At 34.8% G+C, this 237,557-nt stretch overlaps 8 protein-coding genes across 8 annotated transcripts; 4 read left to right on the top strand and 4 right to left on the bottom strand.

The window, feature by feature from the left end:
* Nucleotides 1-11,908: 11,908 nt before the first annotated feature.
* On the bottom strand, nt 11,909-16,714 carry LOC102806910 (prestin-like). Its single transcript, XM_085497474.1, has 9 exons — nt 16,703-16,714; nt 16,511-16,593; nt 16,262-16,409; nt 15,943-16,056; nt 15,151-15,228; nt 13,743-13,838; nt 12,958-13,134; nt 12,611-12,853; nt 11,909-11,914 (listed from the first exon to the last, which is right to left on the bottom strand). Exons 1-9 carry the CDS (start codon nt 16,712-16,714, stop codon nt 11,909-11,911), a joined length of 957 nt encoding a protein of 318 aa, XP_085353600.1.
* A 14,016-nt stretch (nt 16,715-30,730) lies between these two features.
* On the bottom strand, nt 30,731-33,601 carry LOC144356530 (tetratricopeptide repeat protein 22-like). The gene is made up of 2 exons (XM_085508644.1): nt 33,168-33,601; nt 30,731-32,474 (listed from the first exon to the last, which is right to left on the bottom strand). The coding sequence occupies exons 1-2, from the start codon at nt 33,567-33,569 to the stop codon at nt 31,332-31,334; spliced, it is 1,545 nt and encodes a 514-aa protein (XP_085364770.1). The 5' UTR covers nt 33,570-33,601; the 3' UTR covers nt 30,731-31,331.
* A 3,670-nt stretch (nt 33,602-37,271) lies between these two features.
* On the bottom strand, nt 37,272-47,614 carry LOC100374429 (uncharacterized). The gene is made up of 9 exons (XM_085508571.1): nt 47,317-47,614; nt 46,618-46,751; nt 43,204-43,295; nt 40,546-40,589; nt 39,962-40,002; nt 38,893-39,581; nt 38,379-38,517; nt 37,758-37,902; nt 37,272-37,605 (listed from the first exon to the last, which is right to left on the bottom strand). Exons 3-9 carry the CDS (start codon nt 43,242-43,244, stop codon nt 37,433-37,435), a joined length of 1,272 nt encoding a protein of 423 aa, XP_085364697.1. The 5' UTR covers nt 43,245-43,295; nt 46,618-46,751; nt 47,317-47,614; the 3' UTR covers nt 37,272-37,432.
* A 2,916-nt stretch (nt 47,615-50,530) lies between these two features.
* On the bottom strand, nt 50,531-206,474 carry LOC100374583 (26S proteasome non-ATPase regulatory subunit 1-like). The gene is made up of 25 exons (XM_085500276.1): nt 206,354-206,474; nt 199,900-199,943; nt 199,180-199,253; nt 197,526-197,589; nt 197,078-197,183; nt 194,105-194,310; nt 192,043-192,120; nt 191,512-191,646; nt 191,018-191,202; nt 189,287-189,362; nt 189,030-189,167; nt 188,215-188,303; nt 187,610-187,862; nt 187,264-187,375; nt 186,935-187,011; nt 186,761-186,820; nt 185,780-186,000; nt 89,981-90,099; nt 81,686-81,798; nt 78,899-79,001; nt 59,882-60,051; nt 54,056-54,226; nt 52,371-52,598; nt 51,787-51,862; nt 50,531-51,015 (listed from the first exon to the last, which is right to left on the bottom strand). Exons 1-25 carry the CDS (start codon nt 206,370-206,372, stop codon nt 50,945-50,947), a joined length of 2,988 nt encoding a protein of 995 aa, XP_085356402.1. The 5' UTR covers nt 206,373-206,474; the 3' UTR covers nt 50,531-50,944.
* LOC144356532 (5-hydroxytryptamine receptor 2B-like) lies at nt 128,398-143,344 on the top strand. The gene is made up of 2 exons (XM_078011238.2): nt 128,398-128,782; nt 141,387-143,344. Exons 1-2 carry the CDS (start codon nt 128,398-128,400, stop codon nt 142,499-142,501), a joined length of 1,500 nt encoding a protein of 499 aa, XP_077867364.1. The 3' UTR covers nt 142,502-143,344.
* Nucleotides 171,428-174,134, top strand: LOC144356533 (D(2) dopamine receptor A-like). The gene is made up of 2 exons (XM_078011239.2): nt 171,428-171,647; nt 172,700-174,134. The coding sequence occupies exons 1-2, from the start codon at nt 171,428-171,430 to the stop codon at nt 174,070-174,072; spliced, it is 1,593 nt and encodes a 530-aa protein (XP_077867365.1). The 3' UTR covers nt 174,073-174,134.
* A 14,005-nt stretch (nt 206,475-220,479) lies between the features above and the next one.
* On the top strand, nt 220,480-226,851 carry LOC100377198 (uncharacterized). The gene is made up of 5 exons (XM_002740156.4): nt 220,480-220,705; nt 222,659-222,710; nt 223,801-224,000; nt 225,578-225,727; nt 226,298-226,851. The coding sequence occupies exons 1-5, from the start codon at nt 220,571-220,573 to the stop codon at nt 226,520-226,522; spliced, it is 762 nt and encodes a 253-aa protein (XP_002740202.2). The 5' UTR covers nt 220,480-220,570; the 3' UTR covers nt 226,523-226,851.
* Nucleotides 226,852-231,317: 4,466 nt separating this feature from the next.
* LOC102805139 (uncharacterized) lies at nt 231,318-237,348 on the top strand. Its single transcript, XM_006823359.3, has 5 exons — nt 231,318-231,554; nt 233,555-233,606; nt 236,279-236,475; nt 236,613-236,762; nt 237,055-237,348. Exons 1-5 carry the CDS (start codon nt 231,420-231,422, stop codon nt 237,277-237,279), a joined length of 759 nt encoding a protein of 252 aa, XP_006823422.3. The 5' UTR covers nt 231,318-231,419; the 3' UTR covers nt 237,280-237,348.
* Nucleotides 237,349-237,557: the final 209 nt, after the last annotated feature.

Genomic DNA, 237,557 nt, shown 5'->3' with positions numbered 1-237,557 from the left:
TTTTACAAAAAAGCGTACATCTTGTTAGCCATTCACCGCACTCTGTAACTATAGTCATCAGAGGTATACTTTGCCAGCTTAAAGGGCGGTAGTCGTCGAGCCGCGTCCTGTTCGATATGGGACTCATAACGACGTATACAACGCGTGTAAAATACATTGTTTATTTACATGAAATTTGAACACGCGCTGCGCGACGACCACCGCGCTTTAACAATTTGCAACCTAAGACACCGAAGTTGCGCCCTCAACGGCTCGTATCTAGACACCCGCCGGTTAGACGGGTGTCACAGCCTTCACTGCCAGTGAGCTCTCGAGGTTGACGTGATTTTAGGTATTTGCATTGGTTACTGTAATATTCGCTAATAAAACAACAGACTATTAGGTCAGGTGAAACTTACAGACATGAGGTTTACTCCACTGTACCACGAACAAACATACAGAGCAAAAGTATCTTGATATATGGCCACTAGAGGGCGCTATATCTATTATCATATATTGGTTATCTCTACACCTCCCTTCAAAGTACAGAAGGGCTGAACTGAAACCAATGTCCTGTATCAAGTGTTCTCGCTATTGTTCGTAACAAGTCCACGAATGTTTCTCTGAACACAACACAACATAATGTAATTCATTAACTCTAACTGCAATATATCAACTAACATAATATTCACTAATAATGAACTGCTAAACTAATTTCAATGTCTGCTTTGGTGATATTACTATAAATCTAGATGTTCTGGCATCTTCACAATTCTTCCAGACCTTGTTTTTACAATGCCATTACCAGGTTTGCTTGGATGGTCTTTTGCGGTGATAGATTGGGTGTTTGTTTGTTGATCAGTAGAATCTGGTGTGTATTTCACTGGAGATGAATGAGCTTTAGATTTTGGAGATTCCGGTTCATTAGTAGTGTGAATTAGTGCTCTCTTATTGCGTCTAACAATACCTTGATTAGATTTGACAAGGTAAGATCGTGGATGTTCAGTGGTCTTTACTATATGACCATGTCGGTCTTGATCTTGAATCCATACTTTGTCACGAGGGTGAAGTATGGGAAGTTCACGCGCTCGATGTTGCTGGTTGAACTTAATTTGTTGATTAGATCGATAGATGTCTTCACTCTCTTTTACTTCCTCAAGATCTTCATTGCGAAGTCGTGCTTGTAGAGTATTTGGGAGCATTGGTAGTTGTGTGCGTAGTAGCCTTCCCATCAGTAGCTGACTTGGCGCAAGATTATTTTGTAGTGGTGTGGTTCTGTAGGAGAGAAGAGCGAGGTATGGATCTTCATTTTTCTTGAGCAGATCTTTGACAGTTTGTACTGCACTTTCAGCTTCACCATTGGATCGTGGATATCTGGGTGAACTGGTTATGTGGACAAATCTATATATTGCTGCAAACTGACTGAACAATTCTGAGCTAAATTGTGGTCCGTTATCAGACATTGCAATCTCAGGTATTCCATGTTCAGTGAACATCTCTTTCAGTGAAGTGATCACGCTCTCGGATGTTAACGTTGATAGTTTCTTTATTTCCACACATCGAGAGTAGTAATCTACCACTATTATGTATACTCTGGATTTGTATTGAAAGAGGTCCATTCCCACTCGTTCCCATGGACGAGATTGAAATGATGATGACATCATTGGCTCAGTAGGTTCTGGACGGTGTTTGGCACATGTAAAACATTTAGATATCAGATCTCCGATGCTTGTAGAGAGCCCAGACCACCATACTGATGTCCGGGCTCTTGCACGGCATTTAGTAATTCACAGATGACCTTGATGAATGCAGTCAAGTATTTCAAGTCGCATGTCTCGTGGAATTATGATTCGTTCATCGGTGACTGTGAGATGGCTCCTGTTTTCCCAGTACTGATGTAGTAATGGCTAGTGAGGCATGTATGCAGGCCATCCATGTAGACAATATTCTCGTATTTGCGTGCATTCCTCGTCAGCTTTCTGTGCTTCTATAATGTCGTGTATACGTTTTGCAGTTGCGAGAAGTACCTGTATGTATTGCTTGGTGAAGTTTTCGACTTCCACGCTGAATGCTGTGTCAACTTGTTCTGGTATACCGATTGGTGCGCATGATAGGGCGTCCGCAGTTGTTTGCTGTGTACCGTGTACATAACTGACCATTGGGTTAAATCGCATCATCCTTAGACGAAAGCGTAATATGCATGGCGGCATTTTTGAAAGCTTTGTAGTATTCAGGAGTGGTACTAGGGGTTTATGATCAGTCTCTAATAAGAAATATAGTCCGAGTACATAGTCAGTGAATTTCTCGCAAGCCCATGTCGCTGCGAGAACCTCCTTTTCAATAACTGCATATCGTTTTTCTGTGTCGCTGAGTGATCGTGATGAATAGCAGACTGGTCGTCATTTTCCATTGTCTTGTATTTGTAGTAAAACAGCACAGATGCCTGTTGCTGATGCGTCGGCTGCGATAATCGTAGGACAATTTGGATCATAGTGTGCGAGGACTTCAGTCGATACTAGACACTTCTTGATCTCTTGTAATGATTTTGCTTGAGATTCACCCCAAACCCAGGCATTCTCCTTATGTAACAATTCGAGTAATGGCTCATTGCGATCTGCAAGTCCTGGGATGAACTTTCCTAGTTGATTAACCATTCCCATAAAACGCTGTAATTCGGTATTATTTGTTGGCACAGGAAATTTAGCAATTGCGTTGGTTTTCTGAGGATCCGCGTGTATTCACGTTTTATCAATGATGTGTCCGAGAAACTTGATTGTGTCTTTCGAGAATTCACATTTGTCGTTAAGTGTTAGTCCAGCTTGCTGTACACGATGTAGGACCGCTCTGACATGTTTGTCATGTTCTGTTTGGTTAGACCCATAAATTAGAATATCATCCATATGGCAAATTACCCCATCTAGTCCTTCGAGGACACCTGATAGGGTGCGTTGAAATATTTCTGGAGCCGAACTTATACCAAATTGGAGACGATTAAAGCAATATCTCCCAAACGGTGTTATGAAGGTTGTGAGAAGCTTTGAATCATCATCTAGTGGGAGTTGCCAAAACCCGCTATTAGCATCAAGTTTGGTAAATAGCTTACTCTTGGCTAGTTTAGACAGGCTCTTATCTACTGACGACATTGGATGTATTTCACGTTGAACCGATTTATTCAGTTGTGTGAGATCAACACAGATGCAAACCCTACCGTTTGATTTAGGTACGGGTACAATTCCACAGCACCATTTAGTTGGCACAGTTACTGGAGAAATTACTCCCTGTTGTAGCATTGTCTCAATTTCTGTCTTCACTTTGTGCAGTAATGGGTGTGGTACTTTTCTCGGTGTATATAGACATACTGGCTCTGGGTCAGCGCAAAGTGTTATGTGATATTCAGACTTTAACTTGCCTAGACCTTTGAATAATGCTGGGAATTCTGCTCTGAAGTTCGTTGGTGTGTTTGGGTCTGATTTTCGCACTTCATCAACATATATTCCCAGTTGAACGCACACATTCCTGCTGAGTAATGAACATGCCTGGTTCTTTATCACATAAACAGTCTCGGATCTCTTATTTTCATGGTACACTAGCGTAGCTCGGAATGTACCGATTACTGGAAGCTGAGTACCTGCTGGTCCGCGAAGCGATTGACGAGTTGAACTCAGTTTTGCCTCATTCAGCCATGGTAATTTGTCGCTAATGACTGACATTGTAGCACCAGTATCTAATTTGAAGTGTGTGTCATGTCCGTTTACCTTTATTACTGCACTCCAGTAGTCATCACTTCCATATACTTCTCCGAGAAATGGAATCTGTATCGTGACGTTGACCACCACACCATCGACAGCTATCTTGTGTTTGTGTGCTAGTACAGCTGTAACCATGTTTGTCACTTTCTTTGGCTGTGCTTTATATTTCTGGTTACTTCTACGGGATGCAGTTGAGTGTTTTACAAAATCAACTTTACTTGGCTTTATACTAGTGTCCCCACGAACTACTTCACGACTTTGTTTTCTAGCTTTGGCCTGACGACATGTTTGTACAGCGATAGTGAGTGTAAGGGTTGATTTCATTTGCAGGTGATCTGACAGTGAGTCATCTAAAACTCTTACAACGATTCTGTCCCTTATAAGGTCATCTTTCAGCACACCATAATCACAGTCTTCAGCTAAGTGATATAAATCTTGTATGAAGACATCAATGGGTTCCCCATGTGTTTGGACCCGTTTATTGAATCTGCTCGCTCCACTATTATATTACGATGAACTTGGTAATATTCATTCAAGGCTTTTTTCACATCCTCATATGTGGAGGTTTCCTCGTCAATTCGCAGTGTTGTGAGGATATCATCTGCACAATCTCCCATAGCGTACAGTAGTGTACTGACCTGGAGACCTGAAGCCATTCTGTAGCGTTCAAAATGTTTCAGCCATTTTGGCCACAGTTCTTCTTGTTTTGGTCCGGTTGATCCATCAAATTTCTCGGGAATTGGAAGTTGAGTTGCTTGTTGTGGTGTTCCTGGAACTGCTTGGTTTTGATCTGCCATTTTTGTGAGTCAAAACACCACTGCCACCATGTAATATTCGCTAATAAAACAAGAGACTATTAGGTCAGGTGAAACGTACAGACATGAGGTTTACTCCACTGTAACACGAACAAACATACAGAGCAAAAGTATCTGGATATATGGCCACTAGAGGGCATTATATGTATTATTCCTCAGCTCCTGAGAGCGAGGTTATTTGTAGATATGTTGGCGATCGCCGCTGCGTCTGCGGAAGTACTATGGGAGAATGCATGATGGGAGTGAAAAGTCTTTTGATTAGTAAGATAATTTTAGAAAAGTGAAAACTTGAGTGACTGTGAAATAAAGGTTGGTTTTAAATATAAAATTTCATGGAATCTGGATGAAATAATTGAACGGGTATAAAAGTAAATGTGGCAAGAATGCAAGGTCAGAATCCGGGGGTCACAATACATCCATCATCATCCATTGGCTGTCAACAACTATGGATGCGGTAAAAGTCTTGATTTGCAGTTTGCGTGAATGGCCGGGAAAAATCATGCCAATTCTGTGCTTCAGTAAGAGTATTTGCTGCTTTTTGTGCAATGGAAATTAATTCAAGTAATGCTGTCAAAGGACATTTCCTTCTCGTAAACAAAACAACCCTGGGACGTTTATCTTGAGAAATTGAGAAGACGAAAATCTCTTGGGATAGTCGTTGTTGTGAAACAATTGACATACATCTCCAGGGTATCAAGGGTAGTTTTGATTATTAAAAAAGGGAAACTGCTGCTTTATGGAAAAGCAAAAAATTTCAATGTCATTGACCACAGTAATTCTAAATCGATGTTGGTTTTAATTGGTGTTGCCTGGTGTAGAAGTAATAACATTACGATGTTTTTGAGTTTAATAGTAAATTATTAATATTAAGAAATTAATAGTAAATGGTATAACCTGGTTGACAACAATGAAATTCTAACAACAAGGCGATTTGGACAAATTAATAAAAATATACAAACATCATTTATATCAACTTGGAAAAGTGAATTACAAAACGACAATTAATCAAACCAAAATGAAATATAAATAAATTAAGAACATACAGAGAATTAAAAAAACATTTTGCTTTTGAAACCTACCTTGTTACCCTGCAAAATATTGTGACTGACAGACACAACGAAATACCCCTTGCTAATAGATTATGTAACCTTTGTGATCAGAATCAAGTAGAAGATGAATATCACCTAATGATGTCATGCAAAAGTTGTACCCCCGATAGAAATGGCAAAAACCAAAATTTGTCACCAAAGACACAATTCATAGCCTTGCTAAACAACAGTGGTCTAACACTCCCTGTAGCAAAGTGCCTAAAGAAGTGTTTTGAAATAAGACAGCAACCCCAGTGACAATTTTCGTTCATAGTTTAAGCATTTTTTCTATATTTTTATTCTATAATAATTTAGTCTTAATATTTTCTTTCTCTGTTATAGTAATGTATTAGCTAATTTTGTTAACCTTTTATTCTTTCTTAAACATTTATAGCCATTGCCAATCCCTCCGGGGAATGTGTAGATATTAATAAAATTAATATTATTTAATTAATGACCCCGCACATTGGGCGACTCGATAGAAGTTTTCGCCGTGACTCAAGTCTTTTCATTCGGATTAATACAACGCTTACATGTTACTGTCAGGAAGGTTTAATGTCTTGTTTGTATTTGCACAATGTGAAAGAGAGGTTTATTGTCAAAATGTACTAGTACATGGGTGGTTGTATGCATATTGAACTATACAAAATTTGAATTATGTCACCAAACTGTACGTTTTGACGACTCATATGCAATTGTAAGATTATATTTCTAATATACTCGAAGTGAATCTCAGCACTGTGCTTTATATAAATGTTATGGTTCGGTTAATAATTTCCTGGAAATTGTGTAGAAAATCACAGACTTTCATTATTTTTTGTTCATAGTTTTTCTAAATTTCAGTTTTTATTGTTCATAATTATTTACAGCAATAACACTTGTTTTTTGTTGTGAAACCATTTCCAGTTATTATGATTGTGTACATGACAGCTTTCCCCCACACAATAAGACATGTATGGATATGTGCGAGTATGTTTGTTTGGTTAATATGCCACTTCTTTATATCCCACAATGTCTGGTAATTCTAACTAACTGTTATTTCGCAAATTTGCGTAGCCTTGCTTCTACTCCCATATTGTTCCTTAATAGTGAAGGTAAATGCGGATATATTGTTACACAGAGGTAACATTACAATACATTTCCCTTTACATTCCCTTGTATTACATAACAGTCTTTGAGCTGAGGCAGTTATGGTTCTACACCATCACCAGTTTACTTGTCATATATTGGTTATCTCTACAGTTACTATCAACTGCAGGGTAACAGTTTGGGTAATATACACAATGTACATGTATCTGATGTATAACATTTTCCTTTCACGAAATCACACGTTGCAACTATTTTTATCGGATTTCTATCTCACATAGAAGAGCAATACTGGCATGTGCCGCCCACGTTTTTTCCATGCCAGTTTGTATAGAAGTGGTTATAAATATTGAAATAGTTATGGTCTAGAACTGAGATGATTTTTCTCAAATATATGGTAACAAATCTTGCATCCAGGAGCCATCTGCCCGGGGGTTTGTCCCGGTTTCTCAACTCATATTTACTCTGACCTCCGATGCAGTACTGAAATGTTGGTCTAAAAGTGAGATATAATTATTAATAATATAGTAATAATTGGACAACGCATCCCTACCCATTGTAATTGAAAGAACCTTGTCGCAATTTACTTGACCTTGGTAAAAACCTTTGTTTTATATTTGTAAAGCCACACTTTCTCGTGGTGTTTTAATACATAGCTAGTTGTATGCACTGTATATTTAATGGGTTATGTACAATCTGAGTTGTATTATTAGGCAGAGTATTCAACCAGTCAAATAATGTTGGTATATATATTACGAACATAATCCAAATTTTAAAATTCTATTATAACATGTTTTATGGGTAGGTGTGATAATTTCCCTGAATTCTGAAAGATACATTAGTCGCTTTGTAACACTATTCGACATGCAATTATCATCATTCAATATATATATATTGGTACGTATTTAAACTTTAATTTTTATTATACACAAGTAAATATACGCATGGATATATAACGATCGATATAAGTTTCAAACAATTCTAAAATGCATACTAAACTAAACGAGCAATCTTCACAATATAAACTAACTATAACGTTGCTGGTCTTAAAGCGCGGTGGTCGTCGCGCAGCACATGTTTTAATTTCATGTAAACAAACAATGTATTTTACGTTGTATACGTCGTTATGAGTCTCTTATTGATCAGACCACGGCGCGACGACCACCTTTAACATTTCACAGAGCTGGAACTGGTTATGACAACTCATGCATATACGAGTATGAAACAATAATTACGTCAACAAATTTTAAACAATCGTTAAATGAAATGAGCAAAGTACAATCACGCATATGTGCCGCGTGATAGTGTGGTCCGTTTACGACCGGCGCCCAATCCCACATTTTATTTGTATGATAACGCAAAATAAAGAAGAAAAAAACGTCTTCTGCCCTTTTCACTGCTTTTGCTTTATTTTTGATAGCGAAACGGAAAAACAGACCGAAGAAGCGATTCTAGTATAGCCGGTAATCGAGCGTCATTGACAACTTCGACCGAGTCTACACATAACACAAATGGCCATTTTTCTCAATCAATTATAAAAAAAAACGATAAATGCATTGATTCTACTACAGATGGTAATGACAACATAGTTATATTATATATAATAATTGAATTCCCCAATAATTGAGGTCGATTTTATAAGAGACGCTAACTGTGTTAGTGACACATTACAACTAATAAACCGAATTGTACACGAGTTACATTTTCCGCCATATTGAAATGAATCAGTATTAGTTATAAATTGTGGATGCGACGCAAAATGATCAAAATGACCTTGAAATGCTGTGATACACAAATTATGGATAAGACACATTTAATTTAACACTGTCTCATAAATATCTCTACAATAAATAAGTACAAATGGAACGAGTATTTAATAATAGGGTTTAGAAAGGGTTAATCAAAGCATCATACAAACATATACTAATTATATTCTGTAACTATGACTACAAGTTCCATTGATTTGATGATATAATGATCAGTAGTGTTACTCTTATATTGTGCCTTGCTACAAGTATTTAGAATTCACTGATACTTTTTGACTAATTGTTGACCTGGAAATAAAAAGTGAAAATCAATTATTAAAAAAAAACACATGTTTTAATAATATATATATATATATACGCAAAACAATAAGGAAGGTTTATCCACCCACAATGTTGGTAGTTGTCCAAATACATGTATGTAGGATTGACTAAAAAATCATCACCAACTTTTTATTTTGAATATGACCCGCTGTTGTAATTATGGCAACGGTACCTATACACAATGTCGTGATCGTTTTTTTTTATTTTAATACTTTGAATTTGAAATTCATAAAATGTCTTCGACTGAGCAGTGTACGGACATTGACCTGGCTCTGTATAATCCATACCTTATCTGGTGCAGCTGTACTGAGGACAGCGTCATGGACGGTTACAAACAAACAAGCCGTTTCCTCAATTCCAACTTTTTCATAAAAATGGACATTAGAAAGAAAATCGCGAACACGTTCTGAAAGAAAGAAGGAACCGTTTTTAAAACGTACATGAAATAAAAGTCCACACACAAACAATACATTGTATTTAAAAACCTAATATTGCAAGTTGCTTGAACCAGTACGTAATACACAACGTGCTCTTAGCATTGTGAGCGGCCGGACATTAAGTTTATCGTTGCGAAAATATTCAAGTAAAAAAGTAGTTACCCTTGTGTATTATTTAACAAAATTGAAATTGACATGCTTATATCAATCAATCAATCGAGCAACCAATCTAACAAACAATTAATCAATCATCAATGTATTCAAATAGTTAACTTATTAAAGTAAAACATAATAAGCCTTTTGTGTGAATAATTCTTTCAACAATTCGTGCGTTTTCAGCAATATTAATGTAGGGTTTTACGTAACTCTTATCAGCAGTATGGCACGTGTTAGAATGTCGGTATCTCAATATAATAATCAAAAGACCTTAGACTTGTTACAAGAGACTCTGAGATCTTGTTAAGAGCGAGTGAGCTGTCATGAATTAGTTTACGCGTATCTGTTAATCGACTTAATTAGTTGATTATTAGCTGAATTGCTGTGTTATGTCTGTCATCGTTTAGGCCTATTTGAAGTTTTGGACGGAACTTGGCTCAGTGATTTGGAACTAATTACGAGATAACCGTCGCTACTCTGACTACGATTCTGACAGTTAGTATTCGTAGTTATTAATGTAGTGAACGATTAATCAAAAGATATGACGTATTCAGTACTTAGTGTGATTGGCTTTATGATTGAAGGTTACGCCCTAGAGTCTTTTTACTGTTTTGTAATTGGTTAGAGTTTTGAAAATGAATAAAGAGAGTTTGAGTTGGTCTTGGAGAGTACAGCACGATAGACGCAGTCGAGAGTCCAGTCCTGGGGCGAGCCTTGAGGCAGTCCAGTCTTGGGCTAGTCTTGGGTCAGCCTTGCGATAGTCTTGGGGATTTTTTCCCCAGGGCGCTGTGTCTTATAGAGTGTTCGATTGACCGACTAAGACGAGAGTTGAACCGTATTTCGTTGTGTGTGTCTTATTTGACTGTAAAGTATAAGTGACTTCCCCGACCCCGCACCTCAAGGGGACGAGATAGAGAGACGAGACGAGATTCCCCCTGACAAGTGTGGAGAACCCCGTGGAGAAGAATTTCCCCCTGATAGAGCCACGAGACTTCCTTTTCCCCCTGAAATAGTGATCAATTCTCTCCAGTAATCGCGTCTACTGTTTCAAATACCATGGTTTCATCCCGGAATTTACATATATCAGAGGAACAGTGAACGCAATAACAGATGAGAACGGAATACAGACAGGCGAAAAAAAGTCTCGTGGCTTTCTCGCCCCAACGAGATCTCGGTAGCTCTTTGCGTGTAGGGCCTTATATTGACCAGAGAAGAAAAATTGTGATAAATGGTAAGTGGTTTCAATTCCACTTCCTTGAATAATATTAATATATAATATTAATATTTATAATATCAGCTCCGTCTCTAAAGGGTACACACACGTTATACTTACTTTTACAGTGTGCAAGCAAAATCTTGATCCCAATTAAACGATATTCCCTGAAAAGTTGCTGTAATCCAGTTAGTCCCGTAATATCAATGAAGTTGAGGGGAGAAAAGTCGATTATAATTGTGTGAATCTTGTTTCCTGGAGAGAGATCTGTACTTAATCCATCTTCACCAGCGTAACTGTCATCGTCTTCTAGCTCAGGGATGTATGTTCCATGTGGACTGCCCATCTCTCTGTCGTCTTCATCAACTATCAAGTTATCACTGCTTTTGTTATTGTCAGTGGAATATGGTTTGGTAGAGTGTCCTCGTCTTCGCGTCTGTGTATTATTCCATAAACAATTAATTGTAGTAAGATTTTACAACGAATTAAAGATTTGTCATATTAGTGTACCCCTTTTTAACAGGTTATGAAACACATCTGACTGGAGATTTTATTCAGATTCTTACCGCCATTAAGTCACCGATACTATATCGCATGCACAGTCAGCTGGCGTTTTTCAGATTCCTACAAATCAGGACAAAAATGACAATCTTTCACAAAAATGCCGAAATTGTCATATGACTGTAAGGCCGTCGCTGATTGGCTGCTGAGCTGGAATGACAATTTTTGGTTTCAAATACCCTAGGAATGTGTTTTATGTTCTTCGTGTAATTAGGTGTTCGTATTTAAGCGATTTTCCACACAATAACGACGAATTCGGCCGAATTTTGTTATCGGCTGGCTTAATATTATCCCAATGGATCGTATTTCTGTGAAAGAATGTCATTTTTGTCCTGATTTGTAGGAATCTAAAAAAACGCGTTTCACAACTTGTCTCTTATTTAGTTTTTATTTTATTATCACGTGTGCACCAGCTGACTGGGATCGCATATGTCTGTTAAGTGACAGCATGTCAGGCCAATAAAGGCTACGCAAAAGTAATAGTTCGTTTGACGTCCTCAAATGATGTCGAAATTTGTGAAAACATACAAGTATGCAAATGAGGTCATCCAGGGTCAACGACCTGTCAAATAGAGTTTTGCAAATTTAACAAAATGTTTTGTTTGATAACAATCTTTACTCCGAACATTTATTTTGCGCCTTAGCATTTATCTATCACACTGCAGTTTATAAAGTCATAACCCTTCTGCTGTATTCTGTCGAATCGGTCTGCATATCTAGTGAGTCAGAAATAAATACTAAATCTAAGAAATGAAAACAGTGATTGTAATACTGTTAAAAATGATATACATCGATTGGAACTGATCAATATCAGTATATGTTTGTCTTTAATTTCAAACATTACCATCAATTTAAATATTTTGAAATATACAATGAGCTTGCTTTTTAAGTCGTCCTTCCTCCTTGTTAGTTTTATTTCAAAGCGACGTCAAACAGAAGGTCGTGAGTCTATGATTACTTGAGCAATACATTACTGTGGATGGACGTGTGCTGAAGACCTCGGCTATTGTGTACTACCCTTAGCAGAATACAAAAAAAGATTTCAAAGCATTTTGTCAAATATGTAAATATTTTTAGTGAATATATGTATTTGGTTTGTGTAGTGAGAGACGTTTCCCCGATCGAATAGAAATTTTAAACTTCAGGACAATTTTGTTGTTTTCCAACCTAATTTTTGCACGCTTGAATCTTTTTCGAGACTGAAGACTGAAAAATGATAGACCACTTTCTAGACTCGGTATCTCGAAAATAAGAACAATTTAGCGACCCTCCAATTTATGTTTCCAATAGTACTGAATGTATATCCACTTTGGGTTTCCTCCCATAATCAGCCGTGTTAACAATCCGTAATAGTCTTATTGGCTACAAAATATTAACAGAAGAAAACCAAAATCAAGGAACACCACAACATCGGTGCATGTAACCTATAGCATGCTCACCTGTGACATTTCTTGTTCTGATTCTTGAGGCACAATGACGTCTACACTATCGTCTTTCTTTATTTCTTTTAGTTTCTTCTTCCGTTCCAATAATTCTAATTGTTCCTGTCTGGCTTTTTGTCGCAATATTTGCATTGGATTGATTTTAGTCAATTTGTAGACTCTTGCCTTGAAATGTGCTGTATTTGCAAAATACAGTGACGAATGCATGCAGAATATCTTGACCCCAGGACATTCATTGGCCTGGAACACAAAGCAGTATTTGGTCACAGGAAATATGAGTGATTAATGTGTCCCTTCTTGAATTTACTTCTCATAATATATAGTAAGTGATAGTTTATACTTACATCAGAATACCACTTGATATCTTTGTAGAGTTCAGTATCGGCTATTCTACCCAATAGTGTACAATACGGTTCCTGTGTTCTCCATACATGAATGAATATGGAAAACCCAACACCGATGAGAAGTCCTAAATCAATATCGAAGCAGATAACAGCCATACCAGTCACCCACCAAACGTGCTGATATTAAAATAAAACTGTTGATTAATATTTGATAAATTATACCAATAGTTTCATCATCAAATCTATAGCAACAAGACAATACATATAGTAACTATCAGGCAATATATTTGGCTGAGCAAGATCTGGGCACTTTCTTTACAAATCGTATATATTCTTGGCAAATACATATTAAGCAGTACATTATGAATCCTGGTACACAACATGCACATAAGAGATTAATTTTAGTGAAAGCAGATTTTATTGATATATCGTAGGTAATATTTTGTCATTTAATGACTTATCCTTAGGCTGAAATATCAAAATATACAACAAATTCTCAAATTATACAATTCATATCGAATATTTTCAGAGAATTTCGGTTGAGGTGATCTCCAGCAAATATAATTTGATTATAATGTTTGTGCGAAGTTAACGATGGAATAAAGTTGTGTATGAGTTGTCGATATAGAATACTATTTTTTTTCCCGTTCTAACATAATGTTCAGTGTCAAATACGATAGCAAACAGATATATTATTTAGATAATGTAGATTACAATTTAGTCAATAGGAATTTCAAAAAAACTACTTAGAAGAGGTATGTGACATATTATATATGCTTACTTACAAAGTCTAATATATCATTGTAGTATAGTTTGGCGTCACGGGGAATGTTGCGGAATGCATCGGCAATAGTGATCATTATAATCGACGCAAGTACAGCCTGTAACAAAGTAAGAATAAATTATAAACCAAAGAAGCTACAAGAGGGCGTGCAAATAGACAACGATAATGTTTTAGCCGGCTCATATTTAGCTTACAATTATGCACCAAAAACAACCATAATACCAACAGAGAAATGTGAATGATTTAACCTTTTTTGTGTCACTTTTCGCGTGAGTGGTGATTAACAGTGGATCTGGTACTATACACACGAGGTAAGATGTAAAACATAAATCTGGAAGTTGCAATGATCGGCTTGTAGTCAATATGTTCTTGAACAACGTTCAAAATTATTGCGAAGGGCCTACTCAGAATAGTAGTCTATTATGTTTGAGTTTTCTCAGATCGCTGTTTTCTGGGTCGTTGCTATGTGCGTTCTTTTACTTCCTACGCGGAACACTGCGATAAAGTCTTTCCGTTCTCGACAATGTGAAATTCTTTCGTGTTTTCTTGTGTGTGGAAAAAATGAAAACATCTGATTTTGGCAAGTGAGCTCAGAAATATTTTAAGACATATATGTATTAACAAAATGCATGATACACCAATAATAATTTTCATAATTACCTTATTTCAAACATAATTTGTTATATTTTCGATCATATTGCATTTCATTCAAATTAAAAAATCCGTAGCGTTCTTAAAAACTTATGTATGAACAATAATTGCAATAAATGTGATTTTACTTGGTAAAAACACTTTTTCCTTCAAAAAACGGAATAATTTTACAATGTCGAAAACGGAATGTCTTTATCGTAATTGTTGCGGGCACCTAACGCCATTGACCATAACCATAGTTTACATATAATCACTGTTATGCACATTTGAGATGTCATATTGCAGCCTAATCATATCCAACTTAATCATTGTTGTCTAGGCGGTTGCATAGTAATAATAATTTGATTATTTGCTTTTAAAAAATATTTCATGAATATTAATAAGAATATGTCACAACATCAATTCTTTTGGTTGGTTGATCATTTAATCTTTGTCCGGAATGATGGCTATTATACTGTCGCGTAATCATAAATGTCATCTTGCCGAGTAATACATATATCGAAACAGATTTTGTAAAAAGCAATTGTTGTTTGTGAAGACAAAATAAATATACAAATCTACAATGACTGAGCAATGATGTAGAAAAATTAGGGAAATATGAATCAAATTATTGCCGCAAATAGTGTCTGAATTATTTAATTCTTTTCTGTTAATGTTGACCTATTCCAAGTAATGTTGAACATATCAATCTTGTATCGAAACCATACAAATCCCAATTGCCAATATACTGAATTTGAAGTTAGTTAAGTATACATTACCGATGGAAGAGCCTCAAAAAATGGTCCAATCCACAGTAGTACTACCAGCATCACAGCACTATTTACCAGTCCAGCAATCTGAAAGAAAATAACTCAAAACTGTTTTCTGTGTGTCATGTGATCTGTAGTAAGACCAGAATTTGTACAATATAGTGCGTGTAATCACCAAAGTGACAGCGATGGGTCCATCGACTTATTGCGGATATAACTGAGCAATCGATTTCTCGATATGTATGAACAATTACTGACATTGATACCTGAATACTCACTGTTTATTATTAACTATTACACCCCTGTACACACGTGTATTGGATTGTCTGTTGAGCGCATTTGATTTGATATATTTTGTTGAATAGTTTATTGAAATAATCGTGACATGTGTCACTATTCATTGGACTGATAGTAAATGCCAATCTAAAGCACCCCGGCTGGTTGTGGAATTAGGTCACAGTATACCATCCGTCATCTGAATTTTATTTCGCATGTATGGGTAAGGCCGATAATAAACCAACCTTCTATTTTAAAGGGAGGCAGTCGTCTTGCCGCGTCCTGTTCGATATGGGACTCATAGCGACGTACACAACGCGTGTAAAATACATTGTTTATTTAGTAATACATGAAATCCGAACACGCTCTGCGCGACGACCACCGCCTTTAAGGTTGAGTTCGTAAGAACGTCATCGCCTTGACCTTAGATTATAACCAAGGTAGTTAGGGTTGTTTTGTGACAGCATAGTATTCAGATAAACGGGTTTAATTACAATTTCTAACAGAGATTTCATATACAATTACCTGTGATGAACCACCTGCAGCATCTTGGACTAATGTACGGTCGAAAGCACCACTAGCCGGAAATCCGGAAAAAAATGAAACTACTACATTAGTTGTTCCATAAGCTACCAGTTCCTGTATAGTACCACCACAGACAAGTAGAAAATAAAGATACAAACATTCGCATCAAATATGCACATAAATTACAGAAGAATAATGCAACTTGATTAATAGAAATCAAATACACAAACTTGTAGTCAAAAAGAAATTTACAAATACAAAAACATTACGCACATGAACATTACGCACATATTTGCATATCTGGTAACAAGATACATACCTGGTTACCATCTGTCTTGTATCCTTTTTTCTGAGCGAATAATGTCACTACTACCATTGCAATAGCATATGATATAATGACAATTGGGAAAGCAGGACCAATCAGGTCTGTGAGGTACGTAGTTGAAGGAACACTCGGTGTAGGTAATCTATAATATGAACCATAATTGCAAACCAATACAATAACATACATGAATGAGGGCAGTATATATATAACTTATTATTATGGAATAATATTAACTTCACTTACCCAGCTGGTATTTCTCCAACGACGGCAACACCATAATTCTCTTCTAGATCTAATAAGTAACTCGCTATCGTTCCTAGTATCACCTAAGTGAGAGTACAACTATTATTAGTATTAAGTTCCACTGAAATATGAAAATATTAGTGAAGCACCTACAATTTGCTAATTTGTGTAAATTAAGTAATCAATATGCACAGTTTCAACCATAAACTAGAGCAACTATTTATTGAAAGTTTCAATGAAAATTAGGATGACGTTATTGGGAAAATTTAATGGCGCCTTAAAATAAGTGAAATAATACGAATTACACAACTGTCAATCTGTCGCTTGACAAAAAACTTACCACAATTAACTCTGAGCCGAGGGGATATCCATGCAGTTGTTTCTTATATCGGATCTCAATCTCTTTAATGGCAATTATTGTTAGAATACAAGAAATCGATAGTAGAATAGTCACATAGTTCCACTCATCGACATTTTCAAATATGTCTCCCCATGTCTACAGATAGAATAGCCACATTTTAAATTAACTTTTGCCATTTTAATGGGTAAACTACAATTGTTGTCGCGTATTTGTATGTGTCTCAATCAATGGAGATGAATTACAAGAACAACGTACTGATGAAATAAACACTAATATTATACATCTGTCACTGTGACGCCACTTGCGTGCCGTGCGGTATTTTACGGGGCATTTTCATCCTACCATATAAGGAAATGCAAATTCCAAATATGGAATGATTACGCGCGTCCTCTATTATTAAAACATGGCTGCCACCAGGGTTTGACCGGATTCTACACGAAGAAGTTTGCTGATTTTGTTCTAAATAATTTGGATTTCGCCATTCCCATGATGTATCCTTGTATAATAATAAGGTTAAGGTCGATACTTCCGCTGTACTGTCTTCGTGCATGCTTTCAGGTATCCTCGTAATAACCTCATAGTCAAAATCAATGCATCAATTGCGGCGTATACACGTACGTCATACTCACATAAAATAAATCGAATGCACCGCTGTAACTACCCACAGTCACTCCCAGCATATTAATTAATTGGATAGTAAATAAACGGCAAGCAGTTGCTGATATATATCCGTTCATGAAAGGCACAGATAAATATATTGTAATCCAGCCAAGGTGTAGAACCGCCATAATTAGCTGTAATATGAAATAAAAAAATAATGTTTGTTGAATTATTGTAAACAACTCCTGTTTACTACATAAAGAAATCAAATCTATTCACAGTGGTGCGTATTGGCCGAGTGCATACAATGTTCTCGTCATAATCTTAATACTATAAATCTTCTTTCTGCTTATAATAATATATTGAAAATTAACAGCTCGAAAATACAAGGAAAAACGATGATATCTCGCCGGATTCAGTAATATCATGACGTCCATGTGATCGGATAAAATGTATTTATAACTGTATTCATAAAAACAACATTGATGACAAGTTGCCATGGTTTTAACACGTAACATATGGATGGACAGAGACGAAGTTATTTCTTTATCTTAGAATAACATCGAGGTATGTGTCAAGGCGGCTCACACCTGACAAACATTGGCACGGGTATAATTTTAACTTTGCTTTAACTATATTTCAGGAAAAGCCCATATACAAAAAACAGTTTACAGTTACTTAAAAACATACAACCCGTTAACATACTTCACATAGATGATTTAAAATATACATCACTTCCTAACAAATTCTTTAGCACAGAATTAGTGCTCTTCATAATGGGTTGGAAAAAGCTAAAACTCGTCTTGTGTGTAGTCATCGACATACAATGTTGCAAAAGAGTGACTAATATTAGTGTTAAAATTGGGGGATACGTTACATAACATTCTAAATGCATTATTATAATCTGCTCTAGTAAATCTGACTATGGTGTGAACCGAATGTGCGAACGTGATGTCGCTATCATAACAATATACTACGAATGTGCTGTATTTCTACAGTAGAATATACCAACTGTTACACAGGCTTAAGGTAGCGAGACTATTATTTGTGTTGAAAATTACGATTTTCACATTTATTTATTAATTGATGAAATGCACTATAAACTTTCATCTGATAAAGTCAACGTAACCTAGAATGTCATGTAAGTTGGTTAAAATATTGATTTTCTGAAGGGAAGCAAGGCAGCTTCAGTAGTGTTTTCCAAAATCAACAACACAGGTTTAATCTGTGTGCCTATAAGTTTCAAAGATTAACTCAAGACAAAGCAATGTTAGGATGTGTTATCAGTAGCTATCTGACACACAATGAGTGTTTCCAAACATTTGAGTGGTTTGTCTCCGCCCCTGTTTATTTCACAGATTAGTCATTTGCATATGAATGTATCAGACACAAGGTCACACAGCCACTGAAAAAAATCATTGATTTTGGTGTTTTCATCTGCCGATTTTATTGAATTATAGCTATCCCATTCCTTTATTTTTTGGTTTCCAATAGCCTTACACATTTGGATGTCCCCTACACATGTTAAAACAGACCTTGAAGGAAAAACAAATCATTTGTGCCGATAAACAAGCTTGAAAATCTTTGCTGTGACTTCATGGACGTTTTCTAGGAGTTTATGTTTTTCAAAATACAAGGTCTTTAACAAAAAATAACGTATACTTATTGTCGTCGGATTAACACCAAATTTTCACAGCTTTAAGGTGACAATGAGAGGAACTTGAATGTGTCCAGACAAACTATTTCATGGATTATTTATCAATGTGTTGTGGTTTGAGTTGGGGGAAATGCGACTAAAACAGAAATTAAAATTCAGAACACTACTTTTCAAAACGCGCTGCTTGAATAAAACTGACCAGACACATTCAATTTACCAGACTATTGAACAACTAGGAAAAGTGAAAAAAAAACTTCTTATCACCAGCATAAATGCGTAATTATTTTTTTACGAAAAAAGTATTTTTTCACTTTTGATTGAGTAACGCACCGTAGAATGCAGATACAGGCATGGCAAACACACCTTTGAAAAGCTTGAAGTCTGGCGATTCCAAAAATATATACTTTCCTGGGTCTATTTGTAGTCGTTTGGTCACAATTAGAAGATGAAAACAAGTATGCAAATAATAGTCCCGCTACCTTAATATTTACTATACGTTTCGTGAAAATAGTAAACTACGTCTAAAATAATAGAAAATATATCAATGTCCAGACAAAGGGTGGATCAACTCATTTATATCCTCGCCGCGAATAAAAGATTTGATTTAATAATTGATTCGATAATAATTAAAATAAAAACACCCCTGTCTTGATGATGACGTCATCAATATCACTAAGACAAGGTCGAGGAGGTACACCAGTGAAGGGAATTCTGGTATAACCTATCATTACAACACTTACAAGACAGACAATCACCCTGACATATATAAACATATTATAACAATGCTTAAAGCAAGGCCAATCATCTTCGTTATGTGTGATTTTTACTCGCTTCATTATTCAAAACATTGTATCATATCAAGTATATTGACCTGTATAATGCCCACTATAAGTGCCAATATGACAGCAGCGTCAATCAATTCTTGTTCTCTGTCCCACGTCGGCATTGCTGTTGTATTCGTGTTATTGTAATTCATATAATCAGTAGGGGGTTCATCGGCAGGATAATGAGGTACTACGTCCTCTATAGCTGCACCAACCATCATACTACCAATGGCATATGTACCTGAAACAATGTAATTGCTAACTATGATATAAATGTGTGAAATAGTTTCTCAATTATTTTTCGCATTCTTATTAGTGCCAACAATAAACCAAAAGCGCTTGAATGGACAAAAATAAAACAATCTTTCTGTAACGAGATACGGAATACGGTGTTATGAAAACACAATAAAAACTACCTTGTTATAACGTGATATTGCGTCGTTTTAAAGAAATTGGTATTTCATTTATGAACATAAATAAAATCTTGTTATCACGATATACGGAATACGTCATATGGAAATAAACTGCTTAGTAATAACGTCATACTACCCCATAATTAATAATTTGTTTTAAACTACCTCGTTATGGTAGTGTTGTACTTTTTCCATAAAACAATATTCGGTTTCTCATTATTGCAAAATAAATTCGGCTTCTCGTTATTACGAAATAGTTCTTGATGTTTGTCATAAAACAACAATTCACGTTATTACGAGGTAGTTTTCAATTGTTTTCTTGAAATGTTCACGTTTACAATTTACACACTATTGTATCAGTCATGTATAGATAATAGTTTACATGTTTGTTTTTAAAACCTATACAAAGTGAGAATATTCATATTGGAACTTACCCATTGCCAAATCTTTACTAGTTCCTGTGAATGCATACACAATGGGAGCAAAGAAACTCAGATACAGACCATACACTGGTGGTAACGAAGCTAACAATGCATATGCCATACCTAGATGTAAATATATACAATACATATCAAACATATGTGTATTCATTGCTGTCTGCATTTATGTTAATGTATGTAAAATATAACTACCATAACAGGATATGTATAGATTTTGTTTTTCATTCCTTGCTCTACTTTAACCAAGTAGTCTGCACTCTCTATTTCATGAATACAAATTGCGTTGAATTTCTTTATAGTAGATGCTAAACATTCCGTTAGGTGATGGCTGTTGTGTTTGCAAAATTGATAAATACACAACTTGTGAAATACAAATTGTAAGTACATTATATGGGTACTCGTTACAGGACACAAACACAACACGGCTTTAATTCAACAATCTCACTAGCAATGAGTTGTTGAGAGTGATTGACAGCGAGACTAGCCAATCAGAGGACGTGTTGCAACCGATGATTTATTGCATTAATGTCATTTTAAGCATTGAAGTCGTAAAGTAGGTGTGGCCCTCACTTCTGAGTGGTGAGTGTAAACAGATGGTGGAAATTAGTGGATTTTGTTGATGGGAAATTATGTTGACATTGCCTATACACGAAATTAAGTTGAAACATATAGTATAAGTAGCTAACACCACACGACATCGGGGGGGGGGGGGGGTTCGGGCTACACCCTCGCAATACCCTTCTGTCCTACACTGATTGACTTACCCTGTGGTATGTTCATCACGCAGACTGTTATACCGGATACAATATCGCGTATAAGTTGTGTTTTAATTACATACTCAGGTAGCCATCCAAGTATCGGCAGAGTTGAGACTATAACATCTTTGCAACAACGAGGACCGCAATGACACTTGTGAATCTTTTTCTTAAGTCTCTGGGCGTATGGCACATACTCGAAATCATTCTCTTTGTATTCGTTATGGAATTGTCTTTCCGTGTACGTGGGTCGCTCTATTTGGTAGCTTTGGTGGTGGTCCTCATCCCCAATGTCTGCGATGTCTTCATAGTCGTCATTATTCTTTTTCCCGGTGACTTGTCGATCGCTAGATGAGATGCTTTCTTTACGTGTTATTATGTTATTCGCTTGTTCGTCTGGATTTGGATTGTCTTGAGAACGTTGATCGACTTCCAGGTCTATCTCTGCCTCGTCTGCACTAACCAAATATCGATGAGACACTAGTGAAGCCATTTTCTGTTTGAAACTATGTATTCAAATAAATTAAAGGGTTTTAGCAGGGGGGATTGGCACGAGAGGGCGCCATCCGATCTGAATGGAACGTTTCGACGTCAGTCGTCCGTAGCCATCGTCAAAGCAACAACGTCCCGTTTACGAACAGATAAAATAATTTTAGCAATTTCTTTACAGAATAGCCTCAACAAAACTTAGAAACATTTCATAGACAACTACAGGCTCCAAAATTATTGTCTATTGCAAAACAATTCAACCGACAACCAGTTTGACGCCACAATTTCTTGCTGGAGCCCGAGTTCTACGCGTGATTTTATTGCGTTCAAAACTGTTCCATTTCAAATTGCGCATGCAAACACACTGGGGTTTCTCGAAATGCATACTAATTAGGTAACTTGTCACTGATAAAAGTCACCGAAAACATTTTGAGCAATTTTGAGCAATAGTACTAGAGTGAAATTTAAACGTGCCTCTGCATTCTCCATGAATTTCGTAACTTGCTATGATCATGGTAAAGAGAAAACCTATGCTTACTTTCAACAGTTAGCTGGAGTCTGATCGAAAACGTGTCTCAAAAAATACCTTCAATTTAGAACTAACATGTATGCTATCGGAAAGCATTTTGGCACAATATTACTGAAAAAACGAGTTTTTCATTGCTCATGAATATTAATTTATGCAAATTAGGCGATTATTTCAACCAATCGTGTCATGCAACTCCCCCCCCCCCGGGTTTTAGTCAACACATCCTTACATTTGCATGATACGTCCACCTATACAAATCGATTTTTTGCTTCTTTTGTTTTTGGTATTATTTTTAAAAAACATTTCCGAAAAAAATGATGACCAATTTTGAATTGTGGTCGTGATATATATATGATGCTCAAAGTTCTCGTCTGTAATGACGCGTAGCATGAATGTTTTATATAAAGAATGGCATGGTACTATATGGTATATATATGTCACTAGCTTTAAGGTATTTCGTGGTGCTACAACTAACGGTGTATTCAATGACCTTTATAAGAGTCCTGCTCAGATATGTTACAGTTGATAGAGCCCTTTGTTCAGAGCTACTCTAAAGTAAGAATAAGATTAGATAACATCCTATTTTCCGTGCAATTACATTATCTACCATATATAGAATAATTTGTCAGAAAATACATATTCCGGGGTAGCTATCGTGCCACCCTATGTTTTCTAAATAAACTAAAGTTTTTCATAATCACACCAAATCGATGTCAGTTAATTGCGCCACGTTATTTATTTTATTGTAGTAGGTGCTATCTGATCATATTTACTCAAAGTCCGCCCAAGTGTATACACGGGGTCAGGAGGATGACCTATAATGGTTCTCAAGGACAAAGACAAACTGCGAAGCAAACCGTGACTATTTAGATGGCTTAAACGCAAGATATTTATGAACAAAACGAATTTAATGGATTGTGATAACAACCGTACAATTCGTATGGTCCCAATATATATTTGGCTCAAGAGATCTCTGTATGTTTGATCCGAATGATGATGGCAGGACTTTTTTGCATGACATATGTCGTCATACTCAGTAACTCGTTACATTTGACTTGATTCGCGTATCATTGAAGCATACACCACTTTATTTATACCCGACAAATCACAAAAGCATAATTCAAATATTAACCTACCGAATTGAGAGTTGAAAACTTGGTCAGCGATTCACCATGTCGCTGTAACAGGTCCTACAGATGAGTGTTCAACTGGACAGTATACCCAGTTTACGTAAATACCTGTCTGGACGAGATAATATGACCCCTATCAGAAGGTCACACAGTCGTACGGAAACGTCGACCAACGAATCACTGTCGCGTACACTAATGCAATCCACAAATCCTAACTATATAGCAATTCTACCAAATTGTATATATAGGCATTTTTTTACACGATTTAACAAAAAATATCCCATTACCGTTGGTCAGTCACGTTTAAGTTACACCACATATGACGTCACGGTGATATACATTATAGGGAGCAAGAGGGAGGGAGTATTATTATCTGGCCTCGAATGTCAACTAAGTGTTATAATAGTAATATTTTACCAAATACTGTATTAGTGTATTAGTTGCGATAACGGAAAGATTGAAAATTATTACTCATCAAAACAGAACATCTCCTCTGCTACCAGTACTCCGAGGCCTTGTCATATACGCGGATAGAGTACAAAGTCTGCACTTATAACATTTGCACTACAAGAAGATAAATGTATCTATGCAAAAGGTCAAATTGAGATCCACTGAAACATGCATCTCCAGAACATTACCCTGAACATTACGTGAAAGGTACTTTATTTCTTATGGGGTTCTCTCCACCAACGATTTAACGGGTAACTGGTAAGCCAGTCATTGTTACGTAAGTTTTAGCTCCGATGTGCCTCGACCTGCTAAGACTGTATGCTTCAATCTCATATAAAATGGTGGGTAAACATTTTACAACATGATAGTGTCACCATGACTGATTCAGCTATAGATTTTTAGTATAAACTGTGATTATACTGCGTTTTTTTTTAAATAATCAATAATACTATGACCAACCGTCGATCGTATAGGCAAATTTTAAACCTGCTGTTTTATACTCGAATATATGCAAGTTATCCATCCAGTGCCAAATGTAAATAGTTGCAGACGAGACCAATTCTAGCTAAAGGTCACGCTAAACGCATTGAACTTTGTGGGTGGTATTATTACACACAAACAGTCAACACAACATGAACTTATTACACAGTTTGGTGTGTACATAGCCGATTTATGTTCAGACTGTAAACATGTGTTAATTTGCTCACACATCGTAAATCCACAATCAGTTGACATTTTGCAAAGCTGGCACGAGACATGAATTGGTTTTCATCTCAGTAAACGGAATCATACTATAGGCCCCACTAACGTGACAGCGTGAACTTTATGTTGACTTGATCGTAATGTCTGTTTACCACCATTGCACTGAACAATGTCAACTTGTGTATTGAATGCCGAGATATTAACAAATAGATCACACTACCAGTACGAGAGTTCGTGATGGGCATGCGCAGTAGTTTCTACTGATGTTATTCATCCAGGAGCTGACTTTGATTGATTGACTTAACTGTGTTCCGTGTGTCCATGTTTTAGTGCATTTATATTTACATAACGTTATTTAGAATCTAAGTGACAGTTTTTTTCAAAAGAGACAGTTGGATTCCATGTGATCGGCTAAAATGTATTTAGAACTGCAACAAGGTGACAATAAATCCTCAAACTTAATTTATATTATTTTGATTTGAAAATCGCGGTTTAAATCAAACGTAATTTCATTAATGGCTGCTAAGGCATGATATAGTAAATTCCTTAGGAAGGTTCGTACATCACTCAGCGGTATTCATAAAAACAACATTGATGACAAGTTGTCATGGTTTTAACACGTAACATATGGATGGACAGCGACGGAGTTATTTCTTTATCTTAGGATAATATCGAGGTATGTGTCAAGGCGGCTCACACCTGACAAATATTTGCGCAGGTATAATCTTTAACTTTACTTTAACTATATTTCAGGAAAAGCCCGTATAGAAAAACAAAAACAAACTACAGTTACTTAAGAACATACAACTCGTTTACATACGCCACATGGATTATTTAAAATCTACACTGCATCACCTCCTAACAAATTCTTTGGCACAGAATTAGCATCATCATTGTGTAATTTAACATGGAAGTCATCGACATACAATGTTGCAAAAACGTGAATAATACTAGTGTTAAAAGTTACATAACATTCTGAATGCATTAATATAAGCTACTCGAATTCGATGAAAATCTGCTCTAGTAAAATCTGACCATAGATAATACTACAATACAAATAATCGATTAAGCATATGTGTAATGTGATTGGCCATGAACGTGTGATTGGATTTTGGACTTGTTGGTAAGTCAAAACACCTTTAATTACTATGTATCTTGAGATCAAATACGTGGCATGGTCTCAACGTGAGGGCAAGTGGATTTTTGGAATGATAATGGGTCACTCAGAGAAAGGAAAAGAGACGGAAAACCAACAATATGGAAAATCTCTGCAATTGTTAATAGACCATTTTCAGTTCACCGCAAGATCCCGCATTATGCGTGAAATCAAGAACGCAACGTGACATAGAAACACCGAAAGTATTAATATGCATTAACATACACATTTGATGTGACCTATTTTGATGAAATAAGGATATTTTAACACAATATCCCTTATTTCGACATTGAGCTATACGCAACATTATAATTCAAAATTGCGACAGACGTTTTGTTCTCGCCTTTCACGCAATAGACAATATCTCGCAGTGAACGGCCAAATCACCCATTAACCCCAAGTAACCGCTACATGACATTTGCCGTAGCCATGGAAACATTATTTTATAATTCCTACGATGTAAACGTATAGTAACAAATTGTAACCATATTCAGTTATCACAAGTATGCGATGCTACAGGACGCCATATACTACAAAGCAATTTTTTGTAAAGCTATTTTACATATTAGAGAATCAATGAGTGCTCCATATTTTACAACAATCAAAAACAAACTAATTTTTCCATTTTTTATAAAAATCAAATATTCATCTTCGTCACAGATGTTGCAAGTCTCTAAAATGAAGCCAATTCAACTAAACTATAGTACTGACTGCTTACTTAAAACGTGTTAGTCCGCCATTTCAAAACCAGCTGTGATTTTGCTAAAATTCCAAAAGTTGCCGTCGTGACCCCGCGCCTGAGTCAATTCTTATAGTGGTGTAACATGTCATCAGACATGTAAAACATCATTTTAACTAGCCAAGAGTGCATACTAATAGTTTAGGCACCGTGACTTTAATAGATTACTTATGTATGGTTATATATAACTATCTTCTGAATATATATGTGTGAAACATTTTGCCAGCAAATATAAAACGCAAATATGAGTAAACATTTTCAAAGGAACATCGAATGAAAGCACACTTTTCAATGATTTTCAGTGCGTCTGAATGTTTCGACGTCTATTGGGATTGTGTGTCATTCACAGAGTGTGCCTGCTCTGAATACTGCAACACACAGTGACAAGTACGAATCCAGATTCCAAGACCACAATCAAGCATAAATGATATCAGAATGTAATTTTAACAACACTTATAGTATTGTAGCTTCATTTAACTTCCATGACAGCAGAGGTTTAAGCAAATAATTTAGTTAAAATCTGTAGACATGTTGCACGAGTGAAAAGTTATATGATCGTATATCACAAACATATAAATAATGGCTCAAAGAAAATTATACATTTTATGATTAATGGGATGCCGTATGGCTTACGTGATGTAGCCATTTTCTGACTATGTATTTGCGCAATATTTTAGATATTATTCGGCAAAAACATACGTTAAAAATGGATTATGTTTGGGTCACGGCCTGAAAATGGGCAAAACTATAGTACATACTGTGGATCTGACACTGTCTATTGTTTATTATACAACAGTGGCGGTGGCACGGGGGAGAGGGGCGGTGGCACAGGGGCAGAGAGGCGGTGGCACAGGGGGAGAGGGGCGGTGGCACAGGGGGAGAGGGGCGGTGGCACAGGGGGAGAGGGGCGGTCGGCACAGGGGAGAGGGGCGGTCGCCTCTCGAAACAAATGTTGAAGGACGTCGCCCCTTCAAAATCAAGCTGAAACTCTTTGTGTCAGCAAAATCCCCCCCAATGCAGGAAATAGTGTTTCAGAGGGTCTTCATTTCAAAACTTTTAAGGAGAAGCATGCCCCCGGACCCCCTAGTAGCGCGAGGTTGGTGAACAGATCTCACCCCATGCACAATTTAGTGCCGCCGTCTCTGTACAATCTGGGACACCAGATGGGAGGAACACATTTGTAAACTATTTCCTACGAGTTTCTATGTTAGGGCACAGTTTCCGTCGTGTATTTATTATGTTTTGGGGCATAGCCTGAAACAGTCAGTCATCCATTAACCATGGAGGTATAAACAGATACCTCCATGCATTAACTAATTACCCAACAAAGCGTCTTTGAAGTGTTTCAGTTCTTTCTCCTTTTTGCCCTGTGAATAATCCAAGCATATGGTATACACAGTGACGCATCTTCCCTGTATAATGCTGTAATTTCAGGATTTGAGAGTCAACACTTTTTTTAAAAGTTGACTTTTGTTCGTCTCTAAAAATAGTTGCAATTCCATTCCAAAATACTATTTTGATGTTAGTAAGGCAATATTGATGACCGATATATTGTACAGGTGTTGTTGAGGTTGACTTGTGACAGACCTTATTTTATACAACTATTCACAAAGGTAGGCATTTGTTTACTGCAAATTTACCAATTACTGAAGTCCAGTCAATGAGATGTTGGGTGTTGAGCGCATCTGTGTTATGCTAAATTGAGTGTCAGCAGTTCCTAGCAAAGTATAAAACATAATGTGGTAAATTGAACTGTTTTATTTAGACGTATGCCCGTGAAATTGTTTGTTAAGTTAAATGATGCATATTAATGACCACTTTCTTTCTTTATATTATAATAATATTATAATAATAGTCAATAGAATTTAAAATAACAAAAGCCCAGGTAATGCAAAAATTAGAACTTATATAATTGGGAAAATGATAATTGAGGTAAATTCAAAAGATTGGTTGTTGATAACGCCTTTGGGTACTGACTTTTAAGAACAAATGGAAAACTTGCAGGGACGTATAGAGCTTCTGAAAGAACAGTTTCATTGGTGCTAGTACCTTTTCCTTGGCTTGCACATAAAATGTCAAATGTCACTCACAGTAAACTTATTTTTTTCTTCTTCTAGGAATATTCGTGATTGGTGATTGTACGACCCACATCAAATTTTCACTGATTCACTTTCGCGATTTTTACTGACAAATATTTGTGTTTTAAAAATTAAAGCGTTTTATAGTGTGAAAATATGCTGATGGGGAATGCATAAAGAAAGCATTATCTTCCAGCTAGAGGGAAAAAAATGCAAAGAAATGAGGAGGTGAACAATTAATTTGCATTGCTTGAAATGCCCCCCAAAATTTCAAATGGTCACCTGTTTAACATTTTGATATTCACGTGTGACATTATGTGTGAAAAGTGACCAGTTTTTCGACAAAGGGTTTAGAGAATGTCATCCCTATTAGATACAGGTAAAATCGTTGAACTACAGCTTCTCAAAGTCGTTAAGTCTAAATCACAGGCATCTATACAATACATTTAATAAATTTAATGGTATCCATGTTAAATGTCTGAATATTGACTTGCCAGCAGGTACCATCCAATCAGTGCCATGCCCCAATTTTATATACACGTTTTTATTTATGATGCGTTACCAGGAATATCGCCCTCTAAAGGTGATACCTTAAATACGTTTAATGAGAATATCCAAGTGGTAGGTCACCCATACAGCTTCAATATTTATACATTATCATCTAGGTCAACTTGGTGCAATAGCTTTGACAATGAATGCGATATATATTTTGTGTATGTCTGTCCACTTAGGGAGTCCCAATTTATATGTGTTAGGCTTATATTTAAGTTAAATGTCTGGTCATGAACCTTGCTTAGTGTTTTAAATAAAATTGATAGTCCAGGAACAAAAACTTGGAAATTGGATGATTGTGCAACCGGTACTGTATCTAAGGTCTGACTGAATAAAATGGTAGAATGAACCTTCTAGTACATCTCTGGGTAGAATGTGGCTCGAAAGTGTGGTGTCAGTTTTTTTTCTCTAGGGGTTATTTAACATAGCGTATGGCATGTCATGGAAACCAGTTGAAATTACAATTATTACGAATAACTTGGACAATACTAGACAGGTCCAACTGTTACGTTGTTGGTGTATTTGGGGTTGCCTATGGTCAACCCGATCGGACCACAGTAATAAAACTTAAAGGTCAATCAAAGAACAATGTTCGTGTCAATTGTCTGCTACATGAACAATTAAATTATGAGCTGTGCATGTAATAATTCTTTTCCAGTGAAAACAAATATTATTTGATATTAAGCACGTTCCAGTTATTTCTACATTCGTGTAAATAATAGATTACTCTTCCTATTCGATTCATGTTTTAACCCAGAGCGTTATCATAAAAACAAAGAATGTAGATTTAAATTCTGAAAGTATGTTTTATTAGTTGCTTTATGTGCTGTTTTGTAATGGACAATGTTGTCTTTCATATTGCGATACAATACAAGATATCAATTGGTTGTATTTGCTACCAAGATTTGGATAACGTGGCGAATTTTGTTAAAAAGTCATTTAAAGTGAATGTTGCCTGCTGTCAAAGGGCAAGTAGTGAACTATTTGTTGATTCTATGTACTACCACAGAGTGTGATAAATTGTAGTTAAACCGTCAGCATTCCACGTATTCTGTATTTGTTTTTATTTGCTGAATTCCTTTGATTGTCACATGGTTTAAGTATTTATGTTGCCTATCTAATTAGGTGTTAGAAATCAATATATATATATATATATATATATATATATATATATATATATATATATATATATATATATATATATATATATATATATATATATATACGGACACCCATAAGATAACATAATTTCAAATTGGCAAATTTATGTTAATAACCTTCACTTGCCGGTGCCACTCAGGTGATTTGCCCGGTCTGCGTGTGTGGGCAAGGCAGTGGCGACACGTTGTGTAGGAAAAATATCACTGAACAGTATTTATTGTGACATAATTTCAACACACAATGGGTTTATAACTAATGTAAAGTCAATTAAGTATATACATGTACTACATATTTGCTGTGAGTATTTCTACAGTAGACTATACCAACTGTTACACAGGCTTAATATTTACTATACGTTTCGTGCAAATAGTAAACTACGTCTAAAATAATAGAAAATATATCAATGTCCAGACAAAGGGTGGATCAACTCATTTATATCCTCACCGCGAATAAAAGAATTGATTTAATAATTGATTCGATAATAATTAAAAAAAAAACACTCCTGTCTTGATGAAATGCACACATGTGCTCTACATGTATCTTGTCAATGCTCTGAACACGTCCTCTTGATAGTTACCTTTTCGAAATTAAAATTATAATAATTAGCAATTCAAAGCACTATTTAATAAAAACTGCGTTTTAAAAATCAAGCCTTAATTTAATTTGTTGTATATTCGCCCTGTATCTAACATAGTTATTAAACATATGTTTACACGCTATTCCCTCTATAAAAGTAATTGAAACTCAATGTAACTGCAATTTAATAAACACCCATGTTTATCTGTTTATAGTTCCCACTGGTGCTGACGAAACAGTTCTCGCGAGATTCGGCGGTGCTCATTTGGATAATATGATCGAAGTTTGCAAGTTGGTTGCTTATTTTTAATTTGCTGATATACATCTTTGTGGCGTGTCATTACATCACAAATCCGGGTAACCATGGTTTCAGCGGAAGCTTGATCGTTTTCCTGATTTAGATTGGCGAAAAGACTTGCGACCAGTAGATGAAAGGTTTCCTCATACTGCTTGCGAAAACGTGCGTCACTTGGGGCGTTCGTAGCCGCAGAAGCAAACAACTCCATTGCCTCGCTGATCTGCTCAGTGTCAGACACCATGCGACCAGTATCAGCTAGGCTGAATGCGTCAAACTTGAAGTAGGATGGTGTAACTCCAAGTTGGAGCAAAGCGTATGCCAAATCTGCTTCATTTTTGGGACTTGAAATACCTTTCAACGATCTGCGAAGATCGTCTGCTGCCTTCACCAGTAACGCTTTATCTGGTGCATCATATTTATTACGTCTTTGGTAACCACGAGAAAGTTCTTTATACATTGTGCAATAAATTTGCCCACGTGTTGAGTAGGCAAACCAACTGATCTTGGGATCTGGATTCAAATCCAATGACCTGTTTACTAAACAGAGTGCCTTGCGATGTTGCTTTTCTTGAAAGCTGATATATCTCGCCGTTCTTGTCAATATCTTGTAATTAATCCCTCCATATTTTTCGGCAGCTTCAAAACACGTCATCGGGTTTTGAAATTTTGACCACAGATCAGTATCTTCAAGTAACCGTTTGCCTTTTTGAGCCAGCTCTGGCTTTCCGTGATACAGGAACATTCCAATGTGACACCATGCTTGGCCTTTGTGGTAGTCATCGGAATTGTCTGTCGTCACAACGTGCTTTAGTCTCGGAAGAGAATCGTTTAGAAGGTTCCATCGGCGTTGTTTATCATTTTTGGTCCTGCTTAACACGCGGAAACTGTTCTTTGCCATCAGAAACATCCATTTATAACGTTCATTTTGTAGTGCCTCAATCGTCTCAGATTCTGCCAGTGCAAATGTGTACATCTCGTTTGATTGTTTACATCGTACATGTAAGTTCATTTCCTCTCGGTCGTCAGCATAAGCATCGAAGGCTAAAGCAAATGCCTACATAAAAATAAAAATAAAATACTATATTAACATAATCTTTCAGTTCGACCGAGAGCGTGACATCATACATTCAGATATAATATGTTTGCACTTCTTAACGTATTTCGAGCTCAGAGTTGAGATAACATTGTCACAAATGAGATACGTAATTAAAGCGAGGTGGTCGTCGCGCAGCGCGTGTTCGAAGTTCATGTAAATAAACAATGTATTTTACACGCGTTGTATACGTCGCTATGAGTCCCACATCGAACAGGACGCGGCGCGACGACTGCCGCCCTTTAAGCTCTACATTATGTGTATAGAGATGGCCACGACATTGCTATTGTAGATTAAAGGGCGGTGGTCATCGCGCCGCGCATTTATGAAATTTGTGTTGATAAACATTGATTTGCCCATAATCCAATGCACTTTTCTTATGAAATCACGAGTACGTTTTTTGACTTTAGCGCCACTTGCACTAATTACCGCCGGTGACTCTTTCAATACTTTCAAATCACCAAAAAAATTACCCAATTAAAGCTTGGTAAACTCTCAGATTGTACTGCGCAACAGTCAAAGTCGCCGTCTTCGTTTATATGAGACCCATATCTCGCGCATGCGTGGCGCGACGACCACCGTCCTTTAAATTGTAAAGAAATCATGCTGCTTTTACGGAACATACATTTAACCGACCCACCCAGTATTACTTACCTTTTCAGAAATTGATATTACCAGTTGTTCCTTGTCCTCTCCATTCGTGAAAAACTCCTCCAGTATCTCACGATAGCGTCCAGCTTCGCCATCACGTCCAAGCTCAGTGTAGATATATTCCAAATTTGCTAGAGCGTTTAAATTATTTCCATTCTCGTTTAACACGTCTTTGAAGTGTTTCAGCGCTTTCTCCTTCTTGCCCTGTGAGTACACCAGTAATCCAAGCATATGGTACACACAGTGACGCATCGTCCCTGTAACATAGTGATCTAAATGCTTAATTTGGTCCTCTACTCGCGTCGTAAGCTGAGCTTTGCTCGTGTTGAAAAGCTGCAATTGCATGTGAAAATGGCCGCATTCATCTCTCGATTCTGGTAGGGAAATTTCTGCTGCATTCGCCATTTTGAACCTAAATCTATGTTGTACGCTGGTACAGTTAGGATATAGTCAATATTTAAGTAACGTCTGTCTTTATATAGCTTTTCAACAACAATATATAAGACAGCTAAATATAGAATTCTATGAAGCCTGGAGATTATTCGACGCACAATTTCTACGAAATCACTTCACGCAGAACAGACCATGAACAAAAGAATTTTGTCATTCTAAACAGTTCAATGAATTGCTCCAAACCACAATAATATGTTTGGGTTAGAATAGTTTAAACTGTCAAATAGCCGCGTATTCTTTAAATAGAATTTATGATAACCACAAAAACACAGCAAAACGGTTCTGCTAATACACAAAATATCAATAAAAATCACGTCATGGTGCAGTGTTAATGTCTTTATTTGTGATTAATGGTGAAAACATATATTACGATACTGTCTACATGATAACTGCATTTCACTGCATGCGTCTCTACACATTTCACGCTAATAATTTGAAAAATGTGTTCTTAATGAGTTGCCCTTACTATACGTCCAACAGTCAACTGTACATATTCACAAACTGGAGTTTTGTGGGACACTCGTATTTCCAGGTAGTAGTGACATACATGTGTTTACGACACGATGGAAACTCGTTTGTGTCGCGGCGCATGCGTGAACATATGGCGCAATTCGAGCAGTCGGTCTCAACTCTCGGACGGCTATACACAGGTGCAGTCAACGAGTAAATTTGCAAAAATGGTTGGTATTTATGTTTGGTCAACAGTAACCTAATTTATGAACGTTATTAAGGCTTACTTTAATTTGGAGGAGAGAGGTCAATCTGTTCGCAACTCCCTTCCCTCTCAACCAAATTAAATTGCCCTCCCACTGTTTTTTGCTCCCACTGCCCTCTCCCCGCTCAGTTTTTGCTCCACGCTGCTTTCTACCCACTCGGTTTTGCTCCCACTGCCCTCTCCCCGCTTAGTTTTTGTTCCCCGCTGCCTTCTCCCCACTCAATTTTATTACCCACTGCCCTCTCCCCGCTCAGTTTTTTTGCCTGCCCTGTGGACGCGCAGTTGTATCTACTCTCTCCCACCCAGTTCATACCGTCTTGTGTATAACCTCTCCCGCAATAAGCGCTGCTTATTTTTCATATACGAACCGTGACGCCAGTAACAGTGCTAACAACTTGCCAAAACGGGTATGCATATAGGAAAACCCAGGAAGGATTAATTTAATCAGATTGCCCTCTCCAAAAAACTAACGTGCACTGGACTGCACAATACAGGCATTGTTTGCGAAGATTGTCATCGGTGGTGGCGTTCAGTCAAATTGATCACGTGCTAAGTGCCACAAATGGAACGGCACAGTCTGCCTCGGGCGAATATTATCATGCAGTTTGCGCCATTGGACTATTCCGCTTTGGCCAGTCTAAACATTCCTCCCATTTGGCAATTTGGTTGTTGATGCCCGCGGAAAATTTTGCATTTTGCCCTTACTCGCTCAATCTAAAAATGGAACTTGCCTGCCCTCTTTTTAATGCCCTCCCCCTGAAGATGTTTTATTTTGCCTGCCCGCTAAAAATCCTTTGCGAACACATTTGTTTCACGAACAGCTCCGTTGACTGCAACTGTATACATTTATTTTGTGGTTTTCTTTGTAAGAACAGAATAGATCACATCTGTATCATCTTGAAGGTAACTTCCATGGTGTCATGTATATAGTATCGTACGATCAGGATTAATAGCCAGCATCTGCATATTTGAGAATTGTTGTCGCTCTTCATACTAGATTTTAGTCTAGTAGGAGGTGGGGCGCTCGAAGAACCTTGTTTGTATATTATATTTTGATAAATGTTCAATTCATGTTGGTCGATAGCTGAACGCAACGCATAAATGACAAGGTCAATGTATATGGAAATAAGTTGTGTACAACATTGGTGACATGTTGGCATTCCACTTCATTTCACTGATTACGGTAATGCCATGGAAACATACCTATGTAACCGCCTTTAGTTATTGTATATGTATGTCTGCGATGCTACAGGTCCCCCGTAGACAACAATGCAGAAATTATTTTTCGCATAGAACCAATGTGTCAAGTTTTTCTGAAAAGCAAATAGTAAACTGTATCACCACAAATGTTCACATCACAAATCTCCCCTAAAATGAAGTTGACAGTATAAGAAAAGTTGCCCTAGCAGTCTGCTTACTCTAAATGTATCTCAGATGACAACACTGTTATTTCTAGGATTATAACTATTATTATGACTCAGAACTATATATGACGATAACACATTTGGAGCAGGATGTTCTCGCTGTTTTCAAAACACCTCTCATCACTTGAGGGCGCCAGCTTACGCTCAAAGATCACATCCTATACTGATACAGGCCCTCACACTGTAGTGTCTACACTAAAGGATGTACGTATCAAACTCAAGTTACAAGACTAGAGGGCGCTATACCACAATCAAATCAACCCAGTATTTTATACATGGGTATGAAACTAAAAAAAAAATCTACAAACAACATATGTGTGACCAGTCCCTACCACAGATGGTACACTAACAATACAAATTTACTTCACTATAGCAAAGACGACTCATAAGTTATGAAGACTTCCAAATTGACATCAACTAAAATGTTGGACGTACTCGCTTTGTAAGCCCCATTATCATAAGCAGTATTTATTAATTTGCGCCGCTGGTTGGAACATGACTTGGACCAAATTACTGTTTTATAGAACCGTCTTACCCATGTCACTTGCGGGGAGACCCAGCCCACTTAAGTTACCAAAATGTCGGAAAACTCAAGAACGTTATGGGTTAGAATAAAATAAAGTTAGCGATTGGTGAAAAGAGTCAAAAATATATCTCCCATGATCTTGAAATTTTTATTTTCACAAGGTAAGAAATGGATATTTGACCAATACAGCGATTACAAAGCCACCAGTTTCATCGAGACTGCTAGAGTTGTTCAGTTTGGCAATGGAAAATCAGAAAATATATATAATGTAGTACTGATTTAATTATTTGAGTTTTCAACTAACATATTTTACGATACAATTCGAATTTGTAAATACGTTGTGTGCCGGTGTTATTACAGTGCGCACATTCCATGGTGAAGTTATCATTGACGTTTGTTTCAATGCATTGCCATATCTAGGGTGCCGGCTGCTGATGGCTTGCATTGCCGTCAATACCTAATTGAGACCCCCCCCCCAACATCGTTCCGCCACCGTGCCCTCTGTTTCAAATACCATAACATGTATTTATAAAGTGTCGTTAATATCGTCTAGTTAAACCGAGCTCAAAAAATGATGGGAGCACGTCGAAGTCATCAGACGTGTTCCTCGTTTAACTACTAATACTTTGACAATCAAATGACCAGGTCTAGCCTGAAAAAATCACATTCACATCTATGCCAATCTAATCGACTGTAATATTGAATTCGGAGCAAAAGTCTTTGTTATATGGATCGTAATTGGTTTATATATTTCTGCTGGAGAGCAAATGTACACGCGGCATCTTCTGTATTTCGTGTGAACCATTGCTAATCATCATTAATAATTAATTATTCGAAATTGTCAGTTCGGTGCCAAAACAGAAGAAATGTCATTTATTGTCGTGTATCGAGTAGTGAAAATAACTTGACTGGAAATCAACGGTCCATGTTGATATTACATAGCTGGTTCGTTTTAAAACTAGGCTGATGGCGGAAGAAATAATATAATATTGACATTTTGTTCGTTTGTTTATTATGGAAAACCTGGTGAAAGTAGTTCATGCGAACTAAATCTGAACAAGATCTTAATGCAAATAATAATGTGATTGGAAATTAAAATCAATGACGTCAACAAATCAGTGTTTTTATCCCGATACAAAGGTAATCTTGTTCATGATCCATATTTTCTTTCTCGTTTGACTTTTGTGAATGTTGATGTCAGACGTCTGGTTATAGGAACAATGTCTTGTATGTATAGCGATGTTGCTGTGGGGTTGAATTTTCGTTCTGTCATCAGAGATAATGACCATGATGAATCGGATGACCCAATAAAGACCTCAGCCCCTGCAATTGCGAATATGGGAATTATAATGATATTAGTAACAATAACTGTGTCTGTAGAAGAGAACAATCTGTGTAGCTGCACGATAATAACAATTCATGTCAAACATTTGTTTGCATAATTAGCTGATAATTAGGCTAAACTTTGTACATACTAGTGCATAGTTCTTGTTCAAGAAGCGATAATTTGAACATATCTTGCAAAAGATCCTTTCTTCCCGCCACCATGTCCAGTGATATCTTCGAAGCATCGAATACATTCTCTGGGTGAATTACTTTCGAGAACTCCTCGACTATTGTCTGCAAAGAATACATTGAAATAATTACAAAGCGCAGTATTATGGTAGACAACAGCATGCCATTGAATCTAGGTATCAAATTGTTACGTCAAATATGTACCAATGAGACATTTCCAATCCATGTGTCAAACAGACCATTATTAATTCAGCGTTATACTCTCATTCGATACCTATATGCAATTTTACATTCCATTTGTCTTCCACCGTTTCCTTATTGCCACTGAATTATTTTATGGATGGGCATACCATATGTTATTGATTCACTCAAATGTCTTTTAAATCAGTTCACTGTGTAAACACCTGTCCATTCTAAATATTCGAATGGAATTATGAAAGCAACATTACACAGCAAGGTGTGACATGATATTTCATTCTGGGTTCAACAATTCTGCATAGTAAGGGGTGAAATATTACCCCACGTGTATACTAGATACAATTTCTAATGAACACAAATAATGGAAATATGAATGAATATACCTTTGAAAATGGAGGGTGTGCGATAAAGATACAGCTTAGATTATATTTCTTCATCTCAGATGTTATATTCTGAACAATGACGGAAAATGTCATTCGTAGTTCAGATGACTTATCACAGAATATATTGCGTATAGCACATCTGTATAGAAGAATCGGTTCATAGTATGGGAGAAATGCTTTTCAGTTAGGGAAATCATCAAATGGACTGAGGTGTAAGTGTGATTGTTTGATTGCTTGAAATATTTCTTCAGATTATAAATGTATATATATATATAATAATCATGAAAACTCAAACTTGCTATCATTTCTCATTTTTAATATTTATCACATTTAAATCGTATTTCATGAAAACAGTGCTGATCGAATACCACACACAGATGTTGAATTTCTTTTAAACAAAACAAACATGAAAAACACGAGCCAGGATCTCACTCTTACGACATGTTGCCCGTAGTGGAATGATTAGCTTATACGATATCTATATTTTTACTAACAATTATCATGTTCTACTCACTGTTCAGTAGTCTTGTCTCTCCAATGCAGCGCTAAATACGGCTGGTTACCGCAAATATGCGACTTTATATCGTCCGCTGCTTTTCTAATATAGCTCGCTCTCTTTAAATGGTTTTCTATAGTTAGTTGGCGAAGCATGTAGTAAGAATCATGCCCTGGTTTATTAGGCAGTACGTCTAACAAACAAAGACATGGAACAGAAGAAAACAACACAGTACTAAGTGTTTCTCTGCTTCCACCTAACGAGACAGGAAGCGACAAGTTAAATACACCGGTGTATGCATCAATAGTTTCTGCCATCATCTTGTTGGCTTTACGACTGTAATGTACCATGCTTAAACTCCTGCCACAGATGTCCACAAACTGTTGAAATGGAATTACGGGTATCAACTGACGAAGTAGTTGTGCGTCAAAGGTCTCACTGAAGTAGTGCATTTCTTCTTTTGTGATTGTTCTAATGTTCATACCCATGTTGAAAAACGGCGTGAGGACAATGGTGCGATTAGTCGCCATGGCTACTCCAACCGAGTTTCGAAATGCTTGAAATTGCACGTTATTGCCACCTCCACCTCTGTCTGCAATAATCGGCAGTAGATACCTGACTTCTACAGGTCTCTTAGCGGCATACGAACCATTAAACCTGTTGACTGCTGGCAGCTTCACCACATGGTGTTTTGATGAATTCACAATCTGCATTAATACAGTTTAAGTTGTTAATTACAAAACAGTATTAAAATTAACGTGAAAGTATCTGAAGGTCGTATGTGTTCAATATAACTTCAACTAAAGACACGCAAAAAGATACAAGATCAGGACTGAATCAGGGTCAGGATAATTCGAAAAAAAAACAAAACTTATTCTGCCATAAACAAGGCATAGAAATACAATATACCAAAGGTCTGCAGCAGTCTTGAAATATGGTAATAAACTCATATTACACGAAAACATCATTCCACTGCACAAATTACAAAATTGTTTGGTCGTGGGAGGGACAATATTTAGTAGAACAGTTCCCAGCTCTGCTACAATTAAGTCAGCTTCGTTTAATGCACATGCAGATTTACTCTCACCTGTTTGTTATGCCATATATTATTGTTGTTGTTACCAGATTCTGTGAAAGAGAACATAGAAGGGCGATGATGTATATATTTTAGCTAGACATAATTTTATAGTATCTACTTGTTTTCAGAAAACAATAATTTAGATATCCATTTCAAGGGAACAGATACAATGGATGAAATGTATTACACGTGGATTTCCATGGAAATATATTATATTAATGCTGCTGACTTTTATGAGAGTTCGAGGAATTATGTTCATCAATATGTCGCAAGGCATCTATGTATATATTATTTAAATTAACGACGGACGAGAAATAAATGACAAATATTTAATGACTACGGCAAGTCATGGGGTGTACACAAGACTTGTCATCCTTTCAATAGTGTTCTCTTCCCCTCCAATCACAGCATGCCTAATGACATCACCTCGTACGAACACACCTGTTAATGTTACTATATTAAGCTATAACAATAACAATGTTTAATTTGAACAGTGTTCCACATTCTAGGGCAAGAGTCTAGATACTCACAGTTAACTTGATTAAATTGTTATAAAGTAGTATAATTTTATGATTTGTTATGGTTAAACTCACCAGATATATTAGAATGTAATTTGATATTCCGCATATCTTCTACCCTACAGAAACAGTGAATAACCGTTGTTAGTACCTGCAGTGTATATTGAGTGGAATATACAGAGTAATTCGAAAGTATACGTTTATTCCTGTAAACCCACACTTTCTAGTGGGGTTTCTAATATTAATTATATATATCTCCACAAAAACAAGTGTAACTATCTAACCCGCATTCACATGAAAATCGTCGGAATCACAGATTAGTTTTTCTATTTTCAACAGCTTGTGTGTGGTTCGAATTTTTTTTAAATGTTAATTTTAAGAGCACATCATTTCTGGATTGATGGTAATGTATATACATACATTACGTTACCTTCCAATTTCAATTTGAATATAACATTTCTTAAGTTATATTTGTCGTATTTATATTGATATATGTAACTGGTACGCCGGATAATTTGCATAATTTTGTATAAATGGTTTAAGTCATTCATGTAAAGTCTAAGCACATGGTAAATATCACTTACACTTGACATCACTCCATGTTCACAACGAGGTCAGTAGGTCAATATTTTATTGATTTGAATACGGACATGTAAATATCCATTTACGACTATGATTTTTGATATCGTAAGGGTTATTAAATTATTTCTAATTTACCGTGTTGAGTAAATGCTGGCAACTAGGTGCCACTAGAGATTCAATAAAACAGTAATACAGCAATCACAACATAAATCGGTTTTCCTAACATGTTATGGCGGTGAATTAGCCGCCACCCTCCCCCCCAAAAAACACAAAAAACAAAGCTAAATTGGTTCCCAATGCGACGCTTGCGATACCAGAAGAGGCGAAGTAGAACTTGTCGCAATATACATTTGTACCTTAAATATGTAAATACCCCTGATATCTCGTTACCAGCGAGAGATCACGAGACTTGTTTTACCACTCAAATATCATTTCACTCTCTCCCTTGATTGCGTCTATTGTCAGGGAACAGTGGACAGCTGCTCATAATCCACACTACAATGTCATTGCACTCAAACTAGCCTTATATTACGATGTCAAAATGTATAAGCCTTTCTGGAATCAATCATAACATCGTAAAATTCGAAAAAAAACAAACAATATAAACCACCCCAACCAATGCCCCCTCTCCCGGAAGTGATTATTTGATCATTTTTAATTAAACGCTCCTTTCTATAGAAAAACCTGTAATCATACTCCCATACCCGAAAAATAGTGTGACAATTTATTTTTTATGTACATGTCTATTGTATTTTACCGTTTAAAGTTATTTTTAACTATTCGTATATTATTTAGCCCGTCTTCATTCATCCAGATTCATCGTTTGGATGAATGATCAAAAGGTCACCTGAGAGGGCATGATTCACTCTCCTTTATTCACTTTCCATAAATTGATAAGGTACAACAAATTCGACGAATTAGATTTAGGCGACATTATGTTAATTATATCCGTATTTAAGTATTTACTGCGAGCACATGGCTGATACGTGTCAACAGTAAATATTAGTTCACCCACTTGTAATGTTACTAGAGTCGCTTCGACGACCGAATGTATAAAAACGACCACTGACAACGCAGTCGACCTGGGGGCTAAAATAACACATGTTCAAATTTCTACACGTTCGTAGAACTTTGGTAATGCCATCACGTCAGGGGCCCTTTAGATGGAGGTTCGCAAATCACGTGATCAGTTATATATTTTCGTCGTACTTTTATGTTTTGTTTCCCAACGATTTTTTTTTTATATCTTTTTTTTACCTGTCTATGACATTAATCATTCATCTTATAGAAGTGAGCACCAGTACGTGATCCTATTGGAATGGAAGAACCCGTGATATTTATATTAAATGTACATTCCCGCGTAGTTGAATATCGATGGCAATGACCTTCATTTGAACATGATCCTATAGAGATTTTACTAAAACGCAGACATATTAGTCCATAATGACGTGCAACAGCTTGTCTAGTTTGACACACGATCTCACAGTCTATATTGAATTTCATAAATGTATGCAACCTTGTTTGGATGGATATTACTAAGTCGGTAATTCCGTCTACGGTAGGAAAAAAAATGAATCAAATTTATTCAGTGGTTTCTCCAATTATTACATACATATGTATGTATAAAACGGCGATTGATAAACACCAGTCAGCTGTTGCCTTATATCAACCGGGTGTGACAGGATTAAATACTCGTTAATATTTCTTTTTCATTTGTATAACACTATATTGCACGAATATTCATCGAATCTTTTTTGATTTACTATGTGATACACTGGAATATAGATGATTCGTGTTCCGAAGCTTCCTCCTTAGTTTAGGATTCAGATAGTTTTAAATGATTCATCTATCAGAGGTTTCTTCAAATGCGGAACAAAATGGTACTCGTACACAGGGGAATTTATTAATCTCGATATTTGACACTGTCGCGAAATTTAACATGGTTGGGAAAAGGTACAGTTTCCGTGTCAGTCTCGCACTATCCCCCGGATGTCAGCAAATTAATATCCCGACCATATGACAAATATGACTTACCGTGTTAAATAAATGGCGCCAGCGTCTAACTGCATATTGTAGAGGAGCAATAAAACAGTGATCAATGCAAAACAAACACAAAATACGTAAAACCGTTGAATTGTTAACATAATATACCTTGGAAATGGAAATGTCGTCTTAGCATTGTCGGGCTGCATCTACTTCACTGGTCGTGGTCTGAGTTGAAACGTGCGCCGTATGCAAATATGCTGTGAAATGCAAATATGTATTTCAAATAGGGATTATTGGGCCAACAACTGCTCTGGTAGTATCTGTATACAAAGGCCGTGACACGAGTTGGAGTCGGTCAGTCAGTGCCCTGTAAATGCCACAAGCAATAAATACACTACAACGAGTTTCAATGTTTCAAAGAGTTAATGAAATGGCTACAGCGTTGGTTAAATTAGGAGTAATTAACCGTCACTTGTATATACTCTTGATTGGTGTTCCCAGCCTATTCTTATTCGACTTTACACACGGAATATTTCACCAGAAATAGTGATTGTATATTTGCTGAACTTCGGAGTTGCCAGTATTAAAGCGGGAGTGTCGTCACCTGCGCACGCGCGGAAATTGAGACTCAAGCGACGATATCAAACAACACGCGCTAAAAGCGCAAAGGCTCATGGGTAGACGCGTGTTTGTAAACAACGACACGCTATGGCCAACTGACGCATGCGCAGGGGTCGACTCCCCCGCTTTAATCCAAAGATAATGATGAAACGTCTACTATAAATACTTCCAAAGATACAGTTATAGGTGAATGCGGACGTTTACAAAGGTGCATACAATTTTGGCTCAAGGTTTTAGAACTGCTAGCTACGTAATACTGACTCACTCGGTAGACACAATTACCCGGAGAAAATTAGTCAATCATGTCCAAAAATGATTAAGGAGGCATTAAAATAAACCCAACGTGGCCACAAGTCGATTATATTTAATCAAGTACTAGTAACCAATGATGTGTTTAAATGCGTTTGAGAAACGGTTGGAGATATGTTTCAATGTTGCTTTTTTACTAGTTTTTGTATCTAATTTGAACAAAATCAGTCAAAGCATGTTTATAAAAACACACACACAAATTAAACTAACGTAGTCGCCAGTCGGTCGTTTTGGGTCAATTCACAAAACTGACTGACGTGCACCAGTAACCCATGTGTGTGAAGTTCATACAAAGCTTCTATATGCCAAGGAAACGGTTGGGACAAGGTAACATTTTGTGAATTTACTTTCATACTGCCGCCAGTCGATTCAATTTTATCAATAAATGTGCAATCCATTTATGTCTTTGTACTAAATCTAAACATAATTTGTGAAAGGGTATCAGAGAAACGGATATTAAACGACATTGTCAATTAGCTAGTTAGTTTTATAGGCGCGAGATATCGCATAAGCACTGAGGCGATATCCATAACGACCGATACGTATGAGATATTGTACGTAGAGACAAGATGACCAGTCAGCCATTTTATACAAGATGTATGTGTTAAATTTGAACTCTATCGGGCCAGGTATCGGAGACGTTCCGGAAAAAAATGTCCGATAGTCGGCAATTTTGAATCCAATCACAAAAGTAAAATATAAGGGAAACCAATGTGCCATTATGTTTAATATATATGCAAAGTTTAAAGCAAATCCAATCACACACGAATGATATCTGGTTCCGGATTAGTGAACGTGTGCGTTTTTGATAAATATTAGACTTTAAATTGCTGCCATTCGGCCATCTTGAAACGGAACAGGGAACAAATGCATACGAATATGTCTGATATAATGTTTGATGTATGTGCGAAGTTTGAACTTGATCGGTCAAAACGTGTGTGACGCACGCGCGGAGTTCAATCCATGAGTTTTCGGACTACGTTCGAACGGGGACTAGCAAAATGGCCGCAAGCCATTTTGAATCAAATCAGTAACCCACCATGAGTGATGCCAATACCAAGTTTGAATGAAAAGGTTTATGACAAGTTCAAATCTTGATTTTTAGTGCTTTGAGGATAAAACTGGCCATTAGCTAGTCAAAGCCCAAACTAACGAAGAGCAATGAATCGACTTGTAACCGACGGATGATGGACGAAATAAAAAAGCGAGTTCCCATTTCCGAGTCGGGAACTAATAACCAATTATTATGTTGCGGATATAATTTATGTTGTGCTGGGATATATCGATGTGTCATTTCGGCCAATAAACAACATCAGGCACCAAGTAAATGTGAACTAGAGAACACCACAGTTAACATTTGGCAGTCAACTATATGACGATCGTTATTTGTGGATATGTTATGTAATAACATATATAACTTAGTATGTTATCTAACTAGTATCTTTTTTATAATGGGTCCTCTTTTTGTTCCTTGAAAGTCTAATTAATTTTTGCAACGTCTCGGTGACATTCCTCGTTACAGAGATGCAAAATTTGGCTTGTAAAGAAAATAGCCATTTTGGGTTATGAGAATCGTGGCTCAGCGAGTATTATTCTATGATCCTGGTTATCTGTGCGGACCAGCACATTATGTCCGACAAGGCCTGCACTGTTAACATGCGACGAACTGCCTCGAGTTCTCAGTATCCACGTTGAGCTTTAGATGTTTTCTGTATCCGACTATTTACCAATGGTATCACGCCCTTCCAGACCAACAATATATCCACTATGATAACCTCTAGTGGATGCATTAGTATACATAATATTATGTAGTACAATGTCTCACATCAACTAGCGATGTGTCATTAAAGGGCGCTAGTCGTCGCGCTGCGCATGTGTGACATTTGTGTTGATAAACATTGATTTTTAAACAATCCAATGTGCTCTTCAATTGGAAATCATGAGGTGTGGAAAGTATGAGTTTTGACCTAGGCGTGACTCCTTTGATACCTTCCAATCACCTAAAAATGCCTAATTAAAGCTTGGGAACGTCTCAGTTTGTACTCGTTAATCCACAGTCAACAGTCTCCATCTTGTTCATATGAGACCAATATATCTCGCGCATGTGACTATTTCAACCACAGAATTCTAACAAGCACGTTTTGCTAAACAAGCAAACAAAAGTCTCATAATCGAGCCTACATCAGCATGCATAGAGATAATCTGGCTAATAACTGCTTCCAGTGCCTTCGCGTTGCATGTACACTCCACCACCCCCAAATATGCTTTTAATAAGCTCACGCAATACACATTCCAGCCTCGTTACTCTGTCAGCGGAAACATAAATCATCCCCTCCTGCATATCTGATTGATGACCTAACCAAGTCACTGTTAAACTAGGCAACCATTTACAGTTATATGTTGCTAACAAAAATCTATACTGTAAATGGGGTAATTATTCACTGGGTTTTAATTTAGTTTATTTCGCTGACTGGAAAATGCGCTAAATTAAAACCCAGTGAATATGTAAAATTTAGCATAGAACACATTATCTAAATGACGAGACCATGAATTTAAAACCCACTGAATATGCCTGAAATGGTAAATCAGTAAAATTTAAACCCAGTGAAAATTAATCATTTTACAGTATTTAACCAGATCCGAACGCACCTGCTTACTCGCAATACCGGCCTTCACGAGGTCCGGGCGCCACCTACGTCATCACCCAGAAACATGGAGACATGACAACTTTAATGTCTTGGGAGCTCCACCACGCGACCATAATCTTGCCAACAGATACGGCGCTGTGGAAATACCAAACGCCAACACGGAAAATACAAAATATTTACTCACCTCACTAAAATTTCAAGAAAGGGTAGCAATGATGATCCTGATAAATCTGAATATGGTGGTAAGCAGATTTCAAGTCAAAGGTGAATAAATAATCGTTATAAACAAATACTAGCCTGGGTAACTTCGTTGCAATTAAAATATTCTCACAACAGAATTTATACTTGAACAAATGCAAATTGATGTGTTTGCAGTCCAAAACCAGTCTGCGCTTACTGTCTCGATTCCTTACTAAGAAATTTGTTAATTTCATCCACTAACTGCTGATTTATTCTTGAGCAAACTTGCTGACGGCGGAGTCGTAATAAAAAGTAACTTGCACACATTACCATTTATTTCTAAACCATATGAATTAGCACCTGTATACACCAAAAATGTTATTGCACCCCGTTAAGCCTACCAACTAGTGAAACCAAATTATCTGCTACATATTCTATTGTATCGCTACTAACAAACGAAACGAAATTCGAACTCAGCCCACTAAAACCCCCGACACGAAAAGCCGCAAAAAACACTTACCTTACTTTCGTGTTCTGCTGTAATCCCCTGCCGACCACGATGTGCAGTCATTCCTCCAAAAGCCCAATTTACAGCATGCGAAACACGATCCCAGCTTCAGCGCGGGGGATGAGAGGCCTGTCCGTCTTGGTTTGGTTGCGCATGCGTTGCATGATTGCACCAACTTTTGCTTACGGCTGGCACTCGAAACCGATTTCTAAATTCGTTTTTCATTATCGGAGTCTTCCGCCAAATCGTGCGCCTTGTACTCATCAACAAATTTCCACCCCAATTCCTCGCGATCAGCCAGACAGACACTTCTGTCATTGAGCAAGTAGAGACATAAATTCAGCAATCCGTTTCGTAGCAGCGGCCAGATGGACGTTATCTTAGGAAATCAAGCTCCTTCCCTGCTTCAGTCAAATCGTAAACTACTTTATCATTGAATTTGAATTGTTCCCCGCATGATTTCTTTTGAAACGTAGGAAATTAAGAACTTTTCACCCCCTTCCAAGACGCCCGTTGCTCCTGAGTAAAGACTTGTCATCCAAACGGGTAGGCATCATTGCCTCCACATCTTTTAAAAGCTGAGCACTGCTTTCGCCAATTGATTTTGCAACCTGGTCCTAGATTAGCGCGGCAATGTTCACGGTCTGTTGGAACGCCATGATGTTGAAATGGTAATAAAAATATGATGTGGATATAAAAATATAAACTGCGGCTAGTCCAGCATAGAATGATTGTCCATTGCAGACTTCTGCTTTTTATACGTCCAAATCACGTGATTAACACAAGTGAAAACTATAGTTTCCCGTGATACTGGCGAACCGCGGGACACTTTATTTTATTCACGGGTCAGTCTGCGCATGTGAGTTCCTAAGGTAGTGTATAGTCAGTGATGACACATAATTCTGTACCGTTCACGTACATTCTTCTACCCAGAGAATGGCATTATAAACCTTAGGAAAATTCGCAACATAAAGGCGCAAGCACAGTCCCATCGTGGGACTGCGGCGCAAGAAACGGAAATTGACAGCTAAGTACCAAGTCATTTAGGGTCACGTGTGGTAACCTTGGGAGATATTTTCCCAGCGGTTAAGCATTCTCCGCTTAATATAATTTGAAAAAAAGATATAGTCAATTTAATGCCAATCAATATAATTAATATTTTACAAATATCACCGTACACAATTCCAAGAGCTTCGAGAAAACCGAGCATACTAGTATGTCGCTCACTGCCGAAGAGCGCCACCAGCGGTTACTGTGTTTGTGCATATTTACGTCACTCATAAATTTGCATATCAACGCATTCTGTATTTTGACTATATTAATGGGACAAGAAATTCCCCCACTAATCGTCCAAATTGTACATTTTAAGTTGGATTCACCAGTCGCGTTTACAAAATACAAAATATGCTAGTAAATGGGTTATTTCACTAATGTAATTAAGATGTTTGTTGAAATCGAAGGCAGATGCACGATTAGAAACCGTACGTAAATATTTGGAAAGAGAAATACAATAACTGAAGTCAGATACCATTCCAGCATACTTACCTGGCGTAGGGGTTAACCGTGATCAAGGAGGCGGTTCCCTCAGGGAGAGGCCCTCCCATTGCACTATCCCCTGATAATTAAAGTGAACAATAGAATAAACTGAGTACGCACAAATATTCTTACAATATACCGCATTTGTCATGACGCACGACGTGGTCAATGGTAGTTCCACATTTACGCGATCGGAATCTCGTGCTGCAAAAACCGCGGTAGTCTTTTTTTTTTTTTTATTTATAAAAGTTATACGATGGCTGCGCCGTTTAGTAAATTTCGGTAAATTGGTCGCATACATTTTATCACGACTGTGATTTTAAAATAGATTTTCTTTTTAAACGCGAGAGAATTATCCAGTAATCAGAGGCTGGGATTCAGACGAACAATTTCATTTTCCAGGTAGTTTATATATTGCCCTCAACGGTATTTAAAGTTGTTTAAACGCAGGATGGCTTCAAAAATCCATCCACACACACACACGCATCTACTTCATTTTTAACACCAGCAAATTGATAATTCGGGATTCTGTAGTAAAATCCATATTTGGATACTTTCATTCAGAATTAGAACAATCTTATGTTATATGAATTTGCATTTTACTGAAACATATGTTCTGACTTGTTGACCTAAATCCTTATTTTAATGCTTGTAAGATATGCTAGATATTAAACTTGAGGGCGCCATGCTATATTACTGGTAGTAATTGTGACATTAAAAAAATCACTGTTGTAATATTCATAATCTCATATATCCAATATTTGGGGTTATGGTTTGATTTAAAAGCCTAGTACATGATGTCAGTATAGAACAGCTTTACATCAAAGGAAATGATCTATATTATTTAACGTTCCACGTTGCTACGACGCGCACCACTGTACATGCATTTCTATGGGCTCTGTGCTTGCTGCTGTGGAACGCCGGTCAACAAACTCAAACACAAACTCAACTTTGAAGTAATCCCGAACAACCAAATTTATATATGTTACACACGTAGGGCTAATCTTGTTACACTGTTCAGAGGAGTCTCAACAGTTATCCCAAAGTACAGTTTTCTGCGAGTTTTGGGCCTTTGTTTTCACCGCCGCAGGTTACCAGGCGGTGAAAATGCCCGGATGTCCGCCCCGAGGATAAGTAGAATTTTTACCTTTTTCTTAATACTCTTGAAATCTCACATCTCCATGTTAAATAAAACACATCTTGCATGTCTTTTAGACGAAGAACAAATGCCCGCTGAATGCATCCATGAATAGAAAAAACGGCAGCAGCAGACTTGTATTGAAAATTTGATTAAAATATTGCTTCTGAGTGATAACAGCCCCCCCCCCCCCCCCCCCCGGGTCTCTGAAGCTTTTTTAGCTATCACACAAGTTAAGGCTATGCTTTCACTCCAAAACTACATGTAAAATGCTTTGGAATAAATCTAGCTAACTACATTCAATTAGGGGTTGACATTTGAAACTCTAGGGGTGAAGGCAGAATCGATAAGGGCATTTGTAAATTTGTGGTTTCTAGTCAGAAAGCGGAAATATTACTGGTATACCAGCAAAAAATGTTGTTTAATAGTTGCTATCATGTTGGTTGACTGACTTACTTCTGCAAAAATCTTTTATTCAAAATAAAAAGACTGCAGAAATAATGAAACACTGCAGCATATTGATTGCTAATTTAAAGAACTTACACACAACCATTTAAATCTAATAAAACTTTATTGTACTGGGATACATACAAAAGTGATGATTACACAGAAGTAAAACAAAATGGGTGAGATTCAAGTTTAAACATTCAGACAGCACTATTTCTCAAAGTAAGCAGGTATTGAACATTTAATGGTGTTTATTAATATAGTTGTAGAGATCATACTAGATGAACATTTCAATGTTTGATTCAATATTTATTAGAAGCACATCAGATAAATGCTTGTTTATCACATGCCATAGTTTCTAGGAAACATTTTGCTCGATATGACAAAATTCAATGATTTAAAAAGCAAAGCAATTAGAACTTCAACTAACATTTATACAATGTGTTAATTGAAAAGTTATGAAGAGAATGAAGATCCTTTTTTTCCCTTGTTAATAATGAAGATACAATAGTTGTAATCTTAGTCTTCAATGTATTCAAATGGCTCTGGTGGTTCAGGTTCATCTTCCTCTTCAATCTTTGGTCCTCCAGCTGTAGGGGAAGGAAAAAATAAACAATACATGAAATCATACTGTATCACTAAGTAATTCAACATAGTCTATATGACTGTGACATACTGTGTACTGTGTAAATTCATGAGACAACTTTGAGAAATTAGTTGTCTGCATGGAAATAGTTGTGAAATAAAGCTTTTGTGCTTACTTTTTCACCTTTCACAAAATAAACCAGTACTACCGGTATATAATGAAACTACTGTAACTTGGCACTATATAAAACTGTATATGATTTCTGTATATATTTTTATGGACAAGTTTTCATATTTGGTAGCCTGATGACAACCATAATTTGACCCATAAAATTTTGCTACTAGAAATGAGGGAAATCAAGACATCACTATGATGCCTTGTTTTAATGATCCAGTACAGTATACAATGCTATAAATATTAAACATTTGTTTCTCTACAAATGTTGGCAAGGGCTTGTATATATTTCCCCTTCATAGTTTGAATTAAGCTTAGCTGAAGATTGTTGAATATTACTTGTATACACTTTTGGAAATGGTGACCATATGCCAAACAGGAATCCATAGTTAAACAAACGCGGTGGAAACATTCAATGCCTTTATGATTGTGCACATATTAAATGTGCAATTTGGAACTTTCCATACATCTAATGTTGTGATGCATTTGTGTGTTTGTTTAAGCTTAATCACCAAGAATTATGCCACATTGCTATTCTATTAGTCCTTATGAAATTCCAAAGGCTAAATTTACTTTCATACATGTTGAAAACTTCACATACCTGGTACAGGTTGAATAAGATCTTCTGGTTCATCTGATTTATTATCTTTCATCATAATAATTCCACCAATATGAACCTGTATTACAAAGAAAACAATAAATAAGTATAACCATCTACAAATATGTTAACATTATATAGATGGATTATGGCTGTAATAAAGCATTTTAATAATTGTCATGATCTCCAAGTAATAAGATTGAACATTTGACGTCACTGGTTGACAATTTCCAGTCATAGTAAATGTGAATAATAATAAGTTATTAACAGTTGGTTTTTAATTACCAAAACCTTAATTTTGCAAAACATACATCAAATATTTCTTCCATACCCTTCTTGGAAAATAGTTATATTAATGGCTCAAACAAATAAAATATTTAATAATAAAGAAAATAAACTGTTGTTGAAGTAACAGTATTGTGTACGCAAATGAAATGGCACACTAGCCAAATTTTTTAAAAAGTTTCCATGCTTAAACATAAATATGGAATAGGGCAAAAACAAATTCATTTATTTATTTAAGTTGCTCAGCACAAAAAATTAAAAAAATTACCACACTTGTTTTGTAACTCGTAGGTATTGCATACCTGCTTCAGTGGTACATATCTAGCTTTCTCAGGCATAGTAATGACTTTCAACTGAGCTGTCATAACTCTTGCTGGGTTAGACAACATCTCAAATGTGGGCTCTGGTTCCTTCTTTTCTTTCTCTTTCTCTTTTTCCTTCTCTTCCTTCTTTTCCTCTTTTTCTTTGTTGGCATCCTTTTCTTTTTTCTCCACTTTCTTTTCTTTGTCTTCATCTTTCTTTTCATCATCCTGTTTAGTACAATAAAGCCAAATTATTCCAGTTTTTAATCAATGCAACATTCACAGCAGTTCCCCACCATCACAACTTTTCAGTTATATATATATATATATATATATATATACACATTCTTGAATTCCATGCACTGGCATCATACAGATACACCCTTGGACATTAAGCATGGTTCCCCCAAAGTCATTAAATTAATAAGTCAATGAACGTAAGCCAGTGTCTATGGTCTTTCAAATGGCACACTCACTGAGTAATGGTCACTGACATGCATCCAAATCAAACTATTCTCATAATCTGCGATTCCCTGCTAATTTTTTCCAAATGTCCTTAATCTTTTCACATAAAGGGCTTAAGTGTTTTCAGTTACAATTATTGTTCTACATCCAAAACACGACAAATAATTAGAAATATCAAATGATTCAACAGAATCCATGCATAACATCAAATAGAAAAGAGAAAATGACACCCAAGCAATTTAACAGACAAATCAAGTAGTAGTGAAATGATAATTCATGAACTGACACAGATAGTACTTAGAGATGCGTTTTCAGTTTCTGTTTCCTTTCTGCTAAGATTCAAGGTTACTGAGTGACAAAACATGTCACATTAGTCAAGGCTGGCAATTGAGCTGATATATCTGACTGTACACTACGTTGAGATGACAATTCTGGAATGGAGATAGTTATCATCCTTGAAAGCAGGAATTGAATTTGCAGATAAATGCAACATGTCACTTCCTTTCTGATAAGACATGGTTTTAATAGAAAACACCTCGCTAGTTGATGCCAAATTTGCCCCACTTTTTCTCAGATTATGGAATGATTTTTTCATGGCACCAAATGCAAATAAACCCATAAGGTGATGGAAATAATTTAGAAAGACAAGTTGAGAGCTATGCATTGGCATTGGTAAACCATCACCTGCTGAAAACCTCTACAAACAGAATGAATGAATGTCAGCAGATGCTGTATTCAGGTAGATACTGTTTATGCAATCATAAATGTAACTAAGATAGCAACATCAAGACTCGTGTCATATATTACAATCCAGTTGTTATATCCATGTTTGCCGACTGTAAAGCCAAAGTGACTACCTCATGTAGTATTTAAACAACTGATTTAATTTTACTCAGTATCTGCATAATACTTATCTTTTATGTATCGTATCGTTTATGTATCTTTAATACATAAACAAAACAGGCAGCATATCACTACACTTTATCATATTATATATATATATATATATATATCACGACTGTGGTGTCACTACATAACATTAGAGAAACCTAATACTACTACTTAATTTATTCACTTAATATATACCCCAGTTGTAGTCTGGACTTTTAAATCATAAGTAATTGAACACTAGATGGCGCTATGTCAATTCTACAACGCTATTATTACAGATTATATTTTCAAACACATGGTTATAGATAATTGTCTGGAAAACAACTCACCACTTCCATCTTTTCCGCTTCTTCCTTCTTCTCTTTCTTCTTCTGTTTAGCAGTGATTGAAAGCACGGCTGTAGTGACTTTTTCCTTTTCTTTTTCCTTAGGAGTTTCCAGAGGTGGTGGATAGGCATACTGAGATGGCTTGGCATTAGACTTGAACTGTATAATTGGCATCTACAAAATCAATGTCAAAGAAATATCAATGAAGTAATTGGTCATCAAGATCAATATGCAAGGGATGATTTTATTAATACTAGTAAGGCCAACTTATGCTTACAAATCAAAAGATGTATAATGTCATTTTCTTTATTTTTACGTTTGTAACATTTCATGTAACAAAGATGAAAAAAACAAGCCATGCATGGCACAGCCCCCGTTAGTTATCAAATTTAAGATATATAGTTATGTTTATAGTAATATAGCTGGAATATAACCATGTCAGGAATATGATTTTTTTAACATTAAAATGATTGACATTTGTATCTGATCGTCAAACAAGTACTTGTCCATATTGAGAGATATTGCTCTGGAACAGCATTCAAAATCAGCCATTTCGAATACATGTATATATATATATATAACATGATGTATAACAAATATATAAAATTTGAATATAATCAGTCAAAGCATTTAAGAGATATGGCTCTAGAAGCCCAATCATTAAAACAAAATGGCTGCCAGTCAGCAATTTTGAATCTGATCTGAAAAATAAAATGACATGCACCAGGAACCTGTAATGTCTAATGTATGTTATAAGTTTGAACAAAATCCATCCATAAATGCAAGAAATGCTTGATATTCGAGGATTTTTTTAGCACAAAAATAGCACACTTTGAAAAAGATCATAAAACCAATATATCCATATATCTGTGACATGATGTATAATGAATATTAAAGATTTGAACATAATCAGACAAAACAAGTCAGACATATGGGTCTGGAAACCCATTCATTAAAACAAAATGGCCGCCAGACAGTCATTTTGAATCTGATCTGAAAAATAAAATGACGTGCATCAGGAACCCGCAATGTCTAATGTATGTACCAAGTTTGAACGAAATCCATCCATAAATGCCAGAAATGCTTGATATTTGATGATTTTTTAGTACAAAAATGACAACCATTCGGCCATTTTGAATATGGAGGTCACCAACTCAAATCAGAGGAAATACACATACAAAAAGTAGTGAAACTACAAGGTAGTATGTTCTGTCCGTTTTAGGGCATTTTACCATGGTTTTTCATGAAAAAAATAAATCAAAATATCTCAAAAATTTGACAGAGTGAAAAGAATATACAGTGTCTTACAATGTACAATTAAAAAATTGACTATTTTTATTGTTTTTTGGGTCTATGGATATCTGGATATCAAAGCTAAATTTGTATGCATATTATTCGACAGTGAATTAAAAAAAGTTGACCAATACTGAAATGATTAATTATAGGCAGACTTTGACACACATGATATTGTCACTGCTATATATGCTAAAATATGGACACAAATCAAAATAATATGAGTAGCATTCTAACTCGAGGTAGGCCAAAGGTAGATGTACATGTTTATGAACACGTAACCAATAAAATGTATCAGCTATGTTCACTCATGTCTATCAAATATCTCTTATTTAATACATGTATATGGGAGAGGGAGGTTTCAGATGCCACTGAAAAATGAGAAAATTGGTCTAACATTGACCCAGTTAATTTAAGTTTCCAAGAATACTGTGGAACAACATATTAATTACTTTTGGAAACAGTTCAAAATTCAATATTGAGAAAGTTAATATTATCTATAATTAAATTGATCAGATTAACTTCAAAGTTCAATAGTAAATGTGCCGGTATAAAGCCTTAGGCTACAACAGGGGTGTAAAGTTATAACGTACATCTCTCCCAAGGTGCGGACACTCTTTATACCACCCACATTTTCAATCCATTTATACTCATTTCTATTTATTATATTATATCTTGGGATCAAATTAAACTCACTGCTGAAATTCAGACTATGATGCAAATGCATATATATAAATGTACCAAAATGAGCCAAGTACGGGTGAAAAGTACGGGTTGTACTTTTCAGAAAATAGCGAGTACGGGCGATATTTGTAGTGAGTACGGGTGATATTTGTAGCAAGTACGGGTGACATTTGTAGCGAGTACGGGTGATATTTGTAGCGAGTGCGGGTGACATTTGTAGCGAGTACGGGTGATATTTGTAGTGAGTGCGGGTGGTAGTTTAGCAGTACATGGAGGTAATTTAGCGAGAGCGAGTGATAAAATGTAGCCAATATGGAGGGTGGTGGTAAAATATAGCGAGTACGGGATGAGGGTAATGCGGGGTAAAATGTACGGGATTTATACAACAATTACGGGTGCAGCAAAACACTCAATTGAGAAAGAAAATAGCAGTGGTACGAACTGAAACTAGTTCAATCTAACGAACCGAAACTAGTTCCATCTTACAAAAACTAAATGGGAACGTGAAGCAGCCATGTTTAATTAATTATATATTCACGCAATTTGACCCCTATGACGTAGCAAAACGGACAACGGAATTGTTGTATAAATCCCTTACATTTCACCCCGCAGAACCCCCACTACTACTCGCTACATTTTATCACTCGTACTCGCTAAATTACCTCCATGCACTTGCTACAATTACCACCCGTACTCGCTACAAATGTCACCCGTACTGGCTACAAATGTCACCCGTACTGGCTTCAAATATCACCCGTTCTCGCTATTTCACCCGTACTTGGCTCATTTTAGTACATTTATATACCTCGCAAATGGTCCACAGCTTATGGGTATGTTATAATTTTTGAACACTGAAGTTGGCTTTTGTCAACTTTCACAAAACAAACCTGAATAATTTTTTACTTATTTTTTTCAACCCAATGAGAAATTATGTCAATTTTATCATTAAAAATACATAACCAAAGAAAACGTGGAAAAACATTTCCATGTGGTCAGAGTATTGGAGGCAAAGATAGAAAAGATGAGATATACATTGTAGAACAGATTTAAGAGTCAAGATCAAACTATTGAAGAAGTTGCATTACATTGAAAATCGGTTGACTTATGCAAATTAGGCAATTAATATGCACAGAGCACAACAAAGTCATCAGATTCGTGGATCATCTCCCAGTACCAGTTTCAAAGAAATTCATATTATAGTGGTTGTGAGATATCAGTAGAACAGCTAAAAACGAGCTAATTATTATGCAAAATAGGTACACACAGATTTCAATCATAATGTAATAAGATCAGAGGATTATCCCCACTAAGTCTAATAAGTGGTTCTAGAGATATCACTGGGAAATGCTAAAATTGGCTAATTAAGATATCCCAGGAACATCTGAAAATTCACTAATTATTATGCTAATTAGGTAATTAATAGGAGCGGATTTCCACGAAAAACTAATCAGATATGCCCAGAGCATCTATGTACCAAATTTTAGTAAAATCATCTGCACACAATACACACATACATACAATGTAGACAAATACTGACAAAATACTGACAAAAGTTGCATAAATATTTAGGCTAAAAAAAAACGTATAGCACTCAATGAATTAATTTGATGGTTCTTAATCAGTGAACAATCAGTAATGGGTGTTTTTTTTTCAGATATGTTAAAAACCATTTCAGGTTTTGAGGTAAAATTCTAAACATGCCTTACAACATCCTTGAATGAAACAACCACTAGTTTCAGATCTATAGATATAGTTCAAGATTTGTTACATGCATGTGGAACACAGCGACAATTCTTCCTGTTTACGGTTACCAGCCTGGGGCATGAAATATACACATATACCGGTATACAGTTCATATCATACTTGGCATACTAATAACGAGTCTGTCAATCATGTAAAATGTATATACTAACAAATTAAGTAGTCGTGCTAAATTAACAAAAATGTCTGACACATGTCTGATGATGGTGGTTATTTTATGAAAAGCCTGAGGTAGAAGAATACCTCCTGTGGTGTAAACAAGTAATGATATCATGCATCATAGATTACAGTATAATATGAACCAGAGTATTAAAGGTGTTACCCTAAAACCCATCCTGTCAGGTAGTCATAGTGATATATGCAACAAATGTATGTATATAGATTTCAGATTCTATTTTTTTGTTTATGTAAATACTATATCTAGTCCCATCTGCAAGTAACTTAAAGAGTTTTGGGTTGACCTGAAGACTGTGTCATGTTCTTGCCTTCATTATTATGACTAATTGCTATAAGAATACAGAAAATAAGCAAAATTAGAGTCAATAGACAATTTTTCAAGAAATAAGAGTTGAAATGTCAAGGCAAATGCTCAAAATTGGCACTGTCACACTGGTTTGTATGGTGAAATTATTTCTTCATATTTTGAAATTCTGCTTGACATTGAATGAAAAAGTTTATCATTATTATATAAAAACATAATCATTGACATTTAACTTGTGTTATACCAATAGTGATACGTACAATAGGAAGTTCTCCCCCATTATGCATTGCATACATGTGCAGTAACATGCTCAGTATTGTGTAATTTGAATTAGGGTTAAACTGTCTGTCTGTCTGTCTGTCTGTCTGTCCCATTCACACAATAACAATTTTCCCTATCTGATTGCTCACCCACATGTTTTTCATATAGTTATATACTAAACAAGAGTAATTTATTCTGCAGCCAACCACATGGAAAAAAATTGCCTGTTCATTTTTCTCAGCTGCACCCATCCATGAGGAATGTTTGCCCTAATAATGTCCATCTGTGAGAAATCTAGTCACAAACAGCCCCATCCGAAAGGAATGTTTTCCTTGAACTACATGTATACACACATCTACAATAATAATATCAACAAAAAAAAGCATTCTCCATCAGTCACAGTACATGTATATAGTCCAGCCCTGTTACTCAAGTTCTACAATGGCTTTTACAAAGTTGCCTAGATTATTGTGCCAGTAGAGAAAATTCTAAATCTGACCCAGGAATGAATATGCCTGTAAACTTTATAATAAAAATTGAGAAGTACATATATTATATCCAAAAATACTCAAAAGGACAGGCATTTGCTTGCTTGGTATAAAAGGGGAATTTCATTGAGCTATAAATATTTCCACGTCTTTGTTACCCTCGGTCACTTGACCTTTAATTAAGTACCTCAACAGAACAGGGACTGCATAACCTTTGTGTTTATTACATTAGCAGTGTAAACCAAAGACACAAGAGAATACAGAAACAGGGAACTGTGCCAAACATCAAAACTATGCTCTCCCTGTCATTAGTAAAATGAAGTAAATTGTGATTTTTTTTTCTTTCTTAAAATGTACTGAAAATAACTCAGTAAATGTTTGCTGGTTCTTGTTTTTCTTTCTCAATTACTAAAGACTAAAGAGAATGATGTTCATGTATTATATGCAAGCATATCTGGGACAACAAGTCCACAAACTTCTATATCACACAATCACATTTTTTTCAAAATATACTGTATTAAAATAAATGTTCCTAACAAACAAGTAAATTTAAAGGTGCTACTGTTCATAAAACTATTGCATTTCTTTGAGTAGTTGTTTTGTAACCCATTTTGAAAACATGGTATATTAAATTTGTCCAAAAGCTGCTAGTGAATGTTCTAGTGCACAGTGTTTGTGTAAGCATGTTTTCGTTTTGAAATTCATCTATTGTAAAACAGATTTATAAAATTTACTTTGTTTTTGTACATGTGAAATATTGAATATTGAAACTTAATCTGACACATTTAAACATCAAAAGACATATTACATTAAAGAAAATTAGACAGTTGCCTGTCCCGAGTGTTCTAGCACATTACTCACCAAAAGATCTGCATTGAGACCAATCAGAGCAGTCGATGTTAGAGACAGCGACAAGAAGTGTGATAATGGGAACCAAAACCAGAAATGTGTGAATACCAGTAAGCCAACCACTGATGGCATATGAGTATGGCCAGTACGAGACTGTAGTTGTATGGTAACATTACGACCACCTAAAAATAAAAAGAATGTAAGGTTAGCTGAAATGCAGAGCAATCAATAGAATAAAGCTAATTATATAAATAATTGAGGGGAAAAAAATAATAAAAGGATGGCCACATGCACTTCTCACTATTGTTGTTGTTAACTTTTTCACCACCAGTTACCCGTTTTCATCACAAATTCACAAAATGGTTCTGTTTATAGTCTGCACTTTCCTTCAGAAGAATGAGACAAAAATACCCAAACTTTTTTGAGTAAAAACTGAAAATTGACTGAAATTTTGTCTGTTGGCTTCTTCAAAACTAGGGTTCATTTCTATAAATATTAAAGATAGGAAAAAGTGCAGAAACATTTGGTTCAGAAAGTCGGGCGATGAAAAGATTTAAGTTGTTCAAATCACATAGTATGTATATAGATTTAGTATCTGTGAACAAGTGCAAGGTTACAACTATTGTAGTGTGTTTATTTGTGGAATAATTATAACTGCACCAGTGAGACTAAAGAAACATTAAATACTTCAAAGAAAGTGCTACACTTAACTTTAGGAATCTACTTTTGCTTGGCAATGCAAAAACACTTAAACATGGACGTAAAATGATCTCAATGTTTTACTTTTGATGCCCAAACACTTTCAAGTCTAATCCCAAAGGCTTTCAAGCTCAGCTGATGAGTTTGTAGAAACCTTGTTTGGTAACGGGTTGAACAGTTGAGCTATTAAGGTCGATACAAGGGATGAATAAATCCCACAATGCATCACACTAATATTCAAAATAAAAGTATTCACTCAAAAAAACATGTGTTAACAGCATTTGAAATCTGTATTTAATAACTCTTGAATTGATTACTATGATCACATGTATAAGGACTGCAGGCATATAATGGTTTCTGCACTAAGTAGATGAAAAACATCAATTTCACATCAAGTTCAACCAAGGTTAGGACCTTTGGGTTTTATCATATTCAATTTACTGCACTAAGTAATTAACCTTAGACAACAGTTTGTAAATGAATATCTGCAGTCTCATTTCTTAGATATATTGATCAGTATATGACCCACATTTCATAATGTGATACAAGATCACTTCAGTTCAAAAACTGTTGTACATGTAATTTAACTGTAGAGCAAGTATAATATGCAAGAGAAAAATGCCTGATGGCAAATTTTGACCCCCCAAATGTTTCTTGCAGATAAATGATTGTAATTATTTTTTATAATTCATAACTGAGATAAATGAATCATGAGAACATTCATTAAAACATTAGAACATTTTGCATAGTTGTCTTAGTGGAATACTAATACTTCTCTGGCATGCAAATTTTTTATGAAAATCATAATTCTGCATAACAGCAATCTACTTGCAGTCTGTGGGAAGCTGTTAAAAAACAAAATTTCTGACTGAAAATAAGCTAAAGTCATAAATGATGAATTATTGTGATATACGACTTCATGTTTTAGAGAGGCCAAGCAATAATTGCCTGGCAATAGTAGATGTGATCTTGTTGATATTGCAGTAAGATATTCCAACCATTTGCCGATCTTCATCAATCATAGCCGCGCAAAAGAATAATGTGGGTCAGGAATGATATTTCAAAGTAACGTACATTCACTTTTAATTGAAAACGCATACCATTCATAAAGCGATTAACATCTAGGTACATTGCTTTTCTTCAGAGCACTATGAATATTTGTAATGTCCCAAAGTTCAAAGGAGCGGAAATTGATGTAACAATATTTTAATCACAATGAAAATCGTGTAGATTACATTCCACATGATTTAACCTGGCAATTCAACCATTCACTCGATAAGACAGTCCCTTGAGATAAAAGTAATATCAGTTATTAGTATATATATATATTGAGGCCTAAAGTTCAAACTCAAAATAAGCTGATAATTCTAAAAACAAGGGGGGTAAATCATTTCGCTGATAATAGAATATGTACAGCTTTAGTAATGGCAAAGTACATGTACTTATCATATTATAGAAAGGTGATTTATCTTTAACATAAATTCAATTTTAATGCAAAAGAATGTATATTTCAACATTAACAATCAAGGATTTTTAAGCAAAGGTTCCCACTAACGTGTAATAACTAACATGTAATATCTTGTGAAATCAGTTTTATTTTATTTTATTTAGATAAATAATATAAAACAAAGGGTAAATTTGCATAATGTTGAAAGACAAAAAGCGATGACCACCAAAGTTTTGTAGAACCAAAAGTTTGGCAAATTGAAAGTTTTGTGAGTTGTAACTACACTCAGGTGAACTGTTTTCTGCAAAATGTATTTTGAGAATCAGTGATATACTCTGAGCAGGTGGTGTTCTCAAAATTTAGACAATGCTAGTTATAAAATGAGACGTACAGGCTATTGAATGTTGCACCAATGCAGATAAAAGTATTTATGATTCCTACTTTACTTTATGATTAAATCATTCACTATATTATTGATAATCCAAATACTATTAAATGATTGCAATTGCCTTCTTAGCACATCACCTGCTGAAGCCTTCATGAATACACAAAATGAATGGGGAAAAAGGGCGTCTACAGGCAATGAAGTTAAAGGGGTACCTGTAAATCACAGGGGTTGAACCAGTGAATCCTGGGATACTCAATGTTTACTTCATTTTCCATTGTATTTTTAATCCAGTGAAAATATTTGCAGTGAGATTAGTCTCAACTGGGGATGCCACCAACATTAGTGGCGTTCATGTAAGAGATCTCAGCATGTGCCAAAAATTGATATCGGTCCCGATAGATGCTTGGGGCCGAAACTCGGCATATGCCGAGATTTACTGCCTGAACGCACACAGCATGAACTGAAATCACACTCTCGGTGGTGAATTTCAGAGAACATATACTGATTCATACTAGTATGACATGATGATGGAGGAAAGTGAAGCTATATATGGTCGGATGCTGTAGTAATGTATGAAATGAATCCAAACTGTTTTCAGTGAGGCATATTTATGTGCTGCTGCAACAGCTTTTTCCTTGCAATTCTACTTTGAGGTGAAAAAATGAATCTTCTTTGCTGTTGCACGATGACACGTAATAAATACCATAACAGCAAATGGATACAATTGCAATATAGCAACTATTATCATCATATGCGTATAATTCTCCATGTTTTGGTCAAATATCAGAAAGACGAATGAGGATGTCATTTCAGTACGAGCTGAGTGAACGCAACTGCTGTAATCCCTCTGCAAACACAAAGGATTAAAAATTTCTGCACATGCAGAGATCCCATAACGTGAACGTAGCACATGTATTCTCAACAGAACACTGATAATGGCACGCAACATACAAGAATACAATAATAAACCATTTCATAGCAACAACACCCATTTGTAAAGTGAACCATTCCAAAGTTGAAGCATTGAAGAAATAAGGAAGAGGCAGTTCCGCTGAGCTATACCCATAAATTAGCTGTACAGCTGTCTAACGAGGTACTCATGGTAACATAAATTTGAGACAGGAAAAATATAAAACATGAAGCTGCTTCACTTTGAAGAGCTTTGTACAGAAAGTACTCTGAAAGGTTAGATGAAACTTATAACACTGACAGGGTGAGATGATGTAATCTATTGTATGTAGGTGGCATCATTTCCGTAATTTAAAACACTGTTTTCAAATAGTTCACACATTAAAGTGCATTACAATCACAGTTCTGAAGGTATGAAAAAACACAACACAAGGCCAAACATTATTATAAATATTTAAAAGCATACTCAGAATGTCAAGTACAGAGTGCTATAAAATGAATTATATTCTCAAAAAGTGTCTCGTCCTTGCACTAGCTATATACTACTGCTCATCCTTTTTTTCCCCACATGTAATGGTCACCTGGACACTATGTTAAAATATTACATGTATTGAAATAACTAAACATTCAGCTTGTTTTAGCCTTTATATATAAGGAGTTTCTTCAACAGTTGCCACTCACCCACCCACCAAAATGTATGCACATTTTCTGAGGGGACGCAATCAATAAATCAAGAAACAATGTATTTGATAATCTGCTGACAGGTCATTGGCCAATAAGGAAATCGGTGCAATAATTGGAATGGTGGATGGGTACTATACATTAAACTAATATTAACTTTTATGTGATATACATGTTGGAGAGTTTTATGGTGTTCGATACTATTTGGTTATCACATAAAAACGTATGGTGATCATATTAACCAACACTTGCTTTATTATTATAGTTATTTTTCATGCATGTAACGATAATTTAATAAGAGATGACAGCCTGAAATGGCAATGAAAAAATGTTTGCACTACATGTATTTGCGTTCAGTGACCAGATTCTTTTTCAGTTGCCTGTGATTGTGCTTCTGATGTAAACAAAGGAAAGTGTTTTAATGCAGTGTCAATAATCAGGAACATATGTGACATACTAGTAGGTTACTCAAAATATGTAACACTCAAATGAGTAGATACGTTTATGCAACTTTATGAAGAATGGCAACTTCTATGGTTCACAGTGCAAGATGCATTATAATAAACTTTTCAAATGTCTATATTCATGGTCGCTAAAGTTTTAAGTTGAATCTCCTAGAGTGATGTTATAATAGTCTTGACTACAAATGTGTATCTGTAGGCAAAACAATGTTTTGCCAGATAACTAAACATCTGGCTTCAATGTGTTTTATTATGAACACTCTTAAGTGTTATGAATAACAACAAATGGAAACAACCCATCTAGCAAGTATTGTTTTTCTCATAACAACTCCTGATGCAAACAGAATTCGAAGCAGCACCTCGCACGAGTTAAAGCATCTGAAGCAGAAACCAGTTGTAAGTTTAATCAAGTTGTGATAAATGACTAAGACCTGAAAATTATGAATTTGCTGTACTGTAACAAATAAATAATAAACAGTCTAAGGTTAAATTAATTTTTGCTAGCAAGTCATCTTTTAACGGACACTGAACAATTTTGTTCATTGACACTTGTCCATAACATGTCTATTCCATTCCAAATGTAATTACCCAGCTAACAGAAAACATGAAAACACTCTCTGTTAATTTTAGAGTTGGTTCAAACCATTAGAGTTACACAAATTAACCGCAAGAACATAGTTATAAGAGCATATAAGCCATCATAACCACTTAACTAAGCATCAGCTGGTGCCAGACAAATTGTTTAAATGTAGAAATTTAATGTTTAAATCTGCCAAGGATAAACACATTATTGTAGTATAAACACACATTTAACAATTATGCTTCAAATAGGCAAACCAACTCTTCTAATCATAGGACTTAATCAAAGAAAGCTCACAAAAGATGTGCTAAGGATATTTGGGCCAAATGAAAAAGAAATGAGGAATACTGTATTTGCCATACAGTAATCACATCTCCAATAGAAGCACATATAAGCCAACAAAAACATTTGTTATTTATACTAGATCAATTAAAATACGACTTTTTTTAACCACAGCCATTTTTGTCATTTACATATTCAATGTATGCACTACTGATAAAGCAAATAGTGTATTTAAAATTAAAAATAATTAGTTTTTACTCCATGAGCACCCACAAGTATGTAGCATGTTTACATGAAATTTGATGAGTGGACCTTGAGGTATTTGTGAAACAGCTAAAACTGACGCAGTCTTGTGATTTGGTAAGTAATTAATATGCATAGATCACACCTGTGGATTACTACAGAGCACCTACGAAACAAGCAGAATTGTGGAGCCCTAAACAAATTAGGTACACAATGTATGCACATTATCCACATATGTACGAAGTTCCATTTAAATCTGATAGGTGGCACTGGATATATCTGTGGAAAACCTAAAAATAGGTTAATTTATGCTAAATGAGAATGCAATATGCAAAGATTTCAGTTCTGTGAATACCGCAGAGCACTTATGCATCAAATTTCATTGAAAACTGATGAGTTGTTCTTGACATATTAGAGGAACCACAGGCCATAGGATATTTAGGGTCTATGGTGGAATAGACATACACACACACGCACACATTGACGGACAGGGTAACCACAAAGACTCCTTTGCACATTGGAGTGCGAATGCACAAGAGAAAAGTGCTACCATCCAAGCCTGAAGAATATATATGAAAGCGGTTGAAAATGGCGAACTTATTACACAAAGTTACCATGGTTACCATGGTTACATACATGTAATATAATGCAAATGTTATGTTTCAATAATTAGATCATTTTTGTATAAATTACCGGTACCAGTTGATTCAGATTGGGTTAGCAAAAGCAGTTTTTATAGGAATTCATTCCAAAGAACCAAGAAATATCACTAAAATTTGGCAAAATAAATGAATGAGACTTGATAAAGGAATAAGGGTTGTTCAAAAGTCATTGCTATGCTCATCTATTATCAATTTCAATATTTCCGAGTGCATGTATATTAGCTACTAATATCTACAACAAGTGCGAGTCTAAGGTGAAATAAATATGCAACAGCAGTAGTCTAATCAAAATTACACACGCTGAAACATTGACAAATTATACAACCACTAATAATCCGAGTTGAACATTCCACCAAATTTTGAACACAGTTCCAGTTGATGCAGTATTGAACAATAATAATACATGATATCAATCATATTCAGCAAAGAACATTCTCTCACCTCTGTCATTTATGCAAGAGCAATAGTACAGTATATCATTTATAAAAGAATAGTATACAGTGTTGAGCGACCTTATCGACCATTTGCTTGTACACTATCATTTTAAATACAGTTTTCTTCAACAAACCCCATCATATGTTTCATACAAGTCAAAATTAGCTACCATAGATATAAAGTATTCTCACATGTAATACTGAGAATGCTACAAATTTATCACATGATTTACAATGACTGAAGATGAAATGGAGCACAGCGACATCATAACCCTCTTGCCCTCTAATATATTTCAGGATGTGTCAGGGTAATTTTGTCAAGGTAAGCAAACAAGCCATAAATCTGTCTACCTTAAATCACTATCCCTCAAGGGATGGAAAAAAATCAGCATATACTAACTTGCTAAACTGGGGTTGGTATTTCAATTACGAGTACTAAATCTAAATTCCAAAGCAAACTAGGAGGCTTCCAACAATAACCAACAATTTATGCATTGACATTTTTTGGCAGATGCCAGGCATTTTACAAACTTGTAACGGACATACTTCAAGTTACAAAAGTTCACTGCAAATATATTTTCACAAGTGCAGCTGTTGAAAATATAACCTTAATGAGGTGCATTGTACATAGAAAACCTACGGTAGTGTCAGTATATAGCTGTTATACCTCACACTCATTTATCCCTTATTTTGGAGAGTGAACAGTTTTCTTATGATCACTAGAAGCTTACAGTTGAGAGCTATCTGATATTACTCATAAATCAGATAGATTCATGATCTCTCCCTGATCAAATTTAAGAATTAGATGTGCCGTTTCTGCAGTAAAACCTCTGATTCAGACCTGACACACTGAATTAGTCGTGTGTTGGTAGTTGCTAATATACTTGAATGAGCTACATGATAAACAGGTGCATACAATTAGTGAGCAGTAGATATGGCCTGTGATCATACATTGGTATAAATGAAACTGACAAACAGCTCTAATAGTTGGCCCTATAATTTTTTTAGTCCCCGTTCGGACGTAGTCCGAAAACGGGGACTTATGTTTTGCCCTGTGTGCGTCCGCCCGTCCGTCCGTCCGTGATCACCTGTATCTCAAACATGCATGGACCGATTAAGTTCAAACTTCACTCATACATCACACATTATATGGGACATATGCACATGCATTTTTTTCATGATCCGATTAATGATAGCCGAATAGCGGCCATTTTAAGGTCGAAAATGCATCAAAATCGCATATTTTCACCATTCCGGACCCGGATCTCAGTTATGCATGGACGGATTTTGTTCAAAATTTGGTACATACATTAAACATAATAGGACCTTGATGCTCGTCATTTTTTTTTTCGGATCAAGTTCGAAATGGCCGACTGGCGGCCATTTTGTTTTAAAGAATTCAGTTCTGGATCCGTATCCGAGACATGTCTGGATTGATCAAGTTCAAACTTCACACACACAAGGTACATCATGTCACAAATATGTATGTGCATTTGTTTCATGATCCCATCAACGATAGCCAAATGGCGGCCGCTTTAAGGCCGAAAATGCATTGAAATCGCACATTTTCACCATTCCGGACCCAGATCTCAGTTATGCATGGACGGATTTCATTCAAATTTGGTACATACATTAAACATAATAGGACCTTGATGCACGTCATTTTTTTTTTCGGATCAAGTTCGAAATGGCCGACTGGTGGCCATTTTCTTAAAGAATTCAGTTCTGGATCCGTATCCAAGACATGTCTGGATTGATCAAGTTCAAACTTCACACACATATGGTACATCATGTCACAAATAGATATGTGCATTTGTTTCATGATCCGCTTAACAATAGCTGAATGATGGCCATTTTAAGACCGAAAATGCATTAAAATCACATATTTTCACAATTCCGGAACCAGATCTCGGTCATGCATGGATGGATTTTGTTCAGATTTAGTACAATGTGTTGTACATATGCAGGTGCATTTCGGTCATGATCTGCTTTGAATGTATATGTCACTCAAATATGAACGGAACGGGGACGTGTCATTGACAATGACTTGTTTACTAAGTTTTAATTTTGCTATTTTACTGACCAGTTAAATGCACTACAGAAATTAAATTCCCCATTGTTTCACTAAAAAATCTGAATTTCAAATCCATTGAATAAGATAAAAATAGTGTAAATACCAGTGAAATCTAATGGTTTTCAGTATATTATTAATCATAAACTGTAAACATATTTATAGGAGGTATTTCCCACTTTTACATACTTACCCATACCCATATTTAATAATACTTAAATGCTAAAGTGAAAGATGATACAAAAAATAAGGCCATTATTGAATAAGTCTACCAAGTTAGGTTTATTCAGCTTAACATCACAAGGAAATTCAAACCAAACATTGATCCAGAATGTAATTAAATTGTGAGGAATTCTTTGAAAACAAAGTATAATTTGTGTATCTTCAAGTCTGAGAGTTATCAAATTTGTTTCACACTTGGGATATCAATTATTTATTTAAGTATTAAAATGCCAATAATACAAAAACACCTTCCCCATTCCTGAAAAGAAATTAGCCATGGTACTTTGAAACATTCTGTGATGAATCTATTTTTTATCAGCTGCAGAACATCTAATATTCTAGATTATAAGAAAGTAAATTAATGTTGATGAAATTAGTATTCATATTGTGTGGTAATATAATCAATGCAAACAGATGAAATAGGTGAATACAGTAAGAATGCAAAAGAGAAACAGGTGGGAACACAGAAAAAATATGGCCACCAGATGGCCATCTTGAATTTTTGCCAACCAGATCGTAGTCATACAGAAACTATGATTATAAGTAACACCTGAGGCCCCTTGATTAAATTGTTTGGGTTTGTAAAATACCAATCACAATAGACTTTAAATTTCTATCCTTAGCATTGAATGGATAACTAACTTGATTCATTTCCCATCCTACCATCTCCTGGTCTTGTTATTTTTATCCATGCAGTACCCACAGTAAATTACCGGTATGTACCCGTACATTCGATAACATTCAAACTATAGTCGCTATACTGTCAGTAATTAAACAAGATTGAAAGATTAAATATTGGCCCCCATACAACTTTGAACGTGGGGCAAGCTTTTTGCTCATTCTATTGACATCTCCATATATTCCCAACTGAAAACAAGTTTTACTGCAAGGTTAATGGATTTTTTTTATTTTTTTTTATTTTATTTAAGAATCTGTAGTACATGCAGACTTGTTTTGTGTGGCATCTACTTGCCCTTCAAGCCAACACACACACACACACACACACACACACACACACACACACACACACACACACACGCACGCACACGCACACACACACACACAGTGTTGTGGCTTCTGCGTGCCAGCACAACTCATTCTCAGATATGCTTTTGAGTAACCCATACATCTCTTAAAACAACTTGCCTAAATATTCGACATTAGGTTTTAGCTCATTTTTACATCCTGAATGACCACCTTGCAGCTGTATGGCCACCACACATAAATAATCCTGTATAATCCTGTATCCTCATTTTCAGCCTTCATTGAAATAGGGACATATGTTATTCTTCAAAACGATTTCAGCACAGTGCAGTACTGTACATTGTATTTAAACCACCCAAGCTGCAATTTTCATGTTGTCATGTTGATAAAAGATTAATTGATTCCGCTATACTTTTTAAGTATGTTTTTTAAGTGCACTTTTAAATCTAACTGACTGTTGAGGTCACAGAAATAACATGCAGTTTATTGTTGGAAAGACTAGGATAGTCGTAATATTATCTGACATGGCCAGCAAAATTAAATCCCCCTTATCACATGTCTCACTTATATTCATATAGCATAGGACAGAAATAAAGAATCATGAAAATGGATGACTAGATAAGATAAACATTATACTGAGCTAAGATTGGAATGTATGACTTGGGGGCAACAAGCCACCAATACTTAGAACTAGAGAGATCATACTTAGTACTTACTAAAATACAAGTGCTACTAATGATATGTATTCAGGCTATATAGACAGTGTCAACTGATAAGCTGCACAACACTGCAGTATGAACAAATCTGTACTGCATGAATGTTGAGGCTGCAAAAAATATACAATATATTTACCATTGAATTACATTGTGGTCAGTCTGTTGAAAAGCAAGCCAAACAAATCCACTGCGCAGTATTTGTTTTAATGAGCGATTTCCATAAATATACATTCATACATTTTTCGTAAATGAATATAATCTTGAATGAAAGAGAGCAAAAATGAAGAAAAATTGATGAAATGCTTCTTTTCAACTTCTTAATATTTTTAAATGTGTTATATACTGATACATTATGTAAATGCAGCATTATTTCTATTTCACTTGAACAAAATAAAACATGTTTTGGGACATGTGATTTCCCCATTGTGACACAACCGTACACGCATGGCTGCACACATCTTACAATATATAATATGTTAATCCTGTGTGAAACTTCAATATTCCAAAGTTAAAAACAAATAGTATGCAAATTATATTTGTCATATACCGTTATATGCTTAATATACAGATACATGACAAGTGTAACTGTACATTGCCACATGAGGAAATATTATGTCTACTGTGACAAATAGAGATAAACTGCATGTACCAGTAGTTTTTAAAATACTTTTGTCTATGTGCATGGTCTTAAGCATGTTCAATTGTTTGAGCAGCCCACCATGCAATCAATGTAATCAATGCAATTGAGATTCTAGCAAACAAGCTTGTTCTAATTGGGCAGAAAGACTTCTTGCAAATTTGACCAAATTGTTTAACTTGTCCGTATCATTGTAAATGAGAGAAAAAAGTGTGTTTTTGTTGTTGTCGTTGTACAGTACAAGTAGCTTTATTTTTTGATGACTTTCATTGTTCTTGTCCATTTTTGCCAGGATTGTTCACACCTAAATTGTAGCCAGTATTTTTAGTGTAAAATGTTGAGAGATAGTATTACATTGTTTCAGGACTTTTATACTCACTTTTACCATGCAAAGGAAAGATTGTGCATTATTAGTTTGTATCCATCCATCCATCCATTTTTTTATTTAATCAAGATTATCAATGGGCAAGGATGCAATAGTTATGCTATGTTCTAATTACGGTGTGACCTAAAAGTAGGTGACAACCCAGTCTAGTAGAATGGCATCATCTACTATGTGTTACATAGATTTTCTACATCACTGCAATAAAAGATGAATGCAAGAGTAATCTTAATCTCCCAGATAGACTGAAAATTAATCAAATTGCAATACAATCAGTAGTAATATCATTTCTCAACAGACGTCAACGACCGACTTATTACATGATGGAGCAAGTAATGTGCACATGGTTAGAAATATTTAAAATCTCCATATAATACAGTCAAACTGCTCTGCGGATGCAGAATTCATTTTAACTGGCTTGTTTCAATGTAAAATGCAAAATACACCAGACAAAATGAACAATTGTAAGATTTTAGGGGTTCATATAACCCCAATGAAGTGCCCCCAAAGTGTTCTCAAGATATTAGATATTAGAGAAAGAATTGAAAACCTTCATAATACTAATATTCTATATTTATTATATATGCATTCGTTGATGTGACTCAGTATTGCCAGAAAGCATGCTTTGTTGTATTCTAACCATACTATTATTAGAACTTTTTTCTGCTTGTAGTAACAATTTAATGAGATATTATAGCCCAAAATGACATCAAAACACTTTTTGCATAGTGCAAACATTTGCGTTCAGTGACGGGGCTCTATTTCCTACACATCCTGCTTCTGCATTCAACAAAAGAAAGTAATTGAAGATGATGTCAATAAGGCAATAGGCAATGCTGGTGATATAGCTAATGGAGAAATTTGAGCACAAAATAAGTGCAAATACATTTTGGAACGAATGCAGATATGGCTTTTCACTGAATGGTAAATTGCATTGCTTTTGGTCCTAGACAATAATTTTTCCTTTATATTTCTGATTATGTAATATTATTTTCCTTTTTTTTATTGCCAGTCAAAATTCACTGTGTGCAATGGTATTAAAAGAATTAATAGTGCGGGGTCTAGTGATCTGGCAGTCACATGACATATTGATTGAAGCAGTGCTGTTCAAATGCCTTACACGTACTAGTGCATACATGTATGTACTTGTACTTCACACAAACAAACAAACAAAATATTTTCAAGGAAAGGCTTAAAAAAATTCCAATTGCAAATGCTTCATGTAAACCATGGAACTATAAACACCAGGAAGAACAACCACTTTGTTTCCTTTGAACTATGATAGTTGCCGCAATGTCGAATGTTTATTTTGACTGCTTATTTCGTCGCATTAAAAATAAGCCGATCTACGCAAATGAACGTTTATCTCCGACTATCGGTCATTTTCGGAGTCAATCGGGCGACTTCGGGAGATCACGTGATGGAGTTGTTTTGGTTATAGCATAAAAAAACAATGGCGCCAAGACAAAAACACTGATAAATGAGCGACATTCAACGGAAAAAAAAACACATTGCCACTTCTGGCGATCGAAGGGAAACACGGAATAAGTCGGGATATCTCGACAACAAACAGCATACCAAACCCCATGTTTCGCAAACTTTCGCAACCTTATTTTTTCGAGGGTTGAAAAAAACAAGAAGTAATCTAAAAATGACATTGAAAATTATGAAAACTCGCTAAAACTCCGACCCGTTGCATGATTTCCGGTACACTGAATGTCACCCTGCAGATCGACTTGTTTGCGCATGCGTAGTGAACGAAATATTTTACTGCGCAGATATGAAATTTTTTTTTTTCAAGTTTTCCGTTTCCAGCAAAGCGGTTGATACGGCGTATCGGCGGCAACTAACATGGAGTATGACTAATGTTGTGGTAACAAAAGCGAAAGCACTGTAAGATAAACTAAGACAAAGGTTTTTTTAATCCTCTTAGTTTCGTTGTTCTTCCTGGGGTTTATAGTTCCATGTGTAAACACACATTTTACTTTTATTTCAAAGCCAACAATTAGATATACTTACAATAGTCCCCCCTAAGAGGTTCTAATTCAAAGACTGAATGTTACATGGCTAGTTCTTTCACTAAACTTTTTTCACTCAGCAGCTATACTTCAAAGCATACAGTATTGCAACATTGAGAAGAGTAGACAATGCAGCTTTAGAGGGATACAGGTGTCATGTGACATTTCAGCTCCCATGAAGGAGTCAAAGAAGTCACAGATCAATCAATTCTTGTGTGTGAATCACGCAAGTCTTCAGTAGAGCACGAAAACATATTGCATTTTTTACATCACACCACTGTTACAATAGTGAATAATAATTGCCTGATCTGAATGGGGAGAGCCTGCAGCAGATGGTGAAAGTTAATTCTAAACCTAAACCAATACAGACTTAATGATCAAAGGAGAAAGCATGAGATATCCAGGGTTCAATGAATGAAACCTTAACAAATGGCACAGTTTGTATTAAATGCCCTATGCCAACACTTTTTTCAAGCTAATAACTTTGACAGGTGGAACATAATCCATATAATTCAAAGAAGGCAAGACTGACAAAGCGTACTCATACAACATTGCCCAGATTAGTAAGATTTTTAACTGTGCTTTCAGTATGATGTATGAAACAAACTACACAATTGAGATATAATGCGTGGGATCTGAAAAGTATTTGAGCTGAATTGAAAACATAACTTGCATGTCCCACATGTACAAACTCATTTAATCTAAATTACCGAGCAAAAATGTATAGTTGTTCTGAAGATCTACCGGAGTAGTCAAAACATTGAAATTGGGCACCCATGTTGCATCTCGTGAGAGGTGATTAATGGAATGTTAAGAAGTTAAAAGGTTAGCATATTTGGCACGTTTCTTCACACTTATGGGATTTGTGGTGATTTGCTTTCAACACTGCAATGAAATGTTGATTGATAAATTTAATGTTTTTCTGGCACTTCTGGAGAGTTTAGAAAGCAATTTTCACAAAAGACAAGCATGCATTATTACTGTCTAACAGGAGTGAGATGTATTAAACATAAGCAATCAGACTTGCGGTTTTTAATAAGAAGTTGAAAATATCACTTTTTACTAAAAATGACAAAAATATTCATCAAAATTAGAGAATTAAAGGTATCATCACGAAAAGAACATATCTGAGAGAGGTCCACATGTAGTACCTAGATATGTAATATCAAAGCAATCAGACTGGCGTTTTTTAACAAGAAGTCAAAAATATTCACCAAAAATAGAGAATTAGAGATTTTGACATGAAATGAACAAATCTAGGAAAGAACCATCCAAGGTACTTGCATATCAAATTTGAAAACATTCTGACTTGCGGTTTTGAAAAAGAAATTGAAATTGTAAAGTTGACGACGATGGACAATCAGTAATATGAACAGCTTCGCTGTTACGACTTTGTCGACAGCAAAGCTAAATATCATTTTTGACTAAAAATCACAAAAATATTCAGCAAAAATCAAAAATTTTAGATTTTGAGATTTAAGATTTAAGAGATCCAGCCAAGGTGCCTATATACCAAATTAGAAATCATTTGGAATTGCGGTTTCGAAGAAGAAGTCCAAAATATCAATTTTGACCCAAAATCACAAAAAATATTCAGCTAAAATATAAAATTTTGACACGAAATGAACAAATTTGAGAGAAATCCACCCAAGATGCCTATATACCAAATTAAAAAGCATTCAGAGTTGCGGTTTCGAAGAAGAAGTCAAAAATATCAATTTTGACCAAAAATCACAAAAATATTCAGCAAAATTCCAACATTTGAGATTTTGACACAAAATAAACAAATCTGAGAAAGAACCACCCAAGGTACTTGCATATCAAATTTGAAAGCATTCTGAGTTGCAGTGTTGAAGGAGAAGTCAAAATATCAATTTTGACCGAAAATGACAAAAATATTTACCAAAAATAGAGAATTTTAGATTTTGACAAGAAATGAATAAATCTGAGAAAGAACCATCCAAGGTACTTGCATATCAAATTTGAAAACATTCTGACTTGCGTTTTTGAAGAAGAAGTTGAAATTGTAAAGTTGACGACGACGGACAATCAGTAATATGAACATATCAGTAATATAAAAACAAGATAGATGCCAATCAGCCATTTTTGATCTGATTATGAAACAAACTGACATGAACATGTATTCCAATATGTATGATGTAGTGCCAAATATGAATAAAAATGCTCCCTAAGCCTTGGAGATTTAATAGTATGGTCAAAAAGCAAAATGGCTGCCAGTTTGCCATCTTTGACCCGATTGTAAAACAAATTGTCATGCACTGTTATCTAAAATGTACAATGTATACAACAAATTTGAATGAAAATTACAAACCATGTCCATGATACAACATTTCCAAAAAACAAGATGGCTACCAGTTGACCATCTTTGATACGATCACGAAAAAAATTGTCATAGACATGTATGTTAACAACATGTATCATTATACATAATACGTATAATGTATGTACCAAAATTTTAACAAAAACTGATAAGGCATGCATAAGATACCACCTTTTCAAAAAACAAAATGGCTGCCAGTAAGCCATCTTGGAGTGAATCATTAAACCACTGCATATGCACATGCATAGAATGAACAGATTTGGTCCTCATGGTTCTGAACTCCGAACAGATAGACAAACATACAGAGACAGATGGTGACCAAATTCGTTCAAACGGGGACTAATACAGATTGTCAGACAACTACATTTTTACGTGGCCATACAGCTTTTTCAGTGTAGTTGTGTTCTAGAGTGTGGTCATCAATGTGCAAGTTGGTCTAGTGGGCAGGCATAAATGGGTGTGGTCCAGAGTAGGGAGGGATCAATGGGCGAGTGGGTCTAGTAGGCCGGCATAGAAAGGTGTGGTTCCAAGTAGGCATGCATAAATGGGTAAATAGGTAGGCATTACCGTTAAAGTCCTAATATAAACCGCATACGTAATAGTAACCGCACCCCCAATTCCGGCTTCGGGGTTAAAGAGTTCTTAACAAAAATTGAAAACTTGAAAAGTACCTATTACTAACCGCACCCCCAATTCAACAAGACCGTGACTGACTTCATTGTTTCAACCAGCTGTTCCAAAACGGCATTGTTCCTAAATCCTATTCATTTGTTTCGACAACATGCCTAAAAATATTCACACCTATTTATTGTTCAGCGGTGATAAGATGTCAGACAGGCAATGAAACTGCTTTTGTTCTGGCGGCGACCTCTGTCAATACTCTTTCTGAATACGTCTGTGTTTCGTAAGTTTTAGACAATGAGCTTTTATCACCGTAAAAGTGTTAAACTGAGCATTGAAGAATAATTTATCTTTCGAAAACAAATAATTTCTTGATTTAAAAAAAAAATCATGCCGTTTTCCCATGGAAATCAAAGGCAAAAGATCGCACTACATTATCGGTAAATCTCTTCCGTGTTGCGTTCACCATGAGGTGAACTGTCATTAACATATTTAAATGAGCTATGTAATTTAGACACGTGTGCACCATCCAGCATTTTGATTGGTTAATTAGCGACTTGACCTATCCGGTCAATAATACGTCACGTGAGCATTCAAAAGCATGGCGGATATCGTATCGGCTGTTTACACGTGACTGAAATCATTCGCTTACGGGGAAACTAAGTTGAATTTGACTTGCATTTTATAACAATTCAACGAATTTATTTTTCGTGCGTTATTTATTGTAATCACTACTAAATAATAATCACCAATATCAACACTTCGAAAACAAGTAAGTTATTCACTTGTGACCAGCAGCATGGCCGGATCGAGCTACCGTTATGTGATCATTTGCTACTAAGCAGTGCATTCCTGTTTTTATTTGAAACTTCTGTTAGAATATACTTTTCGTTACCAAGAAAATTAAAAAAATAAATACTGAGTATTTTTTGTATCATGTAGAATTTTTTTTTGATTGACTGTAATTTTTCAACATTTCGTAACGCCTATTTTAGAACCAAAATAAGGCCTTTCACTCTTCCCCGACGCCTATTCAAGAGATTGTACGTTGTATTGTTTGTTTTGTGCATGTGTTGTGGACAAAAAATGACCACGCCCATTTAGTGATTGCAGTATGTACGTAATAGAAACCGCACCCCGAACTTGAGCTTTTGATCCCAATTTTTAAATTGATACATTGTAATATAAACCGCGGTTTATAATAGGACTTTAACGGTAATGAGTGTGATCTATAGTAGGTAGGCATCAACAGGAGAGTGGGTATAGTAAGCAGGCATAAAAGGGTGTGGTCCAGAGTATGTAGGCATCAATGTGTTAGTGGGTCAAGTAGGCAGGATAAATTGGTGTGGTTCGAAGTAGATGGGCATAATAAATGGGTGTGATCTAGAGTGAGTAGGCGTCAATGGGTCTAGTAGGCAGGCATAAATGGATGTGGTTCAAAGTAGGTGGGCATCAATGGGTGAGTGGGTCAAGTAGGCAGGCATAAACAGATGTGGTCCAGAGTAGACAGGCATCAATGGGTGAGTGGGTCTGGTAGGCAGGCCTAAATGGGTGTGATTCAGAGTAGGTTGGCATCAATGGGTGAGTGGGTCAAGTAGGCACACATAAACAGGTGCGATCCAGAGTAGGTTGGCATCAATGGGTGAATGGATCTAGTAGGCAGGCCTAAATGGGTGTGATTCAGAGTAAGTGGGCATCAATGGGTGAGTGGGTCAAGTAGACAGACATAAACAGGTGTGGTTCGGAGTAGGCAGGCATCAATGGGTGAGTGGGTCTGGTAGGCAGGCCTAAATGGGTGTGATTCAGAGGAGGTGGGCATCAATGGGTGAGTGGGTCAAGTAGGCAGGCATAAACAGATGTGGTCCAGAGTAGGCAGGCATCAATGGGTGAGTGGGACGGGTAGGCAGGCCTAAATGGGTGTGATTCAGAGTAGGTGGGCATCAATGGGTGAGTGCGTCAAGTAGGCAGACATAAACAGGTGTGATCCAGAGTAGGTTGGCATCAATGGGTGAATGGATCTAGTAGGCAGGCCTAAATGGGTGTGATTCAGAGTAAGTGGGCATCAATGGGCGAGTGGGTCAAGTAGACAGACATAAACAGGTGTGGTCCAGAGTAGGTGGGCATCAATGGCTGAGTGGATCTTGAAAGACATCCATGAGACAAGTCTAGATTGGGTGACAAAGAGATTACGAAGTTGATTGATAAGATTGGTTTTGTAAATGTGCCTTTTATTAGAGTCAAGTTTACATACCTGCGTCAATGATTCCTTGTGCCATGATAGCACCGTATTTAGCCATAACATCATCATGTTTATCATTGATTACTTTAGAGTACATTGTGCGGAAACTAGCAACCTGAAACCAAATTGTCAGAAGTTAAGCACAATTTGTAAATGTATTAGACAAACAGTAAATTTTGAGACTATAATGTCCAATTAAACAGTAGCGGAAAGCACTGCAGCTGTTAAACCATACAGTAGGAATATAAATGTACACATTAAACTGAATGGGTGATAGATATTGTGAATCAGGTTGGTCAATTACTCTTAATTTTATAATAGCTTATCTCTAGGATAAGACAAGTCATATATCACAATACAATATATCTAAATGTATGTATAAATTAAAGTAGAGAGAGTATCTCAAGATAGATGGAAGGGGGAGACTAATTATAATTCATTCATTTGCTGTAAACATTGTCTAAAAAGAAACACACTATACATGTATGCATTTTATAAGTTTCCTGGTTCTGTGTTAGTAAAACTGAACGTGTCCTTCATGTCATATTTAATTCATTTACTCTCAAGCATGCTGATAAAAGCATACCATAAAAACCACTCAAATCACCATCCTGTCATTCCCCACTTTGTAAACCATACCAAACAAATTAATAATAGGTCAATATGGTCAGACTTGTTAATGACGCCCAGTATTAATTGATAGCAAAAACAACATTGTCATCCATCTAATTTCTTTTTCTGCATCAAAACTGTGCAAAATATGTATTAAGTCTATGTTACCTAAAACTAAATTTCTTAAGTCTCATGTTGCCGAGTATATTTAACAACATTTAAACCAAATAAACTGAGGTTAATTCATTTGTATACCACAATCTCGTGAAATTCTTGTGGTATACCCGCTTTCTGTGGTAGTTTATTGCTTCAGTTTCCAATTTGCATAAAGACAGAGAACAAGCGAAGGTTTGTGGGAATAAACATATGGCCAGATCAATACATCACATGCCCAAGGGTGGTATAAGTAGATGTATTGCAATATATTAGTGCCTACCTACATTGGTATTATTATTACAGCACAGAGAAGGATTTTCACCTGTGATGATATATATGCAAATGTTGACATTCGCATTGAACAAGTACCAAGAGTTAAGGTCAAGTTAAGTTAAGGTTGATTAAGGTCAATACAATTGGGGAAAAGGTTCATAGAATTGAAACGATGTTCCAATTGAAGAATTTTTGTTTTTGGTTGAACAGCAATTAGATGAAATAGAATAACAAGCAGCCTCTCGGCTGAGATAGCTCCGCTGAACAATATGCATAGTATCAATGCAATGGGACTTGCTGTTTTCAACAAGAATTCAAAAATATAATTTTTCACCATAAATGATTATGGTTTTTAACAAGAAGAAAATAGCACTTTTTACCAAAAATGACAAAAATAATCTGAGAGAGGTCCACATGTAGTACATGTACCTATATATGTAATATCAAAGCAATTGGACTTGCGGTTTTTAACAAGAAGTTGAAAATATCACTTTTTACCAAAAATGACAAAAATATTCATCAAAATTAGAGAATTAAGGATATCATCATGAAATGAACAAATTTGAGAGTGGTTCATATGTAGTACCTATATATGTAATATCAAAGCAATTGGACTTGTGGTTTTTAACAAGAAGTCGAAAATATCACTTTTTACCAAAAATGACAAAAATAATCTGAGAGAGGTCCACATGTAGTACCTATATATGTAATATCAAAGCAATTGGACTTGCGGTTTTTAACAAGAAGTCGAAAATATCACTTTTTACAAAAAATGACAAAAATATTCACCAAAATTAGAGAATTAAAGATATCATTTCAAAATGAACAAATCTGAGAGAGATCCACATGCAGTACCTATATATGTAATATCAAAGCAATTGGACTTGCGGTTTTTAACAAGAAGTCGAAAATATCACTTTTTACCAAAAATGACAAAATATTCACCAAAATTAGAGAATTGAAGATATGATCATGAAATGAACAAATCTGAGAGAGGTCTACCCAAGGTACATATACACCAAGTATCAAAGCATTCAGGCTTGTAGTTTTCAAGAAGAAGTCGAATAAGTAAAACATTGACACGGACGGCGGACGAGGACGGACAATCACTCATATGATAAGCTCCGCTCGACAAAGTCGACAGCGGAGCTAAAAAAAAATGATCTAGTAAATAATCTTATTTTTGAAGAGCTTGTGTTAGTTTGGTAATCAAGAAAGTTAAATTACAAGTAACCTAAATAATGTCAAGATAAAGATTAGCACTCAATTCATTTCAAAAAGAAAATATGTTTAAAATTCAATTGTAATTGTTCACAATCACTCCCTATTTCATTGCTTTCAGAGATGATTTTTTTTAACAATATCTCAATTACTGAGACATACTCAAACAGAAATTAATGGCTGGGATTGTACAGTAATATAAATTTTATAACAATCTGATACAAATGACAAATTATTACCACTACAAGAAAAGTTAATGGAGAAGATGATGGTAACATGCACCAATGACCATTTTTCAGGAAAACAAAAAATAGGAATAAACAATTTAAATGTCAGAAAAGTATTTTTCATTAGACAGCGCCCCCAGGAGGAAAGCATTGGAAAATACATTCACATTCCAAAAATTAAAAAAATCTTAACAATTTGGTTCCATGCTCATTCACCGGCAGGATATTATGTTCATTCATTTGGATTGGATTATATGCATATTTTCTGAGCAGCAACAACTTACCACACATTGTGGTAGGACATATTTACCTTAGGACATGTGACTTCATTCTGTTGTATCATAATCAAAGCAGATGCTATAAATGCTCCTTGTCTGACATAATTCACTGGATCATTGGTCATAGGCTCCAACAAGTTGATGGCTTCCTAAAACATAATTATATACACAAGTTAGCTATCACTGATTAAGCCACACAATATCTAGTTTTAATCTGGAAGTGTTGAGTACAGGACATGACCTGAATAGAATCATGCACATGTAACTATTTTATTGCTGCAAGAATATAATGTTTTCAAGAATGTGCAAAGAAAGATATGGTTCCTATAGGATAGATAAAAAGTCACATAGCAAAGTCTTGAATATATTACGCATGACTTAATTTGCGTCAAGTTTGTTTATAGGTTTACACAGCAGCTGTGGGCCTTCCATGGACAGTGTACATGAAGCATACAATCGTAGCATATACATAGACTAGATATAGGTGTCCAGAGACACAGTGGTAAATTAAATTATTATAGCCATCTATCTCCATGCAGAGAATTCAAAGTGAACTTTCCATTGGCACAATGCATTCTACCCCTGTTTGGACCATTTCCATCAACAATTCACTCAAATTTCTGCAGTGATGAGAAAGATGTGTGAAAGATGTGTAATGCTATTTTCTACATTATTCAAGTAGCTGTATAGTATAAGGGTGCCATAAGTGGAATTTATTTATTCAATTGGCTGTGGTATTTAGATGGAGATGAAAACCTGTCCAAACATTACTTAGTCAGAGAAAATGTCGATGATACAATCATCACATACTCGGTTGTTATTGATAGATTGAGAAATGAATACCGCTGAATGCTTGCATAATATTTATTTGTAAGTCCTCATATGAGGCATGTGCAGTAACATGCATATTATGGGAAATAAAGTCCAGTGAATCCCCCAAGAGATTCAAATCTAGTAAAAATATCAAACATTTGGTGGTGTATTTTGACAAAATAAGCGATCTATTGGAATTGCATATTATCCTGTGGGATGGGTCATGCATCAACTGCCAGTAGTGGATTTGGGAATGCCAACTTTCGTAGGGATGGAAATTGATAAATATCTGACCTGGGATAATCACATTTCAAAGATCAACAAGTCATTGAAAATGACACAGTCCCCGTTAAGTTCTCTTTGTGCTCATCATATTAAAGCGGAGGGGTTGTCGCGAGCGTGTCCTTGAAACTTGAGTTCTAAGTGGCGTATACAACAGATTGTTTATTTACATCAAAACACGTGTTTCGTGTCATAGTAATATGGCCAAAATAAAAACAGCCGTTATTCAGCCATCTTTGATCTGATTATGAAACACACTGATATGTATGATGTATGTGCCAAATACGAATGAAAATGGTACATAAATTGTGGAAATATAGTAGTAAGGCCAAAAAGTCAGATGGCTGTCAATCGGCCATCATTGACCAGATTTTGAAACAAATTGTCATGGATATGCATCCTAACATGTATAAAGTACATGTATGTGCCAAATTTGAATGAAAACTGACAGAGCACGTCCAAGATACCACATAAAAAAACAAAAACAAGATGCCTGCCAGTCGACCATCTTTGATCCATCATGGACATGTATCCTAACATGTATAATCTATGTACCAAGCTTGAATGACAACTGACAAAGCATGTCTAAAATACAACATTTTCAAAAAACAAGATGGTTGCCAGTCGGCCATTTTGAATCGAATCGCTAAACCACTGCATGTGCATGTCCCACATAAGGTACTAGGCACATGCAAAGAATGAACAGAATCGGTCCACAGGATTCTGAAATATGACGTTGGATAGACTGACGCACGGACAGACGGACACACGGACGGTCGGACGGGCAGACTCAGGAACTCACGGACGGTCGGGGACATGTATCCTAACATGTATGATCTATGTACTAAATTTGAATGAAAACTGACAAAGCATGTCCAAAATACGACATTTTCAAAAAACAAGATGGCTGCCAGTCGGCCATCTTTGATCCAATTGTGAAATAAATCATCATGGACATGTATCCTAACATGTATAATCTATGTACCAAGTTTGAATGAAAACTGACAAAGCATGTCCAAAATACAACATTTTCAAAAAACAAGATGGCTGCCAGTCGGCCATTTTGAATCGAATCGCTAAACCACTGCATGTGCATATGTCCCACATAAAGTACTAGGCACATGCAAAGAATGAACGGAATCGGTCCAAGGGACTCTGAGATACGACTCCAGACGGACACACGGACGGATGGAGACCGAATTATAAGTCCCCGTTTTCGGACTTCGTCCGAACGGGGACTAATAAAACTATTAGGAAAAAGACGGGTATTCTTTTAAAATTAAGACATTATGTCCCACGGCATATTCTCCTTTTGTTATACAAAACGTTGATTCAGCCTCATATCACCTATGGTTTAGAAGTTTGGGGTAGTACATTCCCGTAAAATCTTAAATTTATACATACCGCACAAAAAATGATAGCCAGAATTATAACATTACTGCGCATGCTCCACCAATTTTTAATACTCTCCCAATTCTTGATATTTTTAAACTTCATAAGTCATTACTTTTAAGTTTTATGTATGATATGACTCGTGAGAATCTCCCACAATCAATGTCAACATATAATTTGCAGTATTTACATCATAAATATAGAACACGACAAAGATGTCGAAATGATTTACTTGTACCTAGAATGAACACAGTAGCGGGGACATTCGCAATATCTTATTTAGGGGCCAAACTTTGGAACAGCATATCAATTTCTTTAAGGTCTAAACAAAAACTTACATCCAAAAATACTATACGAGAAAATTTAATGTCATAGTATTTAGAATAGAACTAATATTTATTATAAATGTATGTATATACATATATATATATATTATTATATTATCATATTTGTTTATTTGAAGTATACTGAGGTGTAACCTACTGTCAGTCTTAACTTAAGTCATTAAATTCAAGTTATGTCAGGGATCTGACTCGACTAGCTTTTAAGCTATTTCAGATTCCATTTTACCTAGACTGCATGTACAATTTTGAGTATTGTATGAAATATTTTCTAGGTAAATAAATTATTATTATTATTATTATAATTAGCACACACTATCACATAAATTACAAAGCAAAGTCTATGATAAAATTAGCTTTTAATAGAGCAAATAAGGTGATTAAAATTTCAAATCGATGTTATCAAATTTATCAGCATCTGTATACATCGCAAAAAAAGTATTTTCTGTTTTTAATATATTAATATAATTTTAAAATAGAGTTATTGAGTTTAGTTACAATCATTTAGAAATAACACAAGAATTAAAAAACAATACAGAAATGTATAAACTGAATGTTTCAGTGGCAGGTAAAAAGGTTAAACGAAGTTCTCAGACATGATGTCTTGAGGATTGAATAATACTACTGGTTCCACCTGAATAGCTGCATGAAATAAACATGTAGTTGTCAACAACATATGCGTAGAACGCACTATTAGAATGGATCTCAGCTGTACGGCTGACTGATACTTCTTTGAAGAATAACAATAAAGCACAGAGATCTAAGAGTAATCTGCTTTTAATTGGTCACAGATTAGATCACAGTTGAAGGTACAGCTTAAAGATAAAAGTTAACAGTATCTATGACGAATAAGATTAAAATTGGATCGGATGAGCTTAGTACTGGGTAGAAATGTATCAATTAAATAAAACCATAGTCAGACTAGCAAGGGTTAATAGCTCAATATCTCGGGTTATCTATACATTTAAAGGAGAATAATCTAAGTTCTTGCAGGAAAGTGTAATGTATCTTTTTTATTCTAATCGGTCCACTGACACTGTGTGGCTTTTTTTTGCTAATTACCTAATACTACTATCTAACATTCTCTTGTAACTGGGGGAAGGGGTGCCTCAATGGTGTATCATTCAGTTGTATCACTTTTAATTGGCACGATAATTATATATACAAATAGATTTGTAAACTTCTCTGCATGTCTTTGCATAGTACACTATTGTTGGGGTGGAATTGCAGTATAACTATTCAATATAAAGAGTATTAAGGAACCATACTGTTAAAAGATGAAATGTATTTAAAAATTAACAATAACATATTGATGGCTTGTTTCCCATAACTAGAGCAATTTCAAAATCAGGACAAAATCACTGTGGAACATTCTGGATTAATTCCACAGCGACAGAAATCCTGTTTTTCAACACTATGATGACTTTAAATTAAGCTACAAAGCAGAGCAAAATCATTAGATATAATCTCCCGTGAAAATAAAAATATTTACTTCTAGCTCAATTTGTAGTATATACATGTTGGTGAAGAGTATTTTTGAGCACATTATACAGCATGGACAGGTGCAATATTATATGGCCGACAAATTCTAAATATGGCCCATCTTCTTTCCATAATCGACACATGTTCAACTAGCAGCATATTAAGATAGAGGAAGCCTACTCATAATTTGTTCATAAATTGCATGTTAATGATCATTGGTTTATTAAGAAACATGGACCTAGTTTAATAGTAATATCATAGTGTATTCCTTTGTGTCCATAATTTTAGTAAAATTATTACACAAAAATTACTATATTTCGAGCAATTCCAATGCGAAATTAAAGCGAAATTGTTCACCATTATTCACAATAATTGTATTTTTTTATGTCAAATGTCATAAAACAATACTATGAAATTCAAGGTCTTTAATAAATTCTTCATTACCAGGACCCAAATAATTGTTGTATCGTTCAATAATGATATCTACCAAGTTATTAAAAGCCAACTAAGTTGATCAAAGTTAAATTTATGAAATCAATGTTGAAAATTTAGCTGAAAATTGTATGGCCTTGAATCACAATTTCACTATAATGTCTGTTGCAAGTATGTGTACATTGCCAAAATTATGAAAAACTGTTTTTATTGAAATAAGAATATAAATTGCATTTATATGTCTCAATTGAAGTTTGTCTGTCCCTGTCCATAATTTTGTGATCTTACATATCAATTTGATGCTGATGAAGTCATTGAGATTAGATTGAAACCATTAATAAGAGATGGATTTGTAAAAAAATTATGATTTAGTGCTTTTACAAGAGAATTGATGTGCACCTATAACCAAATATGTATGATCATCATACCAAGTTTGATTCAAATCGGCCCAGTCATCTCTGAGAAACAGCTCCGGACATGTAAAAATAATGATTTAGCGCTTTTACATGAAAATTAGGCGTCGGCCAGCCATATTGAATTGAATAACAAAAATCATGTTGGTGCAGATGTATCTCTTGGTATGCTATCTTTGTACAAAATTTAAACAGAAACGTTCATTGCATTCAAGATAAAGTAGCATGGGTACCATGAAAGACAAGATGGCCGCCAGTCGGCCACATTTGTTCGAATCACGAAAAAAAAATGACATGCACCTACAATCCAATGTGTATGATCATCATACCAACTTTGATCCAAATTGGCCCAGTCACCTTCGAGAAACTGCTGCGGACACATTTAGGTATCAGAAATAGCAAATTTTACATCCAAAATGGCCGCCAGTCGTCCGAACGGGGACCAACAAAATAGGTCTATATACAGAAGTGATAAGAACAAAAAAGACCCATCTTTGATTGAGTTTTCCTCGGCTAATTTTCATAATATTTGGTGAATCAACTTCTCATGAACAAATTTCTATCTGTACCTGAAAGCTACACACACACTAAAGTCAGCCACAGATTGACAACCAGGTCAATGACAGACAAAACCTCATATCAATAGCCTATGGTCTGTTGAGCTAGAAAGAAAAATGCTATCTAAAAATTTCACTTAAATAGATTCACCTGTGTACAGAATGGAAGAAAAAAAAAGGCATAAAAGTTAACAGACCATAACTACAAATACGAATCTTTACACCTGGAATCATACACAATGGTGCCGCCAAGACAAAGTGACCTCATGTACATGTCCATAATTCCTCCATTACAAAGCATGTGTCTTCTTAGATGTTAAAGGAATTTTGCGATAATGCAACGTTGTCGATAAAAAGTTGGGTAACTTGTAGATGGTGATTTGGTAGGTTTTTATTTCAATAACTAAGAAAAACAATAGAACCTAATATGCATTATTATTAAACAATACAATTTAGTTTTGGTAACAATTATTAGTTGATGATTTGTAGCACAAATTTAATTAGTCAGAGCCCAAGGCAAGAGTTGGTGAGCTTAGTAAATCAAATTATGACATAAAATTTGACTCAATTACCAAGGGAAGATAAATACAGGTCATAAATTTGTAAATAATATAATTAAATGCTATTTATGACTAACACCCCCTCCCTCCCTTAATATTACATTTCTTAAGTCATTGCGTAATGATTAGTTGACAACCACTATTTCTAAATTCACATAGGTGTGACTTGGTGATTGATATACCACCTATACACATACCAGAGTATATCTCCTGCCTTAATTACTCAAAAAATACACTGATTCAAAGGTTAATCCTGAACAAATCTTATGGCGTACTTGATTAAAATATCTAATAATTTTGTATGCATGTGCATCCTATTTTTAGTTCCTGTTATTGCTAAAATTATACAGTTTACATAATGCAGTTTTGATTTATATATATATCTAATAAGGGGGTGGAGTGTGGGTTGCGAGAAGGGGAGGTGTACATGTTATTTAAATTGGACTGGCATTAAAATGTTTTGGCCTTTACTCATGGATGTTCATAAACAACTTTTAACTCATCTCACCAGATTCACTTTAAATATTTCCAAGACAAACCAGTTACTAAACTTGCTCTTGCAATTTCAGTGTAGACTTGTTGCACAAATTTACAATAGGTGTGCTGCATACTTGGCAAACTGAACCCTTCAACCTCAACAGTAAATTACATGGCAGGTCAACATACGACTTATTAACACATGTACAGGTTACATTTTGCTATTGTTGTATGTCGGAATATAGTAGCATAGTGAAGTGACTGCACCACTGAACAGAATGGCAGGCTTTGAGTAACATTCTTCTTAATTAACTTAACCATGGAAATCCTTACAAGTTAAATCACAATGTGAAGGCTAGTGCAGTTATGAACAAATGACAAGTATATGGCAAGGACGATGCAGTCAACTATATTAATTTAAATATATGGATCATGGACAATGTATCAAGTCTCAAAGTTTTTAATAAAATCTTTGCTCCATTATAGCATTCTTGTGATACAATGTAAATGAATATGATATTTATGTCAGACAATTACAAAAGAAAATGAAGCACACTCATGCATGCATGTTTCAGAATATATACATTATGTGTTCCTTTTTTTTTTTCTAAATTAACATTAACTCAGTTGTATCTTCAATCAATGGGCATTCAAGCAATAATTATTGTGTGGCATGTTCCACTTGGCTGCCTAGTACTTGTTTCTGCAGCATAACTGGGCCTGCCATCTACTTATGTTAGAAGTTATGTTTTGAGGAGTGTGCAGGGTTGAATTTTCCTCTTAAAAAGAAATATTTACTATGCGAGCATTGAGTGATCACACTTTAGTAGGTAAACGTGAATACAGCAGTCTGACCTACAATAAGGTCATGTCGATTTAGTGATGCAGATTATTGTTTCTGGGCAAAAGCACATAGCATCAGGATTGGAATCAGATTTATTCCAACTAGTACTGACTACAAATAAGCTGTACCAGCAATCAACAGTTAAACTATTAAGGTGAGTCAAAGTCACGCCTTGTACACTGCTGTGGTCAAAATTGTTTTTAAGATCATCACTCCTCCCCCTTGATTCTGCAACGCCTTACACATAGCTTTGAGTATGACGTTCTTTTATAAAGTTCAGGGGAATATGTTAACACATTGACACACAACCACAGGTCAGAATCACCATGTATTTGTGAGTGTATTGTGGATGTCAAAGACAGGGACAACTTTAACTTGTATCATTGCTTACAATGTAAAAAACATTGTCCTGAAATGAACACATTGATTTTTTTTTTTTGTTTACTTTGATTACTGTAAACTGCTGTTTTAGTCAATTTTTATGTTGATATACTACTTTGAGGGCATTTGTGGAGACGAAAACTTTGCAAAAGTCACTGTGATTGAGTCATAAAAATCTCAATGAAATTTTTACTACTACAAAATGTACATGAACATTAATGTAGCAAAGGAGAACTTAATGCAAGTCCAATTAGGTTAAAAGGACATCTTTCTTTCTGTGGCTTAGTATAAACACTGGTGAGATAAAGATTACAGCTTGGTCCTGGCTACATGTATTTAGAGGCTAAAAAAACTTGCCTTATTTCCTGTTCCTGAACAAGCAATTCCCAATGCCATTGCAGCGCCATATCGTACATGAGGATTGTAACTTTCAGATAATAGTGACACAACACTTGGACACTGCTCTGGGGTTCTAGAGAGACATGGAATAAAATATTAAAGATTAATACAATAAAAAGATTATATATGGACATGACAGAAACACTTATTGTACTGTGTAAGCATTCAATTTCACTGAGAAGTGAAATCTGATAAAAGTATTAAAATACATTAGGTGAATTTAAAATGGAGAAATCAAATTCTGGTGAACATCAACATTTACACAGTAATAATTGCATGGATGATATAACTGAATCATTCGATAACATTTTCCACCATGTCACACGTCACTACATACTCAAACACACGCCACACATTTATCACCAGTTTCAACATGCAATCCAGTTCAAACCACCTAATAACCAAGCTACCATGACACATGCATATTTATACAAGCACAATTTGATGTATCCGTTCCTCCTCAGACTATTTACATTCCGGTTTGAAGAGGCACTGTGCAGTAATTACAATCATAACATAAAACACACCAAACCCACATTTACTTAAACTCTCATTCCAAGGGCTTTAGTCAAGCAGCTAGACTGTCCACTCCTTCGTTTATCTTGAACATGTGTGAGGTATGAAATATCGCCAGCACCTACACAGCAAATGCATGGTGAATCACAAATCTCTTTCTCTCATTCAGTTTATATTCATTATCATCTGACCTTATGAACCTTGCACAATTTAGTGCTGGGAGCACTCCTTCTGTCGACGCTTGTATCTTGATAATAAATAGTTGTAGCAAAAGTATACATTTTATTTTAATTAGAGCTTTTACAGTATTTTGTTTTGTTAAAAGTGCCGATTTCTATGCACTAGCTGTTTTTTTCTCTTTTCAAATGATCATTAGGATGTAAGTAATGATTTCAATTGCATGGCAAATGAATTCATAATGACAAGTTTATTAGCAATTTTCTTTCATTATGGTCAGTCTATCACTGCAAATTGTTCTGTCATCTCCTACTGTGATTTTCACTGACTTTAGTGGGCATGATTACACCAAATGTTTTTTTTTTTCTTTTCATACAATTTTTCTGCTTTATTTGTGCTTAAGTTTCAGATTACATATTTTTATGTTAATTTGAAGTATAATTCACATATAATATGAACTACGATTCCCTGCAGAAAATGTCCATTATTCTCCAGATTACTGGAAAGCTACAGGGTTGTAAGTCAATGAATTTTAAAATGGCAGTTGAGTACTGCTGGGAATGGAAATGACACAAAGTGATGCATTGCCTTGTAAGAAACATCTGCCAACAATTCTACATGGAATGGCTTAAACTTATCCTACCCGTCACAGAAAATAATGTTGTAAAGTCGTACACGGTGGAAAGGTTAGGCAGGTTGAAAAGTTGACTGTCACTTCTTACTTAGTTTAGTCAATCTGATGTATTGGTATAATGCTGTTAGGCTCATTGTTATGGTGTAAAGTACACAAAATGCAGATCTATTAGTGAAGAAATGTATACAAATGGAGTATTAATGACTAATTGTACAGAAAAACACTTTTAATCCTATACTTACAGACCTAAGCTGCATATCCAGGCTGTTGAAATTTATGAAAAAACTATTCCCATAAGACAAGATTTTGACCCGTCATTAGCAATACCATATTTGCTCTATTAATAGTGCATATTCTTAAATATACAGCAGAGGTTTATGCAATACCATTATTGCTCTATTAGTAGTGCATATTTTTAAATAAACAGCAGGGGTTTGGGAAATACCATATTGGCTCTATATTAGTAGCGCATATTTTTAAATAAACAGCAGACGTTTGTGCAATACCATATTTGCTCTATTAGTAGTGTATATCCTTAAACAAACAGCAGGGGTTTGAGCAATACCATATTTGCTCTATTAGTAGTGCATATTCTTAAATAAACAGCAGGGGTTTGAGCAATACCATATTTGCTCTATTAGTAGTGCATATTCTTAAATAAACAGCAGGGGTTTGAGCAATACCATATTTTCTCTATTAGTAGTGCATATTCTTAAATAAATGGTAGGGGTTTGCATATGGTGATACTAAATACACCCAGTCAGTTGAGGCATACAAGTGCTACCTTTAATAAATGTGATTAATTTACTAATATTGCCTATATGGTGACCACCATCTTAAAGAAGCTAGCATAACAAGCCAAATAAATTGCTTGGCAGTGAAAATTTAGTATTTTTTCTTCTTCTTTAAAAGATTCACAATACAATAAATGCAATGTTTGGTTTATGGGGGCTTATATAGTAGAGATACAGTTCTAGTAGAGTAAATACAAAATGGTAGTTCACTCAAAATTTCAAATCACAGTTCACTGGAAAGACAGAGCCCAGCTTATATCAATTATAATACTGTGTGATGCCCATTATTGAAATGCCACAATTCGCATTAGAAAATGGATACCCTGTGCAGACAATAAACGGGGCAGCGCTGGATGCCCAAAAGTATAAACACGACAGTGTGTATCTCATATCCAATGTTTCCCCACATTTGTACAGAATTAACAAACCCACCACGCTTATTTCATATTATTTCCTTACAAAACTGCCAGTTTCATCTTTTTCGAACTACTACAGCATGCAAATTCAATTTTTGACATTATGTTGTATTATAATTGAAATAAAGGACTCCACACTGCCAATTACTGGTATGACGTGTTATGAATCACCACTATCAGAATTGAAGGTTTTATGACGTCATAGCTTTAATGTAATCAATGTAAACGATAATGTAAATGATAATTGCAAGTAAATTCAACAAAAAAATGGAAATTTAACTAAATTTGTTTTATAATTCTGATGGTAGGGATTTATAACAATAAAGAATGAATTCCACACATCCCCATCCTTGCTCTGCTATTATGCCATAATACGCAATGCATTGTCTTTTATGCCATATACAAAACACTTTTTTTTTCTGTTTTTTTATTGTTTTTCACAGGGCTGCTCCTGCATGTCCTAATAAATTAAAATGCATTTACTCTCTTAAAACTGTGGAATTAAATGTTCTCAACTGTACTGTAATAATGACCAAGCAAGGTAGGGTGAATGACTTGCTGGCTATAGAACCCTGCTCTTTTTCATCAATTGATCAATTATCTGTGTTGTATCAAGGGCATGAAAGGATTAAATATCTCCAGTATCACAGCTGGTAGGATAACAATAGTTTTAGTCTACTAATTACTCAATTTTTTATTATACATCCTATCTAAAAATTCTACAAATGATGCAAATGAAAATTTCAATGACACTGAAATGTAATTTTAATAAATGCAATCAGATTAGACACAATACATAATATCAAATGATTACTTATAATAACAAAACATGAATTTCAGTCCCTGTATTTAAAAGTATTCAAGAAATGAGATACTTGTTATTATATATCTAACTACATTTATACAGCATGCTCGGGTAGACCCATTAAAAACTCTAAAGGGGGTATGGTGGCAGAAAACACTATACAAAATATTTTGTACCTTCACTTATGTATTGGGACATTTTCTTTCATGATGAATTTCTGTTTAGGCATTTTTAAAGTGCTTTCGGTAGCAAAATGACAGCAATTGCAATTTCCTAAAAAAAAACACCTGTTAACTGAATATAGAGTTAGAATTTGGGCAGGGTTTTGCAAAAATGGGCATGGTTTTTAAAACTTTTGTAAATCAATGTTTTTGACAATTCAGCATCTTCAACTAAAATGATGATAATACATTTATACCTTATTTGCTCTATTAGAAATGCATACAAGTGCATATAAACCAAAACCATATAAAAAAAAAATTACAAGTGTATCAAAATTGTCATATTTTAATGATCCATTATGCAATTAATGCAATTTTCAGTTGTGGTATGCTATTGGAGATGTCCTAAAACAGAGTAAATATAGAATTGAACACTAGATCATTGAAATGTATTACTTTGAAGATAGACTCACCTGTGATTTACATACATGTATGAGCTTTTAATAGAGTAAATATGGTAAAAATGAGATCAATGCCAAACGAAATGTATATGTGTGTACATACATACATAACATGATGCACACAGAGACACACACCACAAACACAGTTGAGTGATGAACACAGCATTTTTGTTCAATTTAGTATTTTAATAATCATATAAATATGAATATGAATATAATAAGAGAGCTATGCTGTTTCAACATTCATAATACTGTAAAATACTTTACGTTCACTTGGAATTAATTTTTGCTATTTTTGCTGAAGGAATGTTTCAGTGACAATAAAATCCAGTGAATATACCTTTTCTCCTCTATTTTACATTTAGCTCATCAAAATGAATGAAAATAAATTCCATACAAAACACCCAAATATTGTTTGTCAGCGAAAACTAATCAAAGCTGAAATAAAGTATTTTACGGTATTACAGGTATGTTAATTTGTATATCAATATTGCTTACAATTCAATCCTTCATGCAATGTGATATGTACTGCAAGCAGCTAGACAAGCCACACTAATATCAACTGAACGGTTCAATTCCATGGTATAACACTTGACTGACGGGTGGCTCAATTCTATTATTTTTTGTGATTAGTTCCCTGACATTTGAATATCAAGGAGAGCAATATCACTGAAGGTTAATCATTACTTTACAATATATATTAATGTGATTATGCTATTATGAGACACGATAAGAAAATATTCTTCACACACGATGAATGCAGGACCTGTGCACATCCAAAACTTTAAATTAAATGGTATGGAGAGTTGTAACGTCTCAATGAATTAGCAAAGAATACCACCAAAAACAAGAAAATTATTCCCATATTATTTACTCAAGAAATATATCCTTGAAAATTAGATGCTATCCTTCTACTGAACTTTGGATTTCTATGAAAAGTAGTATGCGAGTACCATAATATGCACAAGAAAATTCCAAGATCAGTACCATGACACTCGTAGTAAAACATTAAGATTAGGAATTATATATAATGTACCGGTACATGTACCTGTCATTTACACAGATCTACAAACTCACACAGAACTCAACTTCCTTTTTTTCAATGAGGCAAGTGTATACCAAAATTCCCAAGTAATTCAAACACACATGCTTCACAAGAACATGTTGATATTACTAAAAGAATGCAGTTTACAGAAATAATTTGATATTGCTAAAGCATATAGAATTATATACAACAGAAGCAATCAAATGTATGTAAAAAATAAATTTACCCAGAAGTTATTGTCATTTAAACCCTGCCACCCAAAATTCAGTGCAAATATTTTTACATTTTGTGAAATTGTCAATAAATTTTATCATTTTAGTCCATATGGACAGTATTATGTTTGTTTACTCTCATCAACATTCCATGTGGGGAGGAGCATGGCGCACTGCACCCAACCAATTTTGACAATGGCATTCAAAACATAAAGTATGCAACAAGTGCATTTTATTGAAATCAGAAATTTTGATATAGTCTATTTACTTAATATGATATAATATCAACAAGCAAAACAGACGAATCCCACAAAAGCCATATAACAATCAGCACATCTTACTGCAAAACAATTTTATAAAAGAAGGACCTGTTGAAATTTAACAAATTTTTGGTAATTACACAATTCGCTTGTTTATCTTTACTGCTCACTGAATCTACAGTTCAGAGTGCAATAAATCGGACAATTTAACACTCGACTGATCATAGCTAAAGTAATGAATAATAATGGAAAATAAAGGTACATGGCCTTTCAGCATCAGGGACACCTGACAGCTGATTTCATGTAATTTACTTCATTCTGTGTAGAAGATTGGCCAATATTTTGAACCTGGTTCAGTTAATAACATAACTATTGTACAAAATTGCAGCAGTTCACGGTTAGAAATCAAGGAAGGAACAGCTTTTTGAGATGTATTAAAAGTGTTTAAAAGCTTTTTTTATAACTAGAACCAATGGCAAGGTTGCTATACTATGCTCAAATACAGATTCAGGTTTCACTGGCTGTGTAGTTATGCATGATAACATTTTCATTTTCATTTAAGTAGCTACAAGCATCGCTAGTTTATAAATTGAAAAATGAAAATCAATAAAATTATTGTGTGAATGTGCAATAACATATTTTATCATACGCCACAATATTGATTGTGATCATGTTAGATTCAATGCTTAATAAGAATGTTTACCGTTTTTCGCTACTGAGAAAATATAAACAAGTATAATCATAGGTGGTAGGAGCTGCAGCTGTAACCCAATCATCAAATATTAGCAGTACTACATATTATATTCCATAGTCATTAGCATCCAGAGCTTTCATTTACAAGGAAAATGTTTCTACAAAACCTCAGCAAAGAGCTGTAGTTTCAACATACACTTGTGTCATCAGCGTAAATTAAACTTAGATTTTTTTCACTATTGATTCACGTATAATTTACAATTTCAATCAAACCCAACATCAAAATAAAATCTTACCAAATGTATTTAATTCACAATTCCCAGCAAATATTTAATTAATGTTAACCCTAGTAAAGAATAAAAGTCAATCATGTTGATCACAAAGTGCATAACTTAGACACCTATAAGCTAATGTGAATACTAGCAATGGTATAGTTGAGAAGCATGACTATCTGCCTTCAAGGTGAAACACATACATGTCCTACCGAGTAACAATAGAATTCAGGATGAATTGCCCAAAATATGTTGCACGCAATTTTGTGGTGTAAATGTAACACAAAATCCCTTAGTCAAAGAATGAAGCTAAGATGCCAGGTAATTATTTTCAATTGTTTGACAGCATATCATTGCCATCAAAATGAAAAAAAAAAAGTTTTTGATTATGGTTTCAGACATCTTTGCTAGAAAATAACAATTGCAGTTAGGCTTCTATCAGGGGATATAGATATTGAAATGTGAACACATTATACAATGTTACCATGGTAATTTACAGTCAAACCATCTTGTAAATGTTCAATACAATTTTTCTTTTATTCGGATATATTCAACACAAATTAGAGTAGGGATTGGCAGATGTTTATCAATCTAGATAGCTAAATACTTGATGTTTTACTGAAATGGTGATAAAGATGACACAATAATAATATCTACAAACCTGGCAGACAATCACTGAAATAAATGTTAATAACTTAATATATTATCATTTATAACAATAACTTTTTAATTTAAAGATCCTGAATTGATTCCAATCAGAAACAGTTTACAGGTATTCAGTAAACATGCATTTCACCGAAATCAGTTTTGAGTAACATTTCCCGAGGACCACAACTCTTCGATGTCTCTCAGGAATCATGTACAGTTTATTTTACTGGCAGATGTAAAATCTTAAGCAAAGAAGCACTTAAAATCTGTGAGAAGAAGGAATGGGTAAATGTTTTGTCTTCCGCTTTTGAGTAAAACCAGCCTGAACCACATAGTGGAGGTTTTATACATGTATGGATGGACGGACGGATGATAGATGGAGAAAAAGAAAAAAAACGATAGACATACTAGAATTGCATTAAATAGTCACCTCACATGAACCGAGGACAAAGAACCACCACGAGTATCATCATTCATTAGAGGGATGATGATAGTTGTCATGGCAACACCACCGGGTTTGATGTTATCTTTATTTATCCAAAATGATGGCATCATTTAATACAGTTAAGAATAGAGTGAACATACAGTGGTAGCAGACAATACAAAGTAGAATCTGTACCCAATTAAAATGCACATATAAGGAGAAAGAAATTATCATGTTAACTCATCAAGATTCATGGCACAACATTTTTTTTTTGTTTATTTACACATTGAGAATGCATGCAGAACAAATTTGATTATTAATACTATTCAAAACATCAGCATAAAATGTGGAAATAGAATTTGTATCCACTGATAAAAGCATTCCCTCCTGAAAGCAGTTGGGTATCATCCATGATTATGGTTAACTACAAAAAATATATCACTTTATTGATAAAGAGACTGTACTTTATTACCAAAGATATTTATTGCACTGCTAAGATAGTTACTGGTGTGGGAAAAATAATTCTCAGGGAGGAATCACAAATATTTTGTTGTGAAATATTATCCACAGCAGCATAGTGTAGCTTTATAGCAACTGAGTGGGAAAAGTTATTTTCCGTAGGAGGTACAAGTTTAGCTAATCACACAGACCTCATTCTCCATCATTTATTATGCTGTTACCCCCTTTATAGAATGGAGTCTTCCAATAATGTAGAAAGTTGATTGGGAGATGACATCTTTGCTGCATCTATTTTCCTCCATGTACTATCAGTTGGGAGGATGGTACTTATAACCGGTGTGTTAGTATGAAAAGCTGTGATTTCAATTTCCCCCCATAATATTCATATTTTTTGGGACATTTATTCTTCAAGACTACATATTGCATGTATGTGAATGCTGCTGTTTAGCATTCCATGCTGGACACACTGTATCCAATCAGTTACGGAATTAGGAGTTGACAGTTAGCCAATCAAGTACTTTTTAATCACAATTGTACGTGAAAAGCTGCCATCCATCTGTGTAATTGAGGATCATTTGATTAAGGTGAGGTATTCTCCCATTATTTTGTGATGAGAAAACAGAAACTGTTTATATATTAGCCAGCTTTCTATCAAACAATACAGGTTATGTCAGTTTTTGTCAATCTCAACCATGGTTTGAGTAGTAGTCAACAGGATGGTACTGACATTGCAAATGAAATGCTCCAAAGAATTTGTCATCAAAGCTGTTAATGGTATGAGAAAATCACAATACAATTTTGTCTCCCTATAAAGTTTTCATTCAACATTTAATTTAGACACGACTACAATAAACCTTGCACCATCAATTTGCAATTGAAACACACATTCTAGAAATACAATTATGAAACTTTGTCATCATTCTATTCAAACAAATAACTAGAAAATAGTACTTCTACATGAAAACCCCAAAATCACAGCTGTCACATTGGTAATAACTGTAATCTTCCTTGGGATTGCTTTCAGCTATCGTGCATATGAATTGGCTGATACATTCAAATCGTACAATCAATGAGGCTTTATTTTACTATCCTACAACCATATTTATAATAATAATAATACAAAACATAGTTAAATTGTAACATTTAATTAAGAACACTATTAAAACATAGCACAGCATGCTTTTTTTCTTCAATAACAGGATTAAATTTGCAAATATCTAAAGGAAGGAAGTAACAAACTTTTATAATAATCAATCAACCATTTTGACCAGAACACTGGAAGTCAGTAGACTTTTAAATATCTATATTAAATATACATTAATTTGATAACATAATTATAAAAGGTGGTTCTAGTCAAGGCTACTTAGGAAAAACAAATCTGCAAACTGCCAATTATAAATGACCCCCATCCTTAACAACTGTAATCATGCAAACATCCTTTACTATCAAACGTACAATTCAATTTAGAAGTAATTACATTTGATAGTTGAAGACATAATGAGGCAGCTAACTCCCAAGTGATCAACATCTGTACAGCAGTGATTCATAAAACTATATATAATTATAAATAGAGCTGTTTTTACATAGTAGCGATACGAGTACAGAATAAGTCATAGTCAATTTTATATGGAAGATATTAAGATGAGGAGGATGTGTGAGTGTGTTTGTTTGTTTGTTTGTTTGTGCATCAGCTTTCTTACACCAATGTCAAGTTATTTGGAAAAGAATTTGCTGTATGTATGGAAGCTGTAGTTTCTGTTTTTGTTAGTGTTTGTGTAAGTACCATTCCCTTTAAATGAAAATAAAAAGAAATACTTAAATATAAAAAAAATGTGGGAATTTGATCATTAAACACAGAAATATTACAATCTGATTTCTTTGTAGCTAGAAAAGAGAAAAACATTTGACAGTAAAAGAAATTATGCAAGTCACTTAATTTTTCATTCAGCACACATTCAACTACATATAAAAATTCAGGTCCATGCATAACAAGCAATCTAACTGAAACAAACATGGTGAGGTGAACCAGATTTGAATGATTGACCATGTACCGCATATCTAAAATCATTGCTTTCTTTCATTCTCCGTGTCAGCTGGGGGAAGTGGAATGTAAAATGTGATTACAGTGTAGCTCATTTAGGAAGAGTATGAACGTATTATTGAAATTCATATAATATAAAGTAGACAGGATGACATAAATAGCTGTAACACCTGGCTTTATGTATAGGAGAGATTGGATAATGATAGAAAATTTTGTATATTTCAATGATAAACGGCCATATTAATCCCTGCAAGTAGATCAATATAAATTACATTGCTCAAACTATCAAGACAAAAAAATTGTTTGAATTTGTGTTTTATATGTAATTTACACATTGCCACACTACCTTGCCTCAGTTCAAGAACTTAGGAATAGATAAATTATTGAAATTCCAATTCTTTGGATTCATTCATGGAGAGGCTACATATATTCCATCCAATACAATAATCATTTTAGCAGGGTCATATCAATACAAAATATTGTGACGGTACAAATATAATCAAAGGAAGCTTAGAAAAAACTCTTGTGTGTTGTTCAGTGTTGGAGGCATGAAGTAAAAATAAGGAATAATGTATTACTATAATATTAGAAGCACATCATAAAGCAAAATTTGTATTTATTGAATGCAAAAATCATCAAATTTTGTTAATGTATTATGTACTATCCTGCAACAGCACTTATGATATTAGTTTATGCATATTATTGAGGTCACATGATCATATAGTGAGTATTTTGTTAATTGATTCAATCGACTCCAATCACTATTTTTTTCTGCTTAAAAACATTAATGATGTAGATTAATTAAAACAAAAGAAGAACTAATTATTAGGAATATGTACCAACACTATTTGATATTGTTCATCAGCGAGTCTGGAAGCTCACCATCTGGAATGGCATGTACTCTAAAACATGCATACAGTTCTAGAGGTTACAGATTGCAATGATTTGACATTGGCTATATTAATGAGGAACTTAAAGCCAGTGGATCATTACCAGGCATTAAAGCTCACCCTTTCTAGAAAAGAACTTACAAGTAACTTGAATACCAACATCAATCACACTCCAAGTTGTGTTATTTTAAAAGGCAAACTGTTTCTGTTTTCATAAAGTAGAAGTGCCTAAGAGAGGAAAAGAGTACATTGTGCATATCGTGTATCGGTGGCATAACTGTTATTCACTGCTAAACCTATTTGTATTGTTCACTATTTTTTTAGTAATGTATTTTTAATCAGCATCAAGATTCAATATATGATGACAGCATTGACTAATTTTGTGACAGCTTGGCTTATTCGATAATTATAATGAGAAACAAAAACCATGTTATTGACTTTCGTAGTTCTGGATTACTTGCAGCAGTGATTCCTATTTTTCAAATTTAAGTGGTAACTCCATGAAATATACAAGTGAAAAAACAAAACAAAAACTATATACCTGTACAGACATGCACATTGCCAAAATACAGAAAATAAAAAAATAACTATGCAAATGAACCTATTACAAAAAATTGAACTCCATGATTGCATATGAATCCTTCAGAAATGAACATCAAGTATTGATTTAACCAGGTTTAATAGTAGTTTTGATATCAAATAAACTTATCAATCAAATATGAAAATGAGCACATTATATAGCAAAATGAAACTAAAAATTGCATCGTTCACATCCAGAACCAAAAACTGTTATCAGATATAACAGAATTTTATTTTTTACCAAGCTCAATTTGGCTGATTAAACACTGAAGCATCTATCATAAGAACTAAAGCATCAGCTATGAGATATGGAATAAGCAGTTAAACTGATAGTATGGCTACAAGTCGTACGTAGTTGCTATTAATTTGCAGCAGTCCCCAGCAGTGTTCTATTCTATTCAAAACTTGATTACGGTACAAATTTACCTGTATGGGGTTGATGCCTTTCCAAGTGGCATTTAAACCAATGAAGTTAGCTAGATACACTGGGTTACTGCACTTCATATATATACTAGATTTCGATAGATTGAATGAAATGAAATGAAGCAGATCACGCGATTTATAGTGACTAACATTGAAATAAGGAACTAGAGCATTCAAGTATAAATGTAATTGAAGACATATTAGTGGGTACACAACCTAAGTACATCTAGATTCACTGGGAAGATTTGTTGCTTGTTTTAAAGAGAAAAATTATGAGAAGGAGCGCACTAACACTTTCACATCATATACTGATACTGTTAACTACGAGTATTTCTTGTAGGGAAGGGCAACAATACATAAAAACCTGCCCTTGTCCATGGGTTTTACCAGAGAATATTCTATCTATTATGTAAATTTAGTGGCATTTAGTGATTTGACTTTCATAAAAGTGCTAGAATATCAATACAATAATGAATACAGTTCCATACTGTATTGCTATAGATAAGGATTCAACACAGAAACCTGATGGTGTAGTTTCAAAATGTCACATCACTTATATGACAATGAATGATTTGTCATGGTTGGCATAACTTGGAAACATGGAACATATGTTGAGTTCACTTTGATTATTAAATATAACTGAGTGATGTTTTTTTTTATCTAAATGATTAGCTGCAAAGTAGTTTAATAGACCTAGTTTCATCAATTAACACAGTTACAATATACATTCACATCAGTGATATCACTTTTGGTAATGTTTTATATAGATTTTCTTAGTTAAGTAGACAGCAAATGTATTCTAATGGTTCATCGCTGGAGGAAAAGATGCTAGACGCTGTAATAACAACTACTTATAATCCATTACCAACGAATAATGAAGGAAAGGGTGCTCTTTTCATTTTTAAACCTAGTAATCAATGTGTAATGACAGGAAACTAGTCAAACATGGAATTTTAGGAAAACAAATGAAAAAGGTAATGCTGACCCACATGTAGCTTTGCATTTCCTTGTGCTGCAATAAACTAAACAAAAAAAGATAGGGGCAAACAAATTTATTGAAAGAAATATTTTATTGTTTTCCATATGTTAACACTCCAAATTAAAATGCAGAATTTTTTGTACAGTACCTTCAATTAGTGCATCTACCGGTACATGTAATTCAGAGATATAGAAATTCTGTCTCAGTGACAAGATATGATGAAAATTTTGATTGCTATCAGTTTGTTGACATGCGTTGACATGCCATTAAATTCGTACTGAGCAAGATGCATCGTTTAGAGTGTATGAATGAATGTGACATGCGATTCACCCTTATGGCTATGTGACTGTCAACAATTGATCAGTTGAAACTAATAAATTCTCTCATTACACTTTTCCTGAAGAGTCCTTTCAAGGCACAGCTCCAATAACATTTCCACAGTGTTTACCCATAATGCAGTTACAGTAATACATTTCAAATATATAGCGAGAGGCAATTTGGTACACATTTTTTGGGGGGGGGGGTATCTCTGAAGAGATGCTCAAATAAATTGTCATAGAAAATGCATTTTCTTCTATCAATTATACAGTTTTCATTTTAAAGTGCAACATAAATCCATTATTTTATTAACATATGGTATGTCATATATAAGGTACAGACACAACCACTTTACATCTAGCCAATTTAAAATTTCAGTTTCATGCAAGATGGTAAAGGAACAAAAAAAAGATACAGAAAGTGGTCTGGCAGCCATTTGCATCTAAAGTCTACAAGCTGTGATTTTTTTCCCCCATTTGTAAGAATTTTGTTTCTAAGTGATTAGCACATTTATATTATCTATTTATATTAACTTACAAACATTGTACATATATGCCCAATTGTGATGTAATATCAATTTAAAGATTTGCAAGTTTGGTACCCACCCAATTATCAACATTGAAAATATTAAATATTTCATGTCTCAGTGATCTTAATAAATATATTAATTATTATAGTCAGGGCATTATAAAGTATCTGATATGGTGTGTGTGTGTGTATATATATACAACTCATCTTGACAGGACATTATAAATGCAATATAATTATGTATTTCTCATCAAAACACATTCATACTCATCAGTGAAAAAAAGAAATGTAGATTTGATATACTGGTCAAACCATAAGACAGACACTTAGAAGTGTACTGACTCAACATTTAAGAAAATTTATGATTATAGGAAGCATTTTATTGACTTTTACAATCTGACAAATTTAACAATTTTTATGTAAAAACAACATTAAATAATATTACCCAACTTTAATCTTTTAAAACCATTTCAAAATGTGATAGATACTAACCAAGATTCAGTTTATGAGTGTATACACATACACAATAATTTTGATAAATTGTATTTATTTTTTGAATATGTGCAGGATACAAACACACATAACTATATTTTATAAGTGTGTTATAGGTTAATACAGAGATAATGTCTACTGTAAATTTTTGTAGTTCAATAATTTCCTTCCACTTTATCGGAAAGCTAGGATTTCCTTTTACAATTTCTGATTACATGTATACGCATTTTAATACATACAATTTATCAATTTTATTAATTACATCATAAGCTTTGCTAGAGCAAACACAATATTTTTTTTTTCATATTATTGTTTTATAAAAGTTATATCTTTACAACCATGTCAATTGTTGTGGAAACGTTCCTGACTGTAGTAGAGGATTACAAGTACTGGTATAGATTAGATTTGAGATTGTATAGTCTGAATGAGCAGTGAGCTGTGACACCTGCATTTTTTGGGGGGGATTGTTAAAATATTCTCCATTTGAATTAAATGGATACAAACTTCACCATGCACATTCTTTGATACCAGATGTAAAGCAGAACAATCTTGCTGGTTGTGAGCAGTGATGCACGCAGAATCTAATGAAGGTGAACAAGGTTAAATTTAGCAATATGCATAAGGATATGCAACTGAATCATTGAACAGTGAATCTCTGCATTAAAAAGGCAATATTTCAGTAACTATCAGTAATTACTGGAGAATACAGATTTGGGTAAACAAAAAATATAATTATAACAAATTCTGAAAGAATAGATAGATCAATTCTGATAGATTTATTGTCATGGTTTATCTACTCACTGAAATACATGTTAGTTGTTCAATGTGTTAATATTCTGATATTACAAACATTAATCAGCAGGAGATTTAATGCTATTGGTTAATAGACATCAATGGCAAATAACAGGAAATGACGTACAAATACACAGATATCAATCTTGTGCGTTCACAAGATGTTAACAAAAAAACACTTATATGAACATTACGGAATGTACAGTTTAGCGAGATTCAGATCATTAAGCAACTGCTGGCCAAGGGAAAAAAGGTAATTAACTGCTCTTAAAATGCAATATATATATATATATAACTTGTTTTCCTTTTTTTCAAATTTAATACTAATAACAGTTTCATCTTACTTGAGAAATAATTTATCTTTCAATTAGTTTAACGATGAGGAATGAAAAGATGGCTTTCACTTTAATTTGTGGGAACACTTCAACTTAACACATTGCATGTCGACACCGATTTTTTCCTCCATTCATTTCAGCTATCTGCGGTGGCTTTCAGCAGGTGATATAAACACCTTAATTCTCAAAATCAATGCCAAAAACAAAGCATGCTTGATTCATTGGCAACCAGAATCACAGTAGAAAATGTGAAATTCAGAGAATTGAAGAATGAAAAATGCTTTGCACATCAATATAATGCAGTTTACAACAGTAAAGTGACTTTGACATCTTAATAAAGCAACTTTATCAAATTCTCGACATGGTTGTGGTTGGTAGCAGAAATGCAAATGACTAAAAGCTTACATTACCTATTATCTGAGTTTATGCCAATCATTTTAACAATTTTACAACTTTATTCAACTGTGCATTGTTTTCATGCTAACATTGCAGCTTTACTTGAACTTCAATGTGGATATCACGAACTGCTGTCAAGATATTGATAGCAAATCTTCTTTAAGTTTTTAGCAGCAGAATACACACAAAGGTTGATCTATGTAATTTCCCAAATCATCCATTAAATCTCACCTACTTGTAACTGTCAGCAAAAGCTGTTTGCAAACTAGGTTTTGTAGAAAAATGGTAGTTTCAATTTTAAACATCTATTCAAGGATAATTAGGTACATACATATGATTTTGTTAGGCTTGTTGCAGTCTTATGTATTCGTAATAGTTCATATTAGGGTCTATTCAACATTATGGCATAACATCAGACAATTGCATCTCTTCTGTATAGAAATTATGTTTCATATTTTCATGCATGGTTTGTTTGTTTTTCTCAGAACATTGCGATTCTCAGAGGTAGAATTGAATATTTCTATGTAAGGTTTTTAATAGAGGCAGGTTGAGTGGCTAACAACAGCCTAAGCATGAAGGCCAATATTCTGAAGGAAATTTAGACTTTTATTTTAAATATGGGTAGTTTTTCCACGTGTTTCTTTGGTGATAGCATTTCAACCAATCAAGAAATGGTGCCTGATGACACTGCCAGGGGAATTCAATTATTTTAAAACCATATAAATTGCAAATATTTTTTTTAATCCTTCGTATTTGCAGAAGGATTACAGCAGGTGTGTTCACGTTAGTTGGGACCCACTTGGGCCATCTTGGCTTGTGCCAAAATAACGCCCTCATTCATCGATCTATTATGCTGATGATACACATAAGATGATATTAATTAAGACTCATCATGCACATGAATGGCAAAGAAGGATTTGAAGAAAAGTTATTTTTTCACGTTGATGCAGCATTGCAACAAGAAACTGGTTGTAGCAGCACATACTGGTAAATATGCATTGCCGACAACATTCTGCATTCATTTTATGTAGTTCATGTAGTATTCCACCATATCTAGCTGTACTTCCCTCCATCACCATGTCATACTAGTTTGAATAAGTAAATTTTCTCTTAAACTTAAAACTAAGAATTCAGGCAGCAAATCTCGGCATGTGTCGAGTATCGGTCTCGACCCTCTACTGGCATGTGCAGTTGACATATACATTTCGCTATGTGCAGACTTGGTCCTGACTGATGAGATCCTGCCCAGTGGCATTTAATGACCATGCACCATAAACGCAGTGGTGCAGTATTATTTCTAATTACTAGGATAACACAAAATCATCATCAGCATGATCTACGTTTTAACAGAGGACATGAGTAATCAAAATCACTGAGAGTGAAACAATGCGATTTTACAATCACATCCAATATTTATTCACAGAAGTAATGTATTTTGAATTGATCAGCCTGGAAGGACAGAGTATACAGACTAAGCAAAATAAGATTATCTTTTTGGCAGAGGATACATGCATACTCATCTATAATAAATATGATTTTACTGTTGGTGAAAAAAAAATGTTGAATGAGTTGCCGCTGTCAACTGATGCATGCATGGAATCTTGTGGCAATTTTTGGACACAGCCAAGTTAAATTTTTGAAGCGTAGTAATGAATAGTCCATTTTTATTTAGCTGTCTAATAATGGCCATTTTATTAAAAAATATTAGCAGTTCATTGCATGTAATGCACACATGCACTGTAAATGAATTAGCAATTTTAACAACACATCAAACAACTTATTTTTTTTACATTGATAGAACATTTGTTCGTTTACAAGACAGTATTCTATCGAATGCCAAACTACTGCTGCTCCCACTGATCAACAGATTATCTCCAATGTATTTACATGGTCAGACAGAACGAGAGCCCTCAATTACTTAGTATGAAAATAACATGGCTGAAAACGATTTTTTTTTTAATGGCACAATGCATGTCAGAGTGACAGAGAAGGTCAATGCAGAATATACTCTCCCTGAGAAACAGGCACACTCAAAAAATACGATCAAGGAAGCAGCGAATGATTACACCCAACGTCACGGCCGAACAGATCTTATTTTTGCAATCATGGATGCTACCATTGGTTCATCTACAGTTGTCCACACAGTGTGGCAACATATGTGTACTGTAAAATACTTTATTTTAGCTGGAATTAATTTTCACTGAAAAGGCTTTCTGCATGTTTTGTATGGAATTTATTTTCACTGATTTTTGACGACGAGTTGAATGTGAAATATAAGAAACATGGTATATTCGCTGGATTTTATTTTCACTGAATCATTCCTTCAGCAAAAATAGCAAAAATTAATTCCAAGCGAAAATAAAGTATTTTACAGTAGTAGTGATTGGTTTGGATGAGATTTTGGCCCCAATCATTGGGCTCTGAATGTGTTTACTTGGACGGAGCCATGTCGGAGCCCAATCATATCAGAGTTGAACTGGAGGGTTTTATTTGGAGCCGAACTTGGCTCAAGCTCGTTCGAGTCAAATGCATATAGACGTCCATTTTTGCCATCGTGTAAATGCAGCAAATGTTTTGTTGTTTTCATAAACTATTTTATGAGCCTGCACTGTACATACATGTGTGGGGGGTAGTTCAATTGTTTATATACAATACTTCATAGATAGGTTTAGTGTAAATCATCTGCAATTAAAGACATTTCAATAGCTATAAACTTGATTTATGTATTCTAATTGAAAATAGACTTAGCCCAGAGTAATGCCTACAAGGGAATATACTTGATCTGTTTGATTTACCATCAGTTAGGGGAAAAAATAAATGCGATGACACTATTGTTAATCATACATTATTTAGGTTTAATTAATTCCCTGTATGGTTGGTTAGGCCAGACTTTTATTATCCCTTGTTTCGCGAACCCGCCGAATGAACAGGAGCCGAAAATGAAATAAAAATAAAATTTTATTTCAGCATAATTTCTCACGCCGACTTGTAAGCGCAAATAAATGCTAAAAAAATATTATTTTTATCTTCATTTTTTACCGCCCGCCGCATAACAAATCCAAGTTGTATTTTTGTGGGAGTATCATGATCAAAGTACTGAAGTCTTGCGCAGATGAGAAACAAGGTTATACATTGAATTAAATTGTATTTCATTCTCCTCTTCGATCAATTCTTTGAGAATCACACAAATCTAATGGAAAAAAGGAATTAATTTTATTTTATTTTTCGCCCTCCTCAAAAAAAATAGCCTTATAAAAACTCAAGAAACAAGGAATAAAAAAAGTCTGGCTTTAGAACTGAATTTTTTGATTGCGATGCACATGAAATGATGGTGTAGTAAGTAATGAAGAACAGATTCATAGAATAAACACACATATTCCATTTGCCTTGAAGCAGCTTTGTCAATTGATACACAATTTAATGATTTATTCTTTTAATAAGTATTACTCAATCATTTTTTTTTTTTTTATCTATGATGAGGTTTTTTCATCATCTTGGCATCCTACCCTCTTATAATAAATTCTCACAATATTAATGATTTATTACCGTATTACTCAATCATTTTTTTTTTTATCTGTGATGAGTTTCATAACTATCTGAGCATCAGCCAGAAGATGATAATTTAATTATCACAATAAACTATCAACCCAAATGAGAAAAAAAAATGGTGTAACTTTGTTTAAATTTTGAAAATATAATGTAGAAATATTTGGAGGGATCATACAACATAATGATTTCAATACAACAGCATGCTATTTAAGAATGTATAGTGTACATAAGAATGTACACTGATTACTGTTATGTTCGATGAAAAGTATCAAATTGGCAATCAACCAGGTCAATCACCCTTATAGTGTTATCACCAACATGCCGAGTGATATAAAAATGAAATGCCTGGAGTCAAATTAATGTGAACAAATAGTTGATCTGAAGAGTAGTGTATCACCGGAAAGTCTCAACACATGGTATGTGATGCAGGCTAATTAATCTGAGTAGCCTAAGGCTAGTTTACTGCAGTAAGAGAGAAACATACTAAAAAAAAAAAAAAAACATAAAAAATGCAATGTCTCCTATACAGTAAGGTAATATGTAAAGACTTTGAGGCCTGATTTTGTTTTTATGATTAATTTTGTCAATTACTAATTACATAAATTGACATTTCAACTTCTGTATTAACTCAACTGCAGAATAATGAATTTCTTTTTAATAGACATCACTACAAAATATCGTCTTTTCTAAAAAAAAAAAAAAAATAACTGAAGCACAGACCTACACATACCTGTAATTATTGACCATCATATACATACCAGAAGATGGATGACAAGCTTTTATCAAACACAATTTTTTTTTAGTTTAAAAAAAAATATATTAGCAAATAAAATGTAATTTTGTTGAATTGCACCAAAAATTATTACACCAAATTAAATTTATTTCTAATCAAAACATTCAGTACAGTGTTTTTGGAGATTCTAATCACATTACATGGAGGAGTCCATTATAATATGAGGGGGTAGTTACATGAATAAATATAAGGCAGTTTATTCATTTCAACTGATGATTCATAATGTTTTGATTTTGTGAAATGCACGATACTAATCTTTTAAATTGACTTAGTTTGAAGATACTAGTAACATAAAACCACCTTATTGTTAACTAAAAATTGTCAATCATTGTAAACTGTATTAAGGTTGCATATTCCATGCTGTTTTTAAAAAACAATGTACATGGGGTTACCCCTGGTAATACAATTTTGAAAAAGTACAAAAGATGTTGTGAATCATCATGAAACTAAAAAGATACATACAAGAACAAATTCTTGAAAGGAAATCTTGATGGCAATGGGAATGAAAATTTATGAATTTCTCAAGACGCTAGTAATGTTTATAATACCCCAGAGCCAAATAGTCTTGCACAAACACATTTATATATATGGAGGGGTCACAGCTATGGATACATTTGTAACTTAAGAATTTGTTTGTTATTTTCTCTAACTCAATAGGTTTGTTATTTCTTGAATGGAAAATAAAAGACGCATGACTGAGACCATAAAAACCTTCATTGTTAAATACATGTATATCATTATATTTTTATATAGAAACATTTGATTTTTGTGACCGCTTTAAATACTGAGAGAATTTAACCATTGGTTGTATGATATGTATTGATGATCTTTCCCAGTTTTATAATTTGTAGTTAATGATTTTTGTTTAATAGAACAAGACACCATATCACTGTTTGAGCAGATTTGAAATACATATTTTCGTTATTAAAGATATTAAATCCAGAATGCCAATTTTGTTTCCAAGCAAGTTCAATGTTCTTTGGATGCTACAAGTTCATTAAAAACCCTGGATTTCAAAACAAAATAGCAATCACCTTATGTTGAAAAGCTCAAGGGACTACACATGTACTTTGTATTATTGAGGGCAACATTAGATGAATAGACTTGATTGCTAACAAGCCATAGCCCCACAAGTGAACAAGAATTTTATTCAACACACTTTATTGTCTGATAACCTGCAGTTTTTTTTTTTTTCAGTAATTTCGTCAAAATGTCATACAATAATATTTTGTACCTTCTTAAGACATCAGCAAGCAAAATACAGTGATTATTGTCATTTTATTTTATAACAGAATACATACATGATAAAACTTGAATATATTAACCCAAATTCATGATATTGGTTTTAACAGAAAAAATGGTAAAACAAATAGTTTTCAATTTATTTAATAATACACTTATTTTTCATCTTTAAGTCAATTGTAAAACAAAATTATTTAAATCTAGGACACAATTTTTGGTCTTTGTGTCAAGAGTGAATTCGCTCTGTGAATTAGTAGTGCATGTATGGCAGGTGTGTCTATGGTCAAAATATGTTGTATTTTAATATTGTAATATATATTAAATGCAACTTTTATGTGAGCATTTTATTAGAGACCTTCTTTTAAAAGATCAAACATAGTACTTGTGGCATTGTGATTTCATGTGATATCAATATCATTTTTTCATTGCAGATGAACAGAAAATGTAGAAACAAATAAATTGTCAAGTTGTTTTGATTGGCTTCACACAAGCAAGAAGTATATGTTGTATATGCACTAGCTTTACTGTGTCAAAACTACCTTACAATATTTTAATAATGTACAACTGCATTTAAAAAAAAAAAAATTGTATGCCCGAGCTGTTGTTATTATAAATAAATTACACCAATTGCAGGGCCAAAACTGCCCAAAGTGCTTCAGCCATATGCAACTAGCCATTCCTCACAAATATTTCAACATCCGAAAATTTTGCCCATTATAACTAACATCATTACTGATGTAGCAGTCACACTTTTGCTGATGTGGCAACTATAAGTTGACATACTGTGTGGGGGAAACATCATTATTGAAAAAAATAAGCACGGTTAGATTAACAGTGTAATATATTTATCAGCCAATCAATGGCACGGTCACCCACATCATAGCTCAAGTCTAGATACATGTGGAAAGTAGATAACCAATGAAATGCCGTAGTGCAACTGAAACCATGCATTTTACGTACATGATAAAGAGACATGTACTTCTGCAATTTGTATTCCTCATTTAATTTAATGTAGCCATGCCATGCACAAGTTTTCGTACCTTGTACAAGCCAATGCACTTGTTCTACAGAGAGTTCACTTTATAGTTAATAAGCATGTGATTACAATCAGCAGTGTACTTTTTTTGGCATTCCCCGGATCATTTAAAGAGGCACCTGTAGTTGAGCCTAATCTGACAGCAAGTTTGCTTAAATTGGTGGAAGCAAAATGAATGTGATTTTTGCACTGGGCTGCCAATTTTTTACCATTTTTATTTCAAAAGTTTTCATCAAGACATGTTAGCCAAGGGGAAATTATGTTCTTCAGTCAAGAATTATCGAAAAATACATAAAATATGTGCAAAAAAGTTGTTTGCCAATGTTGGCAAAAAAACTACTTTAGTGAAAGAGTTAATGGTTGAAACTGATAAAGATCTTATGTCATTAGTGTGGTTAAGTGGCATAACAGCATAGAAAGACAACTTACCCTCCAGCCAGAACAGAACAGAACAAAGAAATACAAATCTTGACAGTACAAACCAGAAAAGCAAGGTTGACAATTGGAATTTCTATATACTGTGGAATACTTTATTTTCGCTGGAATTAATTTTCGCTGAAAAGGCTTATAGGGCGTTTTGTATGGAATTTATTTTCACTGATTTTTGATTAGTTTAATGTGAAACATAGGAAAAAAAGTATATTCGCTGGATTTTATTTTTACTGAATCATCCCTTCAGCGAAAATAGCGAAAATAAATTCCAAGCGAAAATAAAGTATTCTACAGTATTAATTTCTTGGAGGGTATTTTATTTCATTTCCTTTACATACCTCACAAAGTTGCTTTAAATGGGATAACATTTTCATCGCTATTGAAAATGTCAATTCATCTACGACAAACTGGCCCTCCCACTGGAAATTAAACATTCGTGTGTGGAGGCATACATACATGTACATTTTCAAAGCGAACAATTGCTTTCTTCAAATATATACTGGGTAGTTTGCATAGCAGAAAAATTCCATTTTATAGATACCGTAATCATATTTTCTATATTTCTTGAACAGAATGTAATTGAAAAGAATATGATGCATTTTATTCACCCATATTTTTTATACCAAGCACCTATTGAGCGAGAGATTTCTGGTGCCTGTATGTGTATCAATTGACAGATAGGGAAAAGATGCTGCCGCAATCAGGATTCATCTCATGAGATGTCTACCAAACTGGAAGACTTTTAGAACAAATTATCACATTACAGTACAAATCCCAAAGGAATCTTTCAGCTTTTATACATTCTACAAGGCAATCAATTATCGACTATATATCTCAACTATATAGCCTTAAATGTTATCTTTCAAAATCAGAATACAGTCTCTAACAAGTTCAATGTCAGTTCAACAACTGTAATATCTACATGACTTGATTCAAGGTGATGCTTTCAAAGTTGTTTGATCTCCCCAGCCCATGATTCTTGGTAATAATGTTATTTCTGTTTATCCAAAGAAAGGCATGTTGAAATGGATATCAACATTTTCTACTAACAAAATTAAAAAAATCATTTTTGGATGTAGCAAAATGCATTTTTTCAACTATTATACAGGTATTTCAACACCCAACAAAAACAATGTTAACATTATTTTATAAGTGCTACATTAAAAAAACAAAATCTGGAATGTTTTAGAGATTCATTCAAACTAAGATTAGTTTATTCCACACAGGATATACATGTATATGCTTGACTTGCTTTCATGGTCATACGGTCAATGACTATAACCACACAATGATGTTATCATACAACTACTAGTACTTGCAGTCAAACTCAAAGCCAGCTGAGACAAAATCAAATACACAGAATTTCTATAACTGTGACAGAACAGACTAAGCAAGGGCAGTTCTAGAGTATTCGGATAAATAACGCTCGCTATCCTGAGAAATAATACATAATACATGCAGTCACCTATAAAGGCACAGAATAATACTAGTACTAGTATTACAAAAGGATAGTAAATGTACATTCATTAAATTCAATGATTGTTTTCTGCACTCAGTACATTATCAAACTAATAGAACACATGCACTGAATATTAATACAAACCACAGATAAGTATTATGGTATTATAAATCAGACTTATTGCTAATCCTCACCAATTCTGTATTCATACTGCAGCTCCAAACTGATTCTGTCAAAATGCACCTGTGTGGTTAGTTGAGATATCAGTCATGTTTTTTTTAATTGAATATTGCACACAATTTGTATTACAACAGAAGAGTATCTGTGTAGTTTCATCAAATTTTGTCATTTGTGGGCAGGATACAAGTGAATATGTAAATTATCTAATTAATATTCTCATTTTAATGTAAAAAGTTGTACTTTGTCCATACAAATATTTAACTAAGAAATTTGTCAATCTTTCGCCGTTCATAAACTCCTGTGCTTAGCTACACGAACCATATTTGCTCTATTAGTAGTTCATGAGCTATGTATAATATCCAAAATATCATAGTCAATGACCCAGTGTTGGAATAAATTGCATTAAGCTCTCCTCTTTTAGAAATGCACTTCTATTGTAGCACATATCAGAACTATAATATACACAATTCTGTACCAAACAGATCAACAGATATTAGGAAACAGGCTGTGTTTTTTTCTTAATTTTTTCTTCATGTGGTTTGCCTGAGGGTTAAGTGGCAACATGTTTTGTTGTTTAAAGATAAACTTCTATCACCTCACTAACAGTATAAGCAAATTCATGAAATTCACATATTTTAAATAACATGGACCCTGTTGATCTTTTCTGCACTACTTTGGTTTATGAGAATAGTAATAAAGAGACAAGTATGGAGAGCAAACATAATGGTAGTTACAATAACATAAACTACATATCCTAATTCAAGTTTTTAGGCAAATGGAGACAATAAATTTGACTAATGCTAAATATAGTTATTGTACAAGTCCAGGATAGCAGTAGTTAGATGTATTTTTAAAAGTTGATGAGATCTGAGTTACAGTTACAGTCACATACACTATAATGTTCAGTCATGCTCAAAGTTCTGAAAAAACTCAATCTTCTACAGAAAATTGATGGGTAACTCGTAAAAATATATGGTGCATATACAGGAGAAGACCTAGGCAGCAGGTATTTTCAAGGCAACTCTAAAAAAAATGTACAATAGAAGCAGTAAAAAGGAATTTCCCATCTGTACTATACCGCACATTTGTTTTAGACATGTTATCACCAACAGCACACAAACCTTGTACTATGCAATTTGTGCTAGGAAAATTTTGTTCTCTTGAAACCTTTACTCTACCAGACTGAAAAAATCCAATAAATACTGATTGAGGCTAAAGAAACCACTGGAGACTAGAACAATCAGTTTGTTTGATTAAGCTACATTGAGAAGATAAATGTGACAGCACCAACATTGAAAAATCAGTTTGGAGAATAGCTTGGTGAGTAGATTTGCTATCTAACTCCTCTCAGGAAACCATCTGATTTACAATTTGAAATACATCTAAAATTTAAGGGTGTCATCTTTGCACCTATCATATTATACAATGTTACAATATTATACCCGGTAGGAGACAATAGGAACATTTCGTTATACAAGACAAACTAGCAAAGAAAGGATTCTTTATCATGTTGATCCAAGATATACATGTTTGTATACTAAGGTTTAACCAATAACTAGACAGTACAAATGTATATACAACTATAGTGAATCAGCACATAAACCCTATTAAATACGTATTAAAGCACATTGAAAGCTATTCAATGAAGAACAATTAAGTTTTAGAATAGTTTATAAAAAAACAAATTGAATTCACCCTTCATTTGCAAATTTATCCACAGAAACTATAATCAGATACAGACAATTAAATCTCTATAATTGCTGCTCTCATGTCCCTTTCCCACAACAGAATATAAACTGTAACCAACTTTAACATCATAATCACCGTAAGAGTGAGTGATCATGGATATACTAGGCTGTACTATAGTTCATACCCCTGAACTGCATTTCCAGGCTGGCTAATACCTTGACCTGTTGTAAACTAACTGCAGTGACTACAAGTCCATTAGCAGAATAATTTCCAATTTTTATATCCTGCCTAACAGGCCACATTTAAAGAGACATCTAATTATGTTTAATCAAGTTTGTGTTGAAATTGGCCTCAGGAAATCTGGGTTTGTATGGATAAAAAAAAAAAAATCACCACGTAAATTGTGTTTTACATGCGTCATTATTTTTCACACAAAACTCAAGAGATGAATCCAAACTTTTACGTTCAATTCCTCTCCGCAGAGTATTATAAAAGCTAAAGGCAATTTGTAATATATTTGTGAATTTGAAATGAGCAATTATGTTATTACCTTTATTACAAAGCTCCCAAGCTAGCTCAGCAGTAGTGTTACAACATGGTTATGTTATTAACCCCCAACACTTAATGCCCAGCAGATTCCAAATCTAAAAGGCATATACTCAGCTGTGAGGCATAATGTAATGGAAGATTAACTCAAAAGCTGAGAAATATTGGAAAAAAAGAGGAAACATAATGTTTACAGAGTGGAATACCATTGATGCTGCTACATATAATTCAATTCTACTACTAGGATACAATAAATTACATGGTGGAACAGGTCAATCACCCCCCGCCACCCACCCCGCCATGAACACTTGGATAACATTGCTTGGACTAAAGGCAAGGACTAACTACAGGCAAATGAACAAACATGAATTACAACACCTAATTACAACAGAATCTAACATCAAAAGTCATATACCATACACCAGAACTACAACCAAAGTACTGTACACTGACAATACATCAGTGAAAATCAGTAAAAAAATAATATATGGACCCCAAGATATACAACCAGGAGTAGATATCATGCATTTCTAAAAGAATACAAAAAATATATAATTCTGAGTCATAATCAGATGGTTTCAGCCAAATGACATTGAAGTCATCAGAATGTAAGTCTTAGAGTGTTAGGCCAAGAAAAAAATTTTTTTTTTTTCAGATGACCCTACCTACCCTTATTTTTGCAAATTAGTCAATTTTTATTTTATTTTGAAGTAAATTAGCAATGTTCTACTTACAAAAATGACTTTGTACATTTACTTGTGTTGTGGATGACGAGAACTTGACTGTAATCCAGTATAATGAGTAACTTGCATTATATGGTAATTATATTTCAATCTTACCACACACATTATTGCCATCATTTACACTGTTTTCGCATGAATGTTGAGAATGTACATATAATAAAGAATTATTAATAAATGAAGAGAGTGTGTTTATAAGCACGCATATTCAGACTGTTGGCATTGATCAGAAACTTGCAAATGTTTTCCTCACAATCTTATGATCAAAATTGTGATTAATGATTTGTTTTGTCAGGTCAGTAGTTTTCTTCCATGTCCTTGATATGACGAGTTGATCTTGGATGTGGTCCACAAAAATGGTGAATACATATCCTAGTTTGAGTAAATGCAATGTTGTTTTGAACCCTCAGAGCATATTTTAGACATTCAACTAACCTAGGAAGAGTTTAAAATGATCCATGTTCTAACCTAGATGCAATAACAAAAAGAATATAATTTTTGGTTAATTTGCGCTTCTATTGGAGAGGCTCTTCTAAAAGAGCAAATATGCCAGTCAAACAAGTCAAGAAGAGAAGTATGGTAAGCGTAAGTTGCAAACTGTTTCTTGTAACCACTGTCTTTAAATCTTAGCTGCAAATTATAGTCAAGTTTTTGCTATAATTATAACAGTATTAAAAATGTATGGATAACAACAACACAACATTGATGGAATATTGCCTCCAATGAGGCATGTTATTAGACAATAGAGCTGGAGAAAATTAAATGCAAGGAAATGAGTCAGACTTATCAAATAATACCAAATTTTAATGGCATCTGTAAGAAACTATCAGTTAGGGTAAAGGTATGACGTGAAATAGATGCAACATCCCTAAGTTTTATGGAATTTTAAATCTGATGGGTCATCTTATTAGCACACTTTGTTGAATGAATTATGTTGTGGGTAAAGGTGTGTCAAATATATAACGATGAAAAACAATTAAATTGACAGTTTCATATAGCAGAATCTGCGTTGCTTAGTTTATCCGGAAATAACTGTCCATCACTAGGAGTAGCAATTAGCTGCATGAAAGAGTGTATACTAATATATATAACATATGCAGTAAACACAGAAATAAAAAGAGTCAACTAAGATCAGGCATACATGTGAATAACTGATTGAATATTAGTCAAATTGAAGTAAAATTAAACTGATAGAATGTGATAGAAATATATCTATTTAATAATTTAAAAAAATTATTTTAAAGATGCAATATGGAGGAAAATATTGAATTTGTTAATATTGTTGTTTGATGAAGACCAAATATAACTATGATTTATCATAAATCAAAAACACTAATACGCATTAAAGGGTGGTGGTTGTCGCGCTGCACATGTGCATTTTGTGTTGATAAACATTGATTTTCCCATAATCCATTGCACTATTCTAATACAAATAACAAGTATGAGGTTTTACCGAGGCGCGACAAGCAATAATTACCGCCGGTGACTTCTTTGATACCTCCCAATCACCTAAAAAAAATACCTGATTATAACGTCTTAGTTTGTACTCTTACTCGATATGCAGTATCAAACAACAATATTAAAAATTCGTTCTTGACCATATTGCATCTTTAACTTTCAACTCAATATTCATAGCATCAAAGAAAAATGGCATGCAATTTAGAATGAGTTTTCTTTTATTTCTGGTATACCGGTAATACTATTTAGTGTTACCAATCATCACATATGTATTTATCTCAAATATCAGCAAAATAGACTTCAATATTTGTCAACTGACGTCACTGCTCAGACAAGTTATTATTACCTTATCTCATCTGTCACATCAAATGACAAAATAAATCTCAAGATAAAACATTCAGAGAGCTTTCACTTGATGCTCCAGACTCTGTTTGACTTTTGATATTGTACAGTCAATTTATCACGTCTACATATGACCTTATGTGAACTTTAAAAATAAAATCCATGTCAATTTACTACAAGGCAATAACTATTTGAGTTTTATGTCCATGCGATATCAACTATCATTAACCTTGCAAAAATAAAATTTATCTCCAGAAAGTGTTAGTTTACTTATGTATTTCATGGTTAGTGTGGTTTATTCAGAAAATGTGAAAAAAAAAATTGCAGTAAATTTGGGAAAGGTGCCAGAATATTCATGAGTCAGATCAAATGGCGAGGGGGAAATTAAGTTAAGCTTTATTGGTCTGGATAAAATTTGAAACCATTATTTGATTATGTGGAATGGTTAAATTGATACATACAATAACAGACCTGAGGTCCACTGCTTTCCTAATAGTTGACTTCACAATGCAACATTGTGTATGTTTTAAATAATACATATGCAGAACAGCCCATTAGCCTCAGTACTTGTTGTATATTATTGACACTATGGCCAGCGCCAATAAGCCAGAGTATTATTAATTATCAGACACAACTAATTTGAAAGCTATGTTTACTGATGGTAAATGACAGGTGTGTAAAAAAACAGTAAACTGCATGGTTTAATTTTATAAGACAATTTTTTGTGAATTTCATGAGCAAATAAAACGCACCTAATTTTCTAGTAGTGAAACTTTCAATATGCTTACCTTTTCACATGCCATTGAGTCAGCAAATCATGAAAATTTCGTCAAATCAGTAACACCAAGGTTTATTTTAATGAGTACAATGTATACAATAAAGGATAATTTTTGGTATTTATGTATACATTTATATATACATTTAACAAGGAATTTTTTATAAACATTCATTATCAAACCCCATAGTCATTGTTGCTTTATATGATCAAAAGAACACCAACCCAAACTAAGTTTGAATTCTAACTACATCTAAGACTCTAAAAGTATGCATGCCATAGATTCAGGGGAAAAGGGCTCTAAGTTGAGATCAACAGCTGCTGTGTCGAACTATAGACCTGAATGACGCTGTGACAGTATTAACAATTCCATCAAACCATATAATAGTCATATACTTGTAGTTCCAAACATAGAATATTGCTTCCATGTGAATTATATGTAGGGTTTGCAATTGGCATGTTATGTCCAAAGGCATGCCACATCCACAGCTGCCAATTGATAAAAAATGGGACATGACGATAGCATCCGGGTAAAATCAATAGGAAATGTAAGGTTACTCAATATTTTTATTGGTCGGGAAACACTTCATATGTGTAGATCGATAAATCCACAGCAAGCATTCAAAGTAATAATACTGGAAGGATGACTATTCTCTGAGTGACAACAGCTCCCCAACAGCAATGATAAAAGGCCAATAACCAAAAATGAAAATTAACAGAGGTGTAATTTAAGCAAACATTTCATGCAATTAAAGATCAATAACTTCAATTACCTGAGATTAACTGAATATTTGTGATGTTTGGCTAATTTGACCAAATTAATCAATTTTTTAATAATTTATTCATTAAATCATTTATTAATATTCAATTATGTTTGTTTTTAAGAATTGTATTGTACAGTTCAATGACAGCAACATTGGCTTCCATGAACAATGTAATGTAATTTTATACATTTTTAGTAATATAGATTAAGGATAATAAAAATAATATATCCCGGCATGTTGTACAACCCACAGCATTCATTAAAATAGACACCTAATGAGTATGGACAGTCAAGAAGAAGACTTTCTTGTAAACATCTGTACAATCTAATTATTAAATTAGGTGATAAATCTAATTATTTACTGAATTTGATTAAACCCTGTGGTGACAACAGTTAGGTTCACTTTAAAGTAAGATTCCTTACATACATGTACCGTGACTGGATTTCATAATATCAACATAGCACAACTAATACAACCTTGCCTATGAGAATCTTGATATTAATTAACAAATAAGAATTCAATTCAAGGATGAAAACAAACTAGCTATGTATTTGCTAGTATGATCTTTTTCTTGTTGCAGGGTTAAAAGTTAGGAAAAAAGTTATGAAACATACAATAATACATTTAAATAAACTTATGCAAGGAAAATACTGACTAAAATTCAGGTGGGAACAATTCTGACCAAAAATAAACAAGTACTATGAGGTCATCATAATAATAGTATTAAATATTCATGTTCCTTATTACTGAAAAGGTACAAACTCAGTCATTGACACCTTTTGCAGAATACAATGTTTTATTGTGTGCTTTTTTTAGTTTATTTTGCCACATAAATAACATTTCATGTTTGAAACATGCGCATGTGATTGGACTGTGTCACCATCTTCCTATCACAGTGTATGATAAGTTAATGAGTTATCCCAGCATCAATTTGACAACATACAGATTAAAACAAGATTTTTGCAAACTTGTATATGTTAGTAAATAAATCAGCAGTTTTAAGCCTCCATCACTAAGTTTATCGAGCACTCACCCAGGGTACAAAACTACCTATTTTTGGTGTTAAACCTGAGGTAGTGTTTGAACTCTGGATCTACAGGGGTCCAACAACCACTACACACTACTGTGCTGTGGAGGTAGGTCACTGCACACACTGAACCGCTGACAGAGATGACTGATCATCTCGAATTTGAGATTGCTAAAAGCTTCAATACATCAATTAAGATTACACAATGAAAGCGCATACTTAAATGGTTTGTAGTTTTTAAACCAAAGCTATGTAATAGGTAAGATTTCACCAGTGCATCATGAGAAATGTACAGTAATTTGAATGGCCCGTCCATCATTTGACTCCATATACAAACGTTATCAAAGAAGTTAATCCTATGTGCTAACATCTTAAGTACACAAGTGTCTCAATTCTCAATTGTCTGCATTGAAAGGACATATTGTTACAAACATTCTGGATTAACACTTTGAATAAACCTGTGATTGACAGTCACTTTGAAGACTGACATGGCTGCTTAAAACATGTGCCTTTTTCATCAACTTTTTAGATGGGAATTACACGTAAATCTTGTCCAACTTTACTTGTGATTGTATACAACAGACAAATAAAATACCCACATTTGGATCGTCAAAAATGTCTTGGAGCATTCTGAGCAAACACATCACCCTGGAGTGTAATTTGCATAGTGAAATCTGGTCACCATCTTTTCTTTTTGACACATGGAAGGTTTCAAAATTGCTCAATTTTCTTTTGTTAGATAAACTAGTTTATAGCACATATTGGCAGGTAATTGCATGTATAGCCAACAACGACAACAGTGATTCATTGTACATGTTGTGGAAAATAAATGCCTATTTTCAATTTTCTACAAATAGTTGACATTCTCAAACAATTTGCAAAATGAGCTAACTGAAAACGCAATCCGTTGTTAGTAAAATGACTTCCTATCATCCTATTCTCACCTTTGAAATGTTATTTTAGATTATTTTTCCCACTTCGTGAACATGAAACCTTATAATCCTACTGAATTTAGTTAGAGTCTGAAATGAGGGCTTCAAACTAATGTGTCAGTAAATTGAACAAAGATTCTAAAGACAAGATTTTATTTTGTTACATAATTACGTACTAGTGTTGGAAAAGTAATTGTGAAACACGAGAGCATACAACAGACTCTGACAGAGTGGTTATATATATATCCTGAAAGGAGCTAGAAGCCAGAAGTGATTCTGATGAAGTAGCACACAATGAAAAAAAAAACTAATTTGGAGGAAATGTAGTTTCATGATTTCAAATGTACGCTCTTATAATCTCCAGCTGCCAAATCATTAAAATATCTCCCTATCTTGGTGAAGATCCTTCAAATATATCCCTCTCCTTCCAAATGCAGTGAAAACATATATGGAATGCATCTACATGTATTGATGTGAGTACAGACACATTGTACACTTGTGTGTAATTCTACATAGTGCATAGTGTGTGTGATTAAAAATTTAATTTAAAAATTATGTTAACGCAAACATTTTTCCATTTATTAATATTTATTACTACTTTATTATCATACATGATTGCAATAAATATATAACAACAACAGTGTATATATTTTTAGCATGTTACTGTCAATGTATTTATACCATCTGAGAATTGGTGGACTTTTTACAGCTATATGTATATAAACATGGCACAAAAAATGTTATTAGAATCATTGGGGTCGATGAAAACATGCAAGGGGGAACTAGTATATAATTTTTTTTTTTTTTCTTTGGTAGAGTAGATTTTCATTGATTGATCCATGGTTACCTGCTCACTCAAATAATTGCTTTGGTACAATAACTTTCTAAATAGTTTGTTCAAGAGCAAGCACTGAAGGAGCTATCAATCAACAAGTCATTACACAGCCATGAAAAAATAAACAGTTGTCAATCAATTGGTGATCATATCAAATTTAATTTGGCAGGCTCTTATTGGAATAACATTGAGGAATCATGATATGCAACACACTGTGCCAAGTTCACTAATCCTTTTGTTTCCCATTGCAATTTTAATACAGCAGATGCCCCTCTGAAATTAAATTAAATTGAATATAAGGGCCAAAAAAAGTTGTATGTGCAACTTTTTTAAAAATATTTTACAAAATAATATAGGAGAAGTGGTGAAATAATAAAATAAACAACATCAAGGGATTTTCTGTAATCAGTCTAGATGCTGTTTATATTTTATTAAAAAAATGGTAAGCTATTGAAGTTCATTATAAACACTTTCACAAAGCATGATATTTTTCACGTAATAGTATTGATTCATTCTCATTTCAAGCACTGTTTAGGTACTTGAACTAAAGCTGTAGATAGCTTTTAAGGTAGCGGGAAGGGCGTGCTGACATTTTTGAATAAATAATTCTCTGTTCGTTATCTCATTCAAAACTTTCATTTACAATATGTTTATAGAATATAGAAGAACACATTGAACATACTAGGTTGTCATTTGTTTAAATAGGAATCATGTGACATACTATTTGCCAGACACACTTGTCAAAATGAGTAAACCAATGACTTCCAGAAAACAGTACAGTATTTTCTGCTGAAATTTACATGATACACCAAGTTTTACACTGAGTCCATGTGAGAATGTGCGACTGTTTTAGAACCTGTTTTTTTAAATATTTACAAGTGTTTTTTTACCCCAGTAATTCACTACTAGTTAAACCAGAGACCTTAGATATATTGGTCAACCACTTTTGATGCACCTTCTTGGAGACAAATATTATTTAAAATACAGCAGTGCTAGTTTGTTTTAACTTTTCAAACACTCATCTGAGTAGCATTCGTGCAAAATTAATCAAAGTTTGAAGGAATGTTTTCATATGTACTGTATTAAAAAAAATGTCATGATGCCTTAAGTAACCAAAGTATTGTATTGGTCTCATAGCTAAACTTAAGATTTGATTAAAAAAGTGCCATGAGCAATGATGTCCATGCAAAGACTATTATTGAAAAGTGTGGAAATTACACGGCTTTTGATGCTTACTGTAGGTAACCACTTTGGAAACTGAAAGCAATTATTCGGCTTTTACAATCATCCTGTGGGTAAAGATGATAACAGAACTATCAGGGATCTAAAGAGATAGTATGTGTGTAGGGAAAAGATACAAGTAAAGCATGCAATGCAAGCAGAAAAGTAGGATAAAACAACAGGAAATCACAAGTTTCCCTTGAGCATAATAATAGGAGACACGACTGGAGATTAAACCATTTCCATTACACAAGATATTCATCGCATTACACAGAAATATAAAATTACAATGTTTATTACTCCAATTTGAACATGTAATCTATAATCAGGAATTATTCAACTGCTTGCTTCATACAGATTTTGATGAGGACAACTTATTTACGACACAAATCCCCTATATGTATGCACGCAAATAGAATAAATGTGGGCATAATTATTTTATGTAATGCAGACAGCCTATTTAAAAATGGACGTGGAACTGATGCAGGAGTTGCCTGTGACTGAATGATTAACATTGTTTTTGAATTTTCTACATCCCTAAATAAAATTTAGAAGTAAAACAAAAGAACAATGTGTACTACAAATTGCTCATAAATACACAAGTGAGACGATGTAAAACAAAACTACGGCAATAGATTATTATGATTCATCAAATGTTAACATTTACCCTTAAAATGTCACTAGATAATCACACAGCTACAAGGCCACAGAAAAGTAGTTGAATACCTCACAGGTATCAGATAAATGACCTTTGGATATTACCTTGGTTAAAGGGGAATGATAAAAAAAGATCTACTGGTCTTTTTTTGTTATATATACATTTTAGTGAAACAGTACATGAATATTGATGTGAATTGCTATCAAAAATATAGATGCAGTGGGTTGAATGATATGGTACTATGACAGTCACTTTGGAATTTGGATTTATTCTGAATGTTTTTAAATTGTAACAACCTTCATTATAACAACGTAGAGGAATGTATAATCTTTTGAAATTATGTTTGTATAGATCATTCAACTGGAAAAACCAAATGGCAGATTATAATGTTACAACCATTAAAATCAATATAGTTGAAAAACAAGTACATGTAAAAGTTCAGTTTTATATCTGACATGTTGGTACTTGAGTGAAAGCTGACGGCAACAACATAAGAAAGCTTGCCCAGCAGATTCAACAACACCCACAGGGAGAATGAATTAGTCAATTGGTATTATGATTATCAAATCAGTAAACTGGTATAAAGCCTGTCCAAGAAACAATTTGACAGTATGAAGAAGTAATACGACAAACTACATATAATAACAGTATATACATAACACTACACGACAAATTAATCATGTAACATATAGAGTGAAGAAATCTTGCTACAAGCATACACCATATTAGGTACTTTCTATAATCTGGACAGATCCATAATATCAATACTGAAGAGATACAGAGCTGTTTGAAGTTCATTAACTGTCGCTCCATGTAGCAAAGTCAGAACAGATTATTGTACTTTCTCATTTTTTTTTCTACATCGAATCAGAAATTATTTTCTAATATAAACTTGAAATGAGTTTCAGATGGAGAGATGGAACATAGTATGTCTTTATGACATTCGTTGACAAAATTTCCAATTTCATTAAATTCAATAAAATTGGACTGCTTCATTACAAGTGGGGGAGAAGGCAAATCAAAATGGCAGGAGCATCATGCCACTTTAATACAGAGAATGCCACATGGACATTCCATTATTGAGTAGGGGTGGTGCCAAATATAGGTTATAGCACAAGAGAGTATTTTCTAAAATTACTCAGTTACTCGCTATTTTGATGTCACTGTAAGCTTAAACAGTTTGAGGTGAGGAAAAACCAACAGCAGTAAGTTTTTTATATTAATTCTTTACCTATTTGAGCATTTTCCAATCTGTGTATTACAGTTCTGTCATACAGAATGGAAAACATCGATCAAGCATTACTGAATAGCTGGAGTGAGTGGAGCACTTCTTGAGTGGTTTATTTTAAAACTTTTGCTTGAGAAGATGGATAAATTGAAACTCATTGACAAATACACAGGCAGAGTGCTATAATGTATCACTGTACAAAGACCAAGTGAATTGAGACACTGAAAGCCCATTCTGATTTATCACTGGAGATGTGGACATTTTAATCACAATTTTCTTTATATACACTGCATGTACAGTCAGATATTTTAACAGCCGCAGTTGGTTCACTTTTATCATTTTACTAACCCAGCATGGGATGACATATACACATGCATGCTTGATCATTCCTATCTTTCCAGCACAGTTGTTTCTACTTTTTTTTTACTTTGACAATAATTTCATCAATCTCCTGAACTGTAACGTGGTACGTAAGTTCACCTCTAAATCTACAATCGCATTTTACAGGTTCAAATGCCCTGTGGGAACTTTTTCAGGCTACTTGAGAAAACAGACTTGGAATTTCCATGCAATGTTGTTGGGAATAGCACATTAGCTCCCAACTGAGGATAAGAGGAGTAGGACATAGCGCTAATTGATTCTTTTTGGACATGTTCGTGTTTGTATGCTGTTTATACCTGTTGTTAATGCTTGGTTTCCCCCTATAGACTACCTTCGTACATATGTTTAAAACTGCATGGACACTGAATAAGGTCCCACCTTACCTTGAAGATGTCTGCATGGGCTGAAAATAAATAGAACTATCTAATGAGAGGATGTCTTTGTGAGTTCTGGGAGGGGGAGAGTAATGCACAATGTCTGATTCTATCAACTATGTTTAATACTGTAAAGTACTATATTTTAGCTGGAATAAATTTTCACTGAAAAGACTTTTTGGGTGTTTTGTATAGAATTTATTTTCACTGATTTTTGACAAGTTGAATGTAAAATACAAGAAAAAAGATGTATTCGCTGGATTTTATTTTCACTGAATCATTCCTTCAGCGAAAATAGCGAAAATAAATTCCAAGCGAAAATAAATTATTTTACAGTAGTGTATTTACAGATTGGTCCACTGTGCAAAACAGTACACTGACAAAAAATATCAGATATTGATAAAGTTAATTTCAAAGGTGAACATTTATTACTGTGGATCTAGCTGATTATGCTATTGTTTAGGGCAGAATTGAATTAAAAGAAGAAGTTAGCACATCTCGAGGCAATACATGTACAAGGTACATTATATTCCAATCTCCATCAGTAATGGTATTGTCACCACTGATCTATTAGATCTACATTACAAATAAGTATTCATTTCTGTAAGGAAGCAGTTGGGAGTATTTTAATTTTCCATGAAATGAGTGAGAAGTACAAATCAACAATCAGCACAGGAACTGATCATGCCTTTTTCTCATCATTTTCTTTTTTCTATTGCAGACCGGATGTTGGTTTAAGTACTTGCAAGTGTGAAGGATACTGGATTTCTTTATTGTTCGTGTATCTAATGGATATGGTCATTACTTTATTGTGGGAAATTGTACTAGCTGTACATGTGTGTGTGTATGTGTGAATCACCGATAACAATTTCTACTGAACATATAATTCATCAAGTGAGTTGAAATCACATCTTCTATGCAGCGCAGTGCAAGAGGCCTCCTTGCTGGACAAGTATAGATATGGATATGGTGAAAATGGCTACCTATCTTGCTACCAACGTAACATCAAGTAGTGCTACTGGAGAGCCAGGGAATGTATATGGAGTGGAGACAGTGAATGTTCCGTTTAGTATATCAGTAAGCAGTGTTAGCTTAGCAAATTTCTCCAACACTACAAGCAATGAGACAGTGATGGGATTACCAGAGTCTGCAAACAACTGGCCAGCACTGTTCCTTATTGTAGTTATTCTATGCACAGTGTTAGGCAATGTTCTTGTCTGTTTAGCTATAATGACAGACAGAAAACTACAGAGTATAACAAACTATTTTCTCATGTCACTGGCAGTCGCTGATCTTATGGTTTCACTATTGGTTATGCCATTCGGGATAATAGTCGAGTTTGCTGGTAAGCATTTTTTTCACATTTAAAATATCTTCCTTTATAAACCCCCTATGATGAAAAGTGTTGTAAACATCTTCCCGGGAAAGCTATTATTCTCAATATAAATATAGTTTCAGGTTGACAGAACTTAATAATTCTTCTATAATTATATCCTATAAACACAGGGATGACAAACGATTGAGTCTGCATTCATAACAGAGTTTCTCAGAAACAACTATATGGATTAAAGTAAAAACAAATTCTAATTACAGGAATTGTCATGTCATGGCAATAATTTTTGTCCGCCAGTGTAAAATAACTGGAATAGTGAACAAATACTTTACACTGCTTTTCCTTCACAAGAGACAAATTTTCATGAATTTTGAGCCTCAGGGAAAGTTACCAAATTTGGTAGCAGTTTTTTTTTCAGATAAAAATAAAATCATCATAGTTTAAGGGGAGAGGGGTTCACAATACTATGTGGTTATCACCTGATATCACTTGTTTTTAGAGAATGTTGATACAAGTGAGGTTATGGGCAAGGATACATGGGCTAATATATCTAGGAAGCTAAGTTGAGTGGATAATACAGCCAATGAGACCATGATAACCAACCAGCTCTATAAATAGATGATAATCTCATGATATTGTGGAACCCCACCCCACCCCACTCGCTAATTTGGTTTTCTCCCATTACTGATATTAAACATCACTACAGTGAATGATATGCAACATACTCATAAATGTCACAACCACAGATGAAAGCATGCTGATTTGAAATGTGTTCATTTATTTCTATATTAAATTATAAAAGGCTAATGAACAGTATGGTATGAATACAATCTGATTGGTATTTACTCCATGATCACAAGCCTGATTGGCAAATTTCAATTCAAATGTAAAGAATAGATGTAATCAAACAATGGTTGTTTTGTTGAAATATGTATTTATGATTCAAATTCCATAAATCATGGCCTATCTCCTATTAAAAACACATTACTTTTATCAAGATTTACAGGCATCTGGGTAAAACTGTAACCCCCCCCCCCCCAACACAACCCAATACCACCCCACCCCAATCAGCGCACAACATTGGTCCAATCATCTCAATAAGTAACTGAAACCCTATTAGAACCACTCCTATTTTTATTTTAGTCCCCTATCAGATGAAATCAAAACAGAGATTAACGTAATTTGAGACAAGACCACCTAGCATGAAGTGCATAGCTAAGGCAGGAGAAGCTCTACATAAGATACGAATTATACATGGGTATAATTATACTGAAGAAACCAGACTAAAAGAATATCTACATGAAAGTGTCAGAAGAATAATTTGTTTTCTTTCATAAATTAACCTTCATCAGCTTTGTGATTACTTGGATTACAAACCCCCCATAGTTTTGACTATATGATAGGAATATCACTTGGCTCTAATTATGATAACATATTTTAGCATTTTGAATTACAGCACGCCAGAAATATCATTTCTGTCTTGATTTTGAAAGACTGGTATGTTGTCAGTTGTGGAATTTGCACCTAAGATGTGACCTATTAGATTTATCGATGAAATTAGCCTCAAATATTTTATTATAAATAGATTTCAAATTTTTTTGTTAAATTTTGGAATATACATGCACAGGAAAAAAATTACTTTTTCATCATACATTACAATTTGTTGTTGTTGAAAACTTGGTTTGTATAACAAGTTATTATTACACAATAATGACATACCATACCACACTTGTTGTATTTATATAATTGTTAACCAGTATTTTATTAAGAAAAAGAAAAATTAACATAGATCAGCTTTACAAAACATTTTAGTGACTGTGTTGATTAGAAACAATAATAGATAATAATTTAAATTTGGGAAAGTATTTAGCATGTAAAAATTGCACCTTATCCAGGCTCTTCAGACAATAAGATTATTCTAATACGTGTATCAAACAAAATTTTATAAACCAGTAGGACATTTTACATGAAATGTAAATGTGTTGCTTTTACCTTGTAGTTTATCTAAATGTTCAGTAGAAGTCGCATATAGATACCGATATACATGTCTATTGGATGTATGCAATGTGCAATTTTAATGCAGAATGACTAGAAGTGCATATACTGAAAATAAATATGGTTAATATAATCACACATGCAGACAGAGAAAATAGCATGGATACCATAAAAAAACAAATTATTGCCAGTCAGTGCTCAAAAATAATATGACGTGCATCTGTAACCCTGTATGTATATGATCCCGGTACAAAGCCCTGATCAATTTTTCCAAACACATTTACAGACAGTGTTTTCCGAAAAAATGGCTGTCAATTCTAACAAATGTTATCAAATCACACAAGACATGCTATGGCATCAGCTACAAGTATAGCCTGTGTGCAAACTCTCAACAGAATCAGGCAATATATTAGTGAGAAATCAGCATTGAAATGAATAAAACAAAATGGCCACCAGTTGGCCATTTTTATTTGAATCTTGAAAATAAAATATGACCTGTACTTGTATAACCCAATATGCATAAGATTTCCAACAGTAGTCAGTTGAGTGTAAAGTCATAACAAACACTGCTGAAAATAATCTTCCAAGAGATATTGAGCTAAGACAGTGATAGGGAAATAGAAGTTTTTATGACCAGTGTATTTTGATAACCACTGAAATTGCCTTTCCAATTTCAAACCGAGGTACACTGTCATAAATTCAAACAAGCAATACTACACAGAATATTATTATTAAAATAATTTAAAGAACAAACACGAAATCTTCAAATTTTACACAAATCATCACAGTTATGAATGTTTCTTTTGATGACATTTTATATCAAATCAATGGGTGGGATATAATTACTGATATCAAAAGTTCTAAAACCAACATGACAAATCAAGTGAATAAAGTCTAAGATATTTAAACTTATGATATTGGCAGTAATAAAACATAATACATACATTTTCAATATGTCAGCACGTATTTTTTTGTTAGTCGGTTTGGTTTAAATCAATTTTTTAATTGCAATCAACCCAAGCATGATGTCTATTATATACACAAGTTAGTTCAAAAGCAATATTTTTATTTTAAATAGCATATATAATGAAGTGGGAAGTAAGGCAAGGATGTAATATTTCTGTCAATGTTTCCATTTTTCTCAGGGTCATCTCTGTATTCTGTCCTTCACAGAATACTAAAAATAGGTGATATTACAATAAAGTTCTTGTTACTGTAGGATTACCCGGTGTGGCGGCACGGGATAGTGAATTCCTGATCTAAAACAAATAACCTGTTGTGAGTTTAAAAATAAATGTATAACTATATTTGAGAGGGCCCAGCTAACTATGTGTGATAGTGATAATTATGTGTTTTGATTGACAATGCTTTTTAATAAGCATGTCTCCTTGTAATTTGGTCACTGGAGAAATAATATTTGTTTGGTGAAATGAGTAAATGCTTTTTTAATTAATGGTACATAGTAATAATTTAGCTTTTTAAATTAAAACAGATCATTTTTTTTATTATGTTGTTCAAACCCAGACAAAAATATGGTCACCGACTATTTTTCACTCAAAAACATCAAACATCATAGATCAAACATCCACTCCAAACATCCATTTCTATTTTATTATGTTTGGTAACACAAGGTGGAAAAACCTACTTTTATATCGTTATAAGAGTACTGTTTTAGATTTTTGTTTTAATGACATTAATGTAATGAATGTTATTTTTTAGGTGACAAACGACCAAGGTCGAGAAAAGGAAATAGGTCTTGTTAGTTTTCAAACACACAAATTAGATCAATCAATCAATCAATCTATTGATTGCTCCAGCTCTCTACAGCAAATTGGGGGGGGGGCTGTAAATAAAGTATACATCTAACTCTAGGATTTTATACCGGTAAATGGGTTTGTGCTATTCCATTCTATGTCTGCCTTCTCTTCTTTTTTTTCTTTTAAGGCCATCTGCTGCAGCTTATTCCACCCAAATATCTATCCATCCTTCATGTTGATTTTTCACACATACCCTCTTATCAGTTTCAAATTGGTCCTCTTAACTTTATAGTAACTACTTTTTCATTCCTGATAATATCTTGCCACTTTTATTTTAAGCACTCTTTGGAAACACTTCATTTCAAATGGTTTATTTCAATCCAAAGGTTCATTCAAACTGTTACTATTAAAACGTTTTTTCAAATCATACAATGGCGTACATATGATTGTTAACACATAGGATTAACACTATTGGTAATATTTGTGTACTTACTCTCAGACCACTTTCTGAGTAAATGATGGGCAGGCCATTCAAATTACATTTCACATGATGCACTAATGCCATTCCCGGGATTGCAGAGCCACACTAATGCAATTCCAGTTTTTATATTTAGATCTTTAATTTTATTCAGTGACGCTGTACCCTAGATAATTAAAGCTTTTCCTTTGTTCTAGTTGTTCATCTCCAATCACTGAACTGATGTCTTTTTTTTTTTTTGCTTTTTCTTAATGCTGTTGTTGACTTTCTCTATTCCTTTTTCAATGTCTTCTCTTGTTCTGCTAAATGATTAAACTATGTAGCTAATTAAAAAAAAATTGAATTCTGTCGGAATACTACTTAAAATAGCATTTGAAAAGCAAAAACAAGTTACTGGAAGCACTGCTGTTTTTGAGTGATGATTGTCCTTTGGGAGGCTTAAAAGATATGCTGTCTGCTATAACATTTGATCCAGGAGGAAACTACTGCATGTTGTATGTGATGAATTCATGTCACGGTATCAAATCAGAATTAATACATATGACATGAATACAATTGCAAGTTTGACTAAAATACTTTTAGAAAAGTATAAAATTGAAATACTAGAGATGCAGCAGATTTGTTTCTTCATTATTAAATCAAGTCATTAATTATTTTTTTATCAACAAATTTCATCGTTCTTCTAGGGATTTGATAAAATTTCAAAACTGCAAAAAATTAGGAATAATCAATATTAAGGAAAACAATCTGAAATTGCTATTAAATAAATTTGAATTTCCAAAAAAAAAATTTACCATTGAAAGAATGTAACTTTAAAAGAAATGATATTTGATGATATTTGTCATGCAAGCGTCACTATCGTATTCACGTCATAGCAGTGAGAAGCTACTGCTCTGAACTGTAATCACAGTAAAGCAGACAGTCATGCAGGAAGTCTCCAATTACAAGCCAAAGCAATAAGTTTCAAGAGTGAGATGTGTTTAAAAGCGTGCAGGTCGTACGATAAGCAAAATTCTGCAACACGATCATCTGAAAATCCATTAATTCCTGACAATTCTCGATGGCTATCGTGCTTGGTTTCTGTCTCAAAGCGATCTCGTTATTGATTTCCTAATGATCGTCTAATGATAAGATCATAAATGAGCCAAGTTGCCATGCCAATATTCACCATTTCAAAGCAATGTACTGCATTTATTCCTTGAAACAATCAGGTACAAAATTACAGCTTCTATAATACCGATTTAATGGTTTGCTCTCACTTTTACTTTCATAGGAAACTGTGATGAACATTTTGATCCAGGAATTTGTTAATAAATTAAATGCACATTTTTCAATTTAACTTTTATATGGTCAAGTCAGTGTAAAAGTACATGGGGCTGGCAAGATTAAGGATAAGGTAAATCTCGGACCAAATAAACTGTTCAACAGATTTGTTGAACTTTTACGTTTTCAACTTTAATACAGACATTATATGTTCACGAGTCGAAGAGTATTTTTGGATATTAAGCTTTGTATTTTTCTACTTACTTTGCATTAACATGCAGCTTCCACTGACTTGTTCATAGCAGCCTTTGCCGATTCAACCATTTTATAGCAGTCTTCGCTGCCTCAAAACTTAATCTCATGTGGTTACAGCCTCCACTGTTTCTACCGGTATTTGCAGCATTTACCATTTATAACTCACTTTGCAAGGATTCAGCTTCCGCTGATTCTCCTTTGCCTTCTGGTATCACTGTTTTTTTGTGTGTGGGTGTTATAAACATTATTATGGCATGTGAATAAAAAAAATTGAACATAAATAAAGGTAGTTTTTTAAGCCCTATAGCTTATTATATTTGAACCTTTTTTGTTCTTGTGTAGTAATTTTGCCACAGTATTGCATAGAATAACAAATATGAATAAAAATGGCCAAAAACACGATTCACAGAAAAGAAATAACATAATGTTAAACTAAGTGAAAATAAAAACACAAAAATAAATGTTTTGAGATAGAAGCACTTTTCGTAACTTCATAATATTTTTAAAATCAATAGGTAGGAAACATAAACTAACTTATGAAACAATAAATAATATCCAACTAAATTGGTGTTTGAAATAAGAACCCATGCAAGGTACAAGCAGCTCCAATTGAGATTAGTAGACACAACATTTAATAGACACGTCACCAGAAGATGAAGTATACCCAAGGGACAGCTTGTCCTCAGACATTCAGACCTCCACATGTGAACATAGAATAAAAAAAAATTAATTTCAAGTGATAAATTGCAGATGGTAACAAACTTTATGATATTATTCCACTCATATATCATATATACCAGTAGTTAATCAATTACTCAATCATGTGGTATCATGTAATTTCATCATTTCTCAAGATTGTATGCAAATGTATATAACTCAACTCTCAGTTAATTAAAAACATTCCTGAAGGATTTCTTATGGATAATAACACAAAAAAGGCAGATTTTTTAAAAATTCAATATGCAGTGATGTGAGTGAGGTATAAATTACCATCTACAGATAGTATCATTCTACATTACACACTGTCTAGTTAATGCAAATCAATTTTGAGAAGATTCTACCATGTAGAATTTCAATAAAAATGCATCCAGTGTCTAGATCATCACGGAACTAAAACATTTGTGTTTCACAGCTTGTTTTTTATGGATTGACATTTGCTCTAATATTTAATCTGGGAAGTTACATGAGCCTTTAATAATTGTGAAATATCGCATTACAGTAGTTTTTTTTTTTTATTGGGGGGGGGGGGGGTTGCTGAAAAATCTTCAACTGCTGATTAAAAAGTGATATTATTCAATACCCTAAAATGTAATAATAGCTAAGAGTGTTTGTAAGGGTATAAACAGACTGAAGTTTGTTCATCAAAATGCTGTCCAACTAAGTGGAAAGGTATCTTCAAAAAGTTAATCAATTTTTATAATACTGCATGTTTGATTCCTATTTATCATGAACTAAACATGTTGTTCTTATAGCCTCGAAAGGGCATGCAAGTTGGTCTTTTTCATCAAAAAAATACTTCACAGGTCTGCTACAAAAGCAAAATTATTTTGTCTATGATTATAAAATAAACATTTTCGTCCATAAATTCATTGAGTGAGGATATGTCTAAGCAGAAGGTTTTTGATTTACTCCACACAATTAAAAGTTGCACAGTTTGGTTCAAATTGATTACCTACTACAAGGTCTAAAGAAATATATTCTTGTTATACTACGGTTTGTGTTGTTTGAAATGGGCTTGATAAACTTTAGAATCTCACATTATCCATTGTAATCACTGATTATATTAGTATCATTAATAATAACAGTGATCCCATTTTCATGTACATACATGACTAATCAGTGGCCAATCAGAAGTGAATGAACTCAGCAGGAAAAAGAATGATGTAATACGCATCTGGATTCTCGAATCAATACTACATACTTTTCAATGGCTCCAGAAGATAGCGGTTAAATAGAGAGCTGAACAAAAAAACGGCGTAATTACAATAACTCCAGAGGAAACACATTGATAATCATGGTAAGCACTGCCACTCGAGGTTTTCCCAATGCAATCTTCTCAAACTGGGTGGCAGCAAACAATGATGGATTTCCAGGGGAGACAGTGTACAAACTTCAACCTTTTCAAATGCTGATTACACTAACTAGGCAATCCAAGCAAATCATGAAGAGGGATTGACGAGGGAATAGGTTTGAGGGAAGTATACGTGTATGTCTACAGTACACTGTACAATATTAACAACTCTGAACTTTTTTAAAACATGTCTTCTTGAAGATACAACATGTGTGGACCATTCCAATCACATGTGGACTCACAAATTAGAACAAAAAGACCAGCTATATAAAATGTTTCAAAAGACATTAGTTGTGCAGTAAAAATAGATTTAGAAATTGGAGTACGCATTTCCAAATTTCATTTAAGTGATTACAGACTATTCAGGATCATTTTATTCCAATTTTTAGCCGTTTAGATAAATCAGTGACTGGTTTAGAGTGAATAAAACTACACTATAAGGACTACTGCTATTTGAAATTGAAATATGATTTGTAGCAAAATAGTAGATTAAACCTACTGGTTCACTATACTAAAACATATAGTGATGGATTTCAAAGAAGGGTTAAAGACAAATCATGCTATCTTTAAAACCTGTATTTGCTATAAAATAGTCAGACACTGTTTTATACTCTGGCAATAAATGTTGTATAATGAATACATAAACTATTCCATGGTACAGTTCTTCTATCCACAGTAAACTCGTTGTTCAATTTTCACCAAAATAAAACACCTCTATATATTCCTTTTTAACCCTAGATACATTTTCACTGGTACAACTTTTTCAATGCTCTTGATGTGAAAATTCACTGTGTCTAGCAAAATTAAGACACATTTCAGAATTACTTTTATAACATACCGGTAGTACTTTCTTGACTGTCATTAACATTGAGTTGGATCAGCATGAAAAAATACCCCCTATCAATTGTCATTTTTAGTAAGCAATGTGCATCACAGATTTGTTTCAGAACATGTTGTGATCTTATTGTTTGGCTGTGTGTGTTAAATGAAGAAATACTTCATCGTGTGGTGTGAACTACTGTAGAATTTGTTTTTTGCTATTTTCGGGATTCAGGCTTTTTTTCGACAAGTGGCTTTTTCTTATACTTTACATTAAACTCATCAAAAATCAGTGAAAACAAACTTCATACACAAACATCCAGAATGTCTTTTCAGTGAAAATTAATTCCATTTAAAATAAAGTATTTTACAGTAGCTGTTAGAATTCCCACGAGTTAATGATTCAATTTTGTTGCCAAGCATAGGCAGGTGAGAAAAAGTTTATAAAATATAAAACACAAAAGAAAATGTGAATAGGTTGAACACATTCTACTCTATTGAGGAGATCATCAATCCTCCCAATTAGCTGATACTGGTTATTCACTGTATGCTTTAAGTAGGTTTTAATTGGATGTGCAAGATCAATATTGAACTGGTGATTACACTAACACAGCATGCCTGTCAACAAATCATTCTATTACAAAGCAGTTGCCTCTTCTTCCTAATCTAAACTGTATTTAGTAATCCCTGGCTCACTTTAATCTTGAAGCAATCATGCAACAGTCAACAGCTATGATCAATGCAGATGATGAGAAACGCGATTCTATTCAGATTTCAGTTCAACTCAGCTGTACATCCTAAATACCCTAAACGCCTGCTTGTCTAGGTTGTTTTTTCTCATTTTACAGTTAGTGATGAGTGATGCTAAGTCACATACCTTCAATTCCCCAATGTAAGTTCAACTGACTGACATGCTTATGTCAGAAGCAGGAAAAGTTCAGGTCTTGCCCTGACGATGACATGCATCAAACACAGCATATTTCACAGTCTATTTGGAAAACATGTGCGGCATAATGAGTAGATCTAACCAAGAACGCTTGAATCTAGTAAAATAAATATTTGAAGCACCTTTGATCCTAAGATACGAAAAATCACAAATGAAATTGGACTTTGTAAGCAAGTTATGAAGTGAAGCTCACTTTAATTTAATTAAACAGTTGTAGAATTTATTTTCTACCTTCAAGTGATCATATAATTAGCAAATTAAAACAAAGGCAAAAGGTTAACATACTACACAGTCTGTTGTTCACCAGTTGTACCTATCGAACACTACATTTCAATGGACACCTGTTGACGAATACAGCAAGGATCTGTCTCAGTTACACAAATCTATATTTGTAAAATAATTTTCTCCCCCTAACAAACCATTTATACTAGACTATTACAAAACCAATTACCCTATTTGTTGTGCATGCGCTTGCCTGAATGACAGGTGTGTCTATGATCAAATAAGTCATATTATAATGACACAATAATAAATGCATGTTTTGACTTGGTAAATTATGTGTGTTTCTACTAGAGATGCACTTCAAATGGAACAAATACAGCATGGCATTGTACATGTATTTGGATAATTACAAGCTTAGTTTGACCACACACACATAACTATCATTTCCCTAAACACATGTTCTCATAGCACAAATACAGTATACTATATATTTTATCTCACACGTCTAAAAGTGATGTTTGAGGTTCAATAAAATTACAGATAAATCATTGGTAAGCTGGTACACGTTAATGGCTTCATAATAAAGACTAATAAGACAGTGTAAAATTAGCATAAATACACTGATTTATCACACATAATGGGAAGTATGCAGGCATTACTTACGACTGAATATAAGCCAACATGACACAAATATAGGATTTTATCGTGATGGATTGGAAATAAAGAAAACAGTGATAACCCTTGGGACAGAGTCAATTTTCAAGTTGCCAACATGAACTTATAAAATATACTAGTGTAACAGTAGCTTAAGCTCACACATACCCATTAAAGACACTGAAAGTTACATGTTCATCACCCAACGGTTAAATGATTGACCTGAAAGATTGAAATAAATATAAGTGGTCCAGTTTGTATGCTGTGTCTACTAAATAGATATCAATCATAACAGAATTATCCCCAATAGGTTTCCAACATTGCTCTACAATTAGTGAAATGTTGGTAGAACAGGTTATTTTCAATTATTTAAGGCTTTTCATTATTCAACTTTTGACATTTCCGAATGAGTGAAGAAAGCATACTTCAGAGCTGCACCACAAGAGGAATACCATAGTTTCCATTGACGCATCCCCAGGAGAACTCACTTCTTGTATAAACTTTGTGTAAAATATATTTAAATACTGCATGGTTTGCATGAAATGTAGCTAAAATTATGACGCTACATTAATCACCAAGAAATGCTTGACAATGAATGTTATTGACTGAGAAGAAAGCATTGATGAATGAATTAAGTCAATAGACATTCCTTCTTATATAAATGCTTGTAACAATTCTCTAGATTGTAACCATATTTAGGATGCGTAACAGAACCCAAATCACAATAAATTCCACTGGTGATTTTGAACGCTGATTCAGGGGTCATACAGTGTGTTGTTGGCTATCTAGGCACCTTTAACATGGTTTCAAGAAAATTTAGATAAAATCATTTAATTGACATTTATCAACACGATTACAGGCAGTTACAATTTTATTTTTAGAATAGTATTAATTTTTTTTTCAAATATGATTAATGTTGTCATTGTAAATCATTAGGTAAATTATTCACAGCATATTTACAGTCACAATGGGAACTGATTTTATGTGAAATATTAACCTTCTAGTGTGCTGCTGCATAACTGTTTAATTTCAAAATAGAGCAACTTCATGTGCTAGTAGAATTGTAATGCATTTGTGTATAAATCATAATGTTAGAAGCTGGTGCAAATGGAGAAAAGGGAGTAGCAAGGGGGATTTAAGATAGATAAGCAAAATGAATCTAGTTGATGATGAATTTAAATTGGATAAAAATATATTCATCATTATCACCTTGTATATATTTATTGTACTTTATTAAACATGACGTCAAAGCGAAATTGACAAGGGGGTGTGAATCTCATTAGGAATGAAAATGAGGCATCTTATCAGTCAACAACTTTCCAAGGCAAATCTCTCGGGTGTTAAGCAAAAGGCAGGCCACATTTCGTGTACTTGGTATTACTAAATCGCCACAGGCAAGTTATAATCCCAGAGTTCACATCATGCAAAATACAGCTTGAATAAATAAAGGGGGAAATCAGAGATTCTGTAGAGGTGATATTTTATGCTGAAAATCAGTTTCATTTGCATTCACCTATTGAAATACATGGTGGACAGTCACAGTCATTACTGGTACATGACAACTACAATTAGTATCATTATTCTAGTACTGCAATTACCATCATTTTAACAGGCTTTACTGTATCAATTGATCAGGATTCACAATGGATCAGCAATAGTTAGCTTTCAACGATTTTCTGATAAGAATACTACTTGCAGTGCAGATTGATTTTAAAGGAATTATGTTGTTCCAAGAAAGTATCCTCTCAGTGCAGGGGAAATTGTTACAGAAGCTAAATTTGTAATATTAAAGCGTAATTGAAAAACACACAATGTAATTACAAGTATCGTAGACATTTCTTAAGTCACTGTCTCCCTCAATGGTGTACTATGTCAATGAAGTCAATGTGTATGAATGATAAGTCACACTCCTAAACAAAGACAGTTTTTGTATCTCAACATGATTTGAGACCATCTTTCACCACTGAAAAGTTATATCACTTTTATGCTACTCAATGACTTTCACTACTTAGTATACACACAATGCACTATAATGATGTGTCTCTTTAAAATTGTAACAATCTTTCATGGATGAAAAGATTTGTGGAGCATAAGATATACAGGATTTTAATATCAAAACAATTGCTCATGTATGCGTTTCTGTTTTTTTTCCATAGGTCATTGGCCATATGGAGCTATTCTCTGTGATATGTACACATTTTTTGACGTCTTATGTTGCACAGCTTCCATTATGCATCTATGTACCATTTCTGTGGATCGATACCTTGCAATCACTTCTCCTATCAAGCATGCCCAGCAGTATCGTCACTCGTCTTTCCGTGTGGTCGTCAAGATTGCATTGGTTTGGATAATCAGTATTGGTCTATCATGCCCGCTGATAGCACTGGGATTAACGGACGAGAAGAATGTACTGAATGATTATACCTGTGCACTGACAAATAATGAATTCAAGCTGTATGGTTCAATAGTGGCTTTCTTTATACCTCTTGGGATTGTTATAGTGACGTACAGTCTCACTGTTCATAAACTACGAAAGAAAGCAGCACTTTGTTGTGACAAACCAGCAAGTTCTGCAGTGTTGCGTAGATACTCATTTCGCAGAGGTTCACAAAGTCGTCTCAATCGCCATTTTGGTGTTGGTGGCCCCACACGGTATAGTTATAAAAGAGGATCAATGTCGCAGGGCAGAGGAGCAGCTACGCCATCTACCAGTACTTGTAATTCACTTCCTATGAAGTACTTAAGTCAACAAAATGGTAACGGCATTCACAAACCTAAAGAAGTTCATCGCAAGACGAGTAATCCTCTAAGGGGCCCGATACAAGGACTTGTAACGCCACTACGAAAGTCACTGTCTAATGCATCACGAACTAGTGCGGTGTCAATCAGTAATGAACAACGTGCTACAAAAGTATTAGGATTGGTTTTTTTCTTTTTTGTCATCTGCTGGGCACCATTCTTCATTCTTAATGTTTTGACAGTATTATGCACAACATGTCACTTGCCTGTACAGATTTTTGACATATGTCTTTGGTTTGGGTATGGTGCAAGCATGATAAACCCAATCCTATACACAGTCTTCAACAAGAGATTCCGAGCTGCCTTTTTGGCTACACTCACATGTAATACCAGAGAAATTAGAGCAAGAGAACATGCAAAATGCATGTGGTCGGGATACACACAAAACCGCGATGTTACACCTCCAAAAAGTCCCAGGCTATCAACAAGAGATGACACAGTGAGAAGTACAAAATTGAAGGCCACTTTATAATGTTCATAAAATCAATCTTAACTTTCCAACAAACTAACTTAAAATGCATTCAAAATGTAATCAAACTAAGAAATAAATGGTGCTTAAGATAAGAAATAAAAAACTGGGTTAAAATTCTAAATTGAAACCATAGTTTTAGTTTAAAATAATAACAATCCTCATCAGATATATATACTTAGAATCAAGAAAACCGATACTTACAATCCATCTTACAATGAAAATTATTTTCAAAGACAAAATACTATGCTATATTATCTTTACCAAAAAGAATAAGACACTAAATTTTAAATGTAGATATATGTTATGCATGTACAGCTGCAGCTATAGTCTTTTTTTTTTTATCACAGTACACATTCACAGTATAGTATTCTCTGTTCAATATACAAAATTCTCTATAGATCATTGGGATTCTCATAAAAGTTTACATTGGCTGTAGTGTGAAGTGTGAAACATGATTTTATGATGTATTGAAATGACACACCAAATAAGAAATCAGACTTAATATTATATAACAAAAGTATTACATGTACAATGTATATGGAATATTTACGACAAAAAAATTATAACAAGAAACACAGCACCAATAATTTGCAGTATTTAACCTTGAAAATATTGTCACATTATCTTTTTATTATGTTAACATCTCAACAATTATTTTAAGCTGTATTTCTTCCAGACTAACGACTTGTTGATATATTGATGTAATCCAATTTATGCAAATTATGGATTGTTTTCCTGGAAGGTTACATATTAAGGTTGCACAATTTTCATGCTCAATTCTAGCCTTATTTCAATAGTGTATATTCTTGATTTGCTAATAAATATTTTTTACATACAAACCAATACATTGCCAGGTTATAGTTTCAGGACCCAAAGACGCAGAAGATTCATAGAAATATGCAATGAAATGTAGTTTGCATGACATGTGACAAATGATGTCATGTTACTCTTAAAATGGGACAGTCATACCCCCAATACCATCAGTAAATATGCAAATTAGTCTATTGTATGCTTTTTTTTCTTAAAGGTACACAACATCTCAAAAGGATACAATAGTCACTGTATATTCAGGTTAGATGTTCAGATGGTTTTTACCATTCACAGAAATATGCATTAAAAATGAATTTGGTAAAATATAGTGACTTGTTTTCACGCACCTCTGATCTCTTTGTCCGAATATATCTCTAATTAATGTTGTTTTGTTGTAGAGTTCAAACTCATGGCATTTACATTAAAACAATCTAAATTGCAATAGCAAACATCATATATTTTGAATGTTAAGATGGCAAATGTTCTGAGTTTAGCATACCTCCACTTCCCAGAAGTGAATATTGTATTAATGATATTTTTAGTTCAACAGATAATGTACCTTGTGAGAATGATAAATGCTCTCTCTGTCAATAGCAAATGTTGTTAATTAAGATTTTTTTTTTACAAAATTTATTTAAAAAATTATTGATGAATTAGTAAATTTTACATTAATATATGAATAATGTTTGCTATTTCTCTTTGATTTCTCAATTACAAATTTCACAAAACCTTTAAAAAAAATCCAGTGAGAGCGAAGATTGATGATACTTAGAAACACATACAATGCAAATCATGAATCAGGAACTATAAAATTTATCCACATAATGCCAGATTCCTTAGAGCATCTTTCAGCTTTATACGTGTAATCTAAAGAAGCCAATCTGTGTATTGCATGTATAGTGTGCCACATATCAATTTGCAATCCTACACCAATTGTTGTTGTCAAGCAACCGTGATGCAGCAGCTAAATTTTAAAAGCATGTGATTTTGATCAAATTAGTCAATGAATATAAAGTACTGGTGTATAGAAATGAAGAAATCTATGAATTGTGGTATTTATCACATTTTTGTTACAACGACTTAGAGCTTTAGGCGCTTATTCTCGGATTCCAGATCAGAATTTCATGAACACTTCAAAGCAATCAGTGTTATATACATATTAGCATACATAGCAACAAACAACAGACAAATAAGATAAAAGAAAAGAAAAAGGAAAAAAAAATACCAAAAAAAATAATTTCTGAATATAGTATTACTTTATTTGCACTGGATGCATTTACCAAAATGTCTATGGTTAAAATATCATATTTGCTCTATTACAAACACTTCTTTAATAGGACTGAATTTTGAATGTGCAGATTGATCGTCATCTTTAAGAATAGATATGTTCCAGTTTTAGATGGAATCTGAAATAATAGTCCCCATTTTTGAACTTCATCTGAATAAGGAAAGGAGTAACATCAGTTGAATGGATTTCTTCAAATGCCTGTTCATCAGTTTCCCTTTATATGTAATCAGAAGTACTGAAATAATTGCAGAACAGATTTAATTTGTTTGTTTTAATCAAAAGCAAACCAGTAAAATAATATGCAGGGACTGCCAATTGCCAACTTGTGTATACTTTCAATGGTGCAAATTCAATGCCCACATCCTTGGTGGAGTTTCCCAATGATGAAAACTGGTCTAACTGAGACTGTCTGTGTGCCACTGACGTACAAAGATTTGCTGTATAACAACTAGTTGTGCATTGGCACGTCATTGATGCAACAGAAACTCTACATTGATAGTGATCATGAAAAAAAACCTTAGTAAACATGTACAGTAGTTATGGTATGTAATTTGGTAAAATGAAACTCACAACAAAATAAATGTAAAAGGAAATTAGGGGCCACAATATTTTAAGTCACCAATACAGTCACATACAATTTTATTTTTTCTTGAAGACCGACCGACCCAGTAGTTAACAAACTGACTCAATTTGATTTGGGGGAAATTCAATTTTGAATTTGAATCCCTGTAAAATAAGTCCTGTTAGAGGGCACAGTGGTGATTTCCCTGTGTCAATAGAAATCTGAATGAAATGTGAAAAAAACCCGATAAAAATGAGATTGTTTTCCAGATGGAAATTAAGCAAAAAGCAGTCGATTAAAAAGTGGGAAGTTGGGCAAAATGAGTACTGTAGTTTAAGTGATGTTAAGCGTATTTCTAATTTAGTTTTAACTTGTACAATATTTATTCACTCATTGTTTACTATAGCTAGAACCCTGTATGTGTCTTCACTTTCAGGTTATTTCTTCTGCGGATTTCATGCAACCAACGTGATTTGCCATTGGGGATTTCAAGAAACTTAACATGAATCGTTATGGCATCATACGCACAACACCTCACCATGTTTAAACTTTTAAATTGTCCATTAACAAGGACTTTCATAGTAGCACTTCTATGGGATTGACGTACAAGAATGAATGGGATCAATTATCAGGGTTCACTGATGACTTCATTGACTGGCCCTCTAGAGGCGAAATGACGCTAGGCAAAGCGGACATTTGTCGTCTAATTCACAGCTCGTTTAATACCCGATATTTATGGCATTTCGCAGCACATACACAAGATGTTTTTATCGACAGAATTCATTCATAGATCTCAAATTTTATGTACAGAGTGACAAAAACCAGACTTCTGCTCCCCTTTAACTGTGTACAAATACAATTGGAAATCAAATAAGCCAAGGTAAGTATCTGCCAAATGACCAATGCAGCACAGTAACATTCCAGAGATTTAAACACAGAATAAATTGTTTTCGTTCTTTGCAGAGAGGAATTTTTTAGTCAGTAGAGCGTTATAATAACAGCTGCAGACTGCTGTTTCCACTTGAGTTGAGTTTATTGCTGTGAGGTTTAGTTTTGATCAGTAGACACGTCAGTGCATGACTCAAACATTACCTGACCTACAACCTCCACAAGCAGGTTTGAAAATTCTACGCATAGATAATCTGTGATACGAATTCTTGTGACACATTTACTGGGTTAAAATAGACCAAACCAATGTAGATGGCAGCAGATATAATTATGTGCAATAGTGTATGTTGAATCACATTTCATCCTATTTTGAAAGACACCTCAACTACTCATCATATGGAAGAGCCTCATCATAGATCAGCAGCGTTTGCTAATATGTAGTATTTCATACATCATGGATGAATACATATGTTGGACTATATTTGTAATCAATATGTATGATTCAAGAAAGCACAAATGGTGCCAAATTGGAGGTAGCAGTCATTGTAAGTATTACAAAAAACAAATCACAGTCAACCTCTAGAGGGCAGTGTAACATTCAAATTGTATTTCCATTTGAACTATGAACCCTGTATACCATGGTTGTAATGTTACATGAAGACCCTATTTACATTAAGGCTTTCACTGTCAGGTTTTCCTTACTAGAAGTTTTTATTCACCAAAAGTGTTTCATTAAAAGCTTTTAATATTCAAGTTCATCATAAAAACAAGAAATAATTAGGTTTTCTGATTTAGCCGCACAATAGTAATTATAAACAATTTTCATCATTGCCAACTCAAACATCAGAGGAAACAGACTGAATGTATAGCGCCACCCAGTGTTCATTCCAAACTAGAATGTTTTGTTACCATGAAGATTTAGCTTTGTCAAATCAACACAATTTTATGGTGAAACCAACATCAAACAAGAAAGCATTTGGAAGTGAATACAAGGTTCCTGATTACAATAAGAGTATAGAAGATATATATATATATATATATATATATATATATATATATATATATATATATATATATATATATATATATATATATATATATATATATATATATATATATATATATATATATATATGCACTAAGGTTCCATAATGTCCAACGTATACACCAAGTTTGAACAAAATCCATCCACAAATGCTTAATTTTGACAATTTTTCAGCACAAAAATTGCCACCATTCAGCCATTTTGAATCAGATAGTGTAACAAATTGATGTACATATGTATAATATTATGTATAATGTATGTGTGAAGTTTGAATGTAATCAGTTCAGGCATGTCTAAAATATAGATCCGGACACACACATAGATGCACGCACGGATGCACAGAGGTCAAACCATAAGTCCCTGTTTTCGAACTGCATCCAAACAGGAACTAAAAATGGCCACCAGTCAGCCGTTTTGAATCCGATCTGAATAACAAAATGACATGCACCAAGGTCTCATAATGTCCAATGTATGTACCAAGTTTGAACAACCTCCATCTGTAAACAGCCAAGACTTTTTAGCACAAAAATGGCTAACTCAGAAGCCCTCAAAACCTAATATTACATGCAAGAACGAAACAAATCCGTCACGATTCCATGTTTTCCCCGTATAAGGGATGCTGGCCGTTTCCTCTTTGCACTCCCTCCCCACACATACTAGTACTACCAACTCCAAATCCAGGGCTGCTACCTCGTTTCAACAATATGATTATCAAGACATTTACGTGATACAGGCAATGCTAACTTCTTATGGCAGAGAGCAGAGAAACCGAGAAAATATTGATGTCCCCCCCCCAAAAAAAAAACCACAGATGCTACGGCCATGTATTTAAAATTCAAGCGAGGGTTTGCACGCAGAAGCGAGCAGCAGGTGGGGTGAAATTAGTGCTGTACATTCAGATCCTTTATAAAAAATACGATCAGCCAAAATCTATCATTTTGAAGCACGCGAAAGACAGAAAAAATGCAGTTCCAATCAATAATGTTGTATTGTCTGTTTCGTCAACCGAATGTTACAACCCTGACCTGCTCGACGATTATTATTGCAAATGTCATTTCTTTCTCCCTGGTCAATGAATCCAGATTCAAGTACATTATTTTAGAATGATTTTAATTTGGTTTCACGTAATAGTTAGTCTCATTTATCATATAACAAAACAAAAAAATTTGAAATTATGAATCATGAAAATATGATCAATTATTAAAATCAAATACAATAATTACATCATCAATTTTGTGTAGGGGAGAAATCGTGTTAAGACATGTTTCACTACTTAGATTTTCTGAGGCTTTTACAATCCATAAACTTGTTTTATCCTCAACTAAGTAATGTATTAGCTATTACGAAAAAATCAAGAATTTACCAGAAATAATATTTTTCATGACTTGTATAGGACATAATTGTCTATAAGATGCACCATGCTTCATATCTATGGCAAATGTATGTGGTCGTGTCTAAAATATTCTTAGATTGACTGGACTAAGTGCATTGTGGGAGAAAATATCTGTCAATCAAGCACATTTCATTTTAAGTCCAAAGAAGTAGATCATACAAATCAGAATAAAAACCATCAGTATATATGTGGCAAATCTGCATCTTGGCTACAATGAAGCATACATAGACTCTATAGTCCGAGTGAATTGGAAAAAAAAGAAGAAAAAGAAACACAAAAGCATACAGTAGAGGGCAGTCTACTAAGATAAAACAGAATGAGATGCCAGAGGGCGCTATAGATTTTCTGCTCCTCATCCACACTGAACATACTGTTATAATGCTCAACGAGCGAGATGATCAAGCACAGTTGACGAGGAGAAGCTCAGAGAACGTACCATATTCATGGACTTATGTCTCAGATAAGGTAAACAGCAAGTTTTTTTTTAATCTGTTCACTCATTTTCTGTAAACTTCTTTAAATTCAATGTCAAGTAATTTTAACTATCACAATTAGATGTACATTGTTTAGTTGATTTTAAACCAACATTTCCAATTTTAAAAAAAAGAATATTTTGCAGATTTTTATTTTTGTAAAGCATCAAAAGTTAATAAGAGGTACACTAATAGGATAAACTCATTGTCTTAATTGGTTCAGATTTTTGCAATCAGAAATTAGATTAGATCTGTATGCAAGGTTATTTTCCATGGAAATTCTCAACTGCATTCACAAAGCATCTATATTAAAGACAACCATATAATCATAACTGACTGTTTCTAACAACTACTTAAAAGCACTAATCAAACAGACACTGATTATAAAAAATGTATGAAAATGTTACAATACTGAAACTTTTGTTAGAACACAATTTGTGCAAGTACCAGTATGCAAGCATTGGCAAATTAACAGCATTGTATATTATGCCAATTAATAAATATGAAAGTGTTTCTATCAATAACTAACTAAGTCTTGTACTTATCACAAACGAAAGATTAGTAAATTAGCTAATTATTATGAATGAATATAAAAATTGTCTGCAAATATTAGCTAATTAATGTATGGATTTGTATCAAATACTAACCATGTTTTGCACATAAATAAGCATTAGAAAATCATATGCATGGTGATATAAACAAAGTACTAATTAATATGCATAAATTTGTATCCAAAAACTAATGTCTTGATTATTAATATTATCAATGTTCAATTATTTAAACATAAAATATACATGTAATCTAAATCATAGATCCCTATATATCTCTTGAGGTCTGATAAGAACTAGAGAAAGACTTGTGCATACACAAGCAAATTACATGAATAATATAATGAAGGTATAATATGCATTGTAACCAATTCAAATACATTGGATTTTACCAACAGCTAACTTACAACATTAAAGTATTAGAGTATAGAATCTCATCTGAATCAATTCCATAGTATATCATGAACTTTCTTAAAATTAATGTGAACAAAAGTTCCATTCAATATGGCCAATGATTGATTGTCTGGAATCAATTTCACAACAAAGATCTGATATGGTAAAAGACCTTGTACACATGCAATTGCATGAACCAGAAGCTCTACATATATACTAACTATTAACCATGATACTTGGATCAGCTAGGAGAGTAAATATCCACAACATCATATATCACCGGATATAAGAAATCAAAACTAGTTGAATAAATATCAGTACAGGTGATCCTCATTTCCTGTAAATGTCAAATACTCTGTATCTATGTCAAACTGCAGGTATATTAATTTTTCTCTGTTTCTATTTTAAAATTTACAAGCCCAATTTCAGTGATTGTTCTTAACTTGCATAAAAAAAAGACAAGGAGAAATCAAAGTATGATATATATTGGCAGTTAAATTTAAGCTTGCAAAACTCAGCAATCAGATCACACATCTTCAACATCTTGTGTCATCTTGATTTACCAGATTTTTTCATCATTTTTTTTGTTATTATCAGTTGCGTCAAACAATGTTACAAAACATGCTTTACCATTAGTTGTGATTACATGCGAGAATGACTGAATTTAAAATTAATTATTGATGAAGATCAACTATGGTTTGCTTATCCAGCCAACCCTATAAATTATCTTTAAGAGAGTAACAGTCTGTTATAAAATTGAAATGTATTAATGATGTTTCATGCAAGCCTGTCAATTTAAAGGGATTTCAGACAAAATAAGTCAGGTGTGTATAAATCTATGTTAACATCTGGTACACCATGAAGACATGGTTGTGAATGTTTCATATAATCCCCAAATATCAGTGGTAATATATTACAATCAGTGTAACTATTTGTCCTGTTGAGCAGCAAAGTAATCCCACATTGTATAAATTTTATTTCATTTTTGGTGTGTATTTTATAATCTATATCATACACTAAATATTAGCATGGACTTATTTTGTCAGAATTCCTTTAAACTGACAATAACTATTATAATTGCTATTTGGAGTTGATAGAATATATTATTTTGATTAACTCATTTTGTGCTTAATATTGTGTTCTCACTAGAAAACGTTGTGAAAAGTAATAAAAAATATAAAAACATCATAATCTAGTTTACACCAGCAAGTTGTGTGTATACAGTTTCATCAAAATCGGTCAATGTTAACACATAAACACAAACATTGTGAAAATAAGAGGCAAGCTACACTCAAGTATACAACAGTCTGAGGAGTCTTAAATACATATGTAGCAGGTACTTGGATCAACTACCAATAATCAAGTTTCCTTTATACCGTAGTCAAGTTATGTTATAAAGACCGTTTGAAACTGTATATTTTGGTTTGTCTAATTTCCAGTGAAGGTAATTCAAGCAGTATAATTTACAAGGATTACTAAGAGGGTTACAACTAAAATAGGGCTTCAAGTATTGTTCACTCGAATGTAAAAATTGTGCAGGATCCAATTGACAGCCACCAAATGATGATTCACCTTAACCTTGAATTAAGTGAAAAAGCATTTCATACAGCAATGTAGATCTTCTGAAATCAGTGATTTTAACCAGGTCAATTAGATGTCCCAAAATAAACGAGATGGTATGAAACAAATTAGCTAACACATTGAACTTGACAGCTCTGACACCTATTGTTTCCCTCAAAGCGAGGCAGGTCAAGTGTATTTAATACGACTGGAGTTACTGATCAATTGACAATTTCAGAGGCTTTATAATGGATTTTTTCAGAAACATGCCCCAGCATATATATATACACTATCAACAGTGTAAATGCAAATTTCCTGAATTTGGATAAAGAAAAACAATTTAAACATATCTTACAATCAAAAGATAAAGATACTATTATAGCCCTCTATGTGTACTTGAGTAATAGTAAATGAACAAACAAAAGAATACACTCAGTCACACTTATTTAACTTTTTATTTACTCAACTTTCACTTACTTACTTTTTTAGTTATTCATTATTAACTTTATTACATTTTAAACACCAAATTAGAAATGTAAAATTTTCTACACGGTTGTAATAAAGCCGTTATCTTATCTTATATAAGTGATTGAGCAACATGTATTAAATCGTCAGAATATATTTAAATTGAAGAAGGTGACTGTAGGCAGTAATTTTACCAAACATTATAAAGATGATAATTTTAACATGAATAATGCTAATCAATATGAAACTGTCTCACACAATCATCAAATAAACTAATGTTGAATTATCCACGTATGTGATACTGGCAATTTGGCATGCAAAGGAATGTTGCTTTTACTGCTGGTCAGTGTGATTTTGTGTGATTGTTTTTTAAGTGACTGATCAGCTTGCGTCATGTACTGAACACCGTGAATGTATATTGTATTGATCTAGGCAGACAGTATTTAAAAAATGTTCATTTACAAAAACTTAATTATAAACTAAATTAATTAAAGGAACTTTTTTCATTAATACAAAATGATGAAGCAAATAAAATAACAGAATTTGTATTAACAGGTAATTGTTGGGGGAAATATCGACAGAATATCAAGCAAGAGTTTTCATAAAATCTATTCCCTTCAGACATGCATAATAATGTGGCAAAAAATATGATCAATTGTGACACCTTGATATAAAGGTTTGAATACTTTGATTCACAAATCAGCAAAATAGCAATTTAAAAGTTTAAACAAATTAAAGTGTCTTTCACTGTCATCTAATCAATGATGGACCTCACTAAAATTTTAAGAAAAAAAAAATGTCAAAACCCTGTTTTGTAGGATTTTGTATTGGCTCATCATAAACATATTCAAAACAAGTATAGGGCATTTGATGAAATACTGTTATAAAATATGCTGCACTGTAATATCGTATGGTGTGTCATTTGAAACCTAACAGTTATATGCTATACAAATCTTGAACCATGTTGCATGGATCAGAAAAGTGTACATGCATGGCTTTGTACAATGGAAATACAGTAATCATAACATATTATGACCCAAGGGCGATTGCTAGATTGTCGCATGAAAAGTAATCGCATCAGTACAGCATGAAAAATAATTTCCATTCAGTGGAGAAGAGGTTATGGTGATGGAAGTGAATGTATAAATGCCCAGGTACATGAAATTCAACACTAATTATTAATTGAATAATCATCATGTAATGTAAATTTACTTACTACTGTAACTGTAATTTGAACTATAATGTGCGTATTACCACAGTATGATGATACATTTTTTTGTGTAGGGTAGATTCAATCTATAACACAGTGTGAAGGCACACTAGCAGCAGGAATTGCCTGAAGAGCTAGGATTTTCAGACGTTATACAATATATATCAATCACATATTTTTCACAATTATTTATTGAAAACTCAATTTAGATCAAAACATTCTCCTATTAAACTGCAGCTAATATTACATACAAAAAAATCATGCAAGCCATTGCAGAGAAACAGCTATAATAAGATCAGATCAGATCACGAAACTTTTTTCAGCGCATACGCATCACTCAATATTGTATGTTTATCAATCAACTTAGGGTTAAACAAGTCATTGTCAATGACACGTCCCCGTTCCGTTCATATTTGAGTGACATATACATTCAAAGCAGATCATGACCGAAATGCACCTGCATATGTACAACACATTGTACTAAATCTGAACAAAATCCATCCATGCATGACTGAGATCCGGTTCTGGAATTGTGAAAATATGTGATTTTGATGCATTTTCGGCCTTAAAATGGCCATCATTCCGCTATTGTTAAGCAGATCATGAAACAAATGCACATATCTATTTGTGACATGATGTACCATGTGTGTGTGAAGTTTGAACTTGATCAATCCAGACATGTCTTGGATACGGATCCAGAACTGAATTCTTTAACAAAATGGCCGCCAGCCGGCCATTTCGAACTTGATCCGAAAAAAAAAAAGACGTGCATCAAGGTCCTATTATGTTTAATGTATGTACCAAATTTGAACAAAATCCATCCATGCATAACTGAGATACGGGTCCGGAATGGTGAAAATGTGCGATTTCAATGCATTTTCGGCCTTAAAGCGGCCCCCATTTGGCTATCGTTAATGAGATCATGAAACAAATGCACATACATATTTGTGACATGATGTACCTTGTGTGTGTGAAGTTTGAACTTGATCAATCCAGACATGTCTCGGATACGGATCCAGAACTGAATTCTTTAAAACAAAATGGCCGCCAGTCGGCTATTTCGAACTTGATCCGGAAAAAAAATGACGTGCATCAAGGTCCTATTATGTTTAATGTATGTACCAAATTTGAATGAAATCCGTCTATGCATAACTGAGATCCGGGTCCGGAATGGTGAAAATGTGCGATTTCAATGCATTTTCGGCCTTAAAGCGGCCACCATTTGGCTATCGTTAATGAGATCATGAAACAAATGCACATACATATTTGTGACATGATGTACCTTGTGTGTGTGAAGTTTGAACTCGATCAATCCAAGCATGTCTCAGATACGGATCCAGAACTGAATTCTTTAAAACAAAATGGCCGCCAGTCGGCCATTTCGAACCCGATCCAAAAAAAAAAATGACGTGCATCAAGGTCCTATTATGTTTAATGTATGTACCAAATTTGAACAAAATCCGTCCATGCATAACTGAGATCCGGGTCCGGAATGGTGAAAATGTGCGATTTTGATGCATTTTCGGCCTTAAAATGGCTGCTATTCGGCTATCGTTAATCGGATCATGAAAAAAATGCATGTGCATATGTCCCATATAAGGTGTGATGTATGAGTGAAGTTTGAACTTAATCGGTCCATGCATGTTCGAAATACAGGTGATCACGGACGCACGGACGCACGGACGCACACAGGGCAAAACATAAGTCCCCGTTTTCGGACTGCGTCCGAACGGGGACTAATAAGCCAATAAGCATAACTTTAAGCTTGATACAAATTTGAATGAAATCACCTTGTTCATTTCTGAGAAACATTACTGGACACATTTACTGACTGCAATTCTCAAATTTTAGACAAGTCAAACAATTTATCAAAATATTTGATCATATAACAATATTATATATGAGTATGGTAGTTGTGTACAAATTTTCAAGTGAAAGAATCAGCATAGAAATGAAAAAAGCAAAACAAACACTAATCAGCCATTTTTTTTTTTTAAATCTTGAACCTGGTACAAAGTTTGAATGAAATAGCCCTGTTCATCTCAGAGATATGGTTTCTGGACACATCAGGTTCTCAGAATTCAGCAAATTTGAAAACAAAAACAGCCGCTGTCAGACAAACCCAAATTAATATTTCAGGAATTTGGACCTCGTTCAAAGGAGACTGAGCTAAATATTGTGAGAAGGTACATAAAAACCAGGTCCACAATTAAAATGAACATTACCGGTAGCTTTCAAAATTCCTTTTAGAAATCAAAGAGTCCCCTGATGTAAATGAAACATTCTATGTCATCTATAAGCACTTATACCTTGTGATGCATTTGATGGGAAGCACTAGGTTGATAAAACTCATCAACCAGGGAGGTATATGTTAGTCTTTCTAAGTGGCAAGTTTTGTCAACAGGAAATCATTATATTCCAATCTGCTGAAAAGGCTGGATATATTGCTCAAACTACTGAAGCACGGAAATTAAAAAGGACAAGATCACTGTGGAAAAGATACATGACCACAGTGAATGATATTAATAGGAATTGATGTAATAACTAGATTTTATTAGGGTTCTGAGGCATTGTAGTTGTCATTTCATGTTCAAATTGTTCATGCTCGTTTTTTTGTTGTCATCACCTAACACATAAAAAAGTCCTACTGATAGGCGTGATCAGGCTTCAGAAAGAAAACACTGTCAGTTCATTTCTGTATTAACAGCAAGACTGAATTTGAAGATATACAGGTATAAAGCATAATTACAAAAAACAATATGTGGTCTTTTGACAGATGGATTAACGTCAGCCCCCTTAAGCTTAGTACATATTGACAAAGCAAGCACTACATCATTGTACAGAAATGCATACATACATTGTTTTTTGTGATATTTCCCATCAAATATATCATTTATATTTAGTAAAGGATAATACACATGTAAAGAAATAGAGAAGATACACTGTAGGTCTAGAAGTTTACAAACTTAAATTGTTTTTTATTTTATATGTTATAATCGCAAAATGTGGAAACCATTTTCCATCATGCCAAAAGGCAACTACAAAATGGCAATACCATAGGAAGAGCTTATGAACAAGTAGGGGCTGAACTGCTAAGTTCCTTACCAATAGAGCATGATGTCACCATTACCTCTACCATCACATGTCTGGAGGACCTGATGACACCATTACCTCTACCATCACAGGTCTGGAGGCCTGATGTTGCCATTACCTCTACCATCACAGGTCTGGAGAGCCTGATGTCACCATTACCTCTACCATCACAGGTTTGGAGAGCCTGATGTCACCATTACCTCTACCATCACAGGGTCTGGAGGACCTGATGTCCCCATCACTTCTACCATCATGAGTCTGGAGGCCTCATGTCCCCATTACTTCTACCATCATGGGACTGGAGGGCCTGGTGTCCCCATTACTTCTACCATCATGGGACTGGAGGGCCTGATGTCCCCATTACTTCTACCATCATGGGTCTGGAGGCCAGATGTCCCCATTACTTCTACCATCATGGGTCTGGAAGCCTGATGTCCCCATTACTTCTACCATGATGGGACTGGAGGGCCTGATGTCCCCATTACTTCTACCATGATGGGTCTGGAAGCCTGATGTCCCCATTACTTCTACCATCATGGGTCTGGAGGGCCTCATGTCCCCATTACTTCTACCATGATGGTCTGGCGGCCTGATGTCACCATTACTTCTAACATCATGGATCTGGAGGCCTGATGTCACCATTACTTCTACCATCATGGGTCTGGAGGGCCTGATGTCCCCATTACTTCTACCATGATGGGTCTGGAAGCCTGATGTCCCCATTACTTCTACCATCATGGGTCTGGAGGGCCTGATGTCCCCATTACTTCTACCATGATGGGTCTGGAAGCCTGATGTCCCCATTACTTCTACCATCATGGGTCTGGAGGGCCTCATGTCCCCATTACTTCTACCATGATGGGTCTGGCGGCCTGATGTCACCATTACTTCTAACATCATGGATCTGGAGGCCTGATGTCACTATTACTTCTACCATCATGGGTCTGGAGGGCCTGATGTCCCCATTACTTCTACCATCATGGGACTGGAGGGCCTGATGTCCCCATTACTTCTACCATCATGGGTCTGGAGGCCTGATGTCCCCATTACTTCTACCATGATGAGTCTGGAGGCCTGATGTCCCCATTACTTCTACCATCATGCATCTGGAGGCCTGATGTCCCCATTACTTCTACCATCATGCATCTGGAGGCCTGATGTCCCCATTACTTCTACCATGATGGGACTGGAGGGCCTGATGTCCACATTACTTCTACCATCATGGGTCTGGAGGCCTGATGTCCCTATTACTTCTACCATCATGGGTCTGGAGGCCTGATGTCCCCATTACTTCTAACCATGATGGGTCTGGAGGGTCTGATGTCCCCATTACTTCTACCATCATGCATCTGGAGGCCTGATGTCCCCATTACTTCAACCATGATGGGACTGGAGGGCCTGATGTCCCCATTACTTCTACCATCATGCATCTGGAGGCCTGATGTCCCCATTACTTCTAACCATGATGGGTCTCGAGGCCTGATGTCCCCATTACTTCTAATCATGATGGGTCTGGAGGGCCTGATGTCCCCATTACTTCTACCATCATGCATCTGGGCGCCTGATGTCCCCATTACTTCTACCATCATGGGACTGGAGGCCTGATGTCACCATTACTTCTATCATGATGGGTCTGGAGGCCTGATGTCCCTATTACTTCTACCATCATGGGTCTGGAGGCCTGATGTCACCATTACTTCTACCATCATGGGTCTGGAGGGCCTGATGTCCCCATTACTTCTACCACCATGGGTCTGGAAGGCCTGATGTCCCTATTACTTCTACCATCATGGGTCTGGAGGCCTGATGTCCCCATTACTTCTAACCATGATGGGTCTGGAGGGTCTGATGTCCCCATTACTTCTACCATCATGCATCTGGAGGCCTGATGTCCCCATTACTTCTACCATGATGGGACTGGAGGGCCTGATGTCCCCATTACTTCTACCATCATGCATCTGGAGGCCTGATGTCCCCATTACTTCTAACCATGATGGGTCTGGAGGCCTGATGTCCCCATTACTTCTAATCATGATGGGTCTGGAGGGCCTGATGTCCCCATTACTTCTACCATCATGCATCTGGACGCCTGATGTCCCCATTACTTCTACCATCATGGGACTGGAGGCCTGATGTCACCATTACTTCTATCATGATGGGTCTGGAGGCCTGATGTCCCTATTACTTCTACCATCATGGGTCTGGAGGCCTGATGTCACCATTACTTCTACCATCATGGGTCTGGAGGGCCTGATGTCCCCATTACTTCTACCACCATGGGACTGGAGGGCCTGATGTCCCCATTACTTCTACCATGATGGGTCTGGAGGCCTGATGTCCCCATTACTTCTACCATCATGAGTCTGGAGACCTGATGTCCCCATTACTTCTACCATCATGGGTCTGGAGGCCTGATTGTCCCCATTACTTCTACCATGATGAGTCTGGAGGCCTGCCTGATGTCCCCATTACTTCTACCATCATGGGTCTGGAAGCCTGATGTCCCCATTACTTCTACCATCATGGGACTGGAAGGCCTGATGTCACCATTACTTCTACCATCATGGGTCTGGAAGCCTGATGTCCCCATTACTTCTACCATCATGGGACTGGAGGGCCTGATGTCCCCATTACTTCTACCATCATGGGTCTGGAAGCCTGATGTCCCCATTACTTCTACCATCATGGGTCTGGAAGCCTGATGTCCCCATTACTTCTACCATCATGGGACTGGAGGGCCTGATGCCCCCATTACTTCTACCATCATGGGTCTGGAAGCCTGATGTCCCCATTACTTCTACCATCATGGGCCTGGAAGCCTGATGTCCCCATTACTTCTACCATCATGCATCTGGAGGCCTGATGTCCCCATTACTTCTACCATCATGGGTCTGGAAGCCTGATGTCCCCATTACTTCTACCATCATGGGTCTGGAAGCCTATTGTCCCCATTACTTCTACCATGATGAGTCTGGAGGCCTGCCTGATGTCCCCATTACTTCTACCATGATGGGACTGGAGGGCCTGATGTCCCCATTACTTCTACCATGATGGGACTGGAGGGCCTGATGTCCCCATTACTTCTACCATCATGCATCTGGAGGCCTGATGTCCCCATTACTTCTACCATGATGAGTCTGGAGGCCTGATGTCCCCATTACTTCTACCATGATGAGTCTGGAGGCCTGATGTCCCCATTACTTCTAACCATCATGGGTCTGGAGGACCTGATGTCCCCATTACTTCTACCATCATGGGTCTGGAAGCCTGATGTCCCCATTACTTCTACCATCATGGGTCTGGAGGGCCTGATGTCCCCATTACTTCTACCATCATGGGTCTGGAGGGCCTGATGTCCCCATTACTTCTACCATCATGGGTCTGGAGGCCAGATGTCCCCATTACTTCTACCATCATGGGTCTGGAAGCCTGATGTCCCCATTACTTCTACCATGATGGGACTGGAGGGCCTGATGTCCCCATTACTTCTACCATCAGGGGTCTGGAGGCCTGATGTCCCCATTACTGTTACCATCATGCATCTGGAGGCCTGATGTTCCCATTACTTCTACCATCATGGGACTGGAGGGCCTGATGTCCCCATTACTTCTACCATCATGGGTCTGGAGGCCTGATGTCCCCATTACTTCTACCATCATGGGTCTGGAAGCCTTATGTCCCCATTACTTCTACCATCATGGGACTGGAGGGCCTGATGTCCCCATTACTTCTACCATGATGGGTCTGGAAGCCTGATGTCCCCATTACTTCTACCATGATGGGTCTGGAAGCCTGATGTCCCCATTACTTCTACCATGATGGGTCTGGAAGCCTGATGTCCCCATTACTTCTACCATCATGGGACTGGAGGGCCTGATGTCCCCATTACTTCTACCATCATGGAACTGGAGGGCCTGATGTCCCCATTACTTCTACCATCATGGGTCTGGAAGCCTGATGTCCCCATTACTTCTACCATGATTGGTCTGGAAGCCTGATGTCCCCATTACTTCTACCATGATGGGTCTGGAAGCCTGATGTCCCCATTACTTCTACCATCATGGGACTGGAGGGCCTGATGTCCCCATTACTTCTACCATCATGGAACTGGAGGGCCTGATGTCCCCATTACTTCTACCATCATGGGTCTGGAGGCCTGATGTCCCCATTACTTCTACCATCATGGGTCTGGAAGCCTGATGTCCCCATTACTTCTACCATCATGGGTCTGGAAGCCTGATGTCCCCATAACTTCTACCATGATGGGACTGGAGGGCCTGATGTCCCCATTACTACTACCATCATGCATCTGGAGGCCTGATGTCCCCATTACTTCTACCATCATGGGACTGGAGGGCCTGATGTCCCCATTACTTCTAACATCATGGGTCTGGAGGCCTGATGTCCCCATTACTTCTACCATCATGGGTCTGGAGGGTCTGATGTCACCATTACTTCTACCATGATGGGTCTGGAGGCCTGATGTCCCCATTACTTCTACCATCATGGGTCTGGAAGCCTGATGTCCCCATTACTTCTACCATCATGGGTCTGGAAGCCTGATGTCCCCATTACTTCTACCATCATGGGTCTGGAAGCCTGATGTCCCCATTACTTCTACCATCATGGGACTGGAGGGCATGATGTCCCCATTACTTCTACCATGATGGGTCTAGAAGCCTGATGTCCCCATTACTTCTACCATCATGGGTCTGGAAGCCTGATGTCCCCATTACTTCTACCATCATGCATCTGGAGGCCTGATGTCCCCATTACTTCTACCATCATGCATCTGGAGGCCTGATGTCCCCATTACTTCTACCATCAGGGGTCTGGAGGCCTGATGTCCCCATTACTTCTACCATCATGCATCTGGAGGCCTGATGTCCCCATTACTTCTACCATCATGGGTCTGGAGGGCCTGATGTCCCCATTACTTCTACCATCATGGGTCTGGAAGCCGGATGTCCTCATTACTTCTACCATGATGGGACTGGAGGGCCTGATGTCCCCATTACTTCTACCATCATGGGTCTGGAAGCCTGATGTACACCTCTACCTTCATTGGTCTGGAAAGTTTAGATCTATACATTTATGTGTTGATTAGAAATGCTTTGTTATTACTATCTTGTGTCTACAACATGTTCAAATGCCAAACCACACAGCAGTTGTTAACTTAGACTAATAGCAATTCAAATGCGCTCTAACAGTTGTGAAATTGCAGGAAATTGAAGATTACTGAAAACGTTTCCATGGTTATGAAGAAGATTAGATGAAAGTCTTTCCTGTTCAATGTATCTTACGACAGGAGAATATTCACAGCATTATGATAATACTGTGCAGATACCATATAGTGTAGACATTTTTCTTTCCTTTAATAAATCCAGCTTATTAAAGGCACCTGTGGGTAGGAAGTTATTCCCCATACCAGTTATCTCACAAATGAAATGGGGTTTTAACTGTAAATGGTAAATAGAGTTTACAGCCAAGACGCATTTCCCCCATCTCACATTTCTCATTCGCTATAAAGGTAAAAATAGTATAATGTTTCCTTGTTGACTTTAAAATCCATTTTTGCTACATTCAGACTGCACTTTGTACAAAATCAGAATTTGTTCCAATGTTCATTCACACTACAGTGGTATAACCAGTTATACCAACATAAACATGGTATAAAAGCCAATACTGCTGATAATATAAATTACAGGCACATTACAAACTATAAATGTGCAACAAGGGATTCAAACTGATGACCAAAGCAAATGCACCCCAACAATTTAAGCAGATGCTCACCTATAATGTGCCGAGTGTCGTTCATATGCTCTTTACTTTATCGCTTATAAGCATTACAGTCATCTAGTTCAATCCTCTGATCAAGTTTATTGTGATTCCCACACCAATCAAGAGCATTATATTTTGGATTGATGATAAAGGTCATATGTGAATCACAATAGTTTTATAAAAATGGGGAATTAAAATGCCCATACTCAAAGAAGAAATAAAATTATACGAGTATGGATGAGGCTCAGGACTAACTCAGATAAAGAAAAATAATCAGTGATCTCCCGGGACCCTTTTTAAGTATGGTAGTACCGCTAATTACCGGTTGATATAATGCTATATGTGTATATCCCTAAAAAATATTTTATTTTTGCTGAAGGGAAGATTCAGTGAATGTTTCTCTTTTTCTTCTGTTTTACATGCAACTCATCACAAATCAGCGAAAATTATTTCCATCTAAGATAAAGTATGTATTACACAGTATAGAATTACACAATACTAATTATAAATAGACTTCAAGCCTATAACAATAATGATTATACCCAAATTAGGTACATGCATGACCACCACTCAAATCCTGTTCAGATCTTTCACCATCAACATTTAGTCATAACTTGTGTTACATGCACACTCTAATTGGCTGTTGAATGCAACCAGAGATGAATTTCTTGCATATGAAGTTGGTAAATGGTGATTTTATCAGTGACCGTAATTAAAGTGACTGGAGTGACTTTACATCAGATTGACCTAAGTTATATATGCATTGAAAACTTATCTTATAAAGACATGTGAAGCAGATCAATGAATTAAATTTGCATGAATCCTGATCAAACATACTGCTATATGTACATAATGCACGGGTATGTCTGCAGTGGTAACTTATGAATATATTATTCAAAAACAATAAATTCACATTCTAAGCACACTTACTACTTCATAATATAAAACTAGGTTGAACATTTAATATATAATAGGCCTTACAAGTATTTTCTATTTTCAGATATTGTAATATGTACTTCTGTGATTGTTTCTCATAATCATCTGTCACAATTGTTTACTAAAAGAGCTTTGTTGTATTCAGCTTGAAAAACTACCATAGATATGGTCGCCAGTTTGCTATTTTTGAATGAATCAAAAAAATATGATACACCCTTGTACTCCAGTAAAGTGCATGGTACAAAGTGTGATTGAAATCGCCCTGTTCATCTCCAACAAGCGTTCCAGACACATTTGAATATCATAAATTAGCAAATTTGAGGACCATTAGCATCAAGGTAGCAATGTTTGATCAAAATAATTTTAAAAAAAGCACACATGAGAATAGCTCTATATGCTTCTAGCTAGACTGATGAACCCAAATAAATAGTCAATAATTTTATAAATATCAAATCAATTAGGTTGGTGGTTTTCGAGAAGTCATAACTAGCATCTGGTCAACCAAAAAATGAGAAATATTAAAACCAGTAAATAGAAGAGACAAATTGAAAAATTATAGTAAGGGATTATCTAAGGTATACAAGTTAAATGTAAATAGTCACAACACATTCTAGGTACCAGTATGCTGATGTAAAGGCAGTCATAAATAATAACATCTGCGTGGTATCACATTCTTTAGTTCACTTGTGATTATTGCGACAACACTTAGTCCACTGGGCCGTAAGGGAATCTCATGACAGTTTATAAAGGAAATAGCACACATCAAGGTCAGAAATTTTCTGAGCTCAACAAAATGTTTGCACTAAGATATTGAGATGAAGCAATAAGGCACTATAGATTGAGATGGATGATTTATAAACCTTGTATCTATATGGAGGAAGAGGGAGTCAAAATAACAAGACAGGTATGCACTTTAATACCCCACACCCCCCTCCCCCTTCCCACCACCACCCCGAACAAGAAGCTTGAAATCATTTCAGAGAAGGGGTGTGGGGTGAGAAGATCAGTGAAAGTGTTCAGTTTACTTAACACAACAAATCTCCCTTGGCCAGGTATCATCAACTGATGTATACTATCTTAGTCATCACGTCATACCACAAGTTTTCAATAATAAGTATAAAGTGAGTGTGACAGAAATGAACCCTGGGACTATATCAGAGATATCAACTGGGACCCAATCTATAATCAAATTTCAAGATTCATTAGTATCAGAAAATGGAAGCTAATATCTCATAAGTTTTACTCAGAGTCAAGGGATCACCACATACGTTAGACAGCTATAGAGTTGCGTAGCCTAGCCGGAATTAATCAGACATCCGCTTCATTGTGTACTTCAACAATTTACAAGAGGATACCTTTCAGTAATTCTATTTCCATAGTAATGGTTACTATGGGTGCACAGTATGGACACACTATGGCTGCATCTACGTACTGCTTTAGACAGCTTAGGGCAAATAGCAAAATGCCATTTGAAGTCTCAATCAGCTAAAGTTTTCAATCTTAGATTTCAAGTGAATTAACTACTTTAAAATGTTATTTTCATTAAATAGAGTTTAATGTAGTTCTTTCTCTCTCCTAAACAAGTGTGATTTCTGATCAACAAGATTGAATATTATCTAATTGTTATTTTTGTAAGTGACACATAATTGTTATTGCATTGTATAATTTAAAAGCGCCTACACTAGACTAGGAAGAAACTAGACTATTGCAGATATCTTGACTGCTTATACTTTAACATTTCAAATCACAACTGTAGTCCTTTGTGTACCCTTGTACAATGTTTAAAGGACTGGGAGAAATATTGTTATTATAAAATGAGCATATTGCAAGACCCAAAGCTGATAGTATCCAGGAGCTTTCAGAAATCAATATCCTCTAGTCTAGATCATTGCTTCTTATCACAAGTACATGCATCTGAAGTGGAAACGAAATGCTTTTCCCTGAAGATTACATCTCTGACATCGGTTCAGTACTTTCAAAGCAGTTAATCTTATTCAAGAATGGATAACATTTCATTTCAAGTAATCGTATTGTTTTGGACCCTGCAGCATCCTGACAGTTGACAAACATTTGATAGCTCTTTAACGGAATACATAACTGCAGGGAAACATCAAAAGAAAGAGTGATGTTTTTTTTAAAACTGTATTAGTGTAAGTGAGCAAGCAGTTCTATACAAGCCCTCCTTCATTAGTGTTTCATTACCCCAGCCTATTTTAATTAGTATTCATCAAAATGTCATACAGGCATTGTTTCTTCAAAATACATTGTGTTTGTGGGTTAAAATGTTATTTTATTGTCACAGTTTTTGTCTATAGAGCCTCAATACTGAGAAACTGAATGTTAGATCGCTTTGTATATATTCCTCATCAGTGGGCTATACCAGCGTTCTGTTCATACATTACAGTTAGTTCACACTTTTTTACGTCTTTGGGTCAAATCCTGCATTTTACTCTGAGCACCAAATAGACTTGCATGCACATGATAGCAGTATAGGGATAAGCAATGTGCTAGTTTCTGTTCATACCTCAGACAAAAACCTATCTTCAGACAAAAGACACATCTTAATTACATTTGCATCACACATTGATTGCCTTCGGGATTGATTGCTTTTCCACCTTGTTTGTATAGCATACTTGCATCAAAACATTTTAACCACTGCAGTGGGGATCTAAACTTACTCTCGGAAAACAAAAACATCATCGTCTCATTTTATGGTTGCCCATGTCTGCAAGATCATTCCTTCAAACAAATTGTCTAAACATAGCATAACTAGTAAAACTTTGCCCATTGAGTCGAGATTATAATAACAAATAGAAAACTACAGCAACATACCTAAGCAAAATTTGGCAAGAAAAATAAAAGCAAATGTGTTATTCAATTTATACTACATTAATCTTAATGTTCCTTATAGAAGAAATAAATTGAAATTGTATAAAAATTCCCAAATAATAATGCAGAAAAACTATGCTAGTCCACTTTTTTTTATTTGTACGCATGATGAAAACAACATATCAGGTTACCACACCTGGAGAGCACAATACTAACATCTGGTACTCATTATCAGGAGTATAAATGTATGTCCACTTATTTCTACATAAAACAATGTTTTATTTCAGCCTAATTTAACAGCATATCTTGAAAATTGTACTTGCTAGTTGCACCAAAATTGAACTTAGTTTTTTTAGTGATTTATAAAACTCCCAAATTTTACATATATATATATAATATATATATATATATATTACAATATATATGAATAAATTTTGTGATTGTTAATTTTCATCAGAACAACATACTTCTAAGAAATAGTTAAAAACACATTAAAAAAAAAAAACATGGCCACCAATCAGCCATTTTGAATCAAATAAGAGAACTAAATGTGAATAAAAAACCTATCATGAGTGATGTTCATAGAATTTTTAATAAAATCATCACAGGCATTCCTGAGAGAAATGATTGAAGGCACGTTCAAATTTTGTTGTCATAATTCAAAAATAACAGAAGAGAACATACATGCGATGTGACCCATTAAGTCTTGTCTTTGTACTAAATGTTGTCGGGCGAGATGCAAATCATAGGTGTGTTTGTTAATTAAGTTTGAATTGTCTAGTTAGACAATTAATATTCAATTCGCTGTATTATTTCTGTTCAGCAATAGTTTTGATGTTTAGTTTAGATTATTCTTATTCCTATTATATCATACAAGTTGTATTTGACCTTTGACGTTATTACCGCGATCAGTGATTGGTTTAGAACGGATCTATCACAACTTGAGTTTTGTGTCACATGACACTTGAGATTCTCGCGCCATTGTTATCGTTATTATTTTTACATTTGTTGTTGTTTCAAGCCGATGTTGATGTTTCCTTTTCAAAGTTCATTAAAATTTCAATCCTGACATTAGACTTTCTGAATTGTTCTGATCTATAGTGTACAATGGCTATACTTCGAGCCAAATCACAGCCACAAATGTAAAGAAAACTAGTAAAAGTTTATCTGAGAAACAGAGCAAAAATCAAGATGAATGTATACTATTATGATTTATACAAGTTATTTTTGTTCCAAATTTGTCAAGGCATGTTCAAGAAATGATGATGGATGGACAGATAAACATAATAAAACATACAAGTCCCTGTTTTTGACCAAGTCCGATAGGACTAAAAATTGCAGTTCTACATTCCTTTTCTTTAATGCATCTATGACTACAGTAAAAAGGAAAATCATGTAAAGCTGGAACTATTAAAATGATTGGGTAGCAATTGATGTGAAACATTTCATCTGAGAAAAGCGCGAGTAAATACATGACAGACTATGAATAGTGTATGAAGACATTGAGTACACATTCAGTCAGGATACATGGTAATTTTACACCCATAGCTGTTGATAAATTTTAATACTATTAAAGACATCAGTATTTAGATTCTGTCGTCTGATTCATAGTCAAACTACAATGGAATTACGAACAACATTTGAAACTGTTCCCAAAAAATTGCTATACATACCAGTAGATCATTAAGCCCACTTAATTGGGCCTGTATAAATCACCCAATAATTATTCAACGTAGTTGAGTTCCTGGGAAAGACACAGGGCAGACAGAGCACAGGGCGAAGCATGGGGAAGGCAGGGTGCAGGGTAGGCAGCCGGGGCATGGGATGGGATGGGCATTTCTGGATAGGCAGCCAGGGCAGAGGGTACCAAAAGCCCCTGTAACAAACAGACGTGTCTTGTCACCCCCAGTCAGTTTATTAAACACACATCAATTAACCAGTGTGTCTTAAAGATGATTCTATGCTCTTATCAATCAAATGCATTACACTTAAGTTAGATATAGCTACAACATGAAATTAAAGTAGTATCTGAAATGTATGCATGCCTGAAGTTAGATCCCAATGTGACAGCTACAAAGAAATAGAGCCTGAGGCCCATGTCAACTCAGCACATTAACTTGTCAGTGCATTAATACATTCGGTAGAACATGCCACACTCAATAGACAAGAATATTTTATCAAATGTACCATATGAAACCAAGATGTGAGCAAATTACAAAACTGGAGTTTTAATTTTGGTAATAAAATTGAAATTACTATAATTATACTTTGCATCAAATACATAGAAAATCCGACAAATTGAGTAAGTATTTCATAAAATGGACAAAGTGACATTATAATCATTGAGCGTAATTCCCATGAAATTACCTAAAATACATGTAAAGTGTTAAAATAAAAATTGACAGGCATATGGAACATATTATGACTTGATTTTTTGCCAAGTCTGAATTAAATCAGTCTGCACACCACCTGTCCACTCATGTATAGATTTGGATCAACCCAAGTCCTCAACACAGTGCGAATAATTCCACTAGGATCAGAGTTACACTCCTTGAGAATAAGGTAATTTCTTATTTTATTTTTAATGCCGAAGCTGTGGATATAGATCAAAAAAGAAATTTACAATGGAGGGCATTCTATCAAAACAAGGTAAAAACATAATAAACCTATGTAAAAGATGGGTACCAGTAATTTGTTATGCATGAGAGGGATTATGTCAACTGAATCAATCATTTCTATGGCAACCAATTCTCTACTAAAACAAATTACTTTTTAATTATTTTTTACAAGTATTGTTTACCCACACATATACCTGTTTACATATAATCTAAAACTTACTAATTACAATTACTGAATGGTTCATTGGCGACAAATTTATTTTTGATTGTATATTAATGAATGGGACATCAGAAACTGTTACGATATTGAAACGTGCATCCACGATGCAGTAATTATTGGAATAAAGCCAAATATCTTTATGATCTTAATGGAAACTGAGCAGTTTCTTTTACATCTATTGTCAATGAGACATGACGTCCTGTTATTTTCAAGCAATGACTGCTTTTTAACACATATGGTATCATTTTTTGGTACGAGAACAGAATTTTTTTTTGTGTTGCAGGTGAGTTTACGATAGATTAACTTCCATGTTAAAACATTAAAAACATATGATTAAACTTGGTTAACCATGCATAAGGTTCCTCTTTTGAACTTGCAGCACACTGGGTCAATACTTGAGCCTCCGATAACACTGATCAGAGTTGACAAAATTACACATACATTGTATGTATGATATAATGATAGATGGTGCAATCTTATTAATGAAATTATGATTCAAATAGCAATACATTTGGTTTCAGCAGTTTTACAATATTCACGTAGGCAGCATGTATTATAGACCTAACAAGGTGTTCACTTTTTTACACATGCATGTTGATAATTTAAACAAATTACATGTATAGACTGTTCATGAACAAGGTGTTTATAAGTTATCACATGTGGCAGAAGAGTTAAACTAATCTGTTTTAGTTTCCAATTACATTAGGGCTGATATACATTTAGCATTATAAAGTTTGAAAAGGTTGCTGGTAATTACTGTTCATTTCTGTGCCAGTTCATTTCAAGGTTTCAGCAATCATGACATTTATCCATCAATGTTCAATTACTGTGTCTTGCTCCCCAGCAAGAAGTAAAATCGCAAGTGTATATAAGTTCACTAAATAAACAATTTATTTTCAGATAAAACCTGATATGTTCAAGTCTGTCTTTGATGATTTAGTCGGTGATTCTCTGGCAAAAATAGTACAGCATTGCAATCATTGTAACATTCGGAATATGTTAAATTTGGGAATCAAGTAATTGCCTAAATTGTCTATAAAGAAATGCCCAATACAATAGAGCATTTGGGGTTTTATGTTCATTATTTTTTATAAAAAAACAGCAAAAAATAAATGTTTTTGCTTAGATTATAGTTCAAGCATGTCTCATTATTATACTTTTTTTTTTTATTTGATCATTACTGAACTCCCCAGGATATTTAGCAGCATATGACCCTTTTAAATAATGGAATAATCCAGTTTAAGTAGTACCTGAGAAACAGTGGAACATCAAGCTAGTAATTCACAGCAAAAATGGACAGATGTCAGAAACCATTTCAAGTGGGCAACTTAGAAAAGTGGCTGAATGTACCAACCGTGCACACATTATCTGTACAAAAGGATATTTTTGGTAGGAACTATTTGGAAATTGGGTTCATCTTATGCAACATTTTTGAAATTTGTTTTGATTTAGAATAAATATTGTTTACCAGGTACATTGTATACCAGATAGTCAATAAACATACAGGTATGCACACACACACACACACACACACATAGAAATTCCCAAAATATTGTTGAGATGTTGAGAAATAATCTTCTTTTATAATGCACACATTCTGAACAACAATGGTACAGAGTGACTAATCATTTAAAGGCACTGCCTCGCTGCATTCCCATCATTTGAGGGCCGCTTATCTGAGTGGAATTTAATTTGCAAGATGCACAAAGAATTTTAATTGTGTTTTCTTTATTTCTTTACAGGATACATCTGAAAGGATCTATATTTAGACATTCAGCTACAGTTTGGAATACTGAACTATATACTGAAGGAATATCGCATAAAACCACTGATTTGATAGCACCACTACGAGTAGTGCTTTTATGCACAAGGAGATTGCAATCAATACAATGCTTGACAAAAGCTGTATTTGATTACACAGCAAACAGGAATACTAGCTAGTTAACTGAAATATACAAGGATTCACTTGATATGCCCACAAACTGGAGAATACTAATGCATTAAGTATAAAATTACCGGTACACTGAGGAGCATTTTGGATTCACAGTCACACCTCCTAGTCTCTGGCAATTAATCTTTGTTGAAGTCAAACTTGCATATCCAATGAGCCATAGTGATCTGTCATGTTGGATCGATTCACACTTACTGTAATACTACTAGTTGTTTCAAATCAACTCGTGAATGACAGTTCACTCATCACATAGTAATCAGTCATGCTTGATAATGTGTACATCACGCCTTGGAATCCTACACTCACCTACATCATGTTATTACTTAATTAGGTCTCCAGTCATATCAACCGTTACCAAAGGTGGTCACACCTCCTCCCCAAGTGATTATTAAATCTAATTATGGCTCATATATTTTATATCATACTTTTCAGTTCGACACACTGCAAGCCAATGCTGAATCACCAACCCAATATCAATTTCAACTAAGGGAAAATAATCCGAGATCAATAATTAAATAGAGTAATGGTAACAAATAGACTTACTAAACTATTTGTTCAGAAAAACAGTGACTAGAATCCCATAAACTTTACACGATCAAAATATTCCTTAACTACTGAGCACAGGGATCCACATTATACATTTCCGAGTGACTGCAGAACACATGACTGACCCTGCAAATTGTTACCATAGATGAACACATTGAAGGTGAATCTACATGTGGCTTGGAAATGAAAACATGTAAACAATCATGGCTTGCCTGAAACATGTCAGTGCAATTTTTCAATCTGCAGCTTGATGCATAGCTGAGATGCCATTGACCATGAACCATCAAAACATGACAAATTGGACTGGAAATATGACAATGGATGTGTTGGCACCACCAGATACACTGCATTGGTGGTCACTGACACTACTGGTACTAATAATATGGACAATGATGGGCAATGTCTTGGTGTTTCTAGCTATCCTAATAGACAAGAAGTTACAGAATCCTACCAATCAGTTGTTACAGTCACTAGCAGTAGCAGACTTCATGGTTGGATTTATTGTTATGCCCATAGGGATGATTAACTTATTATATGGTAAGTATATAACTCTACTTAATGTTATAGCCTTGATATAGTTATAGTATTTGAATGTTATAGTTGTTGAAGTGGATAGAAAATAAAGTCATTTGTTTTGAATTCTTCTGCAAGTACCAAAATAACTATATGAACTTATTTCATTATGAGTCGTTTCGAATTGTCACAGGTAAACCACGCATCTACCAACCCTGAAGTGTTCTTTCATTTCATTAAATGTCTATCTATTTGAACCAGAACTAATTGTTAATATGAGCAAAAATGACAGGATTTCTTTATAATGTAATTGTAACATCTGGGAACTACAGTCATACAGTAGGGAAACAAATGCATTGTCTTTGCAAATATGTGTGTTAATTGTGGAACATGTACTGGTGTATAGAAAAGTTAACTTGTGTTTCAGCAAGCTAAAATGATGCAATTCAACCAAAGTAAACTAAAAAGAGGCAAACAAATTACGATTCATTTTCTTATTTTGTCAAGTGACAGTAATACAAAATATTGCAGCTGCCTGGGCTTAATCCAGTTTAGTGAAATTGCATGCATTCATCTGATTATGCTTCATTTCATCAAAATTTTCACTTTGAATCAAGAGTTGAGTTACAATGTATGTGTACATGCACGTATGTAGGTCAGTACGAAATGAGTTGCATACTCAAGTTCCAGATCAATTAATACCATTACTCATACAGGGTCCATAGCACCAAGAGCCAAATGATTTCCAAGATATTTCCAGACCTTTTCCCAAACTTTCTTGCATTTACACCCCGCTAGACATTTTGACCCTTAATTGAGGCCAGCATCATCAGCAAAGCTCATCAAAGTTTGGCGGATATGGTAGTTCCCTGGAGAAAACAGGCCTTTCTAAAATGAATGAAAGAACTATGAAGAAATTTTAAGACTTTTCAAAGTTTTTTTATTTTTCCTGTAATTTAAAGGCAACTCAAAGACTTTCAAAGGATTTTCCCAACGCTATGGACCCTGTAATAAAGGTGAAATTTGCTGATTACTGTCTCACACCATGTTCATCCATTTAATTTTTTTTATACTAGGTGACTGGCCGTTTGACAATTATGTGTGCATATTCTGGATAACAACAGATGTTTTCATGTGTGCCTCGTCCATTTATCACCTGACTGTTATATCTGTTGACAGATATTTTGCCATTGGCTACCCATTCAAATTTAATCTCTTTGGGCGATCACGGCTCTGTATGGCAGCCAAGATTGGTGTGTCTTGGCTTGGTAGTTCAGTGTATGCTGCAGCAATTTTTGGACTTGCGATAAAGGATATATCAAATTTAAATGTTAACGGAAATTGTGTGCTGAAAAATAAACATTTCATGCTCATCACCGCCTTGTTTAATTTTGTTTTGCCATTATCAGTGATGACCATCTGTCACATGTTGACTATGAAGAATCTGAGAAAACAAATAGAAACTCACAATATCTATGCGTCTGGACAGGAAAATAACTGCTTTGAAATGTCAGAAATGCAGAAAACCACAAAGCAGAATAAACGCAGTTTTAGAATGCAAAATAAGGAAGGAGCTGATGAGAAAACTGATTACAATCAATCAAAGATAGATCACACAGAAATGCAATCTCCAATACATGTTTTTGAAGAGGGAGAAAGTGGTGAAAAAGATGATAAAAATTCCAAACCTGAGGAAACTATTAAAATGAATTATGGAAGTGAGGAAAGTGCATCTTATATGACAGAAAAGATGTTTGCCGCTGTAAGCACTCAACTTCAGATGAAACGAGATGAACAAGGAGACGTGAATGATAGCGCAGCAGGTAATATTGGAAGGAATAATGGAATTAAACTTCTGCAAGCTATAGACAGTTATGAGACAAGCCCAAAGGAGAAGAGATTATTGCTCAAGAAAACTCCGAAGATGCAAATGCCAGAGGAAATGACAACTGATCCTCCATTTACAGATTCCAACCATATGACTGGAAATCAACATAATACAATGAACAGTGTAGATCAACAATATCTTAGAAACAATGTTACAAATGAGCAACTTAAAACTAACCAAAACCAAGTTGACAAAAACAATACTATTGTTCATGTCAATATGTCAAACAGAAACAAAGGTAGCATTCAGTTATCTTCATACATCATAACAACAGTGAAAGGAACTCAAAATGAACAGAAAGCAGCTAGAGTACTCTCTCTGGTATTTCTTTCATTCATAATAGCATGGACCCCTTATTTCATACTGCTTCTTATAAACTACTTCATTAACACAGATGAGATTAGTATCTTTAAAACACTCTACATCGTATTCACATGGCTCGGATACTTTTCATCAAGCATTAATCCTATTATTTACACGACATTCAATAAGCAGTTCAGGAAAACCTTCAATCGACTTATGATATGTTCTTCAAGCAATGAGAGCCCAAGACATGGATGAATTTTTATAGTAGCCCCAGAGATGAGGATGAACTGTTACTTTGGAAATTCCCTATAGAATGTTACAAGAGGAAATACCAATACTTGGGAAAATATGACAAAACTTGTGTGCTGGGACTAATTAAAATCTGATATATGAACAAACTTCAAAAATCATCTTTGTGTAAAGTCTGAATGAGATCGGCCAATGAGTGCCCGAGATATAACCTTGGACAGACGGGGGAACAGACAGACATAACCAAAGATAATAGTCCCAATTTTCAGAATATGTCCAAACAGGGACATACTTTTGTTGTTCTTGTAGAATTTGTTTTATTTGACTAAGTATTGCAAAATCGTGATTGTGATGTCAATGTACATACCAGTATAAAAAGATACTGAAAAAAATACAGGGTACAGATGGTTGAGTGGATAATGATTATGTACGGTACTAATACAAAAATAAAAACATATTCCCTGGTACAATGTACGTACATTGTACTATTCATTGACAATTTTTAATCAGAATTCTGAAGGTTATACACATGTAAAGGTACAACAATAACTAACCCGTATAACCAACATAATGTTAAAGAGTGATTCATTCAAGGCAGCTTACAGGCCATTCTGTAAATATTTTATTTCAGGGCAAGTGTCGCATATGTTACATATAAATGTCATTTATGATGTAATAACATGATTTGGTTCGAGCACTGAGTTGTAAGGTAAATTGCGGAGTATGTTACCTAGTTTAATTAGATGGGGAAGCTCAATGAGAGAAAGAACTTAATCTATTTTTAAATTAAAATTTATAATTTGGATGAATTAATATGAATTGATTGTATTTAATCATTTTATATGAATGTACAAACAAATGTTACCAAAACTTTATGTTTTTTTTGTTTTTTTTTAACAAGTTTGCTTGCATGCACATTTACATAATGTAGTGTGATATTTACCATACAGTATCATAAAATGACTTGCATGCAATAAAATGATATGTCGATATAAATGTACTACATTATTTGTGTCAATCATTTAAATTATAGCAAGTGCTGGGTACAAAAAGATAGTGTATAGTAGAACCAAACTGTTGAGAAACAAGTGGGATCAAACACAATCAGGTTTCACATCCTGTTGGGCACATATACATGCACCTACTTATTTTCCCTTATTTAAACAAAATGACTGCTGACACAACTTCTTGGCTATCCGTTGAGGCTTTCACCAGCCCATGTTTCAATTTAACACAATTTTATATTCTTTCTACTTATACATGCCAGGTTTAAATGGAACATTTGTCATTTTATTCTATTTGCTATTTGTATTTTGTGACCTTTACAAACCTCCACCCCAAACAGTTCACCTCATGTGAAAATTTATTCAGCAAACTAAAATGATCACCATTTGCGCACAGAGGCCTTTTTGACTCTTGGGGAGAATGCAATTTCTAAATTCATCCCAGTCAACCTATCTGTCATGTGTTAGTAATGCTTTTACACATGACATCATTACCTTCTCATCTGTCTTGCACTGTACATGTATATTGTAGCATTAAGCTTTCTGGAGTGATGAGGTAAAATGGTGACACTCTTCTCCAATAGCTAATCAGCTATTTTATAGTCTCAGAAGAATTGATGCAAAAACTTGGCAATGTCATTTGTGAACTGACTGAGAGTTTGAGATTTGGAAAAAACAGTTGACTTAATCAATATGCACATGTCAAACGTTATGGTCAAATCCCAAGCCTTCATCAATTTGTGAGTGTGTTTGCCAACTTCTTTTCATATAAACTTCTGAGACTTGTTTAAACAGATAATCAAGAACACCCTTACCGTACTTGGAAGGAAGGGGACCTTATTTAGAATAATTATTAAACCTGTCCTCGTTGTTTCAATGCTAGAGTATATTGAAATGCACATATACCAACATTGTACAGCCTAGATGAAACACTGCTCATATTAGCAAGCGATGATGCCAATTTTTTTTTCTTTTCTTTTTATGTACCAGATTTGAACGTAATCTACCCATGAATGCCTGAATTCTTTTTTCTCAAAAGCTTAATTTGTGTGAATTTTAACCATGCCTTGCATTGTGTGTTTCGCAGACACAAGTAGCAAAACGGTAATTGTCCTTAACTGTCTTGAGAATGACATGACAAATCTGATACTAATCTCCAGACTGTCTTACTGAAGATGACGATCGATGTCTGCACACAGCTGTGTTATCTGCGTATCATATAAATGAGGATGTTGCCAGACTGAACAAATATCTAAACTTAGTGTACATAATTCAATTATCTACCAGTACATGCACAAATATACAATATTCATACAATTCTGGCATACAAATTAAGTAATACAAATTTTTTTGTTAAGGGAAACAAGAGGTAAATGTTACCCAAGTTCCCAAATGTTGCTATAAGAGCTCTCCACATAAATTGATTCAATATATAGAAGATTATCTCATGAGTGTGCTTACTTTATCAGATTTATAAGCAAGTGTAATAATTTCCCTAGCCTTTGGCGATCAGATATTTTAGGGTCAAAAATTTGTTATATATTGTAAATCTGTTTATCCCATGCATCCTTTTCACAGCTTTTGAAGGCTAAAAATAACGCAGTGATTACAATTGATGAGCAAGTATTCAAAACATCATACGACAGTCATTTGCATAAAAGATCATCATTATCGTTAGTGTAACCTATTGGGATTGACAAATAGTTATTTTTGAAAACATTATACTTATGGTTTTATAAAAATCAATTCCACAATTCGTGAAAAATAAAATGCTACTAAACATATTTAGAAATATTTCTGTGCAGAGAAGTTGAGGTTGGGAGAATTTGAAATGAAGTTTAAAATATATGCTGCCTTCTATCAAACACTCTATTTAGTAAACATTCAAAAGCCCCAAATTAATATAATTCTTAATAATAACTCAAGAAATATTGCAAAAAACCATTAAGATCTGTGTTTTGTGATGCAATGCCATGATGTCATAGGTATCTGCTTGCATTGACCAATAATGTTGCTGGGATTTTTATTGCACAGTATGAAGATATATTAAACTATCACACTGCTTTATTACACTGAACTGCCATGATTAATGGAATAAATAGTGCAACTTGCAATGAATATTACTATCATGTTGCAATGCAACATCCAATTCAACGTTTATGCTGGAGAATTTGAGTGCCATCTCTCTTCAACTTGTATTTACATTTATCTTATTTCAAAATAGGTACTTGCAATGAGTAAAACATTTTCTGGCAGTTTAGATTGTTATATTGATCTTTTTGTTAAACTCAAAATATACTGTCTGGTTCCAACAAGTACATTTATGTATACCGGGGTATGTATGTAGATATATGTATATTAATATGATCCAGAATTATCAACTATTAATAGACAAAAGACAGAAACATATGGTCAACTGAAATATTGCCTATCTGCAAGTCTCGCCATAAGTTGTGTTCAGTCTACATTCTAGTATGGGCTAGAATATAACTAAATCCTATATGTTTGCATATTGGCTAGACAATTGTGTATGGAGAGACCTACATTTAGTATTAAAGTAAGTGTCATCCAAACTTACCAGTCATTTTAATTTTGGTTCATCAGTAACCCAGAAAGGGATACATTTTTAATAGCTCTATGATCATGAAACAATAAAAATGGAAATACAGAAAGTGCAAATTGTACACTGTCTCTTATTGTCAGAGCATTTTTTTTCTTCTGAACAATATTTCTGGATGTGCTGACATGTTCAAAATGAGATATCAAGATGAATAGTTATAAATATATAAGTTTAAAGAAACATTGAATACAATGGTATTTTGTTGCTATGTTTCATTTTAGTTGCTGTTTAACCAGAGCTACATTTGTAAGCATTTGGCAAACTACGTTAGCCTGTTCCCAGAGTCTATACTGGGCCATAAAAACGGGTCAGATTTAACTTTTACTAGTTTCTCAGTCTGTACAAAGCATTCACAGATGTTTTCTTAGTTTGGGCTAAAGTTCTGACTTCTTAGCCTGTGCTGAAGGAGCTGTGTGCAACTGCTACTATTGCGCACATTATGCAGTGGCTGCCATTTTAACACCTCTTGCATAAAAAAAAAAACAGTGGTGAGAACGTGGAGACTCAGAGATTCTTATCTTCTTAATTGCTGGGCATAATACACTGGCACAACTTTTTCTAGTCAGCACAAGGTAAATATCATTTCATGCTTTAAAAAAAAAGAGGCCTGCTTACTGTAGCAACACATTTTATAAAATATAAGCATGTGGTCCACAGAGAAAAGTTGTCTCTATAATAAGGGAAAATGCATTCCAGCTGCCATTAATATGACCTCCCATATCGTAAAATATCTTTGATGTAGTATTCGTCTAAAACTTCTCTACATTCAACGAAAAACATAATACAGAGAATTTTTTTTTAAGAAGGGGGGGGGGGGTGACAAAAATCTTTATGTTCAATATATGAAGTCCAGAAGAGTTTGAATAACAAAATTGTAATGAAAGTGATAATGATCTCATTCTATTAGTGTCAACTCAAGGTAAAACCATTGCTCATAGAATCTATATTTGAGTATTGTCTATGTTGAATTCAATACAAATTGGGCCATCTTAACACATCTCATCTTTGCTAAGGTCTTAATTACTGACCTTAATTACTGTCTATGCTGATTTTTGGTTTGTCAAAACAAGTACAGATACTTTCAAACAAGCAGCCTCTCGGCTGAGATAGCTCCGCTGTTAGCAATGCACATTTCAATTAAAGAACAGAAGATATCATTAGAAAATGAACAATATGTATATACCGGGGGTAAGTATCAAGCAATGGGACTTGCTGTTTTCAATAAGAATTCAAAAATATCACTTTTTACGAAAAATGACAAAAATATTCACCAAAATTAGAGAATTAAAGATATCATTACAAAATGAACAAATCTGAGAGAGGTCCACATGTAGTACCTATAAATGTAATATAAATGCAATCGGACTTGCGGTTTTTAACAAGAAGTCGAAAATATCACTTTTTACCAAAAATGACAAAAATATTCACCAAAATTAGAGAATTAAAGATATCATTACAAAATGAACAAATCTGAGTGAGGTTCACATTTAGTACCTATATATGTAATATCAAAGCAATTGGACTTGCGGTTTTTAACCAGAAGTCGAAAATATCACTTTTTACCAAAAATGACAAAAATATTCACCAAAATTAGAGAATTAAAGATATCATTACAAAATGAGCAAATCTGAGAGCAGTCCACATGTAGTACCTATATATGTATTATCAAAGCAATTGCACTTGCGGTTTTTAACAAGAAGTCGAAACTATCACTTTTTACCAAAAACGACAAAAATATTCACCAAAATTAGAGAATTGAAGATATCAACATGAAACGAACAAACCTAAGAGAGGTCTACCCAAGGTACATATACACTAAGTATCAAAGCATTCAGGCTTGTAGTTTTCAAGAAGAAGTCGAAAAAGTAAAACATTGACACAGACGGACGACGACGATGGACAATCACTCATATGATAAGCTCCGCTCGACAAAGTCGACAGCGGAGCTAAAAACCAGTATTCACTTGTCTTAACAGTGCATTGATACACAATTTTTTTCAATCATCGTAGTGAAAGGTCACAAAGATAAGCGTATCACCAGGAAAAAGAGTTCACTCACTCACAATTTAACTGTAATATAATGCGTCATAGCAGCTAAACTCGTGTGAAGTTACGTATTTTATGACCGCTTTTTGTTAAATGCCAGGAAGCAACAATGCAGAGAGATCAGCTGACAACACATTGGGGAGTCAGTATACACATGTAGAGCATCAAACAAAACAACAAGATCACTGCATCATCTAGTGTTACCAGCTATGGCGTAATCTATTATAGTATAGTACAATCGTACAAAATTTTGTTTCCATTTTGGTAATACCTTGATGCTGCTGCTTCTTTCTGGTTATTTCATAAAACCTGCTGTCAATAAAGTTGATCAATAGACCATTTTCCGTTCACTGCGAGAATCACGTGCTATGTGTGAAATTGAACGTAAAAACAGGACAAACAAGCCATGCATGGCACAGTCCCAGTTAGTTATCAAATTTAAGATATATAGTTTTGTTTATAGTAATATAGCTGGAATATAACCATGTCAGGAATATGATATTTTTAACATTAAAATGATTGACATTTGTATCTGATTGTCAAACAAGTACTTATCCATATTGAGAGATATTGCTCTGGAACAGCATTCAAAATCAGCCATTTTGAATACATAATTATATATATATATATATAAAACATGATGTATGACAAATATATAAAATTTGAATATAATCAGTCAAGGCATTTAAAAGATATGGCTCTAGAAGCCCAATCATTAAAACAAAATGGTCGCCGGTCAGCCATTTTGAATCCAATCTGAAAAATAAAATGACATGCATCAGGAACCTGTAATGTCTAATGTGTGTTATAAGTTTGAACAAAATCCATCCATAAATGCCAGAAATGCTTGATATTTGATGATTTTTTTTAGCACAAAAATAGCCACCATTTGGCCACTTTGAAAAGAATCGTCAAACCAATATATTCGTATATCTATGACATGATGTATAATGAATATTAAAAATTTGAAAATAATCAGTCAAAACAAGTCAGACATATGGCACGAGAACCACATTCATTAAAACAAAATGGCAACTAGTCGGCCATTTTGAATCTAATCTGAAAAACTAAATTATTTGCATCAAGGTCCCATAATGTCTGATGTATATACTAATTTTTTAGCACAAAAATGAATCAGATCGTAAAACAAAATGATGTGCATCAAGGTCCTATAATGTCCAACGTATAAACAAAGTTTGAACAAAATCCATCTGTAAACAGCCGGGAAATGCTTGATTTTGATGATTTTCAGCACAAAAATGGCCGCCATTCAGCCATCTTGAATCAGATCATGAAACAAATTGACGTGCATATGTATAATATCATGTATGATGTATGTGTGAAGTTTGATTGTGATTGGTCAGGCATTTCTAAGATACAGGTCCAGACGCACACACGCACGCACGCACACACGGAGGTCAAAACATAAGTCCTCGTTTTCGGACTGCGTCCGAACAGGGTCTAATAAAGGTCGTAGTGGTGTCAAACATCGCGTGGGATTCGACAAACATGACAATATTTTGGGGGGCATTTCCATGCTTAATATTGTGCTGTATACATTTGATGGACAATTTTGATTAAGTGAGGGTATTCAAAAGCAATGTTCCTCTGTCGAAGATCGGACGGTCGATCTGAGCTACGAAATAAAGAAATTTGGGTTCAAAATCAAATTAGAGTTCAAAATCTGAACGGAAAATCACCTATTGCAATTTGCGATTTTCGGCACTATCAATTACCATATAAATACAATATTTTGAAAAAATTTCACAATAATTATGACTCATTGTCTTAAAGATTTCAATATTTTACCTGACTCTGAAATTCATAAAAACTCCTCTCAGGTGGAAATAAAGCGGGATACAGTACAATATGCAATGATAAATAGAGAGGAGAAAAGCCAGTGGAGCATTAAAATAGCACCTCGCTTTAGTGAAAGACGTACCAGTACAGCTCAGCTGTGACACACATTAAAATCACATCACTTATGAAAGTCAATGAGTAGGATTGGGCATGCTTGCTACATGTATGAGACAATTTATGACTACAGACAGAAGAAATGGTATTTCTGATGTAGTGGAATATATGATGATGGAAGGGAAACAAGAATTTAGAAATCCCATCATGTAGAGTTTTTGTGTTAAAGATGAATTACTCATATATTGTACAGCTTTACTAAAATACTCCAATGGAGTCGTTACCCTTATAAATGGTGATGATACCTTGATTGGTTGGGAACTGAGCATATTTAAACTATCCTTTGCCCTGATTGGATAGGTGTTTTTCTTTTGTATTACCCATTTAAATTTTTCAATACTCCATAATTTTTCAGGTTTCACCCAAATGCTCCTGCCTGTTTCATTGCATTTGTTAAATATAGCAGTGCTAGAAGTCAGTCATTGATAGCATTGCCAAATTTCAGAAAATTAGTTAATACGGAATAGTAAGGTTTAATTGACATGTATACAGTTGCATTGTCACAATGCACAGACACAGCTGTATAGATCAAATTAAAATGACCACCAACCAACCATTTTTTCAGATTATAAAACAAAATGAAAAGCATACATGTCAAACAAAGAATGCACAGACAGGCACATGAGTAGACTGATAGTGTTAATGAAGCATATTCAACTGAAAAGGCTCTGAAAATACACATGATATGTATTTATCAGGCATTTGAAGCAGATCAACATATATTTTGAGCAACACTTAGCACAAAAAAAAAAACTTTTTAAGAGACAAAACAAAAAGCAGGTACAGTACCATATGTTTATCATTAGCTTCTATTTATCAGGGGTGACCATACTTCCGATAACTAATTGTCCAGTATTTTTTAACATTTGAAACAAGGTTACATGTATATACATATGATAGACTAGCTGCTTCAACTGCACCAACCTACTACACCATCAGTTAATTATAAATTATATGTAAAAGACAACTTCACATTCAGTAAGTATACATCATTCCAGAGCTTAAACTTTAGATTTGAGAGGTCACCATGTTCAAGGCAAAAATTGGATAAAAACTGTCTTAGCGTACACATGTAAGACTACAGTAAGAACTGCCTGTATTTGTAATGCCTTCGATGCCTCTGAATTTCAAGCACTGACAATCATGAAATGCTGCATGACCCAAAATAACTTTTTTTTAGATAATACTGCTACTTCATGGAAAATTAAATAGTCACTGGCAATATCTCAGTGACATGACGTACAACATGAAGTCAGAAACAACAAGTCATTGTCGATAAAAAGTACCTGTCCAGTACTTAGCGACTATCAACATTAGTGCCAAATTATTTCCACTTGCGTGACAGACATGATACAAAGTGGAGCCACTTTATTTGAGCAATTCCTTTAAACATTCACAGAAAATAAATTTGACTGTTTATCTTTGGTTTACAGTCTAATTTATTTCAGAGCACGTTCAAATCTGATTTTTTGAGAAAAATTGGTTAAATAATTGGATGATAAATATGCAAGGGTTTTCAACATTAAACTAATCACGTCTGTGGATTACCCCAGAGCATCTATATACCAAATTTCTATGAAATTTGATGATTATGCCTACTATGCAAATTAGATTCATTGAATTATAATGATAATTAGTACTTGAGATATTGAGAGAAAAAGCTGAAAACTGGCTAATTACCATGCAAATCAGGTGATTAATATGTAATAATTTTAATGTAAAACTAATAACATCTGCACAATGTGTAGACCATCTACGAAATTTTAATGAAATGTGATGATTAATAGTTAATATTGATAAAGAAGAAATTGGCTAATTATGCAAATCAGGTAATTAAAAATGATTAGGTTTAAGCACTGTCCTACCAGGTTTCATTGAAATGAGCTGATTAGTACTTGTGATTTCAGTGGAAAAGCCGAAAATTGACTGACTATGCAAATCTCACACAGGAGCCAAAAACAAATTAAGTGCATAAAGAAAGTATACATTGTATTTGTGTATCAAATTGTGAAAATAATGGATTAAAATACAATATTGAATCAGATTTAACAATTTGTCTGAAAAAAAATCACCAATAGGCCAAATTCAATCAGATCACAAAACATACTACAGGTATATCATAAAGCACTGTGTTTGACAATATTGAACATATCGGGTCACTGCGGTTATGAATATGCTAAATGATTAGGATTACCATATTTGCTCTATTAGTGGCACATACACTTTAAGTAAATGACATGTGTCTATGGTCATCATAAGTCACATTTTAATGATCAAGCACACAATAAATGCATTTTTTGATTAAGATGCACTTCCAGTGAAGATATGCTTCTAATAGAGTAAATATGGTGAGGCAAATTTGACATTTTACTTGATCAAACAGCAAAATGATGTGCATATTCAAGTAAAATATATGTAACAAGTTTGACAGAAAACAGTGGATACATGTGTGAGAAATGACTTGTGCACATAATGCAAATTAATTAACCCAAAAAAGTATTCTATTTTTGTGATGAAATACAAGAGAATCATTCACATATATGGATAATTTTCTAATGGCTGTAATACATAGTAGTGAACATTTATCACTGTGGTTCGCTTGGATGCTCAACAGCTATTTATAACATATATAGCATACTCTAACTTCTCTGCGGGGGATTTTACCAAAATTATAATCACAATTGTCCCAATTAAAGGTTATATTAGCTTGTTCCACACCAATAACCACAATTAATGTAAAACAGTATGTAAAGCAATCATGAAACATGCATTAGCAGACCACTGTCAGGTTAATACAGAATTGTTATATAGAAGTGATTTTTTTTTCATTAAATAAGGCAAAAATCACACAGTACAGAAACACCAAGACCATTTCTTCACTAGATTTGCACCAATATTTATAAATTTCTCATTAGCAGTGGGATTTGCATTGAATTGTGATGTTTACAAAATGCTGAAAGCCACACACACATAGTTTAAAGCGACAACACGTAACTCCTAACACTATATTTGATGTGGGTCCTATGCGACATACCCGATGCATATAAAATAAATTGATTAGATGAAACTCAAACATGCACTACATGGTGACTATGGCGATTTAAGCATTAAAATACAATTAAAATACCAGTACAACTGATTTACATAAGCATATTTAGACCAAATATTTGCTCTTTTTGGAATGAAATAAACAAAAATAAAATCCAGTGAAAAAAATATTGCACCATTTTAGTGAAAATGAATTCCAGCTAAAATAAATTCACAGAATTTATGTACAACTGCAACACATGTACTTAAAGTAAACTGTGATATAAAAGTAAAGTACGCCCTCTATGGTAAAAATCCACAACATTTTGAGTTATGACAAAACATTTTTACCAAGGGGAACCAATGAGTGAAAAGTGAAGAAAAAATTTGGGCGAGAATGTAATCAAAACTGATTCCTATACACAAACTATAGTAAACATCATGTGAAGACAGACTGAAGGAAATATAGAAGTTAAGAAATTTATTCATACCTGAGTATCCTTAGTCTTCCAGCTTGTATTCATACCTGAGAATCCATCTTCCAGCTTGTACGAAGACAGCAGATATCTTTTTACTGTTTCAACAATTCGACTTTTCATGTCAGATGACACATCACTCAAGTCAGCACTCATAAATAATCTACCATCCAACGCAATATAATTCACTGATATGGCCATGACGTATTCAGTCATACATTTTCACTATTCATTCTTATCCAAACAACATAAATCTACACTCGTAGCACTACTGAATTAGACACACTACATATATATGCATACACATACTCTATGCATCTGCTCAGCTTGTAAATCACACACAAAACAGTGTCAAATATCACCAAATAAGGACATCCTTGATTTCATAATTACAAAAGAAAAGAAAAAAAACACTGTTATCTTGACCAATGACTGTGATGTTTATGTAGATACAAAACTTTAAGATACATACTTCAAGCAATCAGAATAGAATATATGAAATTTAAAAAAAATCAAAGATGTCATGGTTTGGTAATAGTGGAGACAGAGAGTAAAGATGTTCCTACCTGAAGAGAAGAAAACCAAGGGCAGTAACAGCAGCTCTTCTCACATCATCATTGACATCACTAACTGCTACATGTAGTAATTTGCGAATTGCTTTGTTATGTCCAGTACCACAGTATGCCATAGCTACAGTGTACATTCCAGATGCACGTAGTAAAGGATCCTTGTCTCTTGTAAGACTTTCAATCAAAGCATCAGCTTCTTCTAATCGGCCAAACATAGTCTGAAAATAACAATTTATTATTTATTTATACCTAGATCAACAAGCAAAACCCAAATACAGATCTGGATGACCCATCAAAATGTACACCAAGCAGACATCAGAGACAGGACAAGACATGACATGACATGACATGACACAATTGCATATAAATCAAAAATTTTATTATAATACTGAATCATTAAAATATTACTTATTTTGACCATAGAAACATCTCTGTAATTTTCAACAGCATATGTGCTAACAGAACAAATATGAAAAATTGCATACAACCCAAATTATCATCCCCACTTTGGGATGGAGAGGGGTCAATTCAATCAAGAACAAAGATAATAACTATTTTATTATCATGAAAAAGAACGAGGTAGTAAGCGAGGTAAAAAAAAAAGCTTTCAAAGGAGTCATTCATGCTTTCTTTTATGGTCAGCAACATGTTATGACATCTAAGGAAAGTAACGCATACAATGACATCAGAGGCAAGAAATACACTGGAAGAGGCCAATAACAGTATTTATCAAACAATCACATGATCGTTTTTGACAAATAACATTGACCGTCTGACCAAAGATATATATAGACCAAAATATTGAAAATGTATTGCACCCATTATTAAGGCATTGGAAGATGTTGGTTTTCTGTACAAACTATTACGTTAAGGGCAACAAAAATTTTGAATACTTTTATATTCAGTATGCTGTGAAATGTTTTATTGTCAAAACAATACCTAGGTATATTAGGAATTCAAAAAAAAGTTTATACATACCAAGGAAATACCTAGAGAAAGACCTCTCAAAATCTTCTCATGTTGAGTTTCTTGTGCATACTAAAATAAAAAGAATTCATTCTATAAGTTCATTATGTATATATGATCTGATGGTACATCATGCCATCGATGATTCATTGAACATATTTCAGAAAGAGTATAGACATGACTTACAGCAACCATGTCTTCAATTGCTGTGGGATATTTGGAGCCAATCATTACTAAGCCCATAGCTAGCCCTGCAGCTTCACCTGTAATAATATAGATGTTAGTTTCTATTGATATTATAACCATCTACAATACAATTACCAGTATGCAAAACAGTGATATTCACAGAATAAAAATCATGGTGTCACAGTTAATACATTAGGGCCAGTCTTATATTGTCAGAATCTGAATTTAGTTTACAAGTAATAGAGATTTAGACTATCCAAATGCTAATCTTCATTAATGTGAATATTGGCAGTATGTAATTGAGATATGTATTGCAATATACAACCAACCTGTGACAGCATCGTCTTGATATAGATTGAATTTCAACTGTTCATATACATCCATTCTGGCAGTGCCCATAGCAGCCAAACCTAGACCCAGGCACCCACCATGACGAATCATCTACAAAAAAATGAAATGCAGAAAATACATTTCAGTTCAAGTATAACAACTGTATTGTAAAAAACAAATCAGACTAGTTACATTTCATCTTGTTCCCATAAACGTATGCTCAATCCTTTTAAATCACAAATGCAAGTGCTGTGAATCAATGAAATTTAGTCTAAACTTGTGTAGTTCAGTAATCCATGGACAGATATATAAATAGTATAGACACAACCAATCAAGCATACTTACATCACTGGAAGCCTCTTTAAGCTGGTTTAATAGATAATCTGTAATTTCACCACCATGATTAGCATGTATTAATCCAAGTGCATATAGTCCACCACCTTCTTGATAAGCACTCCCTGGGCCGGTATCCTTGGGCAGATATGTTGACATCAAATTAAGGGCTTCTTTTTCATGTCCTTTATGTATGACCCCTAAACTTGCAGTGGCTGTGAACTTAGCCCAGTTTGTAGCTCTAGCTAACCATTCCAAGTTATCCCTATGAAAGAGATACATGTTCACATGTAATTACATAATACATGGGGTGGACTCTAGAATGACAGACGAGTCTGTCATTTCAGACTTTTTAGGGGTCCACAGTCAGTCTATTTGCATGTCAATGCTTTCTACTGCATAGATGGTGAGAGTTGAGCAAAATATAGGAACATCTGCTACAGTGACATACAAACCAGACTGACATGGCAACAACAATGTCCTCATTACTAATAGTTATTTCTAAATGAAACTTGTCTCAGCAATAACATCAGGCCCAAGCACTCCCAAAAATTATACAAATGGACTCAAATAATGACCATGAATCAAAATTCCCATATCCAGAAAAGGAACATTACCTTAGAAACTGATCTGAAGTTGTTCCACAGTGCATAAAAGAATTGGCAATAACAGTAGCTGTGTGGCACACTGAATTACGAACTGCATCCTGGCAGATAAGTAAAATATAAAATACATGAAAATATCATTATATCATTTACTCCTTTTATCAAATTAATTGTAATCATAGACGGTCAATTCTGGTGTTTAATACGCAAATATGATTGAATGCAATCTTTCAAAATGTTCAGCAAATTACAGGCATTTTTACTACAAATGCTACGAGTCAGCTATCTTGAATCAGAAATGAATACATGGTCATACATGTGACATGAAGGCAAGGCCACAACAAAGATTTGGAATGGCAGAAATGTTTACATGCATACAAGTAACACATGATGTATAATTTATGCGTGAAGTTTTAACATGATTGGTCAGAGCATATCAAATACAAAATAGTCCCCAATCTTCCATTTTGAATTTGAAATGTAAAACAAACTGCCATGCATCAAGGTCCTATAAAATCGTTGTTGCACGACTGAGATCTAGTTCCAGAATGATAGAAATGCTTTATTTGAATGCACCTCAACAATTTAATGAATGGCTGCCATTGAGTCGCCTTGATTTGGATTGCATGTGCATATATGTGAAGTTTCTAGCATGTTCGAAATACAAGATGCATGGACAGACTAACACGCACATGAAAACACACACATATATACAGAGGTGAATCTACAAGTCAAAAAACAATTCTGGTGTCCAATATGCAAAACATCTGTACACTGGTGACTGAGATGAACACATCTCACATGATAATATTATTCATATAACTTACCTTTGTATTTTTTAATATCTGCAAATCACCTTTATTAGTTCTTATTAAAAACTGTAAGTGCAAATCTATGGTAGTCTCTCCACCGAGTATTGTGGTTAACTTCGTGATTCTGTCTTGATGTAATTTATCTGTTTCAGTCTGGAAAAATAAAGTAATAACATTTTTTTAGTTTTGCTGATGTATATATATTCTCATTACAATTGTGGATCAGTATCAAGTGATTCTGGGAAATAACAAAATAAAACAAACTTGATTACCAATTGGTTAGGTTTTGGAGTTTCCACTGGTGTTTCTGAAGTAGCACGAGATGAATCATCTGTCTCCATTGCATCACTGAAAAGAACACAATAAAAATGCTGTCATTAAAATGCTGGACAGGTACTTTTTTTTATCATTGTGTAACCATGTGTAATTTCTATGCTAGCAAAACATAGTGGATAAGTTGTTTTATGACTGATCAGTCTAATAGAGTTATTATGGTACATACATGTACAAGTTGTTGCGTTATGAAATAGTTCTACACTTAGCAATCAAGGAGCGCATGTGATGCGGCTTAGAAAATAGTTCTGATTGTATTGTGCCATGCCCAGTGTTTATTTGTCACATTTATGAGTGACCTATTATTTGTTCTGATTAATCTGTTTATTCTGCTTATTATCATGTGATTCATTCACGTTATTAGTCAATTTGAGATAACGGGTCGCGCGCTCGCGGACTGACAGAAGAGGTAAAAAAGAAAACCATGCGGGACAGGAGAATGGACAGACGAGGGGACACGGTTGGAGAAACTGAAAGTCACTGACTAAAGTTGCTGAATTGAAGTTGTGGGTACTTAAACTGTGAGACGGCATCACTCCGAATTGGATCGGACGATTTTCCGTGAGACTACTTGTCTGCGAACCCGGAAGTGGCAGTATTGCTGGACTGGCATTGTTTACATGTGAAGTTCGCATTCGCCCAGAAATCATCTATGAATGACATTGCCGTGAGTACCTCTTAATCACGAAGATTATCAATGAGTAACATTATCGTGAATACCTCTTAGTTTTAGTGCGACTATCGTCAACGAGTGACATTACCGTGAATACGTTGTCAACAAGTGACAGTACACTACCGTATATTCCTCATATGTATACTAGTATATTGTGTATATCGTGAATGAGTGACATTACTGTGTGAACCTCTTATCGTAAAGAAAGTGAATGAATGATCTACGCTCCGTTAATCTACTTATGAAGATTTCAACGAGACTTTATTTAAGTTAATATACTCTTCATCAACACTGTGCTCTACAACATGTGAGTAAATACAACTCGTCCATATTCGCCAACCAGTGTGTGTATTAATCGCCGAAGTCGCTCTAGAGGCCGAAGGCTATGCCTGAATTTGTTATGAGTGCGTGACCGTTATGTGTGTGACCACGCGTGAACGTCAACATTGCTGAACAACGCGTTGTGACATTATTACCTTAGCAACGCCGAAGCACAGCCCTGTTGTTAAGACATCGTGACATTGCACATAGTAGTGAACTCTTGTTTACTGTTGACTTTTGTTAATAATCATTGTGCATTATTGCCAACAAAAGTGTATGTTGAGGTTCCCCCATAGTATCACCCTGTATAGGAATCCATTTTCCCTATTTGCATGCAAGAATGAATAAATGCTATTGACCTTTGACATATATCATATTAGTCTCGTTCTTGATCAATCGTTGTGGTGTGTGATGCTTCATTGCATTAGTTTAGTTATCCAAATAGCACATCGGTCGCCCAGTGCTACGTTTCTAAATTAATTTGGCGACTAGTATCTTTTGTCAACTTGCTGACCAGAGAACCTACCTTACAATTGTATTATCTTTTTAGGCTGTCAATATAAGAAGTGTGATGTTTCAGGACTATGAAAGCCAAGATTAATGTTTCAATATTTATTACAGTAAAAGGTTACTTTGTCATTATTATATGAAGTAAGAATAATAAAAAAATGTGTACCTGTCTTTTGAAGGTGTTGCTGTGGAAGCTGGTGTAACCGTAGTTGAAGTTGCTATTGAGGCTGGTGTACCAGGAATAGGAAGTGGTGCGACAGCTCGTAGTGCTGCTTGAACTCTAGATAGAAATTTCTGGGTTGCACTTTCATACAGATCAAAACCAATCTGGTAAGCCATTAATGTGGTTTCCTGTCAGGACAAATGATATAAATTGTGATGTTTTTTTTACGTATATTAATATTATAAACTTCACTATAAAAACATTAAAATTGTTTTATATTCCTTAACCGTTTACCCGAGGTTTTTCTGACAAAATGTTTGTCTACATTAAATCATATATACTTTGATGACTAAACACACAATATTGATGGTAAATAAATTACTATCCAGGCTTTACTGAGCTGCTAAATACACTAAAAGTTTCAGGTATTAAATTTATGTTAAAGTAATGACAACAAACTTCGAGCAAAAAATATTAAATAAAGTACAACTGTTTACCTCAGTATCTTTGAGCAACTTTTCTAGAATATCAGCAACTGCTTGTGGGTCATCCAGAAATATAAAACACTGACATACATTGATATAATCAGGAATGGATAAATTCAGATATAAATTAACCAACACTTTCAAAACCTGTTGAATAACAAGAGCAGTATAGTTTGTTAAGTTTGTTCCTTTAGATTCTAAGTCATGATCTATCAAGAATATATCTTGTTATTCTCATACAAGTCAGAAATAGACCTTTAGTTTTATCTAAAGATAAACTTGGAAGGCTCACTTTGTCAAGTTTGTCATGATGCTTTTTTCATTAGCAGTTATTCCTAAATGCAGGAAACATTGTCTTGGCAAATTGATGAACTAAAGATGCATATAGTTATAAAATACTGTAAGTCCTTTAATTATTTGATCAGATCACTAGAATGTAAGCAGTGTATTATAAAATACACAGCGAATCCCCGGCTTATTTATTAAAAGATACTGAATAGGGTATCAGTACCAGCAACAAATTTATGATAATAATTAACTTACTGTATTTCTGAACTGCCTGTTTTGTATCAGTGACATACAAACTTTCACACTGTAGGTCAGCATTCCAGAAACATCATCCTAACAAACAAAAAAAGACATTTCACATATTGGGTACAGATCCAGTGAGGAACTACTCTATACTGCCCCCAGTGGTGAATTATTGTGTTGTTTTGTTTTTATACAATGAATTTGCTACAGCAGCAATGCAAGTAGATTCTATTACAGTCTAACCTGTCTATAGTGGCCACCCAGGGGACTTCGAGATTTTGCCATTTATAGACAGGTGGCCTTTCTATACAGGTTTACTAATTTATTCATGAATATTAATTAGGCATTGAATCAATGTATTAAAACAGATCTCACAACCCTGTTTGATACACACTATCAAACTACTGTACACAGTATCCAAACACTTTATACAAACAAAAAATAATGAGTATCGAAAATTAAATGTTTGAAGATTTGTACAGTAAAGTTCATGTTCAGCAGCAGTTTTAGTCTCATTTCCTACTAAAGAAATCCCTCAGCTTGCTTTGCTTAGCTGTTCTGATTTTTATGTTTCTCTTAATATTTATTGCGTCTCGTACACTTAGTAACTGTTCTAATAGATAGGAATGTTCTTAGGCTATAGCAAATTCTTTCAAGGAAGAGCGACAGTTAGCAGTGCTTTATTGATCCTTACAACATACATGAAAAGAACACTTATCTCCTTCCAGTTCTGTGACAACTTGACAGTATTCTCCCCCAGCACAATTCCCTCTAACATTTTGTTTATTTTTTTCAAAAATCTCCCTGACCTACCTCACTTACGAAATGGTTGACCCCTTTAATCAAAACACTACCTTGCGCAATCGAAATCTGGGCGACTTCCATGTTATTGTACCGCTGCAACAATAGAAACGTGTGAAATATGCCTGGCGACTTTGGCCGGCGAACCGAAGTCAGTGGAACATAATTGTTAAAAGCCTCTATTGTTACATGTACCAAGGCAGTAGCGACCAAAAAAAAAAGTTGAACAAAATAGTTGGACAAGGAGACGATACTGCACACACATTCCCTCGAAGCGATCGATACACAGTAACGGAAGCGACACTACTTTTTGACCCGAGTTATCATAACTCCGGAAGAACAAGACCACACATGCGCTAGGCTAATTAGCATAATTTATTTGGATGGATAAACAACAGCATGGCCGTTGCGTTGATTTTTTCCCCTTTGCTATCAGTTCCAGCACAGGACTGGTTCCAGTTACATGCGTATTTGTCGATATTTATAGGAGTCTAAGTGAATAAATATCGATACTAAATAAAAAGTGAGTTGTTATATCTTTTTGTTGGTAATCAATTCGATCGGGGATTTAAAGGCTGCAATCCGATTTACCCGGCGATTCACAAAAAGTTTGCGGGTTGTCATCATTGTGGCTGCTTGATTCATTGTACCATGGACGTCCATGATTGTACCATGGAGGTAAAAAGAGATCTCTTTTTACCTCCATGATTGTACAAAGCCAGGTACATAGCACTTCTGTTCAATTATTCCCGTGGTAATGACATGTTTTTATCAGGACACTTCCAAATTCTTAATTATGTTTTTGGAGTTCCCAGGCCATCGCTACGGTGTGCTGGCCGTGGTAAACTGAATGATAAACAAGAAAAGAAAAACATAATTGCCGAAGCCATCGGTTGAATGAAAGGTGTTAAAATGTCCTTTGTTAAAACTTTGTCCTTTGTGATCTTTGGAAACTCGCTTAAACTTTTTACTCTGCAAGACATCCGGGAACTATGCCCATTATATGCAGTTCAAATGATCACTGCGACCGCTGAAACCTGGCCGTTGACCGCGTTAGACAGGTGGCCGTTCTATGGAGTGTCAATTACATGGCAAATTGCACGGGACTGCTGCAGGGTGACCACTCCGGGGAGGTGACCATTCTCTGAGGGTGGCCGCTAAGACAGGTTCGACTGTATTTACTTGCTCTAAAGTGGAACTGTGTCAACTTGTCCCCTAAGTTTACAATTCACTATTTTTGATAATATAAAAAATAAAAAATACATGTACTTACTGATTTCATGATAGCGTCTTTGAAGATATCAATTCTTCTCGTTTCCAAAGCAATCCCAACTGCCTGCTTATACTTGGCATCATCAAAACATCTCTGAAACATTCTATTTACCACTGCTTCAAGTCGAGGGTCAATAGGTGTTTGATTATCCTGCAGCTCCTCAGCATTTTGCAATTTCAGTTTGGTGTAATAATCAATACATTTGGCTGGGTGGAGGAGGAGTGAAAACAAAAATGCATTACACAGGAAAAAACATATGAATATAATATCTAGTTGGTAATAATATAATTTGCCATAGGTTACATAAACTGATAAATTCTAATATTTTATCATTTTTACACATTGTGAATGATAAAAGTTCTCAGTGTTAAGCTCCTTTTATAATAAAATACAAGTTTATATAGCGTCTAGTATCCATCGCAGTAATGACAATCTATTATATTCCTGAGACAAACTGTTGCCATGATGACTGTTTCTGTATAAATCCATGATATACTGAAACCTGGGTCATATTTAGCAAATGGACGGATAATTTCCAAAATTAAGTCTGCGACAATAAATTCTGTAGTAAACATGTCTTTTTCGCTGTCTAAAACAAGCCAATGCACCATGAACTTGTGGTCATCCTGATAGAAAAGGGTGAACGTATCTACTCTAAATTCAATTGTATGTAATGATAATGTACAGCTGCATTGCATTAACTTGCATCGTAACTAAGGGGTGATCTCATATTCAAACACCTGGGTCAAACCTGGGTTAACCCGGTCTTCCCTTGCTAGCCCTAATCAGACCTACTAGACCTACAATATGCAAATTAGTAATAGGTTTGAACCTAACCTTAGGATTAACTACCCATTAACGCCCCCACTGAAAACAAACAACAGAGAACAAAGAAGACAGACCTAGGGAAACCTAGGTTTTTCTTACAATACTGTTTCAGCCAGGTTTCAGTAGGAAAAAAAATAAGATGTATACTATGGAGCTCCATGTTCATACTGCGTGTTATATTTTGAAGTGTTAAGAATTACAGCAGCGATTTTTTTTCTTTGCAAGTCTTGTACATGTAAATGCTATAAAATAAAAAACAAACTTGCATGTGTTTCACAAATCTATTTACATCATGTCATTTATAAGTGTGATGAAAAGTTTATTTATTTCTGTGATTGGTAATAATAATCAGTTTCCCACAACTCACATTTCGGTTTGTATCAAATACAATTGTTATTCAATTTATCTGGAATTAATTACAGACGTGATGGTTTGTTATATTTTGTCATTGAATGTGAATCAAGTGATACCATAGAACCCTCTCTATTGTGATATATATGGTGAATTAATGTTTGAAACAGAACAGGGAAAAAATGCACTAGAATTTTAATGAGCAGCTTCTTAGGATAAATTACTTACGTTATATATATTTGGCATAGTCAGTAAAATGTGTTTATCCATTAAGCGAACTGGTACATTTTGTCCGCAACAAGTACGGTCAGTTTTGTGCCCATGTCAGTTCATAAATTCATAGAACACATTTTTTGGTTAAGTTTGTAAAGTCTGTGAGACTGCGAGTTATCAAAATATGATGATATGATATAAAATCGATAATGGCAACATTGTTTTTTACGAAGGCATCTGAAAACCACATTTCCTCTATCACTGTGTGAAAACTAAAGTCGGGGCAAACGCTACGACTCCGGCGCTACGACCACCGTAACATTGTCAGCTGACGGCATTGCGGGGAAATTACGGGTATTTACCGCTGCCGAAATCTTACTTTTCGGTGACAAAATGCACACATTTCGAACCCCCGGTTAATTAAAAATAAACGATTATTTTAGAAAATACATCGAAGTACAGTGCTTTGAGGGACTGTGGGCGAAGTAGGCAGCGAGGTGTTGTTTTTAAATTCACCGCAGAAAATCATGCACTCAACGCAGCCATCTTGGTTACCTCAATCAGAATTTCTCCTTGTCACCCAGCATGCATCGATTGCGATATCGCAACGTGCAATGTGTCACCTTGGGCGACGGTCTTAGGTACAAGGCACTCTATGAATAAGGTATTTTCAGAGGTCAGGGTTCCTATTTTATAAGCAGTCTCGTCTGCAGATGAATAGCCTTAAATAATCAGCGCGAGTCCATTTAATTTAATTTTCTGTTTTGATACTTCGTGTCACTGGCAATTGAATAAGAAAAACTGCAAATAACCGATGTGCAGCAAATCGAAATAAATTTTCATGGCGTACGCTGCATTTGTTTTTCTGGATTTTGCGATGACGCACTCCTGAAAGAACTGTTTGAAAATTGAACTCAAGTGCAACTTTGTATCAACAAATGTTCGTCTTCTGATACTTATTAGCTGTCAGAGAGTCCAGCTCAATGAAAAGTCTGATTCACGTCCTCTGCTCAATTTGCGACACGAGCATAACAGTTTATCAAAACAAAACAATTTATTCAGCACGCTGTTCACCGATATATGATAGAGTGTTTTTTTTAGGCAAGACACACGGTAAAATGACTACTGTACACCGATAAATCGACACATTTTTCAGACAACTATCTAGTCTTCAAAAAGCAATGTAAACTGTCAATCTTAAAAATAAACAACAGCTTGAATGAGGTGTGAATGAGATCGGTTCGAACCGCAGTTTTTATGCAAATTCGTGCGGTCGTCCTGAACCGCACTGTCTATTGTTTAAACTTCCAAACCGCAAAACTGGGTTTTGTGCGGGCGGTTTAGGGCGGTTTGGGTTTTCGTAGGTTTGACCCGCATGTTTGAATATGAGATCACCCCTAACACTTCCTGTGAATATTTATAATTAGATGTTAGCAGAAATTTTTTTGGAACAAATAAACTTACTGCAAAAACAATTCCCACATTTAATGTTGTTTTAAAACTTTTTTTTTTGTGAAATAAATTTCATTCATTCATTCAAAAGCCATGCGATCAAATCCAAGTATTTCCCAGTAAACTTACCAATGATAGTTTCAACATATTCTGATGTGGCATTGACGTTGAAAAGCTCACCAGCACCAAGAGCATAGGTCAGAGATTCTTCAAATGCACCCAGGTGATAATAGACCTGGATTTAAAAGAAATCACACTCTCAGATCACAGATGAGGGAAAACATGTACATAACAGATGTCTCAATTACTCTTATCCATATGCAGGGCTAAAGGAAAGAGGGTTGCTCCCAGGCATCATGAATGTTATCTGGTACCATGTAGAGGACAAAGATTTTACTATACAAGCTTCATGATTTTTGTATTATGTGGTCATGTTCTTTTTTTTTTGTACTCTTGCACTGGCAGAAAAGTCTGTGTTTATCTCATGTGTGAAGACAAAAAATACATACTTCACAAAGACCATGAAAACAAGTACATAAAATAAATGATAATTTGATTATATTAAAAAGAATTGTACCTTAGATGCTACCAAAGCAGCAAGTTTTCGTTCAATGAAACTTTCATCTTCATATAACACTTCACTGCATAAAAAGAACAAACATTATCACAACTTAGTCAAGTGACCTATTCTGTAACCACTGCTTATTTTTCTGTAAAGCCATTGTATTTATGCTAATTGTAAACTTGCCACATTTGTATTCATAAGCAGAATGTAAAGCGGCATTGTACCATATTTATTCGGGTAAGAGCCCATGCCAGGGTGAACGTTGAAGATTTTGACTTTGACAAAGGAGGCGATGAACGTACAAATAGAGATTGGTAACATTTTTTCTTTTTTCAAACAACTATGAACTTTCAAAATTTTCACTGTGTAAATTTGTAAATTATTATTGATCTTGTATGACCGTTGATCCGATATTTGTCAAAACCAGAAATAATTTTATGCAGTTTGACCCCTGACATTTTAGTTCATTTTGTGTTGAAGCATATTTGGAGTGTTTGTAGGAAGGGAAATCCTAATTCAAATGATTCTTCACTGTCGATTTTTATTATTTCTGGTTTATTCGTCGCATTATAAGCAACTTATATAAATTATTTTTGTTTTAATGTTGCATATTGTTCATTTATTTCTGTTGCATTTGCCATTCTATTCTCTGCAGCAGTTCAATCTGTTGTCAATTTTCACGAATTTTCTTTTTTTTTCGCAGGGGATGTCCGGGCATAGGCCCACCCCTATTTTTTGGCAATTTTCCATGTTCAGGACCCTACACATCTTGTAAAGTGCTATTTGTAAATCAGACCCTGTACCTTAGCTAATACAATGGCTGAGACTATGCAGCTTTAGCTAAAGAGCAGTGTCTGTGGTTGATTGCGAGCAAAAAGAGTTCTTCATAAACTAATGGAAAAGTTGGCCAGGGATTGGGTTTGAACCAATAACATTACCACAACTGACTGAGCTACATGTATTAATAATTCCCATGAATGTTCAATTTAAATAGACACCTTTTAAATTATTGTTGTTACATGGTTGCGTTGAATTATTGATGACAAAGCGTATAATACATAATAAATTTTTTTTGTATTTGTTTATGTAAATTATCTACGTTCAGTGCTGTGCAGTGCAATGCGACTGAATGCTAAATTTTCTAATTTTATCGTTTTTTTCATTGTACAAGACTGAAACAATCACGCAAAAGTGTGTGTTCACAGATAAAAACTCACAATTTACAGTTTCTTGCACTTTGCATTCAGGCAAGCACATGTGCCAAACATGGAGAAAGTCAAAAGAATCCAATTAAATAGACTCCCAGAAATATTGCTCAGTTTTCTATGAATTTAGAGCAGAGGTGGAAATGCTGATGCCATCTGGAAGAGCAATAAGTTTTGTTCTTCTTACTTAACTGTTGATTTCTACCCATTTTATCCTTAAAAAGTCTCTCTAACAAATATACCATCTCTTTTGATAATAGCAACACATTGTTTTCATTTTTATTTGGTGTTAATACAAAAATATAGTTCAAAAAATACTGAGGCAGAATACAATACATGAAAAACAGTAAAATTGACCATGACTGAAACACATTAGTCAAAAAATTCAAGAATGATCACAAAGAATGCACAGCAATGTATGAATTTGTTCGAAGAGAGCATAAAAGATACATATCACTTACATCTTAGTCACAATATCAGATACTTCAGCCCAAAATTCATCTACAATATAATTCAGTTTCTTCAAAGCAAATACCTACATAAAAATGTACATTAGTATCATTAAAATTTACTTCAAGTAAATCATTTGTGTTCAAACAAGTAACATCTATATTACACAACTGTACCATCAGAGGGTACTGTATATTACCGGTATTACAAAAATTACATAGCTCTGTAACTCAGAAGGAACTATAAGTTTAAAATAAATGATTGATAAATACAATTTATGCCACCCTCCCTTTCTTTTATTTACTGGTATATATCGTGTTTTTCAATTAGTTTGCTAGTTGAATTTCTCTATTTGTAATAATAATGAATATTGTCACGTTTGATATTTGAGCATCTTTATCCATGTCACATTTTTTTTTAAAAACTTCTTTGCTCATTTTCATAATACCAGGTAGTATTATTAATAAAACTGCGTTTTTGTACTCGTTGTCTATCATTTATGCTTGAAGAAATATCATTCTAAGCAATAATGAGCATAATTACCAGAGTGAAAAATTTTTTAAAGAGAACTTGCTTTTCTATCATACATTGTACATGAATACTAAGGAAGATCTGTCTATATACCAGTATTCCCTGACGATATTGATATGGACTACAATGCCTTATTCACTGATGTACAATTTCCAGTGTCTGAAATTATATGCATCAAAAATTATATGCATCAAACTTACCTTCAATTCTGCCTCCTTCTCATCCAACAGAGCAATCACACCAGCTACGAAAAAAACAAAAATAAGAAAACTTGCTAAATATACAGGCAGTCATTGATGTTTAAATATTAATATCCTGAATGACAACAACATAAAGCAATTTGTAGGTTGAAATTGGATTCTGGAAAAGAGGAATAATTTCACACACTGTCAAGATATCAGCATACTTCAGAATACACCACTGCACTAGTGCTAATACAATACATCATTATATGCAAATTGGCAGAACTTTGGCTATCAGGAGTTTCAAGAAAGTAACATAAGTATCTAATAGTGTTCCAAGCAGAAAGTAAATATGCGAGGAAGAATTGGTAAAGAGTATGAAACCCCCTCAATTGCTACATTCACACAGCAGCATTCTACCAGAGCTGAACTACTGCTCTTCCCCTCGATTAACAGGAGATTATCTCCAATGTGTTTACACGTTCGGGGTTGAATGAGAGCCGAGATCTGCCAGAGTTCAATTCAGTTCGATCAGAGCTGAACAGGACAGTGCTTCAAATAATTAGTATGAACAAAAAACATGGCTAAAAAATATTTCCAAGATTTATGTACTATTTTCATTCGTATTTTGTTGTTGCGCTTGTGTTGTTTCTTTACATGGCACGATGCTGTTGAGCTTCAAAATTACCATTTAGTAATTGTTCAACTGTTGTGACATGTGTAACAGTTGTCAATCTAAACCTACTAGGAACATGTGGCCGTACCTAGACCACTTCTATGATTTTTATCTTCGGTGTCTTTAAAAAGTTTCTTCAATTTCCATTGGATCTGTTCAGTCGTTCTTTCAAGTTTTTGTCACATAATTTCGTACGCCATTTTTAGTTTCCTGTTGAGTTATTAATCTATCGCAATATTTCTTTACTATGCCAAATAGATATTAGGGCACAGACCTCTCTGTCAAGCCGGAAATTGTCTCCATGATAATTGAAATGAGAGGTTCCTTGAAGAAGATGATTGATGGCACGATTTGGGCTCCGATGCATATACATGGTCAGGGCCATGCCGGGGCTCAACCCTATCAGAGTTCAACCCTGAGGGTTTATTGGAACCGAACTTGGCTTGAGTCGGTTCAAACCAAATGCATATACACGGCCAATTTTGCTGGCTCAAGCCGCATGGCTCCGATAAAATGCTGTCATGTGAACAGGGGCATTTTATTTTTTGTATAGATCTAGAGATAGTGTCCTTATATGCATGAATTTATGAATTATTTGATGTGAAATGATATGGTAATTGTTGCATATAAAAACAGGTTTGTTTCATGGAATTTAAATACCTAAAATTGACAGTTATTTTTTTGTGCATGTCACATCGGAGTAAAAAAACAAAGCCTGAGACAAAAATCTAAATCATGTGGCAAATGTCTCATGTCTGGCAAAAACTTTAATTGGTCTAACAGTAAACTTACTAAGAAATGTCAACAAATAAAACTGAAAGACAGTCAAATGTGATTGATGAACTTTTATTCAAGGGTATAAATGAAGAAATAGTAACAACGTACAAAACTGAACAACTTAATATCACGTACTTTACTACTACTGGTTTGATTTCAGGGTTTCAATAGCCATTTCCAACTTTTGAGTTTAATAAATATAACTACATGATTGGGTCTAGGTTAGGGTCATTCCAGTTTTTGTCCACACCCCCCCTACGGATGGGTTAAATCCGAGGGGTCATATTTCTACAAAAAGTATGGATGGTCCAATTCCGAGAGGTGTCATTTTTTGACTATTTTCTTTCTATATCCACACCCCTACAGATGATTTAATTCCGAGGGGGGTCATATTTTTGATATTTTTTTTTTCATATCATGCACACTCCCCATAGATGATGTGAATCCATGCGGTCGTAATTTTTAAGCTTCCAAGGGGTAGGTTTGTAAAAAAAAAATCTGTCAGCCAAGAGACCTGGGGGGAGGGTGTACGCCCTTTTAAAATGCATGCAGTCATACGTGGCTGTACCCCTGCTCGCAAACTGTTTTAACCCAAGAAAATCTATTTATTATTATACGACTGTGCCGATCAAGCCCACACAAACATATCAGTCGCAACTTAGAATAAAGAATAAACCAATGTGTTGGGGCAAATAATTCATGTGTATACTTGATACATTCATTTAAAAGAGTCTGACTTGTACATTTCAGTTGTTCTCAAATTTCATTGGCATCCATGAGCTGGAATAGTTCACATTATAAATTTAAAAAAAACTCAACTCGACATGTGGCTATTACATCGGACATTACAACACTTGTATACATTTTATTTATAATATTTGAAATCTCTGTATTTTACTGGCTGGCATAATTCGAAAGTTTCGCGTTCATTCCCTTTATTCTAACTCTAGGCTCGCACGGCAATTCACATTTATTGTCAAGACCATGAATGACTGGGAAATTACAAGAATCACAAAAATTTCTAATAGAAAATTAAATAAATTTGCCTTAGTCAAAAGCTTGGAAACTAGTCTATAATAGTTAGCAGAAGAACATTTGTTTTATTTGCCTGAGCCTTGGAATGAAAGACGTACATAATATAAAATATGATTTTGTGAATATACATCATGCATGGTCTCAGATAATGTTTAGAAAGTTTAATGTTCCGCGTAGACCAAATATAATCACGCAAAGTATAAATTCAAAGTGTTTTAATACATTGGTGAGAGGTCGCATGCACTTAGAAAAAAAAGCCGAAGTCAAAATTTGGTACAACATACGCCGCGACAACTGAGTGATCAGCGACATCATTTTGGGGTGCAATTGAATTCAAGTACTTCTTTGCAAAACTTGCTGTGCTGCGATGCTGACATCAAGTGTATGTTGACCGAAGTTTGGCACGTTACCTTAGCAACCCCTTTTGTTCTTGCCTTGTGTGTCGTTCTAGTCAAATTGTTATGATTTCCGCAACTTGTACACAACTCTGTACTGGCTTTTCTAATTACGCAATTTTGTTTACAATATTGTACCGGCTCTGAATATTTCAACATTGTAATTGCTTTCATAATAATTACGCAAACTCAAGTTATTTTTACTATTGTTAGGGTACTGACCCGGGGTATTGGGTCTGTGAGTATCTCAAGATTACCGACTCTATAATGTTGCATTCGTAATAATTTTGCAAACTTACACATATGCGCATTTAAATCATTGAAAAAGATAGTAGTCTAGTAAATAGTATTTTAAATACTTCATCGATGTTCCTATTGTGAATTATTTTATTCGAAATGAAGTGATTATGCAATTTAAACCATACAATAACATACCATATCATGCGCAATGTTTAAATTTTACTATAATATAATAAACTCTGGGCAGTGCACTTTGATTACATTATTCTTGCAGTGTTCTCCTCAGAAAAATGTATCAGAGTGGCGGCTAATTTGCATATAATTTACATATCATTAGCATTTGTCTGAAGATAAAGAAAACAATGATGACAGGCTTGCATGGATGAAAATGTGTCTTTATTTTTTAACAAATTTATGTAGAAGATTAAATGAATCTGCTGCTGTGTGATTTCTATGTAATGTTGATTTTTCGGACTTTCATGGAAGCCCAGTGATCTGCAGCTTTTGAGAACGCCGTGATTTTCTTTGCTTCCCACTTCTATTAAATGACATGGCCTTCTTGTGCATCTCCGAGTGTGCGTGTTTATCGATAGCATATTTCGTAATAGTTATACATGGCATAGAATTCCATACCAAAGAACTATTTCTGGATGTTTTTAAGTTGAATTTTCCACATATGTGTCACAGCATTCCTAAAAGATAAGAAATAGGAGCGAATCAATACTTGTATTTAAAAAATATCGTCACGATCAACACGAAAATAAACAAATTGCCGCCATTTTGAAAAGTCGCTAAACTTAAAAATTGCCACGATAAACTTTACCCAACTATTTCAAAACACAATACTAGTATTAGTTACTTTGATAAATCGTAGCCAACAATTTTTGAACTTCCAGAAAGAAGGTCGTTTCCAAAAAAATGTTTCGACGATCGGCAAAAAATGAAGCCATACAAAAATTTACTAAACTAGGTCAAAACTCGCTTCCAAGTAAAACGCTACAAATAAATACTTTTTTTACCTTTGTCATCGGATGTTTCTCTCAGCCACGTATATTTTGTTGTCCATTGTGCATCAAATCTAGAGTTTATTTTTTTGCACTTTTCGTTGTAACATCATCTTGGACACGTTTAGTACCACTGCCGACAGGGGTACCGGTGACCGCGTTGCTGGTGGGTTTATCGCTCGCAACCAGGGGCCCAGCAGGGCGTTCTACGCGGATCCACAACGTAATATTTCTGCTGTTTGACATCGTTGCTTCTTCCAGCCAAATATGCTACTGAGAAAATACTCTCTATTACCCCAATTAAATAGGGCGAAAGTGTTTATTGTCGAAGTACGAAGCTGTATTAGTCCATTGTCTTTGCGTAATCACTGACATGTTTCCATTCACACCTGATTTGGCTCACAGTACCGGACGCTGATGACGCTGACTAACAGGTTCGCACGTGTATTAACAAGCTAAAACAAAGAGTAACAGGAAATGCCACAGAGTAGCGGGCAATCTCTCAGAGTAGCGGCATAAATAATGGAGTAGCGGCCCCGCTACGCTAAAACGCTTTGGGGAGAACACTGTCTTGTACATTTCAACTGATAACCACAAGTTTGAATTACATCCCACGATGGGCAATGACCTCCAGAGTTCATGCACTGACATTTAAAGCAAGAGAGTTGTCATCTACGCATGCGTCCATAGTGTGTCTACCCATGCCTACCCTTAGCTGAAGTTGACAATACATAAATACATACATTATGTATTATTTGGTTAACTTGTGTCTTTTGTCACACCAAAATGGTTCAATATTTCAGGGCAAAAGTATTGAGGACTGTTCACAATTATAATTATCAAACTTTTGACATATCATATGAACATTTAGGTTTTAAAGTTGTATTATGTTTTAATTTTTGTTGAAAATTGATCATTTCCTCTTTTCAGAAATATGTTTTACTATACAGCATACATTATAAGGCCTGAAACCAGTTGGTTTGAGTTTTCAACAACTTAGGGAGTCTCAATTCAACATTGTAAATAAACTACTAGTATGAACTTTTGTACTGCTGGCAGGTTCTACTGTTATCACAATACTTTTTCGCTAAGTTTCGCTGTGTTATAACATTTCTTTTCATTAGTTTACGCTTTTAATGTGCAGCCAGACTCCACAGGCCAATGTTGGTAAGTTACTCACTGTTGCATCATGGGATTTAAGTTGTTTTCCTAACTTAAATAACTTGACCATTTTTCAGGCAAAACCCATAGATGTTGTCCTGGATTTTGTTTTTGGATTTGGTTAAGGGGGTCAAATTAACCTATTTACAAAGGGCTTTCAACTAAATATAAAACATAATATATACAACTTTAAATTAATGTTTTTGTGACATTAAATCCAAAGCAGTAAACCTGTGTATTAAAGTTTTACCAATAGTCATTAGACCTTGCAAATTATGAGCAATAAAAAAATGTTATTACACTCTACATATATATATGCACTCTAGATGTATATTTTTGCATTTACACTGAGCGCCATATTGCTTCATACATATGATTTGTGAATCAGTCCGCAAATTACCTGGCCATTCAGTTGAACGTACTTCTACATTGCAATTACTAGAGACATATCACAATAAAAAAAAAATCAACACCAATGACAAAAGTCATTCAACTAAAAGGTGCACAAAGCAATGTGGGACACAAACATCCCTCTAGATGACGTCATCATATTATGACATCACTCTAGTTGTGCAGACCCCCCCCCCCAAAAAAAAATCATTGACTCCTTCCAACTGCACTGCTCTTTGCAACATACCATCCCAATTTACCAATTTCTGTTTTATAATTAGAAGACCCACTAGTAGGCCACTTGCAAGTCACACTGCTTTTTTTCCGAGGGGTTCTGTTTTTGTGTGTATCCGAGGGGTATAATTTTTTCACATACCCATCCGTATACGTCAAATCAGTAGTTTCCAGGGGGTGTGTTAGTTAACAAAAATCCGACACCTGAATGGTGGATTTGAATCCATAGGGTGTCATAACCTTAATATCCATCCGTAGGGGGGTTGTGGATAAAAACTGGAATGACCCTTAGCAAGACGACGGGCAAAGACACCCACCGACTGACGTAATAAGACAATAAAACTGAAAACATTTTACCTACATTACAACCGTAAATCAGCAATAATAGAAGTGATAGCCAGAAAAAAAAACATTTACGACGGTTCGTTTGATACCAACCAACAAATCAGAGAATGACTTAGCAAGTTGGTGTCACTACCTCACCCATCAGTTTCCTATGAATATCAGAAATATTACATATAATTCATTTATTAAATGACGGCGATAGGATTTTGACTAACCTGCTGATGTGATTTTCATTTCGCTTGTTCTACTTTGCAACACAAATTTAGATTATTTCCAAAAATTATGTCGACACCGGTAAAGTTGTTATTCACATGTGATTGTGTATCCCAAAATGGCGGATTTGCCTCGTTTTGAATTTTCAAGACCCTCTAGGATCACACAGACTGTCGCATTACAACCAGCCTAAGGGTGCTAAAATCTATCATTTTTGTTACTATGAAAATTCATACTAGTGAATCCTAACTTTCATAAAAATGGATTAAATGAGTAAAAATATCATCGTATTGAAGTTAATCTCAGATACATTTGGATCTATGTGAATGGGGTACTACATCATATATATATGTAAAGCCCCACTGAGGGTAGTCAACAACAAAGTTTGGCATTATATAATATTACTATATATATATATATATATATACTAAATTATATATATAACATGATACATGATGCCACGTGACATGATACGATATAATACAACTGGAAACATGATAGCGCCCTCAATTGTCCATAAAGTAGTATAGACGTTTTTCGTTTGTTTCGATTCGCAAGAATGACAATTACTAATACTTTCTACTCTCTCAATCTGGCCTGTGTTCGGCTTAATAGAATAGAATAGAATAGAATAGAATAGAATAGAATAGAATAGAATAGAATAGAATAGAATAGAATAGAATAGAATAGAATAGAATAGAATAGAATAGAATAGATTCAATTTTAGTAACAACAATTCCAATTAAAAAAATCTCTTCGCCAGAGCTTATTTCCGCCATCACGAACAGCCACAATAGTTAACCACTATACTGCGAACCGCGGTAAAAAAAATTATTCAGTCCATACACTTTATTTACTTTATACACTTTGTTTACTCCATACACTTTATTTACTCCATGTATTTTATTCACTTGATCCATTATGACATTAGTGAAGCCGAAAACGAAATCGTTCCTTTTCGATATTTGCCAAAACGAAAATAACCGGTGGTGGCGCTGTTCAATACTTCTTATGCTGATACAATGCGTTTTCTATGGGCTCTGTGCGCGCTGCTGTGAAACGCCGGTCGAGCCGGTGAAAAATCGAGAAAATAACACAAACTCAACTTTGAAGTAATCCTGAACAACCAAATTTACATATGTTACACATGTTGTGCCAATCTTGTTACAGTGTTCAGGGGAGTCTCAACAACCATTCCAAAGTACCGTTTTCTGCGAGTTGTTGGCCTTTGTTTTCACCGCGAGGGTTGTCAAGCGGTGAAAACGCCCGGATATCCGCCCGAGGATATAAGGTACATTTAGACAATGTATTTTATTGTCATTATTCAAATAAATCGTCAACATTTAAAAATTGTCATCATTAATCCTGGCTTATCTTACACTTTTGCCTACCGCCCTTGGGCAGAGTTCTATTCCACGAATATATCTCTGCCACCACGCGATCTTATGCTTGTCATTGATTTGTTCGATTTTCGAACCCAATGAATTCGTACGCGTTGTTTGTAGATCCCGGCTGTTATCGCAGCGAGAAGCTCATTTTTTTACTTTCCTTGGCACAAACGAAGTAGCAATATAACGAGATAGCTATCAATATCACGAAGTGCTTTCCTTTCTTCATATGTCTTCGCCTCGCGATCGACAGGGCCGTCAGCTTGATGACGGTAAGACGACCTGCAGCGTCAATGGTGTTGTTATCATCGCCTGAAACTCAATTCCTGCGCGTGCTCAGATGACGACCCTCCCGCTTTAAATAAACAGGACGTCATCTGTATTTCAAGATCATTATCTCCAATTAGCGTCAGGAAAGTTGTCCATTTATTCAACACGAAACGAAACGAAATAAAACTATATCAAATTTTTTAACGACATCGAAAATCGCCACGACATAGAAATAAATTTCTCGAGAATATTTAGTTTGCAGCTCTATAAATACCAGTAACTAACATCATGACAGCTCGATAAATACGAGTAACTATAACATGGCATAACCGCCATTTCGATTGACAAAACATGTAACGACCCAAAACAAGACAAACGAACCAAAACGAGCCAAACTACCCCAAAGCGAGTCAAAAACGAGCCAAGCGGACCAAAAACTACCCAAACGAGTCACAAACGAACCAAAATTAGGAACAAAATAAAAAGGATGACCGATCAGCAATTTTTGAAAGGATACTTGGAACTGACATTTGAGGGCGCTATCCCCAAACGACACAATAAATTAATAAAAATCTTTTGATAATAAGAGCAAGTAAATACTAAATAATTATAACACAATAAACAAACTAATGCATAATAATTTTAAGTAATAAATAATTTTTAACAAAATAAACACTATACTAAATAATTAGTAAGAAGTAACCAGTAAATTAACTAATTAAATAAGGCATCGCAATAATTAATTAAATACATAAATAAAGTCTGAACCTACTATTTCCAAGATGTACTGGAAATGGAAAAACAAACAAAAGGCATAAAAAACTGTCTAGTAAAAATAAAAAACTGTAAAATTATTTTAAAATCAAAAGGCTTTAATTATTATGTTGCTCGGTATCGCCCGGCCTGTATCTTAAAGATGGAGGGATTTTACAACGCGTTTTTCACAAAAGACAGTCTCACGCGTTGTAAAATTGCGTTGTGACTTGTGATAAGAGCGACCAGTAAATTGGGCTGGGGTGAATTTATAAGCAACGAAATTTGAGAGGATTGTTGTACTTAGATCGAAAAACGGACTCGCCCATTTAATTGTCTGAATCACTGTGGATGACGCTATAAAAAAATATAGAGTTGAACATTAGAAATATTGGAAGACAATTACTTTGTTCTTAAGTTTTGAGCTGGATTTTTTCACGATGGAGCAGCTTTAATATTGTCTCCGCTCTATTATAGGAGTAAGTTATTTTTTTAAACGTTTGTTTTATGAAATTTTCTCTGTATATTTTTTGACAAAATCTACTCACGAGTTTTAATGGAAAATCCCCGATAGAATAAATATCACTGCGCGCATCGCCCATGATTGTTAAACATCTAAAAGCCAAAAGGGGTAAAGTATGGAAAGCCACAGCTATCTTAAGTCGTGAAATATTATGTCATGTAGTGCATTTACCAGGTTGTGTAGTGCATTTACCATGTTATGTGGTGCATTTATCATGTTATATAGGGCATTTATCTTATTATGTAGTCCATTTACAATGTTATGTAGTGCATTTACCATGTTATGTGGTGCATTTATCATGTTATGTAGTGCATTTATCATGTTATGTAGTGCATTTATCATATTATGTAGTGCATTTACCATGTTATGTAGTGCATTTACCACATGCAGTGCCTTTACCATGTCGTGTAGTGCATTTACCATGTTATGTAGTGCATTTACCTTGTTGTGTGGTGCATTTACCATGTTATGTAGCGCATTTACCACATGTAGTGCCTTTACCATGTTGTGTAGTGTATTTACCTTGTTGTGTAGTGCATTTACCTTGTTGTGTGGTGCATTTACCATGTTATGTAGTGTATTTACCAAGTTGTGTAGTGCATTTACCTTGTTGTGTAGTGCATTTATCATGTTGTGTAGTGCATTTACCTTGTCGTGTGGTGCATTTACCATGTTATGTAGTGCATTTACCAAGTTGTGTAGTGAATTTACCTTGTTGTGTAGTGCATTTACCATGTTATGTAGTGCATTTACCTTGTTGTGTGGTGCATTTACCATGTTATGTAGTGCATTTACCACATGCAGTGCCTTTACCATGTTGTGTAGTGTATTTACCTTGTTGTGTAGTGCATTTACCTTGTTGTGTGGTGCATTTACCATGTTATGTAGTGCATTTACCATGTTGTGTAGTGTATTTACCTTGTTGTGTAGTGCATTTACCTTGTTGTGTGGTGCATTTACCATGTTATGTAGTGCATTTACCTTGTTGTGTAGTGCATTTACCTTATTATGTAGTGCATTTACCATGTTATGTGGTGCCTTTACCATGTTATGTAGTGCATTTACCATGTTATGTAGTGCCTTTACCATGTTATGTAGTGCATTTACCATGTTATGTAGTGCCTTTACCATGTTATGTAGTGCATTTACCTTGTTGTGTAGTGCATTTACCATGTTATGTAGTGCCTTTACCATGTTATGTAGTGCATTTACCATGTTATGTAGTGCATTTACCTTGTTGTGTAGTGCATTTACCATGTTATGTAGTGCCTTTACCATGTTATGTAGTGCATTTACCTTGTCGTGTAGTGCATTTACCATGTTATGTAGTGCATTTACCTTGTTGTGTAGTGCCTTTACCATGTTATGTAGTGCATTTACCACATGCAGTGCCTATACCATGCTATGTAGTGCATTTACCACATGTTGTGCCTTTACCATGTTATGTAGTGCATTTACCTTGTTGTGTGGTGCATTTACCATGTTATGTAGTGCGTTTACCATGCTGTGTAGTGCCTTTACCATGTTATGTAGTGCATTTACTACATGCAGTGCCTTTACCATGTCGTGTAGTGCATTTACCTTGTTGTGTAGTGCATTTACCATGTTATGTAGCGCATTTACCACATGTAGTGCATTTACCATGTTATGTAGTGCCTTTACCATGTTATGTAGTGCATTTACCTTGTTGTGTAGTGCATTTACCATGTTATGTAGTGCCTTTACCATGATATGTAGTGCATTTACCTTGTTGTGTAGTGCATTTACCACATGCAGTGCCTTTACCATGTCGTGTAGTGCATTTACCTTGTTGTGTAGTGCATTTACCATGTTATGTAGCGCATTTAACACATGTAGTGCATTTACCATGTTATGTAGTGCCTTTAACATGTTATGTAGTGCATTTACCTTGTTGTGTAGTGCATTTACCATGTTATGTAGTGCCTTTACCATGTTATGTAGTGCATTTACCTTGTCGTGTAGTGCATTTACCATGTTATGTAGTGCATTTACCATGTTATGTAGTGCCTTTACCATGTTATGTAGTGCATTTACCATGTTATGTAGTGCATTTACCATGTTATGTAGTGCCTTTACCATGTTATGTAGTGCATTTACCTTGTTGTGTAGTGCATTTACCACATGCAGTGCCTTTACCTTGTTATGTAGTGCATTTACCTTGTTGTATAGTGCATTTACCATGTTATGTAGTGCCTTTACCATGTTATGTAGTGCATTTACCATGTTATGTAGTGCATTTACCTTGTTGTGTAGTGCATTTACCATGTTATGTAGTGCCTTTACCATGTTATGTAGTGCATTTACCTTGTCGTGTAGTGTATTTACCATGTTATGTAGTGCATTTACCTTGTTGTGTAGTGCCTTTACCATGTTATGTAGTGCATTTACCACATGCAGTGCCTATACCATGTTATGTAGTGCATTTACCACATGAAGTGCCTTTACCATGTTATGTAGTGCATTTACTTTGTTGTGTAGTGCATTTACCATGTTATGTGGTGCATTTATCATGTTATGTAGTGCATTTATCATGTTATGTAGTGCATTTATCATATTATGTAGTGCATTTACCATGTTATGTAGTGCATTTACCACATGCAGTGCCTTTACCATGTCGTGTAGTGCATTTACCATGTTATGTAGTGCATTTACCTTGTTGTGTGGTGCATTTACCATGTTATGTAGCGCATTTACCACATGTAGTGCCTTTACGATGTTGTGTAGTGTATTTACCTTGTTGTGTAGTGCATTTACCTTGTTGTGTGGTGCATTTACCATGTTATGTAGTGCATTTACCAAGTTGTGTAGTGCATTTACCTTGTTGTGTAGTGCATTTATCATGTTGTGTAGTGCATTTACCTTGTTGTGTGGTGCATTTACCATGTTATGTAGTGCATTTACCACATGCAGTGCCTTTACCATGTTGTGTAGTGTATTTACCTTGTTGTGTAGTGCATTTACCTTGTTGTGTGGTGCATTTACCATGTTATGTAGTGCATTTACCATGTTGTGTAGTGTATTTACCTTGTTGTGTAGTGCATTTACCTTGTTGTGTGGTGCATTTACCATGTTATGTAGTGCATTTACCTTGTTGTGTAGTGCATTTACCTTGTTATGTAGTGCATTTACCATGATATGTGGTGCCTTTACCATGTTATGTAGTGCATTTACCATGTTATGTAGTGCCTTTACCATGTTATGTAGTGCATTTACCATGTTATGTAGTGCCTTTACCATGTTATGTAGTGCCTTTACCATGTTATGTAGTGCATTTACCATGTTATGTAGTGCCTTTACCATGTTATGCAGTGCATTTACCTTGTTATGTAGTGCCTTTACCATGTTATGTAGTGCCTTTACCATGTTATGTAGTGCATTTACCATGTTATGTAGTGCCTTTACCATGTTATGCAGTGCACATACCTTGTTGTGTGGTGCATTTACCATGTCGTGTAGTGCATTTACCTTGTTATGTAGTGCATTTACCTTGTTGTGTAGTGCATTTACCTTGTTGTGTAGTGCATTTACCGTGTTATGTAGTGCATTTACCTTGTTGTGTAGTGCATTTACCGTGTTATGTAGTGCATTTACCGTGTTATGTAGTGCATTTACCGTGTTATGTAGTGCATTTACCTTGTTGTGTAGTGCATTTACCGTGTTATGTAGTGCATTTACCGTGTTATGTAGTGCATTTACCTTGTTGTGTAGTGCATTTACCTTGTTGTGTCGTGTATTTACCGTGTTATGTAGTGCATTTACCTTGTTGTGTAATGCATTTACCTTGTTGTGTAGTGCATTTACCGTGTTATGTAGTGCATTTACCTTGTTGTGTAGTGCATTTACCGTGTTATGTAGTGCATTTAGCGTGTTATGTAGTGCATTTACCGTGTTATGTAGTGCCTTTACCTTGTTGTGTAGTGCATTTACCGTGTTATGTAGTGCATTTACCGTGTTATGTAGTGCATTTACCTTGTTGTGTAGTGCATTTACCGTGTTATGTAGTGCATTTACCGTGTTATGTAGTGCATTTACCTTGTTGTGTAGTGCATTGACCGTGTTATGTAGTGCATTTACCGTGTTATGTAGTGCATTTACCTTGTTGTGTCGTTCATTTATCACATGACAGGTGTACTGAGCAGCTTCATCAATTAGCAAAGAATTTTGCCCCAATAATGGAATGACCTATAAATTAGTTTTGAGGAATGCGGCATATGGAATTGTGTATGGAATGTTCAATATATTAAATATTCGTCAGTGTGATTCCTATGAGGACATTTCCAGTTTAGCCCAGTGTGAATTAATTTGTAACCAGGCTACCATTTTAAAAATTGCTAAAAATAAATTTAAATCACATAATTGTGAAGAAATCTGTACTTTAGTCAGTCTATTATTTGGCATGTACAGACTTCCTTGATTAGTAGTTTCTTTTCAATTGAATTAAAAATACTATTTTCATTGAAAATCAAACTTTAGAATCAGTTACAGGAACAGGGATCTGTTTAGGTTTGAAAACTAAAAATATTTTTTGCAGTATTAACAGATTATTGGGATTCATTCATGAACTCTAACGAATCACTGAACAGCATTGTCAGATTGCATTGCCCGAAAGCGCGGCACAGTTGGGGGCGTGCTTACGAACCACACCGAGTTTACGACTCGGTTAGCCTCGCTCAACTGGTTCGTAACCAGTCTTGTGATTGGTTCTTGAAAAATTCTGAACACCTGTGCGTGCTTTCTGTGTAACCGTTAAATGTTCGTAAATGGATTCAATTTTTGTAGTTTTCTTGATTTATTCTAGTGATATCGGTAAAATAAAAGTCTTTGGCGAAATTTGAAAGAGCAACTAATATTGTTCAAGCTCGTATTTTTTATAGATTTTATTTTTTATTCTTTTCGTCTGTTTTTCGAGTTTAAAAAATATGGGCTCACTGGACCCTTCATCCCTTGTCTATTTCGTACACTAGATACCAGCCGATACCCCCCACCCCCACCCCGCTCATAGGTATTGCGTACAGTTGATTATAGTTCCCGGGCTCCCGTTGGTCAGCCATGCCAGATACTATTTGTGGATCTATTGTTTTCTGCCTGGAAATTTTGCAGTACTTGTTTCCAATTTCAGCTCATACTTGATTTTACGATGTCTGCTGCAAAAGACCGCGCGAAGTGAGAGAATTTTGATGTCATGCGTAAGGACCGTATTACGGCGTCGCAAAATTTTCATTGCCGTATTTCATTTTACGACTCACAGCACAACATGGTGAATGCACCACATAACGTAGACTGGCACAGTCGAGGCGATTAATTTGTTTTTGTAGTTTAAATTAAGAAAATCGCGAAATGGAGGTGCTAGCGCGAAATTCGCAGTTACAGGTGATTTCGCGCTAACACCTCCATTTCGCGATTTTTTTTTTATTTTATTTAAACTACAAAAACAAATTAATCGTCCCGACTGCGCCAGTCTACACATAACGAGACGAATGGACATCATAACACAGTGTACGCACAAGACAACATGACAAACGCATCACCCAACAAGACGAAAGGACATCACAACAAGATCACAGCATAACATGGCGGATTGTATGCATTTTTACGATATGATTTAGACTTGCATACAGTCTCTTGTTTATTTTGTTGATGTTTATATATCCTATATATAAAATATGTTTTTGAAATTCAGTCCCTCACCCCTTGGCTATTATCGCCGATTTTTCGTCGCCGAAGTGATTTACATCGTCAATTTTGGTTCCCGAACGTCTGTAATAAATAACCTATTTAACCGCTTGACTGAATTAATGATATTATCGAAAAATCATAGAAGATTTTGCGAAAATCGGTCGTTTTTGGACGCATTTTCGCTCGGAAACGCAAGGACGCAGGTTGTTTGGATCGGACTGTTTCTTTTGTTTCGAGTTCGTTGTTAGTCAAGAAACATAACAACGTTGTTTTAGTGAATACAGAATATGCTCTGTTTCAATACAGGATTGTGATATGGCAATCAGGCAATTTTAACATTTCTTACTGGAGCGTCCCCTGTATAAATGGTTCTCTACTGTTCAAAAACTGACAATGCTACTAGCCCAGAATAGACTTCCTGTTCAGCGCGTCTTCGATTGTAGCGTTTTAAGATAGTGGAATAGAAGCAAATAGATGGAAATACCAATTTGAGTTACATCACTCATGAAGATTGATAATTCGATTGCTGGCCGGGATAGATGTATTTAATCTTCATTTCTATGCAATATGTCTACACTTGCGATTCTCAATTTCGATGTGTAAAATCATATCGCTGCTATGGACGCCGACGGCTGATGTTTTGGTTCCGCACCGTCCCTCAACAAGGTGGCATGGGCAATTGATTTTTGGTTTCTTTTATTTTAATATTCTGACGTTTACTTGGTTGTATTTTTTTATATATACCAGTCAGACACTGGCAACAAGTAAGTAAACAGGCCGAGACATAGTTTACATTACAATCTCATGCTTCCGAACAATCCGATATTTATGCTGGAGAACAAAGTATAGCAGTACTGTGGAAATAACATACCTATTTAACCGTTGTTGATTTGTACAAAATTCCAAGAACACAAAACAAAACAACTGACAACAATCGACAAAACAAAACAAAAACTGCCGAGTACACTACACAGTTACTGTAGTCACACCAGTAAGAAAAAGATACTGTGGAACTCATGGCAAATGAAAATACAGAATAACTGTCAGTAAATTGCAGTTTGCAGCCTCCATGGACAAGTTGTGAGCTGAACTTTAAATCTCATTAGATTTGAATCTAATTGTTTAAATCTCATTTCCACATGAAGTTACACAGATCGAAAAAATGCAATATTAAGACAAGGAAAATGCTTTTTTGTCAAGGCTATATACTAAATTTCCTTATCCTGGGGGTATTTTTGTGAGTGTACATGTATGCATTAAAATTATCAAAACTTTAAACGTAATCATAGTACAAATGTAAAGTAAACAAAATTATCGAGTGATTTTGGATTTGGTGGGAAAGTAGCCGAAATGCTGTGACATTGCCTAATTGGTGGTGGGAATTGCCAAGCCAGTTTATAAAATAGTGAACAGTGAAACATTTTCGTAAATATTACTGACCGCGAAAGACGCCCACCGCGAAGTGTCTTGTTTACTAAAATAAAATATAGAGTTCACGCAGAGAAAAAACAAAACAAAACAAAAACACAAGATATCGATCAGATATATTCTCATTATTTTACACTCTTTCAGGTTAACAACAAGTTGTTTGTGGTTATTTTTTAAAGAATATTTAGAAACTCAACATAGCGGTTGGAACCCATCCGACAAACAACAGAAACTTTTAATGTGACATCGCATTGATTTGATCAGTTTCGTACATAGGGTGTGGTGTCGAATCTATACAACTGCATTTATAAATGTTTATAAAAATCTACAGTAACAGCAACCACAGGTAACCCCAAATTAAATGTGTTTATAATTACATGTAAGACGATTTAATTTTATCGAGTGCGATGTTGTAAATGTCAATTCCGTAATTGATAGATGCACTACATAACGTGGTAAATGCACCACATAACAAGGTAAATGCACTACACAACATCGTAAATGCACAACATAACATGGTAAACCCACTACACAACATCGTAAATGCACTACATAACATGGTAAATCCACTACACAACACCGTAAATGGATTACATAGCATAATAAATGCACTACATAATATGATAAATGTACCACATAACATGATAAATGCACTACATAATATGATATTGTACGACTTAAGATAGCTGTGGCTTTCCATAGACATGATACATTGAGTGATATCATGCAAAGTATGCCAACTGATGCCAACTCAATACGATACACAAACTATTTACCACATTATGCCTGCAGACTCCATACTCAATTAAAACCGTATATATATTATTAGTTGGCTTATGAGCTCGCCTGGCGTCTGCTAAAAGATGAGAAGATGTGTTAACATGCGGGAGTGAAAGTTACTTTCATGTCGGTCAAACCATGGAGGTATAAACTTATACATCCATGCTCAAACTGTTAGGACGATGCCATGGTGTTATGGCTGTCATAATACGTCACATGACACGTAGAGCAGTTTCACTACCACAGGCTACAAAACTCCAGTGGTAATGTTATTTTTGAAACTGGTAATTATTTAATTTCCATTGATTAATTTCCACGTCGTGGTGAATAGGTCAAATGTCACAGTGATCATTCCATTCAAGCAGCACAACTACGACGAACTAGCCACTAAGTCCGCGAGACAAAACAGCTGATTGAAGTAAAAAAAAAATAACGATAAAACAACGATTGTAGCCTTTAGTATCAACACAATCAATTCGGATCACAAGGTATTCTGGTATTTAACATAAACAACATTACTTGAGGGTGCGACTGACTGACGTGTGACATGACGTGAATTTTGTATCTGATGTGTACTCCGTTTTGATTCCTAAGATCTGCCAGTGGGGGAAAAGCAAATGGGTAACCGTACCTTGAAAATACTTTTTGTACCCTATATCGCGTTTCTCTGAAAGTAAATTGTATGACGTATTCAGTGTGTGCTTGAATTAAATCACTTAACAAATATTGTGATTTTTTCTATGTAATGCAGCAACTACAAACTTTAACCTAACGTTTTTCCAATAGGGTAGTGACGTAGTTACCGTGGTAGGTGTGACGTCACAAATACTACAATAACACCCATTATTGTTAATGTAAGGCACCTTAAATGTGTCTGTTGGTAGTATATACGTAACTTTATCCACATTACACATACTGAACAGATACAGTCAATGGGACAATGTAACGTAGGAAAGGTTACACCATACATATACTTTGTGCCTCAGTAAAATGCTTTAATTATGTGGCATCGGATATGCCCAGAAGAGGGTCCACTATGCTCATTCACATAACGTTTGCAGCTAGTGTTTATCGAAATTAAAGAGCATCTTTTACACGTGGCGGGGTATCCTAGATTTCATGATATAAATTACAGTTTTTGGAAGAATAGGCGATATTATGAGCGTTGCTTGTTGAATTGTGACGTATCATTCATGCGAGAACGGTTTTTGGCTGCGTTGGCTCCCGTCCGCAGGGAGTTCTTTCTAAATATAAAAGTAGTTTTTTAGCCACCCATTTCAAAATACTTTTTTTTAAAAACCAAATGTCACTACTACAGGTAAAACTTTGAAAATTACAGCTAAACTCTAAATCTAAATTGCTTACTGCTAATTAATTCATTGAAATTACGCCACAAACCAAATATTAATAGTTTTTTGGAAAACTTAGGTTAGCCATGGACCAATTTATTATTTGCTGATGTATTATAATTGTGTATTAGTGTCTTTATCATTTTATTAATTGCATATATTCATTACGATTTTTTATTTATTTACTTGTGTTGACTTCTTCTGGGACATTGGCTAGTCAGCGAGATGGGAACAGCGCCTCCAACTGCCAGTTCAAAGTATCCTTTCAAAAATGGCTGATCGCTCACCCTCTTTGATTTTGTGCCCAATTTTAGTTCGTTTGCTCGTTTTTGGTCCGTTTGGCTCGCTTTTGGCTAGTTTTAAGTTATTTGGCTCGTTTCGGGGTAGTTTGGATCGTTCCATGTTTTGTCAATCGAAATGGCGGTCATGTCATGTTATAGTTACTCGTATTTATTTATTGAGCTGTCATGTTAGTTACTCATATTTATTGAGCTGCAAACAAAATCTTCTCCAGAAATCTATTTCTATGACGTGGCGATTTTCAATGTCGTTAACAAATTTGATATATTTTTATTTCGTTTCGTTTCATTTCGTTTCGTGGAAAAGACTAAGCCGGGCCTGACGACCTATTCGTATGCTTGGTTGCTGAATTAAATCGCAGTCCCTCTACATGGACGTAAATATGGGCATGTCTCGATACAGGGCCATATCCTTGCTCGAAATATAGTGGACATTATAGAATTGAAACAATTTGGTAATGTATTGCAAGCTGAAATCCCAAAATAAATAATACGTGTTTCTGTACGTTCAGCCTGTGTGCAGCTACATGCAATCACACGAATAGACTGTAATACGTGCATTAAACAAGCAGCCTCTCGGCTGAGATAGCTCCGCTGTTTAATAGCAATGTACATTTCAATTAAAGAACAGAAGATATCATTAGAAAATGAACAATATGCATAGTATCAATGCCGGGACTTGCTGTTTTCAACAAGAATTAAAAAATATCACTTTTCACCAAAAATGACAAAAATATTCATCAAAATTGGGGAATTGAAGATATCATCATACAAATGTACAAATTTGAAAGTGGTCCACATGTAGTACCTATATATGTAATATCAAAGCAATTGGACTTGCGGTTTTTAACAAGAAGTAAAAAATATCACTTTTAACAACAAATGACAAAAATATTCACCAAAATTAGAGAATTAAAGATATCATTACAAAATGAACAAATCTGAGAGAGGTCCACATGTAGTACCTATATATGTAATATCAAAGCAATTGGACTTGCGGTTTTTAACAAGAAGTTGAAAATATCACTTTTTACCAAAAATGACAAAAATATTCACCAAAATTAGAGAATTGTAGATGTCATTACAAAATGAACAAATCTGAGAGAGATCCACATGTAGTACCTATGTATGTAATATCAAAGCAATTGGAATTACGGTTTTTAACAAGAAGTCGAAAATATCACTTTTTATCAAAAATGACAAAAATATTCACCAAAATTAGAGAATTAAAGATATCATTACAAAATGAACAAATCTGAGAGAGATCCACATGTAGTACCTATATATGTAATATCAAAGCAATAGGACGTGCGGTTTTTAACAAGAAGTCGAAAATATCACTTTTTACCAAAAATGACAAAAATATTCACCAAAATTAGAGAATTGAAGATATCATCATGAAATGAACAAATCTGAGAGAGGTCTACCCAAGGCACATATACACCGAGTATCAAAGCATTCAGGCTTGTAGTTTTCAAGAAGAAGTCAAAAATATAAAACATTGACACGGACGCCGGACGACGGACGACGGACGACGACGGACAATCACTCCTATGATAAGCTCCGCTCGACAAAGTCGACAGCGGAGGTAAAAAGTGAGCATTTGAAACTCAAAACTCAAAACGAGGCTTCTTGTAAAATAGGTTGCACTTTGACCCCCAGACGTTGACAATTGCGATATCAGCTGTCTGTGTTAACGTTGCATGTGTGGGTGTGTTGATCAGACGTGAGGATGTTCAAGGCACGTTCTGTTTTAGTTACTGGCAGTAACAGAGGCATTGGGCTTGAATTCGTAAAACAACTGATACAACTGCCCAATCCACCAGAACATGTGTTTGCGTGTTGTCGTTCCCCAGAGAATGCAGTGGTAAGTACTTATAAGTCCACAACACTCCAGCTTCTTTGATTTGAAAGAATCAGACCTTTGTCAACTATTGGAAAAAAGACATTAGTAAATACACAAAAATTGGCTCAGTAGTCCTAACAATCACTGTCATAACTAATGAAAGATGCATAGGTGATCTTACTAGTAAATACACATTGCTGGAGTCAGGATAGTAGTATTGTAGATTAGGCCAGACTTTTATTATCACTTGTTTCGCGAACCCGCCGAATGAACAGGAGCCGAAAATGAAATAAAAATATAATTTTATTTCAGCGTAATTTCTCGCGCCCGCCGACTTGTTAAGCGCAAAAAAAATGCTAAAAAATATTATTTTTATCTTCATTTTTTTACCGCCCGCCGCATAACAAGTCCAAGTTACATTTTCGTGGAAGTATCATGATTAAAGTACCAAAGTCTCACGCAGATGAGAAACAAGGTTATAAATGGAATAAAATTTTATTTCATTTCTTCTCTCCGATCAATGATCTCACTTACAATTCTTTGAGAATCACACAAATCTAATGGAAAAAAAGAATTAATTTTATTTTTTTTCTGCCCTCCTCCAAAAAATTGCCTTATAAAAACTCGTGAAACAAGGAATATAAAAAGTCTGGTCTTATACAATAGTGAGTAGAAATTTATTTTAAAATGTTTCTTTATTCTATGTACTTTGATTTTAACCTTGTCAGATCAAACATTCAAATCTCTGTCACTGATATGTTGCACACAGGTGCCCCAAAAGCTTTAAAACAGCAAAGATGCACATATTTGGAAGGAGAAATGAAAATATCTCTTTAATGAAGCACTACATCGCAAAGATATGTGTAATAACTAGCTTTAACTAATTTTGATAACTCCGAGCAGGCAGTTGAAATAATATTTCAAGAATCTGGATACAAATGAAACCCCATTCAACGACAACCTAAAAATAGAAACAGAAATTCAAACTGCAATCAGTGCTTTGAAGAGTAAAAGTCTCTTGGTGAAGATAGCATATAACAAATAGATAGAAATGTCCTGATAAAGCCTCTACAAAAACTGTTTAACCATATCCTCAATAGTGGTCTCTTAGTGCCTGGAATATGGGAATCACCCAGTATGTTGTGCATCCACCATAGTATATAGTGCATTCACCATAGTATATTGTGCATACACCATAGTATATAGTGCATTCACCATAGCATATAGTACATTCACCATAATATGTTGTGCATTCACCATAATATGTTGTGCATTCACCATAGTATATAGTGCATTCACCATAGCATATAGTACATTCACCATAATATGTTGTGCATTCACCATAGTATATAGTGCATTAACCACATTATGTCAACACAGGTGGCGCTATTCAGCACAGACCTGTGTCTTATGACGCATAACTAGCCTCTGAAGGCTAAATATCCACCCGCTACCATTTTTCTCAGCGTTTCTGCCGCGGAACTATATAAAAGTATTTGTTTTGAACACATCCTCCCCCGATTTTAGCAAGATTTAATCTTTAATGAGTTGATCAATTAAAATAACACACAACACTCATCAGAATATCTTATTTTATTAACATTAAAATGCATGTAAATTGGGAGGTCAAAGGTCTAATTTTTCTCAATATCCTCGGGGGGGGGGGACATCCGGGCATTTTCACCGCCTGGCAACCCGCGGCGGTGAAAACAAAGGCCCAAAACTCGCATAAAACGATACTTTGGGATGACATATGTACCGGTATATCAAAATGGCTACTAACCACATTACACACAAAGGACTGTCAACGTGCAGTTTTTGAGTTACTTTGTAGTTCACAACTCCTTGATAAAGGTCTGCTTGACTCATTTTGGTGCAATTCTTTCAACCTGATCATTCAAAATGACTTGTTCAAATATATGAGGGAGCACGAATCAAAATAATTATAAAGGTTTTTATGCATTTTTCCAACAGGAATTAAAGAACCTTGTCAGTGAAAATCCATCATTGAAAGTAATTAAACTCGGTACGTACTACCTACAAGTACTAAGTTGCTGTGGATCACAATCACAATTTTTGTTTATAGTCTTAGAGCTGAGTTGAGCTTCATTTTTGTTACAGTTTTCTTAAATTACACTGCCATGTTTATCATTATACTGCATTGTTTCTGTCCTATGTTACACAGTTGCAGTAATAATAAACTAACCATGTGGAGGTTACTGTAAACCTACACCGATTGGGAATGATGCCTCCGCATAACACCAAAATAAATATATAGTAATTTAAAATATTGTATGTCTTAGCCATAAATAACTATGTATGTTTTAAATCAAATGTAATATTAGTTTATCATAAATTAAATAAACCATGTAGAATTATAGGTATGCTCAAAATATTGCATGCCTGCAATCAAAAAAAAAGGGAATTGCATGTCTCTTTGGCACATCAATAAGATGTATGAGGTGCAAACTATTTATATGATATAAGTACACTAATGGATATAAAATATTGAATAAATAGGTTAGCACAGCCAGGAAACTGACTGACCTTGGTTTCTGATGATTGCAGACAATCAAATACTATGGTCAACCACATGGTACCGGTACCGTACTGTTTATTCTTGAGGGGGGGGGGCATTTTCACCGCCTGGCAACCATCACAGTGAAAACTCTCAGAAAACTGTACTTTGGGATAATTGTTGAGATTCCCATAAATAGGGTAACAAAATTATCTCTACATGTACAACATGTGTAAATGTAGTTGCTCAGAATTACTTCAACGTTAGGTTTGTGCTGTTTACTTGACTTTAGCTGTTTTCACAGACTTTTTGACTGGCGTTCCATAGCAGCTCATGCAGGGCCCATAGAAATACATGGTACAGTGGTAGTAACATAAAACGTTATGCGACATAAGCTCCGCTCCCGCGAATATCTTGAACTACAACCATTGTTGACCATTGTGAAGCTATAAATAACACAAAAATTTAGATAAGATAATAAAAATACTATAATGATATTACCATGGTTTATAACGGTTATAAACGACAAGAATTGACATTGATATATACACAATGAAATCAATACAGATATTGCATTTTCACAATTCCATACCTGTAGAATTAGAAGATTATACAAGTATTGAAGAAGCAGGAAAGCAAGTTGAACAAGTGGTCGGTGAGAATGGACTCAATGTACTAATCAACAATGCTGGATATTTTGGTGTCAGTGAAATGAATGAGAAATTAGAAGATGTCACTCCAGAGTCGCTGACTAAGCACTTTAATATTAATGCAATTGGACCTCTCATGGTCACCAAGGTAATTGTGAATTTAAAAATGAACAATTCAAATTTATGGGCTGGGTGGTGGTAAATTGTTAATCCTTAATTCTTCCACACATTACATATTGCCTCGAAATCTGGGGTATTACATATGCAACTCTACTTCAACCAATTATATCTCTTACAGAAAAAAATAATACTCCTCATCACTTTCTCTGCTTTGTATTGCCATGCTGCTCCTCTTTTCCAAAATCTAAGAATACTAGATATTTTTACACTTTGCAAGTTACAAACCTGTTTATTTGTCTTTGATCTCAGTAACAAATATTTTGTACATGATATTTACAACTATTTGGACCCATTGTCCCATAATTATCAAACCTGCTTAGCATGTAGCTTGAATTATTATACTCCAAAACTGAATCTTGCACTCAACCAACACAGTCTAAAATATTCTGCAACAAAACATTGGAACTCATTGCCTGATGCATTTAAAACCATCACAAAGAGACACGTATTTAAAGCAAAATTAAAAAACTATCTCTTCAATATTTGATTTGTAATTATTTTCTTTCATTCTTCATTTGAAGATTTGTGTGATTAAACTATGAAATTATATATACAGGGTTACAGACCCGACTGGTTCTGATGAACTATATCTGTAATCCCCACCAAAAAAAGGAAAGTACTCTAAGTAGAATTCGTTATTTATTTATTTATATACAAAACGTATATATATTTAATATCTGTAGAATTTCTACCTGTAATATTGTTTTCTTTTTGGTGAATTAAATTTCAATCATTCATTCATACGATGCATAGTATGCTCTAAAATCAACATCAAAATCAAAGAAAACTTAGAAAGAACTCCCATGTGCTGAAGGTATTTACTATATTAGAAGACATTTTCAATATACAAAGAAAAAATTGTGTTTATTGCATGCAAAATTATTGTAATATGTCTTATTTTAACTATGTACCACGTTTCAATAAAATCTGCTGAATAGTACATGAGAAACAAATGAAATTGGCTAATTAATATGTAAATTAGATAATTAATATGCACAAATTTCAACCAAAGACTAATCAATTCTGCACATTATCTCAGAGCATCTATGTATCAAGTTTCATTAAAATACACACCTTCACGTCGTACCATCGTTGTGACGACACACATTGAATTGACTTTTAATATAGTTGAATTAACTTTTAATATAGTTGTGATATAAAATCGATTAAAACGTGTTCCTATATAGGGTTGCGTTTTAATTGAAGTTTAATTAAACTCAATTACAATGCAATTCAATGAAGAATTGCGTTTAATTAAGTTTAATTAAATAAAAGTTGAATATCCCAAGACTGAACAAAGAAATGTTTGCAAAGTTTAGGTTTAGTACAGGGGGTAGGTATGGTACAATTATATTAATATTTATATAAATTGAACCATACTTCCCCCTTCACTAAACCTAAGCTACGCAGACTTGGCTTAAATTCAATTAAATGTTAATATAAATTATGAGAATAGTGAGGGTCGTCACAATGTAGGTTTATATGTTCCAAATATGCCATGTATATTACAAATTGATCACTTACCATGATCTTATCTCATTCTAGAGACTGTTGCCACTGATTCGTTGTGCAGCTCAGCAGGGTGTGGGTGATGAGATGAGTGCATCACGTGCTGCCATCATTAATATCACTACCAAGTGTGCCTCTATAGCTGACAATGGAAGTGCTAGAATGTACGGATACAGAACTTCAAAGGTAAAACATCCAAATCAACACTTCATGCATGCGCCCACAACATAATACCAATTTGTTTAATTCTTTACTAAATATACTAGCTATTTAATAAGTAACACATTTAATTATTACAATATATATGTATCTAATATTTTATTGTTGTAACAGTGTTACAACAAATTTATCTCGCTCGTGAGTTCAAGAAATGATGTCAATTTAAACCATTTAGCTACTTTTGTTTATTTTGCCATGAAAAGCAGAACTTGAATGATTTTTATTGTTACCATTGTTAAGTGAAATTGTATTTGCTCTTTGGGCCAATGGCCTTTTGCTTTGCAATAAACATTGACAACATGTCAGTATTGTACCTATTTTCAAAAGTGGCCATTCAAAGTCGCTGGTGATCACTTTCTGCATATGAATAGAAGTGTGGCTGTTTCAATCTGCATAAAGAAAGTTGTAGTAAAACAATGGGTCACATTGTTACCAAAATACCAAAATTGGTATAATTTGTAATATGTTTTAGTTGTGTTTGCGCAATGGAACAATGAATGAATTATAACCATATATATTTTTTCCTGTATTCCTCAGATTGCTTTAAATATGATTAATAAAAATTTGGCAGTTGAACTGAAACCAGACAACATATTGTGTGTACTGATGCATCCTGGCTGGGTGAAAACTGACATGACTGGTCCAAATGCATTGATAACTACTGAAGAAAGTGTACGACCAATGCTGGATGTCATAGGGTCACGACGACGCGAACACAATGGATTATTATTTGATTACAAAGGAAATCTGATTCCTTGGTGAATATGTACACAATAGTATTGTGTTTTTTTAATCTAGAATATATTTGATTTGTATAACATTTGTGTAGCTAAAATTACCTTGTTGTAAAAATAATTTTTGCAAAAAGAATGACAAATTTACTGGTATCATCAAGAATAAAGCCTGTGTGCGAGCATCAAATTGGATATATTATTTTGTATTCAGCTCGAAAGTTCAACATTAGCAGCATGTAACATTTCAATTTGTTTTATTTGCATGATTGAATGAAATAGTAATTAGAAGCTTATCAAAGGTACAATACTGTATCAACTATGGCTGTATTCTACATTAAAATTTTGCATATGGTTAAACATTTGAGTATGGTAATTTTCAAGAAGTTATAGTTTCAAATTTTGAATAAGCTACTTTCTATAATCCAATAGTTCCAAAATGTTGGAATGTATTATATTATCACATGCAAGTCTGTTTGTAATGGTGAAAGCCACAATTATCAGCAGTTAAAAGATTGACAGTCTCACAACCATCACAATCTCACCACTGATGGAGTACATTAAGTACTGCACTAAATTATTTTTTTGGTTGATTATGTTTATCGTATGATCGGCACGTAACACATTAAACTAAATATATGTACATGTTTTATTTAGATGCTGTAACATTGGTTTAAATTATCCATGCTCGTATGGACAATACTGTGCAAATATATTTATAAATACATGTACCAGGTTCATTGTTATATTAGTACAACAAGTCATCTGAAGATGACACAGCCCCCATTTGTCAGATGTGATTATAGTTGGCTATGAATTATAAAGTTTGAATGTATATGTATAAAATTGGGTAGGAAGATTAAGTTGAAAATCAAAAGTATGTTTCTCAAAGTTAACAGCTAGGACATCTCTATTAAATTTGGTAAAATTTACATCAATTTTAACAAAAATTCACAATCAATTGAATATGGAAATTCAATTGAGTCAATATTAAATAGCAATCACATGAACTACTAGTTCACAAGATATTATTAAAAGAATGGCTGCCACTAGCAGATATTGATTTAAAAACGATGTGTATATACACCAGTGGTCTCTGTCAATCTATAAAGTTTGAAGTGCACTCATCTTGGAGAAATGATAATAGACATGCCAAAAGGCTGGATTTTACTGGGTTTGGACTGCTTTGTCAGGTATGAGTGCAGTAGCCGAAAAAGAACTGTTTATTCTTGGCAGGACTACCATAACTGCCAGTAAAATAACCAAGCCCTTGCCACAACATGCTTCTATTAATTTGACACCAAATAAAATCCCTACTTTCCAGGCGTATATAGGTTACAAGATATTAAGAAAAATTCAAAATTAATTAAATATTCAACTTAGCTCATTAATTAAGTTGAAAACCAATATTGCATAGCACACATCTTATATTGACAGATCAAGTAAGTCTATACCAAATTTGGTCTCATTTGGATTATTAGTTCACAAGATATCAACAAAAATTCAAAATTCATTAAATATGCAAATGAGCTCGTTAATTAAATTGAAACTCAATATTGCATAGCATATATCTTATATTGACAAACCAAGTTCGGTCTGATTTGGACTATTAGTTCACAAGATATTAACAAGAATTCAAATTAATAATAAAATATGCAAATGAGCTTTCCTTTAATTAATCAATGTGCATCTGTACCAGTGGTCACTCTGTCTTTGTACCAAGTCTTAGCAAAATTGGTCCAGGCATCTCCGAGAAATGATGATGGACACACCCAAAAAACTGGATTTTACAGGATTTTGACATTCAAAATGGCCGCAAAGCAGCCATATTTGATCAAATCAGGAAATAAATCCATGTGAATATGTATACCTCCTCACTGTGTCTTTTTACCTGGTATCATTGAAATCAGTCAAGGCATCTCTTAGAAATATCAATGGACAGACAAAACCCATGATCAACAATCAAAATGGCTGCCAGTCGGCCATATTTGATCATTTCAAAAAAGTAAAACAACGTACATCTGTATGGGTGATCCCTTTGCCTTTGTAAAAAGTCTCAACAAAATCGGTCAAGACATCTCCGAGAAATGACGATGGACACACAAGGACCGAATTTGACTGAATTTTGGCATTAAAAATGGCCGCCAGTCGGCCATATTTTATCGAATCAGAAAATAAATTGACGTGCACATGTATGGTTGACCACTATGTCTTTTTACCAAGTTTCAAAAAAATCGGTCCAGCCATCTCCGAGAAATCACTCCGGACGGACAGACGGACTGACGAAGGCGAAACTACAAGCCCCCGCCCGGACTTTGTCCGGGTTGGGGTTAATAATAAATTTAAATCGTAACTTGATTTGTGCCATACTCATATTGAGAAAGGTGTCACCAGGGCAGATGATGCTGAATATGTGTTAATATAGTGAACTACAATGCACGAATGAGTTTCCTGTCATTGTGATTAATTACGACTCACGTATATGGATCACTAATGAATGTCAATGTTAGATCCTTATTACATGACGTGAATTACAATACAAGATCAATCATGTTGGGTGGGACTAGTCAGCAAAGTATGTTTTATCATTCCGGATATCTGGTACTACTGGTACTCTGTTTTGTTAAAAGTGATTTACAGACCTAGCAACTTCGTGTTGTGAAACTCTTATACAAACTGTGAAAAATATTGGTGGTACAGACATTAGACCAAATTATTCAACTTTGCAAACACAACACAAGTTTTACATCTACCAGAAGTGTTCAAATCCCCATTTACTTACGTATGTGAACTATGGATACTTTATAGGCCATGCACTAACTTAGAACCTAATCGGCAAAAAAAAATACATCACAGAAATGACTACAAACAAAACTGAAAATCAAAATGTCCACCAGTCTGTCATTTTGAATCGAAATACACAAAAAGTGATGGATCTGAATAATCTAATATATACAATCTACATTCATATACCAAGTTTAAAATTCTTCTGTGCACGAGGTTTTTGAGTATGAATCAATGATGTTACACTGTACAACACAACATATTCAAGTTGGAATTGATCAGGACATATCGGTGATACATGTCACCAATATTTGGCAGAATGTTTTATTTGCCTTGAGAATAAAACATTTTGGTATATTATTGGTTAAAGCGGGAGAGTCGTCACCTGCGCATGCGCCAGGTGACCATAGCGTCTACCCATGAGCCTTTGTGTTCTTAGAGTGTGTTATCATCGCTTGGGACTCAATTCTCGCGCGTGCGCAGTTGACGACCCTCCCTTATGACAAAATCCTTCGTAAATGATAAAACTTCGCTCCACATAGTTAGATTTTACTGAAATGAACCAGTCGTATGTTGAATTGTCTTTTTCTTTTGGAATCACATGGTCGCCATATTCATGTAAGTTTAGGTATGGTCTTCAAATTGATAATATATTTAAATATGCGGGTACATGTAAATATCATGTCATATCATATCATATCAAACTGCCACAACGTGTCAAAGAAATAACGTTAGACATACGGACGAATTTCCCGTTTCAGGATAGCATTTTGTATATACTGCCTAACGACGAGGAATTGATTGAGATATTTTTGCTGCACAAAAAATGTTATATACAAATCGTAAATTTGTTTTCATTTTACGCGATAATAACAATGGTTCCCTTAATTCTGATCAGCACGTATTTCGTGGTTGGTCAGGTATCAATTACAATCAATGTTTCAAACTGATTTTATACAACAATTTGCATCTAAAACTAAACATAGAAATTCAACATGAACTCAAACAATTTCATCCTATATTGTAACGCAATATTAATGTGACGATTTAATTTCTATTTCCTTGTTGGCATTCGATTTGTTCGATCATTGTTTTGTTTTTTTGTAAACTATGAGCTAATAACCTGAGACTTCAGTGCAATCAGTGCAATAATGAACATTGGTGTGGAAGCAAATGTCACAGTACCGGATTAACTTCAGCAATAATAATAACAACAGTCAGTAAAAAAAAAACAGTAAAAAAAACCCACACACAAACGTTTAATACTCAGTAATACTCATAATATTCATTCATAAACGATTAAGCAATAACAGTTGAAATATCTGTTATGAATAGCAGTTGTCAAGTACAATATTGGCCCAAATTGTCATTATACCACATAGAATGGAATCCTGAATGTTACGTGTTTTGTCAACATTTCCCACTTGTTCTCAAAGACGAATAATTGTCTATAAATTACGCCCGACTTAACATAAAGTCAGCGAAATGTCCAACATTATTATTACAAACTAGAAAAACACGTTTAACGTGTGCTTGAGCATGTAAGTGTGGCATTAAATACAATTCTTTCGAGATAACTAGAACCCCTTAGATCCGCCACTAAATCAACTTGTCAGATTGTGTTTCTTTAGTAGTTTCTATCTATTAGAAAAAAATGTCATGAGACAAAATAAGGGTGTGCATCGAATAAGGCAAGGGAGAGAATAGAACAAGAACTATATTTCCGAATGGTTTAAATTATTTGCGGGTATTGGTAGATGGAAAGTATGTGTATGTGCATGTTCGGCCACGACATCGGAATATGGTTTTGGATTGTCAATTGTATTTATTCAAATTCTCGGCATACAAAAATGTAACAAAAATAAAACGATAAAACATTAAAATATATAAATAGTTTACCCAGTAGATGTATGTATTACACAGTTTTACCAAGTATATGTATGTATTTTGGTGTACATTCCACATTCTACAGTATATTCAAAAATATCACCACAACACCACTTACGTACCCTGAACTGACAAATTCCTCTCCGAGCGGTAAAACCAACCCAATCTACCAATCCCAATACACACCAAGCCCATCTATTTGCACTCCTGTTTTCAGAAAACCAGGTTATCCGGAAGTGAGTTGATCTGACGTGAGGATGTTCAAGGCACGTTCTGTTTTAGTTACTGGCAGTAATAGAGGCATTGGGCTTGAATTCGTAAAACAACTGATACAACTGCCCAATCCACCAGAACATGTGTTTGCGTGTTGTCGTTCGCCAGACAATGCAGTGGTAAGTAGAATTCCTGAAAATAACTAATATCTAGTTTTAATAATATACAGTGCTTGTAGATTGTACCTGGTGATTTGAGATCCACGGAGTACAACGACCACAGTTGTCATGACAATATAAATTTGATTTTCTTTCTGTTTTTGGATATTTATTCATGTATAGAACCATCTATATAAAAACGTTTGTGACAAAGCTATGCTTGCCTGGCTCAGTAACATATGAATGCAATAACATTACATGTAAACACAACATTAAAAACCCACACGTGTGCGAGAGACTAAACAAAGAAACGATCTTCAAACTCAATCGTCCCATGCGAATCACAAAGAACTTTTATTCGGTCTGTTTATCATTGGTAACAGACGCCATGTTGTTTTCCATAAAATACTGAGCAGGAAAACCAACTGTGGCATATATAACCCGTATATGCTGCGATTTGTCACAGTTAAAGCGGGTAGTGGGGTAGTCACGTGCAACCTGCAACAAATTCGCTTCAATCATAGCAGCGTTGCGCGGGAAATGGGACGCTAATCTATCTATGCCATGTCTTGGAATACACTTAGTGCATATTACTCGATTCACACCGTAGCATAATTTCACAAATTGGACAGACGAGAAGGAACAACTTATTTTTTTTTTTTACAATATCTCAATTCTCAATCACCAAACATCAGTTAATACCGTAATCGGCTTATTATTGAATCGCTGCGTTCTGATAGGTCGATCGGTACCACGTGCAATACTATTATCAGAAGATAACTGCGTAGTGATTGAGGTCAATGCACGAATATATAAACACGTCATGTATGGATTATTATTTTTTTTATTTATTTATTATCACTTCCCAGAGGGGATGGCAATGGTTACGAAGGAAGGAATAAAAATAAATCTAATCTACAAAAACAGAATATTAATAGAAAAAAAGCATTAAAACAACTCCTTCTAAAAGAAAGATACATATTATTCCCGTATTTGTTGTCTAATTTTAAAGCACTTGTTGATATACTTTGATATCTGGATGTCCATACTATCGTTATTTAACAGTGCAGTGAACTGTTCTTCAGGAGGCAGGATGTGAAATGGGTCAATCACATCAGCAGCTGTATCAAATGAAACACTGCGTCTAATACTGTATTTGGGACACTCCACCATAAAATGAAATTGATTTTCAATGGTACCTTGGTTACACATGTTACAAACCCTGTTAAGACACACCCTCCATGAATATTCCACGTTTACTTAATAAATCCTGTTGCATTGTGAAAAAATGCATAGTAACTATTACTTTGTAACAAACTATTAATATAAATGGTAATACATGTAATACATGAAACATGAATGATAGTTCAGTTAGAGGAAGTCATGTATTGAATCTGTAGTCTTGGACCATGCAACATGGTTCTTACGAGAATGTTTGCTTAGCAAATTTACTCGACAGCGTCTCGTCCATTATTGCGAACATCGCCGTCTTTGCCCTGTTATCGTGCAATCGTCCATTATTCCTCTAGCGAAGAGGCCGTACACTTTCAATATTCACATGTCAAATTTTTCGACATCATAGTTTACCTAAAGGTCAGATATTTACATACTGACATTTTTAAACCCACATATCCCCAAAATAGTTATATCAAACAATACAAAATTGATTAAGTATACACACGTTTGTAGAGAGCAGCTCTAGACCATGCCATTGGAAAGACACAAAGCCATGGTAATTCATTAACGATGTTAGAGGAACACTAATGAAACAGCTCACAATTTATTGCTGTAAAAAAACATGGAAAGAGCAAATGCGCAGACCAAGATTCAATTATATCGACCAGGCGATTGAAGAACATTATGGGAAAACCAAGCTTCTGCAACAATGTATACGATATTCTAACCTGTATTTGTAAACTGAAATACGCTTTCTCAGTTCTAGATTGAGAGACTTTGCAAAGTTGCAAAAGGGTTCGAACAGAATAGAGGAATTTACCTATTTCTATCATTTTTTCCAACAGGAATTAAAGAAACTTTGCACTTTAAATCCATCATTGAATTTAGTGAAGCTTGGTATGTACCGTTTACATTTACTATGACATGTTATCGAATCATCACTTGCACGCACCATTTCGTAGGCACCATTTTATCAGTGGCCCTCACCAACCTTTATACACGTGCCCGTTTAATTAGGTAGCACACCACAGACACTCGCTGGTACCACCCAATCAGTGGCTTCCATCAATGAATATAGACGTGTCCGTTTAATTTGGTCGCGTATCATGTGATGTAATATACATTGTGGTGCACACTATATATCTTTCATATTCTAGTACGCCAATCTGATTGGAAGAAGGCAGGTCACGTGAAATCGAATTGATCACAATATACCCCTCAGTTTATGCAAATCACACCGACATTCCACTCTAAGCAAACAAACCGTGATGATTGATCGAAATTCCAATTACGGATAGGTACGGCAAACGTGATTACAATGACGATATTGGCAATACAAGATGCAAAAAACCACAGCCGTATTTCATTTATGCGGTGTCGCTCTTGAAAAGATGGCGTCCATGCTAATCGCTAGAAACACAACACAGTCAAAGGCAACCAGGTCGGCAACGGGGTCGGCGAACGACGAAAATAAACACGTTGAAAATGAAAAAAAAAATTGTACAATACTGTTATTCTGAGATTGTTGTAAGCGACGATGCAGTGCTTAATCTGGGACAACAAACATTCAAATCACCACACGATTTTGACTGTTATTCTTAGTGCTATTGCCCCATAGTACACCTGTGCTTAGTGCTATTGCTCCATAGTACACCTGTGCTTAGTGCTATTACCCACAGTACACCTGTGTTTAGTGCTATTGCCCCATAGTACACCTGTGCTTAGTGCTATTGCCCCATAGTACACCTGTGCTTAGTGCTATTGCCCGTAGTACACCTGTGCTTAGTGTTATTGCCCATAGTACACCTGTGCTTAGTGTTATTGCCCATAGTACACATGTGCTTAGTGCTATCGCCCCATAGGACACCTGTGCTTAGTGCTATCGCCCCATAGTACACCTGTGCTTAGTGCTATTGCCCATAGTACACCTGTGCTTAGTGCCATTGCCCCATAGTACACCTGTGCTTAGTGTTATTGCCCCATAGTACACATGTGCTTAGTGCTATTGCCCCATAGTACACCTGTGCTTAGTGCTATTGCCCCACAGTACACATGTGCTTAGTGCTATTGCCCATAGTACGCCTGTGCTTAGTGCCATTGCCCTATAGTACACCTGTGCTTGGTGTTATTGCCCCCACAGTACACCTGTGCTTAGTGCTATTGCCCCATAGTACACCTGTGCTTAGTGCTATTGCCCAATAGTACACCTGTGCTTAGTGTTATTGCCCATAGTACACATGTGCTTAGTGCTATTGCCCCATAGTACACCTGTGCTTAGTGTTATTGCCTATAGTACACCTGTGCTTAGTGCTATTGCCCATGGGACACCTGTGCTTAGTGCTATTGCCCTATGATACACCTGTGCTTAGTGCCATTGCCCCATAGTACACCTGTGCTTAGTGCTATTGCCCATCGTACACCTGTGCTTAATGCTATTGCCCCATAGTACACCTGTGCTTAGTGATATTGTCCAATGGTAAACATGTACTTAGTGATATTGGCATTACAATAATACTAAAAATCTATCTTGTTGAATTATGTTTCTTAGTTGCATTGGAAATAAATTTGGCAAGGTTTCTAACAACAGTCACATTAGTGGTGCTCATTAAATGAATAAATTTGTCAATTGTGGGAAAAATAAGAAAATTCTCTGGGATATATTTTATTCTCAAGGCATTATGGAATGGGCAAGTCAAACAAAAGTGAAATTCATCCTAAACTTACAATAAAGGTTACAATAAACACAAATTATGTCAGCCCTTTCATTATGTAATGGTCTATTAGCTTCAATGCGCAAATTATGTGCAGAGATACGACATTTACAAAGACAAGTTTGATATATTGTCAACAATGTTTAGATATTTTTCTTGACAAAATACATATTGCAATAAAATTATCAATATTGTTAACATATTGGTTATGCCAAAAATCACCAAATTCATACGAAAAAAGTAGTTCTTTCACGTTCCATGCCCAACATAAACGGTCATTATTAGCCTCCGATTTCTCAAACATATAGCACTTATAAGGTGGACGATGTGTGGTATGTCTAAATTTTTAATTTTTAATTGTCAATATTTAACAATTCGTACCAGACTACAGGAGCGTAGGGTGTGGCGCCCCAATTCACTACTAGGATAAAACGTTAATATATATATATATATATATACAATAGACCATTTTCCGTTCACTGCGAGAATCACGCGTTATGCGTGAAATCGAACGTAAAAACAGGACAAACAAAGGTCATAGCGTCGTAGTCGCGTCAAACATCGCGTGGGATTCGACAAACGCGAAAGTATTTCGGGGACATTTCCATGCTTAATAATGTGCTGTCCACATTTGATGATAGGCAATTTCGATTAAGTAAGGGTATTCGGAAGCAATATTCCTCTGTCGAAGATCGGCCGGTCAATGTAAGCTACGAAATAAAGAAATTCTAGTTCAAAATCAAATCGTTCGATTTTTGCGGCAGACGTTCGACGCGCGTCTTTCATGCATCTCGCGAGATCTCGCAATTGTACGGAAAATCACCTATTACACTTCTGTCAAAACATCGATAATTGTAGATTTGGAAGATCATGGAAGTATATCGGAAGCAGAGAAACAAGTAGAACAAGTGGTCGGCAAGAATGGACTCAATGTACTGATCAACAATGCTGGTTTCTGTGCAGGTACTCTTAATGAGAAATTGGAAGATGTTACTCCAGACTCGATGACTAAACACTTTAATATTAATGTAATTGGAACACTCATGGTCACCAAGGTAATGTGTAGAGCCGTTTGACAGTCCATTATGAATGAATGAATGAATGAATTTTAAGAAGACTCCTGTGTTATATATGTGTATTGCTTTACAAATCGATCTGAAAAGCTGACAGGCGTGTTATTTTAAATTTATAGCGATTCTTAAAACTAATTCGCTATGCAGAAAAGACGTTTGATGGTGATGAGATGAGTGCACCACGTGCCGTCATTGTAAATGTATCCACCGAGTTTGCCTCCATGGATGAGAATAAACAAGCTGGGATGTATGGGTATAGAGCCTCAAAGGTAACGTTATCTTCCGTAATTCGTGCAATCTCAAACCATCTTATGAAATACCTGGTTAGTATTTGTTATATTTGATAATTATGGAGCTGCAAACATACCTCATTATACAACACATATGTACATGTTGCTGATTGTGTGATGTGATTCACTTCCGTTTTTATCCTAAATATATTGTAATTTATTGTAACATGCAACGTATTCAAAACAGTTTAGAGAGTGAGTATGCGATGTAACTGAATGTTAACTCTATGTATGTAAAACACAACTCAATCTATTGTTTTGGCCATTCCAGGTTGCATTAAACATGATACATACGAATTTAACCATAGAATTGAAACCCGACACTATATTGTGTATATTGATGCACCCTGGGTGGGTCAAAACTGACATGGGTGGACCAGATGCTTTGTTAACAACTGAAGAAAGTGTACGGTCAATGCTGGAGGTCATAGGGTCACGAAGACACGAACACAATGGATTATTTTATGACTACAAAGGGAATCTGACACCTTGGTGAATAGAAGCTTACTTGCCATTTAATTGTGCTAATCATATAATAAATGTTACTTTATTTATTATTAAGAAAGTTGGATGTTTGATTTGATTATATTATTTGTATCGTGTGCAGTACAACGTTCGATGGCTTTAATTTCCATTTCCAATGCTTGTTTTTCGGTTTTATATTTATCTTGTTTGAGTGTGCAATACTGTTGTGTGAGTAACTTTATTTTATTTTTGCCAATATCCCACCATGTCTGTATATTTACATAATTATTTCGAAGTGATTGCCACTTC

Source organism: Saccoglossus kowalevskii, chromosome 1, assembly GCF_978046115.1.
Source record: "Saccoglossus kowalevskii chromosome 1, keSacKowa6.1, whole genome shotgun sequence".
NCBI lineage: Eukaryota > Metazoa > Hemichordata > Enteropneusta > Harrimaniidae > Saccoglossus > Saccoglossus kowalevskii.
Note: the sequence above shows the minus strand (reverse complement) of the source record. Positions and strands in the feature narration are given on the sequence as shown.

Bases quoted from the DNA above. Each gene is read 5' to 3' on its own strand.
- LOC102806910 (XM_085497474.1), bottom strand. The intron at 16,410-16,510 runs GTAAGTGAAGTT...TTCATATTATAG, and splicing joins GTTGGAGAAATACCAGCTGG to ATTACCTACACCGAGTGTTC. The intron at 13,839-15,150 runs GTAATGTATACT...ACTTTGTTACAG, and splicing joins TTTTTGAGGCTCTTCCATCG to GCTGTACTTGCGTCGATTAT.
- LOC100374583 (XM_085500276.1), bottom strand. The intron at 187,012-187,263 runs GTTGGTTGTATA...ATATTATTACAG, and splicing joins TCAAGACGATGCTGTCACAG to GTGAAGCTGCAGGGCTAGCT. The intron at 54,227-59,881 runs GTGAGTAATGTG...TTGATTTTGTAG, and splicing joins GTCTCAATGCAGATCTTTTG to ATGCCAATTATACAGTTCAA.
- LOC102805139 (XM_006823359.3), top strand. From the start codon at position 231,420: ATGTTCAAGGCACGTTCTGTTTTAGTTACTGGCAGTAATAGAGGCATT. The intron at 236,476-236,612 runs GTAATGTGTAGA...TTAAATTTATAG, and splicing joins GAACACTCATGGTCACCAAG to CGATTCTTAAAACTAATTCG. The intron at 236,763-237,054 runs GTAACGTTATCT...TGGCCATTCCAG, and splicing joins ATGGGTATAGAGCCTCAAAG to GTTGCATTAAACATGATACA.
- LOC144356530 (XM_085508644.1), bottom strand. From the start codon at position 33,569: ATGGCGAATGCAGCAGAAATTTCCCTACCAGAATCGAGAGATGAATGC. The intron at 32,475-33,167 runs GTAAGTAATACT...ATTTTTATGTAG, and splicing joins TAATATCAATTTCTGAAAAG to GCATTTGCTTTAGCCTTCGA.
- LOC100377198 (XM_002740156.4), top strand. From the start codon at position 220,571: ATGTTCAAGGCACGTTCTGTTTTAGTTACTGGCAGTAACAGAGGCATT. The intron at 220,706-222,658 runs GTAAGTACTTAT...TTTTTCCAACAG, and splicing joins GTTCCCCAGAGAATGCAGTG to GAATTAAAGAACCTTGTCAG. The intron at 222,711-223,800 runs GTACGTACTACC...CCATACCTGTAG, and splicing joins ATTGAAAGTAATTAAACTCG to AATTAGAAGATTATACAAGT.
- LOC144356533 (XM_078011239.2), top strand. From the start codon at position 171,428: ATGGATGTGTTGGCACCACCAGATACACTGCATTGGTGGTCACTGACA. The intron at 171,648-172,699 runs GTAAGTATATAA...TTTTTATACTAG, and splicing joins GATGATTAACTTATTATATG to GTGACTGGCCGTTTGACAAT.
- LOC144356532 (XM_078011238.2), top strand. From the start codon at position 128,398: ATGGATATGGTGAAAATGGCTACCTATCTTGCTACCAACGTAACATCA. The intron at 128,783-141,386 runs GTAAGCATTTTT...TTTTTTCCATAG, and splicing joins GATAATAGTCGAGTTTGCTG to GTCATTGGCCATATGGAGCT.
- LOC100374429 (XM_085508571.1), bottom strand. From the start codon at position 43,244: ATGCAGCCCGACAATGCTAAGACGACATTTCCATTTCCAAG. The intron at 38,518-38,892 runs GTGAGTAGAACA...TCTTCTATACAG, and splicing joins AGAGACAAGACTACTGAACA to ATGTGCTATACGCAATATAT. The intron at 37,903-38,378 runs GTATATTCATTC...TATTCTTTGCAG, and splicing joins CACACCCTCCATTTTCAAAG to ACAATAGTCGAGGAGTTCTC.